Genomic DNA, 288358 nt, shown 5'->3' with positions numbered 1-288358 from the left:
GTCCTTCAGGGGCACAGTTACCCCATTCAGGACCAGGGAGTCCTCCACACCTGCCTGCCTCCTGTCCCCCACAAACAGTACTTCTGTCTTGTCAGGATTCAACCTCAATCTGTTAGCCGCTATCCATCCTCCAACCGCCTCCAGGCACTCACACAGGACTGTTTATGTTTCGGTTATCATATATATATATATATATATATATATATATATATATATATATGTGTGTGTGTGTGTGTGTGTGTGTGTGTGTGTGTGTGTGTGTGTGTGTGTTTTCCAGAAAGTGAGGATTTGAAAACTGCAGCTTTCAAATGTGAACTGAATCAAATCTCTCTCCCATGCCTAATCTGGAGAGCAACACTTTCTTTATGCCTCAATCGTATAGAAAGTGACATGAGAAAATTCTTTGTTTTTTCTCTATAGGCTTGTCAGCAATCCTATGTGTATCTACATGGAAGGCGGTCCTAGATAGTGCAATAGGATTTTCTTCTAGGTGAGTGTGTTTAGGACTGCAGCTTTAGAAAGACAGGCAGTCACAACAGTAGAACTTGAGGACATCTAACAAAATTGAGATACAGGATATTCATGAAGATGAAAGAAAGCACTATTTCGGGCAGCATGTATGGCCCCCAACTTAGCAATATATATATATATATATATATATATATATATATATATATATATATATATATGAAGAAACTCCAGGTACTGTAAAATAGCATATATGTGAGCCCAACAAGCTTCAGATAATGTATAACCAGACTATATCTCACACTATTTTATACCTATTATCCTTTCTCTTATTTATCTTATATGTACATTTATAATGCTCTTCATAAAACAATTTTCCAAAATGCATTGAGATCACAAAAAATGCTATTTTGTAGCATGTGGAATAATTTCTTCCCTCTCCCCACCCTCTGGTGCCACTAGCCCGATTTAATGGTTCGTTTCCCACAAGCTTAGATGACTTCAAAAGCAATGAGAGAGATTCATGGAGGTAAAGTCTATCAATGGCTTCTAGCACAATGGCTATATGCAGCCCAATGGTTCTGGGCAGCAGGTTTCTTCTGACTCCCAGTTTCTAGGGAGAAATGATGGTAGAAGCCTATTGCCTTCATGTCCTGTTTGTGGGATTCTCAGAGCTATCTGATTGGCCACTGTGATGGAGGGCAGAAGGAGGTGGGCCCTTCATTTGCTCCATCAAGTATCTTCTTATGTTCTTAAAGGTAAAGGGACCCCTGACCATTAGGTCCAGTCGTGACCGACTCTGGGGTTGCAGCGCTCATATCGCGTTATTGGCTGAGGGAGCCGGCGTACAGCTTCCAGGTCATGTGGCTAGCACGACAAAGCCGCTTCTGGAGAACCAGAGCAGCACACGGAAATGCCGTTTACCTTCCCGCTGTAGGTATTTATCTACTTGCACTTTGACATGCTTTCATTTTTTTTAAAGCAATTTATTAAATTTTCCAATTAAAACACATTAAAAAACATTAAACAAACAAACATAATCACACATACATCCATCTTTTTAAACAATTCCCTCCCAAACTCTCATAAACAGTGCTCCGCCGAGCTTGACTTCCCTCCCTCCCCTCATTTGGTTTTCTATTCAGATCTTATCTCGCAGTTCCTTTTTACTTCCCATTTAATATCAGTTCGTAGGATTTATTTCAGTCCTGCAAGTGTCTTTAAACTTCTACAGTTCTTTTCCATATAGTCCACAAATTTACTCCAGTCTTTTTGGAACCTTGTTTCCCCCTGGTTCCGAATCCTGCTAGTCAGTCTCGCTCATTCTGCATACAGGTAGTTCTCCTACTGGTTTTTCTGTAGACCTTTCATTGCCTACAGACAGCCACCCAATCTTAAACAACTCCTCACCCACAATAATACAACCACCAGACTTAACATGGACACTGGTACCAGAGCCTGCAATAAACCCAGATGCCAACTTTGCTGCCACATACACCCAGACAACACCATTACTGGCCCCAACAACATCCAACATACCATCTCAGGACTATTTAATTGCTCATCTTCTAACATTGTGTATGCCATCAAATGCCAACAGTGCCCTTCAGCTCTCTATATTGGACAAACAGGCCAAACCCTACGCCAAAGGATAAATGGACATAAATCTGACATCAGGAACCAGAAGACAGAAAAACCAGTAGGAGAACACTTCAATCTCCCAGGACATTCTATACAAGATCTCAAAGTAGCTGTCTTACTACAAAAGAATTTCAGAAATAGACTGGAAAGAGAAGTTGCTGAATTGCAACTTATCACCAAGCTCAAAACCATGGAGGGACCTGGTTTGAACAGAGATATCGGATTCTTATCTCATTATACATGATAAGCGATCTTCAGCCATCTCAACCCTTGCTTTTTCATGCAAAACCATTTGCAGTCGTTTGCGGTCATCAACAGCTATCAGTCAGTCAATCACCCATTTCCACCACCCTTCTGAGTGATCCCCCCTCCCCATCCCCACCCCTCCCCACCCCTTCTCTACATAAGTGCCTGGAAACTTCCATTTCACTGTATCTGAAGAAGTGTGCATGCACACGAAAGCTCATACCAAAATAAAAACTTAGTTGGTCTTTAAGGTGCTACTGAAGGAATTTTTTTATTTTACTTCATTCTGCATAGTCTATCATTTTTGTCTGCCACTCTTCAATCGTCGGTAAATCCAGAGTTTTCCATTTTGGGGCTAACAATGTCCTAGCCGCGGTTGTCGCATACAAGAATAATATATTGTCCTCCTTTGTAATCTCTTGTCCTATTATTCCTAACAAAAATGCTTCTGGTTTTTTGGGAAAAGTATATTTAAAAATCTTTTTCAGTTCATTATATATCATTTCCCAAAATTCTTTAACCTTTTCGCATTTCCACCACATGGCACTTTGACATGCTTTCAAACTGCTAGGTTGGCAGGAGCAGGGACCGAGCAACGGGAGCTCACCCCGTAGCGGGGATTCGAACCGCTGACCTTCTGATCGGCAAGCCCTAGGCTCAGTGGTTTAACCCACAGTGCCACTTTCATTTGCTCCATCAAGTATCTTCTTATGTTCTTAGATGAGTGAAATAGACTCCTGGAAAGGGTGGGCTTTAGAAAGTTCTTTGGCTTCTCACAACTTCTGTTTTTGTCTGTGGTAGTCTTTTGTTTTTTTTATACAGTCGTACCTTGGATCCCAAATGCCTTGGCTCCCGAACAAATCGACTCCCAAACGATTGAAACCTGGAAGTGAGTGTTCCAGTTTGCGAACGTTCTTTGGAACCCAAATGTCTGACGAGGCTTCCACAGCTTCCGATTGGCTGCAGGAGCTTCCTGCAGCCAATCAGAAGCCGTACTTTGGCTTCTGAATGTTTTGGAAGTTGAACGGACTTCCTGAATGGATTCCATTCGACTTCCAAGGTACGACTGTATATATATTTATTGTATCATATGGCCAGTAATTTCTCTTCACTTCCTAGTATAATTAATTTTCCCATCTCTTTATATCCTTCTATTGTCATCTTTGGACATTAGCTTAATGACCTTTCTAGCAGCACTTTCCACTGGTCATAGTTACATGCTTAGGCTTTTCCGATTAATATCCAAGAAGGATGGGAGGTGGAGAGCTTCCCCAATGCTTCCCCACTGAGCTTTTTGCCTATGAACACAGTAATAATTTATGCATATAACTAGTACATAACGATTCAGTCACTGGAGACAAAATTAGAACTCAGATATCCAGAAATAGCCATCTGTCACAAACAGCACATTGCAAGCCATATAAATTATGCTAATCCCGAACACCCTCCTGCAGAATCCATGATTTTCCAGCATTCTATATTGTGAATACCAGGATATTCCATCTAGCATACAAACAGAGCCAAACATAATTAATAAAGTTTTTATCATGCATGATCAGGAATTAAAACATACTCCACAAAGGCATGCATAATAATAGAACACAGAAAAAAATCCACAGCTAACTTCCTATAGTGCAGTCGCCTTCCTAAAGGTTGTTGGGTTAGTGTGTCTCCCCAACACACTGTGAATGCAAATACACTGTTTTGTTCAGGACCATTACAAACCACCTCTCTCACTCTCCGCAACCCACCTCTGCCCATGCATAAACTCTTCCTCAAATTCCTCATCCCAGCCATTTCCCACCCTCTGCCCACACCCCATGATAACTCTTGCTCTCCTCCTTAGCTCTCGTCCTCATGGACTCACCCACACAAACTCCTGCTCAAACTCTCTCTCCTCCTCCTCCCACTGGACCTACCTTCTTTCCATGAAGTTTTGAGGACGAGGAGGAGCTCGAATACATGAAAAAATGTCCCGTTTGAAGTCCAAATAGGACAGAGGACACTTTTCTCCCCCAAAAAAGGATGATCACATTTTTTTCTAGGTACGGGTGACAACCCTAATGGCGACTGCAGCGGGGAAGCCTCCTGCTTGTGGAGGCTCCCACATGTTTTGGAATCCTGGAAAACCCCGTGGAAGGTGATCAACCTTTGAATATGCAGAGAGTGACAGAGATGGGGTTGGAGCTGGGCCACTTACACAGCTGTTCCCTTGGCAGTACATTTCACCCTACAATGTGTGCCTACAATAAGGGCATGTATCCACAACACATGCACGTTCCACAGATGCAATTCTCACATGAAGATAGCGGGGACATCAACCATTAGATCCATAGCTTGCTCCTCTGCTAAAACAGCCAAATTTCGCAATATTGTGTCATATGCAAGTTGGGGTTTGGGTAGAAATGAATTAATTTCATTTTGGTGTTTAGAAATTTGAAAGGCAAATGGCAGGTCTTATATCAAAAGCCCTGTCACAAAATATATTTGTATGTCAATTAACTACCTAGGCAAAGGGAACTTGATTGTGCATAAATTTAGGACCTGCCAACCATTATAGCCATCATTAAAATATAAGGCATCTGCAGAGAATATTTGTCAATAGAAGAAACCATAAAAGGGCTGTCTCAATGGTTTAACATTTGTGAAGTAATAATAAACGGCACATTACAGACTAGTAAATTCTGAAAACAAAATGCAAACCTAAGACATAAAAATACTGTTAATATCAGCAACTCTGAAATACTAGAACACAAAATAGATTAAAAACTTCATTTAGAAAAATTAATGAATGTATGCATAACGTTAAAGCAGAGATGGATGGTAAGATCAGGCTGATTCACATTTAAGTGAACTGGTCTTGCAGAAAAGATTAATAAAAGTACAAAAGCCTACAACATCTTGATCACACTGGCCATTAAATTTATCCTCCTTTAATGTTGCTGCCAATTCCAAGAAGAGCATTAGGACTCATTTGTTCCATTTAAATTTGAAAAGGCAGTGTCATTTAGAGTAAGACTGAATCCTGTAAATCAATTACTTCCAAAAGAATTCAGGGAAGGATTATGCATAACATTAATTAATGTCATGATCAAGTCAAAGTTAAGCACTTTTTAGGTACCATAGATTTCTCACTGACATCAACAGGGCATAAAAGTGCTTAACTTTTGGCATGGCTATTTAAACTCTATCTGTGGATGGTGGTGCAGATGCAAACCCTGCCTGCAACAACTTCATACATGTCATTCTGCATGCTTAGTCCCCAACCAGCAGTTTATTGAGCAGGGAAGGTCTTCAGCGGGGTTGTACACACATTTGCCAAATGTGTATAGTACCTTCTGAATGTCTGAGGTCCGTGTTAAAGCAAGGTCCTTGATTTGTGTGAGGTGCTCTACACTTGTAAGTAGAAGCCCTATGGAGGATGGTGACGCCACAATGTATGGCTGATGTGTCGAAGTAAGGGTAGCAAAAACGCAGCTAGGAAGCTCAAATCATATACAGTAATCTGACTGCCACTCTTCTTTGGAAATAAAACCAATGTCCAGACTTTCACATTCAAAACCGTTACTTGCAGAAACTTATAGATGAATTAAAACATAATATTTACAGTCACAAGCTCATCCAAGAATAGATTTACAGTCTCTTCTAAGTTTCAAACAATTGCAGATCCTAAGAGAAATTTCCTCTCTTACCTTCTCATGCAACTTTGCTTTCTTTCAAGCAAAGAAGAAGCACTCCAACACTCTATTCAACTTAACAGTGTCTACAGTGGATTCTAAAACACACTCATCTCAGTGGAGGAGCTTCATGCTCCGGCACCGGGGACAGAGAGCAGGCGGGGGCGGGGCTGATGCACGTTCTGGGGGGTGGGAACCACCGCCTGCGGGGGCGGGGTGCCCAGCATGGGCAGGGGGCAGCCACGATGGCACCCTCAGGATCACGCTGCAGGGGGCGGAGCACCCCCATCACCCCTACCTTCCTACGCCCCTGACTCATCTTGCTCCACATAAAATGGATTCTCTCCTTCACAAAAAATAGATTCTCTCCTCCCATGTTATCAACCTTATCCAATCACATGAGAACTACTAGAGAACTCTCTAGAATTCAGTTACCAACCTATCAAATTCAAACACATAGTAACGCATACAAGCATTTACAATTTCAGTTAATTAAATTACTATACTTAACATGATTGACATCGTTTAAGTTTTTGAGGCATAGGTTTGGCCAGCCTGCTGCCATTGCAGCTGAGTAGTAAGAAAAATAAAGTGAAATGGATCAGCCTGTATCGCCACATGGTACGTTTTGTCTTTAATTACACCACTCACTTCTCCTTAGAGGGGCCTCTCAATTAGCGATTTGGGTTTTACAACATTCACACACCAGAACATATTTTATAATATGATGATGATGATGATGATGATGATGATGATGATGATGATGATAAGAAAGAATATCCTAAGATGCTGATATGGCAATCTATTCTTGCATGGGAAAATTTTTACAAGAATAGATAAAAGGGGGGGAAAGTGGAGAAGGAAGCTGCAAGCGATTTTGATCGCCAAGAAAAAATGCTATGTGATGAGATGTCTTTGAACATTACCAAGGACAATGGTTATGTTAATTTGTCTGTGCCAGAAGATGGAGTTATTTACAGCCTTGGGCTACTGGTTTACGTTCATGTTGTTGCTTCTGAGATTGCTTGAATGAGACAATCAAACAACTTCATAGAGCTGATAACAGAAAGATTTATACTGCTGCAGTAGAAACATAAAGGGGAGAAGGCGTCTGTTATTTTGTGATGGAAAACATAAGGAGATGTAGTAAGTGCGGGGAAGTGGGGAAGAAGAAGACTGGCATTAAGTCTTAAAGGCAAGTAATTGAACTTCCTTAATTAAGAATGAGGCATATGATAAATCACATTGAATTGACAGGGGAACATGAATGGACTGAAAAGGTACCACCGTATCAGTTTTGAGCTTTCACTCCCACTTTGTTTTATGATGCCATCAGCCGGCAAGGGGACATCTGTGTGTGTCTATATGAGAAACTCTGATGTTTTAAACCCAACCTTGACCTTGCACTATATACCGTAAATGAATGGGGAGCCCCATGCGTTAGGGCAGTGATGGCCAAAGGAGATGTACTTCCTAACTTTCTATCATCTTCATATGGGCTTTCTTCTCAGGGATCATTTTCAGTCCGTGTTGGGAGTTCTAAATATTGACATAAATGTAACAGCTTGGAGAGATGTCTCTGAAATATGAAAGGATTATGATGCTGGTTTTTAAAATCAGGGGTGTTATAAAGAAAGTGAACATGGAAAAGAAATTGGAACTCACAAGGAATTGCAGGCCAAGCAAGAGAGAGGAATGGATTCTATAGATTTTCTTTTTTCTCTCTACTCCCAAGCGAATTGCTCATTCAAGAGAATAGTTGGGTACAGGTTGTTGTCGTTTTTTAACCCTTCCGCTGAGGGAAATTTTACCCCAAAATTCTTAACTGAGAACTTTCAGCTCAAATTTGAGTGTGGCTGGATGTGAAAGTGGATGGCCAAAAAAAAGAGATTGAAATTACTCCAGCTGCTGCAAAGCACTGCAGCTAGACCAGACATCCCCAAACTGCGGCCCTCCAGATGTTTTGGCCTACAACTCCCATGATCCCTAGCTAAGAGGACCAGTGGTCAGGGATGATGGGAATTGTAGTCCAAAACATCTAGAGGGCCGAAGTTTGGGGATGCCTGGGCTAGACTCTTGATGCAGGCAGACAGTGGCCAACACATAACTCTGGTGCTCAAAACCTTGCACTGGTTGGTCATATGCTGCTGAAACAGATTCAGGGTTCTTGTATTAATTTTCAACCCCTGAATCAATACCTCAGGACCTCCTGATCCTTTATATCCTTGGTTGGTCACCGAGGTCCCCCATGGCTCAGGCATATGCCTCAAATTCACAAGGATATGTTGAGGTCAGACAGGCCTCCTCCCTGAAACTTCTGGTGTTCACTATAGGTTCTTCTTCTTCTTCTTCTTCTTCTTCTTCTTCTTCTTCTTCTTCTTCTTCTTCTTCTTCTTCTTCTTCTTCTTCTTCTTCTTCTTCTTCCTCCAGCAGGTTGTTTCATTGAAATCTGATTTTATATATTTAACTAATTTTTAGTCATATTGTATTCAGTCTCCTCTAGACTGCTTAGAGGCAGCTATCATAAAGCAGTAAACAAATTGTTGAAGTAATACTAATGATAATAAATAACATCAAATGACTCAAAGCTGTACCCATTCCAACATTCACTGCAGCTAAACTTTCTGACTGGATCTCCTTATCATCACTTACAAGCAGCTTATTTCAAGGCAGACCTTAGAAACTCTTGGTGTGAGCCTGATTTCCCCTGCCTTTCTTTCATCAACCACAAGGCTGCTTCCAGACGTCTTCAACTCACACAGGGACATGTAAGTGTTGTCCCATGTTCCAAATGCTAGTGTATTTCTTCCTCTCACGGAACATTGACTTATTTTTATTGAATCTGAAGCAACCTTGATACAACTTTGGTGTGTACAAGAAATACATGGTATCCAGAAGGCTGCTTCATACATTTTTAATTTTTACTATTCCACTAGGACAACTTGCAAGCATACGCTACAACTGCTCATGAAACTCAACTTTCCCTGTCCAAGATTAATATTAATGAAAGGTCAATGGAAAAAAATTCTTGTATCTACAACTATGATAAATAGGCAATTTTCTAGCAAGGAAAAGGAATCTCAACTAGTTCTCAGGCATATAAGGGGGTGGGGAAAACTCAGCAGAAAGCAGAATGTTTACATGACAGAAATATGACAGAACTTTTTGGTCTTATGATATTAGATATTGATGCAAATGCCTTTATAGAGTCATGGAAAACAAAGGTTTTACTCGGTGCTTTTTTTCTTTAAAAATGTTTAGGGGTACTCTCATTTTCCTACTCATATTGAAATACTGCCCCTCAATGAGGCCAAACTTAGATTCACAAAATGTTCAGGGGTATGCGTACTGAATGTTTTACTGAATGTTCCATCAGTTTGCTTTTCAACACAAAGGCAGCAATATCAGTGCAAGGGATTCCCCACTCTTAAAAACATCAACCTTCCACTGGATTTTGCAGTGCTATTTTTTCTTTGTTTCAATAGCAAGCACAGCTAATCAGGGACCATGTCTTTAACGTGATGCTATCAAAATGTGATGTAATCTATCGGATTTGGGATTTCTCACCCTTGTCCCACTCAGATGTGGGGCAAAGTCCTGTTTCAGATTTTCTGCCAGACAAAAGCCTCCCTGGTGTTGCCATGTTCTGCCAGCATCTTTTGGCAATGTATTGGGCATTCTGTGGGCACCCGGCGATTCCTACAGCCCCTCCACCAGCAGACCTCTACTATGTAATTGCACTCTTAAAGTATTTCTACTACCCCATGGTTTTGGGGACGGGGGACTGAAAACATTTGGTTTTATGATGTGATAACCTTTTTTAAACGCTTAAACACTTTCCTGCAAGTATTTTTCCTTCCTCCCAAATAGTAAACTGATGTGCCTCAAAGAAACAAGCAGGTTTGACTTCTGCAACATAAACATTCAGTCCCAAGGAACGCATTTCTCCAACTTAACAAGGGTGGGGGAGATGCCTGAAATGATTTTGCCCCCCCCGTCCCCAATGCCAAAGGAGTGAGAATAACATAAGAAAGTGATTGCCAAGGCTCCATGCTGCTCTCCGATACTGTTGGCTCCAGCTGGTGCAGTGACGTAACTTGGGATGTTGTGCCATTCTAAGACTCACCCATCAACCCCATCAACCCCATCACCTTCACAGAAGCAGCTGATGTTGCTTTGAATATTTTACTGTGGCCTGCAATTTACTAAGCTCTAATGACTCACATGACTCCATTTGGAGAAAATTCCATATTGGGGGGGGGGGGAGAGAAAGATTTGCATTCATGAATATTTCCTTTTCAGCCATGCCATTGCATGGACTGAGGGGCAGCCTTCAAATCATGAATTTGAACAAAAGACCGCTCTCCAGTGGTCATAACCACATGCTCTATTATAGTACAGAACAGTCAACTGGAAATCAATCGGGCAGGGTACTTATTGTTAAGGAAATCAAAACAAGTGAAGTAATAAAAGTCTAGGGACAATTTCTCTTGAGGCTTTGCTAGTGGAAATGACAGGTGTTTTGGGAGAAGTATTCTATTGGCATCTAAGTCATTATAGTATGATCACTGGCCAGAGCAAAACTTAACCATAAGTACCTAAGAACAGCCTAGGTGACCTAGTTTGGCATAGAGACAGCAATATGTGTGATCAATAACCACACTTTTGCTGGTGGGTGACTGGCATTGGCAACCCCAACTCTACAGAGTTGGTGTGCCATGTTCAGAAATAATGACTGAATTGGAATCTACTCCATCCTGCTTGCTTTATTTATATGAAGACACATTTCTGCAAGAATGAGTAGCCTCACATTCAGGAGGTCAGAGGGGATATCATCGTTCTTTTTCAGAGTGTAGTTGAAAGGCAGCTATAATTTAGGGGGCAGTGTTGCTGAAGTGTCCAGTTAAATGCTTTATGGTGTCCCGGTGTTTGGTACATTTCTTTTATCAGTATGTTAACAATACACACATTTCAATTCATGCTTCATCTTTTTTTTTATCACCATTACCTCTAGAAGGAAAATGCCACATAAGTGATAGTCGGGAGGCATGACTATCTCAGTGTGCTCCCAGAAGATGAAGGTGGTTTGGAAATAAGAAAAGAACTAAGAAACAGCAAGAGCAAATTCCAGTAATAGCAAGCCTTGAAGTTTCTATGAATCTTTCAAAGACTTTGGATACTGTTTTTCTCTTCTTTAATAATCTGTCCTTCTGCATTTCCCATCTTGAATCTCTCTATAAAGGACCGTTTCCCAACACCCCATAATACCCTTGCGTGACCAAGCAACTCAAATGTCTCATGTAGTTGAGAGAGTGCTGAACCTGTCTTTCATTTGGCATGGGAGACAGATATAGCCCCATCTCTGTTGTCCTTCTGAGTATGCCTTTTAAAATGTTCCACTTATAAATGAATTGGGGACAAGTGTGAACTCCACTGCCCCAACCATTTCCATTTCAACACCTTCCAGCTCACTGAAGGTGACTGTCACAATGGACTGCCTTTTTTAATCTGTGGATGCTCCTCCTCACGTATTTCAGACCTGGGATGTATCAGGGTTCCAGAGCACACACACACACACACACACACACACACACACACACACACACCTTCCACAAGTTAGTTGAAAACAGCATGGTGGTGGGTAGCTAGTATGCTCACTACTTTAGAACACCTGGGGTAAATAAATGTGGCGCCACATTTCCCTCTTGACATTGGCTGACCTATCCCTCCTGTGACCCTTGGCAGGTACCCAATGATGCCGACCTATCACCCTGGCTCTGACATTGAAACAGAGAGGGCTACTAAGGCAGATTACTGGGCAAAACCACTGACAGCTCTGATATGATATAGGGGAGGAGGCTTCTTGCTTTCTACACTGGTGTTGCAGTGGTGAAGGCAGAGAGTGACCTCTCAGGTGGGCACCATTGTTATTATAAGAGAACAAGGGAGGTGGTTTGTGGTGAGTTCTGGCACCTCTTTTTCTAGAAAAATAGCAGTGGTGGTCACTATTGGATTGACAGGCTTCTCGGGCCAACCTGGAGTCTCCAAGTTTGTCTGCCCCCCTCCAGGTGACAGGTGGAGGTCTTGAATTGCCATCCAGGTGAGAGAACTTTGGGTTGTTGTTGTTGTTGGTGGTGGTGGTGGTGGTGATGACGGTGCAGGCAGCTTGTAATCTGCAAATTATTACACTGACTCTCTAGGGGGTCTGCCCTCCCCCCCTCCCATTAACCTTCAGGGTGCAGTAGTATGAGAAATTGTAGAGGGGGAAAAAGAACTGGGTTGGGCTCAAGAGGAGGAGGGGGTTATGAGTACCTGGAGGTCTACATTTGGCCCCCAGTTCAGAGTTTCCAAGCTTCTACCTTACCTGGATGCACTCTAGGGGGTCACTTATAGTAATTTTGTATTGCTATGATCACTGCCATGAAGGTTTGCAAATGGAAAGGTTACAGAGGCTCTGGAGCTCACTGGGAAGTGGGCTGAGGGTGCAGGAAGCACTCTAGTCTGTATTGTGTTTCAGATCAATTTGCCACTATTTTTTTTAACCCCTCATAATTGTGTGATAGTGAAGGAATTCACAATATAGTCGGCCTTGATGATCTAGGTCATTTTTTTTAGGTTCCTCTTATTTCATCTCATCCTGCCACAAAAGCAGTTGTGTTGAGCATGCATTAAGAAATGCATCTTTCCCCCCCTGTGGAAATAGTTATTCATTCACTGTGCTCTTTTTCACCATTCTCACAATGCAATCCAGTCTTAACATGTTGTTGTTGTTTAGTTGTTTAGTCGTGTCCGACTCTTCATGACCCCATGGACTAGAGCAAACCAGGCACTCTTGTCTTCCACTGCCTCCCACAGTTTGGTCAGACTCATGTTGGTGGCTTTGAGAACACTGTCCAAACATCTCATCCTCGTCCCCTTCTCCTTGTACCCTTCATCTTTCCCAACATCAGGGTCTTTTCCAGGGAGTCTTCTCTTCTCATGAGGTGGCCAAAGTATTGGAGCCTCAGCTTCATGATCTGTCCTTCCAGTGAGCACTCCGGGCTGATTTCCTTCAGAATGGATAGGTTTGATCTTCTTGCAGTCCATGGGACTCTCAAGAGTCTCCTCCAGCACCATAATTCAAATGCATCAATTCTTAACATTCAAAAGCATCAAGAATGCTTTGATGGTGTTTCCTGCTTGGCAGGGGGTTGGATTGGATGGCCCTTGTGGTCTTTTCCAACTCTTTGATTCTAAGTCTTAACATAGTTCATATCAAACTTCCATTGAATAAGGGAAGGGGGACGTACCGTGTTTCTCATATTATAAGACATGTCTTATATTTATTTTTTCCTCAAAAAAACACACTATGGCTTATTTTCAAGGGATGTCTTATTTTTTTCCTCCTCCTCCTGCCGCGGCCAGCATTGCTGCTGCGCCTATCACTATGTCTTATTTTCGGGGTATGGCTTATATTCCTTGAATGCTTAAAAATCCTGCTATGGCTTATTTTATGGGTATGTCTTAAAATATGAGAAACAGGGTAGCTGAAGTTAACAAATACTAAAAGGGAGAGAATTTCCCAGATAAAAAATGGTGGTGTTACAGCTGAGAAGGATAAATCTTGAGTGTACATTTTTAAGGAAATCACAAAGTTCACCTTGTTGCTTGTTGGGTAACAGCTCTAGAAAAGACATGACAGCACCAAGGTAACAAAGTCTACTAACAGTTGGAAATGACAAAGGCTACTCTTTGCTTTTGTTTCATTTTAACGATGTTCTGCTACCAGCTGTGAAGGATGACCTCCTAAGAGCAGTGTGAAAGATTTGGCTGCTGCGTATGTGTGCAGAAAATAATAATAATTTAATGCAGGTCACGCGGGAAGACAAGAAGGGGAAGCTACTGAACTGTTGTGATTCTGAGCGTGTTTATCTGGCCATAAGTTTTAGTTATTTCAACAGAACTTACTTAGAGGCAAGTGTTCTTAAGGACAAAAAGCCAAAGACAAAAGAACGTTTTGTTACTTATTTCAATCCCACTCTTCCCTGCAAAGAAAGGTAGATCCACACCATACATTGAAACCACATCCAATACACATTCAATGCATATGTTAAGGGTACTGGTAATTGTAGTTCTTGTTGTTGTTATTTAGTCGTTTAGTCGTGTCCGACTCTTCGTGACCCCATGGACCATAGCACGCCAGGCACTCCTGTCTTGCACTGCCTCCTGCAGTTTGGTCAGACTCATGTTGGTAGCTTCGAGAACACTGTCCAACCATCTCGTCCTCTGTCGTCCCCTCCTCCTAGTGCCCTCAATCTTTCCCAACATCAGGGTCTTTTCCAGGGAGTCTTCTCTTCTCATGAGGTGGCCAAAGTATTGGAGCCTCAGCTTCACGATCTGTCCTTCCAGTGAGCACTCAGGGCTGATTTCCTTCAGAGTGGATAGGTTTGGTCTTCTTGCAGTCCATGGGACTCTCAAGAGTCTCCTCCAGCACCAAAATTCAAAATTGTAGTTCTATGAGAGGGAAACTTAAAGTTCCCAGGATTCTTTGGATGTGCTTTCAATACATTTTAAACAATACATTTTAAAACAAAGGAAAATATATTTAAAGTGTTTTTAAACAATTAAGAACATCTAAAAACAAATTTAGACAAAAAGCCATCTTAAGAAATAACTAACCTCATAAAAAAGTAGAGCTAATAACATAGGGAATCAAAACACACCAATAGTTTAACAAGGGAAGGGGAATGTGAGGTATTAAAAAGCAGAAAAAGAAAAGGTAATTAAGTCAATCACACCTGTAGGTTCCTTTTCATACTCTAGAACAAAGGTACAGGAACAGGGGGGGACATAGTAACTATATATTTTTAGGAAAGCATTTGCTGTGCTCCTATGATGCTCTTAATCTCAGGGTCATGGGTTCAAGCCCCACATTGGGCAAAAAGATTGCTCCATTGCAGGGGGTTGGACTAGATGACCCTCAGGATCCTTTCCAGTTCTATGATCCTATGAAGGAGACTCCACCACTTCTCTTGGGAGTCCATTCCTGTAGCTTTGTCTCTGGAAAGCTATCATTTCATTTAAAACAGGGCTAGGGATGAGAAAAAGCCAAAGAGGGGTAGTGGAGTGAATCTCTACCCACCCACATTAAAAAACTACTCCAAGCAAAATAAAGAACAGCAAATGCAATCCTTAGCGGGCAGGATAGCAAACTTGCAGGCTTCTGTTTGTTCAAAGTGGCATGCTTGGAGTTTATTACTATTCATCTCTTGCTCTTCAAGTGCTGTGCTCAACAACTAGGTATGAAGGTGATAATTACCCCCCCTTTGCAGGCAGAAGCTGATTTGCATATCTACCCAAGGGAACCGGGATGGCTCTAAATGTGTATCGGGATGGCTCTAAATGTGTATCGGAAACACTCCCTTATTTTGAATCTGAAATGTATCTCCCCCCCCCCACACACACACAAAGAGAAAGTGGTAAAATGAAGGCAAAAGGCTGGTTCAATAGTAATTATTTTATACTCGCTTGTTTATTCCTTACGCAACAGGTATAAATGCCATGCTTTGCATCAGGTTGATATATTGAAGATTTCTGAATGCTTCTTACTGTGTTAATCTTAAATCAGTAGTAGAAGATTAAGCTTTTCCCTGTGCAATCCTATACGTTGTCAGCTAAGAAGTAGGTCCCATTGCATTTAATGGGGTTTACTCCTACCGGTAGCTTACCATCTAAATTATTTGCTGGCTTGTTTATGGGTGTTGAAGCACAGCAGTCTATGTCTCTGTTTTCGTAAGCTAGAGATAGATGAGAGAACCATTCAAAACATATGAAAAGTTTCACTCCTGTATCCAGGCAACCTGACTTATGCCCAATCATGGAGAATATTGTGTGTCCTTAAGGATTCACATATCTGTGTATCTGTGTGTATCTGTGTGAAGAAGTGTGCATGCACACGAAAGCTCATACCAAAATAAAAAACTTAGTTGGTCTTTAAGGTGCTGCTGGAAGGAATTTTTTTATTTTGTTTCGACTACGTCAGACCAACACAGCTACCTACCTGTAACTGGATTCACATATCGTAAGAGTTTGGACTCACATGTTGGAAGAGGTGCCCAAACAGCCACAGTCTTGTTGTTTTGCTTTACTGCACATGGCGTAAAGAATGCACAGCAGCAATACTCGAGGTGTGGGAGTAGTTATGTCACGGTGAAACCAGCTTTAGTGACATCTGCACTAACTTCATATAAAACAGCTTTATGAATCCATGCGGGCTATTTTTAAAAAGCAACATAACAAATATTTCAGAAATCAAAAGATTTGCTTTTGTTAATTTAACATCTATAAATTCCATATAGAGGAAAAATACAATGAAATTATGCATGGAGATGGCACATCATGGACTATATTTTTCTATACAGAAAACATGGGAAACTATGGCACCTTTTTCCTAATGTCAGATATCATCTATCTATCTCTATATCTATCTATCTATCTATCTATCTATCTATCTATCTATCTATCTATCTATCATCTATCTATCATAATCTATCTATCTAGGTTGGGAGGGTGACTCAGCAGTACCACCCCCATCCCACCCAACACCAGCTATTCCTGACACAATGCAATGGGGACAGGGTACTTTTCTTTTCTGCTGATGACCAGAGATTTGGCTGTATGGGCAAAGACGTTGCATGAAAAGCATAAATTGTTCACCAGAAACCTAAAGAATTTTAACTGGTGAGAGTCTACTCATCATTTATGAACCAGCACAGAACATGGCTCTTGTCTCAGCCGTTCCCAGTTCACCTTAACTTAGATATTGTCTCAAATGGATAGTTACTTATAGGCTTCACCTTGTTTGTGAAAAAGCATAACGTGTGGAGAATGGGCCCTGACAGTTTTATTACAAAGGCTACTGACTTGCAATAATGTGCTTATGTTGCAAGAACATGAGTCCAGCGTGTCTGGGAACTCACAGACCTGATTGCCAGCATGACCAAAATAAGGCCAATGGGCAAGTACAGATGTCTTGCAGTATCAACATGGAAATTGACCAGCCAAGGTACAGAATTTGCTCGGTCACCCTTTCCACGATAATTAAAAACTAATGAGATTTTAATTGCTCATCAAAATAAATTATTCCCCTCCAGCCAGAGCAGCCTTTTCAGGACTGATATACAGTATATCATGTTAGCAAATAAATTCACAACTGCATAGTGGAATGTCAGGAGGACGCTTGAGTCCCGATACCAAGCTAGAACTGACCTTAAAGTAATCTTGCCTGACCTCTGCAGTGAAACATTGCAGCAGATTGATGCTAATCTACTCTTTCTAATCCTGGTTCTTCCATCTATAGATACACTGCAGCCTCCATTGTGTTAACAGCGACACAGCTGCCTGTTTCAAGTATAGTGTTGTAAAAACAGGGTGGAATTCAACTAATGTTGACTCAGTGTGGTCTCACTGGAATTAATGGATCCAATTTAGTCATGTTCCTTAATTTTGGTGTCTCTACTCTGAGTAGGCCTAGTATTGAATTCCACACACTATATACCGTGTTTCTCCTAAAATAAGACACGTCTTATATTTATTTTTCCTATAAAAAAACACATTGCGGCTTATTTTCGGGGGATGTCTTATTTTTTATTAAGCATAGTACAGCATTGTTAAGTATGGTACGGGGCTTTCTTGTGCTGTCCGCTGAGCCCACTGCTGGGTCCCTGGGCTTGACGCGGTGCGGCGCGGCGCGGCTGGGGCTGCTGCCGGCTCCTGCCGGGTCCTGCGACTTTGTGCGCCGCCCGCTGAACCCACTGCTGGGTCCCTGGGCTTGACGCGGTGCGGCGCGGCTGGGGCTGCTGCCGGCTCCTGCGGCTTCGCGCGCCACCCGCTGAGCCCACTGCTGGGTCCCTGGGCTTGACGCGGTGCGGCGTGGCGTGGCTGGGGCTGCTGCGGCTTCGCGCGCCGCCTGCTGAGCCCACTGCTGGGTCCCTGGGCTTGACGCGGAGCGGCGCGGCGCGGCTGGGGCTGCTGCCGGCTCCTGCCGGCGGCTGCGGCTTCGCGCGCCGCCCGCTGCCGGGTCCTGGGGCCCGTTCAGTCGGAGCTCGGCGCATCGCTGTGCTGGGGCTCCCTCTGGGTTGGGGCTCGGCGCGGTGCGCGCTGCTGCGTTTGCCGGCTCCCGCTGGGTCGGGCAGGTACCGGTACCCCCCAAGACGTCTTATTTTCGGGGGATGTCTTATATTTTTTTGCTTGTAAAAGATCGTGCCATGGCTTATTTTAGAGGCACGTCTTATTTTAGGAGAAACACGGTAGATTTTGCATAAAACACCATTCTGGCCTATTTTTCTGCCTGTTAGAAATGCCTGAGGAAGTACATTAACATCAAGGACCTTACGATTAGAGTACCAGATGTTTCTCCTCTATTGGGAACACTCCAGAAATGCATCTTAGCGCCAAGAAATGAAGTTTGTTGCCTGAGGTGTGGTGCACAAATTTATAGTTTATTTGACTGAATGTACTTATTAAACTTGCCTTGCTTTATAATTTTATTCATTTCGTGAATCAAGGGCAACGTGAATGCAAAATGGCAACTTTTGTTTCATGTGTGCCACCAGTGTGGAAGATACCTACCAGGATTTGAATGAGCAGAAATAAATCTTTGCTTGGGCAGAATAACTCTGTGTTCATTTTACTCTAATGCATTTTCTTCTCAGGTTAGATCCAGACTTTGTCATGGTTAGAATAGACCCACTGAAACCAGTAGATGTGACAGGTGTCTGGATCAACCTATTTTCTTTATAGGCCTTTTCTATATGGCACTTCAAGGAGAGTTACTGCTGATCTTGCTTAAATATACGTCAAATCAAGTGTGTGGGTTCTGACTTGGGAAAAGAATGAGAATTCTGAGCGAATCGAAAAAGCATTTCAATAGGACTAGTGAATTTTCTCAGAAGACTCCATCCCATTCTAAGCAAGAGGCTATGGATGAACTGTCTTTAACTCTTTAATAAGCCAGAATAGCTGATGGTAAGTCACTGTTCATTAAACTAACTTGCTTCACAACAATTTTGGGATAAACTGCCTATCAGAACCTTGGGTGAAGGATGGGTTGCAAATGCAGTGAATAAATGTGAACAGGTCCAATGATGCCATTAATATGTGAAGTGGATTGCCATCATATAACAAGGGAGGTGTGTTCTGTGATGCCACTTTAACAAATGAATAGTCAAAACCAGCCAATGTTACTTTTCTCTACTACTGTATTTTATCATTTGATTACAATGGTTGTTGAGGAATGGGGACGGGAGGAAACTGAAATGTACCTTGAGCCTTAAGTAAACAAGTGAAGAGACTGATGCCATATTAGACTTTATCTGCAAGGTTTCTATTTGTCAGGGTGTGAGTTTTGACAGCCACATATATCCATTTGCTTAAGTTCTTTTATGTGCCCCTGTGAAAGGACAGTACATCTTAATTTGTTCAACTGAGGGAATTAATGAGAGCTGAGATAGTTACTCAGCAACCTTGAAGACTTGACAGACTGTTTGCATTTTTAACTTGTGTCACGTAACTGCAATAAGTCATTTGCTTGTATATTTCTGCAGAATAGTTATTTAGGAAGTTATTTCTTGTTCTGTCCACCAAACACAAAGTTTGGGAATGGCTGCATGTATCTATGCTGCACAATTGAACTTCTCCTCAGTGGGTTAGGCTGAGAGGCCCAAGATAGATCCAATGTTTAATCATTGTCAATGATCAAACGACAGCTATCAAATGATAACTTGCCCATGATTAGCTGCAACTGAGGTCAAGCTCTAACATCAACATGGCCAGCAGAGGAGGAAGTAACATCTTCCCTTGCCCACACTGAAGCTGCAACCAGTACACCCCTCCAGCTGGAAGATAAACAGCCATTTCTGGAGATGGTTTAGGTCAGGGGTGGCCAATTCCCAAGAGACTGCAATCTACTTACAGGATTAAAAACTGGCAGTGATCTACCCCTGTTTTGGGGGGATTCAGGTCAAAGTTGTTGAGCTTTTTTAGGGAGAAGGAAAGCCACGTTTTTAAGGGTTTTGGGGGAGAAACAGCCCCTCACCAACAAATCACTGGGGAAACAAACAACCTCACTGAGTAAACCCCGTCTTCCATTCTGCAATGGAGGGTGGGGTGAAGGGGCAGGGCCGGATTCGATTTTACCAACGCTAAGGAAAGGGAGACAGCGATTGACCGCAATCTACCCAAACCTCCTTGGGATCTACCAGTAGATTGCAATCAACCTGTTGGACATGCCTGGTTTAGGTGACTTCTGGAATTTAGCGTTTACTTTGGTGTGTGACACAACTTGTTCTGGGTGACCTCTTCTACTGACAATAGCGAAAGCAGCTTCCTGGCTTTCTTGGGGGCTGAATGCAATAACTCAGATTGTTCCTCCACTTCTGTAAACTATAAACTTGATTAATAAACTGTGTAATATGTTCAGTCTGCTTAGTAAAGTGAGTTTGCTATGCACTAAGGCTGCATTAAATGTTATCCCATTTCAATTTTGGAGCTGAAAGAAACAACAACAACAAATCCTATTGTGAGAATATTCTCATTGACTGATCCTGTTCACAGCTACCGTTTACTTTATCTGTTGCCAAATGTGAGGAAAGCTGAAAGAGCTTTGATAAGAATATCAAATTTCTCCTGGGCTTTTGAGCATCTCCATTTGATTGCCTTTCAAACTATCCACAACTACAATGATATCAAAATTAAAGGAGAAAAGTTCGTGTTGACAACCTTGCCCATCTTGGACTCATTAATGAACTGGTATAGAGATAAACAACGTGGTTTGTTTTTGTTTTCAAAATCTGTTTTCAATCTTATTGTTACAAGCCACTCCTGTCTCCGCCGAGCCATGCAGGAGATTCCAGGGGCTTGGCATTCAACCAGGGTTTGTGTGTCTTTTCGGGGAGAAATAAGGCACAGGGGAGTCAGCAGTGTCTTTGAAATACAGTTTATTAACACATATGTGCAATCTGAGTATAGATTAAGGGAGTGCAACATTCTCATCTCAGGAGCGGCTTAACCTTCCCTGCCACCTGGCATTGCATTCAGAGCCACCCTACTCACTATCTCTTTGTTTCTGCTTCTCACCTGCACAACAGCCCATGGAATTCTGCCCCAGCCTTCCCAACAAACCTTTAGATTTGAAAAGGACATCCCCTCCCCCTCCCCGTGACACCATGCCCCCTTGTCATTTTGGCAATCTGCCAACTCTGCTGTCTCTGTCCACTGCTCAGAGCAGGGTGGGGGTGGGCAGGGTGACAGTACTTTTGCATTGCCAATGGCCCTTAATGGCTCAGTACTTGGTTCCCCATTGTTCCTTAATGGCTCTGCACTTAGCTAACCTGCCCAGGCTGGTTTTCATAAGCTAAACCAAGAATTTATTGTCTGGCACAGTTCTGCAGCTTGTATTTTTCCTTCATATCTCAAATATTATCTAAATACAGTGGTGGAGAGTTTTGACATAGTGGAGAGTTTTGACTAAACGTGATCCACCTGGAGAAGGAACTGGCAAGCCACTCCAGTATCCCTGCCAAGAAAACTCCATGGTCAAAGACAACAGGCATATAAAATACAGTGGTACCTTGGTTTAAGTACACAATTGGTTCCAGAAGTCTGTACTTAACCTGAAGCAAACTTTCCCATTGAAAGTAATGGAAAGTGGATTAATCCGTTCCAGACGGGTCCGCGGAGTATTCAACATGAAGCGTACTTAACCCGAAGTTTGGGTGTAATTGGTTCTGGAAGTCCGTACTTAACCTGAAGCGTACTTAACCTGAAGCAAACTTTCCCATTGAAAGTAATGGAAAGTGGATTATACCGTTACAGACGGGTCCGCGGTGTACTTAACCTGAAAATACTCAAACCGAGGCGTACTTAAACCGAGGTATGACTGTGCAACCATTTATTAGTTTCTAATATTCACTGACAGACTCTGGTACCACAGTTATAACATTATAGTTCTAAAAATGAATGTGCATATGTTTTTATGTTCTTTGAGAGTAGCCTAAAAGGAATGTATTACACATACATTATTTGATGCAGTATTGACCCAAAGTATTGGCTCGTATTTAGGATGTTAAACATCAACAGTATAACTTCCTCTCCTGTTTCATCACAATATAGAAATATTTCAGTATCAATTGGTGAGAAGTGGGCTTCAGACTGCTATTAAAATGCGATAATAACATTCTGTGGCATTTGGGAGAATTAAAAGTGGAAGATAGTATCCATGAGGCCCCACGTGAAGTCCTGAATTTAATGCTCCCCATCCTCAAAATGTTCCCTTGATTATTGAAAATATCTGCAGTAGGAGAGCATTTTCTCTCTTTACTAAATCATAGTGGTCCTTATGACAAATTAGCATGCCTACATTGTTGTCCTGCACTGCAATTGAAAACCAAGGCCAATAGTGGCTTTCTGAAAGCCACCCCAGAACTTCATGGCTGACATGAGTGTTGAATCAAGGATATCAAAACTTGCATCTCACAATTGTAGATGTTACACCTAAACAAGCTCACCTCTTACCTTCTCTCTTCATCTCTGCCTCTGCCAACACAATAATAATATTTCTGTGTTGAGTCTCTTCTTTCTTCAATTTCTCTAAATTCTATGCAATGCTGCTGTTGAGTCATACAGTGCTATAAAGGGAGATCCGGTGAACTATATTCTTCTGATAGAAGGAAGAATCATTGAAGTAGCCATGTTAAGGCACTGCCAGCATTTAAACTCCATTTACAATGTGTCAGACGTCACCACACTAAGAGCACCACATTTAACACATTTAAAGGAAAGCTTTCAGAATAATTGGATACCTCCGATTCCCATTTTAGTCACAAAGTTTTTCATCCTTCTTCTCATTTGCTAAGGGAATTCTTTTTTTCCCCCAGTGTGATTTTTGCTCTCAACAAGTATTTGGTTTAGGAAGAATGTTATTTTATAGTAGTTCATTTATTTTTTAATGTATTTATTTAATAAAGAATTAAGATATAATGGAATGCACAAAAGAAAAATACAGTAAATGTCCTTTGCATGGACCTGGGCTAAAATCCACAAATTACAAAACAAATATTAATACATTAAAGCATTAAAGGTAAGTCAGAAGTATTCTGTCGGGTTGGAAAATCAATGGGAATTCACAGGTATCCTTTTATCTTTCTCACCTGGGTATTTGGAGGTCTTTTGGAAAAACAAATGTAACATGCAAATTGTTTGTGTGGTACTGGGAGACGGTTATGAGTTCCAGATGTTGGCATATTGTACTGGAATAATGTGAACATATGTTCAGCATTTACATGAAATATGAATTCTTGCAAAGTAGTCAGTATACACACACACACACACACACACACACACACACACACACACACACAGAGTGGTACCTCAGTTTGAGTACACAATTGGTTCCAGAAGTCTGTACTTAACCTGAAACGTACTTAACCTGAAGCGAACTTTCCCATTGAAAGTAATGGAAAGTGGATTAATCCGTTCCAGACCGGTCCCTGGAGTACTTAAACTGAAAGTACTCAAACTGAAGCGTACTTAAACCAAGGTATGACTATATCTATCATCTATCTATCTATCATCTATCTATCATCTATCTATCTTCATTTGGCCTCTGCTGATTCTGGGCTTATAGGTAAATTTCTCTGCATCCATGCAGGAACCCCCTTTGTTTACACCTTCTAAATATTTCCAATGTTTCACTACTAGCCTTCTTGTAGTTATGGTATCTTATAAGTTCTTTACTTCAACTACCAGCTGTGGGATTGTCCCAAAAGCTCCAAAAAGCCAAGATGAGGATTGGCCATAAGGATCATGTTATTTATTTCAGGATCAGATTTATTTCTGCAAACAGTGTTTCCCAACTTGAGTCTGACACTCCCACCACAGGTGATTCCCCACCACCACCACCAACACCACACATTCCGAAAATAAAGATTCTGAGATTTCAGGAGGGTTCGTAGTATGATATTCACTTAAAATGTGCATCTTTTTGCAATATTGTGAGCTACATTGTGTAGGTGATCACTTCATATTCATAAAATAAAACAATTTATTTCATCAAGTCATAACAGTGCAGCCTTAACTCTTGAATTCAAACAGGTGGACTTCGCCTTTTTGCTATTTTTTATGAAAGCCAATAAATAAATATGGCATTTTAAACTTTGCCTTTTTGATATACCTTTCAAACCAGTGTGATGCGCTTTGTTTCATGTCACCCTGATTCTTCTCGTTTCTATTGACCTTTTGCTAATAATTCCACATATATTCACCGGCATGATAACGCATGGAAGAATGTATTCTGTTTGTGAAAAGGAAATTGCTAGATAGTGGAAGGGTAGCTCACTGTACTTGTAAACAGGGTCAGCCCAAGATGTTTTGCTCCCTGAAGCAAAGCAACAACTACAACCCTCCCCAGCTACTCGGTGCACCTGAGACAGAATAATCCGCAAGTGTGTTTCCACGTCTATGGCATTAAAAATATACTGATAATATAGTAACTGTCTAACCGTTTGCTGGCTTTTCATGACTGGAAATCATCAGCCTGAGGCAGTTCCCTCACTCTGTCTAACTGCAGAGTAAACCCTACTCAGAAATCACCCCTACACCATATGTCACGGGTAGGCAAACTAAGGCCCGGGGGCCGGATCTGGCCCAATCGCCTTCTAAATCCAGCCCGCAGATGGTCCGGAAATCAGTGCGTTTTTACATAAGTAGAATGTGTGCTTTTATTTGAAATGCATCTCTGGGTTATTTGTGGGGCATAAGAATTTGTTCATTTCCCCCCTTCAAAATATAGTCTGCCCCCCCCCACAAGGTCTGAGGGACAGTGGACCGGCCCCCTGCTGAAAATGTTTGCTGACCCCTGCCCTATGTCATCACTGTAGAATTCATAATCATAATATAGGCCTTGGATGGAATCTTTTACCAGGTTTATAGATCGTGTGTAAAAGTAGACCCATTAAAACAGTGGTCTCCAACCTTTTCAAGTCCAGAGTGCCTTTGACCAACCACATCCTCTGTACCTCCACCATCAAGGTGAAGGCCACATGAAGCTGGAAATCCTCAAAGTGCCTCCAGCAGTAAAAATACAGCAATAATTAGTTAAACAACTAAGATATTTGCTGCCCTTGCATGACACTCAAAATCATTTGCCTGTGTTGGCCTTTTTACTCCACTGAATGGTTAGGCCAACTTTTCCACCATCTTGATGATAGTAAAAGTAAGTAAGTAAGTAAGTAAGTAAGTAAGTAAGTAAGTAAAGCCTTCCCTGAGGTCTTAAGAAATGTCACCATTCCCATGGTGACCCCCCCAAAGCCACCACCCATGTTTGCCCCCACCCTTCACCCCCAATAATCCACCCCATAGTGATTATCAAGCAAAATATCAGTATTTGACATTTGAAAAGTGCTGATTCGGCTTTAACCTAGCTTCTCTAGACCATGTACTGTCTGAGTTTTCATCCCAATTTGCAAAGTTACACAGAGTTTAGACTATGGACAGTCTTTATTGAGCATGCATTCATTGAGTGTTGTGGGGAGTTTATAGGACAATGAAAACACACCCTGATTTGCATGTGTGGTGTTGATACATCTTCCTGTTCATCCAACACGTTTCAATACATTTCCCCACCCCTTTCCTAATTGCATGCATTTGGGTATCCTTGTGTACCTCTTGCATCTTAGCCTGTGTTCTGTGGATGATGAGGGATACATCAGATGTCCCTCTTTGAAAGAACATGTATGGGCATCGCAGACTGTGTGGACTACCTGCCTTTTCACCTACCTCGTGGCAGGTGGCTACACATCTTCATATTTGTCTGGCGTGCAAAGGCGTGCTTAGGACTCCTCTATGCAAAGTGTCTGATTGGGCCAGGAGGGTCAGCACCTTACATGGGGAGGGCTTCTTGAATGTAGGTTAATATGCATGTAAAGGCCATTCAGATGTAGTCTGAACACAAAATAGAGTGTGGCTGTGGTTCACAGCAATGGGGTCCTGCTACTACTGCCTTTATGTGCCCCATGGTGCGTGGCGGGGTGTCATCTGTATCCCCCTGTAAATGGGAAAACTCATGCAACAAAGCAACCGGGTGGAATTCAGGAGCAGCAGCAGCAGCTACCAGATGCTCCTAACAATTTTTCTTAATGAAAGAAACCTGCCCTTGAACATGTCTGTCTCCAGTTCATTTCTCAGATGTCTTTTACTTTCATTTACCCCCCTCCCCATTGTTCCTTGTGTACAGCTGTTTAAGCTATTTTTAGATACAGACAGAGATTGTCTGTAGCCCTGAGTAAACGAATCTGTCACATTGAAAACCAGCAGTTGCAGACATACAATGGCGAGTGAATTCTGGGGCTTTTCAGGGTATGTCATCATTAGCTCATTGTGTGTGTGTGTGTGTGTGTGTGTGTGTGTGTGAGAGAGAGAGAGAGAGAGAGAGAGAGAGAGAGAGAGAGATATTTGCGAAAACAGTGTGAGAACCTATTGCATCCTGCCCTGGATATTGTTTCATACTACTAATTTTCCTCAATTGTGGTTTTTTACCTCCTGGTTTGTTAGTGTACAATGTTAGCATTAACTTTCCTGTGCTATTTTCAGAATACCAGTTATTTGCAAAGAAAGGTAATATTTGAGGGGATTATAAACCACTGTCTTCCCACGTCATTTTCTAGCACCCTATCTGCACAGTATGTGATGTTCATAACCTTTCCACCAAGCAGGAAAGTTACCATGTGGTTAACATCCCAAACAAAAACATTCCATATAGCCAGTGGCAGAGCTTCATGCCCCGGCACCGGGGGTTGGAGACCAGGCAGGGGCGGGGTTGGCGTGCATGGTACGCCGCCTGCAGGGGCGTGGTGCCCAGCGCAGGTGGGGGACCAGCTACGATGGCACTGCAGTGGGATCGCGCTGTCGGGGGTGGTGCACTCCCCCCACAATCCTCTTCCTCCGCCAGTGCATGCTGTATAGCTAATAAATTTTCCATGGCCAGAAGCCCCTCAAACTCTTTCTCGCCTTTGGGATGTAATGATATCTGTTCCTCAACCAACAAAACCCTCTGAAGGCCTTATTTCCCTCTTCTACATTCCTGGTCCAAGATTCTCTTGTGACATCACAAGAACTGTCAACATGGGATTGGGATTTCTCCTTCATATCCCTGAACATTTCACCTCTTAGCTTTTCCAGGGAGCCATCTTCTTTTCAGAGGAAAAAACTTGTTTCCCCAAAGTTAAGAGCTTATTGCATTAGGCATCCGATCTCTTTGTCCCAGTTAGCTGATGGCGTGCGCGCGCGCACACACACACACACACACACACACACACACAGTGGTACCTTGGTTTAAGAACAGCTTAGTTCATGAACAACTTGGATTAAGAATGCTGCAAACCTGGAAGTAGGTGTTTTGGTTTGTGAACTTTGCCTTGGAAGCAGAACATGTTCCGTTTCCTGTCGAGTGTGTTCCATTTGTAAACTGAGCCCCCCACTGCTATGGGAAAACATGCCTTGGTTTAAGAACATTTTGGTTTAAGAACATTTTGGTTTAAGAACAGACTTCCAAAACGGATTGAGTTCATAAACAAAGGTACCACTGTGTGTATGTGTGTGTAGGTACTGTGTGTGTGTGTGTGTGTGTATACAGTATATGGCTTTTTTGAGTCAAAACTTATGGGTCAGAATCAGTTCCGGCACCTCTCAGGTGGACACCATTGCCTTTATAAGAGAACAAGGATGTGTTCCAGTCTTTTTCTAGGGTTTTTATTTTCAAAGTAGTTTTATTTAAATGATGTGAAGTTCAGCTATTGTGGTTTTTCCAATTACCTGTTGAGAATCACAAGAGTTGTGATGCCTTGTTGCCGAGGTTCTCTCGTGCAAGCGGTGAGTTAGCTAATTTGACTGTATTCATGGGAAATTGCCACCGGGATGTCACTGATGATCTATTGGTTTTATTTGGAATTTGGAGAAGTGGTATATTTGGGACGTAGCAGCATGAATATTTAATTTCTAATATTCCTGTTTTATGACAAAGTTATTTGAGTTTCGATAAAACTGTAATATAGTTCAGTACTGTAATGGGGATGGTTTAATACAAGCTATTTTTACACATTAAATTTAGAGAACTCTAATGGGATTATAATGGGGAGAGAACAGACTGAATTTTCCCATCAAGCAGGGTAGAATGCTGGTCTTTTAATTTCATGGAAATGGAACAAAGAGGACTTTGTTTTCCCTTCCACTTACAAAAACACATATTTATCTTCAATTGTCACTGTGGAGAACAGTTGTATGCCTTTGATCACTTGCGGTGGGAAGTTCAATCTCCTCTCCAGGGTGGTATAATCAAACAAACACGAATTAATACTGACAACCAATGTGGCATATCAGTTAGAGTGTTGGACTAGGACCTGGGAAACCAGGGTTCAAATCCCCACTTGGTCATCAAGCTCACTGGATGAAGTAAGTCTAGTTAGTGTGATTAACTTCTGAGGTAACATACCTAGGATTTGAATTTAACATAAACTGCAGCAAAGTGTGCATGGGATTCCTGATTTGGCTTGCAAGTGGTTTGCCCAAGCTGTGCCCGCCTGCTATACATCTGACATCATTTACAATCAGTTGTAAGGGTTTTCAAAATGTTGTACAAGTGGCTTTGCAAGCCCCACCGATCAACAGGGCTTACATAGCACCATGAATGGGGTCATTGTGGCACCACCATTAGAACGGAGGAGATAAAGATCTATCCCACCAGTCAGATCCAGTTCCCCACCCCTGGGATAGCTGGTGGCACCATTTACACACAATATAAACTTCTGGCAGGCATATGTGTAGATGCTGCTATGATACACAATTCAGTCCCAAAAGCATATCATATTGGGCCAGATTCAACTAATGGTTCCCCTAGTGGAAGTCCAAGCAAGGACTTCTGCTGGAGCAGTGGGGCTTTCTCCCCCATGACACCCCCCATTGGTTTGGTGGGGGAGGATGGGGCATCCTCCTGATTGTGGGGAAGGAGGGGGGGGATGTTCCATCAGGGAAGCAGAAATGATGCTCCTTTGCACTATGTTGAATTCCTCCTATTGTGCATATTATACACAATGCAGCTCATAATGCACCACTAACAGGAAGCAGGAGTTAAATAAATAATGTGCATTGCATCAAAGTGTGTACAGATCAGCAGATAGCAGGGCCAGCTCCAGGTCTGCTAAGACCTGATTTTGCCAGGAAGCTGAGATCAGAAGGAGATGCTTCTGTTATTGTTTGGGTGTGGCGATGGTGTGGCGATGGAGCTACAAACAAAGCCTATCATTGGTTCTATTCAGATAACTAAAGTTTGAAAGGTTGGATAAGCAGATGTGATTTCAAAGAATACCTACATATTATTATGTTTGATGCAGGTATCCCCCTCCCCATCCTTCATGTGTTTCTGGCAATGGAACTGATAAAAGTGTCATGGGTTCCAGGACAAAATGGCTGCCAGAAAGAGAAAGAGAGAGAGAGAGAGAGAGAGAGAGAGAGAGAGAGAGAGAGAGAGAGAGAGAGAGAGAGAGAGAGGCTGGATCTAGACATATCAAAGAAGCATTTCAGTTTAAAGTGTTGTAAATTTAAACAGGGAAAACAGGTAGAGAAAAATGGGACTCCACGTCACCATCTGGTGGCACAGTGTTATATCGCACACACAACACATATAAATCACGTTTTTTACCAGTCTAGCTCAGTCCAGAGAGAGAGAGCCCAGTACTTTGTACCAGTGAATATTTTCGTAAAAATTGCCCTTGTTTTCTCAGATTAAGTGATACACGGAGCAAACCTTCTGAAATAAGTGGGCTTAATTTAGTTATTTATTTCATTAGGTTCACTCTGAGTAAGACTAAGTCAAAGACAACCCATTTTTAATATAATGAATACTTGCCATTAAGTCAGGGAAGACTGATAGCTCTTCAGATATTGTTAGGTTTCAAGTCCTATAGTTCCCAGACAGCATGGCTGTCAGCGGTGGTGGGAATTGGAGTCCAGCAACATCCGGAGGGCATAGGTTAGTCAGCCCTGTGTTAGGTCCTGTTGGTAGCAGCTTTACCTGGCTGTGTAGAAAACAGGACATGATATAGGCTATCAAGGCACATCCTGAAGATTAACACCAAAATAAAATATGCTGCTATCGTGGGAAAGGCTGGCTCCAATCATCAGGTCTCCTATTAAATTTGCCTTGAACAATTAGGTTTTTTTGTTCCATAGAAATCACGGCACCATAATTTGCTTTCTTTATTATGAGCTCAATCGAAGATTAAGAATAGTAACAGAATACCAGAACTGAAGGGAAACAAAGATGTTCTTGCTCTAATTTGTATGAAATAATCATTAAAGCCTCTTTGGAGCAGGTGGGGGGAATCATCAGCTTAAACTTACAGTCCAATGCATATATTAGCAATGGCTAGTTATTAATCTTATAACCTTTTCTAATTAACAGTGTAAACTCTAAAATGAATACAAATGGAAACTATCCAAGGACAAAATCTACTTTAGGCAAGCTTCTGTTTGGCAACATTTATTTCACTTATCTCTAAATAATAGCTTTCAAAGGGGGGAAAGCCTGAATGCAAAAGAGCAAAGGCTGTAAACTTAACCCCATATACCTGGGAATAAGCCCCATTGAATTCCAATAGGACTTGGTTAGGATTGTGCTGTAGTCTTAAAACTTGTTTCAGGGATTGCTTGTCAAATCTGAATTTATTGGTTTAATGATACATGTTTCAAACACACAAAGTCAAGAAACAAATCTCTAAGTTTTCACCAGGTCCTCTGTATTTTTGGGTGGAGGGGTCTTGATATTACTGCTGAGCAGGGGCATAGCATGGAGCAGAGCCACAGGGGCAGTTGTCACAGGTGCAAAATTGTTAGGGGCACAAAAATTAAACTCCCGGTACTGCCTCAATACAGCTGTGTGCTTCCGTTGCCGGGCTCCATTGAAAATGGCTTCTCAATGTGAACCAGGAAGTGATCTCTCCAGACAACAGAAAGACTCTTGTTTTGTTATCTCTGTAGCGGAGATCTCTTGGGTGACACAGAAAGTGTTTCGCAGTTGAATGTGCATGTGTACTCTGTCTGTTTTCCTCCCTCCACTCAGCCCCGGGCAGTGGCAACCCACGCTACACAACTGCTACTGAGTAACAGCAGGTTGTTAGGTCAGTACAGTTTGATTTCCTCTAGAGATGAATGGACCAAGTAAAGTCCAATCTGTTCTGTTTCTGGCCGAAAAACACACATTTTAAAAAATAAAATAGAACAAGGGTTAATGCCACACACTGTTTTACAAGGAAAGCTCCCTTTATCTTCTAACACAGGCACCCCCAAACTGCGGCCCTCCAGATGTTTTGGCCGACAACTCCCATGTTCCCTAGCTAACAGGACCAGTGGTCAGAGATGATGGGAATTGTAGCCCAAAACATCTGGAGGGCCAAAGTTTGGGGATGCCTGTTCTAACAAGTAATTAGCAATGCCAGAACTAGGACTGACTCATTTTGTGATCCAAAAGTGGAAATTGCACATGTAGACTTCAGTGAATGGGGTGGGGTGGGGTGTCCAGCACTAGAAGCTGTGTCACCTGTTCACATTCCTGATACCATCTCAGGTGTGTCCATGGAAACCTGCTTCCATATGTGCATCATATTTCCTCCTTGGCTAAAGACAGAGGTTTGTGGGAGATAAACATTTTGAGGTATTTGTGACATGCAAAATATTGTGTCAACCCTAATTGATTCAAGTAAATTGTAGTCAATTGGGGAGAGGGTCACAACTGATTCATCAGTGTGTGGCTTTGGAAAACGCAGGCTTTCAGTATAATAAATCTCAGGTTTGGCACAGGGAGTTGATTAAAAACAATTATCTGCTTTATATACTATCAGCGATAAGGGGTGATAATGAAAATGACATTGTCAGAAGACAGTTATGCTAAATAAAAAATATCCCACTTCCTAATATACATTGTTAACCTCAATGGATGCAAAGGGAATTTTCACTTTGCACCAAAATGTCATCTAAGTGCAACTCGAACGGGGTAGCTGTGTTTGTCTATTGCAGGAAAATAAGGAGTCTTGTGGCTCTTTGGGGGGGGGGGAGAAATAATATTTCCATGCTTGTTCCAGATTAGATTTCATACATGACAAACACATCACAGTTTCTCTCACTAATCACTTCTGAAAGGCTGAAACAAAATTAACATAGGATAATTTAATGTACCGTTCCAGAATCCAAGCAGTGGGTGGCACTGTGGAATGCTTACATAAGCGATTAAAGTATGCACTCAGAATTCTGTTACCCACCCACATTTGTTGAGGAAGTCGTTGATACCACCAGTAATAGGTGGAGGGTTTTGTGGCACGAGGTCACTCTTTTACTGAATCAGATGGAAGGAATGGCTCACAACTATTAAAATATGTCAAGGAACCATTTATCTATTGCACTTGTATCTTGATGGCTACTGCAGGAATGTGGCTGTCTACTGTAGAAAACTGAATGATGACGTGGATGGTCAGATCCAATATGGCTGATCTTCAGTTCTTAATAACTGCAACAGGTACAGTATGCACAAACTTAGTTTTATTAAGCAGCTACCACATTCCAGGATTCCTCCTAATATGCGAATGCTGTGAAATCTATCTCAGTTGAAAGCTTCTGGTATAAATATGTGTAAATAAATCATATTTCAAAGACACTGCAGACTCCACCATGCCTCATTTTCCCCAAAGGAACACAGACCTTGGTTGAGTGCCAAGACCCCTCAGAATCTTGCGCAGAGATTGGAGTGTTCATATGTTGTGTTCTTGAAGAATACCTGGGAGAACTGTACTTACAGAGAAGTTTCTGAAAAAGAAGAGTTTCCCATCAATATGCCAGAAACAAACTATATAACCAGTGTGACGTCCTTCGAATATGTTAGTTGATGCCTTGCCCCCAGGGAAAAGTATGCAAACCTTTCATTCTGGGTGTCATGGCAACTAGAGGTGCAAAATCAATTACAGATTCAGCTCAAAGGATCGGGTTGTCATGAGGCATTTTTAACAACACTGGGATGCCTTATCAGATGTAGCCATAGATGTTAAAATGAGATTGGTGTTTCTTGTTTTCTTTGGGTGTTCCATATGGGCCTTAGAATTCCCCTCTCTCAGTATACCACGTCACTCAGGAAATCATGTTAATTCTATATGTTAAGAATGCTGCACAGTTAGTGGTAGTGGCTAAAGATGCTACTTGCCACAGAGTCTATGCAATTATATGGGGGAACTAGCTTGTGAATCATACGCACCACTCCATTGGTGCCAACCTCCCCCTTCCAGCTGTATTCTGCCATCTGCAATTGAAGTGGCTCACCAGGTAAGGCGAAGTGACAACACTAGCTTCCTCTCAGGTGGGTCCCAATGCAGTGCAGAGGTTGGCACAGTGCAAATAAACCGGCAAAGGCAATCTGGCATCACATGTGCACCATACCGACCTCCCCATCTTCCCTCCCTGCCCCCCCTCTTCTCAGTAAGCAATAGTAACCAACCTGTTGGGAATTTAACAAAGTGGCTCCACCTCACCCAGCAGCAGAGCAAGAGAACATTTCAAGGAACATCCCAATCCGCATTATTGTTCCTATCACTGAGGAAAACAATGTGCATATTGTTGCTAAAGGTAACGAATGCATTGATAATAGAACAAAGGCATTTATTTTTTGCAAAATGCCCTGGACTTCTAGAACATGGGGCAGGGGGGAGCTTTTCTTTTATGCCATGCTTACCACCCGCTCCTTTTGTAAGAAATACCGGTACCTGTTTTCAGATACATTAACTCTGCAACTTTTCTGGTCAATCAAACTGACAATGACAAAAATAAGCTCTCATTTCAAGCATGCAAAGTCATATCAATCAACTTCCTTTTTTTTATCGTTCTTTAAGAATTTGAATCCTGCCGACATGAACACAAAAGCTATTTCTAGGGCACTCTGATTACAGAGAACTCAACGTTTTTGACATGCTGAGCACAAAGTTGAGAGAATAAATCCTCTTCAAATGCTTGCCGAATCTTTGCGATCCATATGCATTTAAAGATATTGAACAATTTATTGACAGCCACTGCATCAGGGCTGACAGTTTTAAGGACATAATTCCAAACATATAAAAGACGACTTCTCCAGGAACAACTGTGGAAGAAGTACAAATTGAAGAGAAAGCTCTGCACTGGCATGTTTAAACATTTCTAGAAAGCTAAATTGTTTGGGCTGAAATGTGACTAGAATGCTGTTTGTTGTTATTGCAGTTCTGTGGGGCACACCAACTTTTCCTCTGTTCACAACTCAGTTTTTTTTTCAAGGGACTCACATTGGCACATTTTACAACAGGAGGCTGCTTCAGAATCACCAGTGCTGCCCCAATACATTTGGCTACCTTAAGCAACCCATCAGATCGCTAATGGGCAGAAGTGTCTCTTTACCCAGCTTTTCCAACTAAGCCGACCTTCTGCTAGACGCTGCCAATGGAGTGACACAAGAATTACTTCATTGGTACCAATTCAGGTGGATAGCCGTATTTAGTTGATCTTAAAGGTGCCACTGGAATTATTAAAAAAGATTTTTTCATTTTTTGTTTCTGTATGCATGGTGGCTGGATCCTTCTGCTGGAATCAGGGTGCTGGCAACTTCACAGTTTGACACATTTACTACAATTAATTTCAATTAGGAGCAGCAAATGTAAATGAATGTTGAAACACAGTCAACGTACCCATGTGCTGTGTCTCTCATCATTAGACATGATTTTCATCCGAGGCAATTAGTAGAACTTGTAGACAGTGAATTATCTCTTCTAAACAATCAGAGACATTGGGTAAGCTTCATGGTATGACAATCTTTAAATAAATTAATATGCTGCTAAACTTTATAATGAAACTTGATGTGCCCGTGTTATTATTGTTAAGATAATTAGTAATGCATAAGAAAGAGGGAACTTCAACTTTCCTTGTGTGTCCATGTTCTCCATTTCAGAGCTTATGAAAAAGTGATTACACACACACACACACACACACACACACACACATTTTAAGCATATTATTCCAAGGCTCCCATCTTGCAGGTTCTCCATCTGCATTTACTATCTTTAGGATTGATTAGCGAGGAAAGCAGCCAGTTTATGTGGTTAATTAGGGCTAAATGGTCCTTCCAGCATCATTTATCTGGGTCAGGTTGCAACCTCAAAGCCACGGTGCTATCCCTTGTTAAATTCACTGTCCTCTGCAATGAAAATAATGCAGGCAATGTAAAAATACGACACATGATGTTATTGCTCCTCTGTGCCAGCTTTCAGAATTATGCTGGGTGTCCCCCCTTCCCTGGTGAATGTAAGTTATGTGCCAGAACTGACTTCAGCTTATAAATATAGATGAACTCTTGACACAATAGACACTAATGTGGACTAATATAAATAGAATTTCATTCTAGGGTTTTTTTAAATAAATGACATGGATTTTACCTCTTCTTGAGTAAAAAGCAGGGAAAAGGCCCTTCAGTGGTTACAATACAAGCTCTTGTTTAATCCAGCTATTCCAGCTAAAATCATGGTCTGTATTCACATAATACCGGTATGTGAATATGTCACAGGAAGGCTTTATTTATTTTTGCAAACCCAAGATTTCATGCGAGGGCAGGGCAATTCAGGCCTCTAAATCTAGGGGGCCTTGCCAGCCTGCCCTCTCCCCAGTGCCGCAGTCTCCCCTCTCCCAAAATTGTAAACCCAAGACTTCATGCAAGGGCAGGGCAACTCAGGCCTAGCAACTATGAGACTCAGGGCTAGTCAGTGGGGCCCAATTTGAAGCAGATTCTTGTGGTCAGTGCACACTTGAATGGGTGCTTGCCGCCCACCAGGAAGTGCCTCCAGTGTTTTAAAGTGGTGTGGATCGCAAGCAGCTTGCGGTCAAAGACCGTGTAGTTGCGTTCTGCTGCTGGACTTACTGCTCTGCGAGGAAATTGACCTGATGAGGGGGGCTGTTCCCTATAAGCCTTCCCCCTTACACTGCAGAAAAACAGTCTGTGAAGTTATCCAATTCAGTCAAAAATGGTGCCAAACTGATGTAAATCCTCCCCTGATACGTTTGGCTGTGGAAACAGAAGGTTTTTTTTAATCATAGGCAAAAAAATCAGGCCTTGGCAACTTAACCTGCGGAAATACATTTTTTTGAAGAAACAAAATCCCTTACCCGCGGGTCAGAATGTCACCCAAAATCTGAATTTATCCAATTCACTCAAAAATGGTGCCAAACTGTTGCAAATCCTCCGCTGATACGTTTGGCAGTGGAAACAAAAGGTTTTTTTTAATCATTCCCCAAATATCAGGCCTCGACAACTTAAGCTCATACCTATGACAAACTTAGTTGGTCTCTAAGGTGCTACTGGAAGGATTATTTTATTTTATTTTGTTTTGACCGCATCAGACCAACACGGCTACCTACCTGTAGTCAATTAACTTATGCAGTCTGTTGTGTGTTGAACTGGTTGTGCCTCTAGCCTAGTTAGCCAGTGAGAAGACAAACAGTAGACATGTGCAAGGATTTTTTTTTCTTGGACTGCTACACATTTTTCATAATATTCATTTTGTTATTAATTTACTAAAGCCTCATTTCTTTTATTACTCTCATTCATTCATTCATTCATTGACACTGCATTCATTCTGGTACTTCCATTTGTCTTACTTTCACAGTTTTCTGGCTGTCATGTGTATCAGTGTAACAGTGTTGACAAAAGAAGGCAATGCATTACCTTATTTATAAATTTAGACAACATATATATTTACCATTTAATTACAGTCATCTCGAAACAAGGTAGCAGCTCCAATCTATAACTGGAATTTTTCTCTCGAATGCCCCAGTTTGCCCGGGGGGGGGGGAGAGAGATAGTTTGTCGTCTGATCAACATTTCCAAGTACCCCATGCCACAGAATAACACTAGGTGTGAGGCATTTCAGATAAAAAATCGCATCCACCACAAAAATGGTGAGTGCTGGTGGGACTAACATATTTCCTCAACAAAATGCCACAGAACAATGAAAGGCCCATTTTTATTATGGGGGAAGGGGATGGCAGCCACCAGAAATGGCTGCCAAAGTTAGTATTATTACCGCTACCGAAATAAGGGAAGTCCTTCAATTCTTAAATTGTATGATTGGAAATCCTTGACAGAAGTCCCATATTATTCCTGCATTCATTTTGGAATGGATTGAGATGAAACTGAGCACACCTATACAAAGGTGTGCAATACCTTAGAGTAGGTAGGTAGTACAGGTTTCACTTTACAGCATAGCTCTAGAATCTCTTCTGCAGGGGGTGCCATGAATGTGACACTCTCACTGCCTATGACATCAGTGCCACATGGTGTTCATGGATGGTGTTCACATGTTTTAAGAGATTAGGATGCTTGCCAAGTATAGCCTTACATCCTTGAAATGTAACACACACACACAAATGTTCTGGATCTTACTTCTCATGCATAATTACCAAATTCTATAAATATTCTATTGTAATGCGCCAACAAACAAGGTCTTCGTTTTCTAGGAAGTTCTTCAACGATCCTCCATAATGTTCTCAGTAACATGGAAGGCAACAACAAGCATAGCAAACTGCAAGCAAGAGTTGTGAATTTGTGGCTTGTACAAGAAGATAATGAAGAGCTGTGACTGGGATGTCACAGCAGATACTACTTGCATCTCTCTCCTCACCCTGTTCTTCTGCTTCGCTTTTTCAATAAATCTAGATCATCTTCTACATACAGAAGTCCGTATGGCTTGACTTATACTTTATTCTAAGTTGTCTCTCTTCATTCATATAGATAGATATATGTTTTCTTCCTTGTTTGTTCAGGTCTCTGGCCATTTTGGGGGTATTTTTTATCTTCCTGGTGTTGATGTTCTTATCTTTCCACCATAAAGTCAAATATGCTTTATTTTCGTGGAACAATGTTTTATTCTGATGGTGGCAAATGCTTATCTTAGCAAGTTTCTAACTGTGTATATAGAAGAATCTCTTTTCATTTTTTCATTTCACCCTTTGTTTTCCTTGGGTGATTTGTTTCAATGAGCTGGCGCTCCTTTTTCTTACTCTCCTTTGGAAAGCACTTTTTCATATACAGGTAGAGAACTGATTGGCAGTGCCATCCCTTAGACTGTTTGCGAGTAAGGAGGCAGACAGATGGGGGTCTGACTGAGGGTGAACTGGCATTAGTGGGGCAGCAACTGCATATAAGACTTCCTTGGGCAAGGGTGGCATCACTGGAAACACCTCTCCTATTACGTTGCTTTAACAATTTTATCTAAGTCCTGACTTGCTCCCTGGATCTCAATGACAAACAGTGCTTTTTTTTCCTGGGGGTACGCAGGGGTACGCATACCCCTAAACATTTTATGAATCTTTGTACTTTTGTCCACTGACTGTCTTTATTTTTCCCTGATTTGAACTATAAAATGGTGATTTTCTTGAGTCAAAATGAGAGTAGCTCTAAACATTTTTTTAAAGCGCTGGAGTCAAATATGTTGTTTCCTTTACCTCTGAGAACACTAAGATAAAACTGAAGACCCATCTAGCACCACATCCTGTTCTTATACTAGCCAGCCAGCTACATATAGGGAGCCCAGCAACAGCACTCTACCCAATTGTGATTTCCAGCAACTGGTATTCAGAAACATTCTGCCTCCAACAGTGGATGTAGAAAATAGCCATTATGGCTAGTAGCCAGCTTTATCCTCCATGGATTTGTCTAATGCTCTTTTAAAACGAAGTAGCAAATAATTCAATAAATACAGGGGGTGGATTTGGCAGTGCGAAACTGACACTCATTTTTTCTGTATCTGGAGTTACTTACTCATATCAAACAGTCAGCTATATACAGTGGTACCTCGGGTTAAGAACTTAATTCATTCTGGGGGTCTGTTCTTAACCTGAAACTGTTCTTAATCTGATACCCACTTTAGCTAATGGGGCCTCCCGCTGCCACCACGCCACCGCCGCACGATTTCTGTTCTCATCCTGAAGCAAAGTTCTTAACCCAAGGTACTATTTCTGGGTTAGCAGAGTTTGTAACCTGAAGCGTCTGTAACCCGAAGTACCACTGTAAATTATATCTTGGTGATAGCTTCAGTCAGGTTTCATCACTTTCCCCTTACAACAAGCTATTCCTTCCCTGAGGCCTCCTTTCTAAGCAATGCATAGAGTGCTTTTTCTAGCTAATAGTAATCCTAATTTCTACTCCTCCTCCACTTAGTCCTACAGAGTAGACCGACTCAGGCATTGCATTGAAACACAAATTCTAGAAGTGGAAATCTTTCATGTTTCTGAATCCCTGCTTACAACATAATGTCTAAATTGCAGGCACCTGGATCTTCTTATAGACCACTCAAGATCTATTGATCTGTTCGCTTTGCACCTCTCGTTTTGACCTCAAAGTGGCTCATTACATTCATAAAGAACAACAGATCCATTAAAAATCCTGACATTTTAAAAATAAAACCATCAAAGTAACAGAGGTGCCAGGGCAAATTGGATCAAGAAGTTAGACATTCTGAATGTTAAGAGGTACAGAGAAATAAATGCCTGAAGCAAATAAATAAGGTGTTTTCTTTGCATTTCCTGATTATAATTCCCAGAAGTTGCTCCTTGCTCTGTCAAGCCCAGCTCTACCATTAAGGAAACGTGAGTCACCCACTTCAGGCATCGGATACTAGAGGGTTGAGAGCAGAAGCAAGGGGTTTGAGGACAAAGATCGTTTTGCCAATGCAGCCTACTCTGTACTAGCCTACCGCCCTCAGGTACAATGGACATTTTCCTGACACCAGTGTTGAATTTGATTGAAGTGAAATTCCACTCTTGGTATAGGTGGCTTTTAAACATGTGCCCTAAGGGGGATAGATCTTGTTTTTAAGGCAGGTGATCTACTGAGAAAAGCATATAGGTTCCTTGTGGGTATATCTGTTTCTGTTCTGCATGAGGAAAAAAGAATATGGATCACTACTTTCAGTTGTGTAAAGTTCAGAGGAATTTTTTTTTTAAAAAAAAGAAACCAGGGTGCTAGAACCTCAGTCTGCACCACACCACCATAGCTGTCAAGTTTTCCCTTTACTCGCGAGGAAGCCTATTCAGCATAAGGGAATTTCCCTTAAAAAAAGGGAGAACTTGACAGCTACCGGTATGCACACCTATGCCTTGTGGTTTTACCTTAGTTTTTTTTTTAAAAAACAACAACAACAACCCAATTATGTAATTGCAAAAAACAAACAAACCCACCCCCACAAAACAGGCAACAAATACAAAGAAAAATGACTGTTTGATTTGCGATTGTTGATTGTCTGGGGTAGCAATAAAGAGGAAAGCAAAATATGCTATAAGTCAAGTATGTGCTTATTTGCTTGACAAATCAAAAATTTAATGCCGCAGATTTAACAGAAATATATGAGACCAATTTAGCCAGCCCTAAGGAGGAAAAGACACACTAAAATATCGTAACACAAATCCTGTTGTACTATGTCAAGTGAAAATAAATATTCAATCTTAGACTCACTTTCTTGGAAGTAAATTCCATTGAATCCAATGGCCCTTCCTTCTGAGTAGACATGATTAAGATTCAGTATTAACTGCTCACTAAAATTCAGTTGGAATGTTTGTTTTTGATGGCTTGAAGTTATATGGTGGCAACTAACTAAGGTACACCCCACATACTTGAGTAAAGATTGGAGAGAGACTGATTGGAAGTTGTAATGTACTGAATGAAAGACACAGAATTCTGAGTTTTATACTTGACTTGCAAGAAGGAACATTGATGGGCTCTAAGTGCATGCATTCTGTTTTTCTCACCCCTTTTGAGGTGCAAGTTCTATGATGCTGATTGAAAGTATAGTCCACTGTCCGTCAGATGTTTTAATGCTTCCCCATGCTCACAACTTGTATATTTATATATAACATGCCTGTTTCATAAAATGAAGGATTTGCATGCACAGGTGCAGCAGAAGAACCAGTAACCACAGGACAAAGAATAGGGATCAAAACAGGCCACAACTTTATTGATTACATATGTCAGTAGGCTTTGGCCAAGGCGGGTGTGTACAGTGCTTTTGTTCAGGGGGTACTCAAGTGCTGGCACCTCTTTTTTGTTGTTAAAAAGTGTGACACTTACTGTAACAACCTCATTGTGAGTACCGACACCTATTTTTCTAGAAAAAAAGCCCTGGGTGTGTATCCATAGAATCATAGAATCATAGAGTTGGAAGAGACCACAAGGGCCATCCAGTCCAACCCCCTGCCGAGCAGGAAACACCATCAAAGCATTCTTGACATATGCCTGTCAAGCCTCTGCTTAAAGACCTCCAAAGAAGGAGACTCCACCACACTCCTTGGTAGCAAATTCCACTGCCGAACAACTCTTACTGTCAGGAAGTTCTTTCTAATGTTTAGGTGGAATCTTCTTTCTTGTAGTTTGAATCCATTGCTCCGTGTCCGCTTCTCTGGAGCAGCAGAAAACAACCTCCCTCCCTCCTCTATATGACATCCTTTTATATATTTGAACATGGCTATCATATCTCCCCTTAACCTTCTCTTCTCCAGGCTAAACATACCTGTCTGCTGGATGATTGTTCAGTGAGGTTGATTCTGGATTAAGAATTGCCCTATAGCAGGCACCCCCAAACTGCGGCCCTCCAGATGTTTTGGCCTACAAATCCCATGATCCCTAGCTAACAGGACCAGTGGTCAGGGATGATGGGAATTGATTCAAAAACATCTGGAGGGCCGAAGTTTGGGGATGCCTGCCCTATAGCATGCATATGGGACGTGGGTGGCACTGTGGGTTAAACCACAGAGCCTAGGGCTTGCCGATCAGAAGGTCGGCGGTTCGAATCCCCGCGACGGGGTGAGCTCCTGTTGCTCAGTCCCAGCTCCTGCCAACCTAGCAGTTCGAAAGCACATCAAAGCGTAAGTACAGCGGGAAGGTAAACGGCATTTCCATGTGCTGCTCTGGTTCGCCAGAAGCGGCTTTGTCATGCTGGCAACATGACCTGGAAGCTGTATGCTGGCTCCCTCAGCCAATAACGCAAGTTGAGTGCCACAACCCCAGAGTCAGTCACGACTGGACCTAATGGTCAGGGGTCCCTTTACCTTTATAGCATGCATTAAATAGGTGTGACCCACTAGGATCACCACTGTGGGGTTTGCTTTGGGTCACCAACCCGTGTGGGCATCCAGACAGAAGCTTCTTCCTTCTATACCCCTTTAGTGGGATAACCCATTCTCTGGGGGTGGGGATTTGAGGCTTCTGAGTCCCTCCCCACTGCCTTGACTGAATCCATCCAAATGCTTTATCCGCCAACCGACTTGCCAAGATGTCATGCACTCATTATTATGTGCTCATTATTTATGTCCAGTCAGGTTCGTTCTCAAAGTTCGTTCTCAAAGACCATCACCACCACCACCTCCTGTGATTGGCTAAAGCTGCATGGTGGCCCCATAATCCCTAGGGCCAGCATAGGAGGACATGATACCCCACCAGCCATTTGAATCACTTGCCCTGCCCTGGTGGAAAGTCACACCATACCACAATACCCACTTCCTCGAGAGAAGGTAAGCGGTCTTTTGAATTTATAAAGTAGTTTCTGGGTGCTCAAAGCTCTATACAGATATTGTCTTAGTCATCCTTACAACAATATCACTGCGTTCTGCTGTGTGAGGGCTTCCAGCATCTATCGCCATATTAGGAGGTCTTTTCTGTGAAATATAGGAATCAGGCCTTTAGGGTTGTGGCACCTACCACTTGGAATTCCTTCCCATTCAATATTAGAAAGGCACCATCTCGGTTTTCTTTTCAGCGTCTAATGAAGCTTTTATCTTCCATTATTAAATCAAATTATCATAGTGGATGACATCTATATTTTACTTTACCACAAGCGTAGAGACTTTGAGCCCTAAAATAGAAATGTGAAATGAGTACTTGGGTTTTGTCACAGCACATCTAGTCGATGGCTGAAAACATAAATCTCCCTTTCTATGATAAGAATAAAAAATTAAAATAATCAGCCAAGGAACAAAATGTCTGTTTGCATGGATGAATGGATGGCATCACTACGACTCCTGTTTATAAGTAATGTTAACAGCTAATGTAAATTTGAAAAGATCTTAATTTACTACTGGCCAAACTCTATTCTGTCTGAAATAACTCATCTTAGTGCCCCAATTAAAATGTTGGCATACTGAATGATTAGAATGACCTTAAAAACAAATTGCTTGACCTACATAATTGCAGCCCTTCTTTAAAATTCTGTCAATAATATCTTCTATAATGATTTCAAAGGCACACGAGCTAGTATAATTTCTTAGATCCTTAAGCAGCTAAGCACAACAAATTTACTCTATACTAGTGCCACTGAAGTTAATGATACTCTGAGTATTCGAATAGTGGGTTGAGTCCTTTCTGTTCCACCATGCCAGGTTCTGCCAATATATTCTGGTGTGTTTATCTTATTCTCCATAAACAGTATTTTGAACATCTCATACTGGGAAAGGCCCCAATTTCTTATTCAGAGATATAGCACATTTATTTGTCAAGTGGCTGCCACTTACATTCTTCAAGATGTATCTGACAAAGTCCTCTGGTTAGTGCAAAGAGTTATGTCTTCCTTTTCTCTCCCTGTGTAACCCCAAATCTCTTCTGGGAGTTCCCTCAACACTCTGGAGCAGATTGTGGGCAGGGGGCATGTGGAGCTCAGGGGGCATGTGGAGAGAGAAAAGGAAGAGGAAGTCCCATTGGGTAGACAGAAGTCCCTCCAGTAAAGGGACAGCTCTGTTGGATAAAAACCCATTGTTTGTTTAAATTGCAACATGGCCAAAATGCAGAATAGATTATCCGTTTCTCCAATGAATACTCATGCAAGCAGAATGAGTTGATCCTATGAAAGGCCTCACTCCCTGATGGTCCTTTAATTTTACAAGCATTCATTTCCCCATTTGAGCCCTCCACTTCAAAAGGATGGCCAGGGAAACACTGATTGTGGAGCGAAAGGCCACATTGAGGGGTGCACATGCACAGGGACAACTGGAAACCATGTTCCTTATCATTGTGCAGCAGGTACTGAAGCTTCCAAGACCTAATCCTCAGGGATATCATTGCTATGCCTAGACCAGAGGCAGGAATCTGTGAATACCTTTGTGCTGTTGGCTACAAATCCCATCATCCCTGACCACTGGCCATGTTTCCAGTGGAAGTACAATAATGTTGGGTGCATTACAGGTTCCTCATCTCTGCTAGAGAAGAAGAAGAAGAAGAAGAAGAAGAAGAAGAAGAAGAAGAAGAAGAAGAAGAAGAAGAAGAAGAAGAAGAAGGAGGAGGAGGAGGGGAGGGGGAGGGGAGGGGGGAGGAGTATGGACTTCATATCCTGCCTTTCACTCCCCTTAAGGAGTCTCAAAGCGGGTAACAATCTCCTTTCCCCTCCCCCCACAACAAACACTCAGTGAGGTGAGTGAAGCTGAGAGACTTCAGAGAAGTGTGACTAGCCCAAGGTCACCCAGCATTTAAGAGTCTGATCCAGACTATAAAATTTAAGGTATGGATGTTCAATCAGCTTAGTCCAAATGACTTCACAGGAAACTGATAAAAACAGATACAGCCCCAAAACAAAACTGGAGAAGGAAAGACTAGGACAACTTGTGTTATGCTTTCATTCATTAGGATGTCAAATACTATTACTGTTCCAATTTTATATAGTGAAGGCCCGATGAGTGTATTTCCACTCTCCCCCTCATGCAATGGTATTTGTGGGAGAACACTTTAACAAATGATGCATATTTCTTCATATTATTTCTTATGAAGATGAACAGTCAACTGAAGTTGCTTTTCTCAATATAATTTGGTTGTTGATACGTTGAGGTTTTGTGCCTGGAAGTAAAAGAACTATCTAGGATCTGTCTGTCTGTCTGTCTGTCTGTCTGTCTATCAATCATCTATTGTATAGAACCCTTGTATATTCCAGCAATTGTTGATGTAAACTGTGAAGTGGGGGGAAACAAAATATAATTCGCTGCTTGCACAGTTCACATGAAAGTAGTTGTTTGGTCTTTGGGGAAACACTTTTGTCATTGTCATGAATTTCCAGAGAGGGCAGGATGCCATCTAGCTTCCAGGGATGCCTGCTCATGACAGCATCTCATTGAAAGATAATCAAAGAGGGTTGCCGTTCAGCTGCATAAATCTCAGCGCCTCAGAAAGGATCACCATTCATTTTTAGCAATCATCAGAATGAAGACGGCTGGAACACCGAGATGGTCCTTCGGCAAAGTAATATGTCTCTTAAAAGCCCAGTGAATGATGAGATGACAATGAATTGCTGCACTTTTCATATGTAGCTGACAGAGAGGTGCTATGGCCTGGATTTCCTATTCCTAACCATCTCTCCGGAGCTTAAACACTTACATGGACAAGGGCATTTATCAAATGTTCTCAACATGTTATCTAAGATCGGCTTTTGCAGACTCTTGCCAAGCGGCAATAGATTGTGTTCATTTTCTTAGCCTCCATTACAATTCTTCCTTTTCTAAAAATGAAAAGGAACTGCTGAAGACAAAAACATTTGCATATCAAAAACCCTTAGAATAATCATTTTATTCATATCAAACCAGACAGCACATATGCAAACATACACATCCTTTTAAAAATTTGAATTTATTCAACAGTGGCGAACCATGAAACCAGTTATCGTTATTCTATTTGACTAATTAATATTTATTTTATTTCTTCACTTCATCTTTCCATGTTGAATATGTCACCACAGCACAAATCCACACCACTTGCTCTTTAAAATATTGATATTGTGTTTTGCATTTGCTTTATTGTCTAGTTCTTTGTAATACTTGTATTATATTGGTATGTCGGCGCAAGGGAAGGCATTAGACATAGAAGGGTTTGAATTATTTGAGTGTATGGAAGAAAAAAATAATTCCAATAAAACGACAATTAAATTATTTTATACGTTTGCATTTCACAGGTAAGAAAAAAAGTATTTATAATAGCAATGAAGAAGAAATTGAGGTTTCTGATGAATATTATTTCGCCACTTTGAGTGATATCCAAGCTGAGGAATAGCTTAAATCAATTGATTTCAATGGCCCTGCTGTATGGCTAAGTTTGGTTCTCACCCATTACTTATTTGCTTTCAAAGTTCTATGTGAAAAAATAAATGTCACTTGGTTGGTTGCATAAGCTCAAAGTAGAAGTGGTTGCCATCCTCTTCAGAAAAAAGCAACAACTTAATCCAAATTCCCATGAATGTTTGGAGTGACCATGATAACCCTTTATAAGAAGCAGGACCCCTCAGCCTATGTAATAAATAATAATAATAATAATAATAATAATAATAATAATAATAATAATAATTTATTATTTATACCCCATCCACTCTGGGTGGCTCCCAACCGAATATTAAAAACATGATACAGCATTAAACATTAACAACTAAACAGGGCTCCCTTCAGATGTCTTCTAAAAGTAAGAGAGTTGTTTATTTCCTTGACTTCTGATGGACGAGCATTCCACAGGGTGGGCGCCACTACCAAGAAGGCCCTCTGTCTGGTTTCCTGTATCCTCACTTCTCACAGTGAGGGAACCACTAGAAGGCCCTCAGTGTCCGGGCTGAACAATTGGGGGGGGGGAGATGCTTCTTCAGGTATACAATACCAAGGCCATTTAGGGCTTTAAAGGTCAGCACTCTTGTGGTTCTCTCAGCATAACAAGAATTTCTTTCTTCTTGGCTTAGAATCTCTAGCATGGAGCTGGGAAGACTATTCAGGACAGGGTGCTGCAGAGGCCTTTGAAAACAAGGCTTAAGAAATGCTAAAATCAAATGTTAAATCAAGCAAACCTCTGACAAACGAAGCCCCAGCTCACACCACTTCTTCTTATCCTCTTCTTCTTCATTTTATTTTGAAATGAAGTTAAAAACAGGCAACAGAATTTACACAAAGAGAATAATACAATGTAAGCACTAACAAGAATGAAAAAGCTCCACAGAGAAATCGGCTCCTACATCCACATGTGGTGGCAGTGTAAAGATATCAAGGTGTTTTGGGAAGAGATATACAGAGCATTGAAGAAAATGCTGAAATATTCATTTAAGAAAAACCTGGAGATTTTTATTTTAGGTATGCTGGGGGAAGATATTAAACCAAAAGATTGATGTCTAGTGAGTTATGCCACAACAGCAGCGAAGGATTGGAAGTCCCAAAAGATACCGAATAAGGAGGATTGGCAAACCAAATTATTCATGTATTACAATATGGCAATAAAATATGAGGAAGTTAAAGGGATAAAGAAAGAAGAAAGTGGAAAAAAATCGGAAATTGTTTATAGAATATATTAAGTGCCAGGTGGAAAGGCCAAATCTCTTTCCAGAATATTAAAGGCCCAAATAAATGAGAGATAGAAAAAGGGGGGAAGGGGAAAAAAAAGAAATTGAAGATTAAGAAAGAATCAAGGAGGATCAAAATTACCACCAATCAAAAAAATTGTAGTGTGTAGACAAAAATAGCAAATTTATTGCATAGCATAGTGAAGGCTGAGAAGTAGAGGGGGAGACAGTACTGGGAGGGAAGGGGGGAGGGGGAGGTAAATAAAGGCTCAGACAATGAATACACAATATGTACTGAAGTTTTATTTATTCATCAATGTTATATATTGTTTTGTTTTTATTTATGTAATGCATATTTTGACCATCAGTAAAGATTGTTGTTTTAATTTTTTTTAAAAAAAACAAACAAACAAGAATGAAAAAGCTCACCAATTTCAATCTCTTGGCTGCAATCCTATACCCACTGACTTGGGCGCAAGCCTCACAGTACTTAATGGGATTTCCTTCTCAGTAGACATGGATTGAATTGCACAGTTAGTCTTTCAGCCTTGTGAGCTCCCTAGAATAAAGACTTTAAGGAAAAGCTCACTAATCATATCATATATAAGTTATATATGACATACACATTGGCATCTGGAAGAAATACAGGTACCTGAACTTGATTGGAATTTGACCTGAAGCTTTGCAAATGAAATAAATGTGCCTTTAAATATATATATATATATATATATATATATATATATATATATATATATATATATATAATGGGAATTTCTTGCTTGGTGCATGTTGTTATGCATCAAACTGGGGTATTGTTTTCCAAGTAGAATGTCAGGAAGACCAGAGGGAGAATCCACAACATGTTTGTTTTTTTGCTTCAACAAGTGCAAGTGGGTTTTCCAAAGAAATACAGCTTTTGTTGTTGTTTACTTTTGTTGGCTGTAAGCACAATAAGCTAAGAAGGTGCGCAATGCCTTTTTTAAACACCTACTGCCATCTATACACAGATAACAGCAGGAAAGCACTTACAATTCTGGCAAGAAGAGAAAACAAACATCAAGGCTCCATGTAGTCAATGTATCCTGTGATTAAATAAAGCATTCAAGCAAGCTGAATGGTCGCCACCTATGTTTCAATGGCAATATATAAAAAGACTGCATTGGTTATCCCAGAATTATTTTGTGATATCATAAATACCTGCCTGGTGTGCATCTGGAACAAGAAGGGTTTAGGTCAGAGCTCTCCAAACTTTTCATGTTGGTGCACACTTTTTAGACATGCATAATTTCACGACACAGTACCGGTAATTCAGTTTTCCTAGCAAACCAGAGGTTAAACTAACCCCTTTCCAGCCCCAGGAGGAGCGTGGGGAGCATTTGCACAACACACCTACACACTGCAGCTGACACACTAACATGTCATGACACACAGTTTGGAAAGCTTTGGTTTAGGTCAGGGGTAGGCAACAGATGCAGCCCAATCGCCTTCTAAATCCGGCCCACGGACGGTCCGGGAATCAGCATGTTTTTACATGAGTAGAATGTGTCCTTTTATTTAAAGTGCAACTCTGGGTTATTTGTGGGGGCTGCCTGATGTTTTTACATGAGTAGAAGGTGTGCTTTTATTTAAAATGCATCTCTGGGTTATTTGTGGGGTATAGGAATTTGTTCATTCCCCCCCCCCCTCAAAAAAAAAATAGTCCGGGCTACCACATGGTCTGAGGGACTGTGGACCGGCCCATGGCTGAAAAAGGTTGCTGACCCGTGGTTTAGGTTAAGGCAGTGGTTCTGAGAAGTGTGGTGGGATGATTCAAGGACAATAAAAGAAACATAAAAGAAACATTTAAACATTCCAGTATAGTATAGTAAATATAGCAGGTGGCGCTGTGGTCTAAAAACCACCGAGCCTCTTGGGCTTGCTGATTAGGTTAAGCCTAGCAGTTTGAAAGCATACCAGTGCAAGTAGATAAATAGCTACCACTGTGGCGGGAAGGTAACATGGTGTTCTATTGTGTCTGAAGCAGTTTAGTCATGCTGGCCACATGACCCGGAAAGCTGCCTGTGGACAAACACCAGCTCCCTCGGCCTGAAAGCAGAAATAAGTGCCACCCCTGAGAGTTGCCTTTGACTGGACTTAACTGTCCAGGGTTCCTTTACTTTTACCTACTTTGGTGGGGGGGGGGGGCAGTATCCCTGCATCTCTTCAATAGCATTGGCTATTTTTCACAATTCTCCGTATTGTTTTGAACAGGGATTTTCAACACTGACAAACATGCAAGATCAGAAAAGAGAAAAGCTTCGTGTTGATGAAGAAATGAGAATTGGTTCGTCTCAAATCAGACCAAATATACATGAGATTACACAGCAAAAGTCAGCTCATCGAGCTTGTATACATACTTAAGGTATAAATGTAAGAGAATTTATAATTATATTTTGGGAATGGTTCCTGTTCTCATGTAGCTGCATGGCTTTCTATTTTATTATGGATGTCCCATGAGAAAACTATAAAGTAGTTGTGTTCTATGTTATAAATCAAGCACTGCTAGGAGTTGATTCTTTTTGTTTTCCAATTTATTATCAATAAAAAAATTGGTGCAGTGCGAGAAAAAATTTCTTATGGAAGTGTGGCACAGAGAAAAAAGCTTGAGAACCACTGGGTTCTCAATGCACTGGGGTTTCAATGAGCAACACGGCCTCTGTACATAACACTGTTTACTGGAAGCCTAAAGCCACAGATTTGTAGCCGGAGCAGGCACAATACACAAGTATGTGGGGTTGAACTAGGCCCATGGTTTATTAAATACAGATCGCAGCAAAGGGTTAGGCTATGAAGGAGCAGCAATGACTCTGCTCAATTTGGATGAGCCACTTACCCATCAAACCCCTTACCAGCCTCCCTTTCTTAGGCCTTTCTGCTCTTTTTTGCAACCACTTTATCAGCTATTACTTCCTTTCTTTTCTCCTATCCTCTCCCATCCTTTATCTTGGATAAGAACAACTCATCCAATAGCAACCTGTTTGTCTACTATGATATTTCTCTGTAAACTATTAAGAGAGGCTTCATAATCACAGCATCTGTCAATTTATTATGATATGGCCATTATTTAATTTCAACAAAATGAGCAGTTTTACGTTTAGACTTTTAAAATAAGTGCTTATTAATTTTCCCTTTCCCTTAGGCTGAATTCCTAGGTGCACATATTTGGGAGCAAGCTCCACTGAACTCCATAGCACTTACTCCTGAGTAGCCATGCACTGTCCATGCCCTAAGAATCTCATTTCCAAAAGCCACTATATATGACCCAATAGTTTGAATAATTTGCATTAGTTAGGTAAGAGATTTACAAATAGCTATGCGTTTTGGCACTCTGCACTACAAAATAATTAAAATGTATCGTGTTGTAACATAAAGTGCTTCGGTATTATTATAACGTTGTTCAGAGATGATTGTGAATAATTAATATTATCAGCCATTCTCCAACAGCACCAATCCATCTAATGAGATATTATTCATCCTAGTCATAAGTTGATGCTTTCTCCTATTTTGTTTTCAAACTGTGAAGAAAGTACGTATGTTCATTTTCAAGTTACAAAGCCAACCCTAAAATTAGGTAGAATGAGGTGGCCACCTTCGGAGGCAAATGCTGGGTGATGGAGATTGGGAGCAGGAGACAGGTCTAGGTGTGCCACACAGCTTGTCCTGCTCACCCTAAACTGTCCTGCTGCCTTCATGTTCAGCGAAGGATGCTCTCTACTTTCACCACTGTGGAAATAAAATTCTGCTGCCTGTGTAATCAGGAGTTAGGGAGACGAAGCATCTTGTCCATTGCCTCAGGTAACAAATGTTTTTTGGCAAGCCCTTGTCTTTATATAAGATGCCATTGGGTGGTGTGACACAGAAGTTAGTAGAAGGGATATGGTAACAAGGGAATGGGAATCTGGGTGACTCCTCTATGATCATTCCTTCAAGTAATTTGGCCACCAGAAAGACAGTTGCATTGACAAGTGTTCTGAAACTAAACTATAATATGTTTGTAGACTATGGTATCATTTAGAGCTTGCAGTATCATTGTGCACCCCCCGGAGGGGGCAACAAAAGCATATACATTTTCAGAGTAAGAGGGGGTTTATCAGCATCTTCCTTTAATTGTCCCCACCTTCCCCTCAAGCAATGTCTTGTCCATTTTAATAGGGTGGAAGCATCTGGGCCTTGCAGCCAGTCTGACATATATTCCTATAATAACTTGTTGGGAATGATGCTACACCATGACATGATACTGTAGCATTGTGGATAAAAAAGATGGTGTCCCCCATTGTGTTAATAATGTTGCTGCCACTTGCTCCATTCCTTGGAAACCTGCTTTCCTCTGAAAACATATACAGTACAGTACATTTCATCAGCCTCTGGAAGCATCCTTGAAAATGCCCAGTCTGTTTATGGAACTGTGAATCTGAGAGAGCAATCTTTGCACAGCACTAGTATCACTGCACATCACTGACTATTTGAGCAGAACCACCCGGGAGGCTCAGGAAAGGCCAAATCCTTACATTTTTTTTAGGTCAAAGTATGATCTGTTCCCCACCCTCATCTTGTTTATCCCTAAAGCATCGGTGTGATTGTACATTAGCGATGTCATGCTTCTGGCAATTTCTTGTTTTCTCTTGACTCATGGTCACAATAGCAAAACTGGAGGAAAGAAGAACAACATGGCTGAAGCCAAGGCTTCCACAACATATTTTCCAGGGAAAGCTGGTTTGGAACCGCGGCCAGTGACTTGGTGTGGTTGCTCACTGCCTGCTGAATGACTTGAATGATTTCATGGAAATGACTCTCAGTTTCTGGTGTCAGTGGGTTTTTTTCTTCTGGGTCCTTGGAAAGTTCAAAAAGCAATGGTGGGTCATGGTACGTGACATGATTTCCGTAGCAAAAACATACATGATCATCATGGCAGCCGTTGGAATCTCGTGGACTGAAATTTGGAGTGAAAAAAAATGCTTTCCAAATAGATTTACCTGTAAGAATGGAGGAGGGGAAAAGAGAAATAACCATAGAAGATACGTTACAAAGTTATATTCAGAATGCGAACAATCAGAATTGAAAGAACACACACATTAGCCATTTATAAAAATTCTCTGGTGTGTGCATCTTTCATTCTGACAATCAATGATTTTCAATGTGAAGCAAGCTATGATATGGTTATCACCAGTTCTTGAAAAGACTCAAGGGATGTGATTGTTTGGCATATTTTCAGTTTTAGGCTTTAGTGTTTGACACATGAAAGCAGGCCATGCGGACTATCCATTCAACCTCCCCTTCAAACCTCCTTGTGTGTCTTCGCCCTCACAACCTGTGAGAACAGGATACTGAACTAGATAGGCATTTGGTCTGAACAAGCAAGACTCTTCTTATGCGCTTATCTGCTCCCACAACACTATTCAGAAAGCACAGAAACATCTCTGTGAGAAAATCTCTCTACGGGACTGTTCATTCCTTTGCACGTGCATAGAACCTCCTTTCCACTGAACACACAGATGTCACAGATGTCATGTCCTGAGAAAACATTGTCATTTGGGATGGCAAGGGTAGGGAACAAATGGAAAGGAAAGCATTACAAGTGTTTTTCTGCAGCTCAGATTTTTATCTGAGCCAACGAAGAATGAATCTGAGGCCAGAGATTCCTCAGATCCTCTTGGACACCATGCCCTCCATGGTGTCTTCATAGGAATAACATGTCTAATAGTCACATTTATGAATATCACATTTTAATCACAGCTTCTCCAATCTCCCCAAGTAACTGTTTTTTGTGTTTTAAGATCTCCAAAGAGTAAGGTTACTTGTGTAGATTATACAGATAGGAATCGTGCAGTATACTACTAGCGCCACAGATAATGCATGCTTATTATCTGCTAAGCACCTATAATGATAATATTTTTTTTCTAAATGGTCTTGTCCAGAAATTATGATTCACTATGCAACACACAAAATGGGAGAGAAAAGGAAATAGGAAATTGGGAGTTCAATTGGGAGTTTCCTTCAGGTGCTCCTACCACTTGAGAGGATGGTGACTAGAAAGAGAATGGCTTCGTTCTATTTATGAAACTTCCTCCCCAAAGAACTGTGTCTGGTGCCAACATTACTATCTTTTTAGCATCAGGTGAATATGGTTTTGACTTCCCAGGGCAGTTAATCTATTGTTATTTTAATATGTTTTTGTTGTACTTGAGGCATTTTAGATGGATTTTTTTTTGTATATTTATATCAAAAATGAAAACAAGTGCATTTTTTTAAGCTGTGGCCTTAAACTATTTATACAACTGGGAACATCACAACACCACGACTCCCCCTTTCCCCACAGATGAAGTGGATTAAGCTGGAGCTGGTTTTAACATTAGGTTTCCAAACTGCCTTCTTCTTTTTTTAATCAAATGAAAATGTGAGCTCAGAATACTCGCAGTGAATGTATTTCAAGAGTTAATTCCACATGAGACATTTTTCTATCATACATCATTGCTCTCAAGATAAGCTATGGGAAAGTTACTCAGAGGCAAGCTGACAGAGCTTGGAAATTTTTCGTTGACTCGCTCTGCACTTACACTCAATAATCAAGGTCTTGTGGGTGAGAGGGCTACCGGAGATGAGGGAACAAAAAGCCCTGGGCGCAGCTCGGAAAGCTGAAAACGCAGAGGATCTCTGAGACTGAATTGCCTGTGCAGACAATAAATCACACTTTTAAAATCCTAAGGGGCATTAACAAGGTTTCACTTGTTGCCTTGCTGGAACAAATGTAAGCATACTAGGCCATCGAGATAGACTATTTCCCACATATTAATTCACGTTCTTTCTTTGTTCAATAGACTTTCAGAATAGCAGGAGGCAGAGGAACTAAATGTCTACAGAGAAAAGTGTGTTTAGGGGCTGCTTTGTGCCTTTCAAACTATGCTAAGAAGGACAACTGGGTAATTTTTTGTATTCCTGCCCATGCAGACACTAGGAAGTTGGTACTAAGGTGAAACATGTCCAGAGGAGGGCAACCATAATGGTCAAAGGCCTGGAAACAATGCCTTATGAGGAACGACTTAGGGAGCTGGGTATGTTTAGCCTGGAGAAGAGAAGGTTAAGGGGTGATATGATAGCCATGTTCAAATATATAAAAGGATGTCATATAGAAGAGGGTGAAAGGTCGTTTTCTGCTGCTCCAGAGAAGTGGACACGGAGCAATGGATTCAAGCTACAAGAAAGAAGATTCCACCTAAACACTAGGAAGAACTTCCTGACAGTAAGAGCTGTTCGGCAGTGGAACTTGCTGCCAAGGAGTGTGGTGGAGTCTCCTTCTTTGGAGGTCTTTAAGCGGAGGCTTGACAGCCATCTGTCAGGCATGCTTTGATGGTGTTTCCGGCTTGGCAGGGCGTTGGACTGGATGGCCCTTGTGGTCTCTTCCAACTCTATGATTCTATGAAACAGACAGTGGTCCAGAAACAGCGACCCTCTCATGCAATGGAATGCCAAATACCCTGTTTCTCATATTTTAAGACATACCCATAAAATAAGCCATAGCAGGATTTTTAAGCATTCAAGGAATATAAGCCATACCCCGAAAATAAGACATAGTGATAGGCGCAGCAGCAATGCCGGCCACAGGAGGAGGAGGAGGAGGAGGAGGAGGAGGAGGAGGAGGAGGAGGAGGAGGAAAAAAATAAGACATCCCTTGAAAATAAGCCATAGTGTGTGTTTTTTGAGGAAAAAATAAATATAAGACGTGTCTTATAATATGAGAAACACAGTAAATGATTGGTGTTGTAAACTTCAAAAACAATGCTCACTTATTAGATGGTTAGGTGGGGAAGGTGGACCCTAAATCCTAAAACAGGACTGTCAGTGTGGTCAGCTTTGACAATAGCGGTCGTCTTAGGGAAGGGGTGGGGAACTGATAGCCCCTTGGGGCCAATGCAGCACTCATGCCTCTCCAGAGCACCAGCTCCTTTTTCTGCCCCTGTGCAGATTTTAGTCTTGGAGTGTGTGGTGGGGGGAAGCCATATAGGAAGGCTTTTGCAAGCCTAATTGGGGAAATTTTGGAGTTGGGAAGGGAAGGCTTAATGTGCCCCATTAAACCCTCCACTAGAAACCTTCTCCCACTGTAATTAGGTTCGAAAACAGCCTATTTACAAATAAAAGGTAACCCCCTTCTGCCTATCTTCCTATGCCAAGCGAGCCTGTTCCTTTTCAAGGAGCTGATTCAAGGCTCAGTCCTGTGTTACCCCCCTTTATGCCAACTCAAAAGGTATGAGTGGGGTGTGTGTGCTGGAGAATCCTTCACTGCATGGCAATTCATGCTGCTTCTCAACCTGTCATTTGTACAGCATTCGCTAAAAACCATTAAAACATCTAGATAGTCAATGAGAGAGAGATGGCAATGCATTGAAAGGTACTGTTGTGTAGGACAAGCAGTGATATTCAGAGTTTTCTCTTCTCCAGAGTTCGGACTGTCTTCAAAATCCAGACAGTTATAAAGTAGGCTGAGCATGCCCGTAAGTGGAGTCAAAGGAAGAAGCAAGCAATCAATCTATAAAGCTTCATGAGGGATTCAAGAGGGAAGATAAGAAGCATGCTAAAAGCCCAGAGAAACTGGTTTAGGAAGGAGCTGCAGCAAAACAGCGTAAGACCTGGACAAGGAGTGTGAGGGGGAAATAAACTTCAGCTCCACAGCAATGTCATAATGCTCCACTGCATTATGTGATTGTGAAATGCTGCGGTGATGCTTGACAACACCAACAGAGCATTAATAGATGCCTTTCTCGTCATTACAGAAAAGTAAAATGCATTAGCTGTATGCTACTTTAGTGGAATGGCCAATATAATACGCTGTCAGACACAAAGAGCTGTCAGAATTGTAATCTGTAAATTTGATGAACTGTTATAAGGCCGGTCATTAAAAGGAAGGCTGCTCTCTGTACGTCTCCCAGCTGGTATATAATCTCATTGTGTCAGGGGATCATTGCTAGGATTGAATTAATCTTCCAGCAATTAATAATCCCTTTGTTCTGGTAAATTCCTGTTAAGAGTGAGGCTTCATTAGATACTGGAATTGTTCAATGCCATTATTTAATGAAATCTGCAATCGTAAATGAAGAATCAAACTATTTTAACACATAGACTTCCTTCCTAGTGTGCCACTGCAGTCTGCAAGAAAGAAATAGAATAATGTTCTCTGTTTTGAAAATGGCATCAGGTGCATCAGTGTCTTAAACCAGCATGTCAAGCCAAAGACTTGGGGCCGAAGGCTGATGACACAAATTTGCATATACAACAAACAGTAAAGTAGTTCCATTAGTTTGAGGACTTATGGATGTGCTAAAGAGTGTCCCTTCCTCTCCAATCCCTGAAGGTGCCCTCTAGTGGGGCGGGGGACCATGCCTCCCAAATTTTCAAGAAGGGGACCAGTGCCCCCGTAAAATTTCACGGCGGTTGTGCACACGACATGTCAGGATGCCACGCAGCGTGCACGAGTGATGTCATGGCATGCATACAGCCCGACCCCTTCAATGGTGGGTGCAAGCTGGCACACTTGTTTCCCTGTGTGCTCCCTAAAAGTGTTTGCTTTTTTCCAGAGAAAATCTGGGGAGGGTGCAGGGCTGCACAGAGAGAGGAAAGGGAGGGGAAGCTCTCTTGCACAAATGGAAATCCTTGTACAAATGGAACTACTTCATTTGTAGTAGCTGGATGCTAGTTTAGTGGAATGACCAATATAATGAATGACCAGTGTGGTGTAGTGGTTAAGAGCAGTGGACTCGTAATCTGGCAAACCAGGTTCGCTTTCCCGCTCCTCCACATGCAGCTGCTGGGTGACCTTGGGCTAGTCACACTTCTCTGAAGTCTCTCAGCCCCACTCACCTCACAGAGTGTTTGTTGTGGGAGAAGAAGGGAAAGGAGAACGTTAGCCGCTTTGAGACTCCTTCGGGTAGTGATAAAGCGGGATATCAAATCCAAACTCTTCTACTTCTACTACTTCATTGAGCACCCCTTTAAATGAATAGTTGCAAACTGACTACACAATCCTAGCCACATTACTCAGAAATAAGTCCTATTCAGTTCAATGGGGCCTACTCCCAGGCAATTGTGTTAGGACTGCAGCCTTAGGCAGGCTTTCAGGAAAGAAAAAACAAAACAAAACCAGGCTTGCTCTAACCTGTGGGATGTCAGCAAAATTTTCTGGGTCTACCCTATCCACTTCTCTCATCACTCATTAATAGTATTCACACATGATATTCAGCATCCACAGACCAGAAAATGGAAAGCAGGAAAATGTCTTATGTTCATTTGCTTGTTTGAAGTTGAAGATGGTAATAAACAGTATTAGTGTGGAGAAAAAAATACATTTATTTGAGGTCTGCCATTTTTTTTAAATATAACCGGCATCCATATAATTCAACTACAATTTAATTATTTTTAGGTAGGCTACTTTTCTGAAACAGAGGGAAGATGGCCAGCAGTCAAATAAGACCAGAATGCACCAGGATATACATAAGTCTTCCTCAAGGCTGAACAATTGCAATGCCTCTGATAACACAGAGCAAAGTCAATAAACTATCATATGACAGCTTTTCATGCTTGTCAAGAGAAACACATTTCCACAGAAAATAGCGTGAGAAGAAGTATGCATCAGTTGATTAGAGGAAATTTTTCTTAGACTCCATCTCAGCAGTTTGACAATATCTGCTTAACTAGAAATGCTCTCCTCCCCTTTGACAGTTATGTAATTTCACAGTTACCAAGTCAAATATCCAAAATGTGTCACACAAATTCCTCCATGCCTGCTTCACGGTGGCCATTAAATGGAAAAATTAAAAAGCATAATAAGGAATCTTAGCTGAGCTTCACTCCCATTTGCTTTGCCTCTTTTAGCTGTTCTGACAGTCAGGGTCACGCCTGGGTTTTCTGATACTTATGCTAACTTTTCTGTTTTCTAGACAAGGTTAAGGCTGAGGACAAGGTCCAGAGCATAGATGGGTAACCTGTGGTCCCCCAGATGCTGTTGTACTACAACTCCCATAATCCCTGACTCTTTGCCATGCTGGCTGGAGCTGATGGGAGCTGGATTGCAACATTTGGAGGGCTACGGGTCCTCATCTCTCATGTAGAGGAAAAATACAACTAAGCTCCTATGGGGTCAAGGAAAGAATTCAAAAAGATAAGAAAACAAGAGAAGAGCATGTTTCTAAGAAAAAATATTGACCAGACATGCCTGTGGAGATGGAACAAAAGCTTTGGAACTCGTTTATCTCAAAATAGCCCATGGGATAACCAGACATTCAGAAATAAGGAACTTCCAATGATATAATGTTACACTGGCATAGATCTTCACAGAACAAACACACAGAGAGAGATAGAAAGAGTCTTTTAAGTCCAGTGCAGGGCCGGCTCTAGGCCTGCCCCCGGTGGCGCGGGGCGCCAGGCCACCAGGGGCGCCGCTGCGCTCCCTGAGAGGCGCGACTCAGGCTGCCCCAGGGGGGGGGGCGCCGGAGGGATCCATCGCACCACGGCGCCAGGGCGCCGGGCATGCTTAAGACGGCCCTGGTCCAGTGCCAAACCTTCAGCCATTAAATCTCTGTATAGTCATACCTTGATTGACGAAAGCCTTGCAAGTCGAATGTTTTGGCTCCCAAACGCCGCAAACCTGGAAGTGAGTGTTCTGGTTTGTGAATGTTCTTTGGAACCCAAATGTAGAATGAGTGGTGCCCAGATAGAATCATAGAGTTGGAAGAGACCTCAAGGGCCATCCAGTCCAACCCCCTGCCAAGCAGGAAACACCATCAAAGCATTCTTGACATATGGCTGTCAAGCCTCCGCTTAAAGACCTCCAAAGAAGGAGTCTCCACCACACTCCTTGGCAGCAAATTCCACTGTCGAACAGCTCTTACTGTCAGGAAGTTCTTCCTAATGTTTAGCTGGAATCTTCTTTCTTGTAGTTTGAATCCATTGCTCCCTGTCCACTTCTCTGGAACAGCAGAAAACAACCTTTCTCCCTCCTCTATATGACATCCTTTTATATACAGTGGTACCTCTACTTACAAATTTAATGCGTTCCGAATGCACATTTGTAAGTCAAAAAAAATTGTAAGTCGAATACCATAGGAATGCATTGGGAGAAAAAATTCGTAAGTAGAAGCAACCCTACCTAAAAATTCGTAAGTAGAAAAAATCCTATCTAAACCGCATCCAAGATGGCGGATAGAGCTCCATTCGTAAGTAGAAACATTCGTAAGTAGAGGTACCACTGTATTTGAACATGGCTATCATATCACCCCTTAACCTTCTCTTCTCTAGGCTAAACATACCCAGCTCCCTAAGCCGTTCCTCATAAGGCATCGTTTCCAGGCCTTTGACCATTTTGGTTGCCCTCTTCTGGACACGTTCCAGCTGGTCAGTATCCTTCTTGAACTGTGGTGCCCAGAACTGGACACAGTACTCCAGGTGAGGTCTGACCAGAGCAGAATATAGTGGTACTATTACTTCCCTCGATCTAGATGCTATACTCCTATTGATGCAGCCCAGAATTGCATTGGCTTTTTTAGCTGCTTCATCACACTGCTGACTCATGTCAAGTTCATAGCTGCCAAGTTATCCATTTTTTAAAGGGATTTTCCCTTATGCTGAATAGGCTTCCTCGCGAGAAAAGGGAAAACTTGGCAGCTATGGTCAAGTTTGTGGTCTACCAAGATGACTCAAGAAACTGAAGGCAAACACAGCAGGCACCCAAAGACTCATTTGTTTCTTGGTGTGGTAAAGGGATATTACACAATCTTTAAGTTTCTTCATTCCATAGTTTACTAACTATGCTGTTGAATGTGTATCCAGACATTCTGTAATTCAGTCAATCTTCTATTTTAGACAATAATGTTGCACTAAATAAGTTTACATAAACATTTATGTCCATGATTTCCCTAATACTGTATATGAATATTATTTGAAGCCATGAAAGATGCTTTAATTTCTGAACATGAGACCATTAGGAGGCAAAGCAGGTGCTCTGCCATTCAGCTACAACCTCTCCCTAACTTTTTACTACTTACCCACTCCAATAGGTTAAATGAATTGCCTGGCATTAAATGCCACTGTCCCTTTTTGCAATTCTTAAGCAGCATTCAACTAAGTGTTACTTCAGAGTAGACCCACTGACATGAATGGACCGAACTTAGTCATGTTTGGTAACTTCAATGGGTCTATACTGATTGAAACTTAGTTGAACTTGACACTCTCAACATAAACCACCCCAAAAATGAAAATTTACATGCAAGAAACCATTCCTTGGACAGCCTTCTCTGCCCCCATCCCCACTGTTAGTTATGTTCTACTAGTTTATTAAAACTGCATGTAAATAAAATGCACTATACATTTTCAAAGGGTTACTATTATTTTCTTGGTAAATCCCACTTGCAGTTCTCTGCCTTGATGGATGGGGATTTCTAATAAAGCTTTCAGGTTACTATATTTCTTTCCCTTTTATTGTGGAAGACAGTGGTGCTTACATTTTATTGGCAGAGTTCTTTCATTTCACTTTAATCTCATAAATGCTTGAAGTGGACTTCCTCATCTCCATGAATTCCTGCAGCACTTTTAGAAAAACCCACCCGGCCAATATAGCAACTAAAAGCCATTTTGGTTAATTTAGTATCTCGTAAGTTCCAAATCAGTAGATTTGAGGCTTGGGAAGAATTTATAGGTTTAACTAAAACCCTGTTTAATTCAACTGTTAGAGCATGGAGAAGATATTCATCCATCCCCTGTTCACAAAAGTGGATTGTGCACAAATCTATTTTTGGAAGCAGTCGTGGCTGAATCTAAGAATTTTATTTTTTCAGCTTTCTAAATCTAGATTCAGTTCTCCACATTTTTTGCAGCAATTTTTTTAAAAAATATATACATCAAAATTCATCAGCATGTAAATTTCTCCTTTTATATAGAAAAGTATTTAGGTATTAGATAAGGTTTTATAGCAAAAATATTAAATATATTTCGGAAAAGTGCACCAGGTCTACTGCACTTTAAGTTTAAAAATGGTACTAATAGAGTTAATTCAGATAATTAGGGAAGAACTGTGCACAGAGCAATATGTCAGGCTAAACGTATCTGTACTGTGAAAGAGGAACGAGTGGGAGATTTCCACTTGTAAATATCTGCATCTCAAATGCCTGAACTGAACTCTGCTGTTAATAAGGCGCTGCATTTAACATACCAGCATATTGTTCCTGGGGAACTCCGAGAGGAAAGTGGTATATAAATTGTTCAAGTAATAATGTAACAATGATATAATTAATAGTGTAAAATAAATAATTTACACAGTTATTAATTATGTTTGTTGTCCGTTCTGGTTTGCAACAAATGCCTGTGAATGACTTACTTTATTTTAAACTCTATTATGTAAATCTATAATTCAACAGGCTGCACTTAGAAAGAAAAAAGATTTCACAAAAATATTTTACAGTGCCAGTGTTTTTCTTTTCCCTTTAAAAAAAAATTGAATCAACCTCCTTTAAACATCTGTGTTGATATATGATAATTCAGACCTGTCAACATTTCTCTCTCCTCACAGACATTCCTAATTTAGCTCTGGATAGTTTTAGCTCAGGGTGGTTTTAATTCAAACTGATGCTAGAAACAGTATTTAGCTCTAACACACTTCCCCACTGCGTGAAACTTTAATCAATTAATTATGCTGTTTTAATTCAGAACCCATTCAGTGCCTCAGTAAATATCACTAATAAATGAATTTTAAAGCACTGCTGTATGGCTGCCATCAACAACCCTGCCAGGTTCTATATAATATGTTCCACTTTGTTTCTCCAGTGTGTTAGATCCTCTTCATATTATTGAGGTACATCTCCACCTTCATTATTCTGACTTGTTTCTAATTGTTGAGGAACAGCATGGCACAGTGGGAGTATCTCAGGCCATTTCCATATTGTAAATTATAGATATGGTCTCTTGGCCATGTGGAACAGACACTGGGAAGTCTGAACACCTTCCTGGTTAGCTTCTCCAGGGCAGCTGCAAAGTCAGTCTGTAGCTACCCAGGAGAAAAACATCTCCTGGAAGCTCCTATCCAGATGGCAACTTTGAAGGGGAATGTGAATTTACACAGTCTGGAGTATCATTATACTATTGCAAATGAAACATGCCTGCATTCTGCAGGTACTTCCAGGAAGAACACAGCCAGAGGACATACCTAAACAATGTGCTACCATACAGGAACAACTCACGTCAACAGAAATTTTCTGCTCCAATACTTAAAAACCAAGGGTTCTGTTGTTCTCACTCATGCAAAAGATCCAGAAGTGGAATGGAAAGTCCATAGTCTTTTCCCTTTTCTTTGTCTGGCTACATGTGCAGCCCTAACTGACACCTGAAAAGCAGATAAGCTCTATAGTTTGTGTGCTTCATCCCCAGTGGCCCAGGATCAGTGTAGCAACAATCCTGTTCATCTAAACAGCAGAGGGTTCACATGCAATTCCACTACCGTAGTTTAGGTTGTGCTATAGCGTATCATGAGCTGGGGGAGTCGGGGGTGGGGGAGAGAAGTTGCTTCTCTAAAAGAGATTAATGAAAACTGAAACAAAAAAAGAGAGAGAGGCAATATCCATTCTGAGAAGCCTCTTGCACCGTTCTGCTGTGTTGTGTAGTAATGTAAGCATAATGAATACATTTGACATTTCACATATGAAACTACTGTAGCATTCATTTGCCAGATGACAGCGAGTACAATTAACAACCGTTTGGTATATCATATGCTTAGAACTTCATCTATTTTTTTGTGAATCAAATGTACTGCTTCCTTGTTTCTTACTCTTGCATTTGAAGGACCAAAAAAATTAGATAAAGTTCAAGGAAGCAAAAGTATGCTCTGATAACTGTGTTTTTGCAATCAAGGTGAAAAGTCAGCCGGAAGGACTGAACTGGACTAGACAGAAGTGGGAATTTATCAGCTTACTGCAACTACCGGTAGTACTACTAGCAATTACCCCGATATTCTAACAGTGACTGCTGGTAATCAAAGACAGATAACATGGCTAGCTATAGTGTATGGGCTGAATATTTTTCAACCACACGGGCATGCGTATGTCTCTATACAATCTATATAGATTGAGGCCAAAGAACTTGAAGTACTCGCTCCCCTTCAAGGAATCTGTCATTTAAGATAAGCTGTTACGCCCCACTCGTGTGTGCCTTTGCCTTGTAAGGCACAGTTGGTGGCAATGCATGAGAAGTCTTTCTTTATGGTGTCACCTGGTATGCCAGGGCTCACTAAGCGTTTTGGACCAGTGAGAATATTTCAAGTTTTGGCAGAAGGTTTTGAGGGAGGGAGTCCCAAAATGGTTGCCATGTGGTGTGTGGCCTAAGCTAAGCTGCTATGGAGGCATGGTATAACCCAAAATTGCTGCCAGGGAGAACATGGCATAACACAAAATTAGAGAGACAACCAAACCTGACAACCTTCCGTTTATCATAGGAAGTCAGCTATGTCCTGATTGTGGAAATCACATAATATTGATTACACACACAGAGAGAGATGGCATTGCTATCTATCTAATAACAACAGGGAGCATTCCCCAGTTGTGTTGGCATCCATCTGTCTTGAGAGACAATGGAGTGTGCCTCCAGGGGAGAAGTCAAACCGCTGCATTAGCAGCACCGAAGTGATCTCCCTGGGGAGCAAGCCTAGGGCAGTGTGTATGGAGGTCCTGGGCTTCCTAGATGGCTTCACTGATGTGGTTCCACTTTGGTTGGAATGTCCACTTTCTCTCCTATCCCCCTGAGCCCCTTGTGCACACTCCATATTTTGATTGATTGATTGAATGAATGAATGAATTTAAATACTGCCCTATACCCGGAGGTCTCAGGGCAGTTCATATCAGCTCCATAACATGACCCCTCCAAAACAGGGGAAGGAAAGGAATTTGAAGTCCCACTGTGCACAGCATTGGATACAACCAGTGCTATTTTTCTAGAAAAAGAGGTGCACACCTTACTTGTTGTCTTATAATGGCAATGGCGCCCACCTGAGAGTTCCAGCGAGTCGCAGCTGAAAAAAAAGCCCTATTCAATCCTATTCAAACAAACTTTTGATTCTGTTACTTCTTAATGTACTGGTTGTGAATGCTGCAATTTGTGTTCCTGTGTTCCACTGCTGTTCTTAGTTTGATAATTTGTGTTTTATTGGGTGGAATTAGGGTTGTTTTTACATTTCCATTTATGCCCTTAAGCCACTTTGAGCAACTCCTTTCTGGAAGGGGAACACAGAGTATAATTCTTTTAACTAAATCAAGGGGGGGGGGAGAGAGCGCTTTGTGATTGAGTAGGAATTTGAACCAAGGCTTCCCACTTGTTTTGGCACTAATGATTACATTATGCTGGATTTTATTAAAAAAAATATGTGTTGCTTGTTTGTCCCCCCCCCCCCAAAAGGATATAAGCATGTGTTATAAAAGAGAAATATATTTATTTCTTCTTAATAAAAAAGAAGTTTGTAGTATAGAAAAGGAATCTTGATAGGTAACATAAACCCAGATATACTGCTGTTGATGAATCAATTGTCTTGGCATTTATCAGCATTACAATAATGCTTTTCTTATGAATACTAAACCAATGTTAGACTTATTAAATCTTTTTGATGCATAGTTCCAAGGAATGTTTACAAGGCACAAAGGAATTATTGGGTAGATCTGCTTATGTTAACTTTGTTTGTCTTCAGTGAGAAAAAAATACCTTAGAAAATGAGATTCAGCGGCCATACACATTAGTATAGACTCATTTGCTCCAATATGACTACAACTCTGTAAATGGCCATTAAACGATCCCCTGAGTTTGAGTGATGCAAATGTCCCACGTAACCACAGATCTGCTCCTTATCGGGTGACTGCTCTCCTTGTAATGAAGTTGTCAAAGCAATACATTTTTAATAACTCTGATTCATAGGCCAATAAAGTTCCAGAGCTTTTGCTCATGGTATTTTAAAAACCCTACTCCTTTATTTTAATTTTTTCAACCATAACATAAAAATCGCATCTGGGAACAGGGAAATGCAGACCTTGAAAAAGATCGGCTACAAAAAAAAAAAGGGCTGAAAAAATAGGTATGGGGGAAGAATCCTACCACATGCAGTTTCTCCTTTCATTGAGGCACTTGGAAGAAGAAGAAAAAGCTATACATGACATTACACTCCACATTCAGTGTACAAGAATATCTTTTCTTCTACCTAGTCCACGCACACTCTGGACCTGTTACACATTTTATGCCCCTGAAAAGCACGTTAGAAAAAATTAGTTTTGTTCCAAAAATAACATGTCAATGCAGATTGATTCCTAGTGGGTATATTTGAAAATAGATGAACAGACAGTCCATTGGCATTGTCGGTGGGTGTATACCACAGTCGCAGTTACCACTTCCTTCCTCATTCCTCATTCATCTGGGGCACATGCAGGGAGGAAGTGGTGTGGAGAACTTAATCAAGGGGAGGGTTTTCATATGCGTATCAAGTAACCACAGCCACCGTTGTAGATGGCAGGATCTAAAACCAATCTAGATTAAAAGCGGCATGTTGAAGATCTGCAGGCACAATTTCATACTAAGAGAAACTATTTCTTTGCACTGCAAATGGAAAGGCGCACACAGCCTTGGGCACCCTATATTATACCACAAGAGGAAAAGATTGTCTGAGTTTCTGATACACGGTGAGCACAGCATATACAACAATGGCGCAATCTGCCCCGAAGTGAGAACAATGACAATGGGGGAAGCATTCTCATCTTAGAACAAGTTGAATCATTCAGGCAGATCTGCGCTAACAACTTATTATTATATTCCTTATTTGGTAGAGTCTTAGCCCCAGCACTGTTCTAATAGGAACTCTGAAATTCTCCCGTTGTGGCTCTGAACTGTTACAGTCTAAAGCATCTGCATCATCCAGGCGGGGTGGGTTGGGGAAGAAACCGGTGCAGATATTAGCAACCTCCTATGCATGGCTGGAAACAGGTGGCGCTGTGGTTGAAACCTCTGAGCCTAGGGCTTGCCAATCAGAAGGTCGGCGGTTCAAATCCCCACGACAGGGTGAGCTCCCGTTGCTCGGAACCAGCTCCTGCCCACCTAGCAGTTTGAAAGCATGTCAAAGTGCAAGTAGATAAATAGGTACCGCTCTGGCGGGAAGGTAAACGGCGTTTCCGTGTGCTGCTCTGGTTCGCCAGAAGGGGCTTAGTCATGCTGGCCACATGACCCGGAAACTGTACGCCGGCTCCCTCGGCCAGTAAAGCGAGATGAGCGCCACAACCCCAGAGTCGTCCATGACGTCCTAACGGTCAGGGGTACCTTTACCTTTATGCATGGTGAACATGAGTGTAGTCTAAGGAACATGTGTTCTCAGTACCCTGTGAAAGGAATCCTAAGCAAGCTTGGTATGACACACATACTGTGATTATTAGATATGATAAATGACCAAGCTTAAAAGCAAGATATGGTGGGAGATGTATGTGTTGTCACTCACCTTTGAATGCTTACCATGAAATTTGATGTAATATATGAAAGTGATAAGTTGCCCAGAATGTCCACTGTGTTCACAGTTAACTTCAAAAAAGAAAAGAAAAGAAACTTGGGGGGGGGGTAAATTAAAAGTTACATATCAATGGAGACTGAGGAGGGTCAAATGTTTCTAGGATGCTTGGATAATTTTCAAAACCATTATCATATACAGAATGCATACCACACATTAGGTAAGTTACAAAGAAACCCTGAAGGCTGAAATTCTATACATGCTTATCTGGGAAAGTCCTGTTCAATGGGTCTTTATTATTATTATTATTATTATGGTCCATGGGGTCACGAAGAGTCGGACACGACTAAACGACTAAACAACAACAATTATTATTATTATTATTATTATTATTATTATTATTATTATTATTTTATACTTATACTTATACTTCATTTGATATGCTGCCTGTTAGCCACTTGGGGCACAATTTTTCAGGGATGTAACATACAAATAAAGGTATCTGAAGAAGTGTGCATGCACACGAAAGCTCATACCAAAATAAAAACTTAGTTGGTCTTTAAGGTGCTACTGAAGGAATTTTTTTATTATACAAATAAACAGATGGTGCTGAAATAAACAGACAACGATGACTAAAACTTGTACATCACATTTGAAAGCTAAGGATATGTGTTTCTAAACACACTTCACCTGGACGTAACATCCGCTGATATCAGTGTAAGGTTTACTTTGATGTAAATGTGTTTAGAGGTGGGGGCAAAAGTAGAGGAGACACTAAATGTATGACCCCTAACAAAAACCAACAGAAAGGCAATGTATTGATGCTCAGTTTTTAAAGAGAGTGAGGGTGGGAGAACAAAGTGCATGGCTGCCATTTTGACAGCAACAACAGATTTGGTACCATATCTATTCAGTGCCTTTACTTGCAAGCAATGCCTTTCCTTGGCCAAAATTTTATGCTGTGATTTTCTTATTATTTACCAACAGCATTTTGCAGCATGAGAGCGGTGTTGTACAGAGGAGCTGAAAAACTGGAAAGGCAGAGAGATGACAACAAAACCATCACAAAGAGCAATTCTGTGAATGCCCACACTGATAAAATCAACCACACATCTGAATAAGGGAGCTAAAGAACTGCAGAGATATTTTCTTTGTATAACCGTAGTGTGCTGGAAGGAGATAAGCCCACATGGAGGACCTTTTGGTATCTTGGGAATGTTCTCTGTGAACATTTTTCTATTGTGTCCACAGGGGAAAGGCTTTTTCTCTTTTATGAAGATAGGTACTGGACAAGAGACCAGTCGCTCAAGTTCTCTCTGGAGGCCAGCAGCTTGAAAGAGGCATGAACAATGTTTTACCGCTTGCCTCTGCTCCCAAGATGAAGCAATGTGAAAATATCAGGGCTGCAATCGGCCAGGCATCTATCTGTTACACAGTGTGAAGAAACTCAAGCAGTCTATGCAACAGGAGTGAAGAATAGCAGGTTCTGCACTTGGGAACATGCTGGGGGAAAATCTGCTATGTCTTTCCAAAAGACCTGAGACGAGGCCAAGGAAAGGCTTTTCCCCCCACTGTGGCCTTTCAAAGGAAGCATCTCATTCTTCCTAGAAACATATTACTGAACTCAGAAGGATGTCTGAAGAACTCTCTCTCTCTCTCTCTCTCTCTCTCTCTCTCTCTCTCTCTCTCTCTCTCTCTCTCTCTCTCTCATGCAGAAAATGATACTTATGGTGAAACCATTCAGAGGAATCAAAAAGGGAAGTGGAGAAGAATGATTGAATCCTGGAGCTGTTCTTTATGAGAGGCTAAATCTCTACCCCTACACACACCCTGCCATCATTTTCCTCGTCCTAGGTCCCTGTCCTTCTCTCTTCTAGTCTTTGTGAACTTGTGAGAACTGGTGACCTGACTCTGCTTACTGACAAGTTTGGATTTGGAGTGAGATGTCATTAGCATGCTTGTTGATATTCATGACATCTCACTTCCAAGCTTGCACAACTCTCTCACTCCTTTTCATCCAACACATGTGTGGCTATAGAAGTGCTAAGCAGATGCCTAGGATCAATAATGCATTTATTTGTTCAGTTTTTAAAGAAGAGAAGAAGAGTTTTGGATTTGATATCCCACTTTATCACTACCCGAAGGAGTCTCAAAGCGGCTAACATTCTCCTTTCCCTTCCTCCCCCACAACAAACACTCTGTGAGGTGAATGGGGCTGAGAGACTTCAGAGAAGTGTGACTAGCCCAAGGTCACCCAGCAGCTGCATGTGGAGGAGCAGAGACGGGAACCCGTTTCACCAGATTACAAGTCTACTGCTCTTAACCACTACACCACACTGGCTTAAACCACACTTCAACTCTTAGGGTTCCTGGGTAGTTTACAAAATACAGTTACACTATACATCCATTTAAAAAAAAGTTTAAATCTTGATCACTACTGTAAAGCAGTGTCTAAACCACTAGAGCAGAAGGCAACATAGGTATATCTGACCTAAAATACTTCCAAAGGATAGAGTGAAGAGATATGTCTTAAGATACCGTTGAACACTCAGTAGTGAGGGTGACAACCAAACTTTCAAGAGGAGAGGATCCCACAGGTGTGGTGCTATTATCAAGAAGACCCTAACTGGCATAAAGGGAATGTAACTCAATCTAGAACAGGCCATCTCCCTCATCACTGGTCCATCTAATCCACCATCCTGTTCTCACAGTGGCCAAACAGACGGCCAAACAGATGCGTATAAAAATATGCAAAGAGTATGGAAAGACAGCACTGAGTGTAATCCACATATTGGGGACACCATGTTCCAAATTCCCTGACTGACACCTCTTGGTAGCTTTATATAGATGCTACAATGCAGTAAACTGGAGAGGGAGTGATTAACCCAGACAACAGTAGATAGTTCAATGGACCTGGGCAGTAGTATTCTGGATGGGCTTCAGTCCCCCATAAAGATCAAATTTGCAGCATGAATGTTATGTTAGAGCTGGTCTTAATGTTGGAAGTCAGGCACCTTTGGTGCAAAGTAGTTTTCGACAGTTTTTAAACACCAGCTGCAGTCCCCCCTGGGCAGAAGTAGGGTTGCCACAATTATCAACACCCTGGCAATATCCAGATGATTATTGAAATGCTTTGCACAGAGGATGGGCATTCAAGACTTATGTACAATGCAGTCAAACCAACTGGGTGAGAATATGGTGGCCTAGCACTTTGGCTTAAGCAGTAATTAAAATATATCATCATCATCATCATCATCATTTTCTAGACACAGTTCAATGTGCTAGCTTTGACTGTCAAGCCCTTTCTTTCTTTCTTTCTTTCTTTCTTTCATAGCTCACCCTCCTTCTCAAAGAAGCCCAGGGCAGCGAAACACAAGCAATAAAACAATAAGGAACAACTTTTAAAAAATTACAGTACAGATGCAGAATGGGTAAGAACTTGAGTTAACAGCCTTGTTGTATGAGAAAGGTCTTCAGCTAGCACCAGAAATACAAGGATTCCAAAGGCTGGTGCCACAACACTAAAGGCACAATTCCTACATTGTGCAGAATGGACATCTTAAACTCCTCAACTGCAGAGTGTAGTGATGGATTGAGTACATAAGTGGCATGATTATCTTTCAGGTATCCCGATCCCAAGCCGGTGTCGTAAACTTCAGGATACGTAAGCGGCAAACCCAGAAGTATAACCCGGTTTTGCTGCACATGCGTGCGCAGAAGCAGTCCCTCCAGTTGCAAAAACCTCGGGATCTGACCAGAGCTCCGGATCAGATCCTGTCCGCAACTGGAGGTACCACTGTATAGGGATTTATATGTGGCAAAAATAGCACATTGAACTAAGCCCATTAGCTAATTGGCATGCAGTGCAACTATTTCAATGGTGGGTTGATATCCTGATTCAACAAGCAGTCAAGCCACCATATTTTGCACCAGTTGCGCACCAGTTGCAGCTTCCAGACTAACCTCAAGGGCGTCCCAACATAGAACACATTGCAATAATCCAGCTTGGATGCTATATCAGTCCAGAACCAGCTGTAGCTGTCTTACCATCCGAAGCTGGTGGAAGGCATTCCTAGTATATGGTTTGGGGATAGGTGTGTGAAGGATCACTTGCAAACCTGTCCACCTCTTATGATAATCTTCTCAGGGTCTTCTGAGGATCCTCCCACCTTTGGTGGTTAGGCAGATGTTGACTGAATATAGACCTTTCAATGTTGTGGAACCCGGGGATCTAATTCTCTGCCCAGGAACATCCAGCTGGTGCTCACCATGTTGGCTGCCAGCTGAAATTAAATCCCATTCTCTTTTAATGCATGGTATTTTATATGCTGCCTTGTGCTTCGATTGCTCTTACAGTTGTTATTGTCATTATAGTCTTCTGCATTTATGGCTATTGTTTTGCTGCTCTGCTGTTTTTGCTTTTATCTCATTGTAATTTAAAGTTTTTAACTATGATTAGGTTTTACCCCTTTTTTATTTGCTGCTGCTGCTTTTTTGCTTTGTTGTTAGCCGTGGAAGTCTCTGGGTTGAAAGGCAGAGGTCAAAATAAACGGGACTAAAAAGTATATCACACCTAGTGAGCCTAGGGATATACTACAAAAGGAACCAAAATCTCCAGGTGGAGATGCTGAGGTGGCATAGGGCGGCTTCCCGTATTCCCATGTAACAGACTCTGCCCCAAGTTTTAAAATTTATTCTGATACCAGAGGCTTTAGCACAGTGACAATGTTAAACTTTGTTATACTGCATGGAATTAATTATCCAATACCAAATTGTTTCCTTTACAGAAACCGGCTTTTTCACTCAGATAAAAGAATAGCAGAGATAAAGGAAATAAGGAGAAGGGTTAGGCACTTCAAGCAATTTATTTGTAACCATAGCCCAAGGCCTTCCTTCTCTCCCGCCCCCCATTCTTTTCAAGTTGCAATAAAAATTGCATAAAATATTTAAAATGGGAGCAGACAATTTTACTTACTGTTTCCTGGATGCCAGCGAACTGCATTTAAATATGCATTACAGTAATGGAAGAGAAATTCATGCTTGGATCGGAGAGCAATACCTCGAAGCAAGGGCATCAGGTCATGTCCATCAATAATTCTGAATGAGAAAGCATTTCAAAATCAGGGAGCAGAACCCACAAGCTGCCTGCCTGAAAAGGAGTTCTAACTATGCAATTCCATTTCTTGACAAATAATGATCACAGATACCATTGCGCCAAGAGTGTTAGGACCAGTCATCACATTACATTAAAGCAAACCTGAGTTTCATGCACCAAGTTAGGTCGCCTCCAGTCTATCAGGATTATGGGCATAGCTGCCAAGTTTTGCCTTTTCTCGCGAGGAAGCCTATTCAGCATAATGGAAAATCCCTTAAAAAAAGGGATAACTTGGCAGCTATGATTATGGGATTCAGATGCAACAAGAACTCTCGATTTGCACATTTCAAGTGGATTAAACAAGTCCACTTTGAAAAAAAATCAGCAAAAAAACTCCAGACATTTTCCAGTTTGTAAAGTGAAAGGGAATGCGGTCAAAAGTGTGGGACTGATGAATGACTAATGGGAAGATGTCAGCAGTTCTGGAGCGAAGTCCCTCCCCCAAATTCCCCTATTATCAATGCAAATGTACCTGTGCCTCTGGAGACATAGAATCCACAACTCATGTCCTTATCTATTGCTCTTTTTTATCATGATATACATAAGATTTTTATTGAACCATTTTTATGGAAATCCCCAGATGCATTTTGTGGGTTTTTATTTGTTTGTTTGTTGTTGTTCCTTTCACATCAGAGCATATTCATTTCTTCCCGAGTAGCTAAATATTGTGCTGCTGCATGTAAAAAAAAAAAAAAAAAAAAAAAAACCCACAACCCACCAAGGACTAGTTTTAGCAAACTTGTAATTTTAGTTTTATATTTCTGGAATTCTATAGTATAATACAGTTATTAGCCATTTTATTGTTATGGCTCTCTATTTTGTTTTGCTTGGTGTTATTTATGCATTTATACAAACTTTCTTTGTATAAAGACTGATAATAAAGAGATTGATTGATAGGAAGATGTGTAAACATCCCACAAGCAAATCAAGATGAATGTATAACCACCTCTCAAACAAATGAGAATGAATGCTCAATAAAGTCCAAATATAATCTAACTTCTCTGTAAGAAAATCAGGATGGCCGCTCAATAAATAGGTAGCTAGGAGGTGTCTTGGAATTTGTAGGGACTGTTAGTCAAGCCTGACTCTTTTTGATCAGTATAATTCAAGTGTTTCCAGAGATGCATCTGTCCCATTCATAGGATACATTTGAGGTGTACATTTTAAAATATTGACTATGTCTTCCCTTCATATTCCTGATTATAGGGCTCATTTTGGCTTAAAAAACCCCCTCCATACACATGCATAAGCCCCATGCAATTCATTACATAACAAATTGCTTCATGCAGTCAATAAGAGAGTAGAGCATTCTATTTGTTGGCAGAGAAGGTAGGAGTCGAAGTTATAAGCAAACCAAACATGTTTCCATTCATTAAATTCTCAAATATCTCATATTTACTCACAGGGCGGAAACAAAGCTAAAGTTTTGGCATGGTGTGAATCACAACATTTACAACTGTTTACAGAGAATTAACTCAATCTGGAGCATGTTTTGATTGAAGCGTATGGTATATTAAAAGTCTGAAGATGCTCAGAAGTATATTGGATGCAAATTATGCACTCGGGGCTTGCACCCCAGGGCCAGTATAATAGATTTCATATACCGTATATATGCAGTGTTGGCTTCAGGTTTGGGTGACCTTGGCCAAGATTCCCCCAGTGGGCCAAGATCCATCCCACTATCACTGACGGTTGCCCAGAGAAGAGCAAGAGGATCCCTCTCCATCTCCTTACTTTTGCAAATGAAGGTTCTGAGAGTCAACAGTGGGCATCCTGTATGGCTGTGGGCCCTTTCAGGTGTCCAAGAATGCCTACTCTCAAATGTCTCAAATTAAATCACTGCTTTCTTAATAAATGCATGGAACAAAGAATAGGGAAAGCACTTTCTTCTAGTGCTGCGACTGCCTCTTTTAAAAAAAACTAGAGCGATGACTACAGTGTTGCAGCATAAAGAAGAAAGACATTCCAAAGGGTTGTATTTCCATGAAATCTGTACACATCGAGATGACTGGACAAATGAAAGCTTGACAGAAAGAAGAAGAAGAAGGAGAAGAAGGAGAAGGAGAAGGAGAAGGAGAAGGAGAAGGAGAAGGAGAAGGAGAAGGAGAAGAAGAAGAAGAAGAAGAAGAAGAGTTTAGATTTGATATCCCACTTTATCACTACCTGAAGGAGTCTCAAAGCGGCTAACATTCTAACATTCTCCTTTGCCTTCCTCCCCCACAACAAACACTCTGTGAGGTGAGTGAGGCTGAGAAATGTGACTAGCCCAAGGTCACCTAGCAGCTGCATGTGGAGGAGCGGAGAGGCAAACCCAGTTCACCAGATTACAAGTACCGATTTTAACCACTACACCACACTGGCTCTTACTATTACTATTTATATTGGATGTCCCAAAGCAATGATGGATCTAATCTTTCACATCCTGTACCCTTTCAGTCCTTTCTTTTCCCACAGGCATTTCATAAATCATCAGTTGTACCAGAGTGTCTCTTCTGCTGAAATGCCACTGTCTGGTCTGTCAGCTGGTGCTTTGTATATGTGTGTGTTGCATAAAAGTAAAAGTGACCTTGCCTTTTATGCCCTCAGTATAGTTTGATACCCTAGCAAAATGGGATGGACTAGGTTGTCTGAAAGCTAATTGGCTGCTGAAGTGGGCATCTTCTGAGTGAAGGTCATTAGGATTACACTTGTAAGAGAGCTTTTGCTTATTCTGAGAGATAGCAAATCTAATGGGTGTCTTTTAAGGATGTTATGCATGTTAACAGAAGCTACACAATAAGATTACTGGAAGCTAGGTTAAAATAAACAACATAGCATAAAATTTATCACTTGAATATCAGTGATAAATGTGTTACTTAAATGCACATACTTAATATATGTGCTTCAAGTTTTACAACTATTACTTATATGTCTGTGACATCCCAAAAGCAATAATATTCACAGTCTTATACTAAATGTATGGTATATTCACTTTCATGAAAAAACATAGAGCATTTGAGTACAGGTGCCTCCGAATTTTTTTACATATCACTTGGAAAGACAAGGAAATTAATGCCAGTGCACTGGAAGAAGAAAAGATCACCAGTGTTGAAGCAATCATTCTTCAACATCAACTTCATTGGACTGGTCATGTTATTCAGATGCCTGATTATCGTCTTCCAAAGCAAGCAACCATTCTGAACTTAAAAATGGAAAGCATACTGCTGGTGGTCAACAAAAGAGGTTTAAAGACTCTCTAAAGGCAAATCTAAAATAATGTAGTATAAACACTGACAATTGGGAAACACTAGCCTGCAAGCTGAATAGCCTTTACCAAAGGTGTACTGGACTTTGAAGATGCTCAAACTCAGGACAAAAGGGAGAACCGTGCTAAGAGGAAGACACATTTGGCAAACCCTGACCATAATTGGTTGCATGGCAAGCAGTCTTTGGAGCAGTCACATTTGAGAGTGGGATGAAGAAGGACTGCCAATGCTTGGATAATTTGTTTGCAGTCATTAAAACTGTGTTATGAATAAATCAACACTGAAAGAAGTAAACTATCACAAAGGGTTGTGCTCTGCAATGATCAGGTGCTTAAGCATCAGCATGAATTCTCTATGTGGTTTAGCACAGTCTATATTATCAAATCATAGAACTGTAGAATTGGGAAGGGACCCACTGGTCATCTAGTCAAACCCATTGCAATGCTGGATTGGAATCAATATTTCCATCTGTTAAATTGGAAGAAGAGGGGTGATTCAGAGTCTATTATCTCGAAAAACAATGGCAGAAAATGGTCAGAATGCTTGGTTGAACATGTCACCAGCAGTAGGTAAGAATGCAAGTCAGTGATTGGCAAAAAGGGAAATAAGCAAGTGTAAAAAATGGTCATAACCAATTTAACATAAACCCTGAAAATATCACATAGTGGTGCATCAACCCACTTCTTCACTGTGAGCTACTGACTTCAAGAATACTGTGTTCAAGTCCATAATGGATTTTGCAATATCCCCTGTGTGTGTGCGTTTTTATGCTTCATTTAGTCATTATATTTATTATCTCACTTTTTAGCCAAGATTTCAGACAAAACAGCTTGCAATCACAATCCACAAACAGAAGCACTATATGTTAAAAGAATATGAAGGTTCGTGTGGCAGCCTATTCTAGTTTCTGGCAATATGGTCCAGATTCCAGGCTGTGCCCTCTAGACAAAGGAAGCAAAAGAGCTGCAGATGGACTTGGGGGCAGCTGGTGGTACAGATACTGTGTATGGTACAGATACCATTCCTCATTGGTGGTGTCAGAGGGTCATCATGACTACTCTAGAGTAACTCTGCCTGAGTCCAGTTTGTCTTCAAAGACATTTATTGTGCTACTTATTTACAGTGTAGAGACATCTTAAAACATGACCTCTCATCCCGAATCAGAATCCGGAAATGGCATATGTCTGTTCCTACACCAGCAAAGTAGTCGGGGCACCCCAAAATGCCGCCCCCTAGACCTGTGTTGCAGCGCTCTCCTTACTTCTTGTGCTGGAAGGAGCGATGTTCTTTCAGCTTCCTCCCTGAGCGGTCGGTGCCCTGGCTCTCCAACATCCCTAAGAACCTGCCTGCATCCCTCCGCCCCCGAGATTCCCCATGGTTCCTCCCTCTGATTTCTCTCCTCCTCCAAGTCTCTCTCTCCCCCTCTGGCTGCTTCAGAACCACTGGTGCTCTCTGTACTTGACGAGATGGACGTCAAGATGATGGGGGCTGGCTCCCTGTAGGGAGTCACCCTTACAGGTGGTATTCACCTAAGACCCATTGAAGTTATTCAATATTACTAAGTCAGGTCTAATAATTTAAAAAGTTTACTTAGTTGAATAACACCCAATATGTTTTAGGCCCAAATATGTTAATGTGACCCAGGTGGCGCTGTGGGTTAAACCACAGAGTCTAGGGCTTGCTGATCAAAAGGTCGGCGGTTCAAATCCCTGCAATGGGGTGAGCTCCCGTTGCTCGGTCCCAGCTCCTGCCCACCTAGCAGTTCGAAAGCACATCAAAGTGCAAGTAGATAAATAGGGACCGCTCTGGCGGGAATGTAAACGGCGTTTCCGTGCGCTGCTCTGGTTCGCCAGAAGCAGCTTTGTCATGCTGGCCACATGACCCGGAAGCTGTCTGTGGACAAATGCCAGCTCCCTCGGCATGTAGAGCGAGATGAGCGCCGCAACCCCAGAGTCGGACACGACTGGACCTGATGGTCAGGGGCCCCTTTACCTTTTTATGTTAATGTCAGGCAGGACAATGGGTTCATCACAGGAGCAAACTAACTTAAAACACATTTTCCCTCACTTTTCACCTACAACCATAAGAGCTACATTTCCATCCTCTGGACAAAGCTTTCATTGCTGGGATTCCCAGGAGTCTGCCATGAACTATTAGAGCCCTAACCAAATGTTGCCTATCTGTGCACTGGTAATTGTAGAAATGACTGAACCCGAAAAACAGCCTAGAGCAGCATATGGCAAGTCTGCTTTGAAAGAGCTTGCTAGCTGAAGCAAGGAGTAGAAAAGATATTCTGAATTTAGATCAGGGGGGTGACTTTTAAATTTGCATGATGTAAATGAACACTTTAGATCTGCAGGGGGAAAGTTCACAGCTGGTGATTTATTGAGTGTATATAAGAAAGAGCAGAATGATGCCGGTGTCACGCCCAAGCATCTATGACTTGATCAAAAGGAACGTGTAAGGTAGGTAGAGAGTGCTGTCAGGAAGAAAGACCCATCTTCTTCAGCCACGAAGAGAAAAAGTAATTAAAACACTCCTACTGATGCTACTACGGAACTCAAAGATCAAAGCACCTGAAGGGCTTATGGAGAACCTGAAAGTTCAGCTATTTAGCATGCTGTGGAAATGACAAATCCATTGCAGTTGGCAAGAACAGCTTTAAAAATAGTGTTGCATATGATATGGTCATAGCAAAGTTAAAGGCGGGTCTAATGCAGCATGTTCTCATTTGATGTCCTGTACAAAAGGGACCCAGGTGGTGCTGTGGTTGAACCACTGAGCCTAGGGCTTGCTGATCAGAAGGTCGGCGGTTTGAATCCCTGTGACGGGGTGAGCTCCCGTTGCTCGGTCCCAGCTCCTGCCAACCTAGCAGTTCGAAAGCACGTCAAAATGCAAGTAGATAAATAGGAACCGCTACAGCGGGAAGGTAAATGGTGTTTCCATGTGCTGCTCTGGTTTGCCAGAAGCGGCTTTGTCATGCTGGCCACATGACCTGGAAGCTGTACGCCGGCTCCCTCGGCCAATAATGCGAGATGAGTGCGCAACCCCAGAGTCGGTCACGACTGGACCTAATGGTCAGGGGTGCCTTAACCTTTTTACCTTTACAAAAGGTTCAGGTAACATTATGGTATACCTGACCTTATTGCATTTTATCTTCACATCAACCCTATAATATAGTTTGGCCTGAGACAGTGACTTGTTCAATGTTTACTCCTTCTATTTAATGATTAGGCTAAAGATGATTTTTCAAACACAACCTAAGCACTTGACAAGTGCAAAATCAAGCAAATGGTCTGCATGAAAGAGCCATCAGAGAGAATACAGTGCAGATAGAAGCTTCATGTCAACCTCATTTTTCAGTGTTTGCAAAATCATGAAATGATGCCCTGGAAAAGACCCTGATGTTGGGGAAAGGGCAAAAGGAGAAGGGGATGATGGAGGATGAGGTGGTTGGACAGTGTTCTCGAAGCTACTAACATGAATTTCACCAAACTGTGGGAGGCAGTGGAAGACAGGAGTGCCTGGCGTGCTCTGGTCCATGGGGTCATGAGGAGTCGGACACGACTAAATGACTAAACAAGAACAACCACCACCACTAGTGGTAGACCTGCATGTGTGATCAAGAATCAGAAAGCATTTGCACCTAAACCACCAAAATTAAACCCAACATCCTAGGCATTAGATCATGTATTAAGAGTATGCACTACAACATGCTTATTAACAGAGCAATCATATGCATGACTGCTCAGATCTGAGTCCCAAAGAGCTCAACGGGGCTTCCTCCCATGTAAGTGGATATAGGATTGCAGCTTAAACATAACTGTACTAATAATGCAACAGTAGATAACCTTTCACTCTAGAATAGCCCTGTAGCATTCAAAATGACTTCAGTGGGGAAAAGCGGGGAGTGACTGCCCCCTTAGGAAAATCCTACTGCTATTAAAGGTAAAGGGACCCCTGACCATTAGGTCCAGTCGTGACTGACTCTGGGGTTGCAGCGCTCATCTCGCATTATTGGCCGAGGGAGCCGGCGTACCGCTTCCAGGTCATGTGGCCAGCATGACAAAGCCGCTTCTGGCGAACCAGAGCAGCACACGGAAACACCATTTACCTTTCCGCCGGAGCGGTACCTATTTATCTACTTGCACTTTGAGGTGCTTTTGAACTGCTAGGTTGGCAGGAGCAGGGACCGAGCAACAGGAGCTCACCCCGTCACAGGGATTCGAACCGCCGACCTTCTGATCGGCAAGCCCTAGGCTCAGTGGTTTAACCCACAGCGCCACCCACGTCCCTACTACTATTATCACCAATAAAATAAAATATGGAAACTTGCTTTGCTTTCCCCATCATAGCCCCAGTGAGGAAACTATAGTTATAATGAAGTAATGACTTGACTGCTACGTTGTGCAAATACTAGCAAAAGACATACGAAAGTAAAATGTATATGCAATTTCCATAGAAATTCAACACATCATAGAGAAAGGTAAATTGCAATCCTTGTCCTTGGCTTCCCATGCAAAATGTGCACAGGAAGTTATATGGAGGAATTTCAGCAATACCTGCTTGCTGAAGCCCAGAAAAAGTTTTGCTGTCTGATTGTATTTATTTGTTTAATAAAATGTATAGGCAGCTTGACTGTAACCGCCCCGCCCCCCCAAAAAAACCCCATTTGAAGCAGTTATGATGACCTATGTGCATAGAACATCCCACAGGGCCATTCAGCCCACTTTATGAATATGGAGATATTCACACATTATATATGACCACTTGCCTCAGCTCCTGTTAGTAGTGAGACATCTAAGGTGAGCAATTGATTTGGGGTCATTTTAAGTAAAGCAATTATTATGGAGATGAAACAACAAAGTTCAGAATGAGACAATGGAGAAGGTTTTGAAACAATGTGAAAGAAGAAGCGGCAACTATGAACCAGTTATTATTTGAAGAAATGCCTGACACATACTGGTTTAAGACATGATAAATAAATACGACAAATGAAACAACATTCCATACCTGTCACTGGGCAGTGATGCTCCAGCAAGTTTAACTATTGTGGGGAATATATCCATATTACTTGTGGGCTCATCAATATGTGTACCAGGCTTAAACACTCCAGGCCAGCGAAGAAGACCAGGAACTCGAATCCCTCCTTCCCAACTTGTAGACTTTCCACCTAGAGGAAAAGGATCACAAAAATCCTCCAGCTATTAACACTGCAGCATTCAATTGGTCAAGATTAGGGACGGGCAACTTGAAGACATCTAGATGTTATAGAACTCCAGTTCCCATCATACACAGAAAGCATGGCCAATGGTCAGGGGTGATGGGAGTTGTAGTCCAACAACATCTGGCAGGCCACAGGTTCTCCATCCCTGTAATAGCCCAATCAAACAATTTGCCAGATTGATCCATTAACCTTGCTATCAACCCAAATGGTGCCCCGTTTTTTAACTTTGTAGCACAACTGGGAGCCTCGCCAGTTTAAGGACAGGATTATGAGCCACTGTTTAGACAAGGAAGTCAGTCTTGCTGTTGTTGCTGTCTTTGAGCTTTTAAAATGTTTGATGTCTTACTCTTGTCTAAATTATTAGATACAGCACCATGATTAATCATGGAGCAGATCTTTTAAAAAAACAGCATTCTTTTTAATAAAAGTCCTTGGAAACTTGAAGATGCAAGCACCACCCTAAAAGAGACATTCTCCTCCCCCACCCTCCAAACAAAGGAAGAAAATGTTTCCTGTACACCGCCTAATAACAAAGGACGTACACTTTTGGCTTCACAGTGATTATTTTTGCTTGCATAAATTTAATCAACAGACAAATCAGCCCAAACTCACGTGAATAATCAATTCATGGTTTATTAAATCAGGTTGCACTCTTATACATCTCTTCTGAAAAGATAACACATGCAGTTTGCCCAATCTGCAAGTGGGCACAAAGGATGGCAGTCAGCTGTTTTATTTAGTGTGGACCCACTGATATTGTAATTGAAGGGAAAACTAGGATTCTGGTTTTTGCATTGTTTCCTAATTGAGAAACCTTTCGCAGCCTAGTCACAGTGTATCTGAAGAAGTGTGCATGCACACAAAAGCTCATACCTATGACAAACTTAGCTGGTCTCTAAGGTGCTACTGGAAGGATTTTTTTTTATTTACCCATAGTGAGACATACTTCAAAACAACAACATCACCATGTAGAGAGAAGTCCAAGTACCAAAAAAGGATGGGTGGGTTTTTCATATCTATTCTTCATGAAGGCTATATGATCCAAATTTCTGTTCACATAAGAAAGGCCACCATTCTGGCAGCATCTTGAATAAAAAATATTTAAGATAATGGATTCCACCACCTTATGAGCTAGCTAGATAGTTTTTCATCATTACTGCAACCCTGATTGATGATTTTTCCCCCCAAAAGACACAAGCCTATGTACCAGAAGCAAGGAAGCAATGGCAAGATTACGTCCTTTTAAAAGTGGAAGTTTTGCCCAACTGAAGAAATACTATTTTTTAAAGCAAAACTCCAGCTTATTTTGCATCTCTCCCCAAAGGGCCACAAAATGCTTATTTCACTTAAATACTGTTGTGAACAGAATTGTCCGTGACCACACACAAAAATGATCCTAGGGTTGTGACGCTATTAGCTCACCAAAAATTACCTCTCTATTTGCTGCAGTACTGAAAATGTTGGGGAAAATTAGAGTGGAATGGAAAAATAAAGCAGCGAGTATTATAATTGCATTCTATAAATCTATGCTGCAGCAACACTTGGAACACTGAACTGTGTGCAGTTGCGGTCACCTACTTTTCTTTTCTTTTTTAAGGATATAATAGAATGAGAAGATGACTGTTGTGGGGAGGAGACTGAGAACTTCTCCTGGCAAGAAATTGTGGATCTTTAGAATAAAGATGACCATGAGGCGATGCAAGCTCAATATGTTTTGCTGACTGCGTTGAAGGAAAAGATGGAGTCTGCCCCCTCTCACATGCTACATAAATAAGCCAATTGGACTATGAATTGAACCTTACTTCAGGATTGGGACTGTGATGATGGGACTGTGTTCTCCAAGACAAACTACTCAGGGTCTGCAAGGCAGCTCTGTTCTTCAACACTTCATGGCTTCTGCCCGCTTCCCAGTATCTGCCCCTGCTTCAATCTGCCTAATGGTAAGCCGGGGCCCTGCTCAGAGATGGTATTTGATAGTTGTGTATCTTTCTTTTCCCTTCCTTCCTCTGGAAAATCTTCTCCAGGGGTTCCCCCCCCCATATTCAAGCAGGAGGTAGCTGCCAGGGAAGGGTAGCACATCAACAACACTGAGAGGGAGGGGACATTCCATTGTGCGTGAAGAAATTGTCCCATGTGCACCATGATTTAGCTGAATACAACCCTCTGGGTACTGTGGAATCCTGAGATAGTCCAAAGCCCACAGCCCAAAGAAGCTGCCATATTTTCAGGACAAATGAGCTATGTAATTCCAGAGTTTTTCTGGCAGAGTTTAGGCACTCTGTAACACACCTCAGCCCAGCCTTAGTGTGAGGGTAAAGCAAAACTGTTAGAAGGGCCAGGTTTACATAATACATAAATATGATATCCACAGAGATTCTGTCATAATTTTAGTTCCTTGGTTTAGAGATTTTATCGCTATGCTGACTGAAGGTATACAGTGGTGCCTCGCTAGACGAATATCCCATAAGATGAATTTTTCGCTTAACAAAGAGATTTTTCGAGTGGAGGTTGCCTCGCAAGACGAATTCGTTTTGTGAAAAATTTGTCTAGCGAATCACGGTTTCCCATAGGAATGCGTTGAAATTCAATTAATGCGTTCCTATGGGCAAAAAAATAAATAAAAATCAATGCATTCCTATGGGATTCACTAGATGAATTTTTCGCAAAACAAATTGACTCACAGAACGAATTAAATTCGTCTAGCGAGGCACCACTGTATAATGCTTTAAATGGCTGCTGGAGCAATTGTGTGTTTATGTGTGTTGTACTGTAGATGGTGTCCCTTATTGTTCTGCTGGGTTTTGTAGTTTTAATATGTTGTGAGCTGCACTGGCAGGGTCAGCTGTGAAAGACAGCACACTAATGTTGAAATACATAAATCAACCCTGAGCGTGGCCTGCAAAGTTCATGGAATGCCAAACTGCTTTGCTCACAAGTCTCAGGAATGCCCTTGAGCTGTGTCAGGGTGGCCCAAGACATACTGTTGCCTGAGGCAAAAGGCAAGATCGTTTCCCTGCATTCCACATGCAAAAGTGGTAGCGGAATATTACTTTAGCACTGGTGACATGAGAGGGCTCTTTGCTGCACTTGTGACAGCAGCGTAACAAGTACAGGTCATTTAACATACCCAGCTCTTTCCTCCAACAGACTGGAATGACAGGGGACCTTCTCCTGCTCCCCCAGCATCTGACACAGTTTTACCTGATGGTAGGGTCAGGGAAATCATGAAACCCTGAAGTCCTGCCATTGGGGCTTTTGAACACTTAATTCTAGTGTACAGAACGTGAAAGATAATGCAAGGCATTCAAAAGAATACAGGGACAGGGACAGTTGGAGTTGCTTTTCAGTCACAAAGTAAGCGAAAATAAAATGCGAAATACTGTTTTAACTAAGCTCTAACGATCTGATCTGAACCTTGATTGGATTCAACAGAATGGAAATAAAATTGACAATAATTGTGTTTATGACCAGGAAATGCCTCAATAACCTCTGACTCTACTAACATAGAGATACTTGGGATATCCGGTCTCATGAGCAAGCACTAGAATAACCATGAAAGAGAACCAAGATGATAATGACATGATATTCACAGCAGCAATAAAAACGGCAGTTGCAACAACAACAGCATTGAAACCAAACTAACCAGACTTTGAAAGAGGCTAGAGAGCATTCAAGGTATCCCAAATGTGCAAAATAGAAATTCAAGATGAACAATGTTCCATAAGCACAGAAGGAATTCATTTTTTAAGCAATGTCCAGAAGTTCTTGTTTTGCTGCGTTTTGGATCTGTGCTGATTCCCCCCCCCCTTCTCTGCAGTTTTTGGTTTCAATGCTCTGGCTCCTGGTTTAATGCATATATGATGATGCACTGTGCTCTCAGGTGTTATTATATTAACCAGGTATACATTGCATTTTTATTGCAAGCCTCCTTGGCCCCTTTGGGTGTGCCAAATGGCAAGATATAATTGATTTTACAAATAAATAAATTCAGCTGAAAATGTTCCGTTGAGACTATCCTCACAACCAGAGTTTTCAGTCCACACAACTGATGCCATTTTGTTTCATCCGATTCCCACTGGCTGCAGCCAGGCACTTTATTTCCAAAGGCTCTTATGCTTCATTATTGGTTCTGATCTGGCTGTGCATGATGATAAATGATTGAGTTCAAATTGTGAAGATACACTGAGAGCTTCTGAGTTAGGCTAGTGCCAATTACTGTTGATGAGAGGGTTAATTGATTGGATTGATCTTCACATGTTCATATACGGAAGATACATTATTGAGAATCCTCATCGCAAACACTATACTTATAGAAAATTATGCTACAATTTCTGTTTACATAAACCGATAACCACAGGGTTCAACTCACGAACAATACATATGCAATATTTTATTTTATTTTCTCTTCTGGCTTTCTATAGTCCAGAGTAGAAAATGTTTGATACGTTGGACCTTAGGCCTTAATAATCGTGATTTCCAAAGGAAAACATATTGGGATAAACTTGGGCATACTTAGTTAAACATTTAACTACACGCAGAGACCTTTCTGAAATCAATCTTCTCAATCTAAACATTGAAGATCAAATTATATTTCGATATTGAGCAAACGGTACAAGACAAAGAAAAAGGTAAATATGGCTCTGAATATTTAAACAGAAATGTGTGGTGAGTGACTATTCCCAGGACTAGTGAACATCATTCAAAGCAAAAAAATAAAATAAAATGGAATGAGTAGCTGAACAGCTCCCAGTAGTTTCCCTCATCCTAGCATGATCAAGAAAAATAACTCAGAATGGGGTAAATTGCTGGCTTATGTGATCATCAGCTGAGGCCCTCCTTCATGTCCCTCCTTCACAAGAGTTCTGAAGGGTGGAAACACAAGAATGAGCATTTTCTGTGGTGCCTCCTCACTTATGGAATGCTCTCCTCAGGGTGACTCATCTGGCACCATCTTAGGTGCCAGGCAAAAACATTCTTCTTCTCCTAATCTATGCCCTTTTAAACTGCTGGGAGTGTGTGTGTTTCGTTTGTTACTATGTTATGTATTTTTCTGTCATTATATTGTAAACTGCTGTGCGATCCTTGGATGAAGGATGGTCAGGGCCGTCTCAAGCAGGTCGGGCGCCCTGGCGCCGTGGTGCGGAGATTGCTCCGGCTTCTCCGTGCAGCGCCCCCCTGCCAGCCCGGCACCCTGGTGCCCCGCGCCACCGAGACTACCCCTAGATCCGGGCCTGAGGATGGTGGATAAATTTAATAAATAATAATATAGGAGCAGATTTGGAGTCACCAGGGGCAAAGAGCAGCAATCCTTTACTTTCTCCTATAAAAGGAATGGGTGGCAATCATATCTTCATGGAAAAGTCAAGTCAAGGACTTGGCAACACTGGTGCAATGCCTGCAAAACTTGCCCTCTATGCCTTACTCTTGGTGGCCAGAAAATGTATAGAAGAATAGATGTTTGTGGATGCTAGAGGTCAGGAGTTCCAACTTGGCCCCACGACTGTGGGTGCCCTGGACTGTGGTGCCATACAGCGTGCATTGCCCTGGCACCAAAATTTGTGGGTGCCTGGCCCCTTCATGGGGAATTTTGCAGGTGGTCAGGCAACCAGGGCCCCAGGGAGTTGTCACTTGTGAGGGAGGTGATGAAGCTATCGGTCTCCATATGTTGTTGGACTCAATAAGCACCCGCCCCAGCCAGCAAGGCCAATCAATGGTGAGGGATATTGGGGCTTTGGGGTGGATTCGATTAAACAGTTGCACTAGTAGGAGTTAGCACAATGAGCTCCACTAGTTCAACGGGGCTTCCCTGAATCCCCCACCCCACCACAAATAATCTCTCCAGGGTTGAGAGAACCCCCAGAAGAGCACAAGTGGAGAGGTGAGTGGAGATTGTTTCATCATCATTGGAACAACAGTAATAATGTGGTGCTGAATTCTACTCTAGTCATCCAACAACACAATGGGCATATTACTTCCAGTAACAGAGGTAATATGCCCCTCGAATTACCAGATGCCAGAAACCTGACTGGGAGAGTGCTTTGTGTTAATGTTCTGACTGTGGGCTTCCCATAGCCATATGGTTGGCCACTGGGAGACCAGCATGCTGGAATAGATAGGCATTTGTTCTGGGCCTTCTTATGTTATTCTACCAGCTGTTATCACGATATCCAAAATTCTATAGGGCTAACTCATTTGTTGTTAGAGGAGCAAAGCTAGTATAGAAAGGTATAGTGTAATTCATCCAACTCATGTTCTTATTTATTTATAGACATTAACAGAGCAATGCTGTTTCCACAGGGAAATAGCAACCATGTCACTATGGTAACATACAAATCCGCACTTAAGAGATGGGCCCCTCTGTTTTACTTTTCTAGCAGCAATTAGTAATTTTATTCAAACATTTGGATCACGTTTTCCGAAATGTCCTTTTTAATTACCAAATCATACCAACTTTGGATCATATGGAATTACACAGCCATTCATTTGTTTAATAAAATTAAATTCCAAAAATCTCTATAAACAGGCACAACCAGATTTTTATATAGCTTTCTAAACTTTCTCTCGAGCTTGGGAAGCTCTTTAAACTAATTAGGTACTCAATTCAGATGCTGATGTAGTTATGCTTCTTCTGATAGGAAAGAAAAAAACAAGCTTTACATTAATTTATGAATTTAAAAGTATGAAATGTTACAGTAAAAAAAGAAGGTAAGAAGTGAAAAGGGAATTAATACTAGTGGATGAACGTTTGTGGTTTACTGTGATTTTTGTATGCTGCTTAAATATCAAATAGCCATGCTGTATACAGTTCTGGTTGTGTCACTTCAAAAAGGGTAAGTTGGAAAACGTTCAGATAAGGGCAGTCGAAATGATCAAGGTGATGAAGCAATTCCCCTATGAAGATTGCAGTGTTTGGAAGTTTTTAGTTAGAGAAAAAGAGAGTAAGAGTTGACATGATAGAAGTTTATAAAATTATGCCCGACATGGAGAAGGTAAATAGAGCAAGTTGTTTCTCCCTTTTTCATAACACTAGAGCTCGTGGGCATCAAATGAAGTGGAATGTTGGAAGATTCAAGACAGATAAAAGAAAGTACTTCTTTATGTAGCACATACAGTAGTTAAAGTATGGAACTCATTCCTATAGGAGGCAGTGATTGCCATCAACCTAGATGGTCTTAAAGAAGTTTTAGACAAAGACATGGAGGAAAGGGCTATCAAAGGCTACTAGCCATGATGGCTACGTCCTGCCTCCCCGGCTGGAGGCGGCAATGCTTTTGAGTACCAATTGGAAACCACAGGAGGGGAGAGTGCCCCTGTGCTTGAATACTGCTTGCAGGTTTCCCAAACTGCATCTGGTTGGCCATTGTGAGAACAGGATGCTGGACGCAATGGGCTATTGGCTGGCCAGAGTCCTCTCAAGTCAAGAGTTTTTGTTACTGCTGTTTTTTGCAACGTGAGTCTGTTTCATTATATGCGGATTCATGCTACTGTCTTGATCAGCCTTCCCCAACCATGAGTCTCCAGATCCTCTTGGACTATAACTCCTATCATCCCTAGCCAGTAGGGGCAATAGTCAGGAATAATGGGAGTTGTAGTCCAACAACATCTAGGGGCCTGAAGTTAGGGAAAGGCTGCTCAAGATTGCAGTTCTTTGGGCAGCCGGTCTCATTAGGCAAGGCATTCTCCCCAAATAACGCAGAATTTGCATCACTACTTCCTTCCTGTGGAATGAGATTTGGATGGATAAGTGAGATACAAACAAATAAAGCAAAACGTCTAACCCCACTCGTATGGTTGTAAGTCCCATTGAATTTAATAGGATTTCTTTCTGAGTGAAGGTCATTAGGATTACACTTGTAAGAGAGCTTTTGCTTATTCTGAGAGATAGCAAATCTAATGGGTGTCTTTTAAGGATGTTATGCATGTTAACAGAAGCTACACAATAAGATTACTGGAAGCTAGGTTAAAATAAACAACATAGCATAAAATTTATCACTTGAATATCAGTGATAAATGTGTTACTTAAATGCACATATTTAATATATGTGCTTCGAGTTTTACAACTATTACTTATATGTCTGTGACATCCCAAAAGCAATAATATTCACAGTCTTATACTAAATGTATGGTATATTCACTTTCATGAAAAAACATAGAGCATTTGAGTACAGTTATAATCCTCGAAAGATTTCATCAATGGTGACTCCGAAAATGTTTACATATCACTTGGAAAGACAAGGAAACTAATGCCAGTGTACTGGAAGAAGAAAAGATCACCAGTGTTGAAGCAATGATTCTTCAACATCAACTTCATTGGACTGGTCATGTTATTCAGATGCCTGATTATCGTCTTTCAAAGCAAGCAACCATTCTGAACTTAAAAATGGAAAGCATACTGCTGGTGGTCAACAAGAGAGGTTTAAAGACTCTCTAAAGGCAAATCTAAAATAATGTAGTATAAACACTGACGATTGGGAAACACTGGCCTGCAAGCCGAATAGCCTTTACCAAAGGTGTAATGACTTTGAAGATGCTCAAACTCAGGACAAAAGGGAGAACCGTGCTAAGAGGAAGGCACATTTGGCAAACCCTGACCATGATCAACTCCCACCCAGAAACCTATGTCCCCACTGTGGAAGGATATATGGATCCAAAATTGGCCTCCACAGTCACTTATGGACACACCGTTAAGACCGTGTTCATGGAAAACAATCTTACTCGGCTATGAGTGATCACCAAAGAAGAAGGTTCTAATCATACAATTTTTTTCAGCTCTTGTAAAACACAATAGTAAGAACAGTAAATGGTTCATACCTTTATATATTCCATTGTAACCACCCTGGACTTCTCCGGTGGCTGATATTTCTTCCACATGTGCCCCATGATCAGATGTGAAGTACACAAGAGTCTGCTCACGTAGGTGCCATTGATCTAACACATGGATAATTTGCCCTTTAAAAATATAAGGAAAAGGAGGGGGATTATAAAAACTTATCAAATCCCTGTCAGTGGAAGGAGAACATAGCCATTATTGCTAATAGCCACAGATAACCTTAAATTTCATTAATTTGTCTAATCCACTTTTAAAGCCATTCAAGTTAATAACATCAATACATCTTAGAATCTTAGAATCATGGAATCAGAGTTGGAAGGGAGCCTAACGACAATTCCCATCTTCCCCGACCACTGCTTCTATTAGCTAGGGATCATGGGAGTTATAGGCCAAAACATCTGAAGGGCCACAGTTTGGGGATGCCTGATCTAGTCCAACCTCCTACAATGCAGGAATATGCAGCTGTCCCTTATGGGGATTGAACCTGCAACCTTGGTGCTATCAGTACCACGCTGTAACCAACTAAGCGAATCCCATAGTTTAACTATGCACTACCTTCTTTTGTCTGTCCTGAATATTTCAACATTCAGCGTCATTGGATGAATCTGGATTCTAGTATCCCGAAAGAGATACTAAGATATCAGAAAATTTGGAGATGGATGGATTCAGTATCTGGTGTCTGATTTTGGGAGCTCAGCATTTGCTCAAACACCCCAGTCCCAAACACCAGCCCAAACACCATCTCAGGATAAAGCTCCATAGTTTAGATGTCAATGTTTAAGACGTCAGAATGTAGATGAATGGTTTTGTAATAAGCTGATTAGAAATAAAATGGCCAAAAAGATACCCCATGAAGTAAATAAATGCTATATATCTGAGAAGACATTTGAACCTTGCTTTAAAGCCTGCAATATGTAGCCAGAAAATAAAGATATTAAGTTATATCTGATGGAGAGAGCAGCCTTTTTATGCACCTGCTCTTTCCAGCCATTAGTTAGACTACTTCTAATACATTGGGGGAGGGGGAGGTCAAATTTATTTAATTTTTTGCCTTTCCTGTAATCTATGTTTAGGCTACAACCCCATTACTTGGGAATAACCCCCATGGAACACAATGAGACTTACATTTAAATAGATATACAGTCATACCTTGGAAGTTGAACGGAATCTGTTCCGGAAGTTCATTCCACTTTCAAAACGTTAAAAAACCAAAGTGTGGCTTCTGATTGGCTGCAGGAAGCTCCTGCAGCCAATCAGAAGGTGGGGAAACCCCATTGGATATTTGACTTCCAAAAGAACATTTGAAAACCTGAACAGTCACTTCCGGGTTTTGATTGTTCGGGAGTCAAAACGTTCGAGAACTAGGCTGCTCGATTTCCAAAGTACGACTGTATATAGTATTTCATTGTGTGCATATCTTTTTGCATGCCCAAACAAGATCCTTCCCTTTTTCCCCTGCATTCACCACTACAGTACATTCACATTTCTATTAATTGTTTCAGCTTAAACGTAGTTCATCTTCAGACTTCTCATGACATTTCCATTTGCACTCCATTTCAAGCCAGTTCCCATCCAACTTCAGAGTCCAGCGTTCTTCCTCACAGAAGAGCGCAGACCTAATAGCTATTTCACTTTTTATTTTGCCAGGCAGTTCCTTGTCAAATAGACTTGTCACATTTCTCTCTCTTCACCCATTTCCTTGTTTTGTGGAACTATGCATCTCCGGTGGAGACCGGTAACACTTATCTAACCATAGATTTTAATTTTTAAAACAAAAACAAAAACCAAGTACTCCATAAATGAGCAATAAGAGACACTTTCCACATCAGCTTTTCCATATATATATATATATATATATATATATATATATATATATGTATTTAAGGCGAAAAGAAACACTCTGTAGCTGGTTGATATGGATTCACAAGAGCTAGATGGATCACTTCTCTGTAATTGATCAGGCAGATTTGATGTTTGCTCCCATTAGTGTTCAGTCAAATTCAGGCTTGTATGCATTAGACATGTCATTTATATCGATGGAATTTACCTATTCATATAGGTTTGCAGATGACACCAAATTGGGAGGCGTGGCTAATACCCCAGAGGACAGGATCACATTTCAAAATGACCTTAACAGATTAGACAACTGGGCCAAAGCAAACAAGATGAATTTTAACAAGGAGAAATGTAAAGTACTACACTTGGGCAAAAAAAAAAATGAAAGGAACAAATACAGGATGGGTGACACCTGGCTTGAGAGCAGTACATGTGTAAAGGATCTAGGAGTCTTGGTAGACCACAAATTTGACATTAGTCGGCAGTGTGATGCAGCAGCTAAAAAAGCCAATGCAATTCTGGGCTGCATCAATAGGAGTATAGCATCTAGATCAAGGGAAGTAATAGTACCACTGTATTCTGCTCTGGTCAGACCTCACCTGGAGTACTGTGTCCAGTTCTGAGCACCACAGTTCAAGAAGAATACTGACGAGCTGGAACGTGTCCAGAAGAGGGCAACGAAAATGGTCAAAGGCCTGGAAACGATGCCTTATGAGGAACGGCTTAGGGAGCTGGGTATGTTTAGCCTGGAGAAGAGAAGGTTAAGGGGTGATATGATAGCCATGTTCAAATATATAAAAGGATGTCATATAGAGGAGGGAGAAAGGTTGTTTTCTGCTGCTTCAGAGAAGCGGACACAGAGCAATGGATTCAAGCTACAAGAAAGAAGATTCCACCTAAACATTAGGAAGAACTTCCTGACAGTAAGAGCTGTTCGGCAGTGGAATTTGCTACCAAGGAGTGTGGTGGAGTCTCCTTCTTTGGAGGTCTTTAAGCAGAGGCTTGACAGGCATATGTCAAGAATGCTTTGATGGTGTTTCCTGCTCGGCAGGGGGTTGGACTGGATGGCCCTTGTGGTCTCTTCCAACTCTATGATTCTAGGTTTTTATTCTGCTCTGGTTTCTTATAATTGGTTTTAATGTTTATACTATTGTGTAAGTCACCTTGGGTTACTTTGTGGAAAAGGTGACAAATAAATACAATAAATAACAAATAATTATCTTAAATTCAGTTCTCCACATTTGCATATCTTATTCTTTTCTAAGTCCTTATGAACATTCATCAGCATTTTAGCACAATTTTGTGCTAAAATGCTGGTGAATATTCATGAGGACTGTTGTTTCAGAAAGTGTGAATTAGGCAGGTTTACCTTGAGGTGCAAACTGAAACAAATTTCTTTCACATCTCTACATTCTAGATATGTTACAGATGCGGAAAGAATATATTGGTGAAGAATGACCTGTTCCGGACCTCAATATTTCATGAAAAATAATCAAAGGGGAATTTATTGGCTTCTATATTTGTTTTACCAATGACCTCAGTAACACAAGAAAGAAGCAAGTGAACTGGTTATGATGCAGTAGAGTGAAGAATAAAAAAAAAACCCTGATAAAGTGACAAGTTATTTTTAGAAGCAATCATTTCTCATCTGTATTTGACATGTGACGACATTCAAAACTGCACATTTTGTTGCTCCTCAAAAATAGGTGTCATGAAAATAAGATAGAATTTGCCTTTCTATTTCCTATGTGAACACTGGGATGGATGAACGAAGGACAAATAAGTTAATGTCTGCGTCATGTAAGTGAAAATAAATCTAATGGGTGTTTTTATGATCATACTATATACAATGAGCCTTGGAAGTATTGCGAGGTGACAGGTGGAATGAGGAACATTATAGAAATGTAATACATGAGCCTCTGTGATAAATGCATCACACACACACACACACACACACACACACACACACACACACACACTATAGGAATGCTTAAGAAATCAAGAAATTCGGAATATTAAAATTGAAAATATGGAATATGCAGAGCATTGAAAGGAGCAGTAGGAAAGGAAATTACGAGGACCGAGATGTAGATAAGTGGAAGTATCAAAAGGGAGAGATGTATTAGTTATTTGATTTGATTTAACTTAAAGATAAGTATTTTCATTTTTAAAGGCATTATTGTATTTTAAGATTGTTATGGTTTATTATGGTTTTGTTAAATTTGTGTATATTGTGTTGTAATAATTTCTTTGCATTTTATGTTTTAACCTTAATAAAGCTGCTTCTTTTTTTTCAAAGGAATGCCCTTTAAGTACTTTTACAACTATTACTTATATGGCTGTGATACAATACTGGTAACAATATTCATAGTCCTATTGTAAATGTTTTATGTTCACTTAAAAAATAAAAATAAATTCATTTTACAACATTTACAAATGTGTAGATTTTAATGTACTGCATTTTGTTCATATGGCTCTTTCTCAAGAATAAATAGTTAAGGAAGTTCTCTGTCAGCGATAGCACAATCACTGTATAATAACCTATACAGGTTACTAAGAAGTAATTCCCACTGACTTCAGTTGGGCTTGCCCCCAGGGGAGTGGGCATGGATTGTTTGCAGTCTAAGAGAATTTGTCACATTTCAAATCACAAAGGAATTGCTTCCTGAAAAAGTACAGTCGCATACTCTTCCTGTCACTATGAAGATGTCAAAATAGGTTTGAAGTGGGTACAACCCAGAAGCTTCTCTCCAAAGCCTGGTGCTTCACTTCCACCTGCTGAAGAAAAGAGGACTATAGTTTTGCCCAACAAAGGGAGAGAAAAGTGGCTGTCCTGCATGGGGAAAACATATAGGAAAAGCTGTGGCCAGCGGTAGCTGGTGTTTATTGAAACTAGTAGGGTAGAAGGCAGAGAGCCCAACAAAACAGTTTCAGCAAGGAAAAATAGCAGAAATGGGTTCAACGCAGAAGCTAAAACCAAAAAGCTCATACAATAGAGCAGGCACCCCCAAACTTTGGCCCTCCAGATGTTTTGGACTACAATTCCCATCTTCCCCGACCACTGGTCCTGTTAGCTAGGGATCATGGGAGTTGTAGGCCAAAACATCTGGAGGGCCGCAGTTTGGGGATGCCCGCAATAGAGCCTTTCATAACTTCCATATTGCTGTACTCAAACATCATTTTAAACTGCCTCTTCCCCCTCAGTGTCTTCCCCTGTTCACTCTGCCATTGTTTAAAATTGCCACTTATTTCTGTTCAATTTCCCCAATCCCTGCTTTAGTCAAACATCTATTGATGTTTAAAGCTGCCGCTTTCCTTTCCATTTCCTCCACCTCTGTTTTATTTAAACTTTTGCCATTGTTTTAAATCAGCACTTTCCCCCTCTAAGGCTCTCCCTCCTCACTCCCATACCATGACCACTAGTATTGTGCAGTCTGCCTTCTCTTTTGCTCCCTTATCCCACCCTGACTTCATGCAAATTCAGGATTGTGATGCAGTATACCAAATTGTCCAATGAGAACTGTTCAATGACAGCTTTATATTTTTCCATATTATTGTGGTGGTGGTGAGGACCATTAAGGATATATTTATGAATATATATGATACAGTGGAACATCGGTTTATGAACACCTTGGTCTATGAATTTTCGGTTTACGAATGCTGCGGACCCATCTGGAACGGATTAATTCACTTTCCATTACTTTCAATGGGAAAGTTCACTTCAGTTTATGAATGCTTCAGTTTATGAACAGACTTCCGGAACCAATTACACCCATGCTTCAGGTTAAGTACGCTTCAGGTTGAGTACTCCGCGGACCCATCTGGAACGGATTAATCCACTTTCCATTACTTTCAATGGGAAAGTTCGCTTCAGTTTATGAACGCTTCAGTTTATGAACAGACTTCCGGAACCAATTGTGTTCATAAACCGAGGTACCACTGTACTGACATAAAATGGTCACCCCTGTCTTTTCTTGTATTTCATCTTGTTTTTTCTTCCCTTATTTTTTATTAGATTAACACTTTTTAGTTACAAACACTATCTATGTTCTGAAGCAGGCATCCCCAAACTGTGGCCCTCCAGATGTTTTGGCCTACAACTCCCATGATCCCTAACTAACAGGGCCAGTTGTCAGGGATGATGGGAATTGTAGTCCAAAACATCTGGAGGGCTGAAGTTTGGGGATGCCTGTTCTAAAGCATAAAACTTAAAATGAATATAGATAAGACCAAATGCAAATTTGAAGGAATAAGTGTTAGATGTGGCAGTTGTGTTATTCCATCCATGAATAACACTTATTCTTCAGCAAAAATTCTGAAAACAAAAAAGTTGCAAATCTCTCTCCCCCCTCCTCTCACACACCCTATGTGAGCAAGGCACACACCATGAAGGACACAATCCACTGAGTAAACAGGTTGTGACATTGAGATTTTCCTTTGAGTAGTTGGCCCATGATTTAAATATCTCAATCTGGAGCACATTCTACTAAAATATGGTTCTATTAAATTAGTAGATACGTTAGTGGAGCGGGTTGGTTATTTAAAAGTTTGACTTTGATGTCAGTAATAGCAGTAAGCGTTAAAGTCCACTTACATCCCTTCCCAAAGTGCTGAAGGAGAAAATATCATTCCTGCAGTCTCTTTAAATCCTACTTCACATTTGCTTAAATTATGACGAGGTGACATACCTGCAGGTGCTGTTTCATGAAAAGTCTCTTTGTGCCCAAATTTCATTAGTTTTTAGAGTGAAGAACTGTGACACAATAGAACCTAAAGAGGCCTCTGGGATGGCTTGGAGAATGTTTCACTTTTATATTATTATCCAAGGAAGAAATGCAATACACTCAAAAATACACCTAGAAAAATAGATACATTCAAAGATTGGACTGGAGGAAGAAAACACCACAGAGTCCAACATTCTGCTGCAAGCCCAGATCATCTAACCACTGGCCCTTCTCACAACAATCTATATCCAAAGGTTTTTGGCACAAAGGTAGAGAGGGTACAATTCAGAAAGGTGCCCATAGGCTAAATTACTCTATCTATGGCCTCATTCTGAGTTAATGCTAATCTATGATCTAATCTTAATGGATTGTGAGTGAGCTTCAGATTCTTGCACTCACACCTACTCTCTCCACCTCTGGTGCAGCTCTAAGTTGGAGATCATAATGTTTTGCTGCAATCTTCAGTTCACATTCGCTTAGGGTTTGTACATAGTGCTAAACTATGACTAATTTAAACTAGATTCTATTGATACAAGCTAGCTTCATATAAACCGTGGTTTGAAGTTGGCTTCCTTCAACCATAGGTAAGAGTAACCACAGTTTGTCCAGATTCTGATATAATGCTACAAAAGCCCTGCTCTGTTATTGTAATAGTTTTAAAACAACAATTGAACAATAACATTAGTCTTCTTAACACAGTGCTTAAGTGCAAAGTGCACAGTTTTCTTTGTGGGCAAAATGATTAAGGCATTTAGGATTCTTTCTGTGTTGAATCAATGAACAATAGAGTTGAAGGGGATCCTGGGGATCTACTCCAACCCACCGCAGTGCAGGAAAATGCAGCTTCCCTATATGGGGATCGAACCTGCAACCTTGACATTATCAGAACCATGTTCTGACCAACTGAGCTATTTTGTTAGCTCATTTAAATCCTTACTATCATTATGCACTTAGTTTGTGGAACTGCCTAGAGATTGGGGTGCTCCTGTGAAATAACCAAAGACTATGACACAGTGACAGGATGGGAAAGGGGAGGAAAGGCTACCTTTCTAAATGGTACGTCTTTTTGCATGCTAAGAATCAGGGCCGTCTTAAGGATATCTGGTGCCGTGGCACCATGGTGCGAAGATCCCTCTGGTGCCACCGCCCCTGTTTCCCAGCGCGGCTGTCTTAGGGCCAGCCCTGCTAAGAATAAAAAAGGCAAAATTCCTTAAGCCCAGTACTGATACAGAAGAACTACTGATGCTTAAATACTTCACTTTCATTCAAGAACTTTCTTGCATTTCATTAGCTAAAAATGTGTTGAGGCATCAGCTGCTGTAAACAAAACCAGAAAATATTCAGATGTATGCACTTGAAGTAGAGAGGAAATATGAATATATGCCAAAGATGAGGAACCTCTGGCCCCCAAGATGTTGTAGGACTGAAACTTGTAGCACCCCTGACCACTAGAGCGGTTGGAGTCCTGGAGTCTAACAACATCTGGAAGGCAACATGTTCCTCATCCCTGATATATACAGATGAGTTCAGTCCTGTGAATATGGAAGGGGGAAAGTTAAAATACCAGGGCTTGGAATTATGCCAGTACGGTTTTTCAATGCACCATAGCACTGGAAGTTGACGAGCAGCACATACTAAAATTATTTCTTCTTCAATCCTATTTGATGCACATAAGCTCTAGTACTGATTTTTTTCCCCTCAGTGGAAAGCTTTGCAGTTTCATCTACTCTGAAGTATCTCTTGAAGAATCAAGAGGAATTACAGGAGGGAAGATGGCCAGTGCTTTTGAAAGGAAAGTACAGTGAAGAAATGCCCTTGAGTATGACAATCTCCTTATGAGATTGGAAGATGGCAGGATAATTGCAAGACAGAGGCAGCTCACTGAGACCTTTCTCAAGGGAGACACTGTTATGGTTCCAATAGCAGAACCAGTATCATGGATCTCCTTTTCTGCAATTGGACCAATGGCTTCAAGTGACAAGAAAGGAAATTCTGACTAAACATCAGGAGGAACTTTCTGACAGTGAGAGCTGTTTGACAGTGGAACAAACTCCTACGAGAGGTGGTGGACTCTCCTTCCTTGGAGGTTTTTAAGATGATGGATGGCCATCTTCATGTATGATCTACTTGAGCTTCCTGCATTGCAGGGAAATAGAATAAATGGCCCTTGGGGTCCCTTTCAACTCCACAGTTCTATGATTCAGTACAATTTCTTGTAAACTGGCAGTGTTTTAGCAGGCCAAAGTTTACACCACTCTTCCCTCCACTGTCCTCTTGAGAAGGCACATAAAGGCTCCCCTACACATATGTCAAAATTAGTTGTTCTTAAGATTTGCCCCCAAAGATGTGACCTTCCCAGCTTAGGTTGTCCATTTCTTCCATGATTAGAACCTGTCACCTGTCAAGGAACAGAATCCCCAACTACAACACAAACCTCTGGAGGATACAACCCTTTCTTCAGTGGTTGCTGTTCAGGTTTCTAAATCATAAATGTCAGCATCTTTGCATGCAGATCACTGATAAACAGAATAAATCAGTTTAGCAAAGCTTCATCTGCCTCCAGCCTGTATAATTCTGTATAAGAATCAATGGAGAAAGTGCTGGCTGTTCCTGTGTTTCCATGAATGTGTCATGGCTCCTTGTGTATTAGAGCAGGGATGGGGAACCTCTTAGCCTCCAGGTGGACTACAACTCCATCATACCTGGTTATGGTGAGAAAAGGTGAATTCAAGAAGATCTTACATTAATTTCTCATTAAGTCATGACAACACTGAGCCTACTGACATAATGAAGGCATCCTGTACACGTCACAGTTATTTATTTAGGAGCTCATCTATTACAATCTTTATTTATCTCAAAGCAAGCAGCACGCACTGAGCAGTCCTCCATAATATGTGGTCTTATATGTGGCCTAATACACAGTGGGACCCAAACTGACTATCAATATGCAACAGAAAGTACCCACAGGGGATGTTTATGGATGAGGATACCCACAGGTACCTTGTAATACAGAGCTGGGGAAGCAGGTTGAATATTTATTGTTGCAATCGCTGTGTAATCCATATTTGTTGTGTGTATATCTAGAAATAAGATTCTGCTTTGCATATGCAAACAACTTATGCAATATTTATACAACTTATGGAATCTTGCTGCTAGTTTACATCCCACCTCCCTATTTCTCCTTATCACTCTCATTACCATCAATGTGTAACTGTGACACAGAAACTGTGGCCAGCTTTTGTGTTTCCTTCCCTTAATTTGCCCTTCTGTTCACAAAGGTGCCGGCACTGTTGCATCTCTGCCTTGCACTACACTGCCCTATTAGCTTTGTATATCTTAATGCTGTTAGACACTTGAAGCTTGTTCTGTACTTGCCATCTGTATACAATGCAAGCTGTGAATGAATCTCTTTGCAGACACTGTTAAGGAGAAGAAGAAAATGGAGCCTAATTATGAATTCCCCTCTGGGGAGTGAGTCTCACATTGCTGAAGGTAAACTTTGCTCTCTGTCTTTCTGGTTGACATTTGGATTTAGGAAGAAGCAAGAAGCAGCAATAGATTTAGCTGCATTCAGTTTACTATCTGCCAAAGCACTCCAACATATGTGCTAAAGGATTTGGTTGCAGTAGTGATGGTGACACTCCAGCAGATATTGGTCAAGCTTCTCTACCATCACAGAGGGCAGCCAATATGATCTAGGGAAGAAGGAGTAGGAAAGAAATTGACTTCATAAAGAAGACAGCAGAAGTCTAAGTAGGCAGAGCATGCCTTCCACATATTTTCCAGATAAAAATAGGGAGATGCTCATTGCACCAAATTTATCCGTATTACAGGGGTCCCCCAAACTAAGGCCCGGGGGCTGGATGCGGCCCAATCACCTTCTAAATCCGGCCCGTGGATGGTGCAGGAATCAGCATGTTTTTATATGAGTAGAATGTGTCCTTTTATTTAAAATGCATCTCTGGGTTATTTGTGGGGCATAGAAATTCATTCATATATATTTTTCAAAATATAGTCCGGTCCCCCACAAGGTCTGAGGGACAGTGGACCGGCCACCTGCTGAAAAAGTTTGCTGACCCCTCTATACCAAGAGTTGCTTTGCATATTCCATCTGCTCCAGATTGCTCCCAGGAGATCTTTCAGGACAACACTACTCACCTTAGGGGACCATGGCAGCTACTGCTATGTGGATGTTAGGTAAGTATGTGTGTTGGTGGGTCACAACATCAAGATTGTCTGGAAAAATAACAGAAAGCTGCTGCCACTGCTGAAGTAGCAGCAAACCAACCACAAAAAGTTAGCTGGGGGTTGGAGGAGGCGCCACCACTGCCCCCATCACTTTGAAGAGAATGAGGGGTGGCAGGGGGAGAGATGAAGGCCCACATACAGTATGGTTCCCGCCACCAAGCACAGAAGCCCACTCCTAAGGGCCAAGGTCCCTCCCCTCCCCATAAAATGTTTGAGGGGGCCGCCCTCCCAAAGTTGATGGGCATTGCAATTCAAATGGTGCCATGTCTTGTGATTATGTGGGGTGGGGCTTACCTCCTGCCCCCTGCCAGTATTTTATTCAAGCTGGCACCCTTGCCACCAAGGATAGGCCTGCAGGATGAGTTGCAACCTAAGGCATGATTTAAAGTGTTCATTGCTTTTGCCTTGGATCCCTACAGCAAGAATAAAATAATGGCATCTCAAACTCAAACTCTATGACTTATCATATTGCTCCTCTGATCTCAGTTTTCTATTCCCCCCCCTTTCAAACATAGGTGAAGCTGCTAAGCTCTGTCTGAGCCAGTACTATCAACTTTGACTGACAGCACCGGCCGATCAAGTTCTGTCCCAGCCCTCCCACAAAATATCTTTTGAAATGGTGATGCTGGAGATGTGAACCTGTGACCTTCTGTATGCAAAGTACAATCTTCTCCATAGAGCTAAGTAGCATACTTTCATCCTCTAATGACAGGGGATTTGGCAGCTATATGTGTGTTGCTTCTTGCAAACTATCCACAAAAAGCTGCTCGTGTGTTGCTTTATCTTCCTCGCCAATCCTTGACAGAAACAGACCTTGCACAATCTTGGACATATTTTTTGGAAGGTCACATAACTTGGTTGTCACACCGCTGACTTTATTGCTGTACCTCGAAGCCAAATATGCCTTGTGCGTTTCAAAGCTCTCTTAAAGGAATGCTGTGCATTTTACAAGACAGCCAGATTTGAGATAGGACAAGTCATCCCAAATCACTGGTGTCGTATTGGTTTTATGTGATCTGATCATTTTGTTTTAGGGTATATAGTTCAAATACATCTTACACTTTTTCCCAATAAACATCTATGCATGAACAGATTACTATAGTTGGTTCTTTATGCAGGACACCATTTCCTCAGATGGGCAATTAATAGCCTACAGGATGTACCATAGAACACATAGGTGTTCTCCGCAATCTGAAGAATCCCTGTGTGCTGACTAAAAGGGGAAAGAGCTTTTCTGAGTAAAACTCCTCAGCAATCAGAATGGAGCAATTGGAATCTAATTTTCCAGAGATGGCAACAACTCATTCTACAGATGTCAGCAACAAATAAATATTTGCAAAAAATTGTCCAATACACATATTATTGTTCGCCTAGTTCAACATATACACCCAATTCATGCTAACAGAATCAGATTTAGGGAAGTGCAACCTGCTGGGTACAGAGTCTCACGGGTGCCACAACTATGATGTAGAATGGAAGCTGGGTGTGGGCACCATATTTCAGTGTTGCACAGGGCACCGCTGAAATTTGAGCTATGAACACCTGCAATTAATGCTGGGGGGAATATAAGAGCAATGAGTTTTCAGAACACATCCTCCCCCACCCTTGTGAAGCGCATAAAGTTTTACCAGGAAATGCTCACTGAACCAATCAGTGCAGTCCAAAGAAGCATCAGGTTCTGGAAGCATGCACAGGAATGCAAAGGTCCTGTATTTTTTTAAATAAATAAATAAATGGCCCATGCTTTTACATTATTGCTGCAGAAAAGTGAAGATTCAGTTTGTCCACTGTTTACAGATTTACTCATTTAACAAAAGCAAAGCTGTGTCAAGAAGGAATCTTAAATACAACACCCCCATCCCCAAGCTCTGGTTCTTACAAAACAGCTTTGAAGTTTTTGGCAGTATCATAATAGCTTGCTTTGATTCCCTTTGCATGTCCTTAAAAATACTCCAACTTTTAAAAGCAAATGTATGAATATATTTGTTAGGATATCATCACTGATGCAAAAAAATAGCCTTGCATATCAAACTAGTTGACAGGCAAATTCTAACTTCAAGTTTCTAAAGTTCAGATCTAAGACATCATTGGCTGTCCAAAGTTTATCCTTTTCTGCTGACTTGGATGCATGATGAATAGAGCCCTTAATGGTCTACAAGAATACTGTAGCTTTTGTTTCCCATGAAAGGGATTCCACCAATTCACTTTTTCTGTACATGAAACCATTGTTTACATTCATTGTTAAGTTGACGTTGTGGAAAGGACTATCTCATGACTGCATGTTCCCTAGAATTCTTTAAATGTACGTGGGTGTTGCTGTTTTTTTTTAAAAAAAAATCATTAAAATGTAATTGCCAAATATCTTATGGTGTAAAGGTTCAAATGCTTTAAATAAAACAACAGGCCACAAATATTCAGAGGACCAATACCATATTGCACAACCCAGGGCTGTAACTGCCATTGAAACAGTAGAAACACGTATAACATTGTCATATCTGTAATCCTATCTGTCTATGAACTGCAGATTACATATCAGGTGGACAGCTGGCCTTCACAACGGATTCTACGAGCTTTACTGTTTTAGGTCGTTGGTGGTACGTTGGACCTATAGCTGTGCACTGGTTCTGACCCCAGTACAAAAATAAGCATTCACAACCTTTACAGATTGCACTCACTTGAATTTGGTCATCGCTATTCTTTGGGAAAAACTGAGCATGCTTGAGCAAAGGCATTGAAACTGACAGCTTTGCAATGGATACCACTGGGGCTGTCACAGACTTTAGCACTTTTAGAATATATTATCACCATCAGAGACTGCTTAATCCTCTAGTTTCTCTCAGGGAATGAAAAGGAGGAAAAATATATACCAGCAGAACAATGTCATGAGTGCTGCTACATAGTACACAACTACGCTTCTAGCCGTAAAAATGTGGGTTTTTAAAGAAACAATCAACGAAAAGTTTTAACCAAATATTAATGCAATGATGAATGACGGTATTGAGCAATAGTTATATTCAATTTACTTGTTCTTTAGTAGTCTTACAAGCAGGGCCAGATTTAAGTTTGATGAGGCCCTAAGCAACTGAAGGTAATGGGGCCCTTTTTATGTCCAGCTGTCCTTAGTCAACAACAAATTGTCGCTGTTTTTTGTGTTGAATATATGCTATATGGTAATTTATGGGCCTAATAGGCATATAAAGCCGCTAGCTGGCCCTGCCACGCGTTGTTGTGGCTCAGTCTGTTAAATGTTTGTTCTGTTTACCCAGGCGCATCCCTGTGACTCCCCCCACCCTGTCCTGACCCATGACCTATCCCGCCCCCTCCTCCCCCAAGCCCCACCCAGGCAAGCCCCCACCTCCCGCCCCTCGCCCAGTCTGGAAAGCCGAGCCGAAATGCTGTGGAGATGGAAGTTTTCCTAGGTGCAGTACCAGTGTAGCCGTCGTTAGAGGGCGCTGTTTTGCAACCTCTTCTGTGCTCCCAGCATGCACTTTTGTCTGATTTGTGAGTTCTGGAACACGTGGTTTTTTGGGGGGGGGGTTTACCTGGCCCAGGTGTGACATCTGTCTTTGAAAGCGGCATGGGCTTGCTCTCGTTTTGACTTTGTGTTAAAATTTGAACGCAATCAGTCAAGCAGTTTCGTTGAACATTGGAGACGAACAAACATGCCCAGTTTACATATATATATATATATATATATATATATATATATATATATGCACATGCAGAATGTAGGCACCCTATATATAGATATGAGCAAATCAGTGCTATTTTAGGGAGCAGGCTAGCGGGGGGGGGGCATTACTTATATCACAGGAGCCTACACAACACAAAACACTGTTGCTGTATGTAGGTTTTATTTTATTTTATATTGTTTATTTGATTTTTTGCCGCCCCCCCCCCAAGAGAGTGGGGCCCTAAACTACAGCTTGTTTAGCTTATACGTAAATCCGGCACTGCTTACTAGAGTCATTGTTTGATGACTGTAGCCTCACTTTTCAAACTACTTCAAATAGCAATTCATAAATGCCTTAGCAGTCAGGGAGTGGGAACATCCACCATAGCTTTGGATATGTTGGTTTATTCCCTTCCAATTTATTGGTCATCTCATCACTCACTGGCTGTTTTCAATTGTATCAAAAAGTCTGTGTGTGTCTCTTGATTTGATAAATGGCTATGCAAACAAAAAAGTGCCTCCCATTGTTTTCTGAACAATACAACTATTTGTTGGATTTGTTCAAGATTAATTGCTACCACTCTACTCAGTGATGTTATCAGATCTGCCCAGTATTCATTTTTTACTATCACACATGCTACAGAAGAATTTCAAAAAATATATATCAATAAGCCTGAATGTTCGTGAGTGACATATTTCCATACTGAACTGGCATCATTACAATTTCTATGCAAAAACTCTAACTTGATTTTACAATGAAATGGGAGAATGCACACAGGTCCCTGTGTTCAAAACCTTGCAGTATAGTCATGGGTTTACCTGAAAAACTGGATAATGAGTGCCGCTGCTTACCTGACTAAAAGACAAGGAGCACCAGAAACATATGAGTTAGGAGACGATTTACAGTGTTAGCCAACTAAATCCTGGAGAAATTATTGATGAAATTGGTAAAATTACTGAATACTGAGAGGTAGACAACTATTTCCTGTGTTTCAATAAAGATTACACAGTAATTTTGGGTAGAGCATCAATCCTCGTCATCTCCTACGTTCCTGCATCTTCCTACATTCCTATATTAAGACTAGTTGCCATGAGAAAACTACATTGGGGGGGGGGGACCTTCTCTGTAGCCTTGTACTGCTCTTGCAATTCATAAGCGGAAGTTTGGTGCTAAATTTGGACTAGAAATGTGAATGGGGTTGAACTCTGTGCACTTGCAATCAAAGCGTGCCGTTTCAACGTTCCTTATAAAGCAGGCATCTACTGCAGAGGTGAAAGTCAGTTTGCGGTAATTTAATAAATATGGCATTGTTTACTGAAAATAATTTTGTACTTTGCTTTATTGAACCAGAAATGAGTTGGGGGTGAACGGGTGGGAGGAATGAAAGGTGAATATTATCTTTTAGTGTTGCCTGTTCTTCAGCTTGATTGTTTCAAGCACAAACTTGTTTTCACAGATGATTACCTCTAGAAATGGAGAGTCGTTCCAATACGCTGACAAATAAATCAGGACCCTTTGCAGAAACGGGTAGATTAGCACTCCTCGGAAGCCTGTGCATTGCAAGACTCTGTGCCCTGAAGAATTTCTTGCTCTTTCTTGTTTGTCTTATGCCATCCGTTGTGAAAAGTCGCCACTTTGTATGTTAGAATTCAAAATAATAACTAGCATTAACTAATGGATACAGTCTAGCAGAAGGAGAATCACACCTAGCTGCCACTGATTTCAAAAGGGAATGAAGGCTGACAGTAGGTTTAGATGCTGCAAGTGCCAGCAGAGACTTGTGCAATCTCTACCAGCTGACTGCCAGTGCTTCATTTGTATGTGTGAAAAGGGATAAAGTAGGGAAGGCTGTAACAAATAGATCTTTTAGTGTGCAGCACAGGAACCTTGGAACTCCCTGCCTATTGACATCAGGCAGGCACCTTCTCTGTACCTGCTTAAGATTTCTGTTCAGGCGAGCCTGTTCAGACAAGTTCAGAAGTCGTCCTGTGTTTCTATATGGTTTTTAGTTTATTATTTATTTTAATATTTTTTCTAATATTCTGAATACTTGTTTTAACTGCTTTTTACTGATAATTTTATTGTTTTACTCTTTTCGTAAAAGCACTCTGAGGTTTTATTACAATCAAGGGCTGTCTGCATACATGTTGTGAAATAAATACCGCTTGGAGAATTCTGACATACTAAGCAGTTTAGCAATGCTTTCAGATAAATGAATAAAAAGCCAAATATATTTCTAAAAGGCAATTAACTCAGGTGACGTAGAGCCACGTAACATACCTACACTCCAGTCCATTTCTTCCAGGGCATCTCCATATAATCTGTGTTTGCTTTTTCCTCTGAAAGCTTGGGATGCATAAAGAGCGGTATGGACCTGAGTATAAGCCACAAAAAGAAGAAATGGTGCATTGGTGTTCCTGAAACAGAAGAAGAGAGAGGATAGAATATAATATGCAGTGAAATGCAATCCAAGGCATACATAAAAACCATTGCCACTTGTAAGGGTGCTCTTGAGTAACAACGCCCGAGTCCGCTTTGTCTTTAAGAGTTTTATTGTGCATAGTATTTACAGTGCAGAGATAGCAAAAAACATGACCTCTCAGTCACTCGCAGAATCCGGGAGTGGGCGCCTCCTGTCACAGATCCAGCACCCCAAAACGCCACCCCCCGACCTTCCGCTTTGGCGTGCGCCTTAAATCAGGCGATGGAAGCGGCTGCCTGCTCCCCTCCACCTGTTGGTCAGGGCGGAGCAAAGGCTCCCCAACATCGCTGAGCCTCAACTGCTTCATCCCGCTAACTTCCTCATTCCTCCCACCTGACCTGCTGCTACTGCTCTCACTGGTCGAGGTGCTGGTGTGGAGGATGGGCAGAGGCTCACTGTACTGAGGTCCCCTGACACCACCCTTTTACAAATAAAAGCCAGCTTTTGGAGTTTTTCTCTTGGTCACCTTCTAGAGCAGGGGTGGCCAACTCCGAAGAGACTGTGATCTACTCATAGAGTTAAAAACTGGCAGTGATCTACCCCCTTTTGGGGTGTTCAGGTCAAAGTTGTTAAGCTTTTTTTTAGGGAGGAAAGCCCCATTTTTAAGGGGTTCAGGTCAGAGTTGTTGAGCTTTTCTGAGGCGGGAAAGCCCTGTTTTGGGGGGGTGAAGGGCTAAAATGTTGAGCATTTTTTAGGGGAGCCAAAGTTGTTGAGCTTCTTTGGGGGGAGCCAGTGATCTACCAGTGATCTACCACAGACATCCAGTGATCTACCGGTAGATCATGATCTACCTGTTGGATGTGTCTGTTCTAGAGCAACCTTCTTGGGTCATTCTGGTTCCACCATTCAGATATGTTTGAGGTCATTTCTCTGTGACTTGACTCCCATTTATTTATTTATTTAATTTATATCCAACCTTTCCTCCCAAAGGAACCCAAAACAACAAGTTCCGTGCAACAAAATAAATGGCTTTCTCATTGGAAACCATGCCCTCTAAAGTTTCAGGAGTGAGAATGATGATTCATAACCTATCCCTTCGCTCACACCGAGGATCAAGACCTGAATTTCTCACACCAACCACCAGTGGAAGGGTTTCTTGCTTTGAGATGCAGGGCATACATTTTGAAAATAAGTACATTTTATTAATTGATAAAGATTCCAATCTTATACCCATAAGCCTTAGTGGAAGCTGTGAAAGCTGTTTCTGAGTAGACCTGTATATAAATCATAATAAACACAATACACAAACAATTACATATTGCATAATTTGCCTTGTACAAAAAAAGAATCATTTATACACATTATCCAGACAGCAATGTTCCTGTCATCTTCATTCCCATGCAAGAAGTTGTGACTGGGAATGGAAATGCTTAACTCTTGTCATCTACCACATAGTAATGAATCAAACAGAGATCTTGAGAGCCCAAAGCTAAAATTGCAAGACAGCAATCCCATTTCCCATGTAGCAGAACCCAATAACTAAGGCAGGTTGATTAAAAACAGTAGCAAAGGAGAACTTATATCTCTTGCAACAGGCATCTAATGGGAACATAGGATTACAGCGATAAATACAGGACAGGTACAAGTCACCACTTCTATTACAAATGCCCATTTTCATGAGATAGCTACCCCAGAAGCAATATAAAGGATGCCACTACAACAAAGAGTTCTTACTCCAAGAACAGGTATCTAATCAATGGTTCATACCAATGGATTTAAAATCATTCACTGCTTTTGCTTTTTCAGTCTACCATGCATTGATTGACAGCTAGCTTTCAGGTGAAGAATCTCATCTATTAATATCCTTTAGATTAGAAAATCAGAGATGGCTATTTTTCTTACGCCAAACCCTGGTGGGGATCATGACTGATTACCTCTTCTGTAACCTTGAAAATAGAATGGCACACTGGCTTGTAAGTGGGACGGAGATTTGACAATAACAGTTAAAGTCCTGTTTTATTAACTGAAGCACTTCAGCAAACAGCTCCTTTGAAAATTTATTGCCATTCCCTTCTACACAATTTACCTTTCTCAACACATCTTAAGTTTTATTCATTGAGGGGACAATAAAGCAAACTCTGAGCTTGAATAAATAAAACATCATACACATTCATATGGCCATGAAACTTTAGAAGCCCAATACAACATTGTTTAACATATGAATAATTCTTCTTCATGGTGGTTAAATGCATTCCTCTCTCTGTGTGTGTCATGTTTCTGAGATAAAAAGAACCTGACTAACCCACCCACCCCCTTCTTTCTCATGTATGTCTTGTTTTATGGAAAGGAAAGGAAAGAAGTGTCAATCAGTCTGAAATGAAGTGGTCTCCACTAGCAATTGTTTACATTTACACCATAGCTTCCAGGCACATTTAAAGCGCATTGCTTCCCTAAAATAATCCCGAGAACTATTTTTGTTAAGGGTTCTGAGAATTGTAACATCCTGGTGTCCAACATGGCTCCTATTATTACTGTCCCAAAGCTTGAATGGAGGAAAGGAGCCTTCAAGCTGCTGTTTCAGCAAGTAGCTGTAGTTGCTCTCGCTCATACTGCTTATGTATGTCTAATGAGTGACAGGCCTGTTGAAACTGGCGCCAAGCTTCCTTGAACCGAATAAAGGTGACGTTACAACAGAGATTAGCAACAATTCTTCTGTCGAGACCTGCATTCCCTCAGACAGAATTTGCCAGGAGCCATATTGCTATCCTTATTAATATTATTTAGTACATTTCAATCTAGCACTTGGTACTACCTAAGGACACCAGACTGGTGAACGGCAAGGCAGCAAAACAATACAAATATAAATAAAGTAAGAACAGTAAAATGAGAAACATTCAGAAAAACGATGTTTCTCAAAAACATTCTGAATTCCACCTTGAATTGAATTTAAAGGTTAAACTTTAAAGTTTGACCATTTCCCCTTTGATTAAATGTGAATTGGATTAAAATGCCTCATGATAAATATTTGAAAGCCTTGCAAGGGATGGAAGAAAGTACCTGGAAAATGGATTTGGGGTCCACTGGTTATGGGTTAATGTAGAATTGTAGACTTATGGAAAGCCTCTAACATGCCAACTTGAGAGTACCATAGGATGCCGTTGGTACACCTTCTCCTTGTCTGGGTTCCTCCTTTTCCTTACTGCTCTCACTTCTCTTTATTTCTTTGTTAATGGGCTCAGTTGTCACTCTCTCTGTTTCTTTCGCTCCCTGTTTGAGGGCAGGTGAATAGGCAGAAATAGCAAAGCAGAAGAACAGCAGGCCAGGATATGAGACTTGCCAGGTTCCAGTAATGCCCTCCCTGAATATCGTGTCCTCCCTCAAAGAGGGCATGTATTGCGGTGAGACCTGGCAACCAAACCCTTGTGTTGTGGGTGAGATAGCCACAACACCCGATTGGTTGGCCCCTTGATGCTGGGTTTAATCTGACCAATGGGACGCTAGCCAAATGGATCAAGGGACCTATATATGCCAATGCATGTGACCCTGAGCTTTCTCTCTTGGTCAGTGCATCAGAACACCCGGCCACCTCTCCCTATTTTTAGGGCTTGCACACTTGACCTTGCTATGCCATCATGTGTCGTCTGTCGTTGGGACAGGGGCATGGCAGGATTTTTTCCCACTTGGCTGATTGGCTGGTGCCATTTGGGTTTCACCTGCCGCGTAGCAAATCATCACAACTTGTAAGGTTGTGGATAGGCTCTGGTTCAGGTGATAGGGATGGGGGAATGCTCTCGCCATCCCTATGCGAAGGGTATTCCATTAAGGGAATCCAGGGACTCAGTGGTTTGGTCAGCCCTGCGAGGGGTTATGCCCATGCTTGAGTCCAGGGGGACATCTGGTGGACATAGCACGTTCCCAGCTTTCTGCCATTCCAGGTGTTCAATCTTGGCTGACCTACAGTAGAGCTCTGGGTCAGCGCTACCTGCAATGGTGCAGGGAGCTAGTCAAACCAGAGCCTATACAACCATTCACAATCTGTAATCAATAAAGTAGTGTCCTAAATTCTGCCAAAAACCAAACCAAAATTTGAGTCTTGTGTGAATTTATTTAAGGGGAAGGTTTAAAGGTCTGAACACGCAAACCTATGTACTCATTTTGCACTCTTTAACCATGGAATTGCTTGTTATATCCTATTATTTTTAAAAGTTCATACCTCAAAAAGAAACACTTTATGGCCTTCTCACTAAACTACATATACTTGTAAGCAGTGCTATTTTTCTAGAAAAAGAAGCACCAGAACTCAACATGGATGCCTCCCTTGTTCTCCTACAATGGGAATGGTGCCCACCTAAGAGGAGGTCCGGCAAGTTCTGGCTGAAAAAAAGCCCTGTTTGTAACTATAAAACTGAAAAATGTGCCATTTAAACAAAATATTATTTAAGCCAAAGAGAGTTTGCTGTTGGTACAGCTCCCATTTTATAGCTTTAAGTATGTCATATCAAAATGGCATTTAAAAGTAGGACTAAATTTAAACCTGAGTCCAAAATAAAAACCTGAAGTGCCAGGAACAAATAAAGGCTGAGTTTTACTATCTTGTTCAAATACAGAATAGAAATGAGAAGAGCTTGGCTTCCATTCAAAGGTTAAGATTTATATATTTTAAAACAAAATAATTTTATGTCTCAGTTATCTATTCCTATGCAGAGTCATTTTTCTATGCCTTCAAACAGCTACATACATTTTTGACATTTACTTTCTCATCCCTATTTCACAGCCTTAAATCTTCAGATATACAGCATCAGAGAATGATATATGCTTTGCTATCCATGAGACTATAAACAGGCTTTGTCAGTCTCAAGCAAATGTCCAACTTTTCTTCTTCTTGCAAATGCGCACACACTCCTTTCTCTATTATCCCAAATATAAAACAAATGTTTTACTCATAATTCTTGTGGACTACCCCACAGACGGTTTTCCAAGCTTTTGCCACACAAAATTTCAGAGAAATCAGAAACTTCATCAATCTTTTAAAGGAAAGTGCTTAACAATCATTCTCTTTTTTTCTATTTAGATTCAGGGGGATGCGGTTTCATTTCTTTTTCTCCAACAGTAGTGGCCCATCATCTCAGTGCAGAAATGCACTGAGAAAACAATCGCTTCTAGACATATTTGAAAGAAGTAAATTCATTTTAAATGTGGTAAGATCTCCTAAAGACTGCTCTAGTAAGGCATGAGTGTCAAATGCGCTGACTATAGTGTTAATTAAAATAATTAACACATGAGGGCTGCTGTCTTTACACCATTAACCACTTGTAAATTGAAATTAATGTGCTATACATATGGAAAATAATAAGTTCTGTTGGATGTAGCTGGGACTCATGTATATCTAGTTTGCCTTCCTTTTCAGAGAGGGGCTCACTTTAGCAAAATGCATCTTCACCGTGCTAGTGTTTAGCAGCTACCCCAGCATGGGGCCATACCTGGAATATATGCTTTGCAAGCAGAAGACCCCAGGTAGGTTCAATGCCTAGCAAAACAGGTGATACAAAAGACCAACCACGGCAGCCGCGATGAGGCTGGGTACAGCAGTGGTGCTCCTTACAGGACTGGGATGGCAAGTCAGGATGGTGGCGAAGACATTGGAGATTCAAGCTGATTACTGTGGACACAAATGTGTAGGTAGGAGACACCTCCCAGAAACCCAGAGCCGGGAAGTCATATCCCAGAAGTCCTTTTCTCTAACTGCAGATCTGTGAGGGTTGGCTGTGGTTCTGCAGTACAGAGGGGGAAATACTCTGCACATGCTCAGAGGCACCTCGTGGTTTTTTTGTGCCAAACTCAAAGCCAAGATGTCAAACACAACTTCCAGGGTGGAATGCTATTACAAATTATAGTTTTCTGGCAGAGAAAAGTGCAACACTTACCTCCTAGACCAGACATAGGCAAACTCAGCCCTCCAGATGTTTTGGGACTACAGCTCCCATCATCCCTGCCCACTGGGCCTGTTAACTAGGGATCATGGGAGTTGTAGTCCCAAAACATCTGGAGGGCCGAGTTTGCCTATGCCTGTCCTAGACCTCTTTCCCTTGCATAAATAAAAATGACAAACCTACCTGTATATCTAAGCAGGGAGTTGGTTTTATTCAGGGTATCTCCCGCCATATTGCATTCCCACAAAAAAAAAAAATTCTGCACCATCAAATTAACATCAGCAACAATTCCAATTATGGAAAAAAGAGTGAGCACAGAGACCACATGATACTTACCCACCCTCCTGAGCCACTGCCAATCTGGTGCTCTCCTTACCACTGCACTAAACCATCCTGGTTCTGGCAAGTAGCAGAACCTCCACAGCTGTGAGGGTGGCACCCACTGTCAGGGGACCACCAGGGGTCAGCGGAGAGCCCGGTAGATCGGGACAGGGGCTCTCGGGTGAAGCCGGAGCCCCAGAGCCTAGCGTCTGGCAGCTTCCTCCGGAAGGTGGGACTGCGGCTCAGAAGGAGGTGCAGACCCTGAGGGATGCTGTGGAGGCTACGTTTCCAGAGGGCTGCAAGGGGCGGACCAAAGCACTCTCAAGGGGGAGGCTCCAGAAGATACAGAGCCGGTCCCTCAGCTGAGCAGCTCTAGCGGAGAAGGCACTCCACCAGCACCCTCACCCCAACAGATAAGGGGAGAAAGGAGGAGGGAGCAACGGAGGAGGTTTAGGGTGCCCAGGGGGCTGTGTTGGCAAAAGTCATGACGGGAGGTGCTTCCGGATTCTGAATCGGAATAGTACAGTCATGCTTTTTGATGCTCTGTCTTGTACATATGTATATAATAAAACCCTGTAAAAACCAAGCACGGGGTTTGGAGCTGCTTACTCGTGAGGAAGCAACCAGCGCCACTACACCCACCCAGCCCCTACCTCATGCACTGTGATTACAAAAGACCTCTGCTGGAGAACATGGACATCTGCTGACAGTCAAGAGTGGACAATACTTGGCTAAGTGGACAAATAGATTAGTATACAATAAATCTTTCTAAAGAGCAAGCTGCAAAATTTGTGAGTCATTAACACTACCAGCCATGTGGTCGGGGCCTGCCAGGATCTTAACAACCCATCTGTGGTGCTACACAGGCAGCAGATCCAGGAGATTTTCTGTGCCCATGGTAAGCTGATGGCCGCCATTTGACTTCATGACAACAAGCTGAGCAGCAATCCTGAGCTGTAGAATGTGTAGGCAGGACCTAGAGATCAGAGCAGGAATTCAAGGAAAGGACTGGGACTTTGGACAGTAGAGTTTGTAGGCAGGAAGGGGAGAGAAGAGCAAGAATGCAAGGAGCTGAACCTCAGAGATTTCTGAATGAACACAGATGAAGTTCCGGGCTGAATTAGAGGGTGTCTACAAATGTATGCCTCTTCCCTGTCTTCACACACAATTTGTTACCTTTCAACAATAACGACACAAAGGGATGGGAAATGAGCGGCGCTTTGTTCACCTGCCAAATCACAGGCACCTCTGTAAACAAGCCACCACTCTGAAATTCGAACACTTTAAAACTGAACACCCTTACCTTCCTATGAACCTTTTGGCTTCCTCTGTGAATCTCTGAGTGAGGTTCTCATAGTCCCAGGGTTGCTGGATAATACTGTGATTTCGCATCAAGAAGCAGTTAAGATTCCGGAAGTTATAAAAGAAGAGCAGCAAAACTCCAACCATCACTGCCGCTATTAAGAAGAAGTAGCCCAGTACTCTGCGGGGAACTCTGACAAGGCCAATGTAATTCAGAACCGCCAAAGAGATCAGAGCAATCGCCGTGGTCTGGAGTGCTGCACGGATGTGCATCTTCAGTCCAGCGCTAAACACGCTTCCGTGACCAGGTTTACAGTCCCTAAGATTGTTCACAGGCACCCCGTAGAAGTAATCAAATCCATGATTTAAAGGGTGGTGGCAGAAGTCATCACTGCTGTTGCAGTTAATCCCAAGATGCCATTTTCCTAAATGCAGGGAAAACACACATATTTCATACAGATATTTAAATAAATTGTAGGCTTGTAGCTTTTCCACTTTATGTATTGATATACAATTGGTACGCTTCCTTCCTCTTTTGTGCAAATTTTCATCACTCTACTGGACATTGCAGAGCGGCTATGTTCAGGTCCTGCTTGCTGGCTTCCCACAGGCATCTGTTCTGCCACTGGGAGAACAGGATGCTGAGCTAGATAGCTTTGGCCTGATTCTGCAGGGCTCTTCTAATGCTCCTGTTCTTTGTTCTTACTCTTCAGAGAATTTTCCGATTCTTTATGATTAATTTGGAATTTCACAGGGCATCAGGCAGAGCAGTAACGCCGCATATCATCAAAGTGCAGCGCTGTATCAACATTACATTTCAAGTTAAAATGACTGCTTTTGTGCAAGTAAATTTAAAGCCAGCTAGATGGCAAGGTGAGTTGTAAGCTGCTTCCATGAATAAGTTAATTGAAGTGAATGTAGATGACTGTAATAATGAAATTAACAGAGCTTTCAAGATCCGTACTATAGTTTTTCCATCAAGAAAGCACACATGATTTAGCAACCCAAGGACAACTCGAGCATTACATCTATTTAGCTTCCAGAGAATAAATTAGAATATTACTGGGGGAAATTTTACTTGCAGTACAGCACCCTACAGAACATCATAGGGCAGTTATCAAAAATGAGAATTTTCTGCTGTTTCCCTTATACTATGGAATGCCCTTCCATCTTCCATATGTGATACATTTGGGTTCTATGGGCGGCAATCAAGCTGTGTGCATGTGTGTATATTACAATTAGTTGCTTCAGAAATCTTGTAAAGACATACATTTTGCCCAGGCTTTTGCTGACCCACTAGATCAGTGTTTCTCAACCAGTGTGCCTCCAGATGTTTTGGGACTACAACTCCCATCATTCCTGACCACTGGTCTTGCTAGCTAGGGATGGTGGGAGTTGTAGTCCCAAAACATCTGGAGGCACACTGGTTGAGAAACACTGCACTAGATCAGACCGTGTGTGTGTGTGTGTGTGTGTGTGTGTGTGTGTGTTTATTCCCTGCATTATTTTTCTTTGCTTTTATACTACTGTTTTACTGCTTTGATGCTGCACGTTTGTTTTAATGATATTGGGGTTTTCACATTGCATATTGTGTAGGGATTTTAAAACATTGAGCAGTTGGTAAATGCTTTAGAAAATAATCATAAATAAAATAGGATAAATTACAGACATTTATCTAATATTTTAGTAAGAAACAACCATTCTTTTAATCATGCTATTATTATTCTCTGGTTCTTCTGTTTTATTTTTATGTGAGCGATCAATGTTGTCATGTTGACTGAGAGGTATGTTAGCCAGGCTAAAGGACTACTGTTTGGAGAGCAACGTATAACCTCTTCAAATGTAAATAAATTACGCAAACAAATAATATGGGACCTTGAACAGTGACTCAAGATTAGGGCTAGGAACATATGGATCCAGTACATTTATATCTGTGGTACTCCCTCCCACCCACCCCACTTTTTTATTCCATGGCCATAATATCCATGGAAACTGCAGAATGTGTTCAGCATTTTATTTGCAGGAACTGCACTTTTGAATCCACAAGCAAATGCAACGGCTATCAATTGTTTTCAGTGAACATTCTCATTTTTAAATTTGCGCCTAGTTTCCTCAAAAGCGTTTGAAAATGCAGGTGCCATTATTTTGTTTTTGTTTTTACCCTCATGGTGGAAAGTAAATCAGGTTGGATAAGTTGACCAGTATTTTTGGTCGCTAATGTACCTATCTGATCCTAGAAAAGGGGGCACAGCCACTAGGTGGGTTTGTCGCCCCACTGAATGTTCTGTTTCCCGTTAAGCTTAGTTCACTGATCACTGATCACAGTGGGGTGTGATGCTTTTTATCTTTTTTTCAGGTAGACTATAACTATCTCACAGATCCAATGCTGCCATTTCCTCTTTAGGCAAGGTGTGGGGCTGCTGTTACTACTAATGGCTACGGTAAAGGTAAAGGACCCCTGCATAGCTGCCAAGTTATCCCTTTTTTTAAGGGATTTTCCCTTATGCTGAATAGGCTTCCTCACGAGAAAAGGGAAAACTTGGCAGCTATGGACCCCTGACAGTTAAGTCCAGTCACAGACAACTCTGGGGTTGCGGCACTCATCTTGCAGGCTGAGACCCTACCTGCCGGCGGACTGTCTCGCCAGAGTGGTGCATGCTCTGGTTATTTCCCGCTTGGATTACTGCAATGCGCTCTATGTGGGGCTACCTTTGAAGGTGACCCGGAAACTGCAACTAATCCAGAATGTGGCAGCTAGACTGGTGACTGGGAGCGGCCACCAGGAACACATAACACCAGTCCTGAGAGATCTACACTGGCTCCCAGTACGTTTCCAAGCACAATTCAAAGTGTTGGTGTTGACCTTTAAAGCCCTAAATGGCCTCGGTCCTGTATACCTGAAGGAGCGTCTCCACCCCCACCGTTCGGCCCGGACACTGAGATCCAGCGCTGAGGGCCTTCTGGTGGTTCCCTCATTGTGAGAAGTAAGGTTACAGGGAACCAGGCAGAGGGCCTTCTCGGTAGCAGCACCCACCCTGTAGAATGCCCTTCCATCAGATGTCAAGGACATAAGCAGCTATTCTAATTTTAAAAGACATCTGAAGGCAGCCCTGTTTAGGGAAGCTTTTAATATTTAATGCTGTATTGTTTTAATATTCAATTGGGAGCCGCCCAGAGCGGCTGGGGAGACTCAGCCAGATGGGTGGGGTATAAATAATAAATTATTATTATTATTATTATTATTATTATTATTATTATTATTATTATTATTATCTCACTTTACAGGCTGAGGGAGCCGGCGTTTGTCCATAGACAGCTTTACAGGTCATGTAGCCAGCATGACTAAGCAGCTTCTGGCGAACCAAAGCAGCGCACGGAAACGCCATTTACCTTCCCGCCAGAGCGGTACCTATTTATCTACTTGCACTTTTTTTTTGGGGGGGGGTGCTTTCGAACTGCTAGGTTGACAGGAGCTGGGACCAAGCAACGGGAGTTCACCCCATTGTGGGATTCGAACTGCCAACCTTCTGATCGGCAAGCCCAAGAGGCTCAGTGGTTTAGACCACAGCGCCACCCACATCCCTACACTAATGGCTAACCTCGCCCAAAGAATTGTCTCTTGCATTGAAAAGTAATTTTCAAAAAAAGAGTTATTTCAGAAAGTCTCAGTGACTGTATTTTATTGTTTGGAATTGCTGTAGGCATTTCCAGTTTGCTTTTTTTTCTTCTTAATTGCTTCATTTACTTAGTTGATAGCCCATCTTTAACATGTAGATTGCTTTGAGGGACAATTCTGGGTCAGAAAAGCAGGGTATAAATTTCTTAAGACCAATAGATAAAGGAAGCGTGTCAATCAGCCATACCTATGAGAGCTGTAGAATAACCCCTCTGCTGGAGAAGTTTAGCAAATGTTATTTCTTCCACAGGGAGTCCACCAGAAGAAGCAGAAAACAAGAAGACCCCAACTTTGTGCAGGCTAGCCATTCCTGAAGGAATCAAATAGGAGGCAAACCAGTTTTCATTAGCATACACTTTGGGTGATATATAACTCTGGTCATATTCAGATGAGGAGACCTACTGAAACCAATGGATGCATGTCGAAGGTAAAAGTAAAGGACCCCTGAATGGTTAAGTCCAGACAAAGGCGGCTATGGGGATGCAGTGCTCATCTTGCTTTCAGGCCACAGACAGCTTTCCAGGTCACGTGGCCAGCATGAGTAAACTGCTTCTGGTGCAACGGAACACCAATGCTGTTTACCTTCCCGCCGTAGCAGTACCTATTTATCTACTTGCACTGGCATGCTTTCGAACTGCTAGCTTGGCAGGAGCTGGGACTGAGCAACGGGAGCTCACCCCATTGTGGGGATTCAAACCGCCAACCTTCTGATCAGCAAGCCCAAGAGGCTCAGTGGTTTAGACGACAGCACCACCCGCAGAGATGCATGCCTACTAGTGAGGAGCACCAGTATTGGTGGGGGCTCTTTCACATCAGAATCCCCAACTGTGCCAAGCCAGAAAGCTACCACCGACAGCCCCAAAACAAGGTGTTCTGGGCTGGGGGCAGGACAAGGGCAGTGGCAACTTTGGATGTGCTGGGTCCAGAGCCCTGCAGATCCCCCAAGGGACTGATCATCAGACTCCTCAGCTACGCCAGCCTGGAGCTGGTGTGGTGGACAAGTTAAGATGCCCTTGCCTTCTGTGTTGGCCAAGAGCCAGCAGTACAAGGGATGCAGTGGTGGGTCTTCTGCTTTGCTCCTCTCCATCCCTACTTTGAATTGCTGTGCCCTGATATCTAACAAAGGCGTAAGAACATCCTTTACCTGATCTGACAGAATAGCGGCCTGTCAAGAAAGATGCCCTGCTTGGGGTACATAGTGGTGAGGCTGCTATGTGTTGGGTCAGTGTTGCTCCTTCTTTAGACAACTTGTCAATGTTAGGAGTCCTGGAGGGGAAAAAAGAAGAAGACAAATTCAAGGGCATGTATTCTGAATATGTAAACACAAGTGAGTTCAGACTATTTAAAGTTCTCGTTATGGCTTATAGTGCATCAGTTGGTGTCCTACAAATCCAACATGAAGCCAAATTTTATGGTGAATTGAGTGCACCTTTGATCATTGGAGTGAATGCAATTAGAAGTATCTACATTTGTCTAGGGCTGCAGCTAGGGTTGCCAGATTCAATAGAGGACAGGACGTCTGTGCCTTTAATTGCCCTGCTCTCTTTGAGTCTGGAAACCTTAAAGAGAAACCAGCAGACCCTTTGTTTACTTTCCAAGCAAAGGGTCTGCTGGTTTCTCTTTAAGGATTCCAGACTCAAAAGAGAGCAGGGCAATTAAAGGCACAGAAGTCCTGTCCTCTATTGAGGCTGGCAACCCTATACGCTCCAACATTTCTCCAATGAAAATTGGGATTTCGTATTCCATTATTATTATTATTATTATTATTCCCCACCCATCTGACTGGGTTGGCACAACCATTCTGGGCAGCTTCCTACATATAAAAACATAATAAAACATTAAACTTTAAACAAACGTCCCTATACAGGGCTGTCTTCAGATGTCTTCTAAAGGTTGTATAAGTTACTTATCTCCTTGGCTCAGGGGTTACATAACTCCATACCCTCCAACATTTCTCTGATGAAAATAGGGATGTTCTAATGAAAAGCAGGACATTGTAGGATCAAATCAGAAACCGGGATGAGTTTTATCAATTCGGGACTGTCCCTGGAAAACAGGGACACTTGGAGGGTCTGTTGCTACACCTTTAAAAAAATATATTGTGCTATTTTCTGCTGCTTAGGTAGCTGCCCTTTGGATTTTTACTGTTGTTTTCTTATCAGTAGTGGCACGAGTGATGGGAAAGAGACATAAAGCCACACTCTTGAGACTAGTATCACTAATCCTTACTTGGATTAGGATGGGACTACCACCACCTTGCCGACAAAGGTCCATATAGTTAAAACTATGGTTTTCCCAGTAGGGATGTATGGAAGTGAGAGACAGACCATAAAGAAGGCTGATTGCTGAAGTATTTATGCTTTTGAATTATGGTGCTGGAGGAGACTCTTAAGAGTCCCATGGACTGCAAGAAGATCAAACCTATCCATTCTGAAGGAAATCATCCCTGAGTGCTCACTGGAAGGACAGATCCTGAAGCTGAGGCTCCAATACTTTGGCTACCTCATGAGAAGACTCCCTGGAAAAGACCCTGATGTTGGGAAAGATGGAGGGCACTAGGAGAAGGGGACAACAGAGGACGAGATGGCTGGACAGCGTTCTTGAAGCTACCAACATGAGTCTGCCCAAACTGCAGGAGGCAGTGGAAGACAGGTGTGCCTGGCGTGCTCTGGTCCACGAAGAGTCAGACACGACTAAACGACTAAACAACAACAACAACCACCAATCCAGCATCTGCATGAATCAGGCATAGTCAACCAAACCATGGGACATGTTCCTATTTCCTAATACAATTGTGGTTGTGATCTTCCACAAGCTTTCTGCCCAAAACAATCTCTTTTGAAGCTAAGGCCAAATGTACATATATATCATCAAGTGTGTTGGCAAACCTTGAAGTTGTGTTTCCATAGCATCCTAGGTCTCCAATGCCAAGATCATCAGCCATGAATAATACAATACTGGGCTTGGAAATCCTTTCATTAATAGCATTGCTTATAGGCCACAGATAAATCATCACAGGAAGAAGGATCATCATTCTGCTGTTTTAGGGCAAGGCTGCTTCAAAAAGTTACCTGCTTGATAAAAGAATGTTGTTTTATACATTTGTTGTTTATATAAAACAATATAAAATGTTGCTTTATATTTATTTTCATAATTGGCATAATTGACCTTGCCATTACAATGAGAACACCATGAAAAGGAAACACAGTTCTTAATAGTTCTAACAATTACTTGTGTTATTAAAGTTTTGAAGCAGCCTGTTGAGTCTGACCTTTTACATTTTAAAACATTTTAATATATCTCCTTTCATAGTTTCGCTGAAAGAGAAAAGCTGAAATGTAGCAAACAATGGGAGTCAATCTTTCACATATTAGATGACGTTCAAGGACTTTTGAATACTTTTTTCCCCAAAAATGTTCTTTCTTGGCAAAAAAAAATTCTGTGGAATGACCATCTGACATAAAGTAGTATTAAGGTATATTCACATTTTCCATCTAGGCGAAGGTGAGGACATGAATTTAGGATATCACATATTTACAAATATCACAAAAATGAGAAACAGGCCAGGTGGTGATGATGCCATGACCATACCAACATATGAACAGGGCATTGGGTTCCTAAAGAACCCAATAGTTGTTTATGCTGGTGATAATGACAGTCTGTTTAAGGAAGCTGAGAAGGCCGCTCCACTTTCCAGTGGGATGGTGTTGCGGGCAGGCCACGTGCTCTCCCCATGCATAGTGGGGGCTTGGAAGTGCCCCCACGTCATAGGGGAGTTCCGGCCATGTCACGCCCCCCAGCTGACCAATCTGGTTGGCCAGGGGGCATGGCTTACAATACTTAAGCAGCCACGTGGCCGGGGAATTTCCTCTTGGTTCCTGCTTCCACGGATCTCCTACCCTCCTGCCCTCTTTTCATGCGTTCAGCATCTTGGCCTTGCTATGGACCTCGGTTGGTCACTTGTTGAGGGGGCCTGGTAGGATTTTTTCCACTTGGCAAATTAGCACCAGCCATTTGGTTTTCGCCTACCTTGTAGCAATTGTCACAACTTTGTTAGGTTTGGCGGTTAGGCATTGGTAAAACCTGGTTCATGGGAGGGGAGGTTGTGGCCGTCACCTCCTCTTTAAGGGTATTCCATTAAAGGGATACGGGGGTGTGGATCTTGTCCGAAGCCCGGGTGTGGGGTAGGGCCATGCCACAACCCCATCGGGGACCCTGGGGGAGCTCTCAGTTGATGTACATCAACAGGGCTCCCCCTAATGGTGCTTGACCCTTACTGGACTACCTGGATGGCGGGCAGGAGTCAGATATAGTCAGTTCAATTCCAGTGTCTAAGCCAATACCACTCACATTCTGTAACCAATAAAGTTATGGCCTTAATTCGTCCATTAACTTAAAATACTGGTGTCCCTGTGTTTTATTATTCATCAAATGGGGGGGGGGCTTGGGGCCTTGACATGCAAGGCATTGCCCAAGCCCAAAGGAGTGCAGTCCAAACCAGTGAACAAACAGCTTATTGACAGCTCCAGTTTTTGATTGCCCATAAAATTGTGAAACCCCAAACACAGGAGTGGGATATGAAGACCTAAACAGACCATTCTTTTGGAGTGGAAGAGTAGGGAGCACGCGGCAGTCTAAAAAAAACGTACACTGTGCACTGAACTTGTACTAAAGATGTGATAGGGGTCACATGTGTGAGTCAGACAGAGGGCTTGCAAAATTAAACAGAGGGGCATCAAGGAAAAAAACCCTACATGTGTCAGCTTCCATGTGAACTGGGCTCCACTTACAGTATTTGGCGTTTCAGATCACATGGAAGTTTATGTGCCTACAGCTGTATGCTTGCAGATTTTCCCTAGTCAAACACCCAATGCATAAAATCAGGCTGAAGCAAGGGAGGCAGACGATAGATGGATAACATAATAAACAAACAACTGAAGGGGTTTCAAGTTTGGGTGTGTTTTGTGCCTGAAGAAAGGGGATGAAAAACCTTGAAATGCTCTTGGCAGTGAATGTTGATTCAGCAAGAAGCAATTGCTTCGTCTCCCTTTTCCTTTCATATTTTCTGGGGAAGAAAACTCCAGTCCTGAAGACCAGCCAGATCTTTTGAAGAGCACAGTTTGCACAGTACTGCACAATGTTACATAACAAGAAACCAATGTGCATACTTGATGAGAGCCAAGAATGCCTCTGTTTGAGAAGCACAATATTCCTCGTAGGTGTCATTGTGTCAGCCTCGAGGAAAAGGGCTTGCCAGTCTAATTAAAAATAATTGACGTCTGCCACACTCTAAGCAAAATGAAACATCCACAAGCAAGCGAAAGCATTAGCTGCTATCTTATCCTGTAAGTGTAACGCAACCTTCTAGTGTAAGACTTTCAACAGAAGCAATGCCCTTTTCTGGTAGTGGACAGGATTCCCAGTTTTAATAAAATGTTACAGGGGGAAAATGCCACAGCTGAAGGCAGACTATGCTGCTGTTTCCACATGTGTCCGCACATGAGAAATCTATTCTTTGTAGTACTATCCCACCATTCAGGTTTAGGTGTGCAGATAACATGAACACATAGAAGTGATTGATTGTGTGGGTCTTTTTTCATGCAATATGGACCCTGCAGAGAAGGAGTGCAGGGAAGGAAATTGCCAATCAAGTGGGATAGAGCCACATGATCCATCCTGCTCATGTGGTTGCATAACATTATTCACACAGCATCCCGGCAAAGCAGGATCATATTATTCAAATATGGTCCCTATGATATTCAATATTTTTCCTAAAGTTTCTTGCAGTTGTGTAAAGCTTGAGTTTTCTCCAAGCCTGTTGCTATCTCTCCCTTGTGGGTAGGTGTTGGCTTGATAAGGATCAGTACTCAGAGAATGGATCTGCTATTAGTATAAAGGATATTGATATCCCAAACAGATTTATGAGCCCAGGGATAAGGCCAGGAGGGATCAATGTTATTGCAACCTGTTGAACTTCGGAGTTGACATCGGAGATAGTAAAGCTGCTTTCAAATGAATCTTACTTTATAGTCCCAGCATCAGTTACTGAAATACTCCCATTGATAGAAACTAACCTTGAGCCAACAGAGCACAAATACAAGATGCTACATGGGAAATGTTATGTTCAAGCTGTCTGGGAATAAACAATATAAACCTATAATACAAATCCTTTCTCTCCTTCTCCTGTGCCTAAGAATGCTCAGAGATTGATTCCATCACACCACACCATATTATTTTTCCCTTTACAATGATCTCTCTAATATTTGCTATCTTCCCACTTCCCTCTGGTCTTCCACACAATAAATTGACACTTCATTAGTATCTGCAATCCTGTACACATACTTTCACAGGCTGAGAAAGTAGTAAGCTCAGTCTTCTCACCTATTAGCTGCTTGTCATCGCTTGATCATTCCAGAAACACATAGCAGATGCAGTCCACTTTGTTTTGAAGAACCTTCAAATCCATTTTCACCCCCTAACACATTTTTCAAAGCAATGAATAACTGCCTGATTTTTTACAATGTTTCTTTAATTCAATCTTCCGCAGAAGTGGTTTAGATGTGTTGCTCCTGGCTTTCTTGTTTAGCATGTAAGATGTTATTACTAAGAGAATCAATATTCAGAGGAATACATCAACATATAAATACAGAAGGAACCGTGAGAAGTTAATTGGTTCAAGGAGTTATCAAGAGTATCTAGGAAAGGCAAGTATTAAACTTGTCAGATTTGACAAAATAAAATATTCCATACTACACTAGGAACGCCTATCTATAACTAACCATCACATATAATTAATTTTTGAATTAAAAAATGTACATGGAGTGACATGGAGTGAATAAGAATTGGGCCACACACCCAACAATGTGCATTTGTGTGTTTGAACAAATATGCTTATTATGTTCTGCCCATTGGGACATGTGAAGCTAGGTTCTGGGTATCCTCTTATCTAGGGAGTTCATTTTATTATTTTTGTGGGGTGGTGAATGAAGCAATTAGAAGACTGTCTCCCACACATGATCTGTGGCAGGATCCCTGAGACATCCGGCTGTGCTGTAACTCAAAGTTACCTCAGGTGCCAATCATATGACACAGATGGCATCCTGGGGCAGGACGTAGGAGGGACCGTTCTCTCACTGGTCTACTCCTAGGGCATACATTCAAGATTCACATGTGGCTTCAACCAATGTCATCATCATAATACAAACACAGCTTTTTTCTTTTCCTGGTAGAGAAGGCATTTGGGCAAAACCATGTCAGAGGGAAGTAATGTGACCATCTCCTTCCACAGGAGGCCACACTGAGGTAAGTGTTGGCCTAGAAACATTATACAGTGGTACCTCGGTTTAAGTACACAATTGGTTCCTGAAGTCTGTACTTGATCTGAAGCGTACTTAGCCTGAAGCAAACTTTCCCATTGAAAGTAATGGAAAGTGGATTAATCCGTTCCAGACGATCCGCAGACTACTTAAACTGAAGCGTACTTAACCTGAAGCAAACTTTCCCATTGAAAGTAATGGAAAGTGGATTAATCCATTCCAGACAGGTCCGCGGAGTACTCAACCTGAAGCGTACTTAACCCGAAGTATGAGTGTAATTGGTTCGGGAAGTCTGTACTTAACCTGAAGTGTACTTAACCTGAAGCGAACTTTCCCATTGAAAGTAATGGAAAGTGGATTAATCCGTTCCAGACGATCCGCAGACTACTTAAACTGAAGCGTACTTAACCTGAAGCAAACTTTCCCATTGAAAGTAATGGAAAGTGGATTAATCCATTCCAGACAGGTCCGCAGAGTACTCAACCTGAAGCGTACTTAACCCGAAGTATGAGTGTAATTGGTTCTGGAAGTCTGTACTTAACCTGAAGTGTACTTAACCTGAAGCGAACTTTCCCATTGAAAGTAATGGAAAGTGGATTAATCCGTTCCAGACGATCCGCAGACTACTTAAACTGAAGCGTACTTAAGCTGAAGCAAACTTTCCCATTGAAAGTAATGGAAAGTGGATTAATCCGTTCCAGACGGGTCCGCAGAGTACTCAACCTGAAGCGTACTTAACCCGAAGTATGAGTGTAATTGGTTCTGGAAGTCTGTACTTAACCTGAAGTGTACTTAACCTGAAGCAAACTTTCCCATTGAAAGTAATGGAGAGTGGATTAATCTGTTCCAGACGGGTCCGCGGAGTACTTAAACTGAAAGTACTCAAACCGAAGCGTTCTTAAACCGAGGTATGACTGTACTCAGGTAAGCATGGTGCACATTACAATACAGTGGTACCTCTGGTTAAGAACTTAATTCATTCTGGAGGTCCGTTCTTAACCTGAAACTGTTCTTAACCTGAAGCAGCACTTTAGCTAATGGGGCCTCCTGCTGCCGCCACGCCACCAGAACATGATTTCTGTTCTCATCCTGAAGCAAAGTTCTTAAGCTGAGGTACTATTTCTGGGTTAGCAGAGTTTGTAACTTGAAGCGTTTATAACCTGAAGCGTTTGTAACCCAAGGTACCACTGTATAAGGTAACAAATGTAGAAAGCATTCGGGCGAGTGCACATTTGTGTATGTGTTTTAATCCATTCCACAAAACAAATGAGCATCAGCAATTTTTCAAAATATACTGCCACTTATCTCTGCACTGAGTCGAAAAGATCAGATCAGCCAGTGTCAGGATGCTGTTGGACTACAATTCCCATTAACACCAGCCATCATGGCCGAAGGTCAGGGAAAGTGGGAATTGTATTCTAATATTTGGACAGCAGCATGTTGCCCACCCCTAGTGTATGTGAACACTTCAGGAAGTCTTGGCTGAGAAGGAGCCTATTAGACTCAATTTGTGGCTCCGGTAAGCATAGAGTATAGAGATGGTGAACATTCAATCCTTCAGAATTCTAGAATAGGAGCTGATCAATCCTACATTTAGAAGGCTCTGTCCGTATCCGGCATGTCATCCAGTCCTAAAAATACGACAGGCAGGACAGAGTTTAAATTCTGGGTATAGCCAGTCTCTGAGATTATCCTCACAGTCTCTACCCTTGTAAGAGACTGCCTGCTGCTCTCAAGGATGTTCTTCTCCAATGCAATTTCCTCAGCATTTGGATGAAATGATTAACCTCCTTATTCTGGCCCTGCCCTATTCCTCCGGGCTGTTGGCCACCTCTCATTCATGCCAGTCTGGTTCCAATGTCTGAATATGAGGTTTGGAAACTAGCCTCGAGGAGAATTTTAAGAGTGCTCATGTCAGGCTTGTGACTGCTAAAGGACAGAATTCCGTGATAAAAGAAGAATCTTATGAAAATACTAAATTACTCTTAGGGAAAAGGAGAAGAATCCATGATGGAGAAGCCAAATGAAATCCCATGCACCTACTGAACTTCAAGGCTATATGGAATGTCTTAGATCTGATTTACAGTTGTAATGTACAACAACACTGTGGTATCAAGAGAGAGAAGAGTGAACATTTATTATATAAATAAATCAACAAATGCTCATTTAATCAGATACATGGAGCAGCCTCAGATTTTATATCTTCCCCAACCTTGTTTGAAATAAAACTGCAACAGTCCCTGTCTATTGCTTTTGCTGGGTGATGCTGATGGAAGTTGTCCAAAGTACATTGAGAGCACCAGCTTGGGAAAGGCAGATTTTCATTAATAACAAGGGATTCATACTCCTTTGAGGTCCTGGGAATTTTAATGTCTTAAACAACTTTGCCAAAGTAGATGGGCGTATAGTCAAAGCAATGGCATCAGCTGGCTTGCATAATTCTACAATAATGCAGAATATTGTAATCTGTCTAGACAATTAATGTTCACATGCTTCCATTAAAGGAGATGCATCATTAATTCAAGACACCAGTGGACATGTTTTGCTGGTGCACCACTTTGATTCAAAATGCAAAAGAAACAAAACCAACAAAAACCTGTTAGCAGAAAACACCAAATACATTAATCCAAATATGTTTATTTGCAGTGCAAATTAGTCCTGGGTTGAAAAACTGGAGACTCAACCTCTGCCTTCCACAAGCAAAGAATCATTTGTTGTGTTGCCCAAATAAAATGTGAATTTGATATTCATCAAAGCACATTTTAATTAAAAGTCCTGTTAATATCCTGATACTACAAACGAAGCTTCTAAAAGAATGTTTCAGTAGACAGTATGAAGCCCAATTAACATAGACACTATTAATTACCTGTAAACTACAGCAATAATTACATATATACATTAGGAAAGCGATTGTGGCTGTTTTATATTACGGAAAATATCCAAGGAAGAAATCGTTGTCAGATTTTAAACCAATCTTTAATTAAACAAATGTTAAACTACATAAGGCATACATATTTCAACTTGCGAATTGCAAAGAGCTCAAACAAAACTGTGGGTAGAAAGAATTTCAAAACAACAACACCAATAACAACACATTTAATTTCTTAGTCACTTGTTACAAAATTTTAAGAGCATGAAGTATAATAGATATAAGGAGCATTTAAAGGTTAAGGAGCAGAAATGTAAATCTCTATCATCATCATCATCATCATCATCATCATCATCATCATCATCATTTTCATGTGTACAATGACTGCTAAAACAGACCTCTCCTGCAGATATTGCTCAACAACTCCCATCAATCCCAGCAAGCATAGCTAATGACTAGGAATGTTGGGAGTTGAAGTTCAGCAATATTTGCATCTGGTCAAAGGTTTCCCACACCTGAAATATAACTTAAAATGGGGGGGAGAGGGGGGGAGAGAGGGAGAGAGAGAGAGAGGAGAGAGAGAGAGAGAGAGAGAGAGAGAGAGAGAGAGAGAGAGAGAGAGAGAGAGAGAGAGACTTACAAGGAAAGCCACAATAAAACTGTAGCAATTAATTTGAGTCTGCCATCTAAGAAACACAATGTATGTTTAAGAATGTAAAATTGTTCTATTACCTAGGACTTGCCCGGATATTTAAACTAGGGATTTGGCACCCCCTCTGCCCACCCACCCCCAACCCCCAGATGGCAGCATTGCTTTGTTGAAAATAAGTTTGAAAGCAGTGGTCCTTGTTGGTTGTGACTAACTTAAAGCCCCTTAAGTTTAGAATAAACACACTGGGTTGAATCCAATCATGACTGACAAGACCCATTGCTTTCCATGGATCTGCGCTGGGCATGTATGGATCCAACCCATTTAAGATCACAACCCTATACATGCCTGCTCAGATGTAAGTCCTCTTGAACTCAGTGTGGCTTTCTCTGCAGATAAGTACAGGTGTGCCCCCCCTCCTTACACACAATTGACTTGAGCTGGAGAGCCTCCATGGAGCCCAAAGAGGACATCAGTGAGGGTGAAGGGAGCCCCAAAGAGACTAGAGGCACAGTGGGGCTTTACTTAGGCTGCTCAGACTCTCTGCCTAACAGAAGCCCCCACTTTCCTGTGCATCCTCCAGCCTCCTGCCAGCCTCAGAGCTTCAATTCTAGTTGTGGATATTAACGGATGCAGTATTTTTGTTATGGATTGAAGACAGAACAGCAGCTAGGGGGTTTAAAGTATGTTTAGAGTGTCCTCCCCACATTACGCAGTTTTACTTATGCACGCAGGGGTCTGGAACATAACCCCCGTGTAACTTGGGGGATGCCTGTATATGCAGGACTGCCGCCTAAATGAACTCCATGCTCCCGAGCTATAGAACACTCGAGAAAAAATGAATTCATAGGCTTATTATCTTATTTATGAATAATAAAATGACTGAATATGTTTAACTAAGCAAACTATTAACTAAATAAAAATGAAAACATAATAGGATTAGGAAAATAAACCCAAGAATTAAAGTATTAAGGTCTTTAAGATAATAAATAAGTTCCATAAGTAAAGAATCAGAAGAAAGGCCAAATAGGTATTACAAAGCCTGAAAGAAATAAGCCATAATAAAACATATTAAAAACAGAACAAAAGAAAATCAATTCTATCTAGAAATGAACAATATCTTTATGGTATTAAGATTTACATATTTCTTTGGAAGATTCAAGAGCGAAAATGCATTGCTTCACTTCTCTCATTAAGAAGTTTGACAGAGTCAACAGAGAGTTTCATCAGTTCTTTATGACACAAATAGGCCTTTACGTATACTGAAACGATAGTTCAGAAATAGCAAGGAAAAAATTGGCTATGGTGCCACTGTGAATGAATGTATGTTTGAGAGAGGGATTAATTGGAAGTCAGCCACAGGCAGCAGAATATCGGAGGGAGGGGGATGGCATTCTCATTGAAAATTTGGGGGGCGCTTGGCTCCTCAACTCCCCCCCCCATGGTACCTGTTTTGATTAGTGTCATACTGGATACATCCTAGAGCTGTTGTTGCTGCTGGTTTTACTACAACAACAACAACAACAACAACAACAACAACAACAACAACAACAACAACAACAACAACAACATAAAAAAGGTTAAACAATTTTTGTTGTGAAACACCCTGGGATCTACGGGTAAGGGGGTGGCATACAAATTTGATTAATAATAATAATAATAAAACCAAATAATGTAGTCCCATTCTGAAAACACCTACATGCATTATTATGTCATTTTTGTGACTAAGATCTCGATTACATCATGGGAGTCACTCTCCTTGAAATGACAAAATGTTGGTTCCACTCTTCCCTAAAGGTTATAAAATACACTGTGCTCCCTTTTAGAACTCCTTTCTCTGTTTTGATGAAAGATATATGAAAGTATTTTTGGCATTTTTGCATGTGTACTAAAACATCCTCTATTTTTTTTAAATCTATTTATCTCTTCCTCTTCTGCTCTATTAACACATTTTATGGACAATTTCTCAATAGTTACTTATCTTGCTTTGACATGTAAGAGAGAGAACAGTCCGAATTCCAAAACCATGCACATAATGTAATAGTGTTAAGTCTGTTTTTATTTCCAGTTCATGACCAGAAAGCCTTGGGTAGGTCACATTACACATTAACTTTGTTATATAACATACGTCGTCAAGGAACATTACATATTTCACAACTTAAGGCTTGTGACACAGCATATCTTAAGAAAGCACATTACAACCTACTAGCTTTCACTCTGAGGAAAATCAATCTCCAGGTAAAAATTACACATTTCTTGAATATAACTTTTCTCCCCCCACCCCTTTTTGAGCATACAATGGTATAAATGCTGGAAAGAAATCAGTGTCTCACAGCAGGCAAAGGCTGTTCTTAGGAATCCCACTGCTTTTTCCATATACTGTACCTCTACCATCAGACTAAAAAGTTATGAAAGGGTTTTCTGCCTTTAGTAACACAAAACACACGGCAAACCCAAGACTGTTTTGTATTGGAATTTTCTCCGATTGCCTTATTTTGCTCTAGAACAACCGACTTGAGCATGCATTATTCTACACATGAATGGGCTGTTAGAATCTCTTTTTATTTGGGAAAGTTACTTTGATGATCAATGCTTTTTATGATGTGACGTTTTGAAGGGAACATGGGAATTATTTCCCCTTTGACACATGTTACCATTAGAAAACCTTTGAAATAATAATTCTTTATTTGTTGTCCTTCACTATAAGGTCCCAGGGCAAGCCACAGCAACTTAAAAAGTAAATTACAATAAAATAAAATAAAATCCACTCAGATTCTAACTGCCAAAACTGAGTTTCACCACAAAATTAACGTAAAATGAAATTTTACAGGAAATAAAGTTATCATGTTCAAAGTTTAAATTGTTTCTTTAAAACATTAGTATTTTGCCTTGCCACAAATGGTACCCAAGACAGCAACAGAAACCCACCCCACCCCCCAATATTTTAACGGTATCAGAAACAACAGCAACTTAAACCAATCCATCTATCTATTCACCACCCTCTTCTAAAGATCTTTCGTGCTGGACAGCACTGAGGCTGGGAATCCAGGCCCTTGTGATGATCTGGCTCAGGGGTGGGCGATTGATGCCCCCCTTGTGCCAACTCCCAGCTGTGTCATGCCCACCCGGCCAATCTATGCTGGTGGGGGGCACGGCCAGGAGGGCTTCCCTCTCTCACCTCCTTGCCAAATCTCCCAAGCAACCCACCCTCTTTTTAAGCTTTGGTATGACACGCCCTTGCTATGGGAAAATGTCGGCTGCCTTATTGGTGGGGCCAGGTAGGAATTTTTCCAACTGGCCGAATTGCCATCGGCCATTTGGTTTTTGCCTACCTAGCAAAACCATTTGGTTTTTGCCTACCTAGCAATCGCCACAACTTTGTAAGGTTAGGCATTGGGTAAGCCTTTGTTTAAGGGAGGAGAGGTTGTAGCCTCTGCCTGCCCCTCCTCGATAAGCATATCCTCTCAAAGGGATCCAAGAGTTTGAATCCTGTCCATGGACTAGGGCAGGCATCCCCAAACTGCGGCCCTCCAGATGTTTTGGCCTACAACTCCCATGATCCCTAGCTAACAGGACCAGTGGTCGGGGCAGATGGGAATTGTAGTCCAAAACTTCTGGAGGGCCGAAGTTTGGGGATGCCTGGGCTAGGGCCATGCCACAACCCCAACAGGAACCCCTCGGGGTGCCCCTCTTTGATGTAAGTCAGTAACGGTCAAACTTGGCTCTCCAGCTGTTTTGGGACTACAATTCCCATCATCCCTGACCACTGGTCCTGTTAGCTAGGGATGATGTGAGCTGTAGTCCCTAAACAGCTGGAGGACCAAGTTTGGCCATCACTGATGTAAGTCATAGGGCTCCCCCTTCTGGTCGTTTACCCGTAGTTCTATTCCCTGCAGACAGGCAGGAGTCAAGATATAGCCTGGCTTCACCCAATGAAACCACTCACATCTGTAACCAATAAAGTTGTGGCCTGTTTTAGCCCATTAACCTAAATATGTACATCTGTGTGTCAGTCAATGGGGAACTGTGCAGCACAGGACCTTGGCATGCAACCTTATCTTATTGTTGGATGGGGAGAAAGGAGGTGCCCTTGGTACATCTCTAGGAAGGAACTTCCATCCAGACACTGAGAAGGCTGTATTCCTCATCACTATCCCCCTCACTTTTGATGTCAGGTGAATATATTTTCAAGGCCTCCAGTGACAACTTTAACACACCAGTAGATTTATATGGTGATTCTTCAAGCACTTGGCCCACTCCGCTTAGGGAAAGCATCAATTTAAATGTGCCTGGAAACAAATTTATACCCAATTCAGACTATTGCAATGTGTTCAAAGCCATGATTCCTCTCTGTTCTACCCTGGCTGCCACATTCTGGACCAGGTGTGGGGAAATAGAAGCTTTGAAGGCAGACTCACAGAAAGCATGTTATTCTTTTCTAACCTAGAGTTACTAAGGCATGGGTGACTATTTTATTTTCCCAGAAGAGGACACAGCTGGTGAATCAACAAAAGCTGATTAAAATCACACCTCGTCACGGATGCCACCTGAACAACATGGAGCAGGGTCCAGAAGCATTCCCAAACTACAAAACCCAACCCGTAAAGGGAAGAGCAAAACCAATCCAGAAGGGAAAACAAAAATCCAGAACTATTGAACTACTTACCACCAACGCCTCTGTCTTGTTTGGGTTATTCTTCAGTTTATTTTCTCACCCAGTTCATTACTGACTCCAAATACCTGCTCAGAATGTCAGCTGCTATGCCTGGAATAGATGAAAGATTAACAGAGCATGGTGTTATTAGCATACTGATGACACTTCAGTATCCCACACACTTTCCCCAAGCAGTTTCATATAGATGCTAAATAGCTTTGGAGACAAGATGGGAAATTGTGGCATTCCCTATATCAATCGCCAAGGGGTATAGGAGAAGTTTCTGAGAAGATAATTTGGAATCTTCCCAACAGATGGAACTACTGGAATGTACTCATAGGGTTGCCAGACTCAATAGTGGACAGAACTTCTGTGCCTTTAATTGCCCTGCTCTCTTTTGAGTCTGGAAACCTTAAAGAGAAACCAGCAGACCCTTAGCTTGGAAATTAAACAAAGGGTCTGCTGGTTTCTCTTTAAGGTTTCCAGACTCAAAAGAGAGCAGGGCAATTAAAGGCACAGACGTCCTGTCCACTATTGAGTCTGGCCACCCTATGTACTCAGTGCTTTTTTCTAGACATTTTTCTATGGGTTTTTATTATTATTAATGTCCAATTTAAAATAATAAACAAAACAAAAATCTAGAGATACTATTTATTATCCCAAACCTGATTTTTCACAAGCTGAAGTCTTTTGCTATAATTACTATTATTTAATTTTAGACAACTGTCCATAAATAAAATTATCTAGGTGGCCTACAAAAGGATGAGGTTGGTTTCATGGAACCTGTTCCCAAACTGTATCTGATCTGATCTGATCTAGGATTTGCAAGTTACCTGTAGGATTAGAACTTAGTGAAAGCAGGAAAAAATAGTTTGTAAACATAAAAGCAGTGATGAATTGCATCATACATTTTTGCTTTGTAGGCATCTTATGCTTGTCTATCAAGAGTGAATAAAAAAGAGATTTCCATAGGGCTTATTCCCAGACAATTAAGAATAAGAATAAAGCTGTAATCAAAAACAAAATGCATTGTTTGCACAAATTCTATAAGCCATATTTTTTATACCAGTGGTATTTTTTATACTTTGGTTAGAAATGATAGTGAAGGCTGGTGCTTCTACAGACCGATGGAAGTGGTTTTTCCCCTTGCTAAGCATTAGGACCACAAGTCCAAAAAGGAAGCTTACTCTCAGTGGCCTATACCTGCCTCAGTTTAGTTGAGTCCTCTCTTTGAATTCTCACAATACTCCTTGTTCCCTTGTCAGCTTAATTTTTGCTCAGACTTTGATTCCAAGGTTCTGGACAGGTTCTGATCATAGCTGTCAAGTTTTCCCTTTTCTCGCGAGGAAGCCTATTCAGCACAAGGGAATTTTCCTTTAAAAAAGGGAGAACTTGACAGCTATGGTTTTGATGCACATGGCTTTTTCACTCATGGAACTGGTGTTATGGAATGAATTCCCTGCTGAAATATGGGAGATCCCATCTGTATTTGTAGTCAAACATTTTGAAGATGTATCTGTTTACACATGCATTTTGTGATCTCACAACCCAGGTCTCCGGTTTTAATTACAGTGTTATTTTAATGAGTCTACATTATGCAGGACTTAGGATGCAACTACTGAGAAGGCCCTCAGAACTGGATTTCAGTGTCTGGGCTAAATGATGGGGGTGGAGACACTCCTTCGAGTATACAAGGCCAAAGCCGTTTAGGGCTTTAAAGGTCAGCACCAACACTTTGAATTGTGTTCAGAAGCGTACTGGGAGCCAATATAGATCATTTAGGACCAGTGTTATATGGTCCTGGCAGCAGCTGAACTCTTCCTGGAACAATTCAAAACAAACCATCAGCATGACAATTTGGTCATCATGTTGGGCAGGAGACAGTGTGTTCCTGCACTGCCACAGCCAATGGTGGAAGACAATATGACAATATGAAACATAGATTGCTGCTTCTGGCAGATATATATAGATATAGATATAGATATAGATATAGATATAGATATAGATATAGATACACACACACACACACACACACACACACACACATACATCCATACATACACACACACACATATATACGCACACTCAAACATTATCTTCACATACATTAATAAACAAATGCAATAAATAAATAAAAAATAAGACATTTACATACCATATTAAATCCATATTTTGGGATTCCTCCGATCCCTTGATTCCCTCCCTTCCCTTCCCTGGTTCTTTTGTGTTATTTTATGTTATACATGTCTATAATTTTCTTATTTTTAAATATTTCCAAATTCAAACATTGTACTTAATATTACAAGTGTTTTTAAAAACCCTGCTATTGTGTTAACTTCTTTACAATGCTTTTGTAAATATGCAATAAACATTTTCCATTCTATTTTATATTTGCTGTCGTCTTGATTTCTTAGTCTTCCAGTTAATTTGGCCATCTCAGCATGTTCCATTAATTTACGTTGCCAATCTTCCATAGTTGGGACTTGTTCTTCTTTCCATTGCTGGGCTATCAATGTCCATGCGGCTGTTGTTGCATACATAAATAAACCTTTATATTCTTTTGGTATATCTGTTCCAATTATACCTATTAAAAATGCTACTGTTTTTTTTAACAAAGGTTATTTTAAACTTTTTTTTTTCAATTTGTTATAAATCATTCCTGAAAAGCTTTTTATGACCTTACATTGCCACCACATATGGTAAAATGTAACTTCTACCTCTTTACACTTCCAACACTTATTATCTTTTGTTTCATACATTTTTGATAGTTTAGCTGGCGTTAAATACCATCTATACATCATTTTCGTATAGTTCTCCTTAAGTGCCATGAATCTCATTTCTCCATAATCTGTCAACTATATATTGTGTCTCACATCTTTTGTCCACTTTATCATTACACATTTGACCTCTTCATCCTTTGTCTCCCATTCGAACAGTATATTATACATTTTTGATAATAATTTATAATCACTTTCTATTATTTCTCTCTGAAATTTTGAGATTTCATATGCAAATCCTTTATTTTTATCATTTTTAAATGTTTCATATAATTGAAAATATTGTAACCAATCTGTTATCTCTTCTTTTATTTCATTATATTATTTTTATTTTTTATTTATTATCCATTTCCATTAACAGCTCTCTATATGTTCCCCAGTTGGGTTTCATATTTACTTTTTTCAATGCTATTGCTTCCAGTGTCAAAAGCCACCATGGTGTTTTTTGGTTCTAGAAGATATATTTTTCCCAAAGTTCGCCTTATTATATGATTTTGGAAGCTTCTGTGTACCTCGGCCTTCTGATAGCACAGATATGCATGCCATCCAAATCTATTGTCATGCCCTTCTAAATCTAGTAAATCTACATTCTTCAATATTATCCAATCCCGTATCCAGCACAGACAAGAGGCTTCATAGTATAGTTTTATATCTGGTATCGAGAAGCCTCCTCTTTCTTTAAGATCCATTAATAGCTTATATTTTATTCTTGGCTTCTTGCCTCTCCAGATAAATCTTGAAATGTCTCTCTGCCAATCCTTAAAACAATTCATGTTACTTATCACCAGGATTGATTGAAATAAAAATAACATTTTCGGCAATACATTCATCTTAATCTGGCAGATGTATTCCAACCACCTTTTTTCTGGTAAACAGTTTTTGAATTGTGACAAAATCCTGAAAAAAATATTTTTAACCAAAGTCAACCTCTGGACAAAACACTTGTGCATTGTAAATTATAGGTGATGCCTCTTCTCAAACTACTTTTCTCTAAAAAAACAATGTCTGCCTCCCACCAAGATTTTACTGCTGCTGCTGTTGACAGATGATATGCATCAGTAACAATTTCTGACAAGGAAATATCTTTAACGACTGTATGAGAGACATAGATTTGATGTGTAAAACATTCTCCAGCATGGAGAGACAGTAACTGGAAAAGCATGATGCTTTTGTTGGTTATATAGCTTTTGAAGGAATAGGATGTCTGCCAGAAAACGTCTGGTAACACTGATAGAAGAGCTGTTTAGGTTTGAAATTTCCTTTTCAAAATATCTCATTTTCCTACTTTCTAAGCAGTTCACAATATAAGAAAGGATTGTCATAATACAGGAAGTTGGCCTCGGGATGTTGGTCTTCCTACTTCATTAGAACATATATCAATATTAATGTTGAACATCTTGCTATTTAATTCATCTTTTTAAAAATTACATTAACCTAATTTGTTTCTGCTCCAGACAAGGGCAAAGTTGTTAGGCTAAAATGTTCCATTGAAAACTATTATGTTAGAATGTGAAAGAAAGCTGTCAAATATAGTTGTTAAACACAACACTAATTTGTTACAGCTTCTGGTAAGGACTGGTTTAAATGGCATGTCTAACATTTATGAAATAATTATACAACAAATCATTATTGTAGCAGCTCTGGGTATGAGAGAGATAACTACATCATGATATTGATGATAAATTCATCAATCATATTTGATGCTTATACAAATTATTTTATATTTCACATTATGTGCTTGGTTAACTGTGATCACTTTTAACAAGAGGCAATATTCAATTAATAATCTTAATGACCAAGGTAGTTAGCCATCAGCATTTGCAACATCAGCAGATCCTGTGTCGTGCACAATGGCAAATTGTTGAACTATGAGCATTTGGTATAGAGAATGTCCAGCTTGTGCTGGAAGTCATTTGGCTTCCTTAAAGAGCTTTGCATCTGCGCCAAAGAGGAAACTACCACTTGATATGCCATAATTCTAAGCTTGTTCACATATTACACTGAACACACAAACTGCCTCTACACACCCAAAGACCTGTGTTGGCCCATCAGTACATACAGAAGTTATTGAAAGTTTGTCCACCTTTGGCTCCTCAACATGCACTCAGTTCTCACCTTTGGCTTTCAGCATGTGACAGCGGCCACACCATGGGGATGGCTTTAACTGGATAGCCAATGGGTCTCAAACCCTCGGTGAGTTAAGAACTTCCTCTGCATGTGAAGACAGTAGAAGACTAACAGTGCGTTCAACAGTTAAGAAGGCAGTTGATGCATGTGCTGTAAAGGGAAATGGGGGGCAGGTGGGGCTTGTAAAACTGGGAAGGGAACCCAGGAAAACTAAAACTCTGATTCTAAACCTCCATTGCCTTGTGCCTATAGCCTTACAGTACGCGAGAAAGGCTTTGGGAGTAAACCCAAGGAAAAAATTGTACCCACTACCTTGTGGAACATACTTGGAAGAAGAAAAAGCAAAAGAGTAAACGCTACACAATCGGGACGCGGGTGGCGCTGTGGTCTAAACCACGGAGCCTAGGGCTTTCTGATCAGAAGGCCGGCAGTTCGAATCCCCACAACGGGGTGAGCTCCCATTGTTTGGTCCCAGCTCCTGCCCACCTAGCAATTTGAAAGCACGCCAGTGCAAGTAGATAAATAGGTACCGCTCCGGCAGGAAGGTAAACGCTGTTTCCATGCGTTGCTCTGGTTCGCCAAAAGCAGCTTAGTCATGCTGGCCACATGACCCAGAAGCTGTCTGCAGACAAACACCGGCTCCCTCGGCCTATAGAGCGAGATGAGTGTGCAACCCGAGTCATCCATGACTGGACCTAATGGTCAGAGGTCCCTTTACCTTTACCTTAAACCCTACACAAGAGCGGAGTCCCTAAGATGGTTGGGTGGTGTCTTGTATGCCTCCTTCTGGCAACTCCTTCACCCAACCTGGTGCCAAATGTATTGCTCTGCTTTCCTTTGGACCACATCAGTGAGGCCAGAAAAGGGTAGTGTCATCTGGGCAGTCCAGGAGCTCCATACAAAATGCCCTGCAGCAAAAGGAACATGGGAGGCAGCAGTTATGAGTTATGGATCTCTGCAGCCATGGTGGGTGCTGTGATTCCCCAGTGGTTTGTCTTTGCCCCTAGAGGCACGCTCCATTGACTTTTGAGACAGATGGATGCCAACATGTATTCTGTGTTCTCATTTTGTATTTTTGTGTTGTGATCATCATCATCATCAAAATCATCATCTTATAGAGGACCTCTTCCAAAATAAGTCTGTATTTCTGCTCCATTAAATAGTGTAAGAAGACATTGTTCCCCTATGTCACCTTTACTGTGTCATCTTCATTGTCTTTAGTATCTGTTAGACAGATGCACGTTCAGCGCATGTCATACTGCAGAGATAGCTCCCAGCATCCCTGATCATTGAGTATGCTGGTCAAGTTGAGTCCAACCACTAGAGAGCACCATGTTGGGTACCCACATCCTATTGTGATGAAACCACAACTATGGGAATTTCTAGGGAATGTCTCTCTAGTAGGGTCTACCAAGTTTAGTATCTTAGAATCTTTAGAAGGCTTATTCAGACTGTAATTTTAACTAGGTGGACAAGATGGTTGGACAGTGTTCTCGAAGCTACGAACATGAGTTTGACCAAACTGCGGGAGGCAGTGCAAGACAGGAGTGCCTGGCGTGCTATGGTCCATGGGGTCACGAAGAGTCGGACACGACTAAACGACTAAACAACAACAACAATGGCCTCATTGGGCATAGTAGGACACACATAATATTGTACGGCAAGACATTTTTTATTTAGCTAAATTCATAGGCATGGAAGATTATGTTATTCCTGGTGATGTTTTTCCTCTCCTTGTCCTCTGATTTAATTATCTGCCTTGGTTATTTTGATTTTATTAGAAGCGTTTTTTGGAGGTTTTTTTTTTTAAAAAAAGGAAAATCTTCAATTTCTTCCAAAACTGCCTGGTTGGTGGGTTTTTTGGCAATTAAAAGGTGGTATCTAAATGCCAAGTAGGATTTCAATCCTCTTACTGCAGGAAAATGCCACTCAACACAGTGGGACTTACTTCCAAGTAAACATGCATAGGATCGGGTTGCACATTACATATTGAAAGCTGATGACATAAAATCTAAATACTTAAAAACAAGATACTTCTAAAGCGTTGCACATATGGGGCAAAATATAAATGAGTTTCCAGATGTGACCTGCCAATAGAGAATAAATACAAGATTATATTTCTGTAGCTCATGTCCATCTATCTCACTGAGCACACAACAGGTAAAGGGGTATGGCTCATTAGCTATAGCTCATTAGATGTTATTCTACTTCTCTCCCTACACCGAATGTTCCCACAACTGTTATTGAAACAGGTCATGCCTCATTATATCCTAAGGAAAAGTTTTCTGTATTTGTGCCATGCTATCATGTTGTAGCCATCGCTCTGATAAAAGCTAGATGACATATTCAGGATTGCTTGGACATAAAAGAATTTTCTAGCGATAACCTCCAGGTCAGGGGCTCATTTGCTGGGCAGCTGCATTTACTTCACCTGAGGGCTGTTTTCTGTGAAAGCAACAAATACTAAACATGCTTTCAGTGGTGCCATCAAGAGAAGACTTGGGTAGAAGATGCTCTGGGTCTCACTCAGCAGAATGAGGAGGGCCCTAAAACAAAGCATTTTGAAAAACAAAAAAGGAATATACATTACCACTTAGAGACTCCCCTATCCTACTCCCTGCCCAGTAAGACTATTAAGTCTAGAATCTGAAATGACAGAACAGCACACGGCACACTTTGAAGCTCCAATGATGTAGTTATCTTACCTCTTCTGTGAAAACAGCCCCACACAGCCAACCTGAACTAGTGGAAACCAATTTACGGTAATCCCTCCTTCTCTCTGTGTGACAAGCCATGCCCCTGCTCAAAGCAATGACTGGCATTCTTTCAGAGGACAACAAACACATTTTAAAACATTTCCCTCTGAAAGAGGGAAGCAAGAAGAATACAGTGGTTAAAGTCCACAGTCCAACTTGACTGTTCCATAAATGAAGCTAGTAAAGGTAAAGGTACCCCTGACTATTAGGTCCAGTCGCAGACGACTCTGGGGTTGTGCGCTCATCTCGCTCTACAGACCGAGGGAGCCAGCGTTTGTCCACAGACAGCTTCTCTGTCATGTGGCCAGCATGACTAAGCCGTTTCTGGCAAACCAGAGCAGCGCACGGAAACGCCGCTTACCTTCCCGCCAGAGAAGGTACCTATTTATCTACTTGCACTTGACGTGCTTACGAACTGCTAGGTGGGCAGGAGCTGGGACCGAACAACGGGAGCTCACCCTGTCACAGGAATTCGAAAATGAAGCTAGTAGTTACCTATAAATGTTACTACTATGCAACAGCAGGCACTCGTGACTTTGGTTTCCTGGCGGCAGCAATGGCTCATAAATATGTCCCTTGTTCTCTGGATCAAAGCCAAGATATGAAACATATAATTATTATGTAGCAAACACTCAATAAGATATTTTGGTGAGGGAGAGGGTGCTACATTATAACCTTTTATATTCCATCTCTATTTAACAGAATGATGCAGAAGGGAGTTATTTCCCCCCCAAGCAATTTTATAAAGAAGACACCTTCCAAAAGGCCCAACTACATGCAGAGAATTCATTCACATGCATTTAATTTTCTACCTGCATCATTTTCAGCCAGTCCTTTGCCACATTCATGCCATACATTTAAAGCACCATGATGCCACATAAAATCTTGATAGAAATAAATCTGGGAGCTGTTGTTTGTCAAGGATGCTGAGAGTTGTTAGGAGATCCTAAAAGACCTGCAATTCCCAGAGTGGTTTAACCATCAATCCCTCTTCATGGTGAATTCTGGGACTTGTAGCTCTGGGAGGTCTCCTAACAACACTCATCACTCCTAACTAACTAGAGTCCCATATAATTATTTGGGGGCAGCTATGGCTAAATGGTATCATGGTGCTTTAAATGCACTCATGAGTTTCGCTCATTTTCTTATCACAATGTAATCACAATGATCACAGGAACCAGGGGTTGCCAGTGAGGTGCCTGCAGGCACTCAAATACCCACAGAAGTCTTCCCTGCTTCTTGCAGGGTCCCTCTCCCACCACTAAAATCAGACTTGAAACAAATATTCCATTGTAGGCAGAATAGGTTGCAGTGTGGGGTGCGGTGTTCATCATGGCAGTTTCGTCAGTATGCAATGGTGCCCCAAGGACCCCAAAAGCTGGCAACTGCTGCCCAATCCATCACACAATGTGCCTCTCAAAATAAAAGACCACCGTTCTGTAAAGATAGATGTGGTGTTGGTGTGTGTGTGTGTGTGTACAAATCCAAGGTTTAAGTTCCTCATCAGCTCTAAAACTCACTGGGTACCTTACAGTTCATTCAGAATTACAAGTAAGTAGCCGTGTTGGTCTGAAGAAGTGTGCATGCACACGAAAGCTCATACCAATGACAAACTTAGTTGGTCTCTAAGGTGCTGCTGGAAGGAATTTTTTTATTTAGTTCATTCAGAAGGGAGCATCACAGAAGAGACTTACTGATGAGGTTTTTTTAAGGACTGCAGCCTTAGAGTTCATTTCATAATCTTTCAACCTAAGTATCTTAGTATTTAGCTGTTGTGTAGATAAATGAAAAACGCCTTTATAAATGCCTTGAGTTATTCCGGGCCAAAGATGGGATTCAAAGGATAGTGAGATGATGAAATGAAGCGTCTTGGGGGAGGGGGGGGAGAGAAGCTGTTAGCTGTGCGTGTGAAATTAGGCAACTTTATTTTTTTAGCAGATTGCACGTTTGCTCCTAAGGACACATCTCTGTGTTCAACTCAGTTCCTGAGAAGTGTACTGCACTTCTAAGGACTGTAACCTTAGAAGTCTTATATCGTTAATTTCTGATATGCAAAATTGAAATCCTAAGCTTGCTCACCTGGGTTTTACTGCTATGCTGACATGTATAGGATTGCACTGTTAGGTAGCAACTCTGCACCCAAAGAAAAGCACATAGTTCAAACCACATTAGCTCTCCTGGTTAGGGGGCTCCACCTGCCCACACTTAAACAGCCGCGGCTCTCACCCTTTGCATAATAATGCTTGAGGCGTGCAATACGCACTAGTGCCTTGTGTGTCGATGACGAAGCCCCCCTCCCCCCTCCTCCAGCGCAGCATTTATTCATTTATTTATGTATCCCCTCCCCCGCAGGATCGCCTCCCAAAGGCGCGTTTGCAGCAGCGGCCGCCGAATGCTAATCGTTCCATCCTGTGCGCACGCGCGCAGCGAAACCGCACGCCCTTCCAGCTCCTCCCCATCTTGAAATTGGTCACCGCGACGCTTAGAAAGCTCCTCGTCTCGGAAAAAGCAGAGCCTCCGGGCAGCTCAGGCAAGCACACACGCATGCGCAGCAAGCCAGCAAACCACCCCTCCCTCCCCACAATCTGCGGGACGCGTGTGGAACCGCCAGAGGCGCACGCGCACTTCAGAGCCTCTCCAGCCGCCCATCTCCACCCCCCCATCGCCGCAGCGCTCCGCCCCCTTTGCCTCCCTCCGCGAGCCTGGCGCTCCCTTTACCGCTGTCTCTCTGCTGTTGGCGGGGGTCGCTGTTGCAGCGCTATGGCTTCGCCCGCTCGCCCTGTTCCGACGTCGCCTCAGCCCGTCACTCACCTCATCTTTGACATGGACGGTCTCCTCCTGGGTGTGTAGCGCGCCGCCCTCTGCTCCCCCCCCTCACTCTTGCTGCCTGGTAGTAATAGTAACTGGGACTTAAGTAGTGCGCGCTGCCTCTCGCCGCCGCGGGGCTTGTGGAGAGCTCGGGCGCGTGGCTTTCGGGCTGCCCTCGGGTGACGGAGCAAAAGTGCAAAGAAGGGCGGCGACATTCCTCCTCATGTGGTGCTTCACTCCCCCAACCCGCACCCACTTCCCATTTCATAGGCGCTGGTCTGAAAATGCAAATGAGTAGTAGTGTGTGGACATGTTCATTCCCCCGCCGCCGCCGCCCCCCCGCGCGCCCAATTCCAGGAATTTTAATGCATTTGCCCAGGCTGTCGTCGTCGTCCCCCCCCCACCGCATTTATTTAGGGGCTGTTGCAAATGGTCTTGTACGCGCGCCTCTCTAGAGCGTGACTTCCGCAAACAGGAAATTAAAAGGAAGGGCAGGTTTTGGAGAACGGTGCACACGCTTACAGGGGTGGTGTGCGGATGGGGATCGCGATAACCCGGTTGGGTCACTTGGGGTGCTTCTTGCATGGTTTTCTGTTTTTTGGACGGGATTCGGTCACGTAGCGGCAAACGCAGCTTGCACGATTGAACTCGAATGAAAGGGAGCTGCTCTCTCTCTTTCCTGCTCCCCGCCTCCCCTCCAAATCGATCTTTTTATAGCAAAGAAAGGCGATGGGGATGGGTGGGGAGGTAGCACTGGGTAGCAGTGATTCATGATGCAGTGCTCTCTCAGCTCCCCGCGAACACACAGAATGGAGGCTCAACAAAGAGCTGATTTAACGCAAGTTTGAAGAGAGGTTTGACAAATTAATAATAAATGCACGATACACTGGGACTGTAAAGGTGCCATTTAATACTTGTTCTGCATTTATAAGAATTTGGTCTTTTAGTGTTGGCTCTCACACTTTGGAACTCACCGCCTATTGACATCAGGCAGCTGCCTTCACTGCACCTGATAAAACATTATTGCTTATATAAGCCCACCCATAAGTGTAAATTGTTGACAAGTGTTTTAATTTGTTTTTAGCTTATTGTTGATTTTATTATCTTTTGAATGTTTTAAACTGTTTTATTGATAATTTTATTCCCTTTGTTTTGAACTTTTTTTACAATCTAGCAGCATCTAAATTTTATGAAATAAAATAATAAATAAATGGGTCATCTGGAGGCGACTTTAGACTTTAAATATGGTAGTTTTAGTTCTGCTGAAATGAACAGGACTTTTGATAGCAATTACGTGTCTAGAATTGCAATTCTAAACGGATGCTGTAATCCTATACTGTATTCACTTGTTCACATAAGGTTGTGAAGTAGGCAGCAATGGCAGCATGGTTCCTAGTATTTGTTTATAGAGTTGTAAACAGAAGGATAGTCTTGCATTTGTTTGGTGTTGATCATAATGAGAGCGTTTGCTTGAAAAATTTGCAGTTGCGATTAAATGGCCTTCAGGATTGCAATGCTAACCAAGGCATTGGTTCGCATTGGGAATAGAATATCAGTGTAATTGTTTGCTGGATGGCACTCTTGTAGTAAGTACGCTGTGCCCATAGAATATAGTGAAAACAAGTTTATCCCCATATATACTTAACATAGAAATATTAGCAAAGCTATTTGTAGAAGATAGAAATTTTTGTATGGCCGATACTTGTCAGTATGGTATTAACATGTTATTTATTTAGGTAATTTATTGACCCGCTCTGCCTTAAAATCTCAAAGTGGGGAAGCAGCAGTATTGCAACAAAGGAGTATTTCTTGTACTTGATCATTCATAATTACTACAATATTTTTACACATTGCATCTGGTTTGAAGGCTGCAGCGCATGGTGTTCAGATATGGCTTAAAATTCTCTAAAGTGGTAAATTATAGGGCTACTTCTTGAAGTCCTTTGAAAGACCAGCTGCATTTGGAGCAGGTTTCCCCCTTTGTACATGCTACAATGTATGTTTTGTGCTTGAGGATATCTCAAGTGCAAATAAAAAGCTTTGGGTAAATCCATGTTGGGTGTATAATTGCTAGTGATTTGTGAGTAGGCTACCATTGAAAGACACACATAAATTAATTGAATTGTAATGGGAAACAGTTTTATTATTTGAATTAATAGGCAAGGTATTAATTACACAAGATTTGCCCAAACAATTTACGCCACTGATGGAACTCTTGCCCCTGTGGCCTAGCTGTCCCACCAAAAATGGCCTCTAGGGGCTGGCACAGAGCTGAGCTGCTCATGTTGACAAGTCTGCTAACATTCTGTGAGGATATGACAGCCACCCAAGCAATGCCATCTGTCTGACATTTTCCCCACTATCAAAGCAACAACAGGTCAGCTAGCTGTCCTAACTTCTTCTACATGCCACAAGTGATATTTCCTGCCTTTTACCAGCACATCTGCCAAGTTGTGATGAATTATTAGGCAACTAAGTACAACAGAGCCCTCCTTTGCCCTGAGAAAGGTGAAAAATGTGATGTGATGTGTCCAGTGCTAATTAGCTGGTTGATTTATTTATTTTTAATAAAACCATTCCAGGTCCCAAATGATGAGCCATTTTCATTGCCAGAGATACAAACTCAAGGTGGGTGCAAAACCTAAGACAGTAGAAGCAAACAAACAACTTGAAATCTCCCCTTCCTCCTCAGATTTTAATAGCAAAAAGGAGAGTGCCTGTTATTGCCAGACTCTTGCTATAATATAATAGTACTCAGTTACAGTTGTTCAAAAAGTATAGTACTGTATCACCTAAGAATGCCCACAAAATTGACAGCATTGGACCTCAAATATTGCCCCCTCCCCTGCAAAAGTCTTAAAGATAAATGTATAATGCCCAAGCCATTTAGATTCCAGGGGAGAGGCTTCTTCTCAACCCCAGTATCTCACAGATGTCACAAGAAAAGTGTCAGTCTATCTGACATTGAATAAATTACTCCAAAAGCGTACAGTGCCATGCCAAAATCCTAAACAGGCCCACTTGTTTCATCTTTTGCTGCTGGTTAAAGATCCAGAAATCTCCCCAAAGAAAATTTCCTCTTACTTGTGAGATCTGCTTTCCATAATTTTTGATCATCACTCATCCGCTTGACCCAACATTTTACTTTCAGAGAGGACAAAGGCAACACAGTGTCAAGTCTTTATATCCCTAAGTGTCCTTGGCTGTCTGATCTGCTATCTCATTGCTAGCAATTGCTACGTGAGTTAGAATTTAACAGAAGCAGACTCAAAGACCCATTAACTGTAATTCTGAACTCGGCAACCATATTTCCTTTCCCAGATTGCACTTGCATCCCATACTTCTATTCTTAATCGCCAGCAACCAAGAAAAAGTGTGACTGAAGCCCAGTGCCCTCCTGGGTCTCACATCCTTAGATTACTAAAAAAGCCAACTTTTTCTTTGAAAGGTAATATTGTGTTTCAGAATCTCTCCACCTCCAAAAAAGTAACAAATTCTATTTCATAACCACCACCCTCACCGTTGCTATTGAAACTCAATTGGCTGTATATGTTAAACACCATTCATCCCACCAGGAAAAAAAATATTCTTTATGGTTATTCTTGGACCCTACTGGTCTACAATGACTTTTGTCCTCTCAACTCACAACTCAAATCAAAAGCACCCCTTCCCACCAAAAAAGCAAACAACCAGGCATTTAAAGAACAATCTGATTTTGCACCACATTATTTCACACCTATACCACAGTCTTTGTATGAATAGCATTAAGTTTCCACAATAAGGACCCTGAGGCAGATACATGTGCCTGACAGCAGTACTCCTTAATAGATATAATAAATGCACACTAGAACATCAATAGTGTTTTCCTATCCACCGTCATGTACTACCTGAAAAGCTCTTCATTGGATTCAGTAACACTTTACATCTATTTATTGAATACAAAATATGCTGCTTCCAAGTGTGTGTGTGTGTATGAGACTTAGAAATTTGTAACTGGAGACTATATGTACACTGTATCTGTTTTCCAAAAAAGATTCAATGTAATCCCCTCAGGTAATCCCCTCAGGTACGGTAATCTCCCTAGAATGTAATCTCCCTAGAAAGCACCATTCCCACAGTTTTGCACAGATAAAATCCCACAACCCTCCCAATTTCTCCTAACTTACTTAAATCTTCAATTTAATTTCCTCTTGGTCACCTTATCCATCCTGCTATGAACACATTCCTGCTGAGTGTGCATGCAGATATTTGTGCATTCTAACAGCCACCAGCACCTCAGTTTTCTCTACATTCACTATATGCAGTTTCTTATCCTCAGCAATCAAAGCCAAAATACTGGATAACATTCAGTTTCCTATCTGCCTGTAAAGCAACACAATTGGTGTATCTATAAAGAGGTTTCCACAAACTTGCCTCCAGCTATATTGTTTAGCCTTCTTGAGAACACTTTTAACTATAGCTGTTTGTCATTGGTATTCCATTAAAACATCCCCTCCAACATATGCCTGACCTTTTAGACGGCTGCTTTGTGCTCCCTACTGCATTAATCTGTCCGCCATGGAATTGTATTCTCGTTACTTCTCCTATTCAGGAGTAGCCTGAGAAGCTGCTTCTAGTACCAACTTTTTCAGAAATCTTCTCAGGACCCTGAAACTCAACTCATGACCCCAGTGCCCAGTGATTTATGCCTAAATGGTTATGAACCAGCCCTCTTAAAAATCCACATAGAAACCATATCTACACCAATCCTGAATCCCAAACTTCCATAGGATTATTACTTGGCAATGATCATTATTCATATTGGTTTCCTCCATAACTTCCCAAACACACTGAGCCATAATAAGCCTTGACACTTTCCTACTCATTCAGTGTATGAATTAACACAGGCTTCCTCAACCTCGGCCCTCCAGATGTTTTGAGACTACAATTCCCATCATCTCTGACCACTGGTCCTTCTAGCTGGGGATCATGGGAGTTGTAGGCCAAAAACATCTGGAGGGCCAAGGTTGAGGAAGCCTGAATTAACACATAGGTTAGGTTGAAATAGAGTTATTTCTTTCTTTTGTTTGGGTGGTTCTTTATGTTTGAGGAACTAATTCACTAGTTTTTCCATTTTTATTTACCAAAAATACATTATTATCATAATTAAACCAATATTTATGATGGGGAAATGAGTGTGTTCATAACTGGGTTTAGAATGTACCACGTTATTCCAAATACACCGACACAAATATATACCTAAGCAGGTATTGAATAACATATGGATTATTTCAGCCTCTGCTTTGAGCTCTTTGACAACTTCAACCAAGTATTTATTTGTAAGTAGGAGTTGATGTTTCTGCAAAATGCAGCGCAACCTGGACACTGCCAGTGTTGTGAAAACTTGTTTTATCCAGTTGTTCGGATGTTATAGAGAGCTGGTTTCTAGAGAATTTTGTATAGTTGCAAGTGTTGCAGCATATTCAATAAAGAATGTACATTTAACGAAAATATTTGCATACATTAATTAAACAATATGCCCAATGGTTAAGAACAACAACAACCCCATTGTTTAAATCCACTGTTGAAGAGAGTGCTATATTGTCAGAGAATGAGATATGCTTTTCACAGATGTTTCCCTTGTGGTTGTGGGAGTGCAATTCAGATAAATTAGTTATTTAATTTCCTAATATCACTTAATCTTTCTTACTGAATTTATACAGATCCAGTGCTCTCTCAACTATGATGCTGATTGAAAAGTCCATGTTTTCCATCTTCTCAGTAGCCGGTGTTTGCCTCCCTTTCCCCTCTCTTCAAGCTCAGTCTGCTAGGGGTTCCATAACTGCTTCGCAATTGGTTGCTCTCTGTATTTAAGCTAGCATCTCTCTTTTTCATTCAGATTGATGTCTGATCTTTCCATACTTTTGGACTTGTTTTCCAGCTGCTCTATGTTTACATGGACTTCTTTTCATTATAGGGTTTTCTTCCTGAACATCCTGGATAAATATTACAGTTCTTATTCTTTGGACACAGGAGAAAAATGTTGCGACCACATTCAAATCAGGAAAAGCCAGATCTCCTTCCCTCCCTCCCTCCCTCCCTCAAATGAGGCAGACTACTCCTATGATATCTGATTCCACCCTTCTCATTGTAAGCAATTAGAAGGATTAAATGATAAAAATCCTTAAACTTTTAGAGGTAAGAAAACATGCTACATCAGCTTCCCACTTTTTGTAAGATTATTAGTGTTTTATTATTAGTGGAAACCTGAATAGTTCTATAATTGCAGAACAAGTCTATCTGAATTCTAATATGCTGTTTTAAAATTCTGTTCAAAGTCTAATTTCTATAATGCATATGCAACAAGATTTAGCTAGGCAGCTTAAAAGCAGAGCACACTTTACTGTGTAGCACAGCGCCAGGGGAGTAGGAATAACTGAATTAAAATTTTGATGTACTGCTGAATAATTTTAAAGAAGAAAAGCTGATCTTTATGTATGTGTGGGCAGGGGAGAAGGGGCGGAAGAAGAAAGGCAAACATTTCAATTCTTAGTAAATACTGGTAGCATAGGTGGTAAGTTACATTTACAAGAGCAGCCCCCCAACCGAGGAAAAAATGGTTAGGCTGCACTACAATTAAATTTAACAGCATATCTGTATGTTCCCTTTTATTCTGTGGGCTTGCTGGATAAAATGGAATCCCAAGTAAGTGCTGAAGCTTTCCAAGGCTTGCAGCAACATATTTTTGTATAGCACTTGGGTTTTATGGAATCTCTGGCTAATCTAGACATTTGAATGGGTCTGTGAAACTGACATTGAAGATTTGGATAGAAAGTAGTATGATGAAATTAGCGCTTGGTGTATGTGTCTGGGTGTACAGACAAACATAATGATGCACAGCAACTGCTCTTCTTCAAAACCCTTAAGTGAATGGAACTCTAAATTTAATTTTTTTTAATGTTATGAAATATGCTGTTGTTCAACCCCATGACAATTTGGAGGGAATAGTTCTGTCAGTGGTGTCAAGTGTCTAGTGGTGAGTAAGTACTAATTATATTAGTTTAGCTATAAACCTCAACAAAATCGGAAGCAAAATAAATAAACCGGAGTTGAGTCTCAAATTTAGGTCTTAATTTCCTGGCTGTCAGTGTAAATTAAGACACACACAAAGTAATACAGTATAATGAAACTATCAAAACATCAAAAACATGCAAAGTTCTTCCTGCAACTAAACTCCGGCAAGTATTTTTCACGGGGACCTTTGTAAAGTGGACACTGAATAATATAATATAATGGATAAAATCTTCTGTGCCAGTTTTACAAAAGGCACAACGATGCTGTTCCAAGGGTAATTTTGTATAGTGGCAATCCAAAAAGCAGAGGACATCACATTAAATGTTGGTTCTGTGAACACCTTTTTACGCAGAGCTAGAGTAATCAGAACCAGTTTTCTGCTGTTCCCAGTTAATGCATGCATACAAACTAGAGAATGTTGATGAATGAATAATGAGAAAACCTATTTAGTACAGGGATAGACAACATGGTGCCCCCCAGATGTTGGAATTCCAGTTCCTGTCAGCATAAACAGTGGTCAGGGATGATGGGAGTTGGACTTCAGCAACATTGGCTACCCTAAGACTCACTTAGAGTTCTTCAAAGTATTTAGTGCTTATGTGAACTAGAGACACTGTGGGGAGATGTTACATATTTATTAGTAGTCAAAACAAAAATTAAAAAAATCATTCCAGTAGCACCTTAGAGACCAACTAAGTTTGTCATAGGTATGAGCTTTTGTGTGCATGCACACTTCTTCAGATACACTGAAACAGAAGTCACCAGACCCTTATGAATAGGGTCTGGTGACTTCTGTTCCAGTGTATCTGAAGAAGTGTGCATGCACATGAAAGCTCATACCTATGACAAACTTAGTTGGTCTCTAAGGTGCTACTGGAATGATTTTTTTTATTTTTGTTTTGACTACGTCAGACCAACACGGCTACCTACCTGTAACCATTTTTTAGTGGTTTTACTGTCTGGCAGTGGTGACTGAAAATTGTTTTGAATGGAGCTATATGCCCTGCCAATGTGCAGAGACCTACCTGTAAAGTGACAGTCTCTGGCAGCATCAATGGTAAATCATTGTTGGAGCCCTGATGAGGACAGGTGGGACCATTTGCTTTTAATGTATATTTAAACAATACAAAAGAAAGGTAATTTTGTGAACATGTTACTTTAGGAATACAGCAGGACCCCAAAAGTTTCAGGTAATTTCTGACTAATTCATACTGTGAATATACTTATTAAAACCAAAGTTAGTCATGGCTCACTTATCCACTGATTTTAGTAGGTCGAGTGAGTATAACTTAGTTGGCTAATCTCTTATGAAGTTGATAAACGGATCGTAGCTGGAGTAATAGAGCACCTGACCAAGTTCTTCTAGTTTCCTGCTTAGAACTACTTATTCTTAATTGATGTGTCTTTAATGAGACTCAGAAGCTCCCTGAGTTCCTTACCTTCTCAAGTTAAAGAAGACCATACCTATTTCCAAGTCCTCTGCATGTTCTGATGGACATTGCAGAATAGAGGAGTTAGCTTTAAACAATCAGCTGGTCAACCAAGCCAACATTTCTGTGCTCCTAGGGTGGAGTTGAAATTCTGGACATTAAGAGCTGCTTTGCTTATTGAACTATTGTATCTTTCAGTGAAAAGTGTAAGTGCTCTATGGTTAAGCTTAGAGCTCAGCCTCGCGTTCATGCTATTAACTCACGTTTGTTGCTATAGCTAATACAAAAAGAACCAGAATGGAAAAAAAAATTACAGCCGTCTTGTTTACAGAAATAGCTCTCTCCTACATGTGTATTTAATTTGAATTATCCATTTTCTTTTATTTCTTTTATCAATACAGTTATCCTACTTGACTCAAACAAATGAATTTCATTAGGCCTCTTCCTTCTACGGAACTTGTGCTAGAGGCTGTTTGAAAAGGAAATGGATAACAGTCTCATTGTGTATCAAGTTAGTATGCGTTTCTATGTGGGAGTTTGGTTCCTAGGTGAATTTTCTCCTGCAGCATAGCAAATACTGTAGTACCAATTCAGTTTAAGTTCACCTTTCTGTGCAAATTGCTCTTTAGTATGCAATTAATCTTGTTAAGCTTTAAAGTAGCAGTCTTCATAAATTGTGTTCCTCCTTGTTCTGTTCAGGTGGCTGAATAACATAACTATCCCTTTTCCTTATTTAGGAGTGAGAACCCTCTGGTCTGCAGGCTAGTGTGACCTGCCATATTTTTTGTTTTTGTTTTCAAGGCCTCTTTGCTATCTCAAAACACTTCCTATTTCTCTAATTGTAAGGGATTCCCTTACTTGAAAAAAAGTCATATTATGCTATGTAGCCTTTATTTTTCTGAAGAGCAGCCAGGTAGCTCTGTATCAGAAGTAGAGATGGGAAGGCCTGGGAAAAACCTGGAATTATCCCCCCCATTTTCCCAGGTTTCCCCCCCAATCCTTCCCATCTTTAATCAGAAGTTAGTTCTGGTATTTTCCATCGGCATGGGAAATGAAGTTAGTTGACTTTCTGTACTTGTAGCAGAAAATTCAGAGTTACTTTTTAAGCAACGACTGACAAAAACAAAACAAAATGATCAAAATCATTAGCAGCTCATCCGTCCATGCTGACCTATTTATCAGAGAATGATAGTCCTGGCATGCTGCTTGCCTTGCTGATAACCCTGGGCAAGTGACTTGCTGGAATGGATACAGTGTTTAATGTTCTGAAGAGGCAAACCTTTGTTGCTAATGAGTAGCAGCAGCACAACTTGAAATCCCTGATAGCAGTTGGCCCTGCGGCAATAGCGATACATGTAGGGACAAGTAGTGTCCGAAGCGGTCCCGGCTTCCACTGAAATAAAGTGTCAGCCATTGAAAGGGTCGCGACTGCATCAATTTAAGGGGTTTGTAAATCATAGTTTCGCTTTCCTCTGATTTGATTTTGGACTAAGAGGCATATTTCTATACTTCATGAAGATTTGACAGATTGCCTTACCTGTTGGTTTGTTTTTTTAAAGAAATCCGTTGAAGGGTATAGATTTGCAAAGAGACTGTAGTCAGCAGGTGAAAAGAATCAAACAGTAGAAAATGCTGTAATGTAGTATTAGAGCAAATGAAAGGGAATGAACCTAAGCCCCGATCAATAAATAATCTGACCCTCCTCAGTTATGCACTCATGGGTTCTCTTTTTGCTGCAGTTTTTACATTTTTATTTAATCTAAATACATCTCTGAGGGACTTTTCACACATTGCTTTTTTTCTTTCTGGTGATTTTAAGCTTACCTTCACGGTGACAATCAAAGGCATTAAAACTGACAGTGAAGTTTAACTTGTCCTAACTACAAACATCGACCCTGTACTTAACAAAGTTCTTTGTAACTGAATAAGCCCTTCATTTTCTCTTGGTGTTTACAAATGATGCAATTAAACAGCATAGGTAATTATTTTCAGGTGAGGCGTTTTCATTTAATATAATCCAGAATGGGCTTTTCAGTTCTATCTCACACACCTTTTCCATCCATAATCGTAATTATCTGCCCCCTTTACTGTACAGAAAATGCAGTGCATTGCATGTTTCCATAGTTCTCCACCATGCCATTATGTATATATCTCAGGAAGTAAATAATACCTGAGAAATTTGCTTTGTATGGAGAAGTTATAGTTGTCTGGTTCTACCCTGAGAAACTCTTTCTTTTCCTGGCTTCATGGTTCTGAAACAATACATAGAATCATGGAATCTTGGAGTTGGAAGGGACACCAAGCGCCATCTAGTTCAACCCCTGCAATGCTGGAATCTCACTCAGCTAAAGCATACATGACAGGTGACCATCCAACCTCTGTTTAAAAACTTCCAAGGAAGTGGAGTCCACTATCTCTCATGAGAGTCTGTTCCACTGCTGAACAGCTCTTACTGTCAGAAAGTTTTTTACAAATGTTTAGTCGGAATCTCCTTTCTTGCAACTTGAAGGCATTGGTTTGAGTCTTACCCTCCAGAGCAGGAGAAAACAAGCATGCTCCCTCCTCCATGTGACAGCCCTTACGATATTTGAAGATGGCTATCCTATCTCCTCTCACTCTCCTCTTTTCCAGACTAAACATACCTAGCTCCTTCAAGCGCTTCTCAAAAGGCTATGTTTCAAGACCCTTGATCATCTTGGTTGCCCTCCTCTACACAGGTTACAACTTGTCAACATCCTTCTTAAATTGTGGTGCCCAGAATTGGACACAGTTATTCCAAGTGTGGTCTGACTAAGGCAGAATAGTGTGGTACTATTACTTTCCTTGATACGGACACTAAGCTTCTGTTGATGCAGTCTATAATAGCATTAGCCTTTTTTTTGCTGCTGCATCACACTGTTGACTCATGCTAAGCTTGTGGTCCACCAAGACCCCTAGTTCCTTTTCACAGGTACTGCTAGTGTGTTCTCCCCCCCCCATTCATATATTTGTGCATCTCTTTTTTCCTGCCTAAGTGCAGAACCATACATTTGTCCTTATTGAAATTTATTTTGTTAGCTTGTGCCCAGTTCTGTTAAGGTCATTTTGGATTTTGATTCTGTCTTCTGTAGCATTAGCTACCCCTCCCAGTTTGGTGGCATCTGCAAATTTAATGAGCATTCCCTCAATTCCTTCATGCAAGTCATTTATAAAGATGTTGAACAGCATTGGACCCAGGACAGAACTCTGTGGCACCCCACTTGTCACTTTTTTTCAGGATAATGAGGAACCGTTAGTGAGTACTCTTTGGGTTTGGTCAGTCAACCAAATTAACATTAACATCATCTAGTCCACATTTTATGTATCATAGAGCCAGGCAGTCACTCCTGTTGTCATAAATGTGTGAATTGCCTCTTCCTCTTCTTATTCAATAAATTTGTATACTGCCCTATACCTCTAGATCTCAGGGTGGTTCACAACATAAAATTACAATATAAAAACCAAAAAATGCATACAGTAATAAGAATAAGGACAAAGACAGCCCAATTATTTCTCATTCCACAACACATTAAAAAGGGCATCAGATGTTAATTAGCCAAAGACCTGGTTAAAGAGGAATGTTAGTTCTTATCTAAACTTTTCATCATCATGTTCAATGCATTAATGTTTTATGGTATATGTTAATTTGTTGGTTGTTTGATTGAATTTTTAATTGTTCTATTGTTTTGCTGAATTATTATACTTTACTCTGGTACCTTGTTTAGGGAAGCTTTTAATGTTTAATAGATTATTGTATTTTATTATTCTATTGGAAGCCGTCCAGAGTGGCTGGGGAAACCCAGCAGATGAGTGGGGTATTATTATTATTATTATTATTATTAATAATAATAATAATGGCTGTCACGGGATTGTTGCGGCTACTCTAGAGTAACGACGCTCCACATGCTTGTCTTTCAGCAGTTTTTATTTAGTGCAGTCTATTTACAGTGAGCTGGGTGTGTACAACATGTCTGCTTAGTCCGACGCAGAATCCGGCACTGGACCACTTCTGGACCGCCTCCAGCATAAGACTCTTGGGACGGCAAATCTCTTTCCCCTCCTCCTCTTGCGTAATTCCGGAACCAGAGGAAAGGGTCTACGCTCCATGTTTTCCTTCTCCCCCCCTTCCCCCCCTCTCTCTTCCTCCCTTCTGTGTCGCAGGGGCTCTACCGTGCTGAGAGAGCCCCGGCCCTCTCTCTCCACTTCCTGACTGGACTCCTGAGCATCCTCGCTGTTATCGCTGCTTGGGGAGGGGCTGCTTCTGATGAGGGGAAGAGAATCCCTATATTCTCTTCCCCTTACATCACCCTAGGGTGAAGAGTGGGTTAGAAATGCGCTTAACAGATTTGTGTTTTGTTTTTTTAAATGGACCTTCCAACCTCCATAGGTTAGGCTGAAAGTGAGAGAAGGCTTTGTATACTACTAAGTGCACAATTAGGAACAGTGACACGTGTATAGCCTTTTCTAACCTTCAACCCTAAACTGTGCAGGTTGGGGATACAAGGCCATATGACTCAATCTCACTGCCTTGAAAGAAAAGTTAAGTTCAGGGCTTCTGTCTCTTAACTTTTCAGAAGTTGGAAGCTTCTGCTTTACGAAGCACGTATTTGGTAGCAAAAACTAATTGTAATGTAAACCTTGAGACAGTTTTAAGACTTCAACCACTGTGTTGAATGGATAAAAAGGTTCACATCTTTTTGTCACTGTTGCAGTCTTTTTGTCTGGGTAGCTCTAATTTTATGATGTGGTAAATTGAAAGGGGCATAGTAGTACTGCAAGAACCAAGCACACATTCTCTCCTGGCTTTAAAGGGCAAAGGTGCTCTCTCCACTGGCTCATTACAGCAAGCAACAATAATGCTTCTGTTTCCACAGCCTTCTCAAATACCTGTCTTGGCTTGATCGGTTTGGAACTGTTGGGCTGACAGTCTGCATTGTGTGGTGGGAAGGGAATGCAGAAGTTCATGTTGTCAATAGGCAATTATCTGTGGGCAATTACATTTCATCTCATGCAAGCAGGAATTTTGAATAAATTCTTGAAACAGAACGAGTTGGGTCTAGGCTTAGCCATGCTTAGGAAAGACCCGCTGAAATCAGTGGGACTTTAGTTAGTTGTGAGTAACACACAGTTAAGACCATATTCATGGAAGACAGTCTTACTTGGCTACGAATGATCGCCAAAGAAGAAGAATATGTCATAAGCCACATTGATTTCAAAGGGAATGAAATAGTGCCACACACTTAGAATTGTCCCACCAACACAAACATTTCATGTTCTCCAATTGCTATGAGAGTTGGGGGTGGGGGAGGGCTTCATTTTACTGGCTCCTGCAAGCACACCTAAATAGTTGAATTTGGCCCCAAAAGTTTACTCTATACATAACCAATCCTATAAAAAAAAATGAGGATCTGACCTTTGCTGGTGAAAAGTATCCTCTGGAGCAGGGGTGTGGAATCTCCAGCCTGATGCCGAATTGGCCCTCCCAGTCCTCCCCATTTGGCCTGCAAGGCTATTTTGGCCAAGCCACATCCATCTGTCCTGTTCCTGGCAACTTATGTCACCAGTTGCAGGGCAGAAAAAAAACTTGCTTGGCCCAAAGGGGGTTTGCAAGCACTGGCAATAAGTGGCCCATGACCACCTCTCCCCATATAAACCAACCAGGACTCTGAGCCCCTTCTTGTCTCCTCCATGTGAGGGTCCAGTGGGTGGTAACACGAGAATGGGAATGTAGACTTGTGGGATGCTCTCCCCAGGGATGTTCATCTGGCACCTTCCTTTTATATCTTAAGGACTTCCTGACTGTAATGTATAAAGGTGCAGTAATTTCAAAGGACAATCACAGTGGAGGATTGCTGAAGTAGGAAATTATAGAGCTATGTCTTAAGTTGTTTTGAAATTTTATTTGACACACACTGAGAAATTCTGGTGTTTTGAAATGTCCCCCAGAGTAGAATTAGTTCTTGACAGTAGCAGACAAGCAGACGAGTCTAGTAAATGCAGATAACTTCAGAAGCTATTTGTTGGGAGTATATCTGATAGAGAGTTGTTATAGTAAAGCAAAGCCATAAGGGTTATTCAGCTGGCTGGCTAAAATGAAGCTTATTGATCAGTTACGGTGCCCAGTAAATTTTTCTTTGAAAGTTATTGAATGGTACAGTGTAATGATTTTGTCTATTATGGCAATCCAGCTATCATCCATTGAGCCCTTAATCGGACTCCCATTGTAATAAGTACCAGTTAAATCAGATCTACGAATTGGATCCTTCCCCCACTCCTTTTCTATACTAAAAATGCAGTGGTGGCAGAATAATACACCTTTCTGAATTAACTAGCTTGTCTTAAATGCCTCCTCGTACTCTTAAAAATGTTGTTTTGCTACTTATTACCAAGTGATAAACATCTTAATACAATAGCAGTTTATAAAGGACTTGCTTATACAACATCAAGGATAACCATATGAAACTGTCTGTATTGTAAAAGAAAGAAAGAAATCTTTAGAAGCTTTGAACAAAAATGGTGATTAAAATTATCCTTTATATAGCAGTAGGGAGAACAAAGTAGAAGGTTTTCCCATAATGTTCAGGTATTCTTTCTTTGTATTGTAGGCATTTATTCCTTAGAGCCTACTAATATCATCTAGAGCTGCAGTTGGAAAAAGCCCTCACACTGAACAATTTTGTTAATGGAATTTGTTATAATTATTTTGTGCTTCAGTTTCCCATCTCTCTCTGAGAACCGCTGCCTACAGGCCTAATTAATGGAAATAGATTGCCTATGAGACTCTCATCTTGTTGAGGTTAGGCCAGTAAAAGCTCTGCATGCCTGTTTTTGAAGCAAAAAAGGTGCCTGCTGCAGTATTTTTCCTCTTATTTCATTGAGTAATTTTTTGTACTGACTGTTCCCCTCAGATTATGTTTGCATGCAGATACTAAAGTGGGGCCTGCATGAAATGGCGGGTACATGCAAAATATTTCTAGAACATTCATTTGGTATCTGCAAAGGAATTCTAATTGACAAGAATCTAGTGCATAATTTGAATTTAGTTGATGGGACCTTTGATCCAACAGGGATTACTGGTAGTAGTAGTAGTAGTTGTTGTTGTTTAGTCGTGTCCGACTCTTCGTGACCCCATGGACCATAGCATGCCAGGCACTCCTGTCTTGCACTGCCTCCCGCAGTTTGGTCAAACTCATGTTCGTAGCTTCGAGTACACTGTCCAACCATCTCGTCCTCTGTCGTCCCCTTCTCCTAGTGCCCTCAATCTTTCCCAACATCAGGGTCTTTTCCAGGGAGTCTTCTCTTCTCATGAGGTGGCCAAAGTATTGGAGCCTCAGCTTCACGATCTGTCCTTCCAGTTAGCACTCAGGGCTGATCTCCTTCAGAATGGATAGGGAGTCAAAGGTCAGGATGAAGATCTTCCATCATTTGCTGAAAACTGTATAGTAAAGGTGCCAGACACACCTGTGAGGAAGGAATTCCACAATTTAGGAGCTTTCATAGACAATGCCCTCTTCTGAGCCACCACCCACCCTGAACCTCTAAGAACAGCAGAGCTACCAAGAAGGCCTTCTCTGCTGATCTTAATACCTGGTGGGGTCAGTACAGAAGGAAGCGGTCTTTCAAATATTGGGGCCTAAGTTGTTTAGAGTCTTAAACACTAGTGTGTTTAATAGCACTGTATGTAAGGCTGTGTGAAACAATTGCAATGGTCAGTTACTCACTCACATACCAAGAAAAAAGGAAGCCCTTTGCTTCTCGTTCATTATCCTGTTTTCTTTCCTCTTATCCCATGCCTGCAAAGTCTTCTTAGGAGTGTTTGGTGAAGGACTCTCTCCAAGCATATATTGTGTACCACATTGTCCTTCCATACATACATGTTGACACTCAAAAGAATATCAACATGTTAGTGATACGGGATAATTTGTTCTTCTGTTTGTGATCCATTTAAAATGTGTCAAGCACTTTTAAAAAATAAGTTTTACTTAAGCTAACTTCCAATCATGTAGTAAGTTAGCTGGCTAAAATATTCCCTTTATAAAATCACGAGTAATTTCATCTCTCTTTTAAGAATGTACAAGTACCATCTTTTTAATATATATATTAAATTTGGGGGGAATAGCCTTCCCAATTGGCTAACACATTTTTTTAAAAAAACAAAACATTAGAATCAAAAAATTCAACAATGTCAAATAACTTTCCTGTTGCTCTTTGGTAATATTTAAGAGCCAGGTAAAAATACTTCAAATAAAGCTCATCTAAAAGGCTTGGACAAATAAAAAGAACAAATGTCATATGGGTCTGGAAATTTGTTGATATGGTTTTGTTGCAAGTTCTTTTTCATCTTAGCTTGATGTATCCCTCCATTGCCTTCTCCAACAACAGTTATAATATGGGTATTTTTCCAACCTCTGTCAAAATGAAGATAAACATTGAGTTTTTGTCCAGTCACTCTATCCTCCTTTGTGCATTGTTATCCAGTGGTTCAAGTGGCTATTTGGTTGGTTTCTGGCTTTTGGTATAGAGTAAGCCTGCAATCTATGCACATTTAACTTGTGCACATTCAGCTTTACAATAGCTCCCCAGTGTGCTTTGGGCCAGGGCAAATCAGCACTGTAAACCTAGCTTTTGAGAGTTCTAGCAGTTCTTCTCCTTGTCTTACAGCACCACCGTCTGAATTTAAGTGTTAATATATATCTGTAAAAACTGTGGTCTTGCTTTCCTTTTTCTCACTTGGCTCTTTTTACTTCTGCATGAAGGAGGATGAATCATTGGTTCACATCAATCTGAAACTGATTGTTTTGGCTTGCAGGGTGGGGGGATTGGGTAAGATGATTTTGAAGTAGCCCGTTATACACGGGTAGAATGTGCTTCGCATTTTATTATTTAAAACATTGTTACACTGCCCTTCATTAAAAGGATTTTAATGAGTGACAATCATTGTACAATTAAACAATAATTACTATATCCTTAAAGTGATAACTAAATAAAAAGCACCACTTAGGCATTATAGATATTTTAAAATGACTAATAATCACAGCTTAATACAGTGGTACCTCGGTTTACAAACACAATTGGTTCCAGAAGTCTGTGCTTAACCTAAAGCATACTTAACCTGAAGCGAACTTTCCCATTGAAAGTAATGGAAAGTGGATTAATCCATTCCAGACGGGTCCGCAGAGTACTTAAACTGAAAATACTCAAACCGAGGCGTACTTAAACCAAGGTATGACTGTATTGGAATTATAGAATTATAGAGTGGGGAAAGGACCACAAGGCTGAACTAGTTCACCTCCCTGCAGTGCCAAAGAATCCATGTTGACTCATCCCCAGAAACCTGAGCTGCAGATCTCATAGCAGAACTTGAAATCAGAGGCAACTAGTAACAGAAAAGGTACCCAGGTGGCGCTGTGGGTTAAACCACTGAGCCTAGGGCTTGCTGATCAGAAGGTCGGCGGTTCGAATCCCTGTGACGGGGTGAGCTCCCGTTGCTTGGTCCCACCTCCTGCCAACCTAGCAGTTCGAAAGCACGCCAAAATGCAAGTAGGTAAATAGGAACCGCTACAGCGGGAAGGTAAACGGCGTTTCCATGTGCTGCTCTGGTTTGCCAGAAGCGGCTTTGTCATGCTGGCCACATGACCTGGAAGCTCCCTCGGCCAATAATGCGAGATGAGCGCGCAACCCCAGAGTCGGTCATGACTGGACCTAATGGTCAGGGGTCCCTTTACCTTTACCTTTAGTAAGAGAAAAGGTCTGCAATGATGTACAAGCTTAGGATCTCTCTCTGGGACCAGAGAGAGGAAAGTTCACCACACTGCATAAAGGATTTAAGGGACTGAAGCACATGGCTTGTTTGCAATGTGTTACTTTGTTCTTTGGTTACTTTGTAACCAGTATTGTCATTGTTAGGGGTGGGGTGGGAATTTTTTTATCCTACTGAAAATAAATAATTTTTTGCGATTTTGTCCCAACCCTCAGATATACTGGTAAGCTCATCAGTTGATAACTGTGGTCAGATAGGCTTACTGGTTTAAGTCAAAAATTGAACCTTCATGATACCAGAATCATGGCTATCCTTTACCAATACCCCCTTCCAGGAGATGCAAGTAGGAAAAAGTATGAAGAGTCCCCATTCTGCCTTTTAAGAGACCTGATTATTCAAAAAACTGCCTGATTGAAAAATTCTTAAATTTACAAACTTCCTTAGCCAAACACCATTGTATACAGTAAAAATTGTTAAATGAATTAGTGTGAGTACGCTTTAAATTTGTGTGATTATGCTTTATGCTTTAAGGATTAACTATATAAGAATAATTCTCTTCCTGAGCCTTCTTGGGACAACAGTTGGTGACAATACTACACTACAGTGGTACCTCGGGTTACAAACGCTTCAGGTTACAAACACTTCAGGTTACAAACTCCGCTAACCCAGAAATAGTACCTCAGGTTAAGAACTTTGCTTCAGGATGAGAACCGAAATTGTGCTCCGGCGCGGCGGCAGCAGGAGGCCCCATTAGCTAAAGTGGTGCTTCAGGTTAAGAACAGTTTCAGGTTAAGAACGGACCTCCATAACGAATTAAGTTCTTAACCAGAAATACCACTGTATTTGAACAACTGAACTCTTGCAGTAGTCAATTACATTTTTAATAAATCAATAAGCAAACTACAGTACAAGCATTTTTTTACACCCAACCAACAGTAAACATAATGTGCATACAGTAGCACCCATTTATAGCAAGTACTTATGCTGTCTTGAATGATATGGCAAAAAAGCTTGTTTGCAGCAACTAAAGCCTAAAAGAACAGAATACCTGCTCCCCATTAGGATGAGTTATAGATACTTTCATTGAATTATGTTAAGTGGTAATCAGAAAAACTTCATTTCAAATCCTTGCTTGGTTAAATTAGTTGCAATCCTTGGTTGTTGGCAATCACATTATTATTATTTATTTCAGAAGTGATTTATATATATAAAAAAGTGCTGCAATATGTGTAGCTTGCACCTGTCTTTTAATATATTGTTGGAAAATCTTGACTCATCATTCAAAGGTTGCTAATTGTTTTGAGGTTCCATCCAGTTTAATGGTTTTAAACTAAACCGCTCCCATGCATCATCAGGCTATCAGTCATGGCATCTTTTCAAGCCTAGTCACTGGAATAGTGCTGACTGAGACTTTGTGAGCTTTTGAGGAATCCATGATTCTGATAGCAAAAGTTGGAAAAGTTCAGGGAGAGGATTCAAGAGTTGCTGGTCTTTCAGCTGTGATGCATCCCTTCTCTTCCTCCCTCTGCTGCAGCCTGATGTAATGTCTGCTGCCAGATGACAGCTTCTCAGCAGAGCTGATGGTGACCCTGCACTTCTCTTTTCACTCCTCTATCACAGTCTGACGTAATGGCTTCTGTGAGGTGTATGGATCGCCCTTCCATTGGGCACTAGCAAACTGACCTGCTGAAATGGCCTCACATGCTTACTGCATGAAATTACTGCAGCTAAGGTCAGGTTCATGATAAGAATGCAAAATCTAGAAATGTTGAGTTGCGAACCACTTGGGAGTTGGAAACATGCATGAAGTAAACAGGTGTGATCATGCACCGTTTGTTGTTGTTGCTTATTGTAGATTTTTAATAAATAGATTATAATACAGCAGAGGTGAGGGGAAGATGGGAAGGGAACAGGAAGACAAGCAAATTCAGGAACTAATACTTGTTAAAGTTATATGGCCATTGAGGGAGACAGGTTGAGAAGAGGAAGAGCCAAATGGCACTTCATCTAAGCTGGTTTTCAGCTCTACTTCAGCCAAATAGAATGACTGTTAATGGATTAGTTGGATATGCTTTTTGGGGAAACTATCTTTATTTTCTCCAAGGAAGTACAGTATAAGAAATGGTCTACATTGTCAGCATTCAAAGTGATGCTGAAGGTATTGTAAAAAAGGATTATGGATGACAACAAAAAATATAAATCTGTTTAATGACAATTATGAACTGGTATGGAAAGAAATAAAGAAGGATTTAGAAATATGGAATAGGAAGAAGTTGTCGTTCCTTGGTAGAATAGCAGCAATAAAGATGAACGTATTACCCAAAATGTTATTCTTGTTTCAAACAATACCTATTATAAAGGGGACGAGACAATTCAAAGAGTGGCAAAAAGATTTACAAAGATTTGTCTGGCAGGGGAAGAAACCAAGAATAAAATATAAAATATTGGTAGATAAGACAGAAAGAGGTGGATTCTCCATGCCAGACTTGAAATTATACTTTGAAGCATCATGTCTCTGTTGGATAAAAGATTGGATAACATTGGAGAATACGGACTTGTTGGATTTAGAAGGATTCAACAACAGAGCGGGCTGGCATTCATATCTATGGTACGATAAGAAAAAAACCCATAAAGGATTTACAAATCATGTGATAAGAAGGTCGTTATTTGAAGTATGGGAAAGAAACAAAGCCTTGTTAGAGACTAAGACTCCATGGTGGATTTCACCAATGGATGTAATCATAGTGAAGAAAGTGAATATGGAAGGGGAGAGACCAACATATGAAGAATTTTTAAGACAATCAGAACAAGGCTGGAAAGTAAAACCGTATGAAGAGGTTAAAGTATACCTGACGAGCTGGCTGCAATATCATCAAATCAATGATATATTTGTAAAAGACAAAAAAACTGGTTTTGAGGAGAGAAGGTCCAAATTCCAAATAGAGTTGCTAGGGGGCAGAATAAAACTGTTGTCCAAAATGTACAATTTGCTGTTAGAATGGTATACTAAAGATGAATTGACGAAAGAGGTAATGATAAAATGGGCTAAGGATTTTGGGCATAATATTGAATACGATGCGTGGTTGAAACTATGGAACCAAACAATAAAATTCACAGCATGTACTGCTTTGAAAGAGAATGTTTGGAAGATGATGTATAGATGGCATTTAACCCCGGTGAAATTAGCAAAAATGTATAGAATGAGTAATAGAATGTGCTGGAAATGCAATGAAAAGGAAGGGGACTTTTATCATATGTGGTGGAAATGTGAAAAGGTTAAAGGATATTGGGAAATGATATATAACGAACTGAAAAAGATTTTTAAGTATACCTTTCCCAAGAGACCGGAAGCCTTTTTGTTAGGAATGATAGGTCAAGAGATAACCAAGGAGGATAATACCTTATTTTTGTATGCGACAACCGCGGCAAGGACATTATTGGCCCAAAAATGGAAGACCCAGGACTTACCGACAATCGGAGACTGGCAGACAAAGATGATTGAATATGCAGAATTAGCGAGACTGACTAGCAGGATTCGAAACCAGAGGGAGACAAGGTTTCTAAGGGATTGGAGTAAATTTGTGGATTATATGGAAAAGAATTGTAGAGGTTTAAAGACACTTGCAGGCTTGAAATAAATCCTACGAATTGACTTTAAAGACTAGATATAAAGGAACTGCGAGATAAGAGCGGATTAGAAAACCTATTGAGGGGAGGGAGGGAAGTCAAACTCGGCGGAGTATTTTGTAATGAGTAATGAGAATTGTTAAAAGAGTGATGTATGTATTTTGAATGTTTGTTTGTTTGTTTGTTTTGTATATTGTTTTAAATGTGTTTAATTGGAAAATTTAATAAATAGTTATAAAAACAAACAAACAACAAAGTGATGCTGAAGGTAATGAGATCCTTTGGCATCCAGTTATGTCATTTCATATTTCAAGAACTGGAAACTGACCACTGCCAGTTGCAGTGGTATAATTGAACCCTTACTGGTACATTCAGGCAATGCTAAAAAGAAGTCAAGAATGCTATGGCCAAATGTGCCATAATGATTGACTAATGGATAGCAATGAATCTTCGTCACGTGAACCAGCGGTGTTAACCTACCCTTGTATTTTTGCATAGTAGGCCTCAAAATTAAAAAAAAATAGACCCCTTAACCTTACTGGGGAGAAAGTACTCAACAACTTTGCTTTTAAGAGCCGCAATAAAACTGTACCAGAATGGCTATGTTTGCTTGCCTTTTTCGAATGAATTCAGGACAAGGTTGGTTCCTTGGGTGAAACTTTATATGCATGAGTGTGGCCTGAAGAGAACTTACTTGCTCTTAAACCCCCTTGATTATAGGTTATAGGGTTGTAATGGAAATCCAGTCAGATGTAAATGTAACCGTGCCACTGGCAATATAATGCAGACTGTGGCATCTTTTGAAGAACTTTTAAAGTCCTGTTCAAAGGCTTGCAAAATAAATTACTTTATAGTTTAAATAGAATATGGAATAACATCCCCTGAGTACCGGATTTCCTTCTTCATTTGTTATCTTCAGTTCCAGGATAAAGATTGCCTCCCAATTAAGGCATTCCTTTTCTTGCCCAAATATGTTCCAAACACATAATTGTGCATTGCAGCCCACAATAGTGTGTTTTGAAAATATGAAGGTTTGCCTTCTATAGCAGTGTGAATGTGAATTTATAATCTTGTTGCCGTGTATTTAATGTTAAAGGTTATGTGGCACCCTGATTTGGGTGGCCTGGCTGTGACCTTCAGTTAGAAGTTATTAGTTTTGCCTGTCAGAAAAGGCTTACATGGTGTTCAAGATGAATTTCTTATGGTCAAGAGTTCAAGACCCTATTGTATTGTCTTTTATTCTTGCCAACATGTTCACCAATAGGAGTGCTGTCTTTTCCCTCCAAGAATGCCACATAAGCGCACTATGTAATTACGCCCCATTCTGACATCACGCCACTAATATTGTTGTTTTTTTCTTTCCTCAGATACAGAACGCCTTTATACTATTGTGTTCCAAGAAATCTGCAACCGCTTTGGAAAAACCTATACCTGGGATGTAAAATCCTTAGCAATGGGTAAAAAGACACTGGAGGGATTAACGATCATACGAGATGCCCTGGACCTTCCGATAACCATAGAAGAACTACTGCATGAAAGTACAACAAAGCAAGAAAAAGTCTTCCCCACAGCTGCGTTGATGCCAGGTTGTATTTCCTCTAATCAAATGTGTGCCTATCCAATTAAATCTTGCAGTTTGAATTTGAATAGTTACATTCACAAAATGCTTTCCTCTGGTGCCTGTTTGTTTCCTCATCACCTTGGAAGATTGAACGTTTTATTATTATTATTATTATTTCTCAAAAAACCCACTGAGGTGTCTTCTAAGAATAAATACGATGCACTTTTCAGCAATGCCATCTGTCTCTTGCATATGGGAGGGAGAGAATATGTGATATTGTTCTACTTGACAGCTCTGAATGCGTGTACGGTTAGTTGCCGTGTGTTTTTAAGCTGTTGATAGCTGTTTTCACAGGCCTCTCCACACCTTCGGTTGTGTCCCAAGGATGCCCAGAAACAAAGTTCCCCTACCCTCTACCTATTAAAGGGAATGCTGTCTTTAGGTTGTGTGTCTGTGTTCATTTTCCACATTGTCAGGCATGACCCCACCCCCCTGTCAAGTATTTTGGCATGTGCATTGGGAGGGGTGACTATTGTTGTACTGCTGGCTCACTCTTCCTCCCAAAGGAATCTGGGGGGAGAGGGGACCTACAACACAGCAAACAGTGTGATAAAAACATATATTTTTTTAACTTTAGCAACATATTGTACATTCTCACAATTTATAATCTCAAACTTACCAAGAATGGTGTGTCTTTCAGCCACCAAATGCCTGGGTGAAAAAGAATGTTTTTAAATTCGCCCTGAATGTTAACAGTGAGGGGTGCAGCTCACTAGGGAGGACATTCCACAAATGGGAAAGCACCAATGAGAAAGTCCTTTTAAGCGTCAGTGCCAACAGGGCAGAATACAGCGACAACACAACAAATTTTGGCTGGGATTTTGCAGAATCAACAGGAGTGACTTGCATCATTCCTGTCATCTTAAAAACACAGCACAAACTTGAAGAAAAAAAAGAACTTCAGAGAAGGAGAGTGTCTATTCTCTCTCTTTGTGCTGGGCATTGGAGAAGATCAGGGGTGTAAGTCTTCCTGCCCCTGGCTTCTGCGTCCTGCCATAATATGAGAGACCCGAGCCTTCCTTGCTCAAGCTCTCTGCTTATGCCAGAGGACTTGGAAGAAGGAAGGCATCAGTGGTGAGTAAAAATAATGCACAGCTACACGTTTCTAGACCTTTGAATCCACACCATGCATTAATTAGGGGTTGAATAGCTATATTAAGCAAATAAACTATTGCTCTTTCATTAAAAAAATCAATTTATATATAAAATGAATGCAGATATATTAAGTGTATGTTAAGAAATTTGATGGAATGGGAGCTGCTTCTGTTCTCCCTTTCTGCATGTTTTCCAGTTCATGAAAATGGCTGCAGATGTTTCCCCATTCAGCCATGCACTCACATGCATAATTGACCCCTACATACAAATAATTAACTCTTGTCATATCCAAGAGCCATTCTTCATTACAGAAGAATTGTGAATTCAAAAATATGGAGCATCTATTCTTCTTAATTCACCACTTCTTATGCAAAGTTTTTACATGCCAGGATCTGAAAGCCCCAGTGCTATGGCCATTGCTTGCCTTCACCTAAAGAGTCATGCATAATAAATGCTTTTTGAAAGGTACAAAAAAGACAATATGCAATAATATCCCTATATTTGACTTTTTAAATGGGAGTTTGTGATGATGATGATGATGATGATGATAGCAGAAAATACTGATTTTCTGGAATGATTAAGGCCATTGCACATTCCAAATAGTTTTAAATTTATTTTACCTTGGTGATGGGAAACCAATTTGGAACTCAGCACTTACTAGTTTGCCTCTCTCCAAAACAATGGGAACCTATGCGCCCCACCCCCCAGCTTGAAACTGTAATTGTCCTATAAAGTGGTGTTTTGCAAACTACGGGATACAGCAGAGAGCTATACCACAATACTGCCATCAGTTCCATGTTTTCTGTTGCTGCTGTTTATTGTGTTCTACTTCCTAAGCTAGTTAAAAAGACAATTGCTGCTTACTGGATTTTCCACTGGGAATAATGCTTTAATTTATATTGCTTGTTGAAATGTGAGTAACTTTCCAAATGGATGTGTTAATGATTTTCCAAGAACTGCTTTGTGCTACTTTGTCACCCATTTAAAAATGGTGGCTCTCTGCTTCGAGCCTGCAGTTCTAGGGATTTGCATAGAATTGTTGTAGATGGATACTGTTTTATTTTTTACTTTAAAAGAAACAGAAGAAACAGATAATTGATTATGTTCCTGTTGAGAATCCATCTCTGGGACATCTGTTCCTATTTAAGACCAAAACATAACAGATTCTACAGTTTTTACATTTTCTATTATACTGATGTCTAAATCCCTGGGAGCTATTGCACCACTAAGACACAGTTTTTAATCATCTGTCTTAAGCAGCAGAATATGACTAAGTGCCTCTTACACGATCTTCTCTAGATTGCTAATTTTAGCCTAGCAGCCCTATCTGATAGGAAATGCAGAGAAACAGAGATAGACAGAGATATTAAGTCTGATTGGTCAACAAGTAAGAACATGAAGTTCAATGTTCCCATATAGATATTGTTATTGAACTTATATCCTGCCCTTCCAAAGGAGCCCAGAGGAGCAAACACATCCACATTTTTGTTTTTTAAAAAAACTTACTAAAACAGTTAACCGTTTTAAAATCCTTTCATGCCTGAGTATTTGTCCTGAAATTGATAATGTGGAGACATATGCATATCGCTAGGGAGCACACGCAGCCACCACCAAAAAGGCCCTGTCATGGGTCAGCGCCAACTGTGCAGCACCTGGTACCACATTATCTTAACTTACTGTCTGGTCAAAAATTGTGCTAGAGACTTGCTTTGGATATGTTAAAGGATGTGAATACCCTTTAAAGACTGCTTGCTCAGCCCAACTGAATCATAAGTAAAGATGGTATGTTTTTAACTGTCGGAAACAAATTACTCCTCTCAATATTATCTCCACTTCTGTTTCTCTAGCTGTAAATCAACACTCTACCAAAGTCAGTGCAATGCTGAATATGTCTGTAAACAAAGTTTCATAGTGATGTTTGCTGTAGCTGGGAGAATCTGAGCATTAGAAAAATTAAGCACCACATGTTAATGCTATAGTGGCAGGATTTTGGGTCATCTGGTGAACTGAAAATGCATGACATACACATCTCATGCTCCATGCAATTTAAAGGTGTAAATGTGCGATATAAGAAAGGGGAAATATGCGTAAACTAGTATTGTTAACATAACATCAGCTTGTAGAAATTGTTGTAGATCTTTCAGAATATCGCCTTTAAAGGTGTGCCAAATCTACTTTGTTTTTCACTGAAACTTGGAAATCCCCCAACCAGACCCCTTTTAGTTATAATGTGGGATGTAATGTTAGTTTCATACCCACTTCCACTGATGCTCCAAACTGATCAAGTATAGAGCAAGCTATTCTCTTAGCTCATGTCAATCAGAAATCATAAAAAAATCTGGCCCTGAGCTACTGAAGGTAATGGAGCCCTTTATATGTCCAGCTGTCCTTTGTCAACAACAAATTGTCACTGTTTTTTGTGTTGAACATATGCTATATGGTAATTTATGGACCTTATAGATATCTAAATGCCGTTGCACCTAACAAAATATGTATTTTATCAAAGTAATTGTTGAACTGAAATACAATTAAGAAGAAATATATTAATATTAATTTTTTTGGGGGGGGGCACCCAAGAGTGAGGCCCTAAGCTATTAGCTTGTTTAATTTATACAGTACATAAATCCGGCACTGGAAATCAGAATTGCTTTTGTAGAAACCAAACCAAACCTGCTTTCCTTCTTAAAGAACCCCACTGTGTGCCCCCTCACTCCGGCAGTGAAATTTAAAAGTAATGGAAACATGTTGAACTCTAGTTTGAATCATTCACACATTAGAAAACAAAGTTGGTCAAAAGCAGGTTTTTTTAAGTAAATGAATGAGAAACCTGGAAGATCAATGCAAATAGATGAGTTTTGATTATTTGTGACTGCTAAGCAAACAAGGCAGCTATTGATTGTTGATCTAATGTTATGCCCAATAACTACAAGCCCATTCTCTTGGCACTTGCATGCTCCTAGATTTGCTCAGAAATCCACTCATTTCAGAATTCAGCTGCCCCCAACTATCCATGTTTGTAGTGCAAAAGGCACATGAGGCTGTATGATTAAAGTTCTGCATTATATTCCTAGGTAGTATTCAGGATATATTTAGTTGCATGCCAGTATTCTAAAATTGCTACAGGAGCTAATTAGTATCCATACTTGGTTGAAAAATAATATTGACTTGAATCATTTATTGAAAAGGGCATGATTTAAATCAACCCACCCTGGCATTAATCAGTTAATCAGCTTCACAGATACCACAGTATTTGAAAATATCTTCAATGTTTAACAGAGACCCGCTTGACAAGGAAAAAAGGTGGAGGGGTTTTAAAGTGTTTAATTAAATTCTAAGTGATGTGCAGACTGCTTCATTTTTCATGTATGTATCCTGAGGCTTTATGTAGTAATTCTTTTATCCGTTCACCTGGGTTTGCAAAGTCCCAAGTGGAAAGACTGGTAAACATTTGCTAAACTATCACTTTTTTGAATAAAAGGATAACACTTGGCAAGGAAGTTTAATGACCTCTGTAAAGTGTCACTGCATTAATTATAGTCTGCAGAGAGGGTGAAATGCCTCCTAAACATCCCCCCCTCCTTTTTAAACAAAAGGGACCTGAATTTTCTACTGTCAAGACTTGCAATTGGATTTAAACTTACTTTGCTGTTTTGGAGGCCCCCAGAAAGCATACTGGTATACACTGCAGCATTGAAAACAAAGACAAACCAGTTGCTAGAAAAAAGCTTATAATATTAACATTTCAATATTTTTTTATGTCATATTGTTGAGTACAAGTGGTATATGTATGTACTGGCTGGTTGACAGAGATAATGTATGAAGCAGTGGATGATTGTAGTGGTTGTGCAAAAGTAGTGGTGAATGAGATTGAGTGAGTGGTTGTGCGAAAAGTTGGTTTGTTGGAATTTTACATTTTGCTGCTGTGTAAAGCTCTTCGACCTCATAGTGATACTGTGTTTATGTATATGGTTCTATTTCAGTTTTTATGTGAATAATTTGACACGGTTTTTATTGTACGTACTGTGTTTATATATGTATTTTATCTATTGCGAACCGCTTCGAGATCTTCAGGTTGCAAGCTCTATATATGGAAATAATACATAAATGAACACACATTTTTTGTGCATGCTTTGCAGTGTAATGCTGTGCATTCCAAATCAAAAGAAAGCCCCATTGAATTGAGGAGCCCCATATGTATCCTTAATATCAGAGGATAAATGCAAATACATTGTGGAAAGCAAAATATGTAAATAAGAGAATCATTCTCACCAAAATAATTGCTGCTACTTGAGTTACAGTAGACTAGAAAGAGCAGAAGCACCAGGGGCAAAATAAAGCCACAAGAAAAGTTTAATTTGTGTTATTTTATGTATTTTTCAGAGCTGTCAAATGGAAAATGCTGAATTATTCCTTTCTGAAAGCTTCTATTGTCCCATGAGAAATACTTCAATTCTGTCAGGATTTTTTTTAAAAATACATCTGATCAGAGTTCTAAATTTGGCATGGGACTAATTGTTGTTTAAAGTTCTTGAGGTTTAATTTTGATCCTTTCAGCTTAATTAACTACATCAGACCTACTAAATATGCATTACTTCCCTTCCTTTTATTTATTTATTTGTTTGTTTTTTGGCCAGAAGTTCATGTATTACAGCACAGTTCCTCTTATTCTACAGATGTTTTCTCTGCATACGATCTTGATTTTATGTAGTATGATGCACTCCGTGGTTTCTATATACCTGCGGGGATATACAGTAGAAAACTTTCCTTTTTTTTACTTTCATGTTTCATATTAAAAATTGTTTTTGCTATTTCTTTTTTCATATAAAAAATCATCACCTTTTTTTTAAAAAAAGTTCAGATTCAGTTCATCTGTACTGTGTATTTCTACTTGCTAAACAGAAGAGATACTATAGTGCTGAAATCAGCTTGTAGGGATGAAGATTTCTGTTGCTTTAAAGGTCCCTGGGGGCATTTGCTCCACCAATTTTTGGGCTACAAACTCCCTCCCCTTGTGCAAGTTTATTGAGACAGACTCTCCATTGACTTAGACAGGGATTAACTGATGTATGAGAAATGTAGCCCACCACCAAGGACCTGTTAGGGCAACAGGATTCTTTCTGTGGAGGGGGCATTTTTCCACCACTAGCAGCCCTAGGGACTGCAGAACTAATTTTTGAAGCCTATGCAAGACTAGAGAGATGGAACTTCTATGGACAAGGACTAAAATAAATGGGTGATGGGTGGTGCAGCCAGTGAGGATGTAACGTCAGTGGCAGAAGGTGCAGCCACATATTCCCCCTCACACAGTTAAAATCCACACAAGGTTGTTGTCATTTAGTCATTTAATCATTTAATCATATCTGACTCTTCGTGACCCCATGGACCATAGCACGCCAGGCACTCCTGTCTTGCACTGCCTCCTGCAGTTTGGTCAGACTCATGTTGGTAGCTTCGAGAATGCTATCCAACCATCTTGTCCTCTGTCGTCCCCTTCTCCTTGTGCCCTCAATCATTCCCAACATCAGGGTCTTTTCCAGGGAGTCTTCTCATGAGGTGGCCAAAGTATTGGAGCTTCAGCTTCAGGATCTGTCCTTCCAGTGACCACTCAGGGCTGATTTCCTTCAGAATGGATAGGTTTGATCTTCTTGCAGTCCATGGGACTCTCAAGAGTCTCCTCCAGCACCATAATTCAAAAGCATCAATTCTTAACATTCAAAAGCATCAAGTCAAGAATGCTTTGATGGTGTTGCCTGCTTGGCAGGGGGTTGGACTGGATGGCCCTTGTGGTCTTTTCCAACTCTTTGATTCTAAGTCTTAACATAGTTCATATCAAACTTCCATTGAATAAGGGAAGGGGGACGTAGCTGAAGTTACCAAATACTAATAGGGAGAGAATTTCTCAGATAAAAAATGGTGGTGTTACAGCTGAGAAGGACAAATCTTGAGTGTACATTTTTAAAGAAATCACAAAGTTCACCTTGTTGCTTATTGGGTAACAGCTCTAGAAAAGACATGGCAGCACCAAGGTAACAAAGTCTACTAACAGTTGGAAATGACAAAGGCTACTCTTTGCTTTTGTTTCATTTTAACGATGTTCTGCTACCAGCTGTGAAGGATGACCTCCTAAGAGCAGTGTGAAAGATTTGGCTGCTGCGTATGTGTGCAGAAAATAATAATAATTTAATGCAGGTCACGCGGGAAGACAAGAAGGGGAAGCTACTGAACTGTTGGGATTCTGAGCGTGTTTATCTGGCCATAAGTTTTATTTATTTCAACAGAACTTACTTAGAGGCAAGTGTTCTTAAGGACAAAAAGCCGAAGACAAAAGAACATTTTGTTACTTATTTCAATCCCACTCTTCCCTGCAAAGAAAGGTAGATCCACACCATACATTGAAACCACATCCAATACACATTTAATGCATATGTTAAGGGTACTGGTAATTGTAGTTCTTGTTGTTGTTATTTAGTCGTTTAGTCGTGTCCGACTCTTCGTGACCCCATGGACCATAGCACGCCAGGCACTCCTGTCTTGCACTGCCTCCTGCAGTTTGGTCAGACTCATGTTGGTAGCTTTGAGAACACTGTCCAACCATCTTGTTCTCTGTCGTCCCCTTCTCCTTGTGCCCTCAATCATTCCCAACATCAGGGTCTTTTCCAGGGAGTCTTCTCTTCTCATGAGGTGGCCAAAGTATTGGAGCTTCAGCTTCAGGATCTGTCCTTCCAGTGAGCACTCAGGGCTGATTTACTTTGGAATGGATAGGTTTGGTCTTCTTGCAGTCCATGAGACTCTCAAGAGTTATACAGAGATATATAGGAGGCAGCAACGAAAACCATCCCACACAAGGTACAAACACCCAAATAGGTCTATTATCAACCATTAATCTTTTGGCGGAGGCAGGAAAGAGAACTAACTAAATCAAGTTCAGCAGGTAGGGTGAAGAACTCCAGTAAATCTAGCTCCTCTCTTTTTTCTCAAACAAGTGCATTTTAACACTTTCATATATATTTTTTTTCCTGTTTCACAGGTGTTGAAAAACTAATCCGCCATCTACATCAACACAACATACCCATAGCTGTTGCCACCAGCTCATCTCAGGTGACATTTGAAATGAAAACAAGTCGACACAAAGACTTCTTTAATTTATTTCATCATATTGTGTTGGGAGATGACCCTGAAGTGAAGGCTGGCAAGCCACAGCCTGATGTGTTTTTAGTCTGTGCAAAGAGATTTAACCCTCCTCCGCCTCCAGAAAAGGTAGGAATAATCATAGTAATAAAAGCGGCAGTCTATAATCCCAGGTCATGCTTTGATTTTCATTTTTTATATAATATAGTAAGTTCTATGTGAGATTTGATAGCAACTATAAAAAACAAGTGGGAAAGTATGGGCAAAGATTATGTTTCTTCATTGTATATAATGGTTTGCAATGCAAATGCGTATCGATTTGCTGCTGTACACTACAAATGAACAGGAGTGTTTTAAGTGTGTCCAATATATTTATAAACCTAGGTGCTGTTTGGACACAGACTTTTCCACCTGCAACATTTGAGATCTTGTGTATGAGTGCAAGTAATCTCTTCTAAATGTTCAGAATAGGACATTTTGTAACACGTTTCATGATGTTTTTGTTTTGAGTGTTGAACATGACATTATTTCTGTATGTCCTGTATCTGAAACAAAGTAAAGACATTTCCCTCCTGAACCCCAGTAGTAAAGAAGTAAAATACAAAATTGGGTTTTCAAACAGGCAACAACTTTATTAGCTGTAACTTTTTGAAGCATTTGTGACTGGTTAAGTGATAGATACTAAATTTGTGTTCTACAGTGGGTTTCAGTTGGCTGAAGGCAATGTGATGGTCTCAGCAGTGGACTCTAAAATCACATCAGTCCCTTACCAGTGGGGCTGGTAGCCAGGTATTGGGGTATGTGTGTGTAATACAGTATCTAGAGGGCACCAGGCTGGCTACCACTAGTTCAATATGTTGAATCATGTCTCCTCAACCCTTTCTAGGCAAGTGTTGTCCCTGGTTTGGGGCTTTTTACTTATAGCTAGAACAAGGGAGCCTAGTGCTTGAAACCGTATGAAGCTTAAGTCTAAAACTCATTTTTACTTACCGGTATTTATATAATCCCTTGAATAGATTGCATTAGACTAGCGTTTCCCAAACTTGGATCTACATTTGTTTTTGGACCACAACTCCCACCCTCTCTAGCTAGCAGAACCAGTGGTTAGGGATGATGAGAACAGCTGGAGACCCAAGTTTGGGAAACTCTGCATTAGATCAGAGAGCTGAACTGAACTGTTGAATGCAAGTTGGCACTAAATAAATGTCTTAATTTTGCAGGTATGTTCTCCATTCCAAACCTTTAAATTTATATGCCTCCGTATGCATGGTTTCCAAGCTGTGTATAATGGGCTAATTTGTGCTGCCCTAATGCAACTCCCATTGGTTGTATCCATTAAAACTTCCTGACAATTACATTTCCCACTTTAAATTTTAAATCGAGTGCAAGGCTTCATTTTTTAATATGGATTGTTTTCCTCCAATATTTTTCACTGCCTCAGTTTCACAAGAGCTTATCACTATTGAGTACCAAGAATTAGCAGAGACTGGCAAATCGTAAACCTAATGCAGGGTACTGCAAGGAAGAAGCAGTTGTCTAACTTGGTAGCAGAGCAGAAAACTGCATTTTCATATGCTCCTTCCCTATTTTTACCTTATTCATATTCAGCATAAAACTGTAGAATTTGTTGTATTCGTTCCCATTTTAAAGATAAGAATTGAGGCACTTTGGCTTAAACCACATGAATATCAGAGTTCTGGATTCTCTACTCCAGGGGTCCCCAGACTACGGCCCGGGGGCCGGATGCGGCCCAATTAGCCTGCCAATCTGGCCCGCGACGACCCCCGCCGCCCGCCGCTGCCGCCCGCTCTTACGGTGCGCAGTGCGACAGCACTCTTCCGGGTTGGGGAAAAAGAGCCGAAAATCCTTTGTGTGCATGCGTATGGGCCTCTCCCGACCCGGAAGAAGTCATTTCTGGTGCACTTCCGGGTCGGGGGAGGCCCACGCACATGCGCACAACGGATTTTCAGCGCTTCCCCCCCCTGGAAGCGCGCCGCCGCGCCAGTAAGCGCTCATGCGCATGCGCACGGGCGCGCACTCCCCCGCCCGCCGGCCCGCACAGGCACGCGCTCCCCCGCCCTCCGGCCCGCCGCACTATCGGCGCGGTGGGAACCGGCCCAAACGCCGGTAAGTCTGGGGACCCCTGCTCTACTCCAACCCAAAGCAACCTGGGGATGTGCTGTGTATGAGCTGAAGAAAATGGCTTTTGAACCATTTTGTGTCCCTTTTCAACTTAAAATTTCCCACCTCAAGCGGTTTTTTCACCTATAGGGAATTGATATGAGAGCCCCATGTCTCTTCCCCTTGGAGGAAAAAAAAACCTACCAGTTTTGAGCTGTCAGTGCAAAGTTTCTCTCCCCAGTTTGAGACTATTTCCCTTTTCTAATGCAATGCCACATTACACAACCAAATGCCCAACAGAAGAGTTATTCAAAGCTTTGTAAGTTATCTTTGTACCTGGCATTGGCTTGTGTTTTAAAGCTTGCACTCATCATCATTTTTACTGCTCATGCCTCACTCCCAAAGCCCAGCAGTTCGCTTTCCCAGCTTGGGAAGACAACGTGAGGGCATCAAATGTTGCCAAGGGCCACCAAAAAAAGGTCTCAAGGGCCATGTGTTGGACCACCCTGTTCTAAATTGACTCTGGAGGCATTTGCAATTTATTTCAATTATAAGACTTTCAGCTACAAAATTCCTCACCTCCAGCTGGCCTGCTTTTTTATTTATTTGAGTGGTGGGGTGAGATATTGCCTGTATTGAAAGCAATTTAACCATTGGCCTAGGTTCTGTTATATATCCACAATACGTCAGCCATTGTTAAAGCAAAAATATGGTCAACATTGCCATTCTTTTAGGCGCTACTGGTGATGTAAGGAAAGAGTTACAATTTGCTTATATTCTTTGGGGTGCCCCAGTCAAGGGGGGGGGGAGAATGAACTTGCGCTCGTCTTGATAATATATCAAGCAGCTGGTAAGGGACTTGATGAAATATGAGGCAGAATACTAAATCACATTTTATAACCCTCTTCCCCCTCTACGTGATGTGGGTGTGAAGGCATGCAGTGGTTGGTAAAAAACATTATATTCAGATTAGCAGGTCACTGGAGAGATGCTACTACCGGTAATTGTTTTAAGGAGCTCATTACATGTATTATCACATATTATCCATAGGAAGCTGTGGAGAGAGGTTGGGGAAAGCAAAGAAAAAAGAAAAAAAACTTTATTTCATGATAAACTACTCACTGAGTTGTGTTTTTCCTCTTTCCAAGGCCCTTAGCACTTCTGGCACTGCCAACAGAACAATCATTGAATAGTTAGATTTAATTTACTGGAATTCTCTCATAAAATGTTTTAAGAGGTGTTCTGGGTTGTGGCAAGCAATGAATTAATCCTCTTCTTAAAAAGATTCAGGGTATTGATCTTCCCTCTATAGTTGAAGTTGCTTTTTTAATTGCCCCAATGCTTGTCATAACTGCGCATCTCCACAGGTTTGGAACAAAGGCCGACTAAAACAAGGAATTGCTCTGTAAGCATTATTTTTATTGTTCTCTTAATTTATTATTCCAGAGGGGTCTGCAGAAAACTTAGAAAGGCCAAATGCATTTTGTTTTGTTGCTGTAGCCTTTATTTTAAGATCCTTTTGTTAAAAAAATAAAGCAATTTCATATTGCAAGAACTTGCTTTTAAAAGTATCCTGATATTTGGGTTTCCATGTTTCTCTCTTACTTGTTTGCAGTTTATGAGGTGCCAAGGCTATATTTATTATTTTTGTTCTATATTACTGTCTCTCAGTTGGCAACAAAGCCGCATACACGGTATAGTTTATTAACACTAACAAACTATTTATTGCGTAAAGAGGGCAAAGTATCTTATCTTATATTAGTTCAGTAGACAGCAGCCATGAATATAGTGCAATTATAAGCTGATTGTAAATTGTAGTTTATAAAGTACTGTTTGACGGCCAAATGCATCCTAGGCTTCAGTTTTATGAAACCTGGGAAATTCTCTTTGTTATGTACTGTACAGTGGTACCTCGGTTTAAGTGCTTAATTGGTTCCAGAAGTCCGTACTTAACCTGAAGCAAACTTTCCCATTGAAAGTAATGGAAAGTGGATTAATCCGTTCTAGACAGGTCCGCAGAGTACTCAACCTGAAGCGTACTTAACCCGAGGTATTACAGTAATTGGTTCCGGAAGGCCATACTTAACCTGAAGCGAACTTTCCTATGGAAAGTAATAGAAAGTAGATTAATCCGTTCCAGACGGGTCCGCGGAGTACTTAAACTGAAAATACTCAAACCGAAGTGTACTTAAACCGAGGTATGACTGTATATATGGGAAAAACCTGAAATTTTTTCACAATGGGCTTTGTATAATAATAATAACAATAATAATTTGAATAAGTAAAGGTAAAGGGACCCCTGACCATTAGGTCCAGTCGTGACCATCTCTGGGGTTGCGGCGCTCATCCCGCGTTATTGGCCAAGGGAGCTGGCATACAGCTTCCAGGTCATGTGGCCAGCATGACAAAGCCGCTTCTGGCGAACCAGAGCAGCACACGGAAACGCCGTTTACCTTCCTGCTGTAGCAGTACCTATTTATCTACTTGCACTTTGACGTGCTTTCAAACTGCTAGGTTGGCAGGAGCTGGGACCGAGCAACGGGAGCTCACCCTGTCACAGGGATTTGAACCGTCAAACTTCTGATCGGCAAGCCCTAGGCTCAGTGGTTTAACCCACAGCGCCACCCGCGTCCCCAATAATTTGAATAGTTGTAATAATAATCACTGAAGAGCCCAGAGATTTTCCTTGTTCCTATTTGTATAATAATACCTGATCCATCAAACCCTTCACCTTAATACTATTATCTATGAAGCAGATTCAAGCAGAAATACCATAAGAAATGTGTTTTGGTCCCCAGTTATGGAACCTCCTCCTATTCTGGGGCCACCAAAATCCAAGCTAGAGAAACCTGCTTGTTTGGCCAGGGTTAAATCAGGGAATAAATATCATGGATTTTAAATTATATTAAGCTTTATTTAGTTTTGCTTACAGTGTAGAGGCATTGGTTTTCCCACCCAAATAATTCTTTTGTGTTAGATGAGTTCTAAATATAAAGAAATAAATAGCAGCACGATTTTGACCATTTCTATGCAGACCTAAATCCTATTGAATTCAATGGGGTTTAATCCAAATAACTGGAATTCAGGATTGGAGCCCCCTTCACCAAGCCTAAACCCTACTTTATTCCGCTTGCATTCTTATCCATCATTCAGTTTTTGTGTTTGTATATAGATGGATACATAAATATCTGGATCTGTATAGTTGTATATGCAAAATGTTTGTACAAATCCCAAATCAAGAACTGAAGCAGGGCCACTTAGGAAAGATTTGGGGCTTATCTGAGCTGAAGTGGGATCTTGAGGCAAAGTGCCGCAGAGATCTGTATGTTTCAAAAAATGCTGCGTATCGTGAAAAACTGAAACATTTTTCAATCTTACTTTATAAGGAAAACACAAGAGTGAGGGAGTGCTTTTTAGTAACCTAGCATCTAATTGAAGGGATCATATCTTGAACTTTCCCACCATAGACCTTTGGGGAAGGGATGTTAAAGTATCAACTTGTTCTTGTCTGTTCTGTGTTCTTTCTTTTTTTCCTAGTTCTACTGTTTGTTTGGAAAATGCTAGATAATCAAGTCTCCCGCCTCTGTGTCACATGCCTCTATATCCCCTTGGGTCAAATTAGCTTTGGGCTTAGTTGTGACTTTTGGTGCCGGTTGAGTAGAACACATTCTTCTGAAAATTTACACGTTATTTTCCTCTGCAGCTGTTGAGCAGAAGGTCGATTCTGAGCAGGGAGGCACCCTGATCTTGGTTGGGAGGGTTGGAGGAGATACAAGGAACAGGGTCCAGGGTGGGGTTGGTTCCCAGGCCAACGCAGGGTGGGTTAACCCCCCCCACTGAACTGTTGGAGCCATGAGATGGATTGTTGCAGCGGGGAGCTGTGCACAACCTATTACTTTAGCTCCTTTTGGAGGAAGGTGAAATTACAAAATGCCTCAACGAATATTTGCAAGATTTCTATTTGCAAATAGAAAGCCTCTACCTTGCCCTGGCCTGTTGACTCCCTGAATTGCCTTATGTCATGCTGTGCTTTGGAGCTAACAGAAGTGCAGCTGTCACCTGCCCCAAAGCCCAGCAGAATATGAAAAACACCCCTCTAAGTATCACAGAGCATAATAGACCTCTCTCAGTCAGCAAATATATGCATTCCAGTGGGGGCTGGATGGGTGGCAACCCAAAAATGTTGGTTATTGAAACAAGCAAAAATAGGTGGATTTCGGTTATGCTGGGTCATATTTGTGTTGTGTATTTTAGATACCCAGTAATTTTTTCTAAAATTCTATCGAACTGTTCCTTTCCTAGCAGAGTTGTTAAGATACACACAAGGAGGAAGAGAGATGTGAAATGGTTTAAACCACCTTAAATGTTTTTGAGCAAGGAAAGTGTTGTTTCTCAAAACAGTTTTTAAAAGATCTAAAGTTCCTCTTTCGCCCAGTTGTTAAAAACAGAAGCAATTGCTATGACTGATCCTTCGATTCACCATGCGAGACTAGTATGTGATTTTTTGGCTTTGCGTAAAGCGATTACTGGGAAAGCGCTTCAGGCTCAATGTCACTCCAAGGATGAAGAAATTCATCTGTGAAAGTTTTATATTCTAATAAAAGGATTTTGGTGTCGGTACAGAACAAAACCTTGGTGTATAAGAATAGTAGCTTTAGGAGCAGAGCAGGTGTTGGAAGAACAAGGAATGCCTGTACTTCAATATAATAGATATCCATGTTAAGTATTCAAAATACTGTGTATGATGTTCTTTAATTGCTGCATGATGACCTAGGGATGGCCTACGGGTACCTTTTTCAATATATCACTTTAGCCTCAATGCTGTGCATGCTTACATAGAAGCAAGAACTTGGGTTGCTTCTGTGATGTAAGAATTGCTATCGCTTGGCTTTTCCCCATACTCTGAAAGTTATATGACACAGATTCCCTAGTTCTATTGATTTCTCTTCCAAGTAGGTATGTTTAGGATTTTGTTGTTATTATGCCCTGAAAGCAGGCCTCTAAAATCAGAGTTGATGCTGTATTATAAATTCTGGAAAATATAATTCAATTTATTTTAATATGTACCTTGTGCATTGCATTGCTTTTGTGTTTGCCATCCCCCTCAAAACTTTCCTATTATAGAAATTGCTTGTTTCAAAAAGAGAAACCTGAGTTTAGCCCTCTTAAAAGACAAGACTGGATGTACTGTTTATAGAGCAATAAATGTGCTAAAATGAACTGCAATTGTGTATGTTCTAAAATTGCTTTTTGTTTTGACAGGTTAATAAATCTCAATTGAAAGTCTGAATGACTAGAGATATTAAAAGCTTGCATAGCCTGACAAAACAACAATGTTTGCTACTCTTTTTGTGTTTCTTAATAAATACACCACACAATAACGTTTTCATTACTATTTCCAGAGCTTCCGCCTGATTTGCAGTTTTGGTACAGAGCACCAGATGACATTAATTGGCAAACTCTCTTAACTATACTGCTGTTCTTGAACACCCAGATCACAAATACTCAGTACAGATGTTCAAATGCTGGCCTTCTGTTGACATTATAAGGTCTTTCCAGGATCAGTTGTGTTGTGAACTGTAAAAAAAATTAACTCTACCAACCTTTCAGAATTTGACATTGCCTGTTCCAAAGGATTTGTTTTTGTCACTGTGTATGCATCTGCAGGAATGGAATTGTAACACATTTTGAGTGGAGCAGAAGAATAGATCAGGAGTTTTTTATTATTATTAAGGGGGAGGTTTCACCAGTATTATAAAGTTTGCTTCCATTTATGCTTTGCAAGAAGTTGTTTGTTGTTTGTTTGTTTGTTTGTTTCATTTCCACCAGAAATAGAGCAGCTTGAGAAGTTTAGTGAAATAAGAAATGCTATATGTAAGTGGTTATAGGGTTGTACTGGTAATGAGTGCATGCTTAAATTGATTAGATTAATCCAAAGCTTTAAAAAATAAATAAATAGTGGCGGTGACTAATTGAGAAAAAAGTACTGTTCACGCAATGCTGCATGATTGCCACTAACCTAATATAACTTTAAAGGAAATTAACAGTGCAATTCTGTGCATATCTACTCACAGTTCAATGAGACTTGCTCCCAGGTGAGTGTGCATAGGATTTCACCCTTAGCCCAGGGTGTTAAACCAGTATAAGTTATGCCCATGATTTCGGCATCTAATATCAAAAAGTGTGATCCAATCACTTGCTTTAACAAGGCCAGTTTCTGTTGCTGATATTATTTAGAGCAGGCATGTCAAACCTGCGGCCCTCCAGATGTTTTGGCCTACAACTCCCATGATCCCTAGCTAGCAGGACCAGTGGTTGGGGAAGATGGGAATTGTAGTCCAAAACATCTGGAGGGCCGCAGGTTTGACATGCCTGATTTAGAGCATGAGTATACAATCAGTTTCCCCCAGGGAAATCTTTCTTTGAGATGACATTGCACTGCAGAATTATCTGGGGCTGGGAAATGAAACAAATTTATATGTTGGAGACAGAAGTACAGGAAATGCAAAGTTGGTGTTCAGTAAATGTTTTCCCTGTAGTTTTATATTTCCTTCCTAGTAGTACATTTATAAGAATGTGTACCTAATTACCGGTACAGGACAATGCTGCCTTGCGGTCACCTTGCTCTTAGTAATTTTTGTATCAATTCCGGCCATAGAAGAAATCCTAGACAACTGATGTTGTCACTGTGGTCAAAGCTCATGTATCGTTACTATGAAGAATCTTGCTGAATTACTTTGTAGGTAAACTGCACAGTGATATTAGACTCTGTCATTCTTGTGGGGAACTGTAGCTTTGGTTTTGGGAAACCTCTGTTCGGTGTCCTGATTTAGCAAAGAAAAATCCTCATGGACACCCCTAGAAGCCAGATTTTCAGGCACCCTGTTAAATACTGTTGAGTGTTCTCTTGCAAAGCATAATTTGAACCTTATACAAACCAGTTGCTGGAAACCCCAGGAAGGGAAAGTGCTGTTAGTTCACATCCCTGCTTGTGGGCTTCCCATAGACATCTGGCTGGCCACTGCGAGAACAGGATGCTGGACTAGATTGACCACTCTCCTGATCCATCTAGCTCTTGTGTTCCTAGAAGTGAACACAATTTAAATTTAAACACTGGGGTGTATTTACCTGTATGATCAATGTTAGCTCAAACAGTGTAAATATCCCTTCTTACACAAAGCAAACCTCACAAAGAAGCTTCCACACAGAATCATAGAATTGTAGAGTTGGAAGGGATCCTGAGGATCATCTAGTCCAAATCCCTGCAATGCAGGAATATGCAGTTGTCCCATACGGGGATCAAACCAGCAACCTTGGTGTTGTCAGCACCAAGCTCTAACCAACTGAGCTATCCAGCTCATGCTTTGCTTTCTCCTTGAAAAAGCTTACCCATAATATTATTTGCTACAACCTTTGATTGTTTTGTTTCATGTATCGGATTCATGTACGCAGCCTGGGAAAAGTTTGTTTTAAAATGATAAAAATTCCGCCCTTAAATGCTGTTAGGATAACATTTATTTGTTTTTTAAGAACAGCAACAATAGCACTGCTCTTTTTTTATTAAAGATTTTTATTGAAGTACGAGAATTTTTACATACATTATATTCTCTCCTTTCAATTTTTATTTCCCGTACCATTTTTCCTTTCCCTTCCCACCCCTCCCCCATCCATAATCCATTGGAAGGGTTCAAACAGTTGTCCTCAGCCACGGGCACAATGTCTTTAATTTCCACTGAATGTCTTCTGGTCCAGTAGTTGTTATCCATTTAAGATAGGAGTTCCATCTGATCCTTATCATAGTAGACTTGGCCTTCCATGTTATTTCCTGTGACGTTACTGCCACGATGTCTGACTGAATAAATTCAATAGCACTGCTCTTTACCTGTATGTAATCACAGATTTTATCTTTTGCCATTGCCACAGCAGTTCCCCACCTCTGGAACTGCAAAAGCCAACTGTTATGAGGTCTGGCTTTGAGAAGCTTATAGATATATAAAGCAATTTCTAAACCTTTGAGCTTTTTACATGGAATACTTCTAAAAAATTGCTGTGGAACAACTTGATCACTTTCATAACCAATTGTCAGTAAGTTAGATTTTTAAAGAGAATCTTTGCACATTTTTTGTTAGTCAAATAATATTTGATTTACTTTGTAAATGTTTTTTTGAAAATAAGGCTTTCTGCCCTTTTAAATGCCTAGACACGGTGGTAGAATTAATATATTTCAAGCTTTTGGGGGAAATCTTCCTAGTCGTCTACCTAAAATGACTGATAATCAAGGCCTGCTTCAATATTCTCCCCTTGTGTGTTTCAAAGTTCCTATCTTTTTTATTATTGGTTAAGAATTTTCATCTTAAATTCTTTTGCACTGTTCAGTTACTTTATATCAAGGGGCATGATTTAGTTTGCTACCAAGACTCATACATGGGACTTGCATATTTTCTGCTTTTGAAGACTCCCCTTAGATTTAAAACACATGGCTATTTAATTTTGGGATTGCTATATGAGAAATGTAAAGCCTCATTGATCTCAGAACTGTTTTTGTAGTTCTAGGGAATCACGTGCCTAATTTCTTTTTTCCCCATCCCCTTTTCCACAGCTATTCCTATAATGCTGTTGGGAGCAAGGATATTTCCTTGGCAACCTCACGTTTTTGAGGGCTTAAAAAAATAAGGCTAGTCATGTTAATTTTTCAGTCACAGTTTGTTTCAGCAGCTTTTGTACGAACCTGTCAACTCTGATATTTGAGTTTTAATTTGCTCTTCAGAAAATAGTGTTAGTAAAACAGCCTCTCTTGCAACTTCTAAAATTTATTCTACCATTTCCTGCCCAGTTTTCTGCTTGCAATTCAAGATTGTTGAGTTAAAACTTTGTATGATAAGTAGGGTTTTAAATAATGAAAGAAATCATATGCTTTCTTTGTTACTGGACACCTCATATTCAACAACATGTCATTTCCTTAATGTGTCCTCCTTGAACCCAGACCATCTTCCTTATTGTTGAATTTGCTAGCCTTTGCTACTACTTCAGTGAATGTTAGTTATCAAGCATCAAACATTCCTGGATGAAACCTGTTATCTACGCTAGTTTTTCCCAACCTATATTTGGGTAAATATCCCATCTATATTTGACCACCATGGGTAGGCATCCTATATTGGAAGAATTACAATGAGAATGTGTCTATGTTGATTTTGTATCTCTCTGGGCAGTTTTCAACACAATTCTAGTATCTTCTAGATTAAGATAGAAGCTGGGGGCATTCCACTTCACTTCCATTCCAGCCTGCAGGGATATTCCTATAGGGGTCCTACTGTTCTTCTCCCACAAGATTTTGGGTATCACAAGATTGACTTCTATCATAATCCTGTTTAGCATCTATATGAAACCAGTGATGGCATCTTCCTAGGTATTTTAACTGAGGTACCATCTCCACACTGATAAACTCTACTTCGTTTTTCCATCTAATTCATTTGAAGCCGTGGATGTTGTGAACAAGTACCTGGAGTCACTAATGAACTGAATCACGTGACTTAATAAACTGATACCGTGTTTCTCATATTATAAGACATGTCTTATATTTATTTTTTCCTCAAAAAAACACACTATGGCTTATTTTCAAGGGATGTCTTATTTTTTTCCTCCTCCTCCTGCCGCGGCCGGCATTGCTGCTGCGCCTATCACTATGTCTTATTTTCGGGGTATGGCTTATATTCATTGAATGCTTAAAAATCCTGCTATGGCTTATTTTATGGGTATGTCTTAAAATATGAGAAACAGGGTACTCAGTCCAAACAAGACAGAAGTGTTCTTGGTTGGGAGTATATATGACTGCTAGATTCAGCTCTGCTTATGGCAGGTGGCAAGTGTCTTTCTTTCATTTTTCCTATTGATAAATTGCTATCTTCCCCTGCTTGGGTAAGATGCTTCTGGGGGTAGCTTTCCAACTCAAAGCACAGTAGAACCTGTTCTTTGGAGATGAGCAAACATTCACCTCTTCTCAAGAAGGATCCATCAAGTCCTTTTTGACAGTGACCAGCAAGATGCCCTCAAGAAGAGTGGTATGACAACAGTTCTTCCCCATCGTTTGTTTCCAGGACAGTCATACCTCGGGTGCGATCGGTGCGTGTTGTGAGTTTTCATGTTACAGACGCGCCGAACCCGGAAGTTCCAGAATGGGTTACTTCCGGGTTTAGGCACTCGCGCATGCACAGAAGCAGTAAATCGCACTTTGCGCTTGCACAGAAGCGCTGAATTGCTTCACCCGCATGTGATCTGTGGGTTGTGAATGCTGCAGGTTGCGAACGTGCCTCCCGCATGGATCACGTTCACAACCCAAGGTTCCACTGTACCTGATATTCACTTGCCTCTGAATGCTTCCCTTTCACCTCAACAAACGGCATGACACCTATTGCTTTAAGAGTTAAGACCTTTTATCTCCTATTCATTTTGTCTCCTATTCATTTTGTCCCTTTTGGTAGCTTGCCCTTGTAAATGTTTAAGGAAACTTGTGTCCTTGATCCTGAAAGAAATGCACTTTGTGCCCCCTGTTAATGGCTCACTGACTTCAAACTGGCCGTAAAGGCAGCATAAAATAAATGCACCTATAAAAGAGAATAAGAATTTAATAATCCCCTGCAAGGAAGCAAATCTCTTTTGAGACAAGCAGCTGGGAAGGTCAATAAATAGACTTTGTAATAAGAAAACCCAAAACATTGAAGACTGAACATAATTGTCGTCTAAATGCTAGAGGAGGAATCTAATGAAAATTACACCGCTTTCTAGCACCATGACATTAAAATGATATAAGAATGAATGGAGAAATATGTGAAGGTCAGTCAATATATCTACAGGAAATCCCATGACTTCCTTGCTGCAAATTTAGATCCAGGCTCCTGGTTCTCCAAGGCCACTGTCCTCATGCACAATAAAATCGTATCTAAAAATAAATAAATAATGAGACACCATAGCTTGGTGTAGTTATAGAAAGGCATTTTGATGCATCTGTTTCAAGGATGAGAAAATAAAATTTTACAGGGATATAACTTTCTGTATGCACACAATTTTATGTACTTCTCAAACAATATTTCTTTCTGTGTAATAGATTCTAATTATGTCTGCAGGCTTGGTGTGTCAAGCATAAGAGCTGATATACTTAGCAGTAAGCATTTTCTGAAGAGCAAGATGTGAATGATGGAGAACAACATTTGTTTATAAATCTCATATTTGTTCTATTCTAATTTCCTGCAGGCATTAGAAGAATTCATCTGCGGCAGGTTTTTATATGTGCCAGTTCTGTGAATGCTTCATATTTTAAGAATGTTAGACTGTAGTTGAATTAGTTCCCACACAGTAAGCAGAATGTATGAAGCATTTGTAGCAGTTGTCACCATGCAAACATCAGAAATTTATTCACCTTAAACCAGTGGTACTGCCATTATGCCATCGTGTTCAAAGCTGCTAACAGTTCTGTAAGTAAATTCGGAACTTAAAATAATAGAAACCCAGGGGAGGGGAAAATTCTCATAAAATGTTAATTATCAGAGGGAAATGTGCAAATTGTTTTAAATCAAGGCATGTTTTGTACTGTGTACAGTCTCTCTTTTTCTGAAAGTTTCCTGCACCAAAAACTGGAAGGGTGGGAAGAGAGAGAGAGAGAGAGAGAGAGAGAGAGAGAGAGAATAAGAGGTTGATCATGGAGGGGGCTTACCCAAAATACAGACTTCTGAACACATGCGTGCGCGCGCACACACACAATCTGAACAATGGGAGATGTTTCTTATAAGAGCTTGAGGTTTTCTGGGAAAGCTGTCAATGTTCTGCTCAAAATTCCAGTGACGCAAGAGACCAAAAAGGAACAGTACCTTGGACAGCTCCAAAGGGCCATGCTACAGGATAGGTTTTCTCTGTGATGGAAACTTGATGTGTAGGCAGACAAGACCTGGAATGTGGAAGGTTCTGTTTCCTTTGAGAAGCGTGGTTGGCTTGTTAAGGGGCCTTTGATTTATTCTGTAATCTTTCCCTTCTTAAGGCCAGGGAGACTGAAGTACAGCTGTGTTATCTGGCTGGGGGACCCCTGCAGACAAGACAGTTCCCCCATGCTAGCAGCCTGAACCTTGCCTTGATCAGAGGTTTTCAGTTCCTCACTTCAGGGTCCCTGGGTTGTGACATACGTTTTCCAGTATTTTTGTAAGTGGAACAAATGTCATGATCTAGAGCCCAGGGAGATTTGTTAATTCTTCTTCAGGCCTTCCACACAGTCATCACAAACTGGCCTTCAAATCTCTCCTCAATTTTAAAAGTAGCTTTTCATCTGCACTCATTTAAAGCAGCACTGTACCACTTTAAATGGTTAAGGCTTCTCCCAAAGAATCATGGGAACTGGTGGTTTATCAAGAGAGCCAAGAGTTGTTAGGAGATCCCTATTCCCCTCACAGGGTAACAATTGTCAGAGTGGTTTAACAATTAATTCCCCTTTCCAGAAGACTCTGGGAAATGTATGTTTGTGAAGGGATGAGAGTAACTATTACTATTATTATTTAATCTTTAAGAAATTAGTGTATTCTAATATTTCTGTTGGAAGCCACCCAGAGTGGCTGGGGAAACCCAGCCAGATGGGCGGGGTATAAATAATTTATTGTTATTGTTATTGTTATTATAGCTATGACTGCTTCCAGCTGCTGTATCTACCACTGAGCTATATTCTTATCCCCTTTTCAATTCATTTAGGGCATGTCCATTACCATTGGACCTCATTTTAGTTATTCATGAACTGGTCATAAACACTGCCCTGCAGATGTGAATTCCAAGGAAAGAGCAATAGCAAGGCACCTTTCAGAGAAACATATCTGCCCCATATGCTCCTGAGAAACCCCTTTGTTTCCTGAAACACAGTTTGGAAAGCTACTGGCATAATCAAGTGTTGACCCAAAAAGTCATAGCAATATTGCAGGGTCTCCTCACACACAGTGTCTCAAATAAATTTGAGAGTGCAGTCTTCTAAGCAATACATGCCAACAATCTGGAAGAATTAGGATAACCTCGTTTGTAATATGACCTTGTTACTTTAGAATCACATCATTTCTATCCAACTGCCACTCAAGAAATACATCCTTTCACTTGATTAGATCCCAAATAGACACAGTAAAGTTATCATTTCTTCTCCCTCCTTACACCTTTGTAAGAATACATTCTGTAAATTCCTCTCTACAAAAAAAAAAGCTGCTTATTTTCCCCTCAAAATGGAGTGGTGTTTATGCAACAGTGAATATTGCCGAGTATTCCAATTAACAGCTCACTGAAGGGCATTCAAGACATGCAAATATAAAGATTTCTATTTCTGTGCTGCTGACTTGTTTTCTTCAAATGATGCTCACCTTAACCTTGCATCTGTGCTACTGCTTAGTTTGTTTTCATGGAGTTTTCCCATTGTATAGTGACAGTAACTCAATTTAAAGATCAAAAGAATGATGTGCCTATTTGCAGTTACCTAAACATCACCTTTATGTAAACATCTGAATATCAGAGTAATCCAGGAGTTATGAAACAGTTTTACCTTTTAATCAACTATGAGTTGATTATGGGGATTCCTCATTTTTGTCTATGAAGTGTGCATCTTGATATATTGGACTTGAGTTGCTGGCTGAAAGGATTGGCTGTATTCCTGGAGATAAGAGAGCGCTGCAGCTCCAGTGGATGGTCAAAAGGGCAGTGTCACAACAATTGTTCTGTGCAATCTGTGGAACCCCAGGTGCACAACAAAAACATCCTGATTCAGCCAGGCTACATTTTATATATACATGATGGCTATGGACATGTTATAGAAAATATCCCCTGGCAGTCTCATACGCTTCCGCAATAACTTAACAGAGTATGCAAAAGAAACAGGTTGAAGTCCTGTAGCCAACTCAAGGATTCTACAGCTTACTGTTCTTCAAAACTTTAATCCTTTAAGGTGAAGCCTTCACCTTCTAAGTTGACTCAAGGACTGCACTCGCACCCTTGTTCAACCTTCCACTTCGGAGTTATTTTAGTGGAGCATGCAGCTTCTTTATAGATTCTCTTGGAATCTGACAGGTCCCTTGGCACTTCTGTGGAAATTGGTTTCCATCTCCAAAGTCTATAGGATTATTCCCACAAACTCAAGAGGCTGGTTCTGTCCATCTGTATATGAAGCTCTATTTGGGTTGCTCTTGCTATTCCTTCCTTCCTAATATTTAATCCCTTGTTAGAATGTTCAGGAACACACATTTAGTTTTATGTGGGTTTACAGACTCCTCTTGGACAGGAAGAAAGCTCAGAAACATACACACACAAACACAGATGCACCCTTTGGGGAACCAAAATAAGCAGCATTTTTGTTCTTTTAAAACCTAATTCTTCAGACACTTTACACAGCAGGAGCCCCAAATTGCAAATATTGTAGCTATTTAAAATTCATTTATTCGTTAGTACTTCAATAGGACTGCTGTTAAGTGGGTCACTCAAACACATTCTCCCTTTTTTTCTAGATATTCTGTACATCAAAAGCAGAACTTGAATAATACCAAAGGTTTATTTTGACATTACTAAAACTGTGCACTTCGAATTTCCATTTTGTATCTTCTTAAATAATGTACAAATAACTATTTTTGCACATCTTGGCAGCGCACAGCTCTTTATTTTTAAATTATCTCAAAACTATCTTAACAGTAACCCAAAGCTCATTCAAATAGCATTTTAATCTATTGTCATATGTCTAGGATTACATAGCCTCCAGCTCCAAAATCATGTGTTGCATCTTTTAGGTTGAAATTCGACCAAATGGAACTGGGCCAAGCATTTTTGTAGTTGCTCATGAGGAATGAAAAGATACGCAGGCACATATGTATACCTTTTGAATAGCAAAACTTTCCAAGCAGTTAAAGAAACCTGCACAGCTCTAGATTGAAACAGATTGTATAGGCTCATTTTGAAATTGCTGTCTCCAAGGTCGTCTTTTTTTTTTTAAAAAAGAATTTTGTAGAGAATATTAAACTCATGGTTCTATTTTAGGTAAGAGTGTTCTGAACTATCTGCTTGCCAAATATCAAATATAGTCTATGTGCGTGGGAGCTTATGGTTTTAACTAGTCATTTAATTGCCCATAGGTTACAGAGCACTGGCATTTAAAAAAATGGTTTTCACAGTGAATATGCAATAAGGAAAGGGCGCTGAATAATTTTCTGCAGGAAGATGGTGACTTCGGTGTAATGGCTGGCATTTACAAACTATTTGAGGGGAGATGATCAATAGCTAGACCCACAAATGGTGGTGTATCCACAACGCATATACTGGGTGTTCTACAACTGTGCGCCAATATGAAGTCATACTGCATGTTGATGTAGTCTTAGTTACAGGATCTAGGCAGCTGACTATTTCTGTCTTAATGGAATCCTTGATTTAAAAGGTAAAAAATGCATTTCAACCCTTTCACTTTTACTTCTCCAGAGTTGGACCCAGCAGAAGATCCAAAAAGCGCTTTGACGACTAGATTGTAGCAGCCCACCTTACGGGGCTCAAGATGGTATACATGGTTCTTTGTAGAATTGCAGGTGACATCGTAATCAACTGGTAGGGTACTGCGCTAGTAGAATTCACCAATTGCCCATACTACACTAGTTATACAGCTCTTGTTACAAAGAACTTCAGTGATTAATAAAAAACATACTATCAGTGTGCTATCATGGTTGGTGAACAAGCTGTATTTTTGATGTTGTGTCCCTCCCTGTCAACATATCCTTAGGTCTTGGTATCAGTATAGCAAATGATATATGAAATGTACAATTTTTACCTGTTAATCCATGAACTGCAAGGCAGATTGTGGAGTTTATCTGTGAATGACACAGTACCAGGGGCTTTGTCAGTAGGCAGCTTAATGCTACTTTTATTCTCTTTGGACAGTGTTAAAAATTCATGATAACTTTTTATGCTAAAAGATTACACTATTTTATGCGGTTTTGAACAGGGATGGAAACAGATTGTTGTTGTTGTTGTTGTTGTTGTTATTTTACAGCAGCAGCAGCAGCAAGAACAAATGTGTCTGGGTGCAGATTTTTTGTTTGTTTCCATGATCACAAAGGGTGTAAAATTAATGAAAGAAGCTAGGAACTTTTTAAAATTCATTCCCACTGCTTGTGCCTGCGCTTAAATTCACCTTTTCCCAAAGTGTCTTTAAAACTTTTTCAGGTTTAAGACCAATTTTCAGGTATGAATCAGCTGGAAGAATTTTTCCCCGTGCAAAATTGCTTTGATGCAGTACTTCCAAATTATTGTTATAGCTGCGTAGAGATGTTCATTGTGTCTGCACTTTTATCAAAAGCTTAATGGAATGTCTACTATACCTTCTCAGTGTTTATTGGTCCATTCATAAATGGCTTTAAAGACTCGAAGCAGAACAATCTTACTTCCTTAGTAATCTCACTCTTAATTTATTTTAATGCTTTCTAGACAAAAACTATTCATATCCAGTATCAAGAACAATCTTAGCTTTCATAGCCATCAAACCATGTTATTGAGCTTAATATATATCAGCAGTGTAGCTCTATAGAAAGTAGCTGCTAGGCTGATTGAAAAAAGCTGTATGCTCTGTACCTAATTTATGATATTAAGAGTAGTAGTAATGATAAAATGTAAAAAATACATTTTTCTCCTTTTGAGCCAATAAGCCTGATTTCAATAGATCCACGATCCCGCAATTATTACAATATATAGTACAATTCCACAATTAACTTGCATGATTTCAACCTTGTGCGGTTGGAAGCCAGCTGGTTGAAACCGGGCAAATTAAATGCTTACAAGGTGGGGAGCTTAGAAGCTCTTTTGGGGCTGGATTTTCCCAGCACAGAAAGAGCGTCTTAAGTTTTCCTCCTTGCTTACGAAGCAAGTGCGGGCTCTGGAATGCTCTTGTGGGATTCTGTGGGAACTCGGATGACCCTGTGAGATCTTGCGAGAGCATCCCCTAGCCCGCTTGGTATGCCAGCTCCAGAAAATAAGGGTGCTCACATGGGAGCAGTTCCAAGGGGCACCTTGAGTATATGTGTTTTGGCATATATCCTCCTGCAGTTGTAAAATGGGAGGTACAGTGGAACCTCGGTTTATGAACACCTCGGTTTACGAATTTTCAGTTTACGAACGCTGCGGACTCGTCTGGAATGGATTAATCCACTTTCCATTACTTTCAATGGGAAAGTTCGCTTCAGTTTATGAACGCTTCAGTTTAAGTACTCCGCGGACTGTTTGGAACAGATTAATCCACTTTCCATTACTTTCAATGGGACAGTTCGCTTCAGTTTATGAACGCTTCGGTTTATGAACAGACTTCTGGAACCAATTGTGTTCATAAACCGAGGTACCACTGTACGTACATAGCTACTAAATTAAATACCTATTTCTGAGTATGCTTTAGCTGCGTGATATATACATTCAAACTCTGTCAATGGTCAGTGATTCTCTTTAGGATTTTACTCTAATTGTCCCACAACTTTATTACAGTGGACTCTTGGGTTACATTACCTTCAGGTAATGTAACTTTCGGGTTATGAACGCGGCAAACCTGGAAGTGTATACTTCCGGGTTTTGCCGCGTGCACATGCGCAGAAGTGCCCTCTCTCACCGCTCATGCATACGTGTTGCAGACGTTTCAGGGTAGGTAAGGACCCCCGGAACAAATTAAGTTCGTATCCAGAAGTAATGTTATACTAAGATCTGTAATCAGTGGGTTTACATTCTTGCTTAATCAGTGGTCCTGTTGTACTGCCACTTATTTTTCTTCTTTTATTTTTGTTGTCATTATTTTACTTCTATTTCAAAAACAGATTCCATGTTTTAAAAACTGGTGTGGGGTAGAAGAAGAAGAATTATGCTTAATTGTCTTGGCTCTGTGCTTTGTTGTTATAAGAAAAAATGTTATTAGACCCAACTGTTATTCTTACAATAGACAAAAGAGTCACGCTGGATTCAGGTACAGAGAAAGAAAACAACAACAAACAAAATATATCAGTCTTTTTGAGAGACAAAGTGGCATTCCAGCTTGCACTCTTAATAACTGCTGGAGTATTCTCATATCCTTGGATTTAGTATATTAATAGGGAGGGGGAAAGGGCAGTTGGTTATCACTGTGAGTCCATTTTTTTTAGTGACCTTTGCAAGACTCCCATCATTTGATTCAAAATACTGCTGGGATGTTGACAATGGGTGTCAGCACCAATAAAAACTGGAGGAAGATTAGGTGCATTTATTTGTTGCAGCATTAAAACCACCGTAATTATGGGTCATTTTCCCAGCTTATTGGTAATTAAGTGTTTTAATTGCCTCCGGTTCCAAAGAATTAGTTAAGCTTTTCCATTATGCATATTGCATTCCACAGCCATTGTCATTTTTCATACAATAAGCTTAATGACATCATGGAAGTCAATTAGATCTTTCAAGGGAACGTACTGAAGTATATTTATTTATACAGTGTGGATTAAAGAAAAAGTTTCTGAACAGCCTTGATAATGGTGTTTTGTGCAACGCAGAAGGATCTAAAGGCCAAGTATGTCAGAGTTGTTCCCTTTTCTGCTTTCTGAATGCAGTGAGAAATTGAAGAGTGTGGATTTATGTTTCAGACTAGCTAGATTGTTCACAAAGCCCACAGACAGGAGAGCTCTTCCAGAATTTTACAGCAGCTGTTCAAAGCCTAGCAGTGTTGTTGGGTCCTTATTACTAGCAATACCAACAGTCAGTAGTCTCTGACTGAAAGAATATTAAGGCATTATCACAAGGAATTCTTCAGTTATTTCCAGCGGGCTTGGTAGGGGGGGTTGGCATTTGTAATCCAAATTAAAACCCTACTTTACCCAGAATGTATGTTAATATTTTAAAATTAATATTTGCCAGTGGCTAATTTGAGATATTTTAAAAGCATTCCTGGTATCTCTGGTGAAAATGTCTTTAATCTTCAACTTGAAATGAAAACTAAGTAAGAGAATTTAGTGAAAATGAAAAGCTGCTTTGTGAAGGAAGTTAAAAAGTTGAAAAGAATTCATATTAGCATATTGTAAGGTATTGTGTCTCTGTTTGTTGTATTTTTTGAGAAGACGTCTTTAGAAATCAATTTCATTTCGTTGTTGTTCGCCGATATATTGATGGACACAAGAGGCCTGTCCCTAGATGGATAAGGCACAAATAAATGTGCTTTGTGCAGTTTCTGGGCTGATAACCGCTGTTGGGATAGCTCAGTCAGTAGAGGATGAGTCTTAATCTCTGATGACTCTTAATCTCTGCGTTTGGGTTCCAGCCCCATGTTGGACAAAAGATTATTGAATTGCAGAGTGTTGGACTAGTTGACCCTTATAGTTCGTTCCAACCCTACAATTATATAACTCCACGACTCTTAAGAAATTTATATCCATTTAGATGCATACTTTTGAAACTTGATGATTAAGAAATGTGCTGGTATGGGTCTGGCCTTCTTCTTGTGTTTCTCATATTGTAATCTGAGCATGAGCAAAAGAAGCACTTGTCCGAGAGTGCCAAGTTATGGCAGGGAACAGGAAATGCCTGGAGAAGAGATGTGATGGTCCTGGTTTCCGCTTAGAAAAAGGTGACATTAAATAACTTCCTGAGAGTTTTGTCAACTGAGACTAATTGCAAGAGCACCTAGAGCACCCTTCTGCAACATGGTGTCTTCCTTCCATCAAAAGAGCATAAGAAGAGCCTGCTGGATCAGGCCAGTGGCCCATCTAGTCCAAAAACATCCTGTTTCACAGTGACCAACCAGATACCTGTAGGAAACATGAAAGTACAAGAGCATTTTCGACAACTGGTATTCAAATCACAGAGGCAGAACATAGTCCTCACCACTAGTATCCTAGTAATCTTTCAAAGACATCCAAGTTGGTGGCCATCATTGCCTCCTGTGGGAAGGGGATCCACCATCCCTGACTATTGGACACATTGGCCGGTGGTTGAAGGGAGCTGAAATTCAAATCTCAAAGGTACCAGGCTGGGGAAGACTGGTTTAAATACTTGAGAGTTTCTGGGGAACACCTTAGCAAGACTGAACCTTGATAAGTTCATGTAAAAGGATTGGGCATTAAATGAAGTGGTTCAAATAGCATGAACCACTTCATATCCATATCCTTCAAGCTTCACTTTCTTTATGCCTCTCTCCCTCTCCCTCAGTAGCTCCAGTTGCAGTTTCCACAGGTTTTCTAGATGTTGGGCTAAAACCATGTTTGAACAATATGGGAGATATATATTTTATGCTCATGACTGGGTCAGGAGTTCATGCACCTTTTAAGTGAAACTCTGCCATACTATGGCTTAAGTAGACATAGCCACCATATGATAACCACTGGCGGGGGGAGCACATCGCCCCCTACACCATCAAGGGGGGGTACCATCACAGCCGCCCCTGGACATGCCCGTGCACCCCCACCATGCCGGGCACCCCGCCCCGCGGGCAACGTGCCACGCCCACGGGACAAGCGTCACACCCTGCAGGGCAGCGTGTCACGCCCACAGGACACGCGCCATGCCCATGGGCGTGCCCCACGCCCTATGGGGGGCATCAGCCATGCCCCCGCCTGCTATCCACCCCCCAGTGCCGGACCAGGCAGCTTTGCCACTGATGGTAACCTCACCAACTGGATGATAAAGTATTATTTCCAAAGATGGTGAACTAAAATCCTGTTTATTCTCTATTTGGAGTGAACATGTTTGGAGTGCATGCTTCTAAATTCTTTTGTGCTTCTCTGATTAGCCATCTCCTTGGGATGTTTCATCACTTAAAGCCATGTCCTTGTATTTCAGACATGTGTTCAGATCTGTATCGCCAGCCCAACTCAGAGACAAGTCAGTATTGAGTCATCCTCAAAGTTTGCATGGAAATTCATCAGTTTCCATTTGCAAAATTCTGTTTTCTCCAGTGTTGCTGCCAGGAATCACCTTTCCACTTTAAAATCAAATAGATTTATAGGTGTGTTTTGTTTAACTCTATGCTGCTGTTCCCAGTTACTGAGCATATTCTACTCCTAGTTTGAACCTCTGGAAATTTCAGACCTGGGTGGTAGAAGCAAAGCTTCCTTCCTTCCTTCCTTCCTTCCTTCCTTCCTTCCTTCCTTCCTTCCTTCCTTCCTTCCTTCCTTAAAACATGTTTACATGAGCATAAGCTTACGGGCCAGATTTTAGCTGGATAGACTCTGATATGCATCCAACTCAGAGGAATTGAATTTTGTCGAGTGCTGGCCCTGCCTTATTATAATCAGCAAATGAACAGATTGCTGCATCCCTACAGCAGGCTGCACAATCACTGGAGCTAGGTTGTTGCAGGTTCACCTGTGATGCAGCATTCATGAAAACAGAAGATTCATTGTGCCGTGGCTTTGTAGAAGCATGAGCAATCTTTCAGTGGCAGGGGGCATGATTGCTCCTTTACAGACATCCTATTACCCTCTTATCAATGCTGTTGAGAAGTATGGCTTCCCTGTTGGGGAGAATGCTTGCCCCGAATACATATGGATTCTAATCAGTGTCCCAGATGTCCTCTTCCTTTTCTCCAAGAATTTTTTATATGAATAATTAGTCACAATGGGGACAATTTACAGTCTGCAAGGAAAACACTTCTTACATTTATTCACAAAGGAGTCAATTTAAAGTCTGTGAGGGAAATGCCGTGTTTTTTAATTTTGATCCAGGACTAAAATACTTTCATGTATCAGTATTTTGCATCCTTAAGGGTACTGTTGACTGTGCCACATTAGGCTGTGGAAAGGAAAAGGCAAATACAGTTATCAACGAGAACAGAACACCCTTTTAGCAATGCACAGATACAGGCAAACGTCTTACCAAAGCACTGAATGGCCAAGCTTGAATACTAGATGTTGGTTTGATTACTAATTTATTAAGGAACACCAGTATTTCAGGGAATATTATAAAGCTTTTAGAAGCTTCCACATTTAAGTGAAATTAATTACTGCTTAATACTGTATATTGCACCTTCCTATACTGACATATTTAACACCTGACATAATTAATTTGTTCTATAAAATCAATGTGAGGTGAACCACCAGAGTTCCTTAGATGCCTTCTGAACAAGATTATCAATTTATCTATCATCTCATCCATTACTTGCCTTCCAACTAGGAGCTCAGAGCAGTGTACTTGGAGCTAGCCCATCTTTTCTCAGCAGCCCTACACAATAGGTAAGGCTGAGGGATGTTGACTATAGATGTTCAAAGCACTTGTGCATGCCCCACCCCCCAGTTTGCTTTATCTTTTTGTGCTCTTTTCTTGCAAGCACTTAAACCAGAATTGGGGAAGTGAAACCAATCCCAGCAGGTCTTGTACTCAAGGTTTAAGGAGTACAAAATGTAATCCCTGCTGCCAAGGAATCATTGGGAGTGCACAGGTGTGATGTTGATGGTCTCTTGGCAGCTGCTGTTTTACCTGTCCTGCACAGGTGAGTGGCAGGTGGGCAACACCAAAAGCGGCTGCACAGCCAAATTGTCTAATCTGGTTGGTCTAATTTCATCCACATGCCAGAGGCTCCCCACCTTTGAGTCAAACCCTTGAGTCTTTACAAGTATTCCCAAAATGTTGGGGGGGGGAGCAAGAAGTTCAGAGATCATTCTCTTCCTAAAAGCCCTTGCAAAATTTCAGATTGTGTGGAAGTCTACATGCATTCATAGCTTTGCCTTTCAGACTTTTCAGTCAACACACAAAAGTTGGGGATGGAGCTGGCAGGAACAGTGGGAATGGGGCCAGCACACATAGCTCCCCCCCTCGCAAAAATTCATTTCAACACATGAAGAAATAGCTTCTGAAGGACTTCTACATCTTATGCAAATCTTCCACAATATTGTTGACCAATGCCTTTGTTGGTTTCTATTATTTTTTTCAGGAAAATCAGAAGGAAAAAAGGGCACTGAAATGTTGTCGCATTCAAATGAAACGTCGTCTATTAATATGGAATGTTTTGCTTCAGATTGTAGTATGCAATGGTAGCTAAACTGCCGTATTAAAAAAACCATAAGTGTGTAGTATGTTTTACTGAAATACTAGCCTTGCATTTTTCAATTTATAAATTCAGAGTTAGCACTTAAATTGTTTTATTCTGACCTTTTCTTTCTACTGTCCTAACACATCATTTGAGACAAACTGTAGACCAAGATTTTCTGTTCTCTTACAGTGACATAAATCTCTAATATTTACAGCTTAACTAAAGGGGGAGGATACAGAACATTGATATTTTAGTAACAAAATGAGCTCATTTAATTTTCACAATACAGGTCTGGTGTGTATTTATTGCTTAATAAAGAATTGGTTCCCTATTAAAGAATAAGAATGACTGAAATAAAATGTCGTAGTTGCCCCCCCCCCTGCTTAAGATTTGTATCTGGTCGAGAACTGAGGAATACATAAGTAAAAGAATAAGAAATATTTCGGCTATAATGTTCTTGTTTTTTAATGACAACAATAATCCACAGTTCTAGCCACAGCACTGCAATAATGTTATGTGTAAAAGCTGCTTGTCTTACTAGATCAAATGTTTTTATAGTGAAATCTGTCATAATTGTCCATGAACACCATTGAGTGTGAAGGCTGCAGTCAGAGTCAGCAATGTAATGGGCACAAGAGCCTGTAGAGAAATGGGTCAGTGTTTCTGGCTGTTAACCAGAAGGTTGGTGGTTTGAGCCCACCCAGGGATAGATGTGGGCAGGATTCCTATATTGCTGCCTTTTGGGCTAGATGACCATTAAGGTCCTTCCATCTCTACGATTCTATGAGGAACTGGCATAAAGGACCTGGTACATTAATGAGCTTTGAAGGAAGCTGTTTACCCAAATGAGCCTGAAGGACTTTACTCGCTGCCTTTCCCTGCTCCGGCTGGATCATTGCCTGAAGCTAAGAACAGAAGGAGAGCCTTTTGGATTGGGCCGATGGCTCATCTATTCCTGCATCCTGTTCTAACGATGACCAGCCACCTGCCTTTGAGAAATCTATAAGCAGGACTTGAGCACAACATTACTATCACCTCCAACACTTTTCAGCCACTGGTATTCAGAAACATGCTGCCTCTGACCATGAAGGCAGAGCATGGACATCATGGCTAGTAGCCAATCATAGCTTTATGCTCCGTGATTATGTCTAATCCTCTTTTAAAGCCATCCAAGTTGGTGGCCATCATTACGACTGCATTCAGACACCACTTTATTTCATTTCGCCAATGTTTCCTTAGCGGATATTTCCTACGTTTTAGGTGATCTTTCACATGACGTGAAAGCCACTTCTGTGCTCATTTCCATGTTAATTGCTTCCCAAAGGAATCTGTTTGAAACCCGTTTAAGAAGGAAAATTGCAGGATGACATTGGGGGCAGTATCCTGGCCTATAGTTCTTTCCTGTCATTTTCAAGGGTGAACCATGGGGAAACAGAAGCACACATGCACAGAAAAGGAAGTGGTAACTTTTTGAATGTTGTCTGCTTTTGTGTCACACTACGGCCACTAACGTTAATAAAATTAAGTGTAACATTGCGGTATGTTGATTTATTTTTTTTAAAAAAGCCACAGTTCCACAATTCAACAGGTAATCCCATAGGTTAACTATGCACTTGTGTGAAGAAGTCTCTTTTGGCGTATATGCATATGTTTAAAAATTACATTCTTAAACTATTTTCTAAGTATTCCCCAAAGATTGTAAAAAATGTGTATATGACCTAGGAATTAAAGCCAAATAATTTTCATTTGCTGGATATGCACAGAATCAATTTTCTGATTATGGTACTTTGTTTTCTTTCTACTTCTCAGTGTCTTGTATTTGAAGATGCCCCCAATGGAGTCAAGGCATCACTGGCAGCGGGAATGCAAGTGGTAATGATTCCAGATGAAAACCTGAACAAAGATCTTACGAAGGAAGCAACTCTAGTACTCAAGTCAATGGCTGATTTCAAACCAGAATTGTTTGGTTTACCACCATTTGATTGAAAATAGTTTAATTTTTAAAACATTTTAATTTAGCTATATTGATTTCAGGGGGGGAGGCTTTTTAGACTATTGTAATCATATGTCCCACTTTTATTATTAGACTTTGCTGAAAATCTCATTCATTTAAATAGCACAAATGGAAAGATTGTACACCAGACACCTTGCCCTTGAAACTTATAGCCACTTAGATGGGAACTCAAAAGGCCCATCCAGTACTAAACACAGGAGGTAGATTTTCATAGGGATTGCAGCATATCAGCTGTGATCGCAAAGAAATGTATCCCACCCAGACAGCAATTAGACTTAGGCACAAAGCTCTCATTGGTGCCAGTCATTGGGATCATGGCTGCAGAGGAAAGGGTTGAAAATCCTCATATCATAGAGTTAGGGATTGGCTGAGCAACTACCTGTAACTATTTCCATTCTGTTTAGGTCTCATTGGCACTCAATCATTGGTCTAGCCCATCTGTTCAGACTCATTCTGTCCCATTGTACACATTTTGCCTGCCCTTTTTACATTAAGTGCACATTTTTCAGTGCTCTTCATGTGTAAAATATGCAGTTGGTACACATCTTTTACATAAATTATGTACTTTTGTGCACATAAAATGCATTGCAAAATCTGGAGAAGTGCATAATCTGACCGGGCGTTCCAATCCACCCGCAAGTTCAGGTGTTTCAGGTTGGGTTGGACCATTCCAAAAAAACAAAACAAGAAACCAAATCAATTACTCCCTCATCCCTAAAAGCAGTATAAGGAAAAACAGTATATGCAGTTTCCTTTAGTGTGTCTAAATGGGTCTTGAATTATGTCTTTTTTTTTCTGCCTTGCTTGAAATTCCGCATTTCTATAATGTTCTGGCTTCATCTTGTACTATATCATGTACTATAAGCCCATGATACAAAATCTGTTGCAAAATTCTTACTTGCCTGGATCAAAGCCAGACAAACAGGTTGTAAGACTGCAGGCAGGACTCTGCTAATTTGAACGTTTCTTTCCAAGTAATTGTTTTAGTTGTGTGATTATAATTCCTTTATACAGTTGCTACCAGCCCAACAGAATATTTCTCTTGTCGCTGTCTTTGCTTGCACAGACTGGTCATGTTCCTTTGCTGTTCTGTTTTTATTTTCATTGTGCTTTTTCCTTTCCCAATGGTAGAGAAAACATCTCTTGCTAGCTTCAGGATCCCTCTGCTAAGTGCCAAAACAGTTCTACCTCTCCTCCTCCCTGTTTATCTTGATTGAGTTAACCTTGTCTGGTGACTTCTTGATTGCATCATTTGTTCAGATTTAGTTTTCTGGGTAATGTTTTCATTGTTGCCTTTTCTGATGCTTTGATCGGAACAGCACCATCCTCGCATGTCTTGAGATGGCATCTGCAATGTTGTCCATGGGAAACAGAATTGTATGTACCTAGCACTGACCCATATTCAAATTCTTTATCAGGAAAAAGTAAATTATTGGGTTTAAATAAATTCTGCTAATAAAAATGTTTGCATTTCTTCTTCTTCACTGTAATTCCATTTCTGCTATACGTTTGTTTTCCCACCTACATGATTATAGGCTACTTGGCCAGTACTATTTGGAGAGAGTCTTTAAAGACTCCCTCAAGGCAAAACTTTTTAAAAAAGTAGTTTAAACACCGACAACTGGGAAACACTGGCCTGCGGGCGCTCCAATTGGAGAACAGCCTTTACCAAAGGTGCCGTGGGCTTTGAAGAAGCACAAACTCAGGATGAAAGGGAGAAACATCCTAAGAGGAAGGCACGCTTGGCAAACCATCACTGTGATCAACTCCCACCTGGAAACCTATGTCCCCACTGTGGAAGGGCGTGTGGATCCAGAATTGGCCTCCACAGTCTCCTATGGACTGTCAAAACCATGTTCATGGAAGGCAATCTTACTCGGCTACAAGTGATTGCCAAAGAAGAAGACTACAGTGGTACCTCGGGTTACAGACGCTTCAGATTACAGACGCTTCAAGTTACAGACTCCACTAACCCAGAAATAGTACCTTGGGTTAAGAACTTTACCTCAGGATGAGAACAGAAATTGCACGGCGGCAGCGGAAGGCCCCATTAGCTAAAGTGGTACCTCAGGTTAAGAACAGTTTCAGGTTAAGAACAGACCTCCGGAATGAATTAAGTTCTTAACCTGATGTACCACTGGATTTGGAATGGTGCACCCAATGCCACTGTGAGTCCACAGTGTATAACTCAGGTGTTATCCATTACACCAGTGGTTGCCAAACCTTTTAAGTGGTCTTACTAGTTTTTCTGTCCGTCTGCTAGATGCTGTATGATTTAACACTATTTTTAACACCCAAGCTATGGACCACTTGAATGAAGCTCCTGCATTAGGCTCTTCATAGCTATAGTTCAGGAGAAGATATCTTCAGTGCTGTTTTTATAGAAAAAGAGGTGCCAGAACTCACCATGAACACCTCCCTTGTTCTCTTATAATAGCAATGGCACCCATCTGAGAGATGCTAGAACTGAGTTCTTGTGAGTTCCATCTGTGGAAAAAAGCCCTGGGTATCTTCATGTTGGAATGTTTTGTACTGCTTGATGCTTAATGGACATCAGTCCCTCAGTTTTTCAGAAATTCTTGAATTCAAATTTTCTTTTGGGCCCATTAACCATGCATTACCTAGGATAATTTGGCTTTAATGGAGCTATTTATATCACACCTTTATGTAGCTAGCTATATAGCTCAAATAGCTTTACACAGCCTTCTGCATCTTAATTCCTCCAAGTCTGGTAATGGAATTATTTGCAATGTGTGTATCCATACATTTTTCTACTAAGGAGGGTCCTTTCATTTTATTTTATTTTTAAATAATTTTTATTAATTTTAAAATAAACACAACCAAATGCCAACATTACAAAACATGAACACACACACACATACACAACAGAAAAAAAAACATACAGTATATATATTCTCAACCCCTCATTTACTTAACTTTGTTTTGGTGACTTCCTCGTATCCCTCCCTCCTGATTTTCATCTCTTCTCATATTTATTCATTGCAGTTTCATTCTACCAATTTCAACCCATACTCTTTAAACATATATTCATGCAGCTAATCACTATCCTTAAACTTTACCTCTTATTCTAATTAACATAAAATCCATCTTCTTCTACCCTCCTCCTCCACAGGACCCCTCCTGCCACGAGTAGGTCCCATGGGTGACGGGCAGTCAAAAAATGGTCCATTTTATAGTTTGGTTTTTCACCGTCTCCCCCTCCCTCCCCCAGAACCTCTCCCTGCCACCAAGAGGCCCCGGAACAAAAGGAGAGCTAGAGACAGCAAGCTACCCAACTATCTATCTAAATAAACAATTTTCTAATAGCTAATCTAACCTATTTTCCAAACCTCATACCTCTATTTTCTCTTATCAAATTCCCCCCCCCCCCCGCCTAATCTTTCCTCCAGGAAAATTTTCATTAAAATTATACAACTCTGACCTCTAGACCTCCACTTGATGACTTCAGCATGCTCATTCACATAAGGGTGGCAGCCTCATAAAATTAGAAATGGTGTCACTTGCACTTATATATATGATGTAGTCTAGAGAAGGGCTGGGGAAACTGTGGCCCCCAATGTTAGTTGGTATTCAGCATCCATCAACTCCAGCCAACAGAGTCAATAGTGATGGGAATAATTGTAGTTCAACAACATCTGGAGGGCCACAGATTCCCCCATTCCTAGTCTCGAGAGTCATATTGGGAAAGGGGTTTCTGTCCAATCACCCCAGAATGTTGTAGGGCTAAGCAGTTCCTCTGCTCTACTTTCTGCTCCGTAAAACAGAAGCTCATAATGATTAGGATGGTGACTGTGGGCTGTTCTTCTGTACTATAATCTCTTGTATCAGCAGAGAAACCTAATGCTATTAAAGCCTTCACAGTCCAAACCTGACCTGTGAATCCAGATGGCAAGCAAACACATTGCCCATATGTTTGATTTCACCACTTTTCCATGAGAAATATTTCAGAGAATGAGCTGCCAGTTACAGCGAAACATTTGGGAGTTGTTCTCTAGGAAGATTCTACCTTGACACATTGAAACCTGTGTATTTCATAAACTAGCATTTACGAAAGTAGTGTCATCACCATATATATATTCTACCTTCATGAAAATGTGGGGCCGGGGCAGGGGTAGACACTACATTCTAAGTCCAGATGCTCCAAAATGTTTGCAGTGAAGGAGCCGCACAGCATATTATCTACAGAACCTAGTTTTCTGCAAGTAATCTCATTCCTTGTACAGGAACTTAACTAACTTCTGAGACCCTCCTGGTGGTCCCTGTGTAGGGTGAAGTATGCAGTGAGGTGGTCTGGAAAAGGGCCTTTTTGGTGATGGCTCCACTTCTGTGAAATTCTCTCTCCACTGAGGTATCTTTGGACTCATATACTGTATACACACATATACATTATATATATACTCGTAGAAGGATTGGGGGGGTGAAGATTTGCTAATTGATTTCTTTTCACAGTTAGTTAGATACATACGTACAGAAGTGAGGAACTTTTCTTGAGTAGCCAGTCATTTTCACAATTCTGTTGAACTGCAATTAATGGTTGTTAGGTTTTAAATTGCTGTACAACTGCCATGATATTTTATGAAGGATGGTCTATAAATACTTGTATAAATAAAAGTAATGCAACATTTTTCGGTTTGTTGGAGTTGCAGAACTGTGGTGCTTTTTAAAAGTTATACTTGATTTGAATTGTATTATATTTTTATTGATGTAAACCAATGTTGGCCTTATTAGCGAAGGGCAATATATAAAACTGTTAGTGATTTAATTAAATAGTTTGCTTCCAGGTTCCCTTCTAATTCTATTCTATTCTAATTCTATTCTTAAATACAGTGGTACCTCTACTTACGAATAACTCTACTTATGAATGTTTCTAGTTACGAATGGAGCTCCGTCCGCCATCTTGGATGCGGTTTAGATAGGATTTTTTCTACTTACGAATTTTTAGATAGGGTTGCTTCTACTTACAATTTTTTTCTCCCAATGCATTCCTATGGGATTCGAGTTACAATTTTTTTCGACTTACGAATGTGCGTTCGGAACGCATTAAATTCGTAAGTAGAGGTACCACTGTAGTGTATTACACTGGCTTTACACTGGATTAAAGCCCACTCCAACCATTACAGTGAAACCTCGGGTTACAAACGCTTTGGGTTACAAACCCTTCTGGTTACAGACTCCGCTAACCTGGAAGCAGTGCCTCGGGTTAAGAACTTTACCTTAGGATGAGAACAGAAACTGTGTGGTGGCAGCGGGAAGCCCCATTAGCTAAAGTGGTACCTCAGGTTAAGAACGGTTTCAGGTTAAGAACAAACCTCCGGAACTAATTAAGTTCTTAACCAGAGGTACCACTGTACATCACACTGCCACACACTGGCTGCAGAGTTTGTGCCAGACAGTTTCTCTGGTTTGCAAATGTGACCTATAGGCACAGAAAGGTTTTTGCCCCCCTGAGGGTGATGTGCTGAGTTTGGAAGTGGGAAAACCAGGTTAAAATTCCTTCTCTTCTATAAAGCACAGTGGGTGGCCTTGGGCATGGATCAGTTTCTTTCCACTCACGTCATTGTCAAATTGAAATGCACCTCTCTTAGTGTCTTCTTGGAGGATCAGACCGAAGCCTCTTGAGTTGTGGACGGGGATTTCCACTCCCAGCTGCTCCACCCAGAAGCGTAAGGGCTGCCAGTAAAAGCAGATGAGTTTGCCCGCCACTGTTCTGAACCAAGCTCGTCAATTGTAGGACAAGAGTTCAATAGCTAGACTCAGAATTTAATTTCATATTTCAAAAGAAATGGCAAGGAAGGAATCCTGAAGGGAGTCATCTAAAGGTCAGAACCATATATATATACTTTTTACCACTGAAGCATCAATGATTAGGTTGGGGGTTGAGGGTCTTCTTGTTCATTCTTCAAGAGCCTGCCTTTCTGGGAAAATAGCATTTAGAAATCACAGCAGACAGTTGCCACAGCTTTCTTCACATCCAGGCTTCACTGGCTTATGTTGCTAGGTATTCGCTTCAATTATGAAGTAGAGCAGGGCAGGAAAGTAAGCAAGTTATCCCACCCCCATTCCACAACAGCCTGTCTTCCATCAACACAACCCCAATCTGGAATTAAGTTTGCAAAAAGCAAGAAAAGAGTGATAAGGACCAAATTATGGCTCGAAATATAGGCCATATAGATTTTGAATTAAAATATTTTTAAAATAACATTATTATTATTTTCTGTACCTATATACTTTGAACCATATGTTCAAAGTTGCATCGTGAATGAGTTCCTATTAGGGAGGCTGGGAATTGTTTGGAAGTACAATAGTTCTGAGCATAATAGAAGTACTAATCATTTTGGAGCATTGTGGATTTGGGGGTTTTTCCCTTGGCACGGGAAGGGAGGGCTATTATGCTTTTATGCTTTTAGGGTGTGTGTTCAGTTTGAAATCTAATTATATGCCTCCATTTGGGGGGGGGAGCAGGGTAGAAAGATGAGTAAAAGGGAGCTTGTAAAGTTAGCTAAAATGCACCTGAGCTGTAATCTAAATTGCTTGTCCTGTATCATATGATAGCCTACCATATGATAGCCTTTTGGAACATGCAGGGCAATTATGTCTTCAGGGCTCTCCACTGATACCATGGGAAGAAGAAGAAGAAGAAGAAGAAGAAGAAGAAGAAGAAGAAGAAGAAGAAGAAGAAGAAGAAGAAGAAGAAGAAGAAGAAGAAGAAGAGTTTGGATTTGATATCCCGCTTTATCACTACCCTAAGGAGTCTCAAAGCGGCTAACATTCTCCTTTCCTTCCTCTCCCACAACAAACACTCTGTGAGGTGAGTGGGGCTGAGAGACTTCAGAGAAGTGTGACTAGCCCAAGGTCACCCAGCAGCTGTATGTGGAGATTAGGAGTCTATCGCTCTTAACCACTATGCCACACTGGCTCAATATACAGAACACTGTCTGTGCCTATGAGTGATGTGCTGCACTGGGTTATTGACTTTCCGAAGTTTGACTGAAACAGCAGAAACTCGCAGGCTGTGACATGTAGTCATTCTTCTACATATAAACATTCCCAACAGGCTTCAAGCATGGAACATGAGATGTTCTGTTTACTATTTCATTTACCCTTGATTCTGTGCTGATTCAATAGGAAGAGCTATTTGCCAGTTTATACTATTTGAACATCATCTGTATTGGTAATTTGGTGATTGCTGGTGGGTGGGCTGTGAAGTTCACATGAGACCTTTCTATAGGGACTTAACTACTTGTCCATCCAACCTTGGTGACCGTGATGTACCTTTCTGAAGACACATTGGAGGCAGCAGAAAATGTTTGCAGGTAAATGACCCCACCCACCCCCCACCCACCCCAAAAAATCCCCTGGAAGCACACATACTGCACTGCATTCTCATTTAAAGTTCTAAATGAACCGTATGAGAACATCCTGTGAATTTGCTACCCTCTAGGGAGGACTTCAGGTTCTTTAAACTAATTGATGATTTATGAGACGTATGAAACATACATAGTGCATTATATCTGTGACGGATTAGCTTTTTCATCACTAATGATCCTTCTGCCTGGGCTAACAGCTGAGGTTTGTCATTGAATATATTCAGAGGAAGGGAGAAATGCAATGCAGATCATAAGGAACGAATAAGAGAGTCGGAAGAAATGTGTTCAATAAATAGGAATAACAGCTGCAAAACGAGAGAAGCAAAAACAAACAAACAAACTCCCCCAAATAAGTGCTGCCAACTTGTAAGAGGCGCTCTTATGAATATGGAAACAAAACCTCAAGATTGCTTGCTAATAGATGTAGAAAAAAGAAATCCAAAACAAAAGTACATAGAATCACAAAAAAGATGGTAGCATAACATTTTCATCAAAAGATTTATGTTCTGGATGTTCTGCTTTTTATTTCAATCATTATACTTTGCATGTTGTTGTTTAGTCGTTTAGTCGTGTCCGACTCTTTGTGACCCCATGGACCATAGCACGCCAGGCACTCCTGTCTTGCACTGCCTCCCGTAGTTTGGTCAAACTCATGTTCGTAGCTTCGAGAACACTGTCCAACCATCTTGTCCTCTGTCGTCCCCTTCTCCTTGTGCCTTCCATCTTTCCCAACATCAGGGTCTTTTCCAAGGATTCTTCTCTTCTCATGAGGTGGCCAAAGTATTGGAGCCTCAGCTTCACGATCTGTCCTTCCAGGGAGCACTCAGGGCTGATTTCCTTAAGAATTGATAGGTTTGATCTTCTAGCAGTCCATGGGACTCTCAAGAGTCTCCTCCAGCACCATAATTCAAAAGCATCAATTCTTCGGCGATCAGCCTTCTTTATGGTCCAGCTCTCACTTCCATACATCACTACTGGGAAAACCATAGCTTTAACTATACGGACCTTTGTCGGCAAGGTGATGTCTCTGCTTTTTAAGATGCTGTCTAGGTTTGTCATTGCTTTTCTCCCAAGAAGCAGGCGTCTTTTAATTTCGTGACTGCTGTCACCATCTGCAGTGATCAAGGAGCCCAAGAAAATAAAATCTCTCACTGCCTCCATTTCTTCCCCTTCTATTTGCCAGGAGGTGATGGGACCAGTGGCCATGATCTTGGTTTTTTTGATGTTGAGCTTCAGACCATATTTTGCGCTCTCCTCTTTCACCCTCATTAAAAGGTTCTTTAATTCCTCCTCACTTTCTGCCATCAAGGTTGTGTCATCTGCATATCTGAGGTTGTTGATATTTCTTCCGGCAATCTTAATTCCGGCTTGGGATTCATCTAGTCCAGCCTTTCGCATGATGAATTCTGCATATAAGTTAAATAAGCAGGGAGACAATATACAACCTTGTCGTACTCCTTTCCCAATTTTGAACCAATCAGTTGTTCCATATCCAGTTCTAACTGTAGCTTCTTGTCCCACATAGAGATTTCTCAGGAGACAGATGAGGTGATCAGGCACTCCCATTTCTTTAAGAACTTGCCATAGTTTGCTGTGGTCGACACAGTCAAAGGCTTTTGCATAGTCAATGAAGCAGAAGTAGACGTTTTTCTGGAACTCTCTAGCTTTCTCCATAATCCAGCGCATGTTTGCTATCTGGTCTCTGGTTCCTCTGCCCTTTCGAAATCCAGCTTGCACTTCTGAGAGTTCTCGGTCCACATACTGCCTAAGCCTGCCTTGTAGAATTTTAAGCATAACCTTGCTAGCGTGTGAAATGAGCGCAATTGTGCGGTAGTTGGAGCTTTGGTAGTTGGAGCTTTGGTAGTTGGTACTTTGCATAGTGGTGAATAATTTCTTGATAGCCCTATTTACCTGAAAGAAATTGAGGCCACCTTTAAAAACCTGAAACTACACAAAACTCCTTGACCTGATGGTTTTAGCTCCAAATTCTACAAAAGATTCAAGTATATATTAATGCCTTACATGCTCCATCTCTGGTTTCTCTCTAGAATAGTTACTATACTGTACCTATATAGTCCTCCAAAAGATGTTATCCTTTCAACCATCAAGAAGGATGATTACAAGGATAATTACAAATCAGGATTGCAAGATATTTACTTTTGTGCTAGCCAATTTTATAAAACACTTCTTGAACAAATTGGTTGCCCTGCATGAGGCTGGCTTTGTTTCATGCCAATACATAATGGACCCAATTGGAAAAATGTTAAATATCATTGAAAATAGCACACACACAAAAAGGTCCTCTATGACAGACATGGCTTTTGACATTCTCAAGGCCTTTGACTGCTTTGTGTGGAATTATTTAGATATCTGGGTGTATTAATAATTAGAAATCTCAGTAAGTTATATTGTTATAATTACTCCCCAGTCTGGCAAACAAGATCTTAGGTGGGATAAAATCACCTTTGCTCTCTTACCATAGTCAAATTGACCATTCTTCCAAAGCTAATATACCTATTCCAAACCCTTCCAGTCTGCTTTGTTTTTAAAAATGAATGGAAAATATAACAACAAACAAAACTTGTAAGAGGCCTTGAATATTGCCTTGAGAAATAGTGACTTCAGCTATCTTCATATTATAGGTCTCTGTACTCTTGAGTAACTATAAACAGAGGTTATTCTATGGCACATACCTAAAGTTGCATAAATGGTTGACAACCGTGAATAAATATGAGCTTGTAAAACTTTATATTTTAGTAAGCATGGAAGAGATAATGGCCCTTCAAGTTCAATAGGACAGAGAGAATGAAGTGGTATGCTTACAAATCGTGTTTCCATGATGACGATTGTGCTATTATCTACCTACATGAATGCGGGTGCCTCTACTAGCTCTTATTGTTGGTTAAGATTCCTTGTCCTCGTGTGTTATTTTGCTTTGCTTTCACTTGGAAGGCTCTGTGAAATAATATTAAGAGTGGGCTTCAAAGGCTAGTATGAGTCATCTCCACCTTATACACAATCATGTGAACTTATCAGCACCCGTGCTTGAGAGCAAAAGCCAAGTAACCTGTCCCTTGTCTTGCCAATCAGATCACAGATACATGGTATCAAGAGGTTTCATTAAGGACACTTTGCAGGATTTCAGAGAAGATTTTCTCTTCTACTTTTCATCAGGACCCCGAAGGTGTTTGCTAAACTGAAACAAATAGTGACTCTCAAGATTTCCAAGTCTCCCTCATGGGTTATCTCAAACAAATGTAATTTGCCACATCCACATTTAAGTTATGTTGGAGTCATGGTGGTGGAAATGAAGTTGCTCAGTTTATTAGCCGTCGCATCATCTGATGCTTTTTAAGAACTTATAATAGTGACGACTTCTAATGTACACGAGGGAAGGAATAGTGAAGAGAGTGTTCAAGAGATTTTGCAACTTCTGGAGCAGAATTTATTTTTGTCTTTATTTGCAGGTGCAGGAAGAACACATCTTTCTACCTGGCTACCTGGAAAAAATGGTGCGAAATAAGCCTGCTTCACATGTTAGGGTTCTTCTATGAACATTTGAAAAATGTGTGGACTGCAGCAATGTTCTTGCCATTTTCTGATTGAAACATACATTTGCAGTGCATGCCTGTACATTTGATGGGTTCCACATGAAGTGGATGAAAGGATGCACCTGCTCTTCATTATGGGTGAAGAAAGAAGATGTCCTGGGAAGTAATTATTGGCTCTGTGGTCAAGATGAGGAGGGGGCTTTCTCTTTAGTATGTGTGCAAATCTATGTGGCCTGCATTTAGTGAAGGGGTATGGTGCCTAAAGAATGTCCTGTATCCATGGTAAATATATAGTTCAATTATAATTGGGGGTAACTGAGACCCTTTGTTGGTTCATTATAAAAAGGAGATAATTACCACGCTTGTCATATCTCAGCAAATTCGTGGAATGTCTGGTTGTGCAGTTTGTAACTTAAGGCATGACAGTGTGGGCTGGCGGAGTTGATTACTGGGGAATTTATACTAGTGATTTCCTTTTTTCCTCTTCTTGCAAAGATACTAATTTGGAAAGATTAAAAATAGCCATTTTCTTTGCATGCATGGTCTTTCCATTCCGGTATCCTTGAGAGAGGATTCCCCTTTTTGTGTGAACCTTTTCAAGTAGCAAAGATTTCGCCTGCTCCTTGTGCTAATTAACAACTGGCAATGACGGTGCAACACATGTACACATTAGCATTTCTAGTCTACTTTTTCCTCCTCGTTATCAAAAAAAATAAAAATAAAAGCAAGTCTCTTAAGTTAATTGAATGTTTACACTGTATTTTGGACATGTTAAGTACTTAAGAAGTGCTAAGTATTATTTTCCTTTGATCTCCCTTTTTCTCAAACAGTTGGGCTTACAGCTACTTGATTTCTTTTCTTTCTGTGACTACATCTTTGCATGTGTGTCTACTAGTAGGTGGTGGGGAGAAGGGGGTGTAAATGAACAAGAGAAGGTCAAACGAACAAGAAATTCAGGGCCTCAGAAATTTAATTTCTCACTTGCTAGCCCATCAGGTATACTTTGCCATATTGTGACAAATCTAATTTACAGCATTCATAATTTTTATCATGTACATCCTCCAAAGTTCTCAAGGTGGCAGAGGTGATGCACTCCAACCCCTTTCATTTTTTTCATATAATTTTTTATTGAGGTTTTAAAATTAGAAGAAAATGAAAGATTCATGGAAATAACATAAGAAAGTGAAGAGGGGGAGAGAAGCGACCAGAAGAAAAGCATCATGAAGAATCAGTGCAGACATGGAACATGATGAGAGCATAAAACATTGTTGTGGTTTCACAAATTCTACATATTTGAAAAAGAAAATACCACAGTCGTTACTAATACACTGAATGCCTGGTGGATCAAACAAAAATGTTGATCTTAATTCCCTTGCTTTCTTATCATTTGTACCTCATATGAGTAATAATAATAATAATAATAATAATAATAATAATAATAATAATAATTTATTATTTATACCCCGCCCATCTGGCCGGGTTTCCCCAGCCACTCTGGGCGGCTTCCAACAGAAACATTAAAATACAGTGGAACCTCGGTTTATGAACACCTCGGTTTATGAATTTTCGGTTTATGAACGCCGCGGACCTATCTGGAACGGATTAATTCACTTTCCATTACTTTTAATGGGAAAGTTCGCTTCAGTTTATGAACGCTTCAGTTTATGAACAGACTTCCGGAACCAATTACACCCATGTTTCAGTTTATGAACGCTTCAGTTTAAGTACTTTGCGGACCCGTCTGGAACGGATTAATCCACTTTCCATTACTTTCAATGGAAAAGTTCGCTTCAGTTTATGAACGGTTACTCCGCGGACCGTCTGGAACGGATTAATCCACTTTCCATTACTTTCAATGGGAAAGTTCGCTTCAGTTTATGAACACTTCAGTTTATGAACAGACTTCCGGAACCAATTGTGTTCATAAACCGAGGTACCACTGTACACTAATTTGTTAAACATTAAAAGCCTCCCTAAACAGGGCTGCCTTCAGATGTCTTCTAAAAATCTGGTAGCTGTTTTCCTTTTTGACATCTGATGGGAGGGCGTTCCACAGGGCAGGCGCCATCACCGAGAAGGCCCTCTGCCTGGTTCCCTGCAACTTGGCTTCTCGCAATGAGGGAACCGCCAGAAGGCCCTCGGAGCTGGACCTCAGTGTCCGGGCAGAACGATGGGGGTGGAGACGCTCCTTCAGGTATACGGGACCAAGGCCGTTTAGGGCTTTAAAGGTCAGCACCAACACTTTGAACTGTGCTCGGAAACGTACTGGAAGCCAATGTAGATCTTTCAAGACCGGTGTCTTGAGTAGAGATATAGTAAGAATAAAATCTGATAACAGAAGAGAAAATAAAAAAGCATGGGTGTTTTGTATCTTTGCATATAACCCCCACTGTAGCATAAGATGGAGGGCCTACCATTCATCCATTTGGATCCTTATTCATAAACTCTCATCCCTTGTCATTTTATCCTGACAACAGCTTTATTAAGATAGGTTAGGTTAAGTGACAGTGGGCATCATGGCTGATGGTCAGGAGTGGTTGGTGGTGCAGCAGCTTCCTGCTCATGCTTTCAGTCCAACAGTCAGCTGTGGAAGTAGCCAAACAGACTGAAGAAGGCTGGGCTGGGCAGCTGTACTGGAGGGGACACACTCAACTATCTGTAGTATAGTAGTATAAAGGTGGTGGAGGGCAGAGCAGAGCATTCAGTGTGGGTTCCAAGCAGGGAGGGAGCAAAGGACATGGGAGGAATAGCAGAAGAATGGGTAAAGAGGTAGGCTATGGGCACTTCCTGCAGCGGGAGAGAAAATTAAAAGGCAGCAATTCTGGGGCTAGTTACCGCAGTGGCAAATCAAGGAGGGAAAGGGTTAACAGAAGAAAGAGCAAGGTCAATTAGCATCTGGTGAGGTCACTTTGCATCTAATAGTAGACATCAGGCTCATCATTTAAGCTCATAACCAGCTAGAAGAATTTTTAGGAAGGGTGCTACCAGTAGATGCTATTGTGTTAAGTTAAGAAGAGAGGACGAAGTAATCACACTCAAAACCCAACATGACTGTTTCTGGGAAGGTTCAGATAATAAGTCTTTATGCCTCATTTTGAAATGGCTCATATGGTTGTTATTGTATACAGAGGTTTGTTCACAGTGCAGCTGTAACCTTCCTTAAAAGCCCCAACTTTCCCCGTATTTCCTCCTTGACCAAAATTCAGATAGCTCAATCATTCTCATACAATATGGTTGTTTCCCTATCTCAATTTACTGTGGAAACCAGACTTCTTGTCGTTTCTTTTTATTTTCTAAAATAAGCATGCCCTCCAAATACATAAATTATGCCAGTCGTTCTCTTCTCTGTAATATCTTGTCAGAGCAGAGGAACAGAGAAGTATATTCCAAAGATGGAAGCAAAAGTCCTTTTTGAAATGCTGAAATTTCCATTGGCATCAGCTTATGCTGTGCATAACCAAGTCTTTTTATGTTTCTGGAGTGTGTGTGAAAAATACTGCTATTCCTTCCAGTTTTGAGTACATCCATATTTATCAGATCTGTGCCTTCCTTTATGTAGGATGTTATTTTTGAGAAGCACATCATTGTTTTTCCTTACTTGTTCATTTTCTGTCGAAGAACAGAATTGCATCAAGATCGTAATTGGCTCATGTTTCTTGCTTGTTAATAAACCCAAATCTTCCTGTATTCTGAAGTTCCAAAAGCTTCTTTTTTCCCATCTGACTTATCACTTTTTTTTCTCTTTCTATGGTATGGTGTAGTGCGTAAACAAGGCCTTCTGAGGACCTCTTCATTGTTCTCCCAGGAGCTTCTCACAATGGTTACACAAATAAAATCTCATCTGTCCCTGAGCATGCAGACCTCTTCACATTATTAATAATACCTTTCTATTTATTGCTGATCAAATTGGCTTATACTCAATAGGATGTTTTTTATCTTCTTTGTATGTGCTAAAGTGCTTTTAAACATCTCCCAGCAACAACTGGGGAATCTAAATATAATGTTGTGGTTGATGCGCTCCACTTCCCAAACTCAATACTGTATAAGTATTCCATCAATTGCAAAGTTTTGTTCTTTGTCTTTATTTTCCATTTGTGTTTTGACTTCTTTTTTTAGATTCTAAACTACTTTGGAAGGGATTCTACAGAATTTGATTATGGATTTTCCTAGTAAATCCGTTCTGTGATACATGTACACTTTGACTCAAGTGGAAATGTCTATCTATGCCCATAGAAGGAGCGTGGTCACCAAAATACACATTTTTCTAACTCCCCAAATATGCATTTTTGTCTCTTATTTTCACCAAAATATTCAGTTTTAATGTAGACTTTCCCCTAATATACACATTTTTTGTACACATTATTTGGAGAACAGCACCACAAATTCAGATAAGAGTGAGTTTCAAAGGATAGCTGTATGCCAGTTTACATATTGTTTTAGAAAGTGTGAATTAGGATGTTTCAAATTAAAATGTGAACCAAACAAAATTCCTCTCCTATTTCTCAGTGTTGTGCCTGTTATAATCTAGGCTGCATCCTTTGTTTTAGCATTATTTCTTCCAAGAGCATTATTTCTTCCAAGCAGTTCCATAAAATGCAAAGCAAGTTATTGGAGCTGTAATATGCTTTAAGGTCATGCCATTGCCCAGGGCAGTGTTTAAAGAGATTTCACTCTATGGGTCAGCTTGCATATAACTTTCAAGTGCATTCTAGGACACAATTTCTCGAGGGTAAACATCTTTATGATTCGTGTCTACATTACAGTGCTTATATCAAGTACTTTGGGAATTTAATTTTCTGATGTACATCATTCAGTACACGACGAACAGCAGAGGGAGAGCAGTGGATCGTATTCAGATGCATATGAATAGATAAGTTTTTGTGTGTGTTGTTTAATTAGTCTTTGTCAGAAGTTCCGCAAATTAAAATTAAACTGTGATCTTGAAAGCACTGTAGGCTGGAATTAAACATGATGGTATACACAGGCATCTGGCACCAAAAATAGCAGCTGTGTGTTTGGTTGCCCCATTCTTCCATAATGTCTGGTTACACATACTCATGTTCAGATGTCATAACATTGTGTGCTGTGCCACATTCTGTTAGTAGCCAATGATTTAAAATGGGCCAGAGAAGCACACAAACAAGGATAATTTGTGTTAGAGAAAATGATTGGGGAGACACACCTTATGTTTTCATCACCAGCTGCATGTAGATGTCATATCTAATTCTGCCTTCAAAATCTAAGCAAATCACAAATCTGGGGTTCTGTTTTGTCTTTGCACATACATGTGCTTTTCTCTCTTCTTTTCTTGCTAAAATAAAAGGAAGAAATTTTACCCAAATGTCCGTAGAATGCCTGTGAAAGAATGTTCAATAGACTTTATGTATAATAAATGTTTGTATGTTGCTATTCATAAAAATGTATCACGACGATAGAATTTAAAACCTTACAATAAAGAAGTTAAAACCAGACATTGGTAAACTATTGTGGAAAGGTGTATTGGCAGAATAGGAGTTTCCTGCACTGGCAAAATAGAAATGTTTTCAGCAGGTGTTTAAAGGGCAGTCCCAGACAGAGCACATCACAACAGTCTAGCTTTTAAGTTATCAACTTATGTACCACAGCGGGTAGGCTATCCCTGTTCAGGAATGGCCACAGTTGGTGAATCAGATGGAGCTAGTAAAAGGCACACAAACTACATTTCTACATCTGTCCGATGAGAATTTGTTGTGGAGTCCAACGGGCATTCCATCATTCTCATTTTTAAAAAACAAAAAAACTGTATTTAATTCTTCCTGAATGTTGATAGTGACACTTAAACAGTTTCTCTCTACCGTATTGGTTTTAAAGTACTGTATGTAACTTCTGGAAGATCACGTCTCAAAGTGGGACAAATGGGACCAAAATAAAATACCTTCTTTTCTTTTCTCCGTCCATAGAATACTAAGGTTCTTTAGCCTCAAGGAAAAAATTAAAACAATTTAAGAATTGAAGAGAAAACAGCTATGTTCACCTTTACTAATCCTTCACAACATGTGTTCAGTTGAACAGTAAGCCTGACCTATAAGGGAAACTTAGTAACACCTTTCTTGTTAAAGCATGGATTTTGGTTCAAATAAAACCTCTAAAACTTCTTGCACTTCCAGAAAAAGGTTTGTTATGTGTTTTATTGCCTGTAAAAGGCCAAGGAAGAGTAGAAGAAATAAAAATAAATGTGAAAAAGGGACCATTCTTCCTCTGCTTTATCAGAGTGGCCCATTAGCTCACTCTGTTTTGACAGCTGAAAATGGGGGATGATTTTTTATGGGTGAGGGAGGCCTGTTTGCTCCAAAAGCAGATCAGCAGGGATGCTTACACTACAAAATAGAGGCTCTAAAATGTTAGCTACTTCTTGTTACTATTAACATCCACCATCAATGGTGGATGAAGAAAGTAAAAAGATTCCTTGAGAAATATTGTTTCCCAAAGCAAAAATGTCAGAAATTGGGTAGGCAATCCTTTAGACTCTAAAGCAAAGTTCAAAATGCATGGAACAGACAGAAATGTATAATATCTGAGGCACTGAGAAAAATTTGTCTGACTGTTTCTGAATATTATCTGATACTTTTAAGTATTATTTAAATAATAGATTCTGCAGCCAGCAATGGTACTTTTTAACTATAGTGATGTATGCAATTATTTACCTTGAAGAGTTAGGCACACATTTATATTTCTCCCATTGAAACCAGCAACACTTTAAAAGAGACAAAATAAAAAAAATTCCTTCCAGTAGCACCTTAGAGACCAACTAAGTTTGTCATTGGTATAAGCTTTCGTGTGCATGCACAAAATGACAAACTTAGTTGGTCTCTAAGCTGCTACTGGAAGGATTTTTTAAATTTTGTTTCTACTACGTCAGACCAACACGGCTACGTACCTGTAACTAGAACTTTAAAAGAGCTTAACTTTGGTTGGATTTAGCCCTCATTGGTCTATTTAGCCAAATACAGTCTATACTTACTAGAAGTGGATCTCTGGGGTTTCAGCATGGGGCATCTGTCTGGACATGTTAGGGATTGAAACTGGGACCTTCTGCATGCAAAACAAAGCTCTGCCACTGAGCTACAACCATTCCCTTATGAGAGATCATCCATTACCTGCTTGCACAATCACTACATGTAGTGGTGTGTGAAATCTGCATGAAGGGGAAAGCGCTTTTGCATTACTATAGTTAAATAAAGGATTAAAACTATTCAGATACAAGACAGGTGTTATCTCATCACGATCTACTGCTTAAGAAATGGCTAGCACACAAATCAATGAATCTGATGTGCACATTTCAGCAACATGCAGAATAGGTCACAAGGTTTAAAGGGGAGCCTAAAGCGATACATCAGATATAGAGGGGGAAAGGTTTTCTCCATAGCCTAACAATATTTAGACTACAGTGTTGTTGCTATAGTAATGGAAACAGCAGTGGCCCTTTTTCATTTCAGATTTGCCACTGTGCTGTTTTCTTCTGGCTGGGCAATATGAAAAATGATTTTGGCAACAGATTGCAGCATGCACACCCAGGATGATTGTCCTACAGTTCTAATCTTCCACACAAGAAAACCAGGAGGAGGTTCACATAGCAATAATAATAATAATAATAATAATAATAATAATAATAATAATAATAATAATAACTCTCTATATTGGACAAACAGGCCAAACCCTACGCCAAAGGATAAATGGACATAAATCTGACATCAGGAACCATAAGACTGAAAAACCAGTAGGAGAACACTTCAATCTCCCAGGACATTCTATACAAGATCTCAAAGCAGCTGTTTTATTACAGAGAAATTTCAGGAACAGACTGGAAAGGGAAGTTGCTGAATTGGAAATCATTACCAAGCTTAAAACCATGGAAGCACCTGGGATGAATAGAGATATCGGATTCTTATCTCATTATGCATGATCAAGCTTTCTTTAGCACCTCAGCCCAGGACTAATTGCAGCCATCAGCAGCCATTAACACCCATCTACAGGTTTACCACTCCCATCAGCCCATCTCCCATTCCCACCCACCCCCACTACCCTCTGTATATATATAGGGTCTGACACTTCTGTTTCTAGTGTATCTGAAGAAGTGTGCATGCACACGAAAGCTCATACCAAAATATAAACTTAGTTGGTCTTTAAGGTGCTACTGAAGGAATTTTTTTATTTTGCTTCGACTCAGACCAACACGGCTACCTACCTGTAACTAATAATAACAACAACAACAACAACAACAACTTTTTATTTATACCCCGCCCTCCCCAGTCAAAACCGGGCTCAGGGCGGCTGACACCAGTAAAATTACAATAAGACATAAAGAAAGAAAAACAATTAGTTAAAATACAATTTACATTTAAAATTCTAAACGCAGACTCATTTTTTAAAAGGCCCGAGTCAAAAACCATAAGGGAGGAAACACATAGGGGTCAGACTGAGTCCAGGTCAAAGGCCAGGCAGAACAGCTCCGTCTTGCAGGCCCTGCGGAAAGATATCAAATCCCGCAGGGCCCTAGTTTCCTGTGAGAAAGCGTTCCACCAAGTTGGGGCCAATACTGAAAAGGCCCTGGCCCTAGTTGAGCACAATCTAACCACCTTATGGCTTGGGATCTCCAATTTGTTGCTTTGTGGACCTTAAGGTCCTCCGCGGGGCATACCAGGAGAGGCGGTCCCATTGGTATGAGGGTCCTAGGCCGCATAGGACTTTAAAGGTCAAAACCAGCACCTTAAATCTGATCCTGTACTCCACCGGGAGCCAGTGCAGCTGGTAAAGCACTGGATGAATATGGTCCCACGGCAGGGACCTCGTAAGGAGCCTCGCCGCGGCATTCTGCACCCGCTGGAGTTTCTGGGTCAGTTTCAAGGGTAGCCCTGTGTAAAGCGAGTTATTAATCAAGCCTGGAGGTGACCGTTGCATGGATCACTGTGGTCAGATCAGGGCGAGAGAGGTAAGGGACCAACTGCTTAATGCGGCGGAGATGGAAAAATGCCACCTTAGCTGTGGCTGCAATCTGCGCCTCCATGGAAAGGGAGGCGTCGAAGGTTACACCCAAACTCTTGACAGAAGGCGCTGGCACTAATTGAGCCCCCGCAAGAGATGGGTGTTGGCCCCCAACCCCATGTCGTCCCGCCCCAGCCAGAAGACCTCTGTCTTTGAAGGATTTAACTTCAACCGGCTCCCATGTAGCCATCCAACCACAGCTTCCAAACACCTGGTCAGTGTGTCCAGGGCCGAGGCAGGGTGGCCGTCCATCAGCAGAAAAATCTGGGTGTCATCAGCATATTGATGACAACCCAGCCCAATGAAGCATGTCACCATCTGCTTCCCATTCTGTGGCCATGGCAAGTGCGCAGTGGTGCCCTAGGCCAGGCATCCCCAAACTGCGGCCCTCCAGATGTTTTGGCCTACAACTCCCATGATCCCTAGTTAATAGGACCAGTGGTCAGAGATGATGGGAATTGTAGTCCAAAACATCTGGAGGGCTGAAGTTTGGGGATGCCTGCCCTAGGCTTTCCCACACCAATGTTCTGCTCCACCCCACATTTACTCCTGCTCCAAGTGACAGTTGCCTGTGCATGGAGGCTTGAATACAAGGAAGTTGCAGGGAGAAGTGGACCTTGACTTGCAGTATCTAACCATAGGCAGAATTGAACCCATAAGCTGCCATCCCCGGAAGAAGGGCAATTTTATCAGTCTGGAGAAGAGTTGCAACATGTTTTCAGACCTTGGAATCTACAGGGATTTCCTAACTCGGAGCAGAGGCACATTTAGGGGAGCATAACCAATTCACCCACACTGGGTGCCGAGTTGAGAAACTGCCACAGGGGGCGCTACAACAATGATGTAGAATGGAAGGCAAGAGGTGAGGGGGCGCCAAATGTTGGCTTCACACAGGTCACCACTGAAATTTGAGAGCCCAAAGTCTGCCACAGCTTAGACACCAGGTTCTCAAAAGGAGATGGTACTGGGAAGCAGCAAGGCCCTGGGGGGGGGGGCGCTTCCACTTTACAGCTTAGTATTCTGTAATCACCGGCATGGATCCAAAAAATATTGGAGATCAAATGGAAATAATAGATCGAAGATGGGAATGCTATTTCAGTCCTTCCCTAACACTATGGCTCCATAGCATTGCTGGCAGGGTTGGATGTTGGACTAAATGACCCTTGGGGTCCCTTCCAAATCTACTGTTCTATAAAGCTATACTCTAAAGAAGAATGCAACTGAAGAATGAGATATTTGGAAGATATTTGGAAGTGTCTTTACAGCATTAAGGGACTGTTTGGTCATTTGACTATTCTGCAGTGCTTTGCATTTGTAAATAAAGTAACACCTCATTTATCGGGACTTCCCACAACTATATTCCTTTTATGTACCAGATGCGGGCTTATGTACACCTACTTCTGTTTAGCTCTGTAGTTTTTATGTCCTTATGCACTGTTGACATACTTGGGTACCGGAATTAGAGATTCTGCTCTACTGTTTTTATTGTCCTACCATTTTATTTTATATTTGTAGATTAAATAGAGATGGAGGGAACACTTCATCGGAATACGGCAAGGCTGAGCTAATGCATAATTTTAACTTTATGGAAGGGGGGGAATGTTCCATGAACAAGGAATGCAAGGAATGATTATTAACCAGAAGCAGGTTTCAGTGGTAAACAAGCTGTGTGCATCCCATGTGTGACTGTGTGACTTCCCTCATATAATCTGGGGAACTGTAGCTCCAGTCCCATCTCTCTATAGTTTTAGGCTGCTGTATTTGTAGGAGCAGAGACATGATGTGATAATTGGATTAGTTGCTGGTACAACTATTAGGAAATTGCTATTGTGTGATTTGCTTTGAGTCATTGTGTTGTTATTTTACAGTGTTATTTTATTGTGTTATTTTTATGTTAGCTGCCTTCGTTGTAAACCGCCCTGCAGTTATTTCACAGGACAGTATATAATTCAAATAAATTAATTAATATACAAGGAGGTTCTAGTTTTAGCCATCATGGCCAAGACTCCTGAGTTCTATGAGCATAAGGGTGTACTTCTGCTGGGGTTCTGAACATAGAGTAATCCAATAACATTCATTTATGCAAAGTTCTAGTGTTTTGAGACAGGAAAGAGAGGAAATAGTTTCTCTCCGTTGTAAATAGAGCAATTTGCTGGTTTGCAGTCAGCTTCATTATGATCTGGGGCTTGGTACTTCCTGCAACATGAATGAATTTCACTTGAATTACATACACAATATGACACATGGGTTCCATTGCCTAAGGATAATTTAGGACATGTGAACTGCACAACATAATATTAGGCAATTTGAGCAGAAGAGAAGCAGTGCGTTTAGAGATTACACACTAGACCAAAATATCGAGAGCAGGGATATCATGGATATTATGCTTTATAAAAAAAATTCTTTTATTTTTACTCTTTTCCGCTTAGAAATTAGGCAACATTTCAGCTAAAAATCCATTTTGTTTTCTTATGTGTGTTTTTTTTAAAAAATCTTTCTGAAGTTTTGACTTTTGTGGAGAGGATTAAATAACCTAATTCAATGTAGAAGCAAGTGGCTGGTCCCAAGAGACTGTGATAAGATTATATTCTGCCTTGCTGGAAACACACTGATCCCAATCCAAAGAATGGAATCCCTACTAAAGTCAGTGAAAAAATATAGTTGCGAGTAACATTCATTTCAATATTTCATATGATTTCGATGGAACATTATGCTGCTAAATACTGCAGCCAAAGTGTAAATGACTTCCACAAGAAGATTTCCAAAGGAAAGACTTGGGCTGCATTCAGATAGCATTTCATTCCATTTTCCTGATGTCTCCTTGCTTGATAATGTCAACATTTTATGTTATCCTTCACACAACATAGAAGCTACTTCTAGAAAACTAGTGGAATCTAGTGGAAGCTTCTGTGTTATTTGCTTCCAGGAAAAAAATAATAATCCATTTTCAGCCCCATTAACCCAGAAAATTGCAGGAGTTTTGCATTGTAATTTCAACTGATGAAATTTCAGGTGGTATCCCAGCATACAGTTCTTTCCCACCATTTAAAATTTAGCACAAGTATATCGGTCAAAAAGCCACGGTCCCACAAATAATGCAATGTAAAAAGGAATGTCAGAATGTGGAATAGACGTGCTAGCATTATAATTGGGAGAAATGATACAGTAATCCTCAAATCTGAATGCACCCTCAGATTTCAATTCCATACCAATGGCAACTCTCTAACCAAGGTGAAAGAATGGGAGTGTTACTGATGGATTACATATTTCTGTTCAGAAAAGCAAAACTCAGCACAGGGTTGGACCATGGATATGACACCCTGTCTAAGGTCGAAATTTGACGTGCCCCCCAATAATTTCTGGTTTTTATGCTATGCTTCATGTTTTTAAGATTTTGTAAGCCACGGAGAGATGCTTTACATAGCACACAATAAATAAATTGAAGACATAATTGAAGACATAGTGATTGTGCAGTTATGTGTTAAATCCCCCAACACCATAAAGAAGAACGTTAAATTTCCCAAAATGTGCAGTAGCTGTAATCTCATATTCCTTGTTTTCAAAGTATAAATGGAGGCACGATTGGCTCCCTTTGGCATACACATGCAGAGGTACTTGTGGGGCAGCGGGATTTGAATAACTGCCCTATGCTTGCTTTTTACATCCGTATCCAGGCTTCTCCCATGAATTCAACAAGAAACACAAGCTCCAATGTGAAAAAAAGGCAATAAGGTTAATGAATGTAGATTTTGCTGCCTTTGAAAGCAAGAGTGAATTGGACCTATCAAAGGTTCTGTGTGTAAATTACCCTCATGCATATTCAACATAGTTGTAAAGACTATCCATGGTGTCACACAAGTTGTGTTAAGAATAGATGCCTGAATGTTTTCCTAGCTTCAGACTATGTATAAATTGCATATTCGAATCCATAATCTGATTCACTTCATTTAAATGGGTTTTTTTTTTAAGTGTTGGGTTGTACATGTGCTTCAGTTTTTAAGCTACCTATTAATAATGTCATTTGAACTACTGTTATTAAGGTGTTACTCTACACTGCAGAGTCTACAGGCTAAATAAGAAATTGGTAAGTGAAATAATTACTAATTTTAGTCTTCAGACTGACATGTCTAATTTTAAACTGGTAATCAAATTCTAAAAATTTCTACAAATTATATAGCTAGTACATTTAATGGGGTAAATGTCCTTCCTTGGGTGGGGAATGTATTGTAGGGCCTTAAACAGAAATTTGTTCCCATTCTGTACTAAACAGGTGGAAGGAAGTTGTTACCATTTTTAAATTTCCAGTTTGTGACTATGTCGTTTGCAAACTTACTGTGGGGTTTGTGGGGTTTTTTCTCAGTTTCCATGTGACAAGGTTATGCAACGGCAGTGGTTTTTAGTGACAATTCAGTATATTCTAGTACATGTGGAACTGAAATTGTGGTGTTGATCATCACTGAGTCTCATTTGGATAAAAGGCAGTCATTTTTCTCGGGAGATCATCCCAGCCAATGAGGAATCATGTAGCCAGCATGTCGTGTGGCCACATAGCCAATCATATTTGGATATTTGATGACTTCTCTGATGGCAGATGTGTTCAGTTATCTGCCCATACATACGGAAGAAGAAGCATATCCCAGATACCAGTTTAACCAAGCCAACATTCCCTGTTTCAGTGAGCACTGTGTTTTAGCTCTGTTAAATGTTTCCTCTTCCACAAACATTTTCATACTTTGAGTAATTGCAGAGAAATGGGATGCTTGATAGGAGTTTGTAGAAATGTCAGCAAACATCAGGCCACGATTCAGGCTCTCCTCTGTGCCCCAACTAGAGCTATTTGACTTATTACCACAAGTTCTTTCAGGAAGTAATCTGTTGTTTTGCCAGAGCAAAAATGATTACATGCAACGCATATTCATTTCATTTACTGCCTAAGCAATTTAGCACAGCTCTGGTTAAAGAGTTTTTCCTATTCAGACCAAATTTAATCATGTACTTCTATGCAAGTTTAATCACACCCCAGTTACTATGAGCTGCCGTCCTCTTTTAATGAATATCAAACACCTTTTAGACACTGAGTGCTAGTACCTAAAAATGAAACTGTTCTCTCCCACCTCCCCTGGCATTTTCCTTCGGATGATACCTTTTATTATCATCCCTGGAAAACGCTTCCAAAAAATAAAATAAAAAATCAACCTTCAATAATTAGTTCTCCCTTTAACGAAAATTGATACAGATTTGACTCTGCTATTCACTTTGACTCTTTTCACGCAGCTCTTATGAGAGTGAAGAGGGGGGTGGGGAGAACCTGAGCATAGAATACATTTAATTTTCTTTTATCAGCATGAGAACAGACCTCGGCGCAATGCAAAGCATATGGAAAGCACATAGCTTGATGGCTCTGGGTCGGAGGACATTTTTAAAGTATGTTATGACAGACATGCAAAAATAGACCGCTCTAAATGCAGCCCTTGGAATGGCCTCTGTGCTACATAAGGGAGGCCTTTCTTTAATTGCTATCCATCACGCCGCCATTGATTAAGCAGTTTATTTTTCATCCTACATAGACGAACATTTGCATTTTAATGCCTTCAGGAAACAATCGTGAATGTGACTAGTTACCGTACCTGGAGAACATGCACACATTTGGTGTGACCCTACTTCACATGCATTAATTGGGAAAGCACTTGCCTAGGAATGTTCTTGTATCAATCGACGGTAAGCAGTGATGAACATTGCTCACTTGTGTCAGTGGGCATAGGGGCAGTGGCTGGTTTCCCTTTTGCATTGCAATTAAAGCCCCCCAGAATAATTTGCCAGAAATCTCAGCACTGTCAAGCTACATCCTTCTAGACATTCATCTGCTTGGGGAAATGAAGGGCGAGGGGTGTGTGGGGGGGGAAACCCCTTCTAATCCAAAGCCAAATACAGAGAAAGGAGGTAGTTTTACTGTCTATCAAAAGAACCAGGGTAGTTTGGGTTTTTTTTAAAAAAAAATCTTACCTATTTTGAGAATCCTTCCTCAAAATAGCACTATTTAGCACTGGGAGCTGCTGCAGTGGTTAGGAAACACATGTGTTCCTAGGAAATCTAGCCTATGGTGCATTTGGATGTGGTATATACACAGACTTGGTTCTTCTGGAGACCTTTTGCGGCAGGTACCTCAGAGTGATTTCTGCCCTCAGGTTGCATAAAGGAGTGGGTAAATGTTTTCCCTCTGACAAATGCATTTTGCTCTGGCGAATTACCTTTCTTTGTTGTGTTTTGCTAAATGCCCCATTTCTCCTTTCCATGAACCTTTCATATGACCTGGTTCTTAGTAAACAGAAGAGTAGAATGATTTATTTTAGCCCTGTTTGGGAGTTCAGATTCCCCATGTGATTGGTATTGTGTGCAAGGGTAAGCATGCCAGCTCCACTCCTCTGTCAGGAGGGCTGAATGTAGAACAAGGCCCCTTTTCATACTCCCATTGACTCCTCACATGGTATGTTTCCAGGGTTTTCAATTGTATATGAAGGCTCCATGAAGAGAAAAAGCTTTCTTCTCAACACATGGAGGCCAGAGGGCTGATCACTGTACTCCTCTTATCGCTTGAGGCTGAACACCTGAAGAGGATTATCATTGTAATCAGGGCATAAAGCTTTAATTGTATTCACCAAGCCAGGGAAGGGCAACTGGATTTGGTGGGTGAGCTGGGCCCAGATCTCCCTACCCCTACCTTGTGAGTCACGTTTGACAAGTGGATAGGGCTGCCCACCTGTCTGTCCCCTGATTTTACCATAATGCCAGGTAACCCATTTTCAACTGCACAATTTGACATTAAACTGTGTGGAATGCATAGCACTTTGAAGCCCCGGCAACCAAATTGCTGGGGCTTCAAAGCACTGCACAGGTACTGATCAGCTGATTCCTGGGGGGCACAAAGAGGACAGAGTGCTATGCAGAGGAATGTAACCCCTTTTTCGACTCAAACACATCTTTATCCGCCTGGTATCCTAATATCTCAGGCAAAGGGCATGTGGCTTGGCCAAAATAACTTCTTTGGCCAAATTGGGAGACATTTTGTTAGCTGGCTTTCTGCAAAAGTTGTTTCCCGTGTTTAATCTTTGAAAGTTTTGCTTATTGTAGCATATCAGGGTCTAACCTCTTGACAACACCATTAGAGACGTGAACTTAGAAGGGACATGGTCTGAAGCATCTTTGACATATATTTGCAAAACACTTATTTAAGAAAAAGCTGATGGTTCACATTTTCCCATCAAGCAAACTCGATGTGAAAAAGGCTTTGTTCTACTTTGTTTATTACTCTGAATGAGGTAATTGGTGTGACCTTTTTGGACTTGTGGTTAGGAAGCATCAAACATACTTCAGAATATTTATGCTTTGTGACACTTAAAATACAAGGCTACGACTTGAGGAAGCAGCAGACTCACATGCAATTGGTACCTTTTATGAGTAAGATTGGAAGGGATGCGTGAAATGTGGGGGAAAGTAATCATTTTCATCTGTCAGGAAAGAGACAGTTAACAAAATCACCTCAGGATTCCTAGTCCCCCATTACACGAGAAAGAGTAAATTGTTATTTCAAAGCTTTTTCTTGAAAAGGCCAAGCTAAAAAAAACTAAAAACTAAAAGAACCAACCCCTACTTGATCATATATATATATATATATATATATATATATATATATATATATATTTCTATTCAAATTAGGCTTGAAGTTTTGGCTTTGTTATTGCCATTGGGTATGAGGGGGGGACATTTCTATCCCTCCTCCTGATGTATTTTCTACTGCCTTCTCAGACATTTTAACAGGTCTGGCTAGGGGTGGGCCATGAACATGACTGCTTCTAGATACATGAACTAGGAGATAGAGATAAAATGGTAGTGGAAGTGCAGATTAAAATAAGGCTCTGCCCAGTTCCCTGGATCAGGAATCTTGGAGGTGCACAGAAGCTGTTGCTTCAACAAAAAGCATCTCAGACTGGGAGTTAAGTATAGAATCTGAAGACTCCACCCCTTCCTTCTTGGCTTTTCGCTAGGATCTGGGCAGGTACTTCCATGTGTTTCTCTCTCCTCCTGCGTAGCCAGACATGCAGCTGGTCACTTCAGCAGTGGTGCTGAAGCTCCTACCCCACTTGTCTCCTCCTTTGCTGCTGTGTGCCTGGGGAGACAAGGGGAGCAGTGTATGGGCTAGCAAGTAACATAGCTGCCAAGTCTCCCGTATTCCCCGGGAAATCCCCATTTTTCCAGCTGTTCCTAGCTGAAAAAACAGATTTTTTTTTGTTTCCCCCCCGGTTTATTCTGGCGCGACGGCCATTTTGAAACTAAGCGGAGCATGCTCAGAAGTGACTTTTGATGCTGCTCTGCCCAGTTCCAAAATGGCTGCAGTGCGACTTCTGGCACGGCAGCCATTTTAGAACTGGGCAAAGCAGCATCAAAAGTCACTTCTGAGCATGCTCCGCCCAGTTCCAAAATGGTGGCAGCGCTACTTATTTCTCGGACAGCAACTTGGCAGGTAAACTTGGTGTGGTAAAGCCCAATCCTAGGAGGGGTGCCTGTCTTTCCAGAGTCACTGGCAATTTGGAGATGTGTTGCAGTGTCCTCTTCCCTCTGCTTCTCCCCTCCTCCAACGAGATCTCAGGTTTCCAATGTGGGAAGGACTAAATTATAAATTCTAACCAGTTTTATATATTTCTATTGTGGAGTGAGGAATGCCTACTTTCATTTCAGCTTCACACATAGAAGTGGAAATTTATGCCTTACTCGCTTGCATACCTTTAAATGGCCACAAACGGCCCATGTCTGGGGCCCACAACCTCTAGGGCCTGCCTAAAGGTTGACATCTGCTTTGAACTTGGGTTGTTTGAACTCCCTGAGTTCAAATCTGAGCCAGGTTCAGGCAGAGTCTCGTGCCATCTCTATCCCTAACCAATTTAGGCTGTAACCACACATATGCTTAAAGAGCCACCTCTTCGCCTCTACTGATTTTCAGACAACCCAACTGACCCCTGCTTCTATTTCCCTCCATATTTATCTTTGCCCCACAGAAAAGCAAACCATCAATGCCCTGTAAAGTCCGCTTTTCATGATCCTTCAGGGTACTGCGGGAGAGGTGCATGTTAAGAAGCAAACTACGTTATATAATTTTCCACTTGTCTGCTAAAAGGTTCACACAGTGCTGACTTTGCAGCCATTAGCAAACCAAGAGGACGATTTAACATTAGGACCCCTATTCAAAGAGTGACTGACAAAAGTGATTCTCTCTCCACCACCCCCATTTTTCAAAGAACCAAAGGGTATCTTGAGGAGAGAAATAATTCAAGCTTAGGTTACAACTGGTGCATTTCAAAAGTAGTTCTTTTGTATGATGAGAGAACAGCAGAACTATTTTTCATTAGGTCTTGTGTCTGATCCATCATTTTCATTTTCTCATCACTAATAGCGGGAGAAGGTTCTCAGAGGCCACTGCTTTAGATTTCTCCTTTTTCTTTCACTACATAAGTTCTCAACTGAAACAGCTGCAAAAGGACAGATACTGCACACAAACACACAAGCGCAATCCTATGGTTGCAGTAAGACTTACTCCATAGTAGATGTGTTTCTATAAGCCCTCTATAAGCTGTTCTCTATAAGCCCTCCCCCTTACAATCGGCAAGGGAATGGCTACGGTTTCTTTTACCCCAAGACCTTTGCCTATTTTTGTTGCTGCTACTACTTCAGATTTGTGCTATTCTAGGACATGGCGGTAGTAGGAGTGGTGGAGAAGGAAGTGGTAGTTTTTACCTTCACCCCAAAACACACTTCCCCCCCCCCAAAAAAGTGATAGAGAATTATTGGATAAAATGCTGCAAAGTGGCTGCTTCTTTCTAACAGGGCTGAGGAAAAAAAAATCTCAAACCATTTTTCAGTAAAGAAAAAAAAGCCTTCTGAGAAGTTTTAGCTCATTTCTACTAAAAAATCTAGGATGTTAATGGAGTGCTAAAAAAGAAAGAATGATCCAGCCCCAGCAAGCTGTATGTGAGAGGCGCGTGCGCACGCACACACACACACACACACAGTGACCTGTTTAATGTCTCCTTGCTTAGATAATTAGAAAATTGCCATTTGAATATTAAATAGCCAATGTTCCACCATTGCCACTTAGTCAAGAGTTAATCTCACCATTAGTTTCTAAAAGTGATAGGTCTCCACATCAATTTAGCCTGTACTTTGGTGCAGGGTGGGGAAGGAAATAATCTTATCTGATATTCTTAAGTGGCAAGCCTCAGCTTTTGAAGTGTTACTTAAAGAACACCTCTTCGTTACATTAAGTGTCTTGCGCTGCCATAGCTGCTGCACAATCGGTCCAGCACTGCCCTTGGTTCCCTTTTTCCTTTTTTTGTAGTGTATTGTTAGATGATGTTAACGTGGGATGGCTTCATCCTTGCCAGAGCATAAAGCCCCGTCTTCAAGTGGTTTGTGAAAGGATTGAGTCTAACAGTGCTGCCAATGGGGCTTTGTCTGTGCTTTTGCACCACTGAAATACCCCAAACTGGCGCACTGTGTGCAGTCTTTGGAACCATATAAGCTCAGGCCCTTATGCATTTCTTTGCATGTGACCGGCTAAAAAGACTCAATATTGTGTTTCTCTTCATAAATGTGGGCTAGTCCTAGGATTTCAAATGGCTGTCATACCATCATGTCCTGTTTTGGTGCTATCAATTTTAACTGGCAAATGTTGCATCTAACGGGGTTCCGTCTTGCAATTGTTCCAGAGATCTTTCCCTTAGATTCCATTGCTGCCCTTGCTTAAGGTCTCAGGGTTGACAACTTTATGGTGAGATAGATCCTTATTCCCCAAAGGTGTGGTCAATTTCCAGATGGCATTTTCCTTAGCTGACACTTATTTCCAGGGCCAAGATTTGGCTTGGTTATTCTCCTAAACTGGTTTGATTTTTGTAGTAATGATAGAAATCATCTTAATCATGGCGGGAGTAGTGCTGGTGATGATAATTATCTTATTTTGGCCAGTGTGTAGTGCACATACAGTTTTTCCCTGCTGTTGTTTCAGCTGGCACAACCCTAGAACGCTCGTATGACAGCTCTGATCATTTGCTTTTGCCCATAGTGATTACGTATGACTCCAGATGAGAATTAATGAACATTCGTTCAGTTCCAATCATTTTTGTTTCCAAAGGTGACAGCGTGTGTGCTGTGCACACCTTGTTAAATCTAAAGATACTTCAAAGCGAGGCAAAATAGGATGCAAGAGGCCTCATGCTAAATTTCTCATTAACTGCCTGGTGTGAAAACAGCCTTAAGGATGCTTCAAAGAAGCGGGCACCTCTTGGAATGCAAGCTGGGCAACAGGTTCTCCTAAGTTCCACCATCTATCACAATCCATGTCTATCAGATGATAGATTGCTCTCACCCAAAGGGCTCCTGTTCCTGATTAAATGTGTGATGTGCATGTTTCAACAGCATGTAATTGTTCAGGAAGGAGCTTAGGAACTGACTTGGGGTTTCTACCATCTCCTGCCTCCATTCTCATTCTGCTCAAAAAATCATAAACAGACTCTGGATGTGGTTTCAAAGCTTCCTGTTCCATCTTTAGGCCTCCAGTGGCCTCCTTTCAAGTGCATTATAGTATATTACTCAATGGAGGCAACTGTCACAGAATTACAATTACACAGAGTTTGCATTCTAGTACAAGGCGACAAGCTATCCATCAGAAGTCAAAGGTTACTTGATTTATTCCACCATCAGACATGCCCTCATTAAAAGCCACTTTGCTTTCCAGGTGCCTTTCTCCATCAGACTGAAACTCAGCAGCGTGGAGGTGAAAGCAAGTTAAAAAGGAAACCTTTATGCAAATGCCACATTTTACTTGCAAATTCTTAAGGACAATTATCTATCATGTGTCAGGAAAAAAGGAGATTACTTATGCATAAAAAGCAAATAATGAATAATTACTATATCCAACTATCATGAGAAATGCTAAGAATTATTTCTCTATAAAATGGATTCCAGGCTTTCCACCCGTTCTTATCTAAAAAATCCAGAGGTGCCAATCAAAACAACACATTCCATATCTTTTTTTGGAATACACCAATAATAGCTTGGACATTAAAGACAGTGAAGGGACATTGACTTTCTTGTATTTCAAGCATATTTAACCTTGCTTTCCCAGCACAGGTTCGAAAGAATGATTTTAGGTCCCCTGCAAACTGCATGTCCCATGGCTCCTCAAGTCTGGGGGGCTACTGCTCATCATCATGACAGCTTCCTGCAGGAAAGGAAAAATGGAACATGTAGCTTCCAGGAGTTTGACATCCTTACCAAGTACTCAGGTGCCATGGAAAACTCTGTGTCCGAGGTCCCTGGCACCCTGAGATGCTGCAAATTCCAGTATTCCTTGACCCTGAAAGTAGTGGAACTGCTGCAGACAGGCCTGCCCATCCCTGCAGCCACCAACCAACTGTGGCAGATGAACTGGCAAGTAAGGTGGATCAATGTGAGCTCTTTACAAGACACGCCTGAGCTTCAGGTTGTCACGAATTCTCCAGTTCACCATGACAAGCCTCCAGTTTTGATCTTCGGTGTTGCCCCTTGTTGGTAGTTGGCTAGAGTTATGACTCTTTGTTGCTGATTCATGAACAAAAGAATAGTTATTCTGTACAGCGTTACACTATTGGCATCTCTTTACTTAACCAGTTTGAAACATGGAGCCCCAAAGGCCCTCGACACAGTGACTAATTTGTGGCGCTGTGGTTAAACCACTGAGCCTAGGGCTTGCTGATCAGAAGGTCGACGGTTCGAATCCCTGTGACAGGGTGAGCTCCTGTTGCTCGGTCCCAGCTCCTGCCAACCTAGCAGTTCGAAAGCACATCAAAATGCAAGTAGATAAATAGGAAGGTAAACGGCGTTTCCATGTGCTGCTCTGGTTTGCCAGAAGCGGCTTTGTCATGCTAGCCACATGACCTGGAAGCTATACGCCGGCTCCCTCGGCCAATAATGCGAGATGAGCGTGCAACCCCAGAGTCGGTCACGACTGGACCTAATGGTCAGGGGTCCCTTTACCTTTACCTTTATTGTGATGAATACCATGGTTAAGGATCCTTTATGGTGGCAAATATACTGTTAAGCTCAGGCATGGTATGCTTAGGAGCCAAGTATCTCTTACTGTCAACATAATCAATTCCAGTCTAGACGATGACGCATCTCCCACCTATACCAATCTTTGGATCTACTTTCAGAACTGCACCTTTGCTTCCAGTAGGAGGCTTAGTTTTACCTTGTCCTTTGTTTGGAGGTGGATCATGCTATTAGACTTGGAGGATTACTGTCAGAAGCAGACAGTGGTACAAGGCGAGGAAGATTAGGTAGCAAATGGTTTATTTCACTTTTTGACATTTTCTGAGAGGTAAGCTGTGAACTGCTAGTGTTAGGTGATGTTAAATCACTCTCAGTAACACGGAGCTTATTTCTGTCTTTCTTCTTTTTTAAAAAAAGACTTGTCTTTCAGAACCTCTCATCCTCTTTTGCATAAATCAACATGCATAATTCTTATCAGTGGCACCTAATGATTGGTTGTGCTCTTTTCCCAGATTCCAGAAAATATGCTTCATTTTAAAGGTAAAGGGTAAGGGACCTCTGACAATTAAGTCCAGTCATGAATGACTCTGGGGTTGCAGCGATCATCTCGCTTTACTGGCCGAGGGAGCCAGTGTTTGTCCGCTTCTGCAGACAGTTTTCCTGGGTCATGTGGCCAGCATGACTAAGCAGCTTCTGGCGAAACCAGAGCATTGCACAGAAACACCATTTACCTTCCCGCCGGAGTGGTACCTATTTATCTACTTGCACTGAGTGCTTTCAAACTGCTAGGTTGGCAGGAGCTGGGACAGAGGAACGGGAGCTCACCCCATCATGGGGATTCAAACCTCCGACCTTTCGATCGGCAAGCCCAAGAGGTTCAGTGGTTTAACCCACAGCACCACCTTTATACATCATTTTAGATCAAGTTTTAAATTCTAAAGGTTCTCACTGTAAATCCATATTATGTGTCCAGCATGTTTTCCTCCTTGATCACTGCAGATGGTGACAGCAGTCACGAAATTAAAAGACGCCTGCTTCTTGGGAGAAAAGCAATGACAAACCTAGACAGCATATTAAAAAGCAGAGACATCACCTTGCCTACAAAGGTCTGTATAGTTAAAGCTATGGTTTTCCCAGTAGTGATGTATGGAAGTGAGAGCTGGACCATAAAGAAGGCTGATCGCCGAAGAATTGATGCTTTTGAATTATGGTGCTGGAGGAGACTCTTGAGAGTCCCATGGACTGCTAGAAGATCAAACCTATCCATTCTTAAGGAAATCAGCCCTGAGTGCTCCCTGGAAGGACAGATCGTGAAGCTGAGGCTCCAATACTTTGGCCACCTCATGAGAAGAGAAGAATCCTTGGAAAAGACCCTGATGTTGGGAAAGATTGAGGGCACTAGGAGAAGGGGACGACAGAGGACAAGATGGTTGGACAGTGTTCTCGAAGCTACGAACATGAGTTTGACCAAACTGCGGGAGGCAGTGCAAGACAGGAGTGCCTGGCGTGCTATGGTCCATGGGGTCACAAAGAGTCGGACACGACTAAATGACTAAACAACAACATGTTTTCCTCATTGCATTACAATAAATGGTCAGTGATAAAGACAACCTTAAGTGGAAATACTTATTAAACTATGGATTCCCCATCCCTTCCTAGTACACATCCTTTCAAATGCAATATTTTCTCTGGATTTATCCTATGATTGTTTTAACTAATAGCCAAAGCTGTTTAAATAGGATTTCTTGTGTCTGCATGTTTTGCCATTTCATATGCAAACAGTAATGGCTATTGACACGTGGAAATGTTTTTAACCCACAGAAAGTGAAATCCTCGTTGGGTTTACGACAATGATTTCTGCCTCTTAGTAGACTATGTGATAGAATTATGTTAATAAAGCTTGGAGACAAAGAAAGAAAGGGAAAAAAAGGGAAATCCATTCCTAGTCATACATGCTGGATATCCTACTGGGTTGTACTAGATAGGATTTTTAGAGCTTGTCACTAAGTAATCCTATCAGTCTGCTTCCCTAGGAGCATGACAGAGCACTCTAATGTTCAATTGCCATTCACTCGGCATGTGGCTAAGGAACCTGAATGTAGGCAGCAGTAGAATTAAAATGTCAGCCTTGAAACCTCTATGGCACAGAATAAAATCCCAGAGAATCATCGTGATGACTCTCGCATCATTCCCTGCTTTCAACAGAGAAGGCATGAAATACTATCCACCAGTTGCTTCACATGTCTTGTAAAGACCCATCTTCCCCTGACTCGTAAAATTGGACCTCAGTATTACTGAATTTTTGTTTTTATAGCACAAATTTGTTGTTTTTGAATGCTGTATTTTTGTACAGCAGGTTGAGATTTTTTATTTATGTGAGTATTGTGTTTATACCCAACATTTGCTCTCCTTCCTGCTAAATGCACTTCCGCCTGCTGTACTTTCAGCAGGTAGAACAGGGAGATCTGCATTATATGCAACTACGGTATGGTGGCAATCTGTAGTTAAGTTCTTTGGGTTTTTTAAAAGATATTTTTATAGGGTCTAATAATACATAAGAATTAACAGAACAGGAAAGGGGTAACTTCTTTTTGGGGGGGAAACAGTTTTGGAGTTCAATAATATTCGCTTCAAATTTATGTTTTCCATAACCTCTGCCACATGAAATGATTAGGAAATGTATTGCTGGGAGTTATGATGTGACCCTGCAGCTCAGCAAACCCCAGTGACCATTGTGACTAGCCAAATGGACAATCATTGCATAAAGGAGTGAAAATCCTGGCAGTTTTCCAGGCACCACATAGCTTGATAATGTGTAAGTTGCAGAAATATGGCAGTGCTGTGCATTCACAGGAGCTGTGACAACAATCATGTTCCAATGTGCGTATCTTACCATAGATTTTGCGTTAGGGGAAAATGATAGCGACACCATGCGTTTCACAATATATTCCTGCTTGAACACAAGATATAAAATAGGTTAGTAGAGACAATTGCTGTCATGATTTTAAAAATAAATAAATCACAATGTTGATGGAAAATAAAGGTCAGAACTGCACCGTCTGCCATCCAACACAACTTCTGAAAGCTACATTTCTTGGGGGTGCAACACAAAGGAATGTGCGGGCAACTGTAAATGACCTTTACAGGTGGACAACAAAGGAGTAAATGGATTCCTAAAGGAGGAAGGTGAGATTACAGGTAAGCTGAACAATTTCTATCTGTCTTCGCTACAGAAGTAGTGGGATGGAGCCTGATCTGCAGTGCCAATATGCCACCGAATGCCAATTCCTAGGGAGCAAAAGCAGGAGAGGGCTGTCATCTGTATGCTTTGTTTGTGGGCTTGCTATGGTAATAACTATTACTATTACCGATACCTATTTTTTCCCCAGATGGACATTGGAGGAAATGAATCTAATAGAGGTGGAAAGGCATGAAGTTATAGTTAAGTTAAGAAATCACTTAATACTTGAGTGCTTAAAGAACTCAGAAGTGAAGTACTGTTGTCACTAAAACTTATCTCTTTAAGAGAGTACAGAGTAGCAAACATAGCTCTGGAATCAGCAGGAGGGAGTTAGAGGACAGCTAGCTAAATGTGTGTTTCAGGTAACTTGTTAGAAAATATTAATAAAGGTGGAATTATTGGGCATATATATCTTATATATGGTGCTGGAGGAGACTCTTGAGAGTCCCATGGACTGCAAGAAGATCAAACCTATCCATTCTGAAGGAAATCAGCCCCGAGTGCTCACTGGAAGGACAGATCCTGAAGCTGAGGCTCCAATACTTTGGCCACCTTATGAGAAGAGAAGACTCCCTGGAAAAGACCCTGATATTGGGAAAGATGGAGGGCACTAGGAGAAGGGGACAACAGAGGACGAGATGGTTTGATAGTGTTCTCGAAGCCACCAACATGAGTCTGGCCCAAACTGCGGGAGGCAGTGGAAGAAAGGAGTGCCTGGCGTGCTCTGGTCCATGGGGTCATGAAGAGTTGGACATGACTGAACAACAACATCTTATATCCAGTGCTGAATGTGAATCCAGTGTCAAAAGCAAGCCCTGCTTGCTGTGGGAACTGGCTGCAATGGGAGGCTCCCAAGAGAAACCATAAATGGGAAGGTTCCTAGTTGGTGCCTAATTTAAAAGTCACTGAACGTAAGCCCTGCTTACAGAGGAATAATTGGGAGTGCATTGTAATGCTCTTGATTGTTCCTTTACAGCTATGGCTGTACATGGTTATATAGTCAGAAACAATATACCTCTGAATATCAGTTGCTTAGGGAGGTTTATGGCTTCCATGCTATGCTTGTGGACTTCTCAAAGGCATCTGACTGGACCAGGTAGTTTTCATTCTAATCTATATACTGAGGACTTCTGGACTGTTTACTCTCCTTGTTTGCCTTTAGCATTGGGGCTCTTTTTAAAATTTATCATTTGTTTTAAAGGTTTAAAGCAGAAAATAATACAATATTGCAAAAGCAACCTCTGACACCCACCTTTACTAATAGCAAAATTTTTTAAAAACTAAAACTAACACAAATCCACTAACATCATCATTATTATTTTTTAAAAATCAACACTTTTGGGGGACAGCTGCCAACATGAAAACAGCATTAAAAAATGAAACAAAAAATAAGCCGGCAAAGGAAAGATCCAGCCAAGTTTTGCTTGCTGCCATAAAACAATAGAGCAGGGATGGGGAACATGCGGCTCTCCATTTGTTGCTGGCCTACAACTCCCATCAGCCCCTGGGTGACATGACCAGTGGTCAGGGAGGATGGGAGCAGCATCTGGAGAGTCACGGCATACTAATCTCTTCAGTAGAGTGTTCTGGCCTGATGGAACTCAGTTGGTACAATGTTCACATCATGCTCAATCCAACAAAAAAAGCCTACAGGTGATCCAGATGTCAAAGTCAATGGTTTTCCTTAGATCAGTCCTTCACCAACCTGGAAGTCTCTAAATGTTTTGGACTACATCTCCCATCAGCCCAGCCAGCAAAGACTGATCTTGGGAAACAACTTTCCTTTCTACTAGCTGCACTGCTGTTGATTCTCAAGAGGCCAACACATCTATGATGAGTGGAAGGACTTCTTGTGTACTACTGCTAGACTCTGCAAGCAATTTAAGTCATCACAGTGAGTTCTCCAATCAATAATAGAATACTATTAGATTATTAGATTATTAGATTATTGCATTTTATTAGATTATTGCATTTTAATGTTCTGTTCTGTTGGAAGCCGCCCAGAGTGGCTGGGAAAACTCAACCAGATGGGCGGGGTCTAAATATTATTATTATTAATAATAATATAGTGGCACTCCTACATGCACTGGGAAATAGCATTAAGGTTGGGGAATAAATCTCAGCAGGGCCAGCCCAAGAAGTATTGTTGCCTGAGGAAAAGCAGCAAATAGCATCCCTCCGCCACCATGACAAGATGCACATATTTGAACAGTATTCAAGGCCTGTCAAGTTATTTTTGGAACCTGAGGCAGAAAATAGCCCAAGCATATCTCCCTCTAATAATCTGAGAACAAATAAAGTGGCTAACAATTCACTGCTCCTTTGCAGCACTGAAAACCAGCTGCCTGAGGTGGTGGCCTCACTCTGCCTAATGGTAGAGCTGGACCTGAGGGTCAGTATAGTATTTCCCATAGAACTTTCCAAGAGCAATGCAAGGTGCACTTTTCATCAAAGTATTCAAGACCAGCTAAGGTGTTGCTAGTTAGTTTTATCAGCTGCGACAATTTTCAGTGCTCAGATATACTTCATATAGGATCTTTCTTACAGTAAGAATAATAATTACGAGATGTTTGTTTCCTTTGTTGTTTATATGGTTTTTTATGGTGGTGTTGCCTTCACAAGCATGTGAAAAGATGATATACAAATTGATTTCATAAAATCAATTGAGGTTTGATGCTCACAGTATGCTTCACTATGTAACCAGAAAATACCAAACTAAAGAAGACTCTACGAAGTGTATCTGCACTGGGAAAGGGTCAAAGAAGAGTAAAAGGATAGGGGATGCAGAACATCAGCTTTGCATGCAAAATATTCCAGGTTCAATCCCTGGCATCTCCAGGTAGGGCTGGGAAACCCTAGAGAGATGCTGCCAGGCCTTGTAAACAGAACGGAGCTGAATGGAACAGTGGTTTATGGAACAATGTCCTATTTTCCTATGAGGTTAGGTTCATTATCTCATTTCAATCCACCTCTCAGGCATCAAAGCAGCTTACAGGAAGATTGATATGACCATCAGATGTTGTACACATGGGGAGAAAATGGCAGCCCTCTTGATCTCTGCTCATTAGGCTTTCAGATTGTCACTAATCTCTTCAGCCTTCTATACTTAATTGAGACAATCACTCACTCCAATAAGCAAGGCATATGTCTCATTCCCGTGCCCCCTTAGCAGGGATCTGTGACAACTCTTGCTCCAGTAAATGATGCTGCAATTAGGACACTGCTGAGGAAACCAGTTGTGGCTGCAGACCTTTGGACAAGTAGAGCTTGGGCCACGCAGCATAGAGGTTGGACATCAACAGCTGTGATTTCGGAGGGTTTCAAAGTGTGCAGGCGCTTTCATGAGTACAGGAGGATTACCTGCTGCAGACAATAGCCCCGTAACACCTAGTGAACAATGGAGATGGGTAGGGTGGGTTCATTATCTCCTCACAAGCTCTGTTGAACTTGAATAGGTTCAAATGAGTCCAAGTTCAGTTCTTTCAAGTTATGTTCCTCTAAACTGAAAATATTTAAGGAAGTGTTCCACACCCAATGGGAAGTCAAGATTATTTCATCTTCTTTAAAGCCCTAAATGGCCTCGGTCCAGTATACCTGAAGGAGCGTCTCCACCCCCATTGTTCTGCCCGGACACTGAGGTCCAGCGCCGAGGGCCTTCTGGCGATTCCCTCACTGTGAGAAGCAAAGCTAAAAGGAACCAGGCAGACCGGGCCTTCTCGGTAGTGGCACCCGCCCTGTGGAACACCCTCCCATCAGAGGTCAGAGAGATAAACAACTACCTGACATTTAGAAAATACCTAAAGGCAGCCCTGTTTAGGGAAGTTTTTAATCTGTGATATTTGATGTATTTTAATGTTTGTTGTTGGAAGCCGCCCAGAGTGGCAGGAGAAGCTCAGCCAGATGGGTGAGGTACATATAATAAATATTATTATTATTATTATTATTATTATTATTATTATTATTATTATTATTATTATTATTATTCTTTACTTAATAAATTATTTATTCCATAAAATTTATGCACCTCTTGATTGTAAAAGAAATGTCTCAAAGTGGTTTACAAAAAGATCAAACTTGAAAATCAAGCAAAAATTACAACCATCCTTTAAAACATACAAAAGTTAAAATATTTAAACAGATCTTCTATAGACTCACTAAGCTAAGCAGAAATCCCTGAAACTGCACCCAGGATTTTTCTCTGGTCTCTTAGAAATGGCTTTACTGGAGCCCTCCCAAGCCTCTCTAGAAATGTAATGCCCTTTATAACATACCTAGGAGATGTTACTGGATTACAGCTCACATCAGCCCCAGCCAGCATGGCCAGTAGTCAGGGATGGTGGCAGTGGTAGTTCAACAACATCTGGAAGGTACCAGGTTAGCCATTCCTAGGGTAGATTGTCTTCCGGTCTGAAATGGGTTTGGCAGCATTGGCAAGGATTCTCTGTGTGATTTAATGGTCATTCTTGGAAAGGGGCACCAATAGCTCTCAAACAAAATGCTCTTCATAATTAATTTATTATTAGTAGTATTAATTAGCATTATTATTTAATTCATATACTGCTTAATTCCATAATAAGATTCTAAGCAATTTTCAAGTGTGGCCTTAAATGTACCGTCCTATTACTCTGAGACTATATCACTAATGTCATTTCATTGTTAGGGATGATGAGGAAGCCAAAGGACCTGCCTGTCCGTAGGCTAAGGGAGTAGCAGGGAAACAACTGGCTTCACACAAGCATCTTGTTGGCCACTGCAATAGAATGTGGAACTAGATGGGCTACTGTCAGGTTCTTTTTATGTTGCTGCCTAACTGCTGTTACTAGGGCTTTGTACTTGTAATCTGCTTAGAACCTTATTTTGGCATTAAGCAGCATATAAATTAAATAATGCTAACTAACAACAATAATGAACATTTTGCCGTATTTGAGATTTGAGATCTAGAAGAGAAACCGTTTTATGGATCAAGAACGTATCAAAACCAATCCAAACGGCTTTTTGTGTGCCTTGATTAACTTCCTTCTATCTGCATTTCCTGTTTGTCTTCTCAAGCCGCGGTAGTGTTCCATTTAAAGAAAATGACAGGGCAGCCTACAAATGATAAGCATTTTGAGGCAAACTATCAAGACATACCTACTGATTTTCCTGTCATATAAGCAGCATTTGCTTAATACTAATAAACTGATTTATCTGATCAAGCTCCAAGTTCCACCAAGTGGAATGTTAACAGCATGCCTGTGGTTTGCTCCTGTTTACAAGCGAGCAGCAGGTGTTTCTAATCCGCTCCATTATTACATCCAGTACAACCTCCTCAGACCTCCTGTGTGATTGCAAAAAAAACCCCCAACAGGCTACAGAGTGTACTGAAAACTTTTCAATGTTATCCTATTTGGCACTCCATGTGGATTAATACAAAAGGTTGCCCTTGTCAGACTTTGAGCAGCCCAATGTAGCACAGTGTGTTAGGGAACGGAATATATTTGAACACCCTGGTGCATGATTTCCCCCTTCTCGTCACAGCAAAAGCCTCAAATTCTATTGTTTAATCAGCGGGACAGGTATAATAGCTTTAAATGATGCAGAATCATCCCCTTGTATATCTAACGTTGAAGCCGGGGATGTAGCCAAGTGGCAATTTTAGGATTTTGATCTCAAACCCCAATTCATGTTCCCTGGTGTTCAAAGCTCTCTGAATTGCTACTTTTCGCTGAGCCTGTGGTTAGAGCCTAGTTGACAAAAGTTTTGGCTTCAACTTCTAGATACTTAAAACGCTTAGGACTATTTGGGTCTGAAATACTGATCTGCATTCATTTGCTATTCCTAGTTTTTGTTGTTGTTGTTTTTTGATTATTGAAATCTCCCAGCAGAGCAGGGATAAAGAAAATTTTGTGATGATCTAGCAAGCTTGAGCACTTGCTCATTTGTTCAGACAACTCTTTGTTGAGGTGCTTTGGTATAAAGGATGTTTGTCCTCTCCTTAGGATTACTAGCAGAAAAGGCTTCTCATGGGGGGGGGAATTGTCTCAGTTGTTAAAGTTCACACCATATTTTGTATCTCTCCCTTGACATGGCTAGGAGGTGGGGGGAGGAGAGGGAAAACATTCACTTACCGGTATTAGGAGTCAAATATGAATGCCAAGATTCTCTCCCAGGAGGGTTTTTATCTTCACAGAGGAGGAAAGATAGATATGGCTCTGTTTCCCATTGTTTAGATGGTGAGATGCCTAGGTGGAAAGGGGAGAGGAACTGATGGTAGTGAATCCTTGGAGGAACTAGTCTGGAGGTTAAGGAGATCTGTGTGGTTGTGAGAAATGCACATGAGGTTTAAGTAGAGTCATACCTCGGGTTACGAATGCTGCAGGTTGTGCATTTTTGGGTTGCGGACTACGCTGAACCCGGAAGTACCGGAACAGGTTACGTCTGGGTTTCAGCCCTCGCGCATGTGCAGATGTGCAAAATGACATCACATGCATGCGCAGAAGCGCCAAATCGTGTCACGCGTGTGCGCCGATGTGCACTTCAGGCTGCGAATGCTGGGGGTTCCGAACATGGCTCCCGCACGAATCACGTTCGTAACCCGAGGTATGACTGTATGTATTTTTGTAGTACAGTGGTACCTTGAGTTACAAACGCTTCAGGTTACAAACTCCGCTAACCTGTAAGAGTTACTTCAAGTTGAGAACTTTGCCCCAGGATGAAAATGGAAATTGTGTGCCGGCAGTGCAGTGGCAGCACGAGGCCCCATTAGTGAAAGCACGCCTCTAGTTGAGAACAGTTTCAGGTTAAGAACGGACCTCCAGAACAAAGTAAGTTTGTAACTAGAGGTACAGTCATACCTCGACATCCGAACACTTCCACTTCCGAAGGTTTCGACTTCCGAAGTCGACAACCCCGGAAATCTTTTCGCGGCGTGCGTGGTCAGCGCATGCGCACAAGTGGCACTTCAACATCCGAAAACCTCGACTCACGAAGACGGCCGCGGAACGGATCGTCTTCGTAACTCGAGGTACCACTGTATCACTGTATATGCTGGGCTGAAACTTCTGTATCCCCACGATTCTGGATCCCCTGCAACAATTTATGTTGTGTATGAGAGGGAAAGCTGGAGTAGAAAAGTGAGGTTTGGTCTGATGAGTGAATTATCTTTGCACTATACCAGTTTTGGACCTGATCTTTGGATTCCATTTCTCAAGCCCCCCCCCCCACAAGACACCATACAGTTGTGCCAAAATGTAAAGTTGCAAGTTAGCAGCAAGCACCCCAGAAATCTGCAGTCTTAAACACCCCTTGGCCACCTTGAAAGTTAGGCAAGCACAACAAAACCCCTGCAACCCATCCTTGAAAATTTCGTTATATTTTTTTCTTCCCTTTCACAATTTTTGATGATTTCTTTCCTTATGAATTGATGGCAAATGGTTGTGTTAAGTACTACTACTACTGATGATGATACAGTGGTACCTCGGGTCACAGATGCTTCAGGTTACAGACGCTTCAGCTTACAGACTCCGCTAACCCAGAAATAGTACCTTGGGTTAAGAACTTTGCTTCAGGATGAGAACAGAAATTGCCTCGTGGTGGCAGCAGGAGGCCCCATTAGCTAAAGTGGTACCTCAGGTTAAGAACAGTTTCAGGTTAAGAATGGACCTCCGGAACGAATTAAGTTCTTAACCAGAGGTACCACTGTATTTTCAGCACAGAACTAAATCCATGATACTTTCAATGCGTCTGATTCCAAGTTGCTTGTTCAAATGGGTAACATACATATTCTTTGTTTGCTCTAATGATACTTCAATTTGACGGAGAAGTTTGGTTGTGCTTGCAGTTCAATGAGAAACTACCTGATTTTTAAACTAGCTGTCCTTGAAAATTTACACTTCTTTGAATTCCCCCCCCATAAAGTTCTCGATTCAAACAATATGTACAAAATGCATATGGTAGGGGGAAATGTGCAAAAAATGTATATATTGCTGAAAATAACATACAGAAATGCAACACATCTTCCACATTACTGAATGCAAAAACGTATTAGGAAACATGCTTGCAAAAATGTATACTTTAGTCAAAATAGCATAAATGTGAAAATTAGGAGAAATTCACACTAAAATGCTGACAAAGGTTCTTGAATTATTGTTTAAAATTGAAAATTGCTGTGGGAATGTGGAGAATTGAATTTAAGATTGGAAAAATGACCTCAACCCTAATCATAGCACTTCCATTTCCATTCACAATATTTACATTGTTGATACAGCAATACAACCAGAAATGAATGATGCATATGTGAAAGTTATGATTTATGTAGCCTTAAAAAAAATCAAAGCCTGTGTTAATTTTTATTACAAGAGAAACACAAATGAATAATTAAAGGAAATTGATAATATTGAATGAATTGACACACCAAACTAAGCAAAAAAAGTTAATTGTCAGCTGGATTTCCATTCATTGCTTAGGAAAGGGAAGGGGAAATTAAAGACTGTAGTTAATCTTTTTTAAACTCAGCAGCCCAAAATTGTGCTTTGTAACATTGTAAACCTTGTTATTTGCAGGTATTCATGAGCTGTTTTTTTAATGCACCCTAGAAAGAGACACAAAAAAATCCATTCACCATCAATTCAATTAACTGCTTTAAATGCTCGTTGCTTGGAAACAATGTTTGATTATGGTTCATTCCTAAAATACCCAACATATGTGACAATATTCTGCTGCTGCCTATCTTGTAAATGTGGCCAAAAATACTTTCTTTTGAGTTTGAGCTGGTACTATGTAGGTTTTCTTAGATGTACACCTTTAATATCCGTCATTAAAATGTGAGGTAAACATTTATGGGTTAGATTTTCTTTTGTATTGACAAGCAATTCCTTCTTTTTGAAATACTGTCCAAGAAATATTTAAACAATAGAAATATATTTACAATTGAATTGGGTATATTGAAATATTATAATTTATTTGTCAGGATTTATAGCCTGCTATTCAGCATGTTCTCAGGGTGGTGTCATGGGCCCCACTGATCAAAACTGACAGTTGGCCTGACTATGTCTACCCTGTCTCTAGCACATTCTGTTCCATCTCGACAAATCCAGCAGGGGTTTTTTTTGTAGTTTTTGGGCCCTGTGGCAGCGTGATAAACTTATTGACCCCAAAGTAACAAAAATTAAAAGCTGACAACAAAGCCATGACTATGTTATATATTCTGAGGAATCAGAAAGACTTGGAGTTAACCTTGTTAAGAAGAAAGTGTTAAGAATAAGCTAACCCAGGCACCCCCAAACTTCAGCCCTCCAGATGTTTTGGACTACAATTCCCATCACCCCTGACCACTGGTCCTATTATCTAGGGATCATGGGAGTTGTAGGCCAAAAACATCTGGAGGGCCGCAGTTTGGGGATGCCTGAGCTAACCAATTGGACCTGTTCCCAGAATAAAAAGGCAAAGGAAGCAAAGAGCAGTATAAGTGGGAGATGAGGGACAGAAGATAGCTGACAATTGGAACTGTCAAAATGGAGGAGACATGAGGCAGTGCTTTGAGCATAGGCTGGTTGGACTGATTGAAAAATGGACTGTATAGGTATTGTTCTGATTTTGGGGGTGTCAGTCTGGATGAAACCTTGTTTCCACTTCCAAAGCTAGGATCTTGGTTCTGTGAGTGTGGAATCTAAAAGGAGAAGCTTGCCAAACCAGTTCCTCTTTCAGGTTAATGGCTTGGGCTGGCTACTTAAGTAGCATGATTTAGCACAGGCATCCCCAAACTGCGGCCCTCCAGATGTTTTGGCCTACAACTCCCATGATCCCTAGCTAACAGGACTAGTGGTCAGGGATGATGGGAATTGTAGTCCAAAACATGTAGAGGGCTGAAGTTTGGGGGTACCTGATTTAGCAGAACAATAAGTTGTTCTGTCCCATAGAACAAATGGATGGGCCTTTCCCTCACCCCTCTCACCCAGCTACTACATAGGAGAACAACAGCAGAGATATGTGCGAGTGAGCTAGAAGTAGTGTAGAAGCTGAAGACACAGGCACATGTTCTGCTTTGTGCTGAACTTTTGGGTTCTCCTGGAAATCTAAGGAGAAGCAGAATCTATGGAGGTTTTGATGCTGTAGGCCCCTCCATCCTATTGCCACGTTGTGTATATGTGTAAATAAAGCCATTTATCTTAAAGACACCAAAGTACCTGCTGACCTTCATTCTAAGGAAACCAAACCTGGAAAAGTGCATGGAACCCCTGGTGTCTCTTACTGCTCAGAGACTTGTGTGGCATAGCAGGATATTTAAGATATCTTTATTGTCATTGTCCCCTTGCGGGAACAACGAAATTATTCGGTTGCTACATCCACTCAGATAAAGCATTCCGCATAATCCAAAATTACAAAAAGCTAATTAAAAACAGTAAATATACTACAAAATAACAAGTAAAATAAGATGACTTCAAAGTCCGGGCTTTCCATTTAAGGCCAAAATTGCTCTAGAGAAGAAACTGTTCCTGAGACGGCTCGTTCTTGCCTGCATTGTTCTATATCTCCGTCCCGATGGCAGGAGCTGAAAGAAATGGTGACCAGGGTGCGTTGGATCTCTTGACATATCTAGTGCTTTTCTATGGCACCTGGTGGTGTAAATTTGTTCTAAGGTGGTGAGTGAGCAGCCAATAATGCTCTCTGCTGTTTTAATAATTCTACACAGCCCTGCTCTGTCCTGGGAAGTACAGCTTCCGTACCACACACATAAACCGTACGTGAGCACGCTCTGTATGGCACAGTGATAGAAGGCAAGCAGCAGCTTTTGTGGAAGATGGTTTTTCCTTAAAATTATCAAAAAATACAGTCTCTGCTGCACCTTCTTCACAAACCCCCTTGTATTAACACTCCAGGACAGATCCTCCTGTAACTCAATGCCTAGAAATCTAAACGTTGTTACCCTCTCCACACAAATTTCAGATCTATTAGAGAGGCTCTGGGTAAGAGTATGGGAATCACAGGAAGAATAGATTCAAATATCTTTGAACACCTGTGAATTATTTTCAGTTTTGTTTTGGCACTGAAGCACAGCATATCCATATATGAAATAAGAGTTTGTTGAGATCTTTTATTTGCATACTGCCTCTCACTTTCGAAATTTATCCGGGGATGAAACCTTGTGGAGAAGTGTCCTGTGTCTCAGAGAATGCAGGTTCTCATGGGTAAAAAGACTCTGGGCTCCCGAGGGCGTTTTCCTTCTGAATTTCAGCTTCCAGTAGACAGTCTTACCTCTGATCAGATTGGATAGAAGTCCTGAAAGCAGAATACGAAGAATGATGCTGCAGTGACCAAGAAGAAAAATGTCTGTGTATGTGAATGGTTTAACTGTGAATGTAAAAACGAACAGAACAATGACTGGAAAAACCCATTAAAATCACCACAGCCAGGTTCACTGATTCCAAACACAAGTGACAAAGGTGCCAACCTGCAGAGAATCTTGAAGGTGCCCCCCTAAATATTTTATTGGGGCAAAGGGCTCAGGGCCCATAGAGGTAGTACCTATGGTGCAAAGTTACTTCTACAAACTGTCAAGCCATATACAGTGGTACCTCGGTTTATGAACACAATTGGTTCCGGAAGTCTGTTCATAAACTGAAGCGTTCATAAACTGAAGCGAACTTTCCCATTGAAAGTAATGGAAAGTGGATTAATCCATTCCAGACAGTCCGCGGAGTAACCGTTCATAAACTGAAGCGAACTTTTCCATTGAAAGTAATGGAAAGTGGATTAATCCGTTCCAGACGGGTCCGCGAAGTACTTAAACTGAAGCGTTCATAAACTGAAACATGGGTGTAATTGGTTCCGGAAGTCTGTTCATAAACTGAAGCGTTCATAAACTGAAGCGAACTTTCCCATTAAAAGTAATGGAAAGTGAATTAATCCGTTCCAGATGGGTCCGCGGCGTTCATAAACCGAAAATTCATAAACCGAGGTGTTCATAAACCGAGGTTCCACTGTATTTGGATCTATGTGATTAAACCTCTATCACACTATGGTTGTAGTAGAAATGGAAATGTTTTGGTGCAAAGGTGAAACACAAATGCTTTGTTACATAGTATTTCAGTGAAAGATACTGGGAACCGTATGAGATTTACTTTTAGTCCCTTGACTTCAAAGTTAGATGAAAGGATAGCAAACAAGTATTAATCTGTTTTTGCAGTCTTGTTCTCTGCCAGGTCGTGTCTTTTGGGTGCCATTTATAAAGCAAGGAAGACAGTGAAAAATGAAAACTTTACAATTGGTCCTTCCTGACCCTCTTGAATGCTATCGTTTCTGTCTTGGAATGATCCACTATGTATCTGCTAACAGATGATCTTGAGCTGAAAAGTAGAAAAAGGATGAAATTTTAGGCATGGCTGAAGATGAATATGAATTCTGGCTATTTTATTATAATGCAACACATGTTCAGGAGTATGGGCAAGGTGACCATTGCAGCAGCCATAGCAGGGACATTCTTCAGGTTTTGAAGGTAGCAAAAATGGAGGCACAGGACTTACAAACTACCGGTATTTCATTCCCCTATGAAAAGCACCTCATTTGGGGTAATTTTTCACACTGCTTCATGAAACAGCATTGGGGCAGATGTTAAGGCAATGGGGTCAGAGGCAAAACACCTCCATTGCCATAACAACCGGAACAACCTGTGTGCATTTCGTTCTGAAAGAATGTGGATGAGCTTCACAGAAAGGATTTTTCACTTAGCAGTGCTCAAGGTTAGTTTTAATGGAGTCTCAAAAGTTTTCACTGATGCAGAATCAGTATAGTAATTTCTTTTGGCTAATGAAACTAAGGAAATGGAAACCTTCACCTCATGCATCAGTGAGGAAAAAGGAAATAACAATTAGAGTTCTGCAGAGCAGAAGACACTTTATCTGTCTAGTTGGTAAGTACGTTGGATTCTGCCAGATATGCCATTATTTTTGAAGGAAGGGGACAATGTTGTATCTACCCTTATTTTTGGTAGAACATCTCAGTATTGATCATATATGAACTCATTTTCTCAGTGTCGATACATATAGCCAAAATCCATATAGAAGTGGGAGGTCTTAGGAGGCTTGAGGCAACCACGAGCTTTGTTAGAGGAATGAAAAAATCTTTAAGGGGGGGAGCTAAGAGGAGACACCCCCAAAACAGCCCAATAAGCATTGTGCATGTTCAGTGGATATGGAATACTGAATGTTTGTAGAGTGGGGTGACAAAAAATTGGGGGGAGGGGAAATTTAATGGAACATCTTAGAGAGTAATGGCTGCTGCCTTGGAACCCTAAACAGAACTTCACACTTCAACATTTTGTTGCACACCCCAATGGTTTATTAATTCATATATGGACTCAGGAACAGGAATTTGCCAATTATGAGATTCTGTTTTGTTGCCATTTTGTCTGCTAAAAGTACAATATCTGGCAACATTTTCTCAATCTGGTAAATATTTGTTCTGGACTGCACAAAACTGGGAGGAGGGGGAGGATGAAACATGATATAAATAACCAGTTTTAGGGAGAGAGAAGTATGAACTGCACTGTAACAAGTACCGCTTACATGAATTATACTGTGAATTTAAAAATGGAAAATAATTGGTGTACGGTTGAAGTGTTTGGAGACTATGCAAAGGTCACAATACATTACCTTCCGTATCAGAGGCACTGTGTCTCAGAATACCAGTTGCTGAGAATCACAGATGGGGGAGACTGAGAGAGTGCTGTTGCACCCAGAGCCTGCTTGTGGGCCCTCCATAGCCTTTTGGTTGGCCAGTGTGGGAACAAGTTGCTGGGCTTGATGGGCATTTGCTGTGATCTAGCAGAGCTCTTCTTGTATTCTTATGTTCACAGTATGACTGGCTTTGCATATCATAAATGTGATGGGGAAACACAAGGAGCTAGTTCTGAGTGCACTTCAGCTGCCCTGCTTGATAAGGAACTCATAGGGCTGAGATGTGCAAGCTGTGTTCCCATTCAGTACCTGTGAACCCTGTAAGATTGTTTCTGTAAATGTCACCGGAAGGATGGCAAGGACAAATCCAGATGGCTTGACTTCCTGTGAACCTGGCTCATTATAGCACCTGAGCCTACCTGCTAAATCTTTGGTTTAAGGGGTTTCTGATAAATGTAAAACTTAGATCAGTGTCTCTGAAGGCACATCGCCTGAATTGAAAACTGAAGGGAAAGGCGCATGCAGTGGTGGGAACAGATTAGGAATACTTTAGTAAGTTTGATCAAAATGAATGGCTGGTTTGATCGGTTATGGGCAGCCATGAAGGGCTAATTGTCATAGAATACTTGTGAGTGCTACAGAGTCATTTTTGAAGAAAACTTGTGGTAATTGACTCAGTGATTTGTAGGGATGGGAGAATCTGTCATTTTCTGTTTCACTTGGTTTCCCATTTCTCTACTTTTAAGTTCATTTCTTCATATTTTCACAATAGTTTCCCTTTTTTTGAAAACCTCATGAAAATTCATTAACATTTTAGTTCTATTATTTCCTAATATACATATTTTTGTATGCATTTTTGCATAATGTATACATTTTTTGCAAGCAATTTCCCCTAATATAATAAAGTTTTGGATGTTATTTTCACCAATATGTGCATTTTTAGGCACACATTACTTAGCATATACATTTTTGTTCACATTGCTTGAGAGAAGAACTGCATTGCAAAATTCAGAAAGTGTGAATTTTGAAGGGCAACTGTGTTTTGATGTGTCTATTGTTTCACAAACCATAAATTAGGTAGATTCCCTACTGATGTAGCCAGCAGAGGAGAGGAAAGAAGTTGCAGTAAATACAGCGCAACAGAATATTGTCATGTATGAGTTGGGTGCAGTCACCTGAGGACACAGACTAAATGCATAGCAAAGCCCTCGGGAGAAACTGTGTAACTCCCATTGTGGTCCTTTCTTCAGACATTCTGTTGGTTTTGTTACCTTATATAGCAGCCAGAATGAACATGCTAGCTCCATCCCCATTGCTGTTCCGCTCAGCTTCCAACTCATAAAAGATGAACCTCTGCAGGAAGGAGGTTTTATATCCACAAGTCACCATTCAGTTTAGAAGTCTGATTTTCCATGCATGGAGAGTCTCCATAGTTACAAAAAGCTGCTCCTTGCAGATGGCCCCCTTCCACCAGAAACAGTGGCAATGGATGGAGTTTGTGCACCCAGCCGCACTGACCACCTTGTGGTTTAGTTAACCTTTCAGTGTCACACCAAAGAAGGGTTTCTGTTGCTACATTTTAAGTATCCGTTCATGTTGTCTGCTCCAGATGCTATTAATACCCCTTCCAAGTGATTCCATTGGATTTTGAAACATAACCTGCACCCTTACGGAAGAGCAAAGCATCTTAGGGGGAGAAAATCATCTGAAGGACAAGCATTTCAGTGCTTAATGGGTAATAAGCATTATTCAGTCCTCTGTCTTCCCTTAAGGACATGGAGAGCCCTTTGCTTGTCTGGTTGTACATTTCTCTGAAGTATGCAATTTATAGAATGAATGTCAGATCTAATGACTACAAACCTAAGCAAACATGATGGAAAAGGGCAACCAAGAGGTTATCTGAGAAGTGAACGATCAAGGCTAAGCAGCATAGACTGTATTTTAATATATGGTGCTTAGTTGCAATATATACTTGAAACATCTTTCTGCCAGTAACAAGTCACTAGGTTAGTGGCAGGTCATAAGGAAATGATGCACATAATGCTAAGGCTATCAGTGACTGTAACCCATGATGGCTATGCTTCGTCTCCATGGTTGGAAGTGTATACGTCTGAATACCAGTTGCTGGAAACTGCATCGTGCTGGCCATAGTGAGAACAAGACTCTGGACTAGATGGGTCATTAGCCCATAGCTGCCAAGTCTCCTGTATTCCCTGGGAAACCCCCGTTTTTCCAGCCGTTTCCCACTGGCATCCCGGATTAAAAAAAACCCAGTAAATCCCCCAGATTCTTACTGGCCCGGGGAAGCTCCTTCTGTGCATGTCTGGAGTCTCTGGACATGCACAGAAGAGATTTCTGGCGCTGCGGCCATTTTGGAAATGGGCAGAGCATGCATAAAAGCGACTTCCGGTGCTGCTCTGCCCAGTTCCAAAATGGCCGCAGTGCAACTTCCGGTGCCACGCCACGCCGATCCCGGATTTTTCAACTGGGAGTTGGCACCTATGCATTAGCCTGATCCATCAGGCTCTTCTTGTGTTTCTTTGTTAGTTTTTAGTTGATCTCTCCCCTCAACCCTTTTGCCCAAGCACCTATGTCTACATCTGAAAAGTTATTTATAATTAATTGATGACATGACAGGATTTATGCTTCTGAAAAATATTTGGACAGAGTTTTGTATTGGTTACAAAATCAGAATGACATTTGTTTGAGCGATGTTGGTCCTATTGCATTGGTACTTTGGGTAGCAACACTGGTTGTTGTAAAGCAGGGGTAGGCAACTTAAGGCCCATGGGCCACAAACAGCCCATGGGGGTTGTTTAACCAGCCCACAGGCCACCCCCAAACGAAGCCGCCCACCTGGTGAGTCCTCACATGCTGTGCTAAACTGGTGCAGCACGACACGGAGACTCACTTCCGCAGTGCCGGAAATCGCGTCTACCCATGTTCAGAGGCTGGAAATCATGTCTGCGCAGACGCAGACGCCAGAAATCATGGCCAATCTGGCCCACGGAGGGATCTCCGCTGGAGTGGACCAGCCCAGGCGAGGTAAACCTTGCCAACCCCAGTTGTAAAGCAAGTAAGACATCAATAAGTTCACTCATTTTTCCTGGTGGATGGCATTGAGGCCAGGCATCCAGGCCACTGCAGTGATCTGACAGGGGATGGGAATTGACACTCCTCTCATTGCCATCCTGGCAGCACCACCAGCGCTGGGCAGGGCTCCACCCAGGTGAAGCCCCGCTGACCAATCAATGCTGGTTGGTGGCATGGCCGTGGGAGATTTAAACTATGGTGCAGCCAGGGATGTCTACTCTCTCACCCTTTGCTAGATCTCCCAACCCACCCGCCCTCTTTTTCTGCTTTGTTTTGAAATGACCTTGCTATGAACAATTGTCATACTGCCATATTGTTGGTGCTGGGTAGGCATTTTTCCACTTGACAAATTGGCACCAGGCATTTGGTTTTTGCCTACCTTGTAGCAATCGTCACAACTTTGTGAGTTTAGGCATTGAGTAAGCCTTTGTTTGGATGGAGGGAAGGTTGTATCCTCCGCCTGCCCCTACTCATTACGGGTATTCTGTTAAAGGGATCTGGGGGTGTGGATTCTGTCCAATGCCCAGACATGGGCTAGGACCGTGCCACAACCCCAACAGGGATCCTTTGGGGGCCCCTGATTTGATGTAGGTCATAGGGCTCCCCCTATCGGTGATTTACCCTTACATGGACTCCCTGCAGGCGGGCAGGAGTCGAGATATAGCCTGGCTTCACTCGATGGCTAAGCCAAACAGCTCACATCTATAACCAATAAAGCTGTGGCCTGTTTGAACCCAGAAACTTAGATACTTGCATCTATGTGTTTATTATTCACTAGGAAACTGCAGGTCACAGGGCCTTGACATGCAACTTTAAAGCAATGCAAAATAAGTCAGACATATAAGCCCATGCTGTCAAAAATGATGAGTATCTTACACCTTAAGATTGGTATTGTTGTTGTTTAGTCGTTCAGTCATGTCTGACTCTTCGTGACCCTATGGACCAGAGCACGCCAGGCACTCCTGTCTTCCACTGCCTCCCGCAGTTTGGTCAGACTCATGTTCGTAGCTTCAAGAACACTGTCCAACCATCTCATCCTCTGTCGTCCCCTTCTCCTTGTGCCCTCCATCTTTCCCAACATCAGGGTCTTTTCCAGGGAGTCTTCTCTTCTCATGAGGTGGCCAAAGTATTGGAGCCTCAGCTTCATGACCTGTCCTTCCAGTGAGCACTCAGGGGTGATTTACTTCAGAATGGATAGGTTTGATCTTCTTGCAGTCCATGGGACTCTCAAGAGTCTCCTCCAGCACCATAATTCAAAAGCATCAATTCTTCGGCGATCAGCCTTCTTAATGGTCCAGCTCTCACTTTCATAAATCAATACTGGGGAAAACAAAGCTTTAACTATACAGACCTTTGTTGGCAAGGTGATGCCTCTGCTTTTTAAGATGCTGTCTAGGTTTGTCATTGCTTTTCTCCCAAGAAGCAGGCGTCTTTTAATTTCGTGACTGCTGTCACCATCTGCAGTGATAATGGAAGCCAAGAAAGTAAAATCTCTCACTGCCTCCATTTCTTCCCCTTCTATTTGCCAGGAGGTGATGGGACCAGTGGCCGTGATCTTAGTTTTTTTTTTTTTATGTTAAGCTTCAGACCATATTTTGCGCTCTCCTCTTTCACCCTCATTAAAAGGTTCTTTAATTCCTCCTCACTTTCTGCCATCAAGGTTGTGTCATCAGCATATCTGAGGTTGTTGATATTTCTTCCGGCAATCTTAATTCCAGCTTGGGATTCATCCAGTCCAGCCTTTCTCATGATGAATTTTGCATATAAATTTAATAAGCAGGGAGACAATATACAGCCTTGTTGTACTCCTTTCCCAATTTTGAACCAATCAGTTGTTCCATATCCAGTTCTAACTGTAGCTTCTTGTCCCACATAGAGATTTCTCAGGAGACAGATGAGGTGATCAGGCACTCCCATTTCCTTAAGAACTTGCCATAGTTTGCTGTGGTCAACACAGTCAAATGCTTTTGCATAGTCAATGAAGCAGAAGTAGATGTTTTTAATTTATGAAGTCACACCTAGAAATTAAATATAAAAATGGCTTGTATTTATTTAAATGACATTTGTGTTACTTTTTAGGATCACAGAACCTCTCCAAGCAGCTGTTAATAGAAGAATCACTGTCAAAACAGATAAAGCAATGTGTACTAACTCCATGGTTAAAATCAATGCATAATTTAAAATTCTTTAAATGTAAAAGCAAATGTAGCAACAGATGGCGACATCCACATAAAATCACCAAACCAGCTCCACCAGTTCCCAACACAAGACCAGTATCCACATTAACAGGTGCCTTATCTAAAGCAGATCAAAAAAAGACATATCTTTAGGACTTGCTCAAAAGAAATCCCGGAGCGAGCTACATCCTTGAGGAAATAAGTTCCATATTCTCTTTAGCAGGAAATATTTTGAGCTAAGGAACTAGCCTATATTAGAAGGGATTTTTTGGTAAAGATTTCACAGATCTCTCTCTCTCTCTCTCTCTCTCTCTCTCTCTCTCTCTCTCTCTCTCTCTCTCTCTCTCTGTAAAGGATGAAACCCTAGGCCAGCTAGTAGCTATGATCTGTAAGGAAGCCAAGTGCTTATCACTGCAGAGTTGGGGGGGGGGACGGACGACACACACCTCTTATACAGAATTATATTAGAATTGATTCAAGTATATATTGGAGGCTTTACTGCTCCTTACAGAGAATACCTAAAGCAGGTTTTTAAATGGTTTGTTGCATAATTGAGAACATACCTAGCAATCTTCAGGGCTGGTTTGTTCTTTTAAGATGTCAAATGCCAGAAACCTGAGTGCTGAAACCAGATGCCCCGCTATTGAGGAGACTGTTTCACTTCCACAGTTAGTAAGTACACAATTGGTTCCGGAAGTCTGTACTTAACCTGAAGCGTACTTAGCCTGAAGTGAACTTTCCTATTGAAAGTAATGGAAAGTGGATTAATCCGTTCCAGACAGGTCCGTGGAGTACTCAACCTGAAGCGTACTTAATCCGAAGTATGAGTGTAATTGGTTCTGGAAGTCCGTACTTAACCTGAAGCATACTTAACCTGAAGCGAACTTTCCCATTGAAAGTAATGGAAAGTGGATTAATCCGTTCCAGATGGGTCCGCGGAGTACTTAAACTGAAAGTACTGAAACCGAGGTGCACTTAAACCGAGGTATGCCTGTACTAGAGATTGCGTTGTTATTTTTGTATGAAATACTGTGCATACAACTCAGCCAGCATGAAATAGTTGTAAGACCAATGTCTTCCAATGAAAGATAGTTAGTCAACCAAATTATTATGCTATACATGCGTACATGCATCCCCCATAATGATTGAGAAAATATCCAACATGACTCACATAATCTTCAAATGCAAACTACGATTTAAAGCAGGGTTGAAGCATTACCAAATCACCTCATTGTAGCAGGGTTGTTTTTCAGACTGAACTCGCTGAAACCTCTTAGGTGGGAGGTGGGGAGGTGTTCCTGGTGAGCTGCCATTATTATTATTATTATTATTATTATTATTATTATTATTATTAGTCCACCTCATACCCACAAGTCTCAGGGAAGCTCATAAAATCGGAATATAAAACCACAAAATACACAATCAAAATAAAAACAAACCCAATAACCCCCTCCCCATTTTAAAAGGGCATAGGATATCAATCAACCAAAGGCCTAGTTAAAGAGGAATGTTTTTGCCTGATGCCTAAAGATGTACAATGAAGGTGCCAGGCAAACCTCTGTGCAGAGAGCATCCCACAGATGGGGAGCCACTGCAGAAAAGGCCGGTTCTCGTGTTGATACCCTCTGGACCTCTCATGGACATAGCTGTCAAGTTCTCCTTTTTTAAAGGGAAATTCCCTTATGCTGAATAGGCTTCCTCGTGAGAAAAGGGAAAACTTGACAGCTATGCTCATGGAGTTCTGGCAACTCCTTTTCTAGAAGAATAGCACTGCACTATACAATGGGTTCTCCAATTATGGAGAGCACGCATTGCGGGAGGGGAATCAGGATGACCCTGGGGTTGCTAGGCAGTTTAGGCAAAATGGCCACGGGATGACTGGGCATTTTGGTGCTGTTGCTGGGTAGAAAAGCTTGTTGCAGATTGGAGTAAGGGTCGGCCCCTAGCCTATAAAAACCCTCTGCGTGACTATATTGGTTTCACTTTTGCCAAGTACTTCGGATTTCCTGCTCGCCCACCTCCCTTTTTAAGGATGCTTTGCGAATTGACATTGCTGTGCCTGTCATGGGGTCACCTGCCTTGGGGCAGGGGCCCGGTAGGAATTTTGCCATCTGGCTGATTGGCTGTTGCCATTTGGTTTTTGTCTACTGCATAGCAAATCGTCACAACTTGTAAGGTTGGCGGTTAGACATTGGTTAAAATTGGCTGGAAAGAGGAGTATGGAAAGGCTGGAAAGTTACGCTAAATTGCTGCTGCTTTTAGAGGTATTCCGCTAAAGGAATCCCGGGGTTCGGAGGGCTCTCATCAGTACCCCGTTAGGGGATTCGGCCTAACACAGAGCAAATTGAGCCTCAGGAAACATTTGAGGGAAGACAAAAGAAGGGCCTGGTACCCGGCTCCGTCCTCCCTCAGAGAATATTTATCTACTGACTTCCACAAAATGCCTAGAGGAAGTCAGTGCAGAATCTGTCCCAGGGCGGGGGACAGATGGGTTAACCAATGCCTAAGCAACCACTCACATTTGATGGTATTTTAATAAAGTTGTGGCCAAAATAATGCCAAAAAACCTTAAGCTTAATTAATGTGTGTGTGTGTGAATTTATTGGGGGGAATCTGGTGACCTCGACATGCAATATCATTAAACTATAACCCAATCAACTAAAATACAGTTCAAAAGTGCACTGGAGTAGGTATTTTCAAATAATAAGAAAAAGGGTTCTGCAGAATGTGGAGGAATAATACTAGAACCCAGGGTCATCCTACGAAGCTGAATATTGGAAGATTCCACCCAGACAAAAGGAGGTGGTACTTCACACAGTGCGTAGTTAAACTATGCAATCCACACTCACAAGATGTACAGTAATGATAGCCACCAATTTGGACGGCTTCAAAAGAGCATTAGACAAATCCCCCGATACCTGAGAATAAAGGTATTGGTGGCTTGTAGCTAAAATAGCTATGTTTTACATTCCTGGTCCTTGGATATTTTAGACCTTTCCTGGCCCAAATCAGCATCAATTAGACCTCGAAGCAAATTAGCAATCAATGTGCTTACTTCTTCCAGAGAAATCAATGGAACTTAAATGTACCTACCCATCTTTACAATAGTGATTATCAAAATGATGGCAAATATTTTCAAAGCTAGAACATTTTATGTGAATATTACAAAGCAGAGTAAATTTTGTGCAACCCCCCCCCCCGTCATTCTTTCTTAATGTATTCTCCCTTTCTCTAAAATGGATCTTCCTTCACGCTGGGAGCGGAAGGCAAAAATGAGAGATAAGAGAGGGGGAGCCTATTTTCTTCTTGACAGTATTATACAGTACTGTATTTCACCAACTAGCTGGTTGTCACGCAGCAGTGTTATTTTTTTAAAAAATTAAAAAGCATAAGCAAGGGGGAAAGGGCTAGCTCTATAAAAAGATATCCCTGTATAAAAAAGGCTGGTGACTAATACTTAAAAGTACATAGAAAATGAGATGAATGGAAAACAAACAATTGCTATTACAGAAAAGGTTGACATTATTACCCATGGCAACGTATTAGTGTCAAGCATAAAAGATCCCAGAACTGCTTGACATCTTCTCTACATCTGTCTTGTTCCAAAACTTGTTGGCTTTCCCTTCACAATTTGGTTTTGAACACAAGCACTAGTTTGGATAATGGTTACAGTCTTATAAGCATTTCCTTTGAATCTATGGTGTGGATATGGCATTTGAGTACTGGGCCTACCAGATGCCAATCTGGAGATCTTACCTGTAGCATTAAATGAATTTTGAAAGAACTAATAGCAAGAAAAGCCTTCCTTCTCTTCTATGCCCTGTTGCAGTCTCAGGCTGTTCTTTACTGTTTGTTTTAAGCACTCAGTTCATGGGAATATTATTCATACATCTCTAATGTAATGTTTGATTCACCTCATATGCCCATGTGCTATACATATATACATATACACATACACATACACATATACATATACATATACATATACATATACATATACATATACATATACACACACATGCATTTTCTATTATACATATACAAACGAAATTAAAACACAAACATATAATCGCCTTTGACTTCCCTCCTCCCCATTGTGGATCTTAATATAATGATTTTCCCCTCTACATCTTTTTCATAACTATTCTTATAAATCCTTTATCATTCAACAGTTCAATTTTTTTGCTAAAGGTTTTCTGTCAATCCTACCAATGTGTGTAATTGTTTACAATACAGTGGTACCTCGACTTATGAACGACTTGACAACCAAATTTTTTGACTTACGAATGGGGCAAATGGCCGCACACTTATGAATTTCTCGACATCTGAACGGAAACCGTGGCGGTTTTAGATAGGGTTTTTTCAACTTCTGAATTTTTAGATCGGATTGCTTCAACTTACGAATTTTTCTGTTTCCAATGCATTCCTATGGGAAATCGCGTTTCCAATGGCGCTTTTCGACTTACGAATTTTTCAACCTACGAAGGTGCCTTCAGAACGGATTAAATTTGTAAGTCAAGGCACCATTGTAGTTTTTCAAATATAGATTAGAAACTTTCCCCATGTCGGGAGTATGGGCAGGAGTCAGGCTCTGGGGCCTGTAGTGCTTTGCAGGACTGGGGCATGCCTCAGCTTGTGCTGGAGAAGCAAGGCGTGGCCACACAGGTGGAGACCTCAGCTTGTGCTGGAGAGGCAAGGAGTAGTCTCTCAGGTGAGGCCACTTGTTATCTCACTGCACCTGGTGGCAGGAGCTGGGAGGGATAAAAGCTCAGCATTTCCCTTCAGCTCTTTGCCACAGCAACGCTTTCCCTGCCTGGTTGCATCTGGCGTCTTGATCCTTGCTCCGTGGACCCTTGCCTTGCTGACGTCTTGATCCTTGCTCCGTGGACCCTTGCCTTGCTGACGTCTTGATCCTTGCTCCGTGGACCCTTGCCTTGCTGACGTCTTGCTCCTTGCTCCTTGGACCCTTGCCTTGCCGACGCCTGGATCCTCGACCCTTGGACCCTTGCTTTGCCTTTGCCTTGCTCCTCGACCCTTGGACCTTCGCCTTGCTTCTTGTTCCTTGAGTCTTCGCCTTGCTTCTTGTTCCTTGAGCTTTCGCCTTGCTTCTTGCTCCTTGGACCTTCGTCTCTGCCTTGCTCCTTGACCCTGCGACTGCCTGCTACTGGACCCTCAGCCCTGCACCTGTTCCTGCTTCTGCACCTCCATCTTGCCTCTGGTCCTGACGCCCGCCGACCGGACCGTGACAGTTTGCTGTGGCCAACCTCGTCCCGGCCAGGGTGCAAGATGGACGGAGTCCGGCCTATGGACCTCACCGCTGTGCTGCAGAGCCTCCACACACAGGTAGCTACACTCCAGGGGGAGGTTCGAGCACTTCGAGCAGTTCCAGCCCGCTGGCCATGTTAGTGGCGCCCCGACATCAGGAACTATTAGTCTTTGACCTGATCCAGACGCCTAATTTCCCGGTGGTCCTGGGTAGTCCCTGGTTGATCTGGCATGACCCCGCCATTTCATGGGCGCAGCGGCCACTGTCTTTTTAAATCATCCTTCTGCCAGGATGTCTGCGCTCAACCCCCAGTGTTACCTCCATTGCCACCAGCGCCGGGGACGCCTCACCAGCCGGCCCTTAGTTCTTCCACCTTACAGGGGACTGCCCCTGACGCAATAGCATCTCTGGATGTCCGGTTAATCCCGGAGCCCTACCGGGACTTGGTGGACGTGTTTGAGAAGAAAGGGGCCGAGACTTTGCCCCCCCCATTGGACTTATGATTGCCCCATTGATCTGCAGCCGGGAGCAGAGATACCCTTTGGCCGCATTTATGCCTTGTCGGCCCCTGAACTTGGGGCCCTCCGAGAGTACCACCCATGCAATCATCCCTGCACCCCCGCGGCTTCTCTCGTGCCTTCTGCCAATGATCGGGTCTCCCACATCCAGGAGACACAAGGCGACCTGGCACAGCACCTAGAGGGGGCCAAAGCGGACTATAAGGTGCAAGCGGATCGACTGCGGTGGCAAGGACCTGCATTCCAGGTTGGGGATAAGGTTCGGCTGTCACTGGAACGTCACTGCACCGGACGTCGCCCCCTGAACTTGTCGGCTCCTGAACTTGGGGCCCTCCAAGAGTACCACCCACACAACCATCCCTGCACCCCTCGGCTTCTCTCGTGCCTTCCGCCAAGGATCGGGTCTCCCACATCCAGGAGACACAAGCCGACCTGGTACAGCACCTAGAGAGGGCCAAAGCGGACTATAAGGCGCAAGCGGATCGACTGCGGTGGCAAGGGCCTGCGTTCCAGGTTGGGGATAAGGTTCAGTTGTCCTTGGAACGATTTTGGGAACCAGCTGACTTCGTGCACGCGCCCGCCGAGGTTCGGGCCTTCCATCGGAGGTTTCCAGATAAGCCTGGGCCATGACCGGGGGTGGAACCCCGTTTCCCTATGGGGGGGGGAGTACTGTCAGGAATATGGGCAGGAGTCAGGCTCTGGGGCCTGTAGTGCTTTGCAGGACTGGGGCATGCCTCAGCTTGTGCTGGAGAAGCAAGGCGTGGCCACACAGGTGGAGACCTCAGCTTGTGCTGGAGAGGCAAGGAGTAGTCTCTCAGGTGAGGCCACTTGTTATCTCACTGCACCTGGTGGCAGGAGCTGGGAGGGATAAAAGCTCAGCATTTCCCTTCAGCTCTTTGCCACAGCAACGCTTTCCCTGCCTGGTTGCATCTGGCCTCTTGATCCTTGCTCCGTGGACCCTTGCCTTGCCGACGTCTTGATCCTTGCTCCGTGGACCCTTGGTTTGCCGACGTCTTGATCCTTGCTCCGTGGACCCTTGCCTTGCTGACGTCTTGATTCTTGCTCCGTGGACCCTTGCCTTGCTGACGTCTTGATCCTTGCTCCGTGGACCCTTGCCTTGCTGACGTCTTGCTCCTTGCTCCTTGGACCCTTGCCTTGCTGATGCCTGGATCCTCGACCCTTGGACCTTTGCCTTGCTTCTTGTTCCTTGAGCCTTCTCCTTCTTGTTCTTTGGACCCTTGCCTTGCCGACGCCTGGATCCTCGACCCTTGGACCCTTGCTTTGCCTTCGCCTTGCTCCTCGACCCTTGGACCTTCGCCTTGCTTCTTGTTCCTTGAGTCTTCGCCTTGCTTCTTGTTCCTTGAGTCTTCGCCTTGCTTCTTGTTCCTTGAGCTTTCGCCTTGCTTCTTGCTCCTTGGACCTTCGTCTCTGCCTTGCTCCTTGACCCTGCGACTGCCTGCTACTGGACCCTCAGCCCTGCACCTGTTCCTGCTTCTGCACCTCCATCTTGCCTCTGGTCCTGACGCCCGCCGACCGGACCGTGACACCCCATTCTTTATTAAAGACTGTCTCTTCCTGGTTTCTAATTCTTCCTGTAAATTTTGCCACCTCACAGCATAGTTCATCAATTTTATCTGCCACTTTTCCTCGGTCTGAGTTGTACCATCTTTCCATTCTGTTAGTCCATTTCTGGGCTAGCAGAATCCACGCAGCGTACATGAATAGTTTCATCAGGTCCTTTGGATTCTCTGGACCTATAATACCTAAAAGAAAAGCTTCTGGTTTCTTAGGAAAATTTATTTTCAACATTTTTTTTTCAATTCATTATATATCATTTCCCAGAAATCTTTTATCATTTTACATGACCACCACATGTGATTAAAAAGTACCCTGTACCTTTATATTTCCAGCATGTTTTAGACTTTGATTTATACATTTTAGCTAATTTTCTAGGAGTTAAATACCAATAATACATCATTTCATATTGTTCTCCTTCAAAGTATAACAAGCTATAATTTTTAATCCTGTTGTCCATAGTCTCTCCCATGCTGCTAATTCAATATTATATCCAAAACCCATTGGATCATAACCAATTTGAGCTGTTCATCTTTTGTTTGCCCGTCTAATAAAAGTGTATACATTTTAGAAATTAACTTAATTTTATTTTCTAACAATTCCCTTTCAAACTGGGAGGTTTCATTTAAAAAACCCTTCTTTTGTCCAACTTAAACACGTCATTAAGTTGGTGATATTGCAACCAATCAGCTACCAATTCCCTTATACAGTATCTTCAAACCTCCTTAATTTTAAATCTTGATCTAATTCTATTAATAATTCTTTATACGTTGCCCAATCATTTCTCATATTCCTTTTTCCCCACTGATACTGTTTCAAGTAGAGAGAGCCACCAGGTATTTTGTGTTCCATTTTTTTTGTATTTATTCCATACTTCATATACCAGTTTCCTTATAACATGATTCAAAAGAGCTTTATTTATTTTAACCTTGTCATAGCACAAATAGGCATGACAGCCAAATCTTTTACCATGTCCTTCAAGATCTAATATGGAACCATTTCCCAATGATATCCATTCCTTTAACCAGCAAAGACAAAATATAATTTCAGATCTGGTCATGAGAATCCACCTCTTTCTTTAGCATCTGTCAATAATTTATACTTTATTCTTGGTTTCTTCCCCTGCCAGATAAATCTAGTGATGCCATTCTTCAAAGCATCTTGTATTGCTGATTACTGGTACAGTTTGAAACAGAAATAACATTTTGGTAGCACATTCATTTTGATCACAATTATCCTCCCCATAAGTGACAAGTTCATCCTTCCCCAAATTCATAGGTTCTTCTTAACCTCTCTCCAAACTTTCACATAATTTTCTTTAAAAATATTTATATTCCTTGGAGTTAACCACACTCATAAATATTTAATTTTCTTTTCAATCACTAACCCTGTTCATACCTGATCATTTTTTTATCTGGTCATTAATATTTTTGACCATAATTTCTGTCATACTTTTCACCATAATTTTTGTCTTATTTTAATTTAGTTTGAAAACTGCTACCTCTACAAATTCAAAAAATAAAATAAAATTGTTCTAAAACCCTTGGTCCACTGACCATAGGTTCATGGTCTTTTCTCAATTATTTGCTTTCAGCCTGTGTTTTCTTTACCAATTCCCCAAGCCCCTGATTTCGCCTTCAACTCTCGTATTGATTTTTCTAATTCTGAGGACTTGGTTGTTAATTCTTTCATCTGTCCTGATAGATCTGCCACCTGTTTGATATTCTGCTCCATTTTTTCTTCCAACATTTTGGCGTTAGTTTTTACCTCCATTTTAAATTTCATGACAGGTTCTGCTATATCTACTTTACCTTCTCCCTCCAGAAGAGAACCTCTCCTTGCCTGAGATTGGGATATGGTTGTTGTCATATTCCCATGTGCTTTGGGCTCCCCGTCATGGTAGAAGTAGTCAAGGGCATGTGGGCAACCCTCACCCACTGTGAATTTGTCACACGCTTCTAGGGGCTCTGTACAAGTAATGACTTATGTACACAGAGCCTCTGCAAACAAGCAGGATCCTTTGTCCCAGGATCCCATCTCACATAAAAGGCATGTTTGTTGGCATGCATGTAGAGCCTATTGTGTGCCAAATGAACAGATGGTGGCATAGCAGCCACAGAGAATGTCAGTAAACAAGGGTGGGGATAGCTTACATGGTCCTGGGACTCACTGCATGTGTGAGGAAGCTCAGCTGAACCCCCAACAGCAGGAATGGTAAACCTCAGGCCAGGGGGTCACATATGGTCAACCAGGCCTCCTGTTTGGATCTTCTGACTCTTTCTTGGCCATGTCCCTCACCAGCCCAATACTGCATCCACCTTGAGTGTTTTTGCCTGGCTGGGATGTGTATTGAACTCTGGCAATTCTTCTTGCTTGTCTGGATGAAGGATAGAGAGGGCTGTGCTAGCAGGAAGAAACTAGTCTACTGCAGAAAGGTAACATGTGCATTTGTTATTCTGTCTGCTTTTGGCTCTGGCCCTGCCTACCAGTGGCATATGACCCCCGACAGATTACTTGTGAGAGACTGTGGCCGTTGGCCGTCGGTCTCCCCTACTCCACAGTTATATACCAAACTGGTAATACATATTCCAATGCAGTGGTAAGGAATGTTCCCTCGGGAGTAGTCTGTCAGGAGTCATTTGCTGACCGCAGGACGGGCCCAGAGTCAAGTATGGCTGTGACCACACACCCAATCTCTCTGTCTCCCTCACCCACCCAGCAGGCTGCCAGAGGAGAGGCAGATGGCTCTTGTTAGGGGTCTCAACTGGTTACTGGCAGAGGATTTACCCCCTTTCCATCTTATATCACCCCATCCATTTTGGCTTACTGAATTTCCCACCCATCTTAACTCCATCCAGTTCCCCCCCCCATCCATATGAAACTCAGACAAAGATCACAGGTTCCTCTTAATGGATGCATTAAGAGGGTTTTCATGTAACCAAGCTACTGCCCTCACGGTATAACCAGAGTCTGGAATGGGTTTAATATGGCCACCCTTGCGCCATTTCTGAAGCTCTCATCTAGAGCAATCAAGTTAAATGTTTTAGATTGAGCTACACAATGTGAATTTTTCACAGGCAGCTTGCTTCCCAAAATACACTTCCGCTGCTGTTTTGCAGCCTTCAGAAATGTTTTTATTCACATAGCTGAGTGAATATGTTTACTTATACTTGTGGAGAGCCATAGTAGGTATGGGGATAATATATTAAAAAGTAGCAGAAACAGATGCAGAGCTGGCATGGCTTATTATGTTTCCTGCAATTATATGTGATGGCTCTGCAACATGATTATATCTGGTTGCCCTCTTCTGAGTTACTTTGGTTTGCATAATTTTATTTGTCTCCCAGTTCCAAAGGTTGCTATCAGATTACAGTACATCCCACGAGCATCTTGTAATTAATTTATCATAAAACCAAAGACTTTCCACAAGCATCTGATTTCCAAAGTGGATCATGCAGTGCTTATATGGAAGTAAAAGGGTGGAATGAAAAGCCCACGAATCCCTGATTTTCCTCCTGCTCTTGTTTGTTGGCAGTCTTTTTTTTTGCCACTATTAAAATTATTCAGGTGAAAGCTCTTCAGATTACATATGAGGTAATGGTCTATTTCTAGTCTATGTCACTTTGGCATGTGTATTCTGGTAAGTCTATCCTGTCCTGTTTCTACCTTAATTTGTTATTTGAAATAATATATTTTTTTATAAAAAACAACCCACAGAAATGGCATCTAAATAAACATTTAAACTGCATTTCTAAATGTACTGTTTTCTCTCAAAATGCACAAGTATTTTGAAATGCATTTGTGTGTGTGCGCGCACCAAGAGCACCCAGGAAGTGTGAAAGATGGTGGATGTAACTGAACAGTCATTCACACTTTCGTCTAGGAGGTGTGAATCAGACTACGTAGTAACAGAATTTACAACGATAGAATTCTTCAAGCATCTATTATAACAGGCATGACCAACAGGTAGGTCGTGATCTACCGGTAGATCACTGGCTCCCCCCAAAGAAGCTGAACAGCTGTGGGTCACCTAAAAAAGCTCAACATTTTACCTCCTCCTTGAAAAACTTTGACCCAAACCCTCCAAAAAGGGGGGTAGATCTCTGCCAGTTTTTAACTCTGTGAGTAGATCGCAGTCTCTTGGGAGTTGGCCACCCCTGTTATATAGGGACCAAAATCTGAGGTGATGAGCTATCCAAAAACATCTCCTGAGAGCTATTTCTTGCTTACTGACATCACTATCCTCCAGCATTAGGACAGGGTAAACATGGATGCTTTATGGTAGGGATGGTGAATTTTGTGTGTTTCCAGATGTTTGGCTCCAACTCCCACCAGCCCCAGCCAAGATGTGGCTAGTGGTCAAGGATGAGGGTAGTTAGAGTGCCACAGCATATGACATGGGCAAGAGTCTCCATTTCTACTTTGTGACCCTCAAATTTACCATTCCCCTTTGAAGATGGATTTTCAATATTTTTTTAACTTTATCAAATGTATGAGAAGATATTCAAGTTGACTTTGCTAACATGGGAGTGATGTAATAAAGGGCTATTGTCAGGTCCTGTCTCATGCACAGACTGTTTGCCTCGTATTAGTTGTGTAAGGAACACACTTCTGTCTCAGTATTGTTTTAATATTGGCAGTGAATAAAATTGCTTCATATTGAAAGACAATAGCAGTTCACTTACACTCTACATATAATATATTCATCCCCTAGTCCCTAGTTTAAACTGGAGGTAATTTCCTGTTGATTACAAAAACAAATAGCCCAAAAAAGTTTTTATCTCATTTCCTGGTGCTAAATCATACAGGCAGCTAATAAATCTCCGCTCTGTGTTAAATGGAACAGGATTATTTATGAAGCAACAGAAGGTAGACTTTTCTTCTAATAATTGCTAGTTCTGAAAGTCCTCTGGTATGGAAGAAGCAATGAATAGAGCTGTGCTTTTTGTGATATGAGCATTCATTTGGTGATATATGTGTGCGCTGCTGGATTTTGTAAAAATGACAGGTGCTGAGACTTTAAGTCGCCTTAGACACCATGTCCTCTGACCCAGGTGATATGATGGAAATGGCTGTAGACCATCAGCGATGCTAAAAGGAACCCAGAGTATGTGCAAAGGCACTTGCTTTACTTCACACATTCTGGAGTTTGTCAGAAGTGCAACAGCACATTCATTTTGTAACGTAAGGGTTAATTCAGTTGTCAGGAAGTGAACCTGCCAGGACAGGGTGATAGAGGTGCTGCTTAGAAGTCAGTAAAATGACATGACTCTTAGCAAGATAGCATATGCTCTGCCTGTGTAGCTGGAAGGAAGTGTTCCTCTGGATGTTTGGTTGAATCTAATCTTTCAACTGAATCTTTCAACAAGGCTTGCCCCTCTTGGACAGTGTGTGTTGAGAGATTTCTAATGCACACACTCTGAGCACTCCATGGTACACGCAGTGGAGACAAAATGCACATGGAAACCTGTGATGAAGAAATAATAATTGGTTGCCTTTTCTTAAATGCATGTCATCCAGAATATACATGGCCAAAGTGTGTGGGATAGCAAATCGCTAAGACATAATATTTTATTTATTGTAATAATGTATTAGAAATATTTCTATACTACATCTTGTTAGAAGTCAAGGTGGTGTATAGCAAAGCAATTCATAACAAGATAAAAATTCAATAAAATTAAATTCAATTAAAAATTCAGAATTACAATTTTCAGTAGTTTTGAATTTTACAATACAAAGCTAGGCAAGTTGCTCACAAGTAAGACCCACTGAGTTGAATGGAACTTATTCTCAGGAAAATAAAAAAATTCCTTCAGTAGCACCTTAAAGACCAACTAAGTTTTTATTTTGGTATGAGCTTTCGTGTGCATGCACACTTCTTCAGATACAGTGAAATGGAAGTTTCCAGGCACTTATGTAGAGAAGGGGTGGGGAGGGGTGGGGATGGGGAGGGGGGATCACCCAGAAGGGTGGTGGAAATGGGTGATTGACTGACTGATAGCTGTTGATGACCGCAAACGACTGCAAATGGTTTTGCATGAAAAAGCAAGGGTTGAGATGGCTGAAGATCGCTTATCATGTATAATGAGATAAGAACCCGATATCTCTGTTCAAACCAGGTCCCTCCATGGTTTTGAGCTTGGTGATAAGTTGCAATTCAGCAACTTCTCAGGAAGAATGCCTATAGATTTGCATCCCAAGTGGGTTCAAATATCTCCCACAAAGGGACATTTTATTTATTTTATTATCTATCATCTATCTATCTATCTATCATCTATCTATTTTATTATCTATCTATCTATCTATTTAGGTTCAGCCTTTTATGGACTTAAATCACAAAGTTGTCATTCACTGTATTCTGGGAAGGAGGAACTATACGTGTCCTTTTATGTTTAAAATAATTGTTCACTTTTTAACTATAGGGTTCCTACAAATAGATTTTCTTTTGCCCATTCCCCTGTGAAAGACAGATACAGTGTTCTCCTTTTCCTTGAATACAGAATGCACAAATAACCAGACTACTGGAAAGATTTATGATTAAAATATAAATTTTTCATAATGCTTGATAATCTCTCCACTGAACCTCTTCTCCCAGGAGAGTAAGGTATCACACTGAGATAAGTGGTTTGCTTACTTTTGCAACAATGGCATATAGCCAGTGGCTAACCCTTGCAATTCCTTTACCCCAGCTCATTTTGAAACTTTCAGCCAGTTTTGGAAGAGGGTGGATATCTACAGCATCCAGCATAGAAATGAGAGAAATGCACTATGGCCACAGCACACACTCAGTGACTCCTCATGTTCCCATCTCGGTTCTTCTTGTTAGAAGAGGTCATCTGCCTGCCTCTAGAACCCAGCTAGAACTCAAGGAGACACTGAATGAGTCTCCTACCTCTTCCATGCAGGATACTGTTTAGCGGTTGCCCCTAACTTGCCACCTGGTGCATGTGCTCCTTCTTGTCCCTCCCCCCGTGATCTGAGCTTGGAAATATGGCCAAACATTAAAGGTAAAGGTAAAGGGACCCCTGACCATTAGGTCCAGTCGTGACCAACTCTGGGGTTGCACGCTCATCTCGCATTATTGGCCGAGGGAGCCGGCGTACAGCTTCCAGGTCATGTGGCCAGCATGACAAAGCCGCTTCTGGCAAACCAGAGCAGCACATGGAAACGCCGTTTACCTTCCCGCTATAGCAGTTCCTATTTTTCTACTTGCATTTTGATGTGCTTTCGAACTGCTAGGTTGGCAGGAGCTGGGACCAAGCAATGGGAGCTCACCCCATCACAGGGATTCGAACCGCCGACCTTCTGATCAGCAAGTCCTAGGCTCAGTGGTTTAGTCCACAGCGCCACCTGGGTCCCTGGCCAAACATTAGTATTTATCAAATTCACAAACTTAGAGCAGCACTAATGGATTGATAATGCATTCAAAACCACAAAGATATCCAGAAGTACAAAATTTCCCACTTTCTGCAAAGTTGAGGTGCACCATTCCCCCCCTCAGCCTCACAGTTAATCCAATGGTGCAGTTAGCTGTGTGCTCCACACAGAGGCAAGTCTTTGTAAAGCATTGCGATATTTACTGCTTCAGCAGGTGGGTGCATTGCAGTCCTCCCACCAGATGGTGGCAGTGAAAGAGTTCCTTTTGCCTTCTGCAGCTTCAGTGAATAAGGAAGTTCAATCCAAGATGCTGATCCAACAAACAACTTTACTTCCCTAGGAGTTATTTCAGACACAGGAGCAGGGACGGACTTCAGTCTTTCAAATTTCAGCGGTGCCCTGTGCAAGGCCCAAATTTGGTGCCTTCAACTAACACCTTCCCTTCTGCTGAATTCACTATGTCATAGTTGCAACACCTTGCAGGCCAAGAAGTTCAGAAGTGAACAGAAGTGACGATGTCCCAATAAGTTTTGCCACCCTTCCTGGCAAGCTTCAAAGATGAGGCATGGTACACATACTTGTGAGACTCTTTTGTATTGCTAGAGTGTCAAGCTTGTTGGGAAGGTGGATATGCTCCCTTTTGCATGAGAGGACTCTCATCTCTGCCACTGGTCTTCCCATTCAAAAAACTGACTTGGGTGAAGAGAAGGGGCATTGGTGTGGAGAGCTTTAGCTGTGAAAGATATATTATTTTCATAGCCTAAACATGCCTGGATTCTTAAAAGCATGCCTGGAAGTGTCCATTGCCACCAGGGAGTACAGGAATATAATGTCCTTTTTCTGCTTACCCTGATGGGAATGATAAGTAAGTCTCAATATTTTTCTTTTGAGCAAACTGGCTTTTTATAATTTCCACTCAAAAAGACAGAAGTGTGTCATAGATAGCCATTGAATGCCGAGATGCTTAGAATACTCCCAAGTAGCTCTCTCACTTGCATTTCATTTCTTAGCTGGTCAAAAATAGCAAAAAGAACATTTATTGATGCAACATTGCAGAGAATATTTGTACATTTGTGGAGCTCTTTGATAGCTTTTTCTTTTTCTTTGGAAAAGGTGTTGTAAGGGCACCTTACAATACACAGGTTTTTTATGCTAGAAAGCAAGGACACTGCAATGAAAAGAAACTGTAAATGAGGTCAGCTTTCAGATAATGTTTTCAAGACCTTTCTTAGTTCTTCCAACCTTATTTAGAATTTGCTCACTGTGTGCATCTTGAACTGCTGAGTTTAAAGAAAATTCAACGTAATATAGTAGATGCTTCACTATGGGAATCTACAGAACTGTGCTGCTTTTTGACTTTTTTTTTTACTTCAGTAATATTTGAGAACAAAGGTCTCTGCTTCAGAGAGATGATTTAAAAAACCCTTAAGAGGCATCATGATTCCAGCTGTGTCTGTCATCATATGAGTTCAACCTTCATCTTCCATAGCACATGGTAAAATAGGTAATGGTAAAGGGACCCCTGACCATTAGGTCCAGTTGCGGACGACTCTGGGGTTGCGGCGCTCATCTCGCTTTACTGGCTGAGGGAGCCGGTGTACAGCTTCCGGATCATGTGGCCACTTCTGGCGAACCAGAGTTGTGCACAGAAATGCCCTTTACCTTCCCACCAGAGCGGTCCCTATTTATCTACTTACACTTTGACATGCTTTCGAACTGCTAGGTTGGCAGGAGCAGGGACCGAGCAACGGGAGCTCACCCTGTCGAGGGGATTCGAACCACCGACCTTCTGATCGGCAAGCCCTAGGCTCAGTGGTTTAGACCACAGCGCCACCCTTATCCTTTTACATGGTATAATACCCGTAGGATTAAAGTTAGTCCATTAGCAATGTTTCTTATTTGCTGTCTTTTTGCTCCCAAATTGGACAAAGGCAAGTTTAAACCACACGTAAACAGAAACAGATGGGGCGAGGATCTGCTATGACCTCTGAGCGGAATCTCTCTCACACCAACAAAACAATAGAAATGAAACCCTTTTGCGTTGAGCAATATTCGCTGCCACAAACTGTGCTGCACATTCGGATCTTTTCATTCTTTAATGACAATTTCCCAGCTGACAATCTTTTTCTCGGATGACAAACTGTTTTAGCTGGCTTCTCAACCAATAAAATAATGGTGCAATTCCTTTACAGAAACAATATCACCACAATGTGTGCCTGCAATTCTCTCTCTCTCTTTTTTTCAAAAGAGGAAAGAAGAGAGACTGATTCAGTTAGTGAAGCATAAAAGAAGGAAACACAATTGTGGAACACATACAGAAGGGCCGGAAAGGAAACAGTAGTGTTATAGTTTGTGGGTGCTAGACACCCCACATCTCTGGATTGAGTGAATGTTAGAAATTAATAAATGCTCAGAGGATGAAAACTAAATGCCAGACACTGGATTTAGCAAGTATTAAAATATAGGCCAGGCCAGCTTCCTGTGTCAGGAAATTGCCTGGGAGAGGAGCCATTAAGCAAGAGCAAGGGAAGGTAATGAGCCATTTGGAAAGTCAAAGAGAGGAGACTCTCTGCAAGATAGCAAATGGTAGGGGCCCCTCCCTTAAGTCAGAGTTTAGTTTGGAAGACAAAGCAAAGCTTAAAAGTAGAGTTTAAAAGTTGGTCGTGAGGTAACCTAGGGGGAAAGGTTGCAGTCTGTAAAAGTAACACCATGGTTGGTGTTTGTTTGAATCCAAGGCTTCAGCTATGGAAAAAGCAAGACCCTCTTGGGGTGTCAGTGCTGCGACCCCCTCCATCATAGGCTCAGTTTGTATATACAGTGGAAGTTCAGTTTTCCAACATTTCAGCTGCCGTACGTTTCGGAAGCCGAACGCAGAAAACCTGGAAGTGAATGCTTCCATTTTCAAACGGCTTCCAAGGCGCGGTTCTCAATTTTCACCATAGACCTTGCCGACAGCCCTTTGATTCTTGGTTTTGGAACGTTTCGGAAGTTGAACGGTCTTCCTGAACGGATTACGTTCGAAAACCGAGGCTCCACTGTATGTATAAATCAACCATATGCCATAAAGATACCACAGTCCCTGCTGTGCCTCATTCTCAAAAGGAAACACAGACCCTGGGTAAGTACACCTGGAACCCCTGGAAAAATCTTGCTCAAGGGGCTGGATTCTGCACCACTCACTCAGGGAGTCAGTTTAACCCCTAATGCTTAGTCGACCACACAACAGTGGGACCTTTCTTGGCTACTTCCTGGAGGGGCCCCAGCAGCTAGGCTGGGGGGGGGGGAGAGAGAGAGCATTGGACAGTAGCTGTGCTCTCAGATCATTGATCCATGTCCCATGCTTAGGGAACCCCACAAAAATTCCTGTGGCCAATAAATTTGTTGCCTCTCTTCTCCCATTTCTGCTCTGTGGAACCCATTATTCTGTTCCTGAGGTCACAGCATCTTGTGTGGGCTGCAGAATAAAAGCCATAACTATTGTCACAACATTGAAATCTTTACATAGATGCTTAACAGTTTCAAGACCTAAAGTTTAGTCATAAACAGTAAACTATTGAAAACTTGTCTTATTAATAAACATACAATAAAACATTCCACTGATACTTCATAATAATGCCCAACAATAAAATAATCCAGATAAAAGCAAAAGCAATACATCTCCAAAACTAAACCTTGATCCTAGCAGCAAGCCCTAAACAATCCCGCAACCTGCTTAAATGTTCCTCAGCTTGAAAATATTGTACTGTATCCATTTGGAATGAATTGCTTGCTTTTAACTTAGCATCACATAGGCATCCATTAAAAATTCCATCCAAAGTTTATCAGCATGTTATTGTTAAGTTTGCAAATGGCAATCTTATAATTTGCATGACAATGGCGCTGTGCATCTGCATTTGTTCAAAACAAGAATTTACTTCATTTCAGATGGTGAAGCATTTGAAACTTGTCAAAGCTTCTATTCATTGACATCAGAAGTGTGTGTGCATGCACATATTTAAACTTTGTGTTTCACATTGCTCAGAGATGCTGCGTTAAAGTTTGGTTGTCAAACTATTCTCTGTCTTGTAGTGGGCTTATAAGCATATTTTTCTGTGGTGGTGATGACTTTCTTTTTGGGATAAATTTCAACCAAGGTCTTATCCAGAAGCCTTCTTGGTAGTGGCACCTGCCCTGTGGAGCGCCCTCCCACCAGATGTCAAAGAGAAAAACAATTACCAGACTTTTAGAAGACATCTGAAGGCAGCCCTGTTTAGGGAAGCTTTTAATGTTTAATATATTATTGTACTTTAATATTTTGTTGGAAGCCACCACCCTCATCATCATCATCATCATCTCAAACAGTACAGCACTGGCACATTTGTAGCCATCTTGACTAGCACTGGATTTCTTGTGACCTGTACATTTTTTCATTAAGGCCTTGTTGAAATAAATTAAAACTGTACCTAACTTTCTTTGTTTCCAACTCTATGGACGAACTACCTAGGAGTCAAACCCACTGACCTCAGTAAAACTTACTTCTGTCTAGATAAGAATGGAATTTACCGGTACCTGTTGTGAAAATCCCAGTCATCTCAATGGGCAAGCATGGAACTTCTTAGTATCTTCAGTATCTATGCTTCCTGGTTTTCTAAGGCATATATTTCCCTTGAACTCAGGGGTGAGGTATCTTTCTAAGCTCAAGGGCTGAGTTTCCTTGTCAGTAATCTTCTGAGAGTCATATGCAAGCAGTGGGCAGGGCCAGAGAGGAAGTGAGTGGAGTTGCAAATGCACAGTGGTACCTCGGTTTAAGTACCTAACTGGTTCCAGGAGCCATTCGCTCCCCAAAAACTACTTAAACCTAGAGCCGATAGCACGTGTGCGTGAAGCGCCAATAGAGAGCATGCGCGCCGCGCAGATTGCTTCTGTGCATATGCACGCCACGGAGTACTCAAACCAAGAGTACTCAAACTGCAGCGGATGTAAACCGAGGTATGAATGTTGATGTTACCTTTGTTTAGTAGGCTAGTTTCTACACACCCCTCTCTTCTTGCCCTCCAGACAAGCAAAAGGCATTATCCAAGATCAAGGACACATTTCAGCCAGGAAGGCAAAAATGTTTGGGGTATGAAGTAGGGTGAGTGATAATGTATAGCCTGGTTAGAGCAGTGTGGCTTGGGGGAGAGGCCCATGCGCCTGATAGAAATAATTGGAATTGGCTCCAAGATCTGGGGTTGCCTACGTCTGCATGTAAAGCAGGAGTGTTCCTTCTTGTTTATATGTGGAGAAGCTCATTTTTACAGCTGCACAAACTGGGGAGGAAATGGAAGGGTTTTTTGCTTTGGTGATATATCAGCCTCATATAGCCAACATGCTTAACTTGAATTGATGCATGAAGGGGTTAAGACTATAGAGTAAGCTGTGCTGCCAGGCTTAAGTAGGTCACACCTCCACACCTTGGGAGGAAAGGTTAACAAACACTTTGCCCTTCCTCTTTTCCATCATGTAACCATGAAACCAACCAGTTAGGATGTCTGGGCTGGTTGCTTTAAGCCCAGACCATGTGGTTTCAGCAAGCCATCTTTGTGTTTCTACAAATAATTTAGAAACATTTGTCAGTTTTGAAACTGTTGTCCTTGCTGCTCTGTGGGAAAGCACACGAATCCGACATTTGAAGAGTTTGTAAGTAAACCATTTTTTAACTTACCAAACTTAGGGTCCCTTTCTATGCTAAGGAAAAGTGGAAAATCTTGAAGCGACTTAGAAGGGAATATATTAAAGGTCTAATGGCCTATATTTCCACGCTTGACTTTGCTGCATGTTTTGTGATTTTAAATCTTTGCTGGGGCTCTCTCACCAAAGATTACGTGTCCCAAACCCGGGGAATTCTCCTTTTATTCTTTTAACCAAATTACCCCAAAACACCAACAGTGTTTTGGCTCCTGAGCTGTTTTGAATATTTTTTTCCTCTCTCTTTCTCTCTCTCTCTGTGTGTTTGTGTGTGTGTGTGTGTGTGTGTGTGTGAGAGAGAGAGAGAGAGAGAGAGAGAGAGAGAGAGAGAGGAGGAGGAGGAGGAAAACAGACAGCCCAAATCCTTCATTCCTTTTCCTAGAGAGTGTGCTTTAGAAATTGCTCAAATCGAAGTTGTTTACTATGTGTCACAGCAGTGCTATATTTAACCTGGGGTGGCTGGCTTTTGTTTTGTTGTCAAATAAAAATCGAAGACATGAAAGTTTAGAAAAGTGGGCAGAATCTTGTTTAAAAGTGTCCACCACAGTGGCAGTTGCAGAGGTGGAGAAAGGTCTAGGTGGCTTACTAGTTTATATACACAAGGCCATTAAATGTCCAGGGAACAAAAGACTTTCCTCTCTCTCTCTCTCTCTCTCTCTCTCTCTCTCTCTCTCTCTCTCTCTCTCTCTCTCTCTCTCTCTCTCTCTCTCTCTCTCTCCCACCCCCATCACTCTCTGAAGCATTGCAGGGCAGCATTACATTAAATTAGCTTCCATGTACATATTCTTTTGGGGCCTAATCAAACAGAGCCCATGTCTCTAGGATCAAACAACTAATCTTTGCAGCTTTGTCAGACTGCTGACTCTCCCATCAATCACACCGCAGACTTCGGAAAAGTGTGAGATTCTGCTGAATAGCAATCTGTTCTGGACTGCGATGAAGCTCTTTTGCTAGCTCAAACCTACAACAGGAATACAAGAGGCAGACCCTAAAATGTTGCTTGCGTGCCAGCGGCTGAAAGTGATGATGGGTGCAAAACAAAACCGGGGACAGGGGCGTGAGATATTTTAGAAAAGTAGAAAATGCTAATCATTTTTTAATTCTTTTTCTGAAACCAAAGTAATTGACTACTGGAACTGCTTGTGTTGTGAGTATTGATCAGTGACAGTTAGAGGCGTTCTTCACTATCACTCGTCCTGTGAGGCCTAATTAACAAAGGCTGGCTTGCTGAATTAGATAAAGCTCAGTGTCCACTGAAATTAATGTGATGCTGTCTGAGCATCCTTCACCTAATAGGGGAAAATCAAGTTTAAGTGGAGGAAAAGAGGAAAGTCCTGTTAAGAGCTAAAACAATTGTGACTAGAATAGAAGTGGATTAATACAAGAGCTTTGCACGGGCAAACTTTTTTTTTTTAAAAAAAAAGAGGAATGTGGGATGCTCTGTTTTGTCTCCTGATACTTCTAATGATGCCTTTATTATTAGGAAGTAGGAAGACATCCTTTCTACTCTTCTAAACTAGCTTCTTCATGCAAATGCATCTTTTCTACGTTGAACCTTTGCAGTATGTTTACGGATGCAAGTTAAAGGGAGTAGAAGAGAGAATTGGCATTCTCTGCACCATCTTGCATTATGCAGTGGTTAGACTAGACTAGGTAAAGGTAAAGGGACCCCTGACCATTAGGTCCAGTCGTGACCGACTCTGGGGTTGCGCGCTCATCTCGCATTATTGGACGAGGGAGCCGGGGTATAGCTTCCAGGTCATGTGGCCAGCATGACAAAGACGCTTCTGGCAAACCAGAGCAGCACATGGAAACGCCGTTTACCTTCCCGCTGTAGCGGTCCGTATTTATCTACTTGCATTTTGACGTGCTTTCGAACTGCTCACTGGCTGCAAGTTGTAACTGTGCTTTCAATGCATTAAAGGTCTACTTTGTGCATTGCTAGTGGGATATGAAGATCAAAGAACTTTGGCATTAAGGATGAGCAGTGATGTAGGGATGGGAAAAATAAGTTTATTTCCAGTCCTTGTCACTTTTGCTTGTAGTCACCCAGAAATCCGTTTCATCTCATTTCTTGAAACAAATTTAATCTGCACCAAAAGTAGCATTTAAATGCATGTTTCTAAATGTGTAGATGCATTTATTTATTTATTTATTTAGAGCTGAGAACTGCAACAGAACTTTTTGTTGTTTAGTCGTGTCCGACTCTTCGTGACCCCATGGACCAGACTGCACCAGGCATTCCTGTCTTCCACTGCCTCCTGCAGTTTGGTCAAACTCATGTTTGTAGCTTCGAGAACACTGTCCAACCACCTCGTCCTCTGTCGTCCCCTTCTCCTAGTGCCCTCCATCTTTCCCAACGTCAGGGTCTTTTCCAGGGAGTCTTCTCTTCTCATGAGGTGGCCAAAGTATTGGAGCCTCAGCTTCACGATCTGTCCTTCCAGGGAGCACTCAGAACTTTTAGGAAGTGCCAAAGCCAGTGTTCCATTCCATACATTGCTTTGGGAGGTACAGATCAGGTCAGTTGGTCTGAGGTCATGGAGTCCCACCAAGTTTGCAGAAGTTCAAATATGAGGTTGCTCACAGTTTTTAGACTGGGGCAGTAAATCAGAATTCTAATTTCATACACAAATCAAAACTGTGATATCTTCTCAGTATTGAAACAAATACATATAACAGGGCCGGCCCTAAGGCAAGGCTGGGTGGTGCAATGCGCCAGGGCGTCGGACCCCCAGGGGGGCATCGCGCTGCTGTGCCCGTGGCAGCTGCGCTGCGTGCTGCGCCCGCCAGACAGCCGCACCGGGAAACGGGGTGTGGGGTGTGGGGGCGCCAGAGGGATCTTCGCACCACGGCGCCAGGGCACCAGATATGCTTAAGACGGCCCTGATGTATAAAATAACACCATATGCCACTACTAAAAAAAACAAAAACCCAATGAGACAAAATTAAGTAATAAGAATTGAGAGAAACAATTAACGATAATGAGTCATGAAAATAGCTCACTCCTATACAAGTTGTACTATAATCATCATTTGGTTATGTAAAATACCTACTAAGCGTTTTTTGGTCTGAATTATTTGAATTTCACCTTGTTTAAAATGTTTCTCACAGTTCAGATTCTGATTTGTTTAAGGGGTGGAATTCTATCATTGGCTGCAGCAGCACTGACACATTGGCTGTCACAAGATGTGGAGATGGTTTTCAAAGGGGATTAGAAAAAATCTTGGAGGATGAATGTAGCATGACTGTTATACTACCTCCTAGATCCGAGATAACATGAATTCCAGTTGCCGGGGGAATGACAGTAGAAGAGGGCTATATTGCACTCTATATTGCTGGACTAGATAGATCAAGTGAGGAACTTTTTTTCAATCTGGGGGCCACATTTCCTTCTGGGCAACATTCTGAGGGCCACATATCAGTGGTGGGTGAGGCCAGAGCCACAAGCAGAACAGCAAATGAACATTTTACCTTGGTGGAACAGGCTAGTTTCTCCACACACTCGCCCATCCCTCTTACCTGTCATCCATCCAAAAAAGCAAGAGGTGTTATAATAGTTTAGAGATACATTCCAAAAACACTTAAGGGGCAAAGCAGAGCCAGTGAGGGGAATGGCATGAGGAGAGTCCCAAGAGTCAAATAGAGAGACCTTTACTTTGTCCCATCTTTTTGCATTTTCATGATCACTTTATACAGTTCAAAAGACTTTCAGAAATAGACCACCATCTGGAGGACTGCAAGGAGATAAAACCTCAAAGTTCCTCATGTGAATGCTCAAGCTGATGCCTGAATTCTGTGCAGTTGGTTCTGTGAAAAACATTTCTGCATGTGGACCATCCCTTTTCTTGTACTTTTAATTTTTCCTCATCTAAGTTTCCTTTTCTTGTACTTTTAATTTTTCCTTATCTAAGTTTCCTGATTTATTTTATTATTTTTTTGCTGAAAGAAAGGGAGTGTTCCTTATTCAGAAGTCTTTTCCTTCAAGCAGAATAGATTATCTAGTTTATGGCCAAAACAAATCCCTAGTTATCCCAGGACAGCATTGTAAAATTGCATATCATGGAACATTTGGTTCTTTTGAGAGTACCTGGTAATGAGGCAAGTTACATAGATGTTTAACTTCGGCTAGTACCATGGGAGTCATTCAGGTTCTGTTCCTTGAAAAATATACTACATTGATGCATTAGCATAGGAACGATCCAGATGTCAGCTACCAAACGATCACAATTATCACATAAACTTCATTTTTCTGCGATCATTTATCAGCATTGTGTTTCTGTGGGATGCGAAGTGGGTTTTGATCAATATGAAGAGATCAGCTTGCTTAGCATTGATTGATTAAGCAAATCGTTAGGATGATGATAAGAAGTTACAGCTGACACCAATCACTCTGTAATTGCCTGATGGAGTTAAGATCTCTCTGATAGGGCCACTAACACACCACAAACAGTAATGTATAGCTTCTGTAATCACTAGATGACATATGATTCTAGAGGTATTTAAGCCATGTGTCTAGAAGGCACAAGTAAGGGGGGGGGAGAGAATGGAATACTTTCCCCCACACACACCCTGTATGAGTGCAGGTAAAACCAAACATGTACAGCAAAAATTATTGTGGTATAATGCACTTAGTTCACTTTTTAAAAACCATTTCCTTTGGCTTTTTCCTCCTTTAAAAAGGAGCCAGTTTCTCCTTTATTGTCACTGAGCAATAAAGAGGACATAGATTCAGACTTATTTAGCAATCTGTTGTGATAATACTCTCCATTTAGGGTGAAATATTCACACTTCATTCCAGTTCACATTTTTCAAAGGACCTCCTCCCCTTTGGAAAGGCAGTTTCCCTCCTAACATAGAATGCTTTCCTCTTGTGCCGAATTTGGCAGCTTTTAAGGTACTGACACATAGGCAGTGGTTCATAAAAAGCACTGGTAGTTTAGGGAAAAGGCACTGTGTTTATATTCTCAAATACAGATTTACAGTGTTCAAATGAGAATTTTGGTGTTGACTTTGTATTTGCTGGATGGTGTATTTCTTCCTTCATTCTGAACGAAGGCCTTGTCTACAAATTATGGTGAAAAATAGAGATTTTTTTTGGCTTTAGGCCAGTAACTCTAGGTCACTGGTCAAGCACCTGCTTTGCATGCAGAAGGTCCCTGGTTCAATCCCCGGATGTCAGGGACTGGCTGGATGATGAAGAGTGGTGGGAGCTGCCCACTCAAGAGGAGGGCACAGAAGATGACAATTTAGATCCTGGATCCTGGTGGTGGGATACTGGCCACACCTCAGAGGAGGGGACAAGCTGGGAGGTACTAGAAGCAGGAAGCATGAGGGATCATGGAGAGACAGAAGCAGGCAGGTGGCCCAGCACAGGGCAGGGTGAGGAGGTTTCCAGTTGGAATGCAGGCTCTGATAGAGGAAGCAGAGAGGAGCAGGACCGTGCATCTCCCCCACTGCACCAACAGAACAGCCTCTGGACTGAAGGCTCTCCAGCACCACTGACTCACAGAAGGATGCTACAGGTAGCTGAGCAACGAGCCACATGAGCACAGAGAGAGGCTCCAGCTGCTTACCGTAGCAGAAGATTACAAGGGAGGCACTCTGACTCAGATAGCTAGAGAGTGAAGGAGTGGCTGCACACCAGTTCGAGCAACTTCTTCATGAGGGGGGTTGCCTTTATGAGTCTCTTTGTATTCCCCCCCCCCAATTTCCCTAATAAAGAAACTGTGTTAGCCTCGCTTCTCCATCTCAGACCTGTGAATGACCTGATCCTCCGGTCAGACCCTTGACACTGCATCTCCAGGTATGGCTGGGAAAGACTTGCATTATGAAATCTTGGAGAGCTGTTGTCAATCAGTGTCAGTCAGTACTGAGCTAGATGGACCAATGGCCTTATACTTTGTATATGTTCCACGTAGGGATGCAGGTGGAGCTGTGGGTTAAACCACAGAGCCTAGGGCTTGCCGATCAGAAGGTCGGCGGTTCGAATGGATGGGGTGAGTTCCCGTTGCTTGGTCCCAGCTCCTGCCAACCTAGCAGTTTGAAAGCACGCCAAAGTGCAAGTAGATAAATAGGTACCGCTACAGCGGGAAGGTAAATGGTGTTTCCGTGTGCTGCTCTGGTTCGCCAGAAGCGGCTTTGTCATGCTGGCCACATGACCTGGAAGCTGTACGCCGGCTCCCTTGGCCAATAACGTGAGATGAGCACCGCAACCCCAGAGTCGGTCACAACTGGACCTAATGGTCAGGTGTCCCTTTACCTATGTTCCACGTAGAATAGTCTCATGTGGCGGGAGCATGAGACCCTTGAATGCAAATGGCATCAAAATCCATATGCGTAAACTCATGACTGGCCAAGTTTTATTGGCACCTGGCGGAAAATCCCACAAGCACCTGTTCCCACCCCTGCTGTAAATATGTAACTGATGAAGCCAGGCCACTCTCAGTTACATCTGCATGGAGGAATGTTTCTTCCCACACCAACATGGCCTCTCCTGTTTACCAAGACTAGTGATGTTGGACTGGGTAGACTGAATTCTTTTTAGCAACTGGTGTGGTGCCCTGAGATTGAAAGGGTTAAAATAAAATAAAAAATGATGGTCGAAACAGCACAAAAAAAAAAAGAGATTGAAAGGCAGGATAAAATGATTTTATAAACACATAAAGTGTCGTCATGCAGATGGTGGTGGTGTCTGTTGCTCACAAACATCTATGAATTTCACAAGGGAGAACAAGATACATGTACGCATATCAATATATAAATGATTATCCACAGTAGAATGTTGGGGTTCCTCCGTGTCATATCACTCCTACTTTTGACTTTTCCCAGAACTCTCTGTTTGGTGGTAACATGCCAAAACAGGGCTGATGGAGATATCTCCGCAGAGCACCCTTATTAATGAGTGAATCGGAATAATTTGGCAGTGTCCATTCAGCAATGCATGATTTCACAGGATTAAGCCAATATTCAGATATAAACAGGAGCCCTTGTTGTAAGCATGTGAGAATGAAATTCCAGAGCCTTCCCTATGGAAATGAGAGTAGGAGGAGGCTGGCGAGTAAACAGCCAAAAAATTCCAGCCTTGGCCTAATCTCTCCCCCCCCCCTTTATATTTTTTTAGTTCAATTTAAGTTCACTGATTTGTGTGGCGAGCGGCTCAAGGCAGCAGTGGCAGCCTAGCATTCTAAGAGGGGGTGCTAATACTCTTATGACACAGTGACATCCAAAGCAGTAGGAAAGTGCTCCGAGTGACAGGTGGCATTCTCTTTGTTACCCTGCCTTGCACATGTCTCTGACATCTCTTCATGGACACAGCAGGGCTTTGATTCCTCGGTGTTTTGTATTCATGCCCTTTCCACAGCGCTGCCACAGCATCTCCAGAATGCTTGGAATTGCAGAAATTCAAAGCATCTAGTTACAAGGCAAAAGGATAAATTGTTGATTAAAAAAAATGGATGTGGTCAGGCAGTGGAAACAATAGAGCTCTCTCTTGGGTTCTGGGAAGAATGCAGGAACTCACATGGGATTTTTTTTAATTTTAATTTTCTTAATGATTTCGGTGGTGGTGTCTTCCAGTGTTTTCGACTGTTCTAGGGACATTTCCTGCACTTAAGAGCAGTCTTCAAAAAAGAAAAGAAGAGATTGTAATGAGCAGAGGTCACAAACATACTCTTTTCCCCAGCCCAGCGATATTGCTTAATACTGCAAGTGTCATTGTGCCACACTCTAGTTCAGGAGCTGGTTTTAGTATTCAGAGCGCTAATTCATTTTGTTGCTGGCAGCGCTGCATTAATGATCAAGCTACGACAATGAACACTGTCTGCATAACAAATGTGCCTTTCTCAAGCTGCAGTAAATACGAAGTGATTAACATGGAATCGCTGCTCATGCAAACTGCCTCTCTCTGCCTTTCAAAAAGATACCAGGTGCTTTAAAAAATAAAAAATAAAAAATAACCCCCTGCACATTGTCACATTTCCTTGGGAGCAGGCTGGTATTCTTCTCTTTGCTTTCCACTAAAAGAACAAAATAAATGCATCCATTATTTTAATGGAGTTACCTTCCGGTCTTCTTTCGCCGACTCTGGTATGCTCTCTTTGGAGGGCTGCCTTTACTACGTTGGATGCAAATGATTATTAATACTCTGTTCCTCGCTTCTGACATTTACCAAGGCAGAATCATCAAACAGAACTAAATCACGTCATGCTCCTTCTGGCTAGCCTAATCCTGCCCTTCTATTTGAGCTAATGGGAGGATGGGGCGGAGGCGGCCGGGGTGGGGGGTGGGGGAGAGAAATCAGAGCAGGTCCATGTTGCCGTTTTTAAAAACCCTTTACATTTAAAGATCACCAGGTGGTGGTGGTGGTTGTGATGGCGATGCACCTTTAGCATGCCCCATGCAAGCTCCGATTTTGGATGCTCGGAGCTGAAGGAAGCAAATATGTGGAGAGAGTCAGCCACATCTCCCCCTTCTTTCCTCTCTTAATCATGGCATTGAAGTTCTGGGCAATGTCAGTGTATTATGGAAAGATGGGATTATGCTATTCTTAGAGGCAGAGACACAGTGACGGTTCACTTGTCAGGCAGTTTTCCCTTCCACATCATTTCTAGCAAATCTTGACTGAGGAAGCCCCCATTTGAAAAGTAAAAGAAGGCTGCGGGGAGGGGGAGGGGGAGGGGGAGGGGACAGTAACCCTCTATTAAGCAGTTGGATATGGCTGTCTCTCAGCCACTCTATGCTCTGAAGCAATGCTGTTCACATCCTTATTGCCATCTCATTATAATGTGCCAAAAGCTTAGTCTCTCTGCTCCAGAGCAGCCTTTTAAAGAGAGAGCTGTATTGGAAGAAGCGTCATTCAAAAAAGAAAAGCGGTGTGTGTGTGGGGTGGGGTGGGGGAAGCTCCAGTATTTTTTTTTTCCTTCCTTTTATTCTACTAAGGCTCTGCTGAAGGGATTTATTACTCATGTATGCTTTTCAAGGTCTGGAATCTTTCCTCATTTAGACATAAATATAAGGCACTTTTTAATAAGCTGGCAATCAAGCTAGAAGGGCTGCATAAATGGTAGAACTCCTTTGCCTTCATCCCAGCCAGTTGAATGAAATTTCACTTAAAGATGTATTACAGACCAAACTGTCAGCGCCAAGCAAACAGCCTAAACAGAGTAGATTTGCCTCTAACAAGGCGAGGTTCTGAATTTCTGTGAGCTTGTGCATCACATACATCATGTACGTATTTGGGGATTCCCACACTCACAATGAAGAATTGTCAAAACAGAACAAGAAGAAAGGATGTTCAGTTCTATGGATTTGCAATCCATGCAGTCAGGAAGATTCAGGGTTGATTCACATATGTGTGTGCTTATTTATTTAAAGGCTTGTGAGAATGAAGTTTTAGCACATGTGTGAATGAAATCACGTGGTTCAATAATCCCATAATCCCAAACAGACATTTCATAACACATCACTTCATGCATACTACTTTTTAGCAACAGGTCCACTTGCTCATGCTTGACGATGAGCTTTCCTCACAAAAGTGTCCCAAAGCACCCCACAAAAACAACAAAACACTAAAACAAAGTATAACAAACAGCTAATAAAAACCTGAAAACACAACTACCGGTATACAATATCCTTGTTGCCTCGTAGCTCAGTCGGTATAGCATGAGATTCTTTATCTCAGGGCTGTGGGTTCAAGCCCTGCGTGCATAGCGCAAAATATTCCTGAATTCCAGGGGTATGAACTAGATGACCCTTGGGATACCTTCTAACTCGGCAATTCTATATAAAAAAGAATGGTCCCAAATTAATGTGGGATTTTTTCCTTGGTTCAATCTGTTTTGAATTGAATCTGAGGAAGTTCTCCACCCATTTTCTCCCCTGCTATCCACCTTTCCGAAATTTCACCCTGTGAAGGGGTGAGGACCACTGGGCTGCAGGACTGCTAACAGCGGATGCCTCAAGGTTTGGCCATTCCCCTGGGATGTACACCAATGACCATTTACAATGGAGGCATTTGCGACCCTCTGTTATGCTGACTGTGACCTTCCTGGATAGAGAAAGCCTAGCCAAAGTTATCTGCGCTGCTCCTGGTGACTTCAAGGTTGGGTAACTGCAATGCACTTTCCATGGGACTCTCTTTGAAGACAGTTCAGAAACTGCATCTAGCCCAGTAAACGAGCCCATATCTTTCCTGTATTGAAACGAATCCATACTGGGTCTCAGTACCTTCCCAAGCTCAATTCAAGATGCTGATCTTCAGCTCTAAGCACAGTTTCGCACCAAGATTATTGTTGCACTATGTCTTCTGTATCGGTCTAACATATGA

General features: G+C 41.3%; 2 protein-coding genes across 6 annotated transcripts; one reads left to right on the top strand and one right to left on the bottom strand.

The window, feature by feature from the left end:
• Positions 1-48209: 48209 nt before the first annotated feature.
• STS (steroid sulfatase) lies at positions 48210-143724 on the bottom strand. Of its 5 annotated transcripts, none has more exons than XM_060273483.1 (12): positions 143530-143724; positions 137951-138046; positions 133071-133169; positions 120459-120644; positions 118715-118836; positions 117758-117880; positions 113896-114319; positions 106200-106336; positions 89419-89556; positions 80394-80553; positions 71956-72077; positions 48210-52458 (listed from the first exon to the last, which is right to left on the bottom strand). In XM_060273483.1, the coding sequence occupies exons 4-12, from the start codon at positions 120602-120604 to the stop codon at positions 52079-52081; spliced, it is 1752 nt and encodes a 583-aa protein (XP_060129466.1). In that variant the 5' UTR covers positions 120605-120644; positions 133071-133169; positions 137951-138046; positions 143530-143724; the 3' UTR covers positions 48210-52078. The 5 variants fall into 5 exon arrangements, with proteins under 5 accessions (XP_060129466.1, XP_060129463.1, XP_034972245.2 ...); XM_060273480.1 differs by having other exon boundaries at positions 120459-120641; XM_035116354.2 differs by lacking the exon at positions 137951-138046.
• Positions 143399-205195, top strand: PUDP (pseudouridine 5'-phosphatase). Its single transcript, XM_035116360.2, has 4 exons — positions 143399-143560; positions 166782-167000; positions 175158-175387; positions 202188-205195. Exons 1-4 carry the CDS (start codon positions 143479-143481, stop codon positions 202362-202364), a joined length of 708 nt encoding a protein of 235 aa, XP_034972251.2. The 5' UTR covers positions 143399-143478; the 3' UTR covers positions 202365-205195.
• Positions 205196-288358: the final 83163 nt, after the last annotated feature.

Source organism: Zootoca vivipara, chromosome 4 (assembly GCF_963506605.1).
Source record: "Zootoca vivipara chromosome 4, rZooViv1.1, whole genome shotgun sequence".
In the NCBI taxonomy this organism is placed as follows: domain Eukaryota; kingdom Metazoa; phylum Chordata; class Lepidosauria; order Squamata; family Lacertidae; genus Zootoca; species Zootoca vivipara.
This window is presented reverse-complemented; position numbering and strand designations above follow the sequence as displayed.

Coding starts and splice junctions, on each gene's coding strand:
- STS (XM_060273483.1), bottom strand. CDS start 120,604: ATGATGATCCTTCTTCCTGTGATGATTTATCTGTGGCCTATAAGCAAT. Junction 118,837..120,458: donor TATGGAAACACAACTTCAAG/GTTTGCCAACAC, acceptor TTTCCCCTCCAG/GACTCCTAACATTGACAAGT. Junction 52,459..71,955: donor TCGCTGGCATCCAGGAAACA/GTAAGTAAAATT, acceptor CCATTCTTACAG/GTAAATCTATTTGGAAAGCA.
- PUDP (XM_035116360.2), top strand. CDS start 143,479: ATGGCTTCGCCCGCTCGCCCTGTTCCGACGTCGCCTCAGCCCGTCACT. Junction 167,001..175,157: donor CACAGCTGCGTTGATGCCAG/GTTGTATTTCCT, acceptor CCTGTTTCACAG/GTGTTGAAAAACTAATCCGC. Junction 175,388..202,187: donor CTCCTCCGCCTCCAGAAAAG/GTAGGAATAATC, acceptor TCTACTTCTCAG/TGTCTTGTATTTGAAGATGC.